Genomic DNA, 288358 nt, shown 5'->3' on the forward strand with positions numbered 1-288358 from the left:
AGGTGGGGACAGAGGGGCTTTTTTATTTCCCCTCTCACTGGACGGTACCACTCAGCATGGGCTTCCCCAGGCTGGGTTTGTAAAGGCACAGGCACCCCCGCCTGCCCTAGGCCTGGCAGCTCCTCTGTATCCCTTATAACGTGCTGAGGGGCTACAGGAGCCAGTGAAATATTTTACAGATTCCCCTCAAGACATATGTGTCACACATTCTGGCTAGTTAAAAGAATCCCTTCTGAGATTGTACGTCTACACAAAGTCTCATAACCGGTCACAAATTTGCCTTATCTGCTGCTGTGGGGCCCTGAGTTGCACTCCTTTCCTTAAAAGGTAATTCATTTAAACAGTTTTGCGCCTTTTAAAATGTTATTTTTATTACTCATTACTTGATCATGAACCTTTGTTATCATTGTGCAGATGCATGTCATTGTGCCATTTAATTTTTATTTTAATAGCAAACACTCATCAAATATTTATAAGTAAATAGTTGCTAGTAGTTTTAGCAATGACATTGTGTTTCTAGTAGAGCACTTGCTGTATTTTTTACTGTGATTTTTAATTCGGAATTTTTAATTCTAACTTTTTCTTCTTATTTTTCAGTAGAAGTTTATTCTGTTGGCTCATGTGACTTCCAGTCTGACTGATTTCCAAGTCTTGTGTCAAAACTTCTTTTGCATTTGATCGACCAATGGGGATTGCCTTTTGCAACTATTATTTTGTCTCTCAATCCACCCCTTAGTGCTTTTTCACATGTCATTGCTTGTGCATAGAACCTGATTCTCAATATTCCATAAGGGCACTGTACTATCTCATATTACATCCTTCTCAAGGGCAAAAATCTTCTGTAATTTTTGCTGAACATAAGAATAGCCGTAGTGGGTCAGACCAATGCCAGGTGCTTCAGAGGGAATGAACAGAGCAGGCAGTCTTCAAGTGATCCATCCCCTGTTGTCCACTCCCAGCATCTGGCAGTCAGAGGTTTAGGAACATCCAGAGCAAGGGTTGCATCCCTGATCATCTTGGCTAATAGCCATTGATGGACCCATCCTCCATGAACTTATCTAATTCTTTTTTGAACTCAGTTATTGTTTTGGCTTTCACAACATAATTAACACACATCTACAACCCCAAGATAGATTCACAACCACAAGAATTCCAGAATCATGAGTTATACACCTTCAAGTCATGAAATTTAAAAAAAAGAAAGAAATGATATTGGGTTCTTCTTATGTGCCTCTTTGTTCGTGAGTCTTTAGGGTGCAGTAGACCTGGTTCCACAAAAGCAGGAGCCTAAACACCTGAATGAATCTTGGCCTATTCTCATACTTTTCCTATTACCTCTCCCACACATTTCATATACCTAAGGCCATATCTACATTTCAAACTTATGTTAAATCAAGTTATGTCACCATAGAATCGCCACAGTTAGTATGTCATGTGCTCCTGCCTACTTGACTCCTTGTGTCGCTGCTGAGCGTACTCACCAGAAATGCTTGTATCGATCCAGAGTGTGGTGCACCATGGATAGGTATCCCACTGTGCAACTCGCCACCGTCCACCATACTGTATTTTTGGAAGTTTGTTGGGGTTAAAATGGGGCACACAGAGATCAACTTCACATACTGCAGTGTTCACCATCCCCTAATTTTATATGTATCCCATATATAAAATTATACATAATTTTTGCACTTTTTTTCCTAAATCGCACAAACTCGCATGGCCCTCCTCACTGTCTGCCATCTCTGACAGAAGCATGGAGTCTGCATGGCTCTGCACTATTGTCATGACTAGCATTGGAAGTCCAGGGTACACACTCCTGCTGTATTTGCGGAGCTCCAAGAATAGAAGTGGGGACATGATGATTCCATGCAGAACAGATTGCTGTGGGACATAGCGACAACCAATTCAAAATTGTTGGTGGCATTCATGGAGCAGCTGCAGATGATGGAGTACCAGTTCTGGGCCTGAGAAACAAGCTCCAACTGGTGGGATTGCATTGTAATGCAGGTTTTGTAGCAAAATGTGTCAGTAGTGGGCTTTTAACACTACACCAGCCAGCTCGCTGGCTCTCACTGGCCAGGCAGTGTGGCACTCAGCGCTCCAGAGCCTGGAAGAGGCGAGGAGATTTTCATAGTGCGTAAATGGTGAAAAGGTGCAGGGAATTCTCGACTAGCACTGCGAGATATGTGGAGAGATGGGTGGCTGCTGAGGTATGCCTCTTCCCTACCCTCTCCACCAGGCAGGCAGGGTGGGGGACGTGTCAGGATGTACCTTTCAGCACAAGATTGCACAGGAAAAAATCCTCCAAGCCCATTAAGGGTTACCCATTAAAATGCCACACCTAAGTAACAAATAAGGAAAAGAAAAGCTGTGGCGGTATGTTTTCCTGCAGCTTGTCTCATGGAAGGATGATGTCTAGTTGCTAGTAGGATCAGTGATGTACTTAGGAGGATACCTGAAGCCCTCTCCATTCTATAAACAGAAACTGGTGTAAAAATCAGTCCAGGGTTTGCTAACACCTCCTGGATGCTTAGACCTGAGAGCACGCTCCAGAAACTGTGGAAAGGAACTGACATGCACGAAGGCAAACATGGCACCAGGCAACAGCATTAATTCCAGGCAATCAGCCCTGCCAACTAGCAGTAATAACCAGGCAAACTTTGCACACAGAGACCATGTTTAAAAAATAATCTATAGCCTTCGTTGCAGACACAAATTACCCCCACTAATTAACAATGCAGCAGCCATAAAATAGGACAGATCTCCAGTGCCCCAGCCCTACTTGTAAACAAAAATTTAAAAAAGAACAAAACCCACAGACATTTTTTAAATTGAGACCACATCTTTTTTTAAAAATATGGCATGAATCTTGAAATCTAACCACTACAATTCCTAGCTTTGGATGCACACGAGCAGATTTTTTAAAATGCACCATGATGCATGTGTGGGGAACAGAAATGAAAACTGAATCCCACGTGGATTCATTTTTAAATATATATGCCTGTTTAAATAGGTCTTTCTTCTTCACAGCCACTGCAACTTCATCATCCTTAAGTAAAGGATGATGTTACATGTACTGTGTTACAGGACTTGTTACATTGTAATCATTTGACGACACCCAGTAACACAGTACAATCAACGTTGAATTATAAATTAATTGCAGTGTTCAGCTGAAAGAGGAGCTGTGAGAGGAAGAATTCTAGGACCCAATTCTGCAAGATACTAGCTCCTCTTGGGAAGGGCTGAGTCCCCTCAGCTCCAAATTGAAGCCAATAGGAGTTAGGAGGCTCAGCCCCACACATCTGATGCTCAGCACCTTGCAGGAATGGGCTATTACTCAGGCAGAAATATCTTCAGCAACAACAAGAGGGAGAGCGTGTATTGCTTTTGTATATGGTCATTGCATTACACTGCTTTTGTATACAGTTGTGACATTGCATTATGTCGACTTTGCAGTCAGTAATTTTCTGTCTCCCCTTTGCTGTTGTTGAAGATATTTGCTAACACAGTGCTATTCAAACGGGGCCCCCTGCTCCAAACAACTTACAAAAAAGCACAGGTGTAAAGAGAGGAAAATAAAATACAGAACAAATGCAGAGCCGGGCTCATCTCTGTATCAGGAATGTTTCATGAACAGATGGGTCTCCAGAACTTTTTAAGAAAGGAGACTGGGAAAGGTGAATAAGGTGACTCTTTCAACCATAAGACGTGGCATAAAAGAAGGCACAAATTCAGGAATGGGTGAGGGAGATAAAGGGCCTTCTACTCCTATTTCCATTTCAGTTAATGGCAAAAACTCCCATTGATTTCTATGGAGCAGGATCAGACCCCAAAAGACATAAAGAGAGCACAGGGAGTGGGCTGGGGTGTCCAGTAACAGACAGGAACAGAGATGTAGTGGTGCAGACCCTACAAGCTGGGTACAAAAAGAAGGCTTAAATCTGGTGCTGACTGAGTATCCCAGAACAGAGATTTGAGGAATGGCAACAGGGAATAAGAAATGAAGGAAGATCGATAGGGCAGAAAGATTGAAAGTTGCTCTTGGCAGTAGCATTGAAATTAGAGTGGAGGTGAAAGAACTGGGGAGACCAGACAGGAGGAAGTTACAGGAGTTGAGAGGAGAGAGAACCAAAGAATGGATGAGGATTTCAGCAGGAGGGATGGAAAAGAAATTGGGGATTTTACAGATGTTGCAGAGGAAGAAGCAACAGGATTTACACCTTGTAAGTGCTTTCTTTTAAAATGAACTCCAGTGTGATATAATGTCTTCTGCAGTTTCCACGATATGCTATGCATCCGATGAAGTGAGCTGTAGCTCACGAAAGCTCATGCTCAAATAAACTGGTTAGTCTCTAAGGTGCCACAAGTACTCCTTTTCTTTTTACGAATACAGACTAACACAGCTGTTACTCTGAATCCAGTGTGATGGTTTCTTTTTAAATTAACAGATTTTGCTCCTGGTCAAAAATATAGGGCTACTTGCATGTTTCATATAGAGTTAAAAGGCTCCCATCCTTAGACTACTCTCATTTATATGAATGTAGTTTATACACAATTAAATATCAATAGAATACACATTAGTGCCACTAAAACAATGACCCTCTGGAAAAATAAATCAAGCAAATTTAAAGAAGTTATGTATAAACAGTTTTAAAACGATAGAATGTTAATCTAAACAATTGCACTGCAAAGGAATTCTTTCTCTTTCTTCATAGCTGTCCTGAGGGCCTCCCAGCCAACAGCTGCTGTGTATGGAGTTAATGGCAATCACTTAATCCCAGAGTTCAAGGAAACACATATCACAGGCTCTCCACCTGTTCTTTCACATTCTTTCTAAGGGCTGTATGCTTATTAATTATTATTATTTTTATTAATAATCAGTAGTTTATATAATGCCATCCAGTACCATGGTGCTTTACTAGGACTCTGTAGAAACTGTAATTATTAATTTATCATTGTTATTAATTGTTACTTATTATTATTATTATTGCAGGAATACTCAAAGCCCCAGTCCAAATCAGGGTCCCATTGTGAACGGATCTGTACAAACACATCTGAAGAAACACTCCCTGAAAAATTTACATCCGAATCTCCTGGAACCAAAACGAATAATTTTATAGAGGGTAGAAACTACACCAGTTGTTTCTGTTAAACTTCTAAATTCCTTGAACCAGATCTCTTGGCTAAAAGAGTTTACATGCTTTACTGGCTGTACCTGTATAATTTTTTATCGCCTTGAATAAGATACATTTGGTTTATGGAATTTAAAAATCTACATACCTTCAAGTGGGCAAAGCCACCATCCAATCAGAGGTGCAGAGCCCCAAATAAATTAGTTGGGACCCTAGATTGTAAATGCTACATAAACCTTGGGGCAGTCTCAAAAAGATTCAGATAATCATTGTGAATAACTCCAAAATTAAGCACATAACCTTATACACAATAGTGTGCACTAGACCTAATTGTGGACAAATGAATAAAAGAAATGTGGCATTTTTAGTTCAAGAAGTTTTTGAGATCACAGATACTGTTCCAAAAAAACCTTGGAACGCTTTTCTAAAACATGAAAAACCTCTCTGTTTCAAACTCTCATATCTCAGGACTTCTCCAACTCATATCAGACTTCCTCCCAAAAAGAAGTTCTTTGTCAAGAGACCTCATATGTGAAATTTCAGGCCGAAAAGATGGTCTTTAACTTGAGGGAGGAGGAAAATTGAGGCTCATAATGTTTACAATGGTAACTGTCTTACGTTAACCATGGAGTTGCTGCAATACCTAATAACAAAATGTATTCCAGATGTATGAAATAATAACGTTAGGTGTATGTTTTCAAAGAGGTGAGTGGAATGAACAGAATGAGTACAAATCCCATCAAATAATGCATCACTATGAAAATACTACTTGGGAGCAGTCCACTCCTTGGGAGAATGTGTCTATCAGCATCAACTTCTGCTGCACACTCACTTTCTTTCAACAACGTTCTTAGCTAAAATCTGATAAATGGAACTGATGACCTCAGATGACTTTAATTTCTGTCATCTGCAGGACACATACCCAACATGGCCACCTCACAGAAGAAATTCATATAATTTATTAAATGGTTAGTCTGACAACTTTTTGCTGACCTATTATAGAAAATTCAAATTTAAGTTCCATAATGAGTAAATGTTCCAAATGTCAAGATTCTAGCTCACTGGGAACATGGAGATTTATTGTGTAAGTCAGTCACCATTAAAAGTGTCTGCATTATGGTAACTTTTTAGCTACAACACAGTTTGCTCTGAGATGTTAAATTAGGCACCAATCATGCAAGGAGCTCCATCTACTTGGACAGAACACTACAGCCACATGGACTACCTTGCAGGACAGGGGCCGTACATTATAAGCTCTTTGGGGCAGGGATTGTCTTTGATTATATATTTGTCTAGCACGAGAAGAGGCCTCTGGGTACTACTGCAATGGAAACAATCAAAATAATAAGGTAAGTATTAAGTACTATGCAGTTAAATTGTGACACATTATGGCCTGCAGGTTTTCTTTGGGCCTTTTGCTCCAATTCTAACAGCTAGCACCTGCTCTCACAGCAAACACTGAAATAAACCATTCTCAATGGGCTAGAAGACCAAAGAGTGGCAGAAGAAAGTGAAGCAGAGTGGAGACAACATGGAAGTGGGCAGTTCTGAATGGAACATAAGGAGAGAGTTAGTTGAATATCTATTCATCAGCTCTTCTCTCCCTCATAAAAACTGTGTTTTTCTGTGTTGACACTCTGATGACTCAAGCTGTACCCTCTCTTCCTTGCCTGCTAAAAAACCTATTCTAATCATCAGTCTCCAAAGTGCACTTTAAGAGGCAGTTTAGCTTCATGAAGGAAAATGTATTAAGTTAACAGCAATAAATGCACTGGGTATTATTATAATAACTAAGTTTTCCTGACTCATAATAAGACATTTTCTACACTGTTGGCAGAATATTACATATTATCTATTCCCATGTCACTCATCTAAAATCCATGCTATTTTTGTTTTCACTACTAATCAGTTGTTGAAGTGCTTAATTATCCTTCTCACAGCAAACCAAAACCACAGCCAAAACAAGGGAATCAGTATTTTCATTCTAGGGGGGAAAGTAAATGTTTTATGCTGCCACCAAAGCAACACCTATTTTATTTGTTTCAAGCGCTCAGAGCTAAGAGTTATCCCTGTGCTGCTAATGTAGTATATATGCATATGGGGTCTTCATGTTAGGCTATTTCCCTCCCTTCATCATCTACTGTCCATTTCACGACAAACTGCAGACACAAAATAAAGGAAAATTAAAATAGTTGCATTCGGTTTTAGTTTATGTTATATATATGTAGGTCTATAATCATAAACCAAGGCCTTGATCTTACTCCCATTAAGGTCAATGGCAACACTCCCATTGCCTTCTGTGGGAGCAGGAGTGGTTTTAAGTGTGCCTTGGATCTTGACATAAATCTTTTGCTCTTCCTATATGGTTTGCTGGTTGCCTGTGAATCTAAAGGCCAGATTCACACAGCAACTTACGTGCTTAACTCTCATTGATTTCAAAGGAAGTTAAGTGCCTAAGTAGGTTTGTGAATCTAGGCAGGCCTCAGAGAAGAATTTTGCATCTAGTGAGAGAAAAAAAAATCTTCCCTTTTCTGAAGCCTGAGAGTGGTGACGGTCTTTGAGCAGAGACCAGATAAACTGCGTCTTTATCTAAAAAAACAGATGTATAAAGATCTGGGGACTAAATGTTTGATTGAACACCAATGGACTTCATCTTCTACGAAAGGTTAGGCTCTCCCCCCTGCACTGCTGTCTGCATTTCATGTAGCTGGAGCAAAGATAATAAGGAAGTTCTTTATATCCCCTTATTCCCCTGTGTGGCTGTGTAAGACAGCCCACAGCCTGTCCCTATATGAGGTTGGGAACCATATAGAACAGAGTGCTAGCTTCATTTTGTGTTCTCTTGCCTCTGATTATTTGTTTTACAATCATAGGACAAAAGGAGATAGCCCTGCTTACAGTGGATCTGAATTTGACTCTTTGGAATATAAAGGTGCATTTAGATATGACATAAAACCAACAAAAGTACCCTAAATAATATCTACTCGTGTTACAACCTGAGCTAGTATGAATTTATATAACAAATTTACTGTGCCAAATTCATCTCTAATGCCACTCCACTGAAGGCAGTGATAATTGCCCTAAGAGTTTTAAGGGGGAGACCAATATCAGACACCCTTGCAAAGCTTGGTCACACCTCTAAAAAGGAGGAAGTGCTCTCTCTGGAAATGAAGCAGACCATATGAGAAAAAATCTTGGATAAATAGCTATTTGTGGCTTTTGTGACAATTCGTTTTTCCTCCCAAAATAAGTTAATTCCAAATACTCATGAAAACTGCAGTGACTCAGTATGAATACATCAGATAATTAAGCATTTATTACATAAAAATAAATATATGTTCAAATTAATATTCAAATCAGTTTTGATATATCCCTGTCACTGTTTCAGACCTCCACAAATATGCATGGTCTCTCAGAAGAAGCTGTCACTTCTGTGCCTTCTGAGCAAGAGGCCCAATCTCATGATATAGAGCAGAACTCAGGAAATGCAGAACACATTGGCATAAAGGAGAATTTTAAAGCTATTGTAAAGTATGTTCAAATTTTATTAAACAGTGGTTTAAGCGGAGTCACTGGTGCAAGCAGCTAATATGGGAAGCTGACCAGAAATCCTGATGTACACTAGAGTAGTTCCTTTGAAGTAGATGACCCAATACTAATTTACATTTCTCTCCCCTTACTGTAACAAAGAAGCAGAAAGGATCACTGAACTGTCACTCTTGGCTGGCAGGTTGATAGTTGAGGAAAGCAGAATGAAGTTCTGCCTCTATTCTAAATCTTTTAAAGGGTCTAGAGGGAAAGATTAATGGCCTGTCACAGCCCAAGGAGTGAATCAGGCCGCAATATCTAGTTTGGAGTGAAATAAAATTCTGAATAGTTGAAGTCAGAAATTTGTGGGTTTGATCATTACAGTAGAGGAATAACTTTACAACTAAACAGAGACACCTACTGGAGCAGTTGGAGACCTTCAAGAACTTCTAGGCAAGGAAATCAGTTTAACTGCACTTTAATTCAAAATACAAAAGCTAAGTAGTATACTCTTAAAAACTGACGAGTCTTCATTGCGACTAGTATCAAGCCATCATTTTGCTAGCAAGGGTCTACTTCAGCCTATCTTGAGTTCCTACAAATTCTTATGGGAATATTTTCGACTTGCTGCACAGAGTTTCAGCCAGGAAGCTGACACTGAAGGTGAACTGCAAAGGTTTTACAAGGGAAAAGAAAAAGAGAAAAAAAACCCCACACAGCTAACAGAATGGGCATGCCACAGTAAAAATTACAAGGACGTATAAAATATATTCAAAAAGCACTTCCTCCTTCACTTACCTGCCAAGACTTGAGTTCATAGAATCATAGAATATCAGGGTTGGAAGGGACCTCAGGAGGTCATCTAGTCCAACCCCCTGCTCAAAGCAGGACCAATCCCCAACTAAATCATCCTTGGTGCAATCACACTGGGAGATAATTTGGCCTGTATTCAGTTATGGGCCAATCCTATCCCTTCCATGCCCACAGGTGGGCATGATTTACCCTTGGATGACCAGAGATGCAAAGCAGTTTTTAGCCCTTGCTGTTCCAATGTTAATGGGAGTCAAATGACTGCATAGCTGAACATTGTGGTGAAATTTCATACTTTTTAGTGATTATTAATGGGAGCTCATGATTTTCAGTCATGCTGATAATGTTATTGTGCAGTGCGGCCACTTTCACTCCAGGTAGACTAACTCAAGAGAAGGACAGGATTGGCCCATAATCCATACAGGCCAAATTACTTCCCAGTGTAACTGCCCCAGGGCTGAATTTGGCAAGCTATCCCAGAGTGCTCCAATGTGACTGCTCTGGATCACACTTTCAACTCCAATGCACTAGCCAGGTACTAGGAAAAGCCCCAGGAACTTTTGCATTTCATTTCCTGTTTGGTCAGCATGGCGAGCTCAGCAGCACAGGTGACCGTGCAGTCCCCCCAGAATCGCAAACGAGCTCCAGCATGGACCGAAAGGGAGACACTGGATCTGATTGCTGTGTGGGGAGAAGAATCTGTGCAGCAGAACTCTGATCAAAAAGAAGAAATGCTAATATATATGCCAAAATCGCACAGGGCGTGATGGAGAGAGGCTACAACAGGGACACACAGCAGTTGCCACGTGAAAGTCAAGGAGCTCAGGCAAGCCTGTCAAAAGACAAAGGAGGCAAATGGTCGCTTTGGGTCAGAGCCCCATACATGCTGCTTCTATGATCAGCTGCATGGCATGACCACTACCCCATCACTGTCTGTGGACACCTGCAACGGGGGAGTCTCACACAAAACAGAGGATTTTGTGGATGAGGAAGAGGAGGAGGAGGAGAATGCGTAGCAGGAGGTGAATCCATTCTCCCCGTCAGCCAGCACCTTTTCATCACCCTGGAGACAATACCCTCTCAGGGCAGGATCCCCGACCCTGAAGGCGGAGAAGGCACCTCTGGTGAGTGCACATTTGTAACTGCAGTACAGGGTTTAAAAGCAATAGTGTTTAATGTTTGATTTGCCCTGAAGCCTTGGGATGCATTCACGGCCAGTACAGCTACTGGAAAAGTCTGTTAACATGTCTGGGGATGGAGCAGGAATCCTCGAGGGACATCTCCATGAAGCTCTCCTGGAGGTACTCTGAAAGCCTTTGCCCAAGGTTTCTGGGGGAGGGATGCCTTATTTCGTCCTCCATGGTAGGACACTTTACCACGCCAAGCCAGTAGCAAGTAGTCTGGAATCATTGCAGCACAAAGCATGGCAGCGAATGGTCCTGGGTTTTGGTCGCATTCAAGCAACATCTGGTCTTTATCTTTCTGTGTTAGCCTCAGGAGAGTGATATCATTTATGGTCACCTGGTTGAAATAGGGGAATTTTTGTAAGGGAACAGTAAAAGGACCCTGTTCATGCTGGGCTGTTTGTGCTTGGCTATAAGGGATCATCATATAGCCATGCAGCGGGGGGAGGAGTGAAAAGATCATCCCAAATAGCCACATGGAGGGATGTGTGTGCTGCACATCCACCCGAAAACCGCAGCCCCTCCTTTTAAATGGCAAACCCAACCAGCATTGCTTGCTATGGAAAAGGAGGACGCTGCAGTTTGAAAACATTCCCACATGTTATGAAGGCGTAAGAAGCCAACCACGCGTACCAAAAGGCTTACCATGGCTGCCTGGAAACCGAATTCTGTTGCCCAGCCGTGTGTGATGTGTCACCATACTGGCAGGCACTCAATATAAACGGCAAAATGTGACCTTGTACCTAAAGCACATGTGCTGTCTGCTGTGAATTGTTTGATTCACTGTGAAAGAGTCTCCCTTTTGTTTTCAGAAATTTATAATCTTAAATTTTACTCTCCCTTTTTATCCCCCTGCAGATGCAAATGTTTCTATGCTCCCCCTATCATCTCTGTCCCTGAGGTTATCGCAGATTAGAAGGTGAAAAAAACACACTCGCGATGACATGTTTTCCGAGCTCATGCAGTCCTCTCGCACTGATAGGGCACAACTGAATGCATGGAGGCATTCAGTGGCAGAGTCCAGGAAAGCATTAAGTGAGCACGATGAGAAGAGGCAGGATGCAATGCTGAGGCTAACAGGGGAGCAAACAGACATGCCCAGGCGTCTGATGGAGCTGCAGGAAAGCCGACGAGAGCACAGAACACTGCTGCATACACTGTACAACTGCCTGCCCTTCTCCCCAAGTTCCATATCCTCCTCAGCCAGATTCCCAAGAACACGAGGGGGCGGGGAAGGGGGAAGCTCCAGGAACCCAGCCACTCCACTCCAGAGGATGGCCCAAGCAAAAGAAGGCTGTCATTCAAACAGTTTTGATTTGTAGTGTGGCTACAATAAGCAATGTGCCCTTGTCCTTCCCTCCTCCCGCACCCCATCCTACCCCACCCGGGCTACCTTATCAGTTCTCTCCCTTTTTTTTTTTAAATAATAAAGAAAAAATGCATGGTTTCAAAACAATAGTGACTTTATTTCCTTTGCCAGGTGTGATCGAGGGGGGGAGGGTGGTTGGCTTACAGAGAATTAAAATCTACAAAGGGGGCGGGTTTGCAGCAAGGAGAAACACACACAACTGTCACACTGTAGCCTGGCCAGTCATGAAACTGGTTTTCACAGCCTCTCTGATGCACAGCGCGCCTAGCTGTGCTCTTCTAATCGCCCTGGTGTCTGGCTGTTCAAAATTGGCAGCCAGGCGATTTGCCTCAACCTCCCACCCCACCTAAACATCTCCCCCTTACTCTCACAGGTATTATGGAACACACAGCAAGCAGTAATAACAATGGGATTATTCGTTGCGCTAAGGTCTAACCTAGTCAGCAAACAGTGCCAGCGAGCTTTTAAACGTCCAATGGCACATTGTACCACCATTCTGCACTTGCTCAGCCTATAGTTGAACTGCTCCTTACTATTGTCCAGGCTGTCTGTGTACGGCTTCATGAGCCATGGGAGCAACGGGTAGGCTGGGTCTCCAAGAATAACTATTGGCATTTCAACATCCCTAAAGGTAATTTTCTGGTCTGGGAAGTAAGTCCCTTCTTGCAGCTGCTCAAACAGCCCGGAGTTCCTAAAGATGCGAGCTTCGTGCACCTTTCCCGACCATCCCATGTTGATGTCGTTGAAACGTCCCTTGTGATCCACCAGTGCTTTCAGCACCATTGAGAAGTACCCCTTGCGGTTTACGTACTGGTTGGCAAGGTGGTCCAGTGCCAAGATAGGGATATGCGTTCCGTCTATCACCCCACCACACTTAGGGAAACCCATTGCAGCAAAGCCATCCACTATGACCTGCACATTTCCGAGAGTCACTACCCTGGATAGCAGAACATCAGTGATTCCATTGGCTACTTGGATCACAGCAGTCCCCACAGTAGATGTGAATCACAGCAGTCCCTGGCAACAAACGGAAGTTACTAGATCGCAGGCCCTGGTTCTCATGGGAGACTTCAATCACTCTGATATCTGTTGGGAGAACAATACAGCGGTGCACAGACAATCCAGAAAGTTTTTGGAAAGTGTAGGGGACAATTTCCTGGTGCAAGTGCTGGAGGAACCAACTAGGGGCAGAGCTCTTCTTGACCTGCTGCTCACAAACCGGGAAGAATTAGTAGGGGAAGCAAAAGTGGATGGGAACCTGGGAGGCAGTGACCATGATATGGTCGAGTTCAGGATCCTGACACAGGGAAGAAAGGAGAGCAGCAGAATATGGACCCTGGACTTCAGAAAAGCAGACTTTGACTCCCTCAGGGAACTGATGGGCAGGATACCCTGAGAGAATAACATGAGGGAGAAAGGAGTCCTGGAGAGCTGGCTGTATTTTAAAGAATCCTTATTGAGGTTGTAGGAACAAACCATTCCGATGTGTAGAAAGAATAGTAAATATGGCAGGCGACCAGCTTGGCTTAACAGTGAAATCCTTGCTGATCTTAAACACAAAAAAGAAGCTTACAAGAAGTGGAAGATTGGACAAATGACCAGGGAAGAGTATAAAAATATTGCTCAGGCGTGCAGGAGTGAAACCAGAAAGGCCAAATCACACTTGGAGTTGCAGCTAGCAAGAGATGTTAAGAGTAACAAGAAGGGTTTCTTCAGGTATATGAGCAACAAGAAGAAAGTCAAGGAAAGTGTGGGCCCCTTACTGAATGAGGGAGGCAGCCTAGTGACAGAGGATGTGGAAAAAGCTAATGTACTCAGTGCTTTTTTTGCCTCTATCTTCAGGAAGAAGGTCAGCTCCCTGACTACTGCACTGGGCAGTACAGCATGGGGAGGAGGTGACCAGCCCTCTGTGGAGAAAGAAGTAGTTCGGGACTATTTAGAAAAGCTGGACGAGCACAAGTCCATGGGGCCAGATGCGCTGCATCCGAGAGTGCTAAAGGAGTTGGCGGATGTGATTGCAGAGCCATTGGCCATTATCTTTGAAAACTCATGGTGATCGGGGGAGGTCCCGGACGACTGGAAAAAGGCTAATGTAGTGCCCATCTTTAAAAAAGGGAAGGAGGAGGATCCGGAGAACTACAGGAGAGTCGGGCTCACCTCAGTCCCTGGAAAAATCATGCAGCAGGTCCTCAAGGAATCAATTCTGAAGCACTTAGAGGAGAGGAAAGTGATCAGGAACAGTCAGCATGGATTCACCAAGGGCAAGTCATGCCTGACTAATCTAATTGCCTTCTATGACGAGATACCTGGCTCTGTGGATGAGGGGAAAGCAGTGGACGAGTTATTCCTTGACTTTAGCAAAGCTTTTGACACCGTCTCCCACAGTATTCTTATGAGGAGAGGCTGAAGGAACTGGGATTGTTTAGTCTGCAGAAGAGAAGAATGAGGGGGGATTTGATAGCTGCTTTCAACTACCTGAAAGGGAGTTCCAAAGAGGATGGATCTAGACTGTTCTCAGTGGTGGCAGATGACAGAATGAGGAGTAATGGTCTCAAGTTGCAGTGGGGGAGTTTTAGGTTGGATATTAGGAAAAACTTTTTCACTAGGAGGGTGGTGAAGCACTGGAATGCATTACCTAGGGAGGTGTTGGAATCTCCTTCCTTGGAAGTTTTAAGGTCAGGCTTGACAAAGCCCTGGCTGGGATGATTTAGTTGGGGATTGGTCCTGCTTTGAGCAGGGGGTTGGACGAGATGACCTCCTGAGGTCCTTTCCAACCCTGATATTCTATGATTTGCCCACTCCAAATTGATTCCCGACTGACCCGTAGCAGTCAGGCGTTGCAAGCTTCCACAGGGCTATTGCCACTCACTTCTCAACTGTCAGGGCAGCTCTCATCTCATCTTGGTATTCCTGCACTTCAGGGTGGGAGAAAACAACTCACAGAGTTCCAGGAAAGTGGCCTTACGCATGCAAAAGTTTCACAGCCACTGGGAATCATCCCATTCCCGCAAGACTATGCGGTCCCACCCGTCTGTGCTTGTTTGCCGGGCCCAGAATCAGTGTTCCACTATATCAACCGACCCCACTGCCGCCATCATGTCCCAATTGTCACATCCCGTGCTTTCAGGAATGTCTGTGTCCATGTCCTCCTCACAATCATCCTCGTGCTGCCATCTCTTAGCCAGGTTCTGCACATACTGCAGTATAATGCGCGAGGTGTTTACAATGCTCGCAACAGCAGCAGTGAGCTGAGCAGGCTCCATGCCTGCCGTGCTGTGGTGTCTGCATGGGTAACCCAGGAAAAAAGGCATGAAATGATTGTCTGCAGTTGCTTTCACGGAGGGAGGGAGGGAGAGAATGGAGACTGAAGACATGTACCCAAAACCAGCCGCGACAATGTTTTTGCCCCATCAGGCATTGGGAGCTTAACCCAGAATTCCAGTGGGCAGTGGAGACTGCGGGAACTGTGAGATAACTTCCCACAGAGCATGGCTCTGTGAGTCGATGCTAGCCATGGTAGTGAGGACACACTCCACCGTCTTAATGCGCTTAGTGGGAACATACACAATTGACTGAATAAAATCGATTTCTAAAAATCAACTCTATAAAACTGACCTAATTTCAAGACTTGATAAGGAGACATAGTGTAAGAACTGTAAATAGTTCTAAGGAATTTGAAGTTTATTTTGAAGTGTTGTGCGTATATACATTGGTTTATAATTTAAGTTTAAATCTTTTATTGTAAAAAAAGGGAATTATGGAGTGGTTATAGAATTCCTGATCCTCTACAATCATCAGTAAGGAAAGAACATGATGTGTTGCAGCAGGAAGCCTAATAAACGTAGGAACTTTCTGGTTAGGGAGTTCTCTACTTGTTGCTAAAGCATGGCTCTTCTTTGTGTTTATATCCTCACACTACAGGGATGATCAGGGAAACAATTAATTTTAAGCCAATATCAAAAAATATTCACCAAAAGTGAATCTTGAATTCATAAACACAAGGATCCTGATTCTCACAGTTAAGTTAATCCAACCGAGAACAGGAGCATACCATGTCACTATGTGCAACTAATAACTAATCAAAACAGCTGAAATTTTGAATACTCATAATGAACTGCTCCCACACAATCTGTGGACCACAAGAATTATTTGTAGGAATTATTGAGCAAAAGATCAAATGCGAAATACATTTTTGTAAACTATAAGATTATGGAATATCCAAGATGAGGAAAAGAGATACAGTTATGTAAATAATAATTCACAATTCTTATTTGTTCAGCTCTACAGATGACCGACTACTTTTATGTATATATATATATATTTTTATATATATTACATATGCAATTATGATGAATGTATGAAATGATAATTATGAATACAATACCTGTGCGATATGCTTAACTAATTATTTTTTATAATTTACAATATTTTAAGGCTAGTTCAGGTTACTGAATGAGTGGAAAGAGGTTATCAATGTTAATTGACTTGTAAAGAGACTGGGGCAGCCTTGTCACCTCACCATCTCATGTCCTTGACTCATCAGAGTCCTTTTCAAATTACTCTCCTTGAGAAAGTGTTCGTACTTCATAAAGCAATGACAGAGTCTCTGCTCCAATTATCTCTTTCCCCTTCACCACTACAATCTTCTGAGTAGGCCATCTTGCTTGGACTACCCACCATTTTGTGACTTTCGATAGACATGCTTACCACATGTGCAACATTTGACCAGCTTTGAGGTATACCTTTGGTCTTCTAGCCATGAATTTGTTATTGTCACTGAATTTTTAAAAAATTAAAATACTGACAGAACTTAATTTCTTTTTGGTATTTTAATTCATTATTACACTCTGTGCTCATTACCTCTTGATAGTCATCATATTACATTGGCTGTTTTTTAAAGAATTTATGTGTTAGCCTAGATTCAGGACTGATTATCAAAGTATATTAAAAATGTCAGAACGTTTTATCATTTTAGAAGAATTGCAAGATTTTAACTTTCTTTTTGCACAAAGGTGATTTACAGATTTTAATCTGCGTATTTATAACATCATTGTTCAATTAATTTGCTTGATTACTCACTAAACTGATTGGCACACTTGAGCACATTAGCCAAGAACTGGATGTTGCTGTGTTGTGTGTGAAGCATCACCTTAACCTGTTTTTGTAACACTAAAATTCCTTTTGGGGATATATGGGGAGACCTTAACTGGGCACTTTCTGGTGTGCAATAATAGACTATTGGTGCATACCTTGAGTGCGTTGTGAGGCATGAGGCTTATGTTGCTACTAATCTGGAGCTCAGTCATTTAAATTTGAAAAAAAAACCAACCACAACTTGAGACCAGTTGTGCCACGCTCTTGCACTCCCTTCTTCATAGTTCAAAATCAACTGAATTCTTTTTAACACAACAGGTGGAGGGATTCTCTTTTTGTGGGGGAGGTGCCAACTGTGCACCATTCAGTGCTGGAACAGGTATGAGTTGGATTAAACTGATTTGAAACTGGTTATGTGTGAGAGAGACAGAGAAAGAAAGAGAGCAAAATGGGGTGTACAAACTCCAAACTAGAAAGGAAGGGGTTAAATAGCTACTTTGGACCCAGGCACTCCCATCCTGCCACACCTGCAAAGCACGTATGGAATGGAAAAGGAGCTTAAAAGGAAAGCATTACAGCTGAGTAGCTGACAGACAGTGTACGCGTACTGACCTACACTCTGAGCCCTGAGAAGGAGCACTGCAGGAGCTCCTGCTGCTTGAGGCCTGGCTATAGTGACTTCGCACAAACCCACAGAGAAGAGACTGGTGACTCTCGGAAGGACTGATAGTTTATCTTTGATTTCAGTTATTTAAGGGCTTAACTGTATCCATTGTGAAAAGAGGAGACTGGTAGGAAATGATCCAGGGAGGCAGCAGTACAGCACTTTGGGGTGCGAGACTTGACTGCTTACCACTGGGCCCTAGATTGGAACCCGGTGGAGCGGGTGGGCCCTGGTCCCCCTATGTACCGAAGTGTTGTCAAAGGCATAAGTCAACCCATGATATGGGGAATGTAGAGGAGAAAAAGCCCTGAAAACAGAAGGGTCAAGATCCTGAGACCCCTGACCATAGGGAGGCCCAGAGCCCCTCACCCAACCCAGAGGGCTACCCCATTGCTGGCCTCTTTATATAACGTGAAAGGGGTGGACATCAATGTGTGACCTGGCTGTAAGGCTGAAACACAGAAAGGGCAGACTACTGCAGGGCTGGAATGACTGTCAATTGCGGGCACCAGGAAAGAATGGAGACTGCTATGCCCTATCTGACCACTTCACAGTGTGTAACCACCACTCTTCATTTAAGAGAGTTGTAAGATGCCATTAAGCTCCCTTGTGGAACCAGGGGGCTGAGACAATAGCAGCCTCCAGCCCAAACACAGGCATGTCACTGCCAAAAACAAAGCCCCATCTCAGGACAGGTTTCGCTAGCTATTGTTTTATGAAGGTTTATGTGTCTGTGAGAGAAACAGTAGAAAGACTAGAGATGCTGAGAGACAAGGCAGCAAGGAAGGTGGTCAGATACTATGGTGATGAGCGCAGTATAAGAACTGAGACTAGGATAGAAGGACCAAACACAGCGTGAACAAACACAGGTAACATGGCCCTGAGGAAAGCCTAGAGACAGAGCTTATTGGGCCATGTGCTGGCTGAAGGGGGCTTAAAGCTGCAAGCTAAGAAACTATCTCCTGTGTTTGATTCCTCCTGTATTCAGGAGTTTGTACATTCTTTGTAAATAAACAGGTACTATGCCTAATAATAGTGAAAATGGCAGCTCAAGTGAGAAACCAGCTTGTCAGTTTTTCTGTGGACATTGGCCTGGCTGTTTCATAACTGGTATGGGGCACTACCAGAGATGGAACTAATCCTTATTTCCTTGGGATTTGCTGAGGTGTCTTGGACAGAACTGGAGCTATGTTTTTGACCCATTTGTTTGGTACATTAAGCAATTGTCAAATAGTTGAACTCCAATGTATATAGTACAGACGGTATTCTGACTGAAACAACTAATTTTCATGGTCTCATTAGAAACAATATCCTTCTTCTTTCATATGGAAGTAGCAATATTTACAGGTTCATAGAAAGGTTTGAAATCCATTTGTGGGCTTCAGGAGGATGCAGCGGTCAGCTTTGCTGTACTCATGAAAATGAAAAGATGGGGTACTTGTTCATAAGATGTTTGATAGTTTGGAGGTCTCCATATTCACACTGTGGTGAATCCTTGATTCTCCATTTGTGCATTCGGTGCAGGCATCTTCCATGTAATGTCCTAATATACTTATGGTCATCCGTTGTCTTCAGCAGAGCAAGAAACCAGGCAGTTTGATGGTGGGATCATCTATAAGGCATTTGTTGCTTACATCAGAGCCTGCCCATTGCATCCAATAAGTGTTTTCTGGGTTGAAGTTAGATGATAGAACACCTTGTCCAGAAAGGTCCAGTGGAACTTAAGGTGACTACAAAGCAGATTAACAAGTTTTTCATGGAGTGGGAGGTTTTGGTTAGCAAGGATGTTGGAGGAAGGATGTTTGCGAGGATTGGAAGCCAAGGCAGTGGAGTGGACTTCAGGGTGCCAGTCACAAGTCTCAAAGCTGGAATTAATTGGATATCAATGGACAGTGTACAAACTTAGCCATGGAATAAACTAAAGCCAGTGCTGCCATTCGTAGCATTTGAGCCCAGCTAGAGCCTGCTAGCTTTTGGATGATATTGATGCAACTCTTTATTTTATGGCTCACCTGCTTCAGATGTTGTTTATGCAATCAAGGGTGACTTCTAGGTAGCAGAGGTTAGGATCGTGGGTGATTGCCCTGCTACAAATGTTTACGTTCTGCATCCTCTTAGCTTCAGAACTAATCAGATGGAAAGCTGACAAAACTGTTTTTGATGGATTGGGTTTGAGTCATCAGTACAGAAAGTAGTTTTCCATCCTCTTCAGATCAACATTTAGGGTGTCTTCTGCTTCCATGACTGTTGCGGCCTGTGTCATTCATGTCAGGTCATCAGCGTAGAACTTGTTGCACATCATTTCAGGCACATCACTTATGTATAAGTTAAAAAGGGAGGTTACTAGTACTGATCCGTGGGGGAGGCCATTGTGCAGACTCTGCTTTTTGCTAACCTGACTTCCTTGATGGACACGGAACGTTCTATTCAAAAGCATTGATCTAATGACACAAAATGGCAGGTCACACTGAAGCAGGTTGGGTAGCTTCGGCAGTAGGCCCTTGTGTCGGATGGTATCATAGGCTGATGACAAGTTGATAAAAGCTGCAGCTATTTGAAGCTTCCCCAATACTGGGGACTACAATCCCCCTGGAACAGGTAAGATTCAGGGAATGGTGCGGCTGCTGTGACCAAGTGTTTGCACTGATACAATATTGAAATTTGGTATAATAATCACAATTCTCATTCATTATGGGCTACTGACAAAAGGGAAAAATTCCCTATTTGAACTTTGATATTTGGCCTTTCCATTGGAGGTCACAAAAAGGTCACCAGTTTGTCTTATTGATTTCAACTGTAACACTATATACATTTGATACATCTCAGGCATGGCTTAACCAGCAGGATAGCAGAAAACAGGATGGCCTCTGTCATAAATATAAAGGGAAGGGTAAACACCTTTGAAATCCCTCCTGCCAGAGGAAAAACCCTTTCACTTGTAAAGGGTTAAGAAGCTAGGATAACCTCGCTGGCACCTGACCAAAATGACCAATGAGGAGACAAGATACTTTCAAAGCTGGAGTGGGGGAGAAACAAAGGTTCGCTCTGGCTGTGTGATGCTTTTGCCGGGAACAGAACAGGAACAGAGTCTTAGAACTTAGTAAGTAATCTAGCTAGATATGCGTTAGATTCTGTTTTGTTTAAATGGCTGATAAAATAGCTGTGCTGAATGGAATGTAGATTCCTGTTTTTGTGTCTTTTTGCAACTTAAGGTTTTGCCTAGAGGGATTCTCTATGTTTTGAATCTGATTACCCTGTAAGGTATTTACCATCCTGATTTTACAGAGATGATTCTTTTACTTTTTTTCTTCAATTAAAATTCTTCTTTTAAGAACCTGATTGCTTTTTCATTGTTCTTAAGATCCAAGGGTTTGGGTCTGTGTTCACCTATGCAAATTGGTGAGGATTTTTATCAAGCCTTCCCCAGGAAAGGAGGTGTAGGGTTTGGGGAGGATTTGGGGGGGAAAGATGTTTCCAAGCAGGCTTTTTCCTGGTTATATATCTGTTAGATGCTTGGTGGTGGCAGCAATAAAGTCCAAGGGAAAAAGGAAAATAGTTTGTACCTTGGGGAAGTTTTAACCTAAGCTGGTAAAAATAAGCTTAGGGGGTTTTCATGCAGGTCCCCACATCTGTACCCTAGAGTTCAGAGTGGGGAAAGAACCTTGACAGCCTCTATTAAAAGCGGGGAATGGTGTTTGGGAGCTGGGTTCAGAAAGTTCTGTCTTGGACAATGGCAGGGAGTTGAGTGCAGGGCAGTTGAGGGAGAACCCTGTGTACAAATGTCCAGGAGGTCACCAACTCTGTTTCATAGATTTTACCCAAGAAAATGATCAAAGGCTAGTGAGTATCATCGGTGCCAGTACTGAGAGCCAGGCCCACCTGATAGCTAAACTGCTGTCAACTAATAAATATATAGGGCGGGATTTTCCATTGCTCTCACTGGCGTCAAAGGGAGTTTTACCATTGACTTCAATGGTAGCAGAGTTAGGCCAACTCTCAGCACTTCTGAAAATCCCACCAGAACTATGTAACATCACTAGGCACAGGTGTTATTTTTGTTAGACATGTCAGTACAATTTGAAAATGAATACTGCCGAAGAAATACAAGTTGCCTTGGAAGTTTCGATATTTCAATGGCTTTGCTTTGACTCCACAGAGGCTGCCATTTCCCTGCTAATAGGAAAGAAGTGACAGCAACTCAGACCAGGAGAAACTAATTCTGCAGTGACATCAAAGAGAAAAGTATGAAAAGTTTCCATACCATTTTTAGGTAAATTTCAATATGTACTGAACTGGAAAAGGTCGGTTTGTTTAGAATTGGCTATATTTGTTTGCTTTGCAGAATATATGTAACTTTAGCGCCCTCGTGGCCAAGATGGAGTCTGCTCTACAGGCAGCTCTGGCCAAGAGAAGGCGCGCGCAGAAATGCAGCAGGAAAAATCCCTTCCACTCCAGGGGCATCTGTTCCAAACCCCGCAGAGTGAACACACACGCCCACAGGAAAAGTACAGTGAATATAAGAAAGGGAAATATTTATTACCAGAGGGATGAGAGGAGAAAAATAACAAGGGGAAATATCGGAGGATCAGTAAAACACGGTTGCCTCCAAACCAAGGCCCCACATGCCCAGTGGTAGCACAGTGTGAAAGGGCAGACACTGAGCAATGGGTCTGCACAAAGAGTTCAGGAGTCCTGAACAAAGTTCCAGTCCAGTGGTGAGTCTTGGGTGCTCCTGGTCATCTTCAGCACCAGTAAACTTTCCCCAACAAACCCCTCCAGTGCCCTCTTCTGCCGCTCTCTGCAAAGCCACACAGAGCGACCGCCTCCCCACTTAACTAGCTAGCAGCCTCCCTCCTTATTCCCAGTGCAGAGTCACAAGCCCCAGTACTCACAGCCCCATGCAGCTCTGGGCAGCAGTGATACTGGGTCCAGCTCCAGCCTGTCCTTCTTGGGTGATTCCTCCCTGGCACAGTGCTCCTCCTGGCTCCTGTCCTTGGGAGTCCCCGATCCACTGCCCTGCCCTTCCCAGGCTTCAGGCATGTTCTTTGCCGCTTCACTCTGTGAGGGCCTGCGGGCTGAGCCCTTCTCTCTGGAGCTCCACACCCACACCCTGGAGTTTCCCTCCTTTCTCTCACTGCTCCCCCTCCCGCATTAGGAAAAAGATTTAAAGGGGCCATGCTCTCTAAACCCCAAAGGGGTTACATACAGATCATCTGTGCTTCCTTTGCCCTGAATCCTGTGAACTCCTTGTCCTGTTCCTGTATGCCTCAGCAGCGTCCCAGGCTATCCCTTTTCTTGATGATTTTGTTGCATATGTTTCAATGAAACATTTAAAACTTAATTCACTACTTTTAAAAAAATTCTCCATCTTTCAAATTGCCAAAAATGTTTATCCATCTTAGTATTTACCCCACATTTAGTTACAATATCATGATGGTTGCATTTTAAAATGAAATATATAGCTACCACAACGTAGGAATGTATGTTTCTCACACCCTTTGCAATTCACCTTTAAATGTCCTTTTTTATTTAGCAAAGATGATAAGATATCTATAATTTGTTTTAATTTTATCAATGAGAATGATACAAGGAAGGAATGGCCCACTCTAATTTCTGAAAATTTTATATGACAAGTTCCTAATTCAAAAAGTACTGGATCAAACACATGGGAATTCTGTATTAGATCTCATCTAGACAGCTAACGAGGAACAGATCACAGGACTAAAAGCTGGTGGTAGTTAGGGCTTGACTAAACTGGGATTTTAAACCATATCAAATCAAGATAATCCAGTTTGAAAACACTTGCGTACACACGATGCATCCCATCACTGCGCAATAACTAAGGCTACGATTTAGTCATGGATATTTTTAGTAAAAGTCATGGGCAGGTATCGAGTAAAAAACAAAAAATTCTCGGCCTGTGATCTGTCCAGAACTTATAGTATAAATACGCCTGACAAAATGTATTTTTGGGAGGGGGGCAGTGCTGGGAGGGGGGGCAGTGCTGGGGGTAGGAGGCTGAGGCCAGTGGCACCAGTTGCTAGGGGCCGCCAGGCAGCAGCTGCCAGGGGCTGCCCCAGGACTGCTCCCGGGGGCCACCAGGCAACAGCTGCCCCAGGACTCCTGCCGGCTATCCCATGGTGTTTTGCAATTAGACTATTACTCACCTGTCCGTTTGCCTGTGTGCCCTCTCATACCCCGGTATGACACCCTCGCCCCTTTAAAAGCTGACACAGAGCCAGATTTTCCCATTTGCTTCTGGATCCCAATGCATCATTCTTGCAATACAATTACAACCGCATCCCAGAAGCTCCACAACATGCCTCGTGCAGCCGCTTGGAGCAGTGATGAGACCCTGGATCTCATCACCATCTGGGGAAAAGCATCGGGTCATGAAACTCTTGTGGCCAGCTACCAGACTCAAGGTCTTTTTGTGGACATTGCAAAGTAGATGTCCACGAGGGGTCACCACCAGGATGTCGAGTAGAGCTGGATAAAGAGCAAGCAGCTCAAGAGAAAATGCATTGAAATGTGGCACAAAAGGACATAATCCGTGACCTGTCCATTGTTTATTCAAACAATGGTTTGTTGATAAATTGTATCCACTATATGACCACACTTTGGTTCGTTATGGAATATATTCAAGAGGCCAAATAATCATTGTCAGTCAGGTTTAATAATATAGTGCAGGGAAAAGGTTCAATGTGATACCCGTCTCTGGGAAGCCATCTCACGCAGTGATGTTACATGCACCTTACGCAGAAGGTGGGCTCCCAAAGTTACACACTTCAGCTGGTATCATTTATATCATGATTTAACAAATTACACATCTCTTTACACATCATTAAAATCCAGCCCATCAGTTTGTCCCAGTTCCCTAATCTTCCTTATCTTTGTTTGGGATACTAGCATTACAGGTACTGGTCCGTAAAGATACTTCCCTCACTTGTGTTAAGTCATAGAATGAACATATCTTGATTTTGACAAGTTTCCTACCTGTTTATGCCAAATGTTTACTTCAAAAAATGCAAGGTGTTATGGGATACATAGCATAAGTGAACATGATTTATGTCAAAGGTCTGTGTAACGGTATAGGCCAGTTTAGGCTATATTACTGTTACAATATTTGTGCTTAATGTTACTGGTCCTTAATGCATACTAACATGCATATTAGTGTGTGTATAATACATATTATTAATATGATATTATGCTAACCAGCATGTATTAGTCAACAGAAAATTTAGTTAATGTTCCTAGTTCACATAAAATACAATAATCATGATGTGATTACATTTGTTGAGTGCAAACAGAATAAAGTGAAAAATAGTAATATATATACTTGGTGCTTTGAAACAGCCAGTTTCTCAAAGGTGAAAAGAATTATGAGCCAAATGAGCTGGGAGAAAGAATTTTAAACAGAAGAATGTGAATGATAATAGAACATAAGAACGGCCATACTGGGTCAGACCAAAGGTCCATCTAGCCCAGTATCCTGTCTTCCAATAGTGGCCAATGCCAGATGCCCCAGAGGGAATGAATAGAACAGGTAATCATCAAGTGATCCATCCCGTCACCCATTCCCAGCTTCTGGCAAACAGAGGCTAGGGACACCATTCCTGTTCATCCTGGCTAATAGTTATTGATAGACCTATCCTCCATGAATTTATCTAGTTCTTTTTTGAACCCTGTTACAGTCTTGGTCTTCACAACATCCTCTGGCAAAGAGTTCCACAGGTTGACTCTGCATTGTGTGAAAAAATACTTCCTTTTGTTTGTTTTAACCCTGCTGCCTATTAATTTCATTTGGTGGCTTCTAGTTCTTGTATTATGAGAAGGAGTAAATAACACTTCCTTATTTACTTTGTCCACACCAGTCATGATTTTATAATACCAGTTTAGAATTAGCTGAAAGCATTTTAAGAGTTCAATTTAAATTTTTCACCTTTTATGTGGCTTATTTATTTCATCTCAGACAACAAAATTAAAAACAGATCAGATTATCTTGTTGCTGACAGATAATTTTAATTTCTGGTTCATTGGCCCCATGTTTTTTTATTTAGGCTTCCAGCACTGCAGGAGAATTCCTAAGTCCCAAACTCTCTAAATTAATGGGGATTTGTTTGTTGTTAAAAGTTATCCTAAAACTTATCCTAAATAGTAACTGTTTAGGAACATTTTAGTAGATGCCCAAAAGCCAAAATCCCACAATCTAGAAAGAAGACCACACTGATTTTAAAAAAAACAACCTGGCTTAGATGAGAAGTGAAAACAGCTATAAATATATATAACAAATGTAAGAAAGGGAAATCTGATAGTAATAAATATAAAATCAAAAGCTAGGGATTGTAGAAAATTGATAAGGGAAGGAAAAGGACACAAGGGGAAATCTGTGGTCAGTAAAGTTAAGGATAATAATGAGTTTAAATAGATTAGGAATTCTAACAAGGGTATTGGTCCATTAATAGATGGAAATCATAGAATTCTCAATAAAAATGCACAAAAGACAGAAGTATTCAAAAATATTTCTGTTCTGTATTTGGGATAAACCCAGGTGATGCAGCCATATCATGTTGATTATGTTATGATGAAATACTTTCCATTCCAACAATACCTAAGGATGTTAAACAGCAGTGACTAAAAAGAATTTTTAAAATCAGCAGGTCCAGATAACTTACATCCAAGAGTTTTCAAAGAGCTGGCTGATGAGCTTTCTGGACTGTTAATGTTGATTTCCTTGAGTCTTGGAACACTGGGGAAGTTCCAGAGTACTGAAAGAAAGCTAATGTTGTGCCAATATTTAAAAAGGGTAAATGGGATAATCTGGGTAATTATAGGCCTGCCACAAGTCTCCATTAGTCCCTCTTCTGCTATTGGATGCTCTATTTGAATGGACTGGGGTAGGGGTGGTTGCGATACAGAGATCCAAATTCTAGTACCTTATCATAGTTTATCATAGTAATTGTGGACTATGCCACTTGATACCTGGAAGATGTGCCCTTGGCAACGTCACAGGCCATAGCTAATGAGCTATTTAAAGTATTTTCCTGAACAGGGATCCTATATATGATATTAATTGATATGGGGAGTGCATTCATGTCCCAGCTAATCCAGGAGTTATGTTCCCCCCTTAATATATGATTAGTAAGGACCTCTGTTTACCACCCACAGACAGACAAGCTTGTAGAACGCTTTAACAGGGAACTTAAAGGAATGCTATGAACATTTGTGACTACTGAATCCTGAAATTGGGATAAGATGCTATTGTACCTATTGTTTGCAGGCCAAGAAGTCCCACAGAAGTCTATGGGGTTCTCCCCATTCAAGTTACTATATGGCAGACAGCCCAGGGCCAGGAGTATTTTAGATCTCTTGTAAACATTCTGGCATGACCAAAGTATCGAGGGCCAGAATGTAACTCTGTGTGTCCTCAGTCTATGGGAATGACTAGACTTAGCATCTGAAGAAGTGGTGTTTTACCCACAAAAGCTTATGCCCAAATAAATCTGTTAGTCTTTAAGGTGCCACCAGACTCCTTGTTGTTTTTGTGGATACAGACTAACACGGCTACCCCGATACGAGACTTAGTAGGGACCTTTGCCAGAAAGAAGATGTGGGCTGCACAACATTTCTAAAATACAGGAGGTCAGATTAGCTTTTATGATCACAATGGTCTCTTCCGGCTCTACAGTCTATGAACAATCTCTGAGGGCCAGATTCACAGCAGTACTTAGATGACTAATCTCTACAATTAGGTGTCTAAATCTCATTCTTAGGGCACCACTGTGATTCATAAAACTCCTGTTCAGTTGCTGCCTAACTCTGCAGACACCTAAACTTGGTCAGAGCCTACATTTTTTCAGCAAAGTTTTCCTAGGCATAAGCGCCGACTTCCACTGTTCCCGGTAGGTGCTTGACTGCATCCCCACCCCTGACCCCACCTCCATTCCACCCCTTCCCCAAAGTCCCCGCTCCCTTCCTTCCCCCATTCCACCCCCATCCCCAAGTCCCCGCCCCTGCCCCGCCTCTTCTCTGCCTCCCCTGAGTGCGCTGCATCCCCGCTCCTCCCTCCTGGAAAGTCCTAAGCGCTGCCAAACAGCTGTTTGGTGGCGGGAAGCGCTGGGAGGTAGGCGGAGGAGCGGGGATGTGACACGCTTGGCAGGAGGAGTAGGTGGGGCGGGGGGGAGAGGAGCTTGGCTGCTGGTGGATGCAGAGCACCCACTAATTTTTTCCCAAGGGTGCTATAGCCCCAGAGCACTCATGAGTTGGCACCTATGCTAGGCACCCATGTTTCTGCCTCTGGGCATACACACTGCTCCCTCACTGTAGGTGCCCAAACACCTCACTCCTGCCTATGCTCCAGAGTGATTCACGAACCAGGTGAAGATAGGCACTCGCCCATCTAACTCACCCATGGGGCCTGATATGGTAGTCTTGCTTAGAGGCTGTCTAACTCCTCACCACAACAAGTCATTCCTTTAATCCTGGGGTTTGTGCACTCAGCCAGTCTGTGGGAGACCACTGCTTCAAGTCCTCCTCCGCCCCATGAGAAGAAGGGATTTGAACAGGGATCTACCATCTCATGGAAGAGTGCTCTAACCACCTGATTAGAAAAGGAGTACTTGTGGCACCTTAAATTTGTTAGTCTCTAAGGTGCCACAAGTACTCCTTTTCTTTTTGCGGATACAGACTAACACAACTGCTACTCTGAAACCTGTCACTTGATTAGAGTCAATCTCACTCTCTATGACCCAATTAACATTTAATTAAAGCGAAACATCTTCAACAGGCAAGACCGAGGGAACCCCACATCAGTCCATTATTTAGCTCAGGGGTTAAGGCACTCTCCTGAGTGGTGGCAGATCCTTGTTCAAATGCTTTATCCTCAACATCAGAGGGGGGAACTCAAACCAGTGGTTTCCTGCATTCTGGTTGATTAAAGTTGATAACGGAGATCTACCAATTCCCCAGCTGTTGGGTGTGGAGTTAGGTGGTCTGAGAGCATGCCTACCAGATTGGGCCCCACACACGAGTTAGATGGAGTAGCACCTATCTTTCCCCAGTTCATGAATCGTTAGCAGAGATAGGCACCTAAGTTTGGGCTGCAGGGAAGCACCTATCAGAGAAGGGCAGGGTTTAGCACACGTTCCTGTCATTGGCATCTCCCATTAGCTAGCTTAGCTGGCTTCCTACCTAGTATGCTGGCTTTGTGAATCACATTGTAAGACACCTCTCTCGTCCCATACATTGTATAGGATGCCTTTGTAGATCACAGAATTGTTCCTGTTATTTTCTGGATGCCTAAAAATTAGGCGTTGCAATGCTGAGAATCACAACACCAAAGTCCCTTTGTGAATCAGGGCCTGAGTGTGTGGGGACACTTATTCTTACACCTGGCGCTCTTTAATCTGAAATCATCTTTGGCCAATGGCTGACTCAAAATGCATTGCGTATGGCACAATCATATTGTTGCCCCTTTTGGCCCAAGTGGTCAGGCAATATTTGGGGACTTGCCAGGCTGCTTCCACTGGAAGGAGAAATTGACAATACAACTCAGGTACCTCTTTGGTGCAAATGTGTTTATTTACAAAGAATGTACACAAAGTCCTGTTTCCATGATCATAGTAGAAATAAATAACAGCAGGCAGCCCAAGTCTGCTTTTCCCAAAGTAGTGTGTCCAAAAGAAGCTCTGTCTCATCTTCCTCCCAAAGACATGCTTTGTCACAATTTCAGGGTAATTGCACCCGTATCCCTTTCCTCCATGGTCCACTCCAGGAGTTTCTAGCTTGGTCTCAGGTCTCCAGCTGTCACCTGTCTCTGGACAGGAACCCCTGTCCCACTCCCTTCTGACTGGTAGGTTTTAAACCTGCACTGCTCCCTGTCTTATACTGCAATATCTCCAGCAAGCCAGTCTGCCTAAAGGCCAGCACTTTCTCTCCAAAGGCTATGAACAGTGTATTGCCAGCAGTTACGAATTACCACACAGTTCTTTCTAAGCAAGCCTATTTATTCTTAAGGTAAAAGCATTACAGACAAAACACAAAAATAAATAAAAAACAATACACATGCTAAAAGCTTACCAAAGGTTACCTATCAGTCTTATGGGACCTTGGTAAGCCTAAGTCTTTCCAACCCTACAGCAAGGCTTGGGGCCCTTGGCCAGGAAGTCCCATTTGTTTGCTGGATCAGAGAGAAGACTGAAGTCAGCTTAAACACAATGTTTTTATATCAAAAGCCCTTTCTTTGTCTGTTGGTTTCTGGAGAAACCAGTTTCTGCAAGCCTTCTCCAGAGGTGATACTTCTCTGGAGGTGTTTATAATCTAAGTGATTCACCATAATCACCCCCCATTTTTCTTGACTCTTAGCAAAGCTGTGACAATTCGCCCCCCCACCCCAACCCTCCGGAGTTGTATACAATCCCTGGCCCACAGTGATACATAAAAACACTCATGCACTTAATACAATACAATCCACAAAGATATTGCCTGTGGTTGCAGTGTCTGTCACAAAACTCACAATTGCTTCTCTCAGGGCAGGTCTACACTACAGCAGGGATGGAGATGAGATCGAGCCACTGGTGGTCGATTTAGCGGGTCTAGTAAAGACCCGCCAAATCGACTGCAGATTGCTCTCCAGTCAACCCCTGTACTCTACCTCCGACCAGAAGAGTAAGGTAAGTCAATGGGAGATTTTCTCCCATTGACCCCCCACGGTGTAGACCCCACGATAACTCGACCTAAGGTACGTCCATTCCAGCTACATTATTCATGTAGCTCGAGTTGCGTAGCCTCACTTTCTGTCTCTAGCACACAAAGATGCATACTGCTACTACCAATCAACCCCCTCACCTGTCCACTTGCAACTAGTCCCAGGGAAACCCCTGAGCCCACACTGCTTGATTACTTTGCTAAGTTGTCCATTGCCTTGGGAGGTGGCTTCTGATAGCTTGCAGGTATCCTATGTTCAAGGGATATTTAATTGTTCTTTTTATTTAGTTTGAAGGAAGGGTGCTTAGCATTCCCGTCAGAATTAATGAGATCTGTGATTGTTTATAGACCAAAGACCCATTTCATGACAGCCATTAACACGTTCCAGCATAACAGTACACTGCAGAAGTATCTAGGGAAAAGTAATTGCCTAGTGATTATTAAAATCAATTTGTTCCATGAACATTTGCAGAAAAATCAAAATATTTTTGTAAAACAATAAGGTGAAAAGAAAAGCATAGTAAACATAATGTAAAAGTTAATTGTGGAACTAACCCCATAGTTTCCAAAACACTCAACCACACAAAGATGTTCACAGGAAGCCTCATATGACGTTGGGTCCCAGTTTAAAGTCATTAGGATGTTCACAAGCTACCCCGGAGGATCTTAGGTTGGTTTCAATGGAACTTAGGAGCCTAAATACATTTGAGGACCTGTCTGCTTTTATCACTGAAGGATGCAGGTTGGAAGGGCAGAAATCCTGAAGTGAATGGTGTCAGTTAGCTATTGTGGAATCATCCGTGGAACTTAACCACAGCAGCAGCAACCTGTATCTGAGAATTCACCACAGGACCCATCCTAAATACCTGGCCCTCCCACTCCAGATGTGTGCTTGGAACAATGTGCCAAATTTCAGTAGTTTGTGAATTGCTTTTGAATCCTTCATGACAACGGCTGCCCTACCATGCACTCCAACATGAGAGAAAGATACAGAAAAATTCTGCATGTCTTAAAGAAAGCGACTGCTTTTTTCAGGAATCAGAGAGGCAGGGGACTTGCCACACCCCAAATATGGGCACTTATCGACTTAATATGCAATTTCTTGTGATCTAGAAAGCACACCTTAAAATATAATTAATCCCCCCAAACACCTTACTAAGGTAACTGGTGCCAGTCCTGGACCTGAAAAGGATTCAGCATCCCTGCAGAAGGGTATGGCATGCACTATATACATATTCAAGCAGCAAGGAAACTGCGTGACAATGCTTTTCAACAGGTGGGCTTATTAGGCTGGCAGGGCAGGGTCACCAGGGTTCATTCTACCAGCATAAAGCACCGTGTGCAAAGCCACAGGCTGCCTCCATCCTAGTAACACATAACAGTCATAAATGGGCTGTGCTGGGTATTGCAAATTGGCAGTGGAGCCCTGCCATGTCGTGCCAGGAAGGTGGAAGCAGAAGCCCCCATGGGAGCTGGTGTGGAGAGAGCCCTGCCTCAGAACCAATGGCATGAGACAGCCCATTATTTATCCTCCCTCCATGGGCCCCAAACCCATGGCACAGAGTGAGGAGGGGGGGCCCTGCTTTCTCCCTTGCTGCCTCTCCGCCCCCTTGCTGGGCTCCAGGCCCTGCTGGGGGAGGGAAGGTGCAGCTGGCTAGGCAGCCATGTTGTTGGGCTCAGGGACGAGCAGACACAATCCTGCTGCCCGTGGTAACTTTCAGGGAAGTTTCTGTCACAGCCTCTGGGGGGATGTGGGCGGCGGGGAGGGGGGAAGGAGCCCGCAGCGGCTGCCCAGCGCGGCGCACACGGCCTGGAGACCCCCTCCCGCTGCCCAGCGAGCCCCTGTCTGCCGACACCAGGCACCCCCCGTCAACCCAGCCAGGCAGGCCACCACTGCGCTACCTCCCGCACCGGGCTGGGGACGGGAGCCTTATTCAGCGAGCGCTTTAGGCCGGCTCCCCTGCGCAGACAGCGTAAAGCCAGCAGCTTCCCCTTGCGTGCGCTGCGAGTCTCTCTCGGGCTAAGGCTCCGGCCCCGCCTCCCTTGCTCTTGCCTGAGTCTCCCATTGGCCAGCTGGTGCGTCACTCTCAGGCTGGACCCATCTCGCGCTCCCCATTCATGCAGTTTGGTTGCGTGTTGGTGTATTTTACTGTTTGCAATAAAGAGGGGGGGATTTTTTTTTTGTTCAGTTTCTGCTGCAATTAACTCTTGGTCCCTTATAAAAATTTTTTGGCAATTTTGCAGAACGGTTGAAACAGTTTTTTGTTTTGTGATTGCATTTGTTTTTTAATAGATCTCTTATCTATTTTGCAATCAACTATTAAGGTGCAACTATGCCCAAAAGAAAGGTAAGTACAAAAAATAGGGGGGGGGAGAGAAATGGGGAATGAAGGAGAGAGATTAGAGGAGCGTTTGCAAAAATATCTATAATTTATGCGTGTGTATGTAGAGTTTTTGCATATTAATTTTTTTGTGCATGTCCTAAAGTGGAGCTGGAACTGAAGGGCGATGATTAGAATGTGCGGTCGGGCTCATCTGTGGGAGCAGGGGAGCGTCTGAGTTCACTTTGGGCTGTTTTGTTTGCAAGGAGAAGGCTAAGCAGTGTCTCCATGCTGGATTACAAACAGCCATAGTGCTGCTGCTGCCCCTATGGAGAATACAGGCAGGGAGAGCTAGCCACGGAAGGCTGTGCTTCTCCAAGCGCCCCGAAAAGCGCATGGCTGGACAGCCAGAACCTTCCCATTAATCGCCGGGGGCATTTTAGTGTTGATTGGGCCATTGCCTGGGAGGATTTGAGTCTAAACGGTGCCTCTTTCTCCTGCGTTTGCCTTTGTTCTCCCTTTTTTTTTCTCTCCCACTTCTTGTCATACCAGATGGTTGTGCAATGGTAATTTGGAGCCATTAGGCGGCGCAGAGTTTGAAACTGTCCTTGAAGGGAAGAGGGGCTGGGAAGGATTCACAACCAGAATTAGTAACTTTGGCTCTGCTCAGCAGCTGGTCTTTCCTAGCTTGCTCTTCAGCAAGCCCAGAGCTGTTTGCAAAGGGGCAGCCTGCCCCCTAAAATTCCAACAGCTAAAATAGTGCTGCCTAGCAGACGCTAGTGTAGCTGTGACCGTGTGTGCATTTTAAGGGTCAAACACTTGGTTATCTCAGCATCTCCCCTTCATTTATGTGTGTTGCATGTTTGCATTTTGAAGGCATTCTGCTATTAAGTGACAACACGGGCATTTCCTGTCCTCTGAGAAATACACTTGCTGGGGGCTCTTATTTCTCCGAGTGTACTGGAATTGGGTGTAGCCTGTGTTGCAATGTGTGAAACGCCTCCCTTCCTCCCACTAATCCTGAGGGCATTAAAGCAGGTCCCCATCCATCCAGCTGCTGCTGTCTGTTCCCCCTACTGTAAGTGGGATGCCTCTGGGCATAGATAGTAGAGCATTGTCCTTGCATAGGGCTGACAACGACCTTGTTGTTGCAGGTAATTTGGCGGGAACTTTTTAAATGTGGGGACGCTTTGACGCAATGACGTTTAACAGAAGTGGGAGCCCGAGGCATTGTGGGAGTTGTAGTCTTTTATCTGGGAACTTTGAAGTGATCTTAGGCTCTTGCACTGATCTGACTTGAAAGCACAGCTGCACATTTTTAGCTGTTGGATGTGGGGGAGGAGTGGAACAGAAGTTACACAATTATTAATTTTTGCTTGATCACTCTGCAAACTTTATTTACTGCCAGGGATAGTATGACTAAAAAGTGCGCAAGGTAGAAGGGCAATGAGAAGAGCTGGTAATACGAGAAACTGCAAGGATATGAAATCAAGGAGAGCTGTTTTAACTGGTGAACTAAGACATGAAGATAAAATTGACTGTGATATATTTGAAATTACCTTTTTAGTAGGTCTCCCCGTGCTGCATGTAGACTTATTGAGAGAAAATGGCATGTAGTATTTTCCAACCTCACACTGAAAATAGGTCCAGCGTTAATTCCATTTTCACAGACTTCCTTATTCTGGTCACCTCTATGATAATTCTCAAATGCCTGTTTGCAAGCATTTGGCATAATTTCCCCTTCATGACTGTAAAGAATGCAAACCTTTTATGTTTTGCTCTTTTAATTTTTTTATGCAGGCTGCAGCTGAAGGCGAGGTGAAGGAGGAGGTAGGTTTATAAAATATTAATAAAATGAACTTATTTCTCTCAGAACTTGTGTGGTGGTAAACAGTTTAAAACACTGGTCACCAACCAGTAGATCACAATTGGCTTGTCGATCCTGGAGCCTCTGACAGTCGATCGCGATCTCCGGCTGCTAAAGGTCCAGCGGCTCCCTGCCTGCCCTCGCTCTGCGCCACTCCCAGAAGTGACCAGCACGCTCCTGCGGCCCCGGGTGGGAAATGTGTCTCCGCATGCTGCTCCTGCCTGCAAGCACCACCCCTGCAGCTCCCATTGCCTGGGAACAGGGAACTGCGGCCAATGGGAGCTGCGAGGCAGTGCCTGTAGGCAGGAGCAGCGCTCAGACACACACACACACACACACCAGCAGGCCGCAGGGGCGTGCTGGCCACTTCTGGGAGCAGCGCGGGTCCAGGGCAGGCAGGGAACCCGCCTTAGCCCTGCTGCGCTGCTGACCAGGAGCCGCCCGGCAGGAGCCCAGCCCTGAGCCCCCTCGCAGAGCCAGCGCCCTGTACCCCCTCCTGCACCCTGAACTTCTCCTACACCCCAGCCCTGAGCCCCCTCCTGGAGCCAGCACCCCATATCCTCTCCTGCACCCCAACACTCTGCCCCAGCCCAGGGCCCCCTCCTGGAGCTTGCACCCCTCATCCCGCCCTGCACCCCAACACCCTGCCCCCCAGGCTTAGCCTGGAGCTTCCCCCAACACCCTGAACCCCTCAGCCCAGAGCCCTCACCCCAACCCCCTGCCTCAGCCTGGAGAAAGTGAGTGAGGGTCGGGGAGAGCGAGCAACGGAGGGAGGGGGGATGGAGTGAGCAGGGCAGGGCCTCGGAAGAGGTGGGGTAGATCCTGGGTTTCACTTTTTGAATTTAAGTGTGCTTGTGTATAAAAAGATTGGAGACCACTGGTTTAAAAGAAATTACTAACTGAGGCCCCTCACTCCAATAGAGGTATCTGTTTGCACAGAACCTTGTCTGTGAGCAGTCACATGGGTCTGTGCTAGCAGATTTTGATGCAGGTTCTGGGTGTCAGGGATGAAATATCACGTGATAGGGAACGCTGGGTCCAGTCCGTTGGACTATAACTTGAGAGACATTTTGGAGAATTCACTGCCTGTCCCAGCTGTTAAGCTGTCTGAAACTGGGAGCTTCGGTGAACTAACGTGCACAGATTTAGAGAAAGCTGTTCCTGGTACAGGAGAATTTGGAGTTCCACAGCCAAAGATAATCAGTTTCAGGTTAAATGTGGTCCTTAGACCACAGTCTTGCTTCTCTTAGGCACAGAGATCTAACTATGCATAGGAGCTTACAGTATTGGCTCCTTATTATTTACCTGGGTTTGGTGAAAAGGGGGGAAATGGTGAAAGAAATAGGCATTTCCATTTTGCTTTTTAAGAAAAAGGCAAACCCATTACATCCATAGCTCTGTAAATGATCTTGGTATTTGTTTTAATGCTTCATTAAATAATGGTTGCATCAAATTATTTTATGATGATGATGATATAATTCTGAGAAGTATGGCTCTTTCTTTAAATTTTAGTGACACCTCTTTCTTTTATGCAGCCAAAAAGAAGGTCAGCTAGATTATCAGCAGTGAGTATCTTTTTTTTTTAAATTGAATTTGTGATGTACGTGATGATGACAATTCAGGAAGATTGGAGTAGGAAGAATCTCATGCTGATGAGAAGAGTATAGGTAGATATGTGTTCACACTTACATTTAAAAATAAAACTCATAGTCCATGCTTCCATGGCTTGTGTACCAACATATTACAGAACCTACTCACAGATTTTACATGTGAGATAAATCCACTATGCTAGTTTGACATAAAAACCATCATATTCAGGAATGGCTGGATCCTGCAATCCTTACTCACATGTGTAGTCCCATTGATTTCAGCAGCACAACTCTTGGGAACAAGAACTGCAGATTGGAGGCCTAAGATCTGCAAATTCTAAAGAGGGCATTACGTTTGAAGACAGGAAAGTTCAGGGCAAAGCCAAAGTACTATATAAGCCCAGTCCTGTAAGTGCTCTATGCCTGGGAGTCTTCTTCCACATGCAGAACACTCAAAGGATTGGGATCAATTTATGCTACCAAGGAAATTACAACAGGAAACAAAGAAAATGAATGCTGCCATATTGGTGAAAAGTTGCACCTCATTTTGGTAAAACAGAAGATACCTATGCATACCAGGAACCCTCTGCAAAGGACAGGGGTAAAAATCATCTCAGACAGCAAGAGACTTGAGAAAAGTTTAGTGTCCATTTCCACATCCTGTGGATCTTTACTTAAGATGCTGTCACATGTGTAGTAGTGCAGGGCTCTCATCTCTCCCTACACAGTACATGTACTTATTAAATATTTTAGTCATAACCACTGCCACATACTTCATTTTCCTCATGTATCTGAGTGAAATAACACATACTAATTTATATATCTCAGTCTTGTAAATGATTATGGTTCATATTCTTTTCTGGTCCTTTACACTACACAGGGGAGCATATGGCCCTGCATCTATGCTTTTAATATGTTTTAAATTTGCATACGGAGTAAGTATGTTGAGGTTGTTAATAAGACTATTGTAGTGCTCTTCAGGTGGTATATTTCTTATTTTACAATATGCTTTTTGTACAGAAACCTGCTCCACCTAAACCGGAGCCAAAGCCCAAAAAGGCAGCACCTAAGGTAAATATTTAAGACCTCTTTAATACAGCGGTTTTCTTTTTCAAAATGTATTTATAGGAATGATGCGCATAGCGAGTCAATTAGTTTTTTAATATTTTTAATGAGATTATGTATTTTGCCCAGTTAGAGGAATCTCCATCAGTATCTTAGAAATTACAGATGGCAAAGAGCTATTGAGTGTTCTTTTTCACACTACTGCCAGTGCAGGAACATTCCCTATGGTAAATTCTTGAGTGATTTGTCTGATGAAATTTTAAACAAATTGTGATGATTCTTTCACTGCTTGCCATGGGAGACTATTCAAAGCATCAATCTCCTAACAATATGTGTGGAATAGAGACCACAGAGCCATAATTGTAGGCAGTGCCGGTAGCTATGCCTATAAGTAAGTGTGTTTTACACTTTACATAGTAAGGCCCTGTTTTCAGTTGCTTATTAATTTGTCAGACTTTAACCATTGGGATTAAAATTTTCTATGCTTTATCTCCTCAGGCTAGATATATATTTTTTTAATGTTCAGAAAAAATACCTTTTCTGAGAATGAAGTTAGCAAAACTACCTATTTTTTTCCTGATATTTTTTTTTAATATTAAATTTCCAACCATTTTTTTAAAGCTCCTTAGTGCTTTAGAGCAGGAACTCAAAATTTGGCAGGGGATAGTTGTGGGATCAAAAAAGTGTCTTTTGTTGACCTGTTGAAAATTCACCCAGATGTGGCCAAATTATAGGCCTTTGAGCATCACCTTTTGCACATTCTCAGCAGAGCAAGTTAGAGGCTTCCTGTTAAAATATCTGAAAAATCCAACAGTCTGAGCAAGCTCTGTGACTCACAGCTCTCTCTGTGGCTCTGAATGGATACCCAAGCAAAGCAGCAACTGCAAAATATTCTTTACCCTATACGAAGGAGTGCTAGGATAAAAGCCAGGAGATCATGAGTTCTGCTTCCACTTTCTGATATTTATAATGTATTCTTAACAGCCCTTATTATGAAACAAGGCCTCGTACACCTTAAGGGACGGGCAACTATTATTCTCCGCCCCCATTTTACACTTGAAGTAACTGAAAGGTTGCACGAAGTCACTTCAGGGACAGCTGGGAATACAACATAGGTCTCGAATATGGCAGATCCAAGTCTCATCCACTTAGGTACTGTGCCTTTCAGAACAAAGGTTACAAATCTACATACTTAGTTCTACAGTTGAGCCAGTAGACCACAATCCAGAGCCAGTAACAGAACTTAAGAGGCTTGAGACTGAGCATTCTTCTCCTGTCTCACAAATAGACATGCGCAAGTCACTAGCAAAGTGTGTATTGGCTCCATATAGTGGCGAATCTACATAGAAGACGAGAACCTACTGGTACCATGAATTTCCCTTTTAGCTGTTTTGTGGGTCAAAAGGTCCTGAGTTCAGACTCTGCTGCTGCTGACTCATGCAGAAATCACTGTGGTGCCTCGTGATGCACTTTGTTTTTTCAATTTGCTTTTTTAAAAACTTAAGAAACTACATAAAAAAACTGTTAATAGAATGTTAGGTGCAAACTTAATCCTTCAACAGTTAAGAAATATCACAATTAAAGTTGACTGTCCATAGGTAGTGTGGCCCCCCAAGTACATAGCATCGTGTTGCAGTCTAATTAAATGATCACATAATATTTGTTCTCCCAGAGTAGTGCCTCATTCATTGCACAGTGAATGAAGTAGTGGGTTGCAAGGAAAAAGAGAATGTTCTCTTGTGTGTAAGGCTCTGGACTTGGACCCGGAGGAGCTGGGTTCTACTCGTGGCTCTCTCAGAGACTCTGAGGAGATGCTGGGTGAGGCTATCAATATGTACACACAAGGGGATGAAATGTAGGTTTCAGAGGCTACTGTAATTCCGGCACTGTCCAATTTTAACTTTTCATCAACATTAACATTCTTTTAACAGCTTTTTGTTTATAATTATAAGAATAGCTTTCATCCTCTTAAATATATCCTTATTAAATAAGTAGAGTTGAAAAAAATCACATGATGTATTAATCACCTGATGTTGCCATCTTTGGGCTTCCCATTCATTCAGGAAAAATTAGTAAAATGACATTGGCCCTCCTCCCATGGAAAGAGCTGCAGGAGAAGGCCTAGAAACGAAAAACTCCATCAGGATTCCCTTGTGCAGGATCATTCTCTTCTGGGAACAGATATATCACACACCAATGTTGCAGAATGGCCAGTAGTTTTGTCCCCAGAAGCCAGGGATTGACATTGATGTCTGGGATCCATAGCAGGCCATGGCTTTTTGTGTAGAGATCCTGTGTCCCTGACAGCATGGCTCCATAAGAGTTGTGCTACCAAGAAATCCCGAGTCATTGGCTGCTCCTGGAACCTCTTTTAAGGTGGTGCTTTCCCAGTAAAGAGAGGGCTGTGGAACAGTTAATAAGATTCCATTAGTTTCCTGTGGGAGAGAGGCAGGAGTGGATTCCCTTCTTCAGCCATCAATCCCCAATCCTCTGGAAGGGACTCCACAAGGAAGGTGCTCTGAAGGTAGATCACCACTACCGTTCCTTTGTTTGGGAAGTGGTGGGAGGGAGAAAGACCCTGAAGAGGACCCTCCACACCCCTAGTTCTGGGCAAATGTTCTAGCCCATTAACCTTTATGAAGGTCTCTTGAGGCTTTATACAAATGGTCCCATTTAGTGAGTTTTGTCACGTTAGTATAAAATAATTGCCATACACTACTAGGCTAAAAGTGTTGAAGAAATAGGTATAGGTGTAGCTGTGTCAGTCCCAGTATATTAGAGAGACAAGGTGGGTGAGGTAATTGGTCCAATAAAAGATATTACCTCACTCATTTAGTCTCTGTAGGAAACAGGTACATTTTTATGAATTGTAATCCCTGAGACCACATCATCTTTTAAAGGATATTTTATGAGCAGTAATTTTCCAAGTATTCATGGTTCCTCTGTCTTTTGGAGTGGAAGAAGATGTTAGGGTTGGTATAATCAGAAGTTTTGGCACTCAGGTGCAAATCCTTGGAATTGAAGTAGGTGGGAGTCTTGGTATTTACTATTGTGAAGCGGTGGTTTGATCCAAAAGTATAGAAGGCTGTTACTTCAGAGTTATGGTGTCAGAGGGCTTTTTTCCTTCTTTTGATTTAATTGTGACTCCTGTGTAAAAAGTTGCAATTATTGCAATATGCATTAAAACTTTAATTTCAATTTTTTTTCTTTATATCTGTAGTGATACAGTTGAATTTACACAACTCATACATGATATATATTGCTTGGAACAACAAGGAATACTTCTGCAATATTCTTTGGTGACTTCAGCTGTCCTCTCTCTCACTCTTCTAATTTATATTTAGAGCATCTCTGAAGAATTCTAGTGTTTCCATTGACTGTGCAAGCTCTTAGATTAGTCTTTCTTTTAATGTCGTTTGGCAGGTAGCTCAACTGCCAAAGTGCAAGCTCATCAACACTTTTAGCTAACTTAATAAAATGTATGTTTAAAATGGGAATTTCTTTAACCCCAGACATAGCTACCTTTGACCTTGTTCCTCTAGATTATTCATTCCCAGTAGTATATCAAGGACAGGATAGAGAATAAAGGATTTCTTGATAGAAATTTTCATCTGGTGCACCTCACCTTTGTTAATTGTATTTCCAATAAATAGTAGTTAGTTATACAAACTTTAGACTTGAAAATATTGATGCTTTAATGCAATCTCCAGTTTTGTGTGCATCTGTCATGCATTTTTGTTCATGTGATTACTTCTAACAGAAAGAGAAGGCAGCAAATGATAAAAAGGAGGACAAAAAAGCAGCAGCAAAGGGGAAGAAGGGAGCCAAAGGCAAAGATGAAACTAAGCAAGATGATGCTAAAGAAGAAAACCACTCTGAAAATGGAGATACCAAAACTAATGAGGTACCTTAACTGCAGTGAATATATTAAAAAGCATAGTCACAAATAGCTTTGTTTTTATTGCAGCTGCAGAGACAAAGGATTCCTCTTACCTTTCAGTTAATTGATATCTACTGGGTAAGGGCTGGCAGGGATAACAGCAACAGGGGCCTCTTTCTGGAAGCAATGAGAGAACTTTTCCTTCAAACACACATCTGCTCTGTGGCCTCATGCTTTCCTTTCTCCCATTGGGTCAGGGAAGAACCAGAAGACCTAGGTAGCTGCAGCTCCCCTGATGTGTTCCCTCACCCACCCTGGGCTGGGCTTTGTACAGGGTATATGCATACTCTGTGCAGCCTCTGAATCCTGTCATGCTGGTTCCACTCTGTAGAGCCTATTGCACGTGCAGAGGTGGGGCCAGGTTTGTTTCTATACAGAAATTTACTCTGGGCTTGGAGTGGAGGAGAAGAAGGGATGTGGAAAAGATATCATGTGTGGGTGATTCTTCTCTCTCCCTCTTCCCCCTCTCTCCCAGCATGCTGCTTTTAGTATCCAAGCTTTCAGTTAGAAAAGGTCTCTCTTCAAGTCTTGAACATCCTTGTATTGTTTAATACCTTTAAAGAAAATGACTTCTTGACTCAACAGCCTGTATGATAAAAAGTGAATATTGGAGCAGTATGTGCAGAAGTGTCTTTCAAAGGCTGTGAGTATTTTTTTAAGGGGCAGGTGGAATCTGTTTTTAGCTAAGTTTGTTCTGTGGTAAGAACATTTTTAAAAACCAGTAGAAAGAACTATATTTCTAAAAGTTGGACAGTAGGGAAGCAGATCACTGCAGTTTTACATATACATTTCAGATTTCCTTTCTGATCTATAGAAATGAGGTTTTGTATCCTGCCACCAGCATATGGTTGATGTGAATCTCAAAAATATTCCAAATTTCCACCTGTTTGGATTTACGTTAATATTGCAGTGTTAGCTGCAGCATCAGTCCTGTTGTAAAATTTGTAACATTTGTCAACCAAGGTTCCAGTGTGTTTATATCTCCCTGAGTAATTTTGTATCCCTTTCTAGTTAGGTGAGTTTTTTGCAAACTAACCTGTTCAGCAGGTGGGTTAGAGTGGGGCTTTGCTAGAGTGAAAATGTAACATTTCTGTTCTTCCCAAACACTTTTAGGCACCAGCTGCTGAAGCATCCGATGATAAGGAAGCCAAGTCCGAGTAATGTTAACCTTGCCCTATATCTCCATCATCTGGTATCCATACCTCCATGCTGTATTGTTAACAGAGAGGAATATTTTTATCAACTATTTTATAAATGCAGGTTTTTTTAGCATGAATTTAATTATGGAACATCTTCATCTCGGTTACTTGGGAATTAAATCCCTAACAAAACAAAACAAAAAATCATTGTTTTTAAATTTTGTGATTGTAATAGTTTGTATGGTACATGGAAAGAATAAGTGGTGGTAGCTTTCGACTTCTGTCAGTGTGTCCCTTTTTGTGTAAGTCATGCTTACAGACTTCAGATTTTAATTTTACCCTTGTATGTGTTATATGGTTTCTTAAAGTGGGGAGGTCTCAAAACAAATAACTGCGTTAAACATTCCAGTGGTTCTGTGGGTTGCTTTTATAAAGAAGGTGAGATATTTTCATGAAAATCCTAGGAGCTGGAAATCTGTTTCCCAAATGTAACTTTATTTTGTCACTTTTGGAGAAAAAAATAAAGTGTAATCATGTTTTTAAATGAAATACAAACATTTCTTTTAAAAGGGCAGGTTGGTTGTATGTACCCACTGTTAGGAATTTTGCTGGATTTATCTTAATAAAAAAGACTCCTCGAAAGTTGATTGTGGTTTGTTGCTTGTGCTGTAAACTTGTATTGCTGGAAAAGTAATAAGTCTCCTAAAGGTGATCAGTAGCACAATGTTTTATCTTGAAAACATGTAGGTGATGAGCTTGAATTCACAATATGATCAATGCTTGGGCCTCTAAGCCATTTTCTCCAGCTATGTAGACAAACACCACTTTATGGGCCATATCCACAGTTGGTAGAGCTAGCATGGCTACATTGGTTTTTATGGCGTTTTGGTGTAAATCAGCATATCTGGTTCTAGATCTTCAAGTGAAGATTTATGTCCTATTTCACAAATGGTAATGCCTGTGAGGTACTTCTATCGTTTAAGCAAAGATGATGTACTTGGCATCTTTAAAATATATGGCATAACCATTTTAGAAGTTAGGATGATGAATCTTCCCAAATTTAAAGAGCGGAACCTATTTAACTTAGACCCTGTCTATCCCTCTGATATGTTTTCTAAGTCCTTCTTGCTGTAAGACCATTGCACAAGCTTCTGCATCGAGGCTTAAAGGGTTTAAATCAAACCCTCAATAGTAAGAAAGGACTTTCTGTAGTGCTAGGGGAATGTTCTATAGCACTAGATAAAATTATGAACTTTCACAATTCTTGTTTATAATTTACTTATTTAAAAATGTGTTGTGTACTCATGAAATTCTTTTATAAGCCCCTCTACTCTCCTCTAGTAGGAGGCTACAGGTGAAAAAAAGTGTTTTCCATTAATGCAACACTCTTCCTGATTAGTGTCAGCCTCATTAAATTGGAAAACAGTAACTAGGCTCAGGGCCAGGGTTTGTATGGAGTAATAATAGTTTTCTACCTAATTTTATGCATGTGACTGTATATCAAGGATGTTTTAAATTTTCCTCCTTAAGTCTCCTTTTATTCAAAAGGCTCAGTTCACACTATTGGCCAGATATATCTGGTAAGAAGCAAAATGACTGGCAGTGCAGAATTAAAAACTTTTATTGTATAAGACAATCTAGCAACCGGAAGCATGAAATACTATGTGCTTGTAGTGGTGATTTTTCTTTTAAATACAAGAAATCACTTGACATGATACATTTTAGTATAAGCCTTTGAAAAGGCTAGGTTTGGTACAGGAAGGTACAGCAGAGAAAGACACAGATAAAGCACACAGCTTATGAGAACAGAATATGTTCTGCATTTCTAGATTTATTTTTATAAGGGGTGGGGAGGACAAAATGAGGGTTGTGAATTTGGGCCTTAGTGTGCAAAGTCAGAACTGCATACAAACAGATGGGTGTGTTCAGTAAATAACTAAGTTGCAGCACTCCAAACAGAATCTTTACATGACTAGTCTGTTTCACTACATTGCATATAAATTGTAGAACTTGTTAGTATTTCCCTCCTTCCTCCGCCTCATTCTTTGTACATGTCATGGTCCCCATTTACATTACCCCTATACCCAAGTATCAACAGTTAGAAGTGATATGCAGGGGGAATGAGGCTTGTGCTATTCCTTTCTTATTTTAAAAGAAGGTTTGAACAATTTTTTTAAAAAAGGTATTTTGCCTTTTCTGCATTATAAATTCAATTCTTGTCAACCCAGGAAGACTAACTGACCAGAGAATGAGTGAGGTTGTGGTCAGAGAGATGCAATCTCTTGGGCCTCTTTCTGAACCATAAAGAAGCAACAGCAACCAAACCATATAGACAGCTCCAATTTATGTGTGTTGCCAGGCCATTCTTCAAAGTCAATGCTGTAGACAGAATTTAACTTTTTCCTGTATGTTAGTACAAGCCCTGGAATGTCCATGATTTTTAACCCATTTATCTGATGTCATTATTATTTAGTTTGTATTGCAGTATTGTCCAAAGGATAGTCACGGGCCCTGCCCCAAATAGCTGTTCAGTTGTGTAGAAGTGGCTTAAAAGAATGGTAGCCAGTAGTTAAAATCATTAAGTTTCAAGGCAAATAGTTGAAATTTCCCCAGATCACCTTCAATCACTAGTATTTTGGTATCTTCCCAACTTTACTAAGAAGGATTGTAAATGTTTTAGGACCTGATCTTTCCTTCCCATAGGAAAAACTCCCAAGAGAAAGAATACTTGTGTTTTTTTATTCTTCTAGCACAGCTGGTCCACCACTTTGTCTCCTCAGGTATATGATAATGGCCTAGGGGAAGAAGCTGATGTCTCTCAACTGATTGGCCAGAACTCCTGTGAGTGACAGAATATCCCCTGTTCATTATTGGATAATCACCAATAGCTCAGTCAAGGGATATTACTAGATTTAGCTGGTGAAAGAGGGGAGTGGGTTGTCTTTTGGATCTTTATAAACTATTTTGATTTTAGTTCAGAAGAAACTCCATACCAGTGGATGCCTATCAAAAGCTCTGGGAAGCCATATATATACTTAAAAACCTGATACCACAGGAGTAACCAAACATCAATCAAGGCAGCAGTGTTTCTTCTTCCCTCCACCCTACCACACCTCATCTGATCGGTCATGTGACCTATAATAGGGCTTTAATCACCAACACCCTACCAGACAAATCCCCCCCCACTGCTGCCTCAGTCCTCCACAAATGCCCACTGAAACAGATGGACTTTTTGTGTGTGCCTGTCACTCTATTTGGGCTTTTTTAGAACAGGTTGAGGAGAGAATATTGCAAAGGAAAGAGACCCTTACAGAGAATGCCTGGTCACTTTTTATTCTAAGGCAGATCAGCATTATTCCCGATCTCAAATGGCAGCGGTATGGTATGGGGAGAGGGGTGAAGATTCCAGGCACTTTAGAGGTCAGACTATATTGTGAACTATTTTCTAAATTAAAAAAAACCCCTCAATGTTTGCCTAAAATGTTGCTGTCTCATTCTTCAGATATTTGGCTGGACCATAGAAGATATAATATTTATTTGGAGAAAGATAAATAAATTATACTAATTATTGTCTTTCTAATTTCAAGGAATGGTTCCAGTGATAGCTACTAGTTTTCCAAAGTTATTGCAAAATAGTATTTCATAATTGGCACTCCCATAAAAAGGTATTGGGGTACATGACAAATACTAGATACTTAGCTGGACATAATAAAAATTAAAAGTATTCTATCTTGGTCATTGGAAGTATGTGTCTAAATTTAAGAAGTGATAACCAGGCAGAAGATAATTCATTACAACTCTACAAATGAAAAATACTTTCTGAATTGAGCCTATTTTTGAATGAGTAAAGTTCTACCACAGTTCTGGGGGGCCTATTCTTTGGATGAACCCATGTAACGTAGGACCTGATCCAAAGACTCCACTCCAAATGGAAAGAGTCCCATTGATTTCATTGGGCTCTGGAGCAGGCCCATAATTCCATAAGAGGAAAATGTACTATGTTCTTATGCACATCTGAAAAAACAGTACTATAATACCATGTATGCAATATACCAAACAAGATTATTTCTTCTAAAATTGACTTAAAATATCTGGATTGGATTTGCTAGGAATATAAGATGTTTTTTCAAACCAAAACACAAAATTTTCCCTTCACATTTAACCTCTATTTGCTTAAAGTGAAGTGCTTTCAAGGCTTGTGATCTAAATAATTGTAGGCATAAAGAATATAATATTTTCATTCTAGCTTAGGGCCAGTTCATACGCCAGGGTGTACATGTGCTAGTTATGGTCATTATGTCAAGTCATATTTCTGCATTTCAGTATCCAGACTGTTACAGCACTATTGTGTGTGTTTGGTATTGTACCTTTCCTCCTCTTTGGTGCTAATGTAAGAGTTGTTCTTGGTTCTATAGTAATTGCAAGCATCAGATTCCGTGTTTCCAACAAATAAAGAAAATTGCTTGAGAATTTTTACAGAAAAATCTCTGTGTGTTATTCATGGCTTTGCTATAGAAACTTGCACTCAAGAGGAGTTGCACAAAGTAAACAGATTACTTTTCTCCGAACAAATCCTCATCACTAGTTGATCCTGTCATTTGGACACTGGTTGACCGGTTGACTAATTTGAAAAGCAAACACCACTTTGACATCTAGAGCTTCCTTGATTGGTTTATGGTCTATCTAGATCAGGTCCAAATAGGAAGAAAGTCTTCAAACTGACAATCGGATACACATTTTTTATTATATGGAAAAGGCTACTGGCAATGAATTCAAGTGTGAAGGCTCAGCAGGAATGCAAGGAGAAGACAATCATTACCTTTTCTTGTGATTTTTGTAGGGTTTTTTTAAAATTAGTCTTATTTCTATAGGTGTAAAGGATTGATTTAGTTTTGCAATACCCAGAGCATGAAAAATTTGATGTTGCCTCTTTAACAACTGTTAAAGTGTCACGGAGTTACCAGGAATAATTGAACATGTGGGAGTTCAGTTATTGTTATTAAAAATAAAGATCCTAGGAAAAAATATGATGTAATGAATGGATGCATGAGGCTAAGACAGCGACAGTTCTGAAGCGTTGTGGTTAATGTTAGCCAGCAGGATAGATTTAAGGTCAGGTTAGCAACAATTTACAGTGATAAAATGCCATTATAGCACTTGAATTATTATACAAGGTGTGTATAAGAGTGAGTGTGGACTTGGATTTTAAAATGAAACAGTAAATGCAGAATGGCAGAATGTAATATCTTAGATATTATTCGGTGTCAAATAGGCACTGTTTGACAAGAATCAGTTCATTGTAAACATAAAACGAGCTGCTGTTGATGTTTTCATTTAATAAACATAAAACCTCTGAAACTTTAAGGTTGAGATTTAAAGAAAATCTCTACTTAAGGCTGCCACCACCTACTTAGCAAATTCTGTTTTGTCTAGGTACGATAGCACATCTGCATTGTGAGTACAAGGTTGTGGAGATGATGTGGTGTGAGGATGAAAGGCTGTCAATTCAGGTCTAAACAGGGTGACCGTATTTCTGTATGCTGAATACAGGACACCTGGTAAAATTATTTATATTCAAGCGAGTTCAACGACAATCAGTCAGAACTATGCAGTACAAACGTTCAAATTAACATTGAGTTGGCTGAGGACCTGTTAAAAAGAAATACTGTGTAGTTGGATTCTTTTTATTTACCTTCTTATCTTTAAGACTGTAGGATTCACACGGGGAGAAGTGACACACACACCCCTCTCCCCCACATACACACCCGGGGAGAGGTGATACACATACACTCCCATACATCTCTGACATGGGGTGACCAACCGACCCTCCCCTCCCTGCCCAATACTCTCCACCTGCCATGTTGGCTGGGCCCCTGGGATGGACCCGCTTCTTGTGCTGCGTCTTCCCGAGGCAACATGTGGGGGTGCACGCAGGATCACATGCCCCCCTTCCCCACATTTCTGCCAGGGTTCAAACCAGAATGTCGCCAGCAGCAGCCTTTGTGCACCATGCAGGAGGAAAGAGATGGGAGCTGCTTCCAGCCACGGGGGTGGGGGAGGGATGACTGGCCCGTGTCTTTGCAGAGCTCAGCTCTTCTCCCCCACTAAATTATATTTTCCATACATCAGAACATCACTGTTTTAAGTTCCAGTGTTTCATAATCAGTCAGAAATGAAAGCTTTATCCCACCAGAAAGGAAGAGGGGATTCCTTATCTTCTAATAGTACACAGCTCCTGTTTCTAGCCCCTAGGACTCAGAGAGATCAAAAACTTCATCCTGTTTCTTGCCCAGCATTGACTATTACCCATGTTAGCCAATGTAATTTTTTGGGGGGCGGGGCGGAGGAAAGTGGGGGGAGTTCCACATGTGAGGAAAGAAGGAAACATTTATATGGATTTGATTTATGTGCTCAAGTAGCAATTGTCTGAAAGCGGATCAGAAGTTTGGAGTGCTACAGGTAGTGTGGGTGGAGTGCAGGGGAGGTGATCATAGGGTATAAATGCAGTTTATCACATGACTGCAATTTATGAGAGATACACACGTGTTGTAATCTCTATCTATATGTGTATACATACACATACAGATTAATGTAAATTCTCAGCTGTTACAATCACAGAGAAACAGCAAACCTAAAAGACAACCAGACTCAAATGTGCTTAACTTTGACATACAGGATCAGGACTATTCAGAGCACTAAGACCACCTGTTTTCAAGCATGCAGTTGCTGTCCCTTCAAATGCAATTTATTGCTACTCCTATAATGTATACATCCCAGAATGCATTTATATCTCAGAAATATCAGAATGTCATGCCATTAGCCTGAATGTTTAACACACCACTGCACAGTGAAAAGCTAGGAATGGTTGTTATTATAAAGGGTGGTGTTCACCCAGAGTAAAATGTCTAAGCTCTTTAGATGGTGTGTAAATCTAAATTTCAGCATGATCTCCAAATCTGAAAGATTGCCAGGTGCAAACTGCCTCTTGGCTTTTATGATTGTATAGCCAAATAAAGGGATGTTTGGTGCATCAAACTCAGATGTGTACTTAAATGAAAAAAGTAAAGTATTGCACATATTGAGTGCATGACTTTCTCTCTCTGACTGTTGTGGGGGGGAGGAAGGAGAGCGAGCGAGAATGACTATGGTCCAGTGGTTTGGGCACCTATCTGGACGGAATCATTCTTTCATTATTTATCCACAGTGAAACAGTTTCAATAGGGGAGATCAAGGGAGCCCCACTTCAGAAAATCCCACAGCTCCCCGGCACACATCACTTACTGTTGATTCTCTTACTCTTGAATTCTATATTAGATCTTGTCTTGACAGATTAATTTATAGTTCTGTGATCAGTTTATCTTTATGGTAACTTAGGTAAAATGATCATAACTTGATCACATTTATAATATGCAAACAGAATAGACTCCAGATCAGAACTATCTATACTTTTGCGCTTTAAAGGGGCCAATTTCACAACGCTGAAAAGTGTTATGATACAAATCAGCTGAATGTAATAAAAAAAATGTGAATGATAAATATGAATACTTTACTAGATTCCTGAAAAGCCACAACTGAGGAAGAAAGCAATACTGGTTAAAAAAAGACCTGGTTTAGAGAGGGAGAGAAGGCAGCTGTAAAACACACAAACAATCACAAATGGAAGAAAGTGGAAGTTGATAGCAATGAATATAAATCAGATGCTAGAAATTGTAGAAAATTGATAAGGGAAGCAAAAGAACACAAGGAGCACTCTATTGCCAGGAGAGTTAAGGACAATAAAGAATTTTCTTAAGTATTTTAGGAAGAAAAGAATCCTAACAGTGGTATTTGTCCATGACTAGGTGGAAATGGTACAATTATCAATAATAATGCAGAAAAGTCAGAAGTTTTCAATAAATATTTCTATTCTGTAGTTGGAAAAAAACAGATGATGTAGTTATATCATATAACACTCTTTCCATTCTACTAGAATCTCAGGAAGATGTTAAACAGCAGCTGTTAAAGTTAGACATTTTAAAATTAGCAGGTCCAGATAACTTTTATCCAAGAGTTTTAAAAGACCTGGCTGAGGAGCTTGCTGAACCATTAATGTTGATTTTCAATAGGTTTTGGAACATCGGGAACTTCCAGAAGACTGGAAGAAGTCTAATGTTGTGCCAGTATTTAAAAAGGGTAAAAAAGATGTAATTTTAGGCCTGTCAGTCTGACATCAATCCCCAGCAAGATAATGGAGGAATAATACAAGACAAAATTAATAAAGAATTAAAGAGGATAACATAATTAATGCCAATCAATGCAGGTTTATGGAAAATAGATCCTGTCAAACTAACTTGACATCTTTTTTGATGATATTGCAAGTTTGGTTGATAATAGTAAGAGTATTGATGTAATATACTTAGATGTCCATAAAACATTTGAGTTGGTACCACATGACATTTTAATTAAAAACTAGAAAGATATAAAATTAACATGGCACACATTACATGGATTAAAAGCTGGCTAACTGATAGGACTCAAAATGTAATTGTAAACAGGGAATCAAACAGGTCTGTGTCTAGTGGGCTCCCACAGGGATTGGTTCTTGGCCCTAAACTATTTAACATTTTTATTAATGACCTGGAAAAAACCAAAATCATCACTGATAAAGTTTGCAGATGACACAAAAATTGGGGGAGTGGTAAATAAAGAAGAGGCCAGGTCACTGATACAGACCTTTCTGGATTGCTTGAGCCCAGCTTACCAAGCAAACAATATGTTTGGTAAGCATAAACCATTGCTTGAGCCCAGCTTACCAAGCAAACAATTTTAATATGGCTAAATGCAAATCTAGGAACAAAGACTATAGGCCATACTTACAGTATGGGGGACTGTAGCTGGGAAAGGGTTGACTCAAAGAGATTTGGGGGTCATGGTGGATAATCCATTGAACTGAAGCTCCCAGTGCAACACTGTGGCCAAAGGAGCCATGTGCAGTGGGGCCAGCACAAGATCTATGGAGTACTTAAATCTTCCTTAAGCCCTTGAAATAGACAGCTTAAGGGTCCATGAGCCTTGTGCTCCCCCTCTGCACAAGGATGAATTGCACTGGGAAGGTCCTGGTCTCCTGTGCCCCCCTCCAGGATTCATGGTTTCTGAGGGCAGAAGCTTGGGACATTTTAAGTGGGGGGACCCTTTGGAATGGAACCTGGGTACAGAACCTCAAGCTTTCTATAGATCAAACAATCCAACGAAAATTCTGCAAGAAGATTTTTGTGGAGTTTTACTAGTCCATCTCCCCCAAATCTCTTCCCACAGAGATTTCCATGAGGGGAGAGAAAGGCAGAGCTAAACCAAGGTTTGCATGGTTCTTATGTTTCATTGCCCTTGTAGTCATAGAAGCAAAGTAAGTTAGATAGCAAACTACTTAGATTGTAAGCTCTTGGGGCAGAGACTATCTTTTTGTTCTATGTTTGTACAGCACCTAGCACAATAAGGCTTCTAGGTGCTATGGTAATACAAATAATAATAATAGTTAAAGGGAAAGGGAGTGTCTTAGTGCATTTTAGGAGTCACAACTGATCATTGGAAACTTGGAAGTTGTCAAACGATGCACATTTCTCAAACTGTCGGCATGAGGTGCACAGGTCTCACAGGTCACATTCAAAAAAGCTTTAACCAATAATCCCTTTGATACATTTGACCCTTATTTTATCTAATATCCACTAAAATAAAGCAAAAAAAAAAAATAGAAGTGGATCAGGAAGGACTGAATTACCTGATTCACACAGTTACCAGTAGGTATCCCCACAAATATCTTCCCAATGTCAGGGATATGTAAAATATTGTCCCTCTCAAAAGGTTCTCGCTAAACGTAATACTTCTTGAGTGAAATGTTAGCCTCCAGTTATCATCGGCTGATGTTGTCTCTTTCCTAGAAGGATTAGTTTGAAGCAAAGTAGCCAAAAATATTCAGCTTATATTGGGGGTCTCAGCTCCACAGTGGCTGAAGGTGGGCCAAAATGGTTCACACGAGTTTGGTTCTCTCACCTATAAATCTTCATAGTTTAATTTATTATCTTGCCTCTAGGTGGTGTTTATGTCTGAGTATTCTTGTATAACTGCAGTGTAAGTTTAACTCAGTAATCACACAGGACATTCTGAGTAAAAAATTCAATCTTCAAGTGGTGTCAGTTAACAATTAGCTGCCTCTCAGGTCAGAAAGAAGTCTCCTGCTACTACTCTAGCACCAGTGCAACTCCATGGGTAGTAGCAACAGAGTGGGAGCACTAGTATAGACAGGGCTTACGTATATTTACCACCATGTCATCTAACCCGCCTCTGAGCATCTTTAGATGACACAGTGGTAAACACACCTATGTTCTATCTAGAGTAGCTCTCAAACCAGCGTAGTTGCACTGCTGCTAGGACAACTATGGAGATTTCTCTATAGTCAGGGACATTGAGTGCTCCTACAATGTGAAACAAAATACAACTCTGGGGCTTTCCTGCATAGGAGGGATGTCATTCTGAAGTGCCAGCACTTCTGTAGAATATTCACACTTCAAAGGCAGGCCACTGCATTCCACCGCTGCAGAGAAGCTGTGCCAGAAAGCAGCACTGAAGGAGAAAATGGCCACACCACATTCTGTGTATGATTTGTCCTGTCTTGACTTGTTTTGCTTTGCCTTTGGATTTTAAGCCCTTTGTCAATAGAATCTATGATCTGTCTGCACTAAATAGTCAAACTGTCGAACTCCTTGCCAGAGGATGTTGTATAGGCCAAGACTATAACAGGTTCAAAAAAGAACTAGATAAATTCATGGAGGATAGGTCCATCGATGGCTATTAGCCAGGATGGGCAGGGATGGTGTCCCTAGCTTCTGTTTGCCAGAAGCTGGGAATGGGTGACAGGGGATGGATCACTTGATGATTACCTGTTCTATTCATTCCCTCTTGGACACCGGGCATTGGCCACTGTCGGAAGACAGGATACCGGGCTAGATGGACCTTTGTTCTGACCCAGTATGGCCGTTCTTATGTTCTTAAACACCTACTGCCAGTATAATCAGAAAGGTGCTACATGATGCCACATTTTCCATGATGTGTCCTCAACTCTGGAATTTGATTTCCTCCTTGAGCCAACAGAGTCTGAGGCTGTTGACTAGCGGGGCTCCCTACAAGCTTTATCTATTTTTAAGGTTTCCCAGAAAGGGGTGGACTAGGAGTTTGCAGGTTTTTTAAAGGGCTGGTCGTATTTAAAAATCCAGAGAGGACAGAGGGCGAGGAGAGTTCTGTCGTTTGGTTTAATCTGTACGATCTGTTTATATTTTAATGTACATCAGCTTTAAGGCAAAAGGACTTTTTAAAAATCCAACTACATACTGCTACACACGCTGTCATACACCCCTTGGAGGCTCCTGGGTATGACAGCTAGCTTCCATTCAGCTTAAACAAGGAACAATTAAATGCTCCTTTGTTGAAACAATGGAAAGCCACCATCCAAAGACTAGACTGCATGCTGACCTGGGCAGTAGCTGGGCCATTTGGTCCACTGGGTTTCCCAAGAGTCTGATAAATGCAGGGGTAGGGTATTGATTTGATTACAGCTGTGTGTCTGTGTGGGAGAGAAGCAACAAAAACACCAGAGAAGCTGACAGAGAAACAGCAGAAAGCCAAGGGCATAGCCAGAGATGCACTTGCAGCATGACTCTGAGAAAAGCTAAGAGAACTTTTGAGTAAAGCACTAGCTGGAAAGAGGCTTGGGAGTGTGAGCAAAAAAACTGTCTCCTGCTGTTTGATTCCTACTGTGTTGAGGGAAACAGAACTATCAGTTCATTCTTTGTAAATTAATAGGATTGTAGCAAAGAATACCCGACTCCATCATCAATTTCTTCTCCTAATGGAAACAACCCACAAGGCCCTGAATTTTGGATAACTATTCAGGTCAAAAGGGGTAACAATAATGTAGGCGAAATCCTGGCCCCATTCAAGTCAAAGAGAGTTTTACTATTGACTTCAGTATGGTCAGGATTTCATTCTGTGTCTATGTAAACTTAGAGTGCTGTATAAGTGAAAATGATTAATAAATCATAAATTAATATTCCAAATTACTTGAAAGACTATTAGCCTTAGTAGGAATTCACTAAAACCATTAACTTAGCATAGAACCCCTGTGTGCACTTTGTACTGTATGGAAGTTCTATGTACTGTAGTTTATAATTCTGCCTGCAGTACACAATATTATTAGTGTCACCCCAGGTTGATATTATAGTTAAGGGACAGTAAAGCACTTCCATTATCATTCCATTTTTCCAGAGGTTTGCTGGAACCTGCTGCAGTTTGCTACAACCTGAACTCTGAAGTCCATAGTCGAGCACCTCATCATTTAACAAAAATTCTATTAAAAAACACACAAGGAAGGGGACTGGGTATCTCACAAAAATGGTATTGAACAAGAGCCTATCGCCAGCAAATCACTTGGTTGAATCTGGCTTAGCTTGTGGCATCTGAAAGTTGTTCCCATCTGATGGCTGTTCAGTGGCCTATATAAAATGAGTTAATGGTCTCAGTCCAGGTATCCACATCACAAAAACCACTGCCACAACTTACACTAATTAAAACCCTTGGTAGCCTTAGTAGGGAGGTAAAGGAACAAATTGGCATGAAGACTAAAATACTCAATCACATAGAGGTGGGGGTCCTCCAGGTCCAGGTTGAGATACATCAGCTGGGTGGGATTGGGGACTGGTAACAGGCAGGGAGTGGGGAAGCTTGCACTGCTGCTGCCTACACAGTAATTGCTACGTGTGGATAAAAGAGTACTTTGGACTCCAGGGATGTCAGTCATTCTGGCCTCTTCCAGGAGAGTTAAATTAGATTAAAATTTTAAACAAGAAATTCCCCTCCCCACCAGTATGATATATTTTAAATAGTATATACCTTCAAATTATATTATGGGATTTATTTGTACTTTGATGCATGAAAAGTCACTCCTGTGTAGTTTCACATTGAGACAAGGCTCTATATCAAACCCAGAAAAGCAAGGACATTCCTAAATTAGGCTAACTGACAGTCCTTAACTCTTCATTGAGCCTAGTATAACATAATACGTTGCTCAGAGATTCCTATAGCACTTGGATGAGAGTAACGTTACTCAGGTAACCTCTGCTTTGAAGTTTCCTTCTCTTGCTGGATTAAATCAAAGGTGAATTTCATAGGGTAATTTATTATAGTTGACACCATAGCACAACATATTCATATCACCACATAAAAGAAAGCAGTTACTTTGGTTGAAACCTTGCCTCCACTGAAGTCGATGGAAAAACTTCCATTATTTCAATGGGGCCAGGATTTCACCTTTGTTAAACTGAATGGCATACCTGTGCTGAAAACAGCATATAGCATTCATATAGACTGTTCTTAGCTGGCTGTAAGTACTGCTAAGGGTCTATTTTCATGCTATGCAAGTGTAGGATCATATATGTACCACTTCTGCAGCAGATCTTCTGCAATTTTCAGATATCTAGAACTAACTTGGCTGAGCTGCCTTTCAGATTATAGTCTAACTGCGTTTATATTGTCCAGCTACAATGTAGCATTCTTATATGTAGAGACAATTTTCATTTATAAACACAATGGGCTGATAGATTTCTTTGTTCTTTCATTCCCTCCACTCCTGATAATCAGTTGTAATTACTACAGTGGCAAGGCAGAAAACTTGATCCTGTAGGATCTCCATAAAGACATCAGCATTTAAGCTTTTGTAATGTCAATCACCACCTCTTTAGTCAATGTTTTATGGCCATGGAAGGATTACAGTAATTGATAATCATGTAACCATGGTAACATTTATTTAGTCATTTGCATTTATTTACTGTGCCTCACTTATACTCTAGGTTTTATATAAAAGAGGCTTCTTTCATATATTAAGAAAGCAGGATGCCCAAACAAGGGCTATAACACTAGATCTTAATAAAGGCCACCTACAATTTCTCAACTCCAAATAATATTACCCCAACCAAGCTCCCTAATTAATCACCCTCAGAAAAGGCTTGGGAAAGGTAATATCCTGAAGTTCACCAAACACACTGATGGAGAATAATGTTAAGGACAAGAATAACCAGTGCCCGTTGAAATCAATAGAAACCCATTTGTCCATTTATTTCAATGGCCTTTGGATCAGGCTCCAAGATATTATTTTAAAATATCTGCTACCTAATAAACATTTAACAGCTACACAGTGTAAGACTCCCAACTAGGACTGCCTGTTTAAATGGTACAAGTTCTGTTCTTTAAGAGGAACCATTTAGCTAAAACTGGTGGAATTACACCCACTCCCCTCACCCACCCACACCTGTTGTGATACTGACAAAAAACTTAGCAATGGCTAGGCAGCTGGTGTACTGTAACCTCTACTTACTTTGTTGACCAGTAATGACACATGATGTTCTTATGCTTCCCGTCTGTTTGTTGCACCTACCTTTTGTCTCTGTTCTTATACTTGATTTGTAACCTTATCAGGGCAGGGACCATCTCTTTGTTCTGTCTTTGTACAGCATCTAGCACAGTGGAGTCCTGCTCTATGGCTGGGGCCCCTAAGCAGTTCTGTAATACAAGTAGTAAACAATCAGGCACAACAACCAAAAAACTGCCAGTAAGAAAATCTCCAATACCTCATATGCTGGAGGAGGTGATGTGTGGGTACTGGCTTTCGGGGTCTTACATCACTGGGTTTACTTTTAACATTGCTCTCTATTCACTCACCATTTTCATTAATAGGAATTTTGCTTCCCAGCAATGCTAGTATCCCACACATCACTCATCAAAATACCACAAAAAGGGGCTATATTTAATGATTCAATATAAATACGTAAGGTAAAGCAGCATCTACTAGTTTGAGCCAGGGTTTTATTTGTCTCTTGATCAGACTTATAGTACTAGCCGCTGAATCAGCCTTTCTGCTGCCATAGCATGGAATGTGAGTGGGGTCACTTTCCTTTCCTCATTCTATACGGTCAGATGGTATGCATAGGAATTTTCCTGCAATACTTATTTGTGTTTCATGGTCACACTTTATCACAGATTACTTCCTCTCTCTTTTAAATGAGGTTCAGAAGGTTGGAAATAACAGAAAAATCCTCCAACAGCGGCAGAGTGTTTTTTCCTTACTGTCCATTTGTTCTGTTGCAAGATTCAACCAGTGTCTTTTGTATGACATAAAGCCCCATGTTTGGCAGCTAGAAGTAGCATAACTTTTTGGGCACCTTGTACAGGACGTATTTTTGGCCATGAACTAGTTTTATGCTACGCCAATAAGATACATATATTGGGTATGCAGTTTTGGTGTGTTTTTGTTTGTTTGTTTTTTTTAAAGAACTCTGTATTGGCCTGTATGAGGAGCTGATCTTTTAAATGGGTGGTATGAGATAGAACACTTCTTCAGTTTCTGTGAATAGCATTGTGGTTTACATCTTCAGAGTACTGTATAAGCATTAAGTAATGAATAGTCCTAAGAGCCTAGGAGAGCACCCACTCCCTGCCTACTGTGGCAAAGAGCAGTCATAGCTTCATTTCTGTTTCCCTCTTAGTTCCATCAATAGTCCTGCAACAGGTCTACTGTCCCACAAGGAAGCCCTCTCTAGTAGCAGCCTCTAGTTCAAACAGCATAAAACAAAAGCATCTTCCACCTCTCTTAAGGTACCCTTCCACTCCGCTCACTTGTAGAGCACTGACCCTCCAGAGTTTCTTCCTGGAGGCCCACATCTTACCCAAACCACTGACCTTCAGGGCTACTTTCCCAGAGTCTTTCCCCCAGGTCTGGTTCTCTCCAAACTAGATCCTTATTCCTAGTCTATATCCAGGTTGCCTGCCTGCGGGTTAGCCTTGTCCCATGCCTGACACAGGAGCCTACTACCTTTTCCCTTCAGGTAAGTCACAGGACACAACTTCTCTCCACAACCGAGCTTTTCCAGTCCTTTACGGAAGTCACCCAACTCTTCCTCAGCGGTGTCTGATAATTTTAATTGAGCCATCTGATCCTCAGATAGTCAGGATCAGCTGGGGATTGGTTATCTGATCATCGCAAGCCAGGCTGAGCCTAACTTGCCTCAAAGGTAGGGTGACCAGATAGCAAGTGTGAAAAATCGGGACAGGAGGTGGAGGTTAATAGAAGCCTATTGTGACAGGCTGGGTCACAGAAACCCGCTTGGGACTGCCACCTGATGTGCCGGGACTACCTCTGAGCCCCTTTTCCCTGGCAGCTTGGGACTTCAGTACCTTGCCTGGTTGTGTCAGACATGCTAGCCTGCTACAAACACAGACCCAGGTCTGAACCATGTTCCCCAAAAGCTGCAGGCTTCCCTGAAAACAGCTTAAGAAGTGCTCCTGTCTCCAACACCCAAATACCCAGTTCCCAATGGAATCTAAACCCCAAATAAATCTGTTTTGTTCTGAATAAAGCTTATACAGGGTAAACTCATAAATTGTTAGAGAGAGATATGATAGAGAGATATGCACAGCTGTTTGTTCCCCCAGGAATTAATTGCTTACTCTGGGTTAATTATTAAGTAAAAAGTGATTGTATTACATATAAAATGTAGGATTTAAGTGGTTCCAAGTAATAACAGACTGAACAAAGTAAATTACCAAGCAAAATAAAACAAAAACACGCAAGTCTAAGCCTAATACAGTAAGAAACTAAATGCAGGTAAATCTCACCCTCAGAGAGGTTACTATAAGCTTCTTTTACAAACTAGACTCCCTCCTAGTCTGGGTCCAGCAATCACTCACACCCTGTGGTTACTGTCCTTTGTTCCAGTTTCTTTCAGGCATCTCTTTGGGATGGAGAGGCTATCTCTTGAACCAGCTGAAGACCAAATGGAGGGGTTTCCCAGGGCCTTATATAGTCTGTCTTGTGGGTGGAAACCCCTTGTGTTTTCCTATGCAGAATCACAGCTACAAGATGGAGTTTTGGAGTCACATGGGCAAGTCACATGTTCATGCATGACTCAGTTCTTTACAGGCTGAAACCATTACTTACATGTTAGTTTGAACGTTCCCAGGAAAGCTCAGATGTGGATTGGCATCTCTCAAAGTCCATTGTCAGCTTAAGTGTTTCTTGATTGGGCACTTATTGAGAATAGTCTTTTCTCAAGAAGCTGACCAAATGCTTCACTGAGGCTACTTAAAATCAAACTAGTACATAGCCAATATTCATAACTTCAAATACAAAAATGATACACACCTACAGACAGCATAATTATAACCAGTGAACTACAATCTTTCGATAGAGACCCCACTTGGCCTCCTCTGTACAAGACCAAGTGCAACAATGTTCTATACAGTCACAGTTCCTGTCAATAACATCACACCTGTATAAGAAAAAGCCCCAAATAACAGGACTGTCCCTATAAAATTGGGACATCTGGTCACCCTACTCAAAGGGCCAGTCAGCCTGTGACAGACTCATTTGAGCTAAGTGAGGATAATTATTATTATCATCCTCAATTTACAGATGTAGAATATGAGACTGGGTGGGATTTTCTAAATCACCTAACTGTCTTTGGAGCACAAGGCCCGCTGATGTTTCCTATACAAGTTGAAATGGGCCATGTGCTCCTAAGTCACTTAGGCACTTTTGAAAAATCCCATTCTAAATGACTTGCCCAGTGCAGGGAATTACTAGCAGAGCTGGGACGAGAACTGAGGAGGTCCTGTTTGCACTGCCACACACATTCCTCTAAACCACACACTCTGCTCCTTTTATAGGTCATGTCTTGGTTGATGATAACCTGGTCTCTGTTATCCACACCTTTGTCACTTCTCAGATGGATTATAGCAATGTAATACACCTGGGCATGAAGCTTTCAACACTTAGGAAACTCCAACTAGTACAGAATGCTGCAGCACATCTTCTCAGCAACACAGGCTACCATGAACAAATCACCCCTGCCCCGTGCTCTCCACATGAGCTTTCCATAAAATTTTGAAGCAAGATCAAGGTTCCAGGTATGGCCCCACAAAGATACTGAAGCACCTAACCCTCACACTGTTTTTAGGTGCCACTGCAATCCACAAAACTGCTGCTTGGCTGCTGCCTATCACCATAGGCGCCTAAACTCGCTCAGCACCTACGTTTTTGCAGTAATAGTTGCCAAGGTGCCTAAGTTCCTGCCTCTCAGCATGAGCACTGCTGCCTCCCTCTAGGCACCTATCGCCTGCCTAAGCCCCAACGAGCAATCCATGAACCAGAGAAAGACAGATGTTCACCTACCTGTCTCATGTGTAGGGCGCAATCTAGTAGGCATTCTTAGAGGCCACCTAACTTCACACAAAACAGGAGACAACCCTCCTTCTAACCCAGTGGTTAGTGCACTCACCCAGGAGGCAGAAAACTACAAGTTCAAGTCCCCATTGTGCCTGATGAGGTGTTCAATTGTAGTTTTTGTAGGCCACCCCAACATTTTATGCACTATTTCCTTTTCTGTTAACTTGTTCTTCTTAAGGTTTTTATCCTTATCTACAGTTATCCTAATCCCACTCAGTATTTCTTTTTCCCTTACTGTCTATGAACTACATTGTCCCAGTACAAGAAAACTCACAGTAAGTGGCTGTGCAGAGAAAAACCACCTCTTCATGGAAGTATTGTGCCTCAGTGAAAATTATAAATATATAGCAACACATACATATATGGTTTTTAATCTCCCTCCCCAACCCAGACCCTCCAAAAACAAGAGATTCCATTGCACATGCTTCTAGTGAACAAACACCATATGACAGGTATGTAGTTGAGTTGCTCAACGTGAAAATGGAAGGCACTCGCATACTATGGTGAGGAGCACAGTATAAGAACCTATATAGAACAGATAGACTAGAACAGTCTGGGATATTTTGCTCTGTATTAATGGCTAAATAACTTTACAGGTCATCAATCTGGCCTCAAATTAATTGCAGGGGCAAAATTGCAGCGATTCACTCTGATTGCTAGACCTCTCAGGGTTGATTTTTAAAGGAACTTCAACTTAACCTCCAGTTTTGTGCCCACGGTTAACTGTGGATACAAATCCAAGAATATAGGCATGCAGCTACCTGATTTGTACATGCAGGTCAAGTAGCCAGATATCTAAATAATAGCATTTACACCGGTAACTACAGAAGGCTGGAAACTCAGTTTTACATGACATAAGGTCCTTCTTGATGTAAAACATGGCTGGAAATGGAGGTACTGTCCTGAAATACCAGGAGAAAAGCTACCTCTAACCCAACCCAGAAAGTATTGGAAATTTTGGTGTGCTGGTAGTTAGAAAAATACATTTTTTCATAAATATAATTTGGCCTGTATTCAGTTCCTAGCTTCATTTATGTTGGATGGATCACATCCTGCTGACTTTTGTCAAGCAACTAAGCTCAATGGATTTGACCCTTTGTGGAATTTTGAAAACAATCTATAATACCTGGGATACTTAGAAGTAACGATTTTATAAGGATTTTGTGACCCATATCAATGTCCAACAGCTGTCTCTCTTTATATTTATTTAGGAAACCACCAGGCTTCTGATGAAGTCAATGAAAATTGTCTACGGGATTGTCTATGCAAACATTTAGTTCATAGCATGCTGGGGTGTGAATCTACCCCGCACTAGCCTGCCACGGACTAACTGTCTGTGTACCTTGCTGACATGCATTAGCAGTTGGTTAATGGGTGTCAGCAGGGTGCACCTGGACAATTAGTCCATGGCAGACTAGTGTGAGGTAAATTTACACCCCACCTTACAGTGAATGAAATGTTTGCATAGGCAAGCCCTAAGAGTCTGATTGAATTCCTACTAAAGCCAATGGGAGTCTTTCCATTGATTTTAATGAGGTTGGATCAGGGATTTAATTACAATTTAGATGATAAATCAAGATGAATCTAAAAATGTGTTTGATACCTTTCAAAAAAAATCAAATAAACTTTATACTACCAACAGCAATTGCTCCATATATGTTTTACAACCTATGGAATAAATTAGGGAAGTACATTAAAACAATTATCTAAATAAATGTTTACACAGAAGGAAGTACAATTTACCTTAAAGCGACTACAGGAGAGCAAATGAATAATGTATGTTTTACCAACTCTGTGATTAATGTATATTTGCAAGACTAACCAGTTACAATCTACAGTGTCAATAGGCCTCATTTTGAACTGCTCTCGTCTTAGATCAGTGTTTCATGTTAAGAATGAACTGATGATACATATCTGAATATCCCTTGTCTGATGGTACAAAACTTTTATATAGTTTAAATGAATAATAATACTCGTCACTTAGATAGTGCTTTTCATCCTTAAACCTCAGTGCTTTACAAAGATGGGGTAGTGTTAGGGCTCCTCTACATGGCAATTTAGTGCATAGCAAGCTGGGGTATAAATCGACAGTCCACTAACCTCCTGCACACTAAGTGACCATGTGGACCCTGCAGCTGCACACTGGGTCTATCGTGCATTTTGATCTACTGCTATGGAACTTTGTGTGTTCCAGGTTAGGTTATGAATTTACAACCCAGCTTGCCATGCACTAAATTCCCATATAGACATACCCTTAGTCTCCCTGTTTTTACAGATGTAGAAAATAAGGCTCCTGTATTTTGGATCACAGGACCATCAAACTTTGGGAAAGCCTGAATTCAGATCCAAACCCTGCAACTGGCCACTTTCTCTAGAACTGATCAAATCAGAATCTTCATCCAAATACTTCTGAACTTTGGCAAAGTTCAGATCTGAACCTGATCTTTGTAACTTGGACCAAGCTCTGATTTGTAAGGGAAATGTTGAAGATTTTCAGGTGACCGAGAAGTTACTGTAGCAAGGTCATTTGCAGGTAGTGAGCCCAATGGTATTCAGCGCACTGCCGCTCAGTGCATGGTAGCAAGTGTAACCATATAATTTTGGAAGTCCGTTTCTCATGGCAAACTCCTAGTTCCTGTTGTTTCAAGATCTATTAACTGATGTTAAGCACCAATTCTCCTGCACATAGTTAGCATAGGGTGACCAGATAGCAAGTGTGAAAAATCGGGATGGGGGTGGGGGGGTAATAGGTGCCTATATAAGAAAAAGCCCCAAATATCAGGACTGTCCCTATAAAATTGGGACATTTGGTCACCCTAAGTTAGCAGGAGAATGTAAGTGGGTAAGTATGATGTTTGGCTGGGGGCAGAGGCAAATTAGCCACTGGGCCAACGGGGCCTGTGCCCAGGGCTCCTGGCCAATCGGGCGCCCCTGCGCCCCGCTCCCCAGCAGTAGTGCCAGGCAGGCAGAGTGAGGAAAGCTCCTGTGCCCTGACCCCATTTCCCTGGCAGGAGCAGGGAGGGACGGGAGGGGGGACTGCAGATGGAAGAGGTGGCGAAGGGCCCCCACTTGTCCTGGCCCAGGGCCCCACCAAACAGTAATTGGCCTCTGGCTAGGGGGCAATGCAGTCTTTCACATAAAGAGCAAGTAGTGAAAGCAACTGTTTGTCAGTGAGACTGTGACAGCGAGATTAGGATCACAGTAGAACAGGCTTTGACTGCAACATATTCTACAGGAATTGCTTACTTTTATGCGCAGGAGTTATACCATCATTAGAATTACTTACATGCACACAATATCCAGGCATGCTGGGTGCCCTGCCCTCACCTGGGTAACTGGTGCATCCAGCTTTCATTTGTGCTCCCTTCATAACATTAGAACTTCACCTACAGAGATCATGTGTCTTATTGACAGTTCTTGGGCCAATAACTAGTCTCACTTTACTCCTTTGCTATTTAACCACCAGCCTTTCTCAAGTTTGTAATCTGTGAGCAGTTTCCAGTGATTTTTTAATAAAACATCGCTCTCTCTCTCTGACTCTCTCCATCTCCTGCCCTGTTCATTCTGGTTTCTGGGAGGAGTCCTGTCTGGGTTCTGTCAGTGATCACAGCGCTTTCTGGTTTCCTGATTTCTCTCCTGGCTTCTTCCAGTATTTCTCCTCCTTCTTATGGAAAAATGTTTATTTAGTCATCTGTTCTTCATCAGCCGTGGTGGCCTCTGAGGCATAACACTCAGTTAATTATTTTAGTAATCTCTAATGTTCCTGTCAATGTATTACCCAAGCCAAGTTTTGGAGGCCTGTCTTTTCTGGGCTGGGCCTCATTGATTTTGTGCTTTAAATAGTTTTTGTAGTTCATCCCATCTTGTGCAATGTTTCCTTTATCGTTTTGCTTTTCTTAGTGTTTTTATCCCAATCCCAATCTATAATGACCCTAATCGCACTCAGTACTTGGGTTTCTGTTACTTTTGGTGAACTACATTATCCCAATCGGAGAAAGCTCACAGTAAGTGGCAGTGCAGAGACAAACTACCTAAGCATGGAAGTATTGTGGCTCAGTGAGACACACTAGAGAGGTGGGCTAACAGCAGCTATACTAGCCTGTACCAGTTCTGATGCTCAGGACAGTGCAAGGATGGCCATTGTACTTTGCCTCTGACTGTGTGTACGAGGGAGGAGACAGACTTTTTACCCAACCACCATTTGAACACTTATATAAGGACCAGTAAAAACCTGGCCCTATATTTTTTTTCCTTTTGGGCCCCTGCACTCCAGGCTATATTATAATTTTCACTAATACTTTTTCCTATCAGTTCCCCCATCTGCTTATATAACAGGGCTGTTTCAAAAATTTTTGCTGGTGCTGTACAATTGCCTGTATGCTTGTCCCTTCTTCTTACAGACTGATTTACATTAGGGTTGGCTGAAAAATTTCCAACATAACTTGTTTTTTGAGAGAAAATTGGTTTTTCATTTAAAAACTTCTTTTTTTTTTTTTTTTCAGGAAGTGTCTGCATTCCACATAGAAATTCAGCTTGTTCAGTGGAAAATTTCCAGGGAAAGTATCCCCCGCTATTTTGTGCGCAGCTCTAATTTACGTTTTCTCAGCCACTACTCTGGTGAGCCTATTGTTTAGATGTAGGGAACCCCACTTGTTTGAAATTGATCTATTTCATAGAGAATCTCAGCGCCACAGGAACTGAAAAATCTTCTACTTGCATCATTTTTTAGTCACATATCCAGGTTCCTACTCTGCTGTTGTGATTCTTGGCCATGAGGATTTACAGTACTGATATTACTTTTAAAGTTCTGGTCCCATCCTACTGCCCTCAGTAGATCTGCCTGATGGAAGTAAGCAGAGAATTTGTCTAATTTATTTCCAAATTCTACAGCACTTTGCATGATCTCTTGCAGTCTAATGAGAAAAAAGTACACTGCAGAGTATGCTTCTCTGTTAAATTAGAGATCGGGATAATAATGCACACTTTTATTTTCTCACTCTGGTGGTGGATGCCCATGGAGTGGTGCAACTTTTGCGGGACGTGCTAGTGCAAAAGACTAAATAAGATAACAATGGGACATTTGTAGTTTATATACATAGGCCTCAGAACTTTAGATGTTTTTGCAAGATAAAACCTCCTTATGATAAATGTCAACAGCAACATTCAAAAAAGGACATGTGTAAAGAGAACCCACCTCGGTATGGGATCAGATCTTGTTTTTGTGTGGGATAGTGAAGTTCCACTGGAGGGGGACAGACAGTATCTCAAACAATTAGGAAGATTGTATTTGCCACTGTGGAGTCGAAGGCATTCACTTATCTTTCTCTAGCCAGCCAAGCAGCTGTACAGCCTATGACCTTACACTCCCTGGAGGGAGAAAAAACAAACCAAGAAATGCAAATGTTATTTCAAACATTTTCATTTCTTACCTAGCTGCGTAAGCTATGCCATTGACCTTAGATACTACATTTGAAAACATAAGTACTTATGTACAGACACCTTCAAACATCATGCTACCTCCTCTGCTGTGTCAACTGGACATTCATAGGAACTAACATATGTAGAATCAAGAGCAATGAGTGGGTTCCTGCATGTTCTATGCGATTAAAGTGTCTGAAGGCAAGGCAGACAATAACTGCGTTAAGTAAGAGCTACACTGAACTGCACGTAGGGGAAAGGAGCCTCCATTGGACTTGACTCACAAAACACTCTCGCAGAATAACAAAGATAACATAATCACTTGTCCCAATTTAGATATTTCCAGTAATCACTAAATTCTAAAAATCCCTTACAACATTTCCATATGGAATGTACCTAGTTTTCTCATGGTATTCTCACATTTCAAACAGGTAGCCTTTGTAACATCCAGCTGTCTGTGGCACAGGCAGTAATCTGTATTGATACTTTCTGTATATGCTGTTTGAGTTCTCAAGTCAAGTTTCTTGCCAATACAACCCCTCTTCCCCCAAACAAACATACTGGGTTAGTCCAATGGTCTGTCTAGCCCAGTATTCTGTCACTAACAGTGGCCAGTGCCAGGAACTTCACAGGGAATGAACAGAACAGGGCCATTTTGTGTGATCCATCCCCTGTCGTCCAGTCCCCACTTCTGGCAGATGGAGACTCCTGGAGCACAGAGTTTTGTCCCTGACCATGTTGGTTAATAGCCACTCATGGACCTACCCTTCATGAATGTATTTAATTATTTTTTGAACCCAGTTATACTTTTGGCCTTCACAACTTCCCATGGCTACTAGTTCCACAGGTTGTCTGCATTTTGTGAAGAAGTACTTCCTTGTGTTTGTTTTAAACCTGCTGCCTATTAATTTCCTTGGGTGACCTCAAAACAAAACACCTAACCACATAGACAAAAACAAAAAAACAGCATTAGAGAAGTTCTTATTAAAGTCTGAAAAAATATAAAGGGAAGTTTACAATTTCATACTCTAATTCTCAAACTTGCATTATCAAAAGGACTGATATCAACTATAAGCACTAAATATAGATCTGAACCTAATTTCAAATTCTAACATCCTTGAACTGCTGGGCAGTTCAGATTCAGATATGAGCTTCACTGCTAGGCCCCTCTCTATAATGGGCTTAGTCAAAATCTATAATCCAAATATCTCTGAGCTTTCTGGCCTGGGTTTATGTCTAAAAGCCCTTCAGTCGCATTTCTTCCACTACAATAGAACCTCAAAGATACGAATACCAGAGTTACAGACTGACTGGTCAACCGGACACTATGTGAAACTGGAAGTAACCAATCAGGCAGCAGCAGAGATTAAAAAAAACAAGCAAACAAGTACTGTACTGTACCTGTATTGCATCTTACAGGTAGGCACATCTGGGCTGCCTGCCTCCACCCCACTCCCAGCCACTTACAGCAAGATGTTGGGGCTGCCAGGCCAAGGCATATGGTTGCCAACTTTCTAATTGCACAAAACCGAACACCCTTGCCCCGCCACCTTCCCAGAGGCCCCAGCCCTTCTCTGAATCCCCAACCCCCATTCACTCCAGCCGCCCTCCCTCTGTTGTTCACTCTCCCCCACCCTCACTCACTTTCACTGGGCTGGGGCAGGGGGTTGAGGTGTGGGAAGGGATGAGAGCTCCAGCTGGGGGTGCGGGCTCTGGGGTGGGGCCAGAAATGAGGGGTTCAGGGTGTGGGAGCAGGCTTTGGGCTGAAACAGAGGGTTCATGTGCAGGAGGGGGTGAGGGCTCTGGCTGGGTGCAGGCTCTGGGGTGGGGCTCAGAATGAGGGATTTGGGATACATGAGGGGGCTCTGGACTGGGGCCAAGGGGTTTGGAGTGCTGGAGTGGGCTCAGGACTAGGGGTTAGGGTGCGGGAGGGGCTGTGGACTCCATCTGGGGATGTGGGCTCTGGGCTGGGGCTGGGGATGAAAGGTTTGGAGCACAGGAGGGGGTGCGGGCTGCAGGCTCTGGGGGGGGGGAGGCCTCAGGGCTTAGGCAGAGGGTTGCAGTGCGGGCTCTGGGAGGGAATTAGGATGTAGGAGGAGGTTCTGACTTGGGGCAGCAGGTTCAGAGTGCGGGCTCCGGCCAGGCGGCATTTACCTCAGGTGGCTCCCAGTCAGCGGCACCATGGGGCTAAGGCAGGCTCCCTGCCTGCCCTGGCTCTGCGCTGCTCCTGGAAGTGGCTGGCATGTCCAGCCCATAAGCAGAGGCATGACCAGCAGGCTCTGCATGGTGCGTGCTTTCCATGCTCATAGGCGCCACCCCCACAGCTCCCATTGGCCATGGTTCCCGGCCAATGGGAGCTGCAGAGCCGGTGCTCGAGGCGGGGGCAGTGCACGCAACTTCCCTGGCTGCCCCTGGTGGCCACTTCCAGGAGCCACGCAGAGCCAGGGCAGGCAGGGAGTCTGCTTTATCCCCGCTGCGCCTCCAGCTGGACTTTTAACGGTCCAGTCAGCAGTGCTGACCAAAAAGGGACCCTGACGGCTCCAACTGGGCATTCCAGTTGAAAACCAGATGCCTGGCAACCCTACCAAGGCAGCCAGAGACAGCAGAGCAGGAGCGATGCTGGGGTCTGCACAGCTTTCACTCTTTCCTCTCCCTGGTCGGGAAGGGGACGTACTGTTTTTACCCTCCTCGGCCCCGCCGGGAGGGGGCGATGCTGTTTTTACCTCCCCTCCCACAGGAGGGGAGATATGCTTTTTACCCACACACACCCATACTGTGCCTAGAGGGACAGGGACACACACACACACACATACACACCCCCCTCCCACCCCCCCACCCACCCCCGCCTGGAGGGGGACAAGCTTGCAAACTCATGCAGGGGCTGAGTAGATTGCTCAGCTGCTGCTGAATCTTGGCTTGGAATGTCAGCTGCTGGATCTGGAGCCCTAACTGCACTTTGTTTAGAGTTACAAACATTTCAGAGTTATGGACAACCTCCATTCCCAAAGTGTCCATAACTCTGACGTTCTACTGTATGTCACATTCCAAACCTATATTGCTTTTCCATACACTGATAGCATTTTACACCCAACTTGCACAGTTGTCAATGACCAGCAAAGAAATCATGGGGGGGAAAAGGACAGCTAAAAAATGTGTGTAAGACTGAGGATACAATGGAAAGACTGTCAAGAGATGTTTGAAGGGAAAAGGACTGGAACTCTGTCACAGGGTGCTCTGCTTGCTGCTGGGTGGTGCCCCCTTTGGGCAATTCTGGGGATTAGCTCTACCTGGCCAACACCCCTTTCCAGCAGTTGGACTTCGTCCCTCTCTATCTGCGGCCCCCTCTCTTGCTCCAGGAGTTGCTGCTTCCTCTTTGTGTCTCAACCCCCTGGCCAGGTCACTAAGTGTTCTTCCCTTCCAAGATAGGATACTTTCCAAGTCTCTCTGGATAAGCAGTATTCAACTACCCTGACTCCTGCTGTGACTCAGAGTGTCTGCTAGTTCACTGCCCCTGGTAGTACCACTTGGCACTGGTTGGCAGGGGAACCCAGGCCTGCCCTCTACTCTGGGTTCTAGTCCAGGGCCCTTTACCAAGCAGTCAAGGTGTGCAGCTTCCTTCACTTTACTGCTCTTGCCACTGGACTACTGCCTAGTGTGCTTCCACTCTTCCTAGTCAGATCCTCTCTCCTAGGTCTCAGGGATTCCTATCCCTCAGAGAGAGTAACTACCACTCTTCAACCTTTCTCTGTTGCCAGTCTCTTGGGTTTATGTAAACCCCACCTGTTCCCTCACAGGTGAGCTTGCTTCCAATTAGCAGCCTCCTCATAGCATACATCTCTCCCCTGTTTACTGCTTAATTGGTTGATTGGGCCTGCCTGTCCTAATTCAACCTCTCAGGGCTAGTGGCAGGACCATCACAAACTCCAAGACCGATGAACCCATGTCCTGGACCAGGAGGAGTGGTGAAGAATTGTGGGCACCTCAGACCCCGTATAGATGAGAAATAGAGCTGAGAAATAAAGTTGCACAGGTGTCAATGAGTATGCATGGTACAAGACAGTGAAGAATCAGGCCCTGAAGGGATTTGATGTCATTGAAGAAATTGTGTGAGGTGAGGGCTAAAGAGGCATATTTTCTTTCTCTCTCTCTCTTTTTTTAAATTATAATTGTACACTCATATTTAGCACTAAAAGAGGAAGCTGTATTTTCTCACCTGAGATTCAGTGATCTAACCTCCCTCACTCCAGTCCCTCCCTTTTCAGTGCTTGCCTGGAATGTAATGAAAAGACAGAACAAAAGAGGGGGCGAGGGTAGCAGTATTCTGTTTCCTTTGGCTTTTGATGTCGGACTCTTTTGAGGTTTCCTACATGGGGGTGGAAAATGCTGTGCTGCTACTTGGGGCTAGTGCTCCTTAGCTAAGTTTTTATTGGTTAAATGGAGTGTACAAGTTGAACCCCATCAATTAGGGTTGCAGAAAAAACAGGTTTCAGAGTAGCAAGCCGTGTTCGTCTGTATCCACAAAAAGGAGTACTTCTGGCACCTTAGAGACTCACAAATTTATTTGAGTATAAGCTTTCGTGAGCTACAGTTCACTTCATCGGATGCATGCAGTGGAAAATACAGTGGGGAGATTTATATGCACAGAGAACATGAAACAATGGGTGTTACCATACACACTGTAACGAGAGTGATCAGGTAAGGTGAGCTATTACCAGCAGGCGAGCGGGGGGGACGGGGACGGGGGACTTTTGTAGTGATAATCAAGGTGGGCCATTTCCAGCAGTTGACAAGAACATCTGAGGAACAGTAGTTGGGGGTGGGGGGGAATAAGCATGGGGAAATACATTTACTTTGTTTAATGACCCATCCACTCCCAGTCTTTATTCAAGCCTAAGTTAATTGTATCCAGTTTGCAAATTAATTCCAATTCAGCAGTCTCTCGTTGGAGTCTGTTTTTGAAGTTTTTTTGTTAAAGAATTGCCACTTTTAGGTCTGTAATCGAGTGACCAAAGAGATTGACGTGTTCTCCGACTGGTTTTTGAATGTTATAATTCTTGATGTCTGATTTGTGTCCATTTATTCTTTTACATAGAGACTGTCCAGTTTGGCCAATGTACATGCTTAATGTACGGTGCTTTATGACCCTGCTGTGAGAAGAAATGCAGAGATTTGGCAGACCCTATCATTGATGTCATGTGACTCTAACAGATGCTGTTGTCGCTGGGGCAAGGAAGCCAAAGAAATGTTGAGCCACTAGAGTCAATTAGCTGTTGCTTTGAACTTGGTTAAAGCTTAGAGTTACTTTTACGTAAGAGCACACTGAAGGTTTCTGGGCATGCTCAGAAAGGAAAACATTCAGTCAGTAGCAAAGGGGCTGCATAATTATTTGCCTAAGAGCCATATAGACATGGAAATGTAAGCTATAGCTCTTCAGTACAGCCTGAGGAACAGAGATACAGGCTGCCTGTCTGTGAGGTTCATGCCTGGCAAAGGGGCTCTGCCTTTTACTATCCAAGCGAGCGATGATTATATAGGTTTGTATAGCTAATTGGTGTAAGAATAGTAAGCTAGTCAGAGGAGTGGTAATAGTGTTAAACGTTCCCTCTGCCTAATTTTCATTGTGTTTCATTTTGAATTTAGTTATATGCTGTACTCTAATAAGTGTAAAGAACCATAACCTTCCCTGTGGGGCCTCCTTCCATGTAGGAGACAGGAATCTCAGTGAGTTTGCACCTGGGGAGATTCCTTCACATTCTTTCATAAGGTCTGTGTAGTTTGCTCCCCATCACATGTCAGAAACAGGGGAGAGAAGGAGTCGGCCTCCAAAACCAACAGATCTCAGAGGCTCTTCTGAGGCCAATTACATAGCTCCCCCCAGTCTCTCTTCAATCCTTGGTAGCAGGACTCTTGGAGGAGTTGGCCACCAGGGGCTCCCCAAACAGCTGCGACCCCCTAGGTATCCCTCTGAGTGAAATTTCCACATCTTCAAAGGAAATATAGGCCCCAATTTAGCAAAACATTTACACACAGGCTAAATTTTAAGCATGGAAGTCAATGGGGCTTGTGACGCTGTACCCCATATTCTTTGTAAAATATTGTTGTAATATGAATATGGCATAATCAAGAGATGGGTCATGTGAGGTATCATTGGAAAGGTTATGATTTGCTGAATGTGTGCATGTATCAATTTGTATGCATGTATTAGGAATATTGACTATGTAACAATTACAACTGTGTGTGTACTTGAGGAACACCCGCCAGACAGTAGGCAATCAGCCTGAATGGGCAATTAGGAAAGACAATAGAATGGGTCTTTGAAGATGCTGATCTCTCATCTTCCTGGAGTTCCTTCCTGTTGACATTACAAATAAACCTTGTCTCATGGTGGATTTAACACTGCGAGGTCATGTGATAACATCACCTGGTATAGAGTACCACCTTAGACACTGCTGGTATTTTTCCACTGGAAACAAATGTTTATGTAAATCCTATTTAAGGCTGGGAAGTGAGTCAATGAGGGCTCTCCTCCATTGCCTCCCTGCCCAAGATGGAAGACTTCTGAAAGCACTGGAAGAAACAAAGGAACGAAGCTGGGGAAAGGCATGGGCTGAGTCCAGGCTGAGACAGGGGTCTAGCCTGTGAAGAGAAATAAGTGGAACTCTAAGCTTCGTAAACTCTACCAACCTGCCTAAAACAATATTTAGGGTGAAAAATTACTATTTGTAACCTGTTTCTTTAGTGAATTAAGCTTATGTTGCGTGTTGTTTTATTTGCTCAGTAATCTGCTTTGTTCTGTTTGCTATCCCTTATCACTTACAATTTACCTTTTGTAGTTAATAAACTTATTTTTTGTTTATTCCAAAACCTAGTTTGTGCAATTCATAACTGGGGTTGGGGGGGAGAGCTGTGCATATCTCCCTCCACATTGAAGGAGGGGCAATTTTTATGAGTTTATGCTATATAGATCTCTATACAGTGCAAGACAATATAATGTTGGGTTTACACTCCAGAGAGTGTGTGCACAGGAGAGCTGGGCATTCCCCTAGCTGAGCCCGCCCCAAAAGAGCTAATCGCAGACTCTGTGTTTATACAGCTGGGTGTGTCCCTGCCTGTGTGTGTACTGGAAAGGGGCTTGAGAGCAGCACAGGGTAAGGGAAACCCAGGCTGGTTGGACAGGTGGGCTCAGTGGGACCCCCGCACATCCAGTGGCACCCCGAAACGGGGGTCCAACCCATCACAGGGCTATTCATGCTTAAGGTTAAATGAGAGTCTAAGTGCCTTGCTGAACTCAGGCCTTAATGCTGATGTCTCTCTATTTATCTTAGATCTTTATATAGCCCCCATTACCATATCCGAGTGCCTCACAATCTTTAATGTATTATCCTCACAACACCCCTGTGAGAAAGGGAAGTGTTGTTACCCCCATTTTACAGATGGAGAACTGAGGCAAAACAGACTAAGTGACTTGCCAACAGTTACACAGAAAGTTTGTGACAAAGCAAGGAAGCTGGATTTGCCAAATCCCAGGCTAGCACTCCAACCACTACACCATGCGTCCTCTCTCTATAGTTAGCACTAATTTCCTGTGGGGCCAGAAGAAGGAGCCCAGTCTCAATGTCTCCCACACAGTGGAAGTCAATGCCTGTGGACACCTCTTGGAGGAACTTCTGTGGGATCAGGGAAGGGGTATATTGCCACATAGACAGATCCCGCTGGGTTTTTATATTTTCTGCCTTCAGAGGAGGAGGGGATAATTTGATTAGTGATTAGGTAAGGTTTATAGTGAATTACCACTGCAAAAAACAGTTCACCAGTGCAGCTGGGGAGGGGGTGGGGAAGGCCACTTTACATTTCTGGTCCCTGTGAGGAGTTTTGTTATGAAAGTAGAATTTTTGGTCTTTCAGCCTTGCTGTTACAATGAAAAATGGATGAAGCTGCACTGCTGGGACACGTTGGGAAAATCAAACAGCAGAAGCTTGAATAAGCAAATCTCCCCCATGTTGGTAGAACTGCCATGTCAGAGGGAAGTTTTGCACTGACAGAACTTGTGAGGGGAGCCATAGCTACTGTGGCATTGGCTTAGAGTGGAGGAGAGGAGCTATGAGGTTGTTGATGTAAACATGAGAGAGAGAGATACTAAATAAGCTGCACGCAGCCTATGTGTCTGCTTGCTCCTAATCACAGAACTAGAATCACTGATAAATTTATCTACCCCCAAAATTTTCAAAAAATGGGGACTGGATCTCAACCGCCCCTGGGTTTTGTTTCTGCTCATAGCAGGATGCCTGAAATAAACACCTGATTCCCTTGAAAAATCAGGGGCTTACGTCCTTCAATATATTGGCATTTTTGGCACAAGGTGGCTGGCTCTCTCCCTCACTAATGCTGGACATTCACTGGTCAATATGTAAAGCAAACTTACATGTATTTCAATGTTTAAAGAGTTCCTTCTGCCCACAAAGAGACCTTCCACTTCCCTGAAGCCTCATTGTTTCCTGGTTCACCACTCACCTCAAGCCTCCACTGTTCCCCTTCCTAGCCCTTCATCCTTCAGGTCCACAACCACCATCCTTCCAGAGGTAGAGGGCTCCCTTTGAAATTTGTAATTAGCTGGCACGGTTACCACTTAGCAATCACAGACATTTCTTATCTCCAGTGCGTGAGTGGCTGCCTCCACAGTAACACCAACCCCTGCTGGCTGAGCTATTAAGACTAGGAAAATGGCTGCTTCTCCCAGGGGACCGTTACAGCACCAGGGCACTGGGCTAGTCCAGTGTTTTGCTTTTCACTCCTGACTAATTATAAAATACACCCCCAGCAACAACTACCTTGTTTGTAATGCAGAAAAGTGCTGGCACAAAATGCTGAAGACTTTAGGATCCTTAACCTCCTAAGGTTGACAATGTTATCATATAACTACACCATTTAAAACGAGTAAATATATATATACCCCCACATTTACTGCTCAACAGTTATTTTCTCTGACTAGCATGAGTATATTTAATGATTTATTTGAAAACAAAATAGATGCACAGTAGAGGGTTTATGTATAAATCATCCATATTTTCTATTTACTTCATACACCTGTTCTGTAAGAATGTGTATATATCTATCCTTGTGCATTCTATGCCATTTAACCAGAAACAGACTTTTAATTTTATGCATTTACTATCTCTTCTTTAGTCTATATATTTTGTAATGCTTATTTGCATACCACAATCCCTCTTTCTCCCCACCTCAATAATGTAATAACAGTACACAAAAGCCTAAGTACTACAATGCCAGGAAATATGGAATGAGACTATATTTATGCATAATGTTAACAGTGGCAGATTTTTGGTTAAATGGCATAGCATGCATGATTTCTCTTTCACTTGGTAAGATTGGCTGAACAGATAAACAGTGGAAGACATAGCAGCTTTAGTTGTTACCCGATTAGACTATTTTAATCTTTGTTTCACTTAAATCAAGAACTGCACTATACATCTGCAAGCTAAAGTTCATTTTAGTGATCACTTGCACCAGAAAGCTTATGAGTGTCATCAAAAGCTGGAATGATTTTAGGGTTTCAGTTTTTATTTGTTACAACATTGGCTGACAAAACCCATTACATCATCCATTTGGAACAGAAATTCTCTGCAGCTGCTGTGTGTTGTGTGATGGGTTTTGTTTAAAAAAAATAAGACAGATTTCGGTTTCTTTCTTTCCGGGCAATTTTCCTTTAAATTGCTGAAAACTGTATGCTAAAAGGCTTAAAAAGAAGTGAAAAGGAAAAGGGCAGCACACAGCAGTTTTATCCATTCATTTTTTTTATTTCCCTTCCAAAAAGACCTAGGGGGGGAAATAGCCCCATTACCCTGCATATCCAGTGAATCTAGTGAAGCATGAAAAGCAAAGCACAGTGTCATGGCAATGGCAGATGGCACAAAGAAAGTAGGGAGGGGTCAAGCTCGGAAACATTTGTTCAATTTCTGACCTCAGAATGGACCACGGTATTAATTGGTTGAGTGGCAGAGAGTAATTAAACTGGAGGTGAGGAAAACTATTACTTTTCTTCAATGAGCAGAGGCACCGCAACATCAGTTTATCCAGAGAAAAGCGGCGGAGGACTGGAGTGCCAGTACCTCACATCCTGTTTCCTTCCCTTGAATATCCGTGGCTTTGTGCACATGAATGGTCTGCACTTGAGGCAGAGGGTTTTTTTCAGTGAGCCAGGCAGTCCAAATGCTTTTCATAGCACATGGCTGATATAGCCACATATTTAATTCTGAGATATCATTTTAATTACAGCCAAGAACTCCTGCCCTCTCAGGGAACAACCAAACCAAAAAAGGCAATTTTGTTGTTTTAAAAATGAACACAGGCTTTATATTAGGGAATAACCGACTATTGCAAGAGAATTTTGATGACATCAAGACAGGCAGTGTCTGGCTTCTATAGTTATGACATTAGAACACGTTAAGAAATTAACATTTGTTGCAGTTCTAAATCATTTAGCATTGCTAGGGTGTCTGGCTTTTTAATGTATTTGCTTAAATCAACCCTCAGTTTTAACCCTCTTTTCTCCCCACCATCCTTTTCTGATCATCCCGTCATGCAGAACAGATCCACTTTTTGGATCCACTTCCCCCTGTTTTTGATAGGAAACTGAATGATTTCAACTGAATTGTTTTGGTTATCTCTGAAATGGTTAGAGACCACCACACACACACAAATAAATTTATAAACAGAAAGAAAAATGCTCATCTAGTACTAAGACAAAATTAATTCCTTAATATTTGGAGTTAGCTGTCTATTATGATTAATTATTATTATTATTACACTAGACCTCACAGGCTTCAGTCAGGATCAGTGCTAGGCGCTTTACTAGCATAAATGAAGACGTGAGGCAGATCCTTGGCTGGTGCGAATTGTGGAGCTATGACAATTGACACCAGCAGAGGATCTGCCCCATAGACCCTGCCCCTAAGAACTTCTCATGTATTAAATAGACATACACCTCACCTTTGGTCTCCAGCAGGTTGAAAAGTTATAAAAGTACCTAATCCTGCCAGGAAAATCAAAGTATTCCTCAGCTCAAACATCTTACAGCAGGCTCACAGACAGTGCTGATGTAATGGTTACAGCTGTACCCTATCTGACCTGTATCCTACCTGGAACCCACTGCAGCCTGTAGCATGACTAGGACCTTGCTCCTCTACTGTGTTTAATCTGGCTATACCTTTCCTTTCTTCTTTGGACAGAAAGAAATTAGGCAAAAATCTTCAATGCTTTCCTGTGTCTGAGCAGTGTGAGTGTTTCTGTGATAGGGAAGGTAGAAGCAATACATGTTAAGTATTACATTTACCCTCTCTACAATGCCTCCAAGGTCTCACAAGTCAAAGCCAGTGATTCAACTCTATTTCTGAATCTGGGTGTTTCATAACAGGGCACAACTTCTTGCAGAGAGGGGATCCATCTGGCTTTTTTTTTAAGTGAACCATATCTTTTATAAAATAAGATGAATTAGTCAAATACTTCCATAATTCACAAGTCATGAGTTCAGCACTAAAATGTGTAATACACAGAAAGGGATTACAATTAAATTCATATAATATATAGTACTGTATAGAAAGAACTATGCTATAAGAATGCTAAGGTCGCAAAGTCAAGCACTCAGAAGTAAGGAAATGCCAGAATTAAGGTTCTCTGTGCATGCTTAATTTAACTCCCTTGTGCATATGCATTATGATAGCTTTAATTACATCGTCACATGATATTTTTTCCATGGGACCCCTGCCTCATTTAATGCACAATGGATGGTGTTCACTTAATGGGCAGCTATTCAAAATTTTGTTTTCTCCTCATTGTTCAATGTGTCACTCGAGGCCTTATTTACTGCACACTATTCCAACCCTGCTGTGAATACAGAATTACTAATTTCCTTATGGGCTTTTCTATGGTGCTCTTCACTATAGTATGAGTGCTTCACAAACATCAACAAATGTATCTTCAAAACACTCTGTGAGGTGAGTGGCTTTTATTCCCAATTTACAGATGGAGAATGGAGGTACACAGAGATTAATGTCAAAGGTGTCCACTAACTTCAGGTGCCCAATTTGAGATGCCTAGGACCTGATTTTTCAGACTACTTCACTTTATATAGCAGTGACTTCAGTTGCAGCTGTGAGTGCTCAGCCTTAGGGTCTCAAATTGGGCACCCCTAAAACAGGGAACATACAGTTAGTGGCCACCTATGAACAGTCTCATTTACATGCCCGGCAAGAATCACATGGGAACTCTATGGCAGAGGCAGGAATAGAATCCAGTTCTCCAGGGCAGCAGTCAACTGCTTTAACCACAAGACCATCCTTTCTCTTCCTTCAATCCCCTGCCTCTTTCACTACACACCTTCCAATTTCTGCAAGAAATGACGCAGGGCTTCTACAGACAACAGCCTCCTGCACCACACCACCCTGATTCATCCCCAGAGCAGGTCCATGCTGTGCACCCTCAGAGGAAGAGGGCCTTTGGAAAAAATAGCATGCGCTTATACAGTTAAAGACTATCATAATGCATACATACAAGGGGGCTGACTTAAGGTTGCACAGGCAAACTTAGTTCTGGCATTTCCTAACTTCTGAGTGTGTGACTTTGCAGCTGTAATAGTGTTCTTTTAGTGTACTTTTGTGTGTAATTTCCTAGGGATTATTTTAAAACCAAATTGAAATCACAGAAATTCCATCACATGGCATCATACTGGTGTTCCTTTGTACTTAATGCAATGTGCTTTTCTGATCCATGGTTTAATTTCTTGTTTGAATTAATTTTATATTTGGGGATGTTTTATTCCACTGGGTTTTCTGTAAAGTGCTGTGTGCCCTTTGGAGGTAAAAGGGTCTACTTTATTCAAATAATTAATGGGCCAAATCTTGTCTTTACTCAAAACACCAAGTCTTTACTCAAAACATACTCAGATAAATTTTCCTCTCCATTACACCTGTGCAACTACATGACAAGGTAAAGCCACAGCAAAGAGAGTAGGGTTGCACTGGTATCCATGAAGAATTTTGCCCACATGGAACTTTGCCTGAGTAGATCGTCTTGATCCTAACTTCTCCCAGTATGTTATTTACAGGGTTAAATATCGCAGCATTATTAAAGCATTCAGTGGAACTACATTAGTTTGATAACCATCGGGCATAACAGAGCAGAAGCTCTCCTGATCTGAAACAATATAGCTGCTGCTTTGTTTTGATTCTATTCTATATAAATTTGATTGCATGGCGCTTTGTCACTTGACAGGTAAGCTAGATAGCTGGCTTTAAAATGTACTCGCTACCCACTTACACTGTGGAAATGTCTTCCTTGTGCATATCCTGCTGGTTATGAGCACAGGCACTTCTGTGCACTCTGCATGTATGTAGTCAGTATCATTGGGCTATGCAGAAGTTGTTAGATAGCTTTACAGCTACCTTCTGATGAAACCTTTTGAGGCTGGCTATCAACCCAGCAAAAGAACCCTTGACCTTGGCTGTCCTGTTTTGACACATGAGAACTGCCATGATTATCTTAAAAAGAAAAAGGGACCAGTTGGGGAAATTTCCAGTTTATTCCAGTGCTAATCAAAAAATGTAAGATTGTCATACAACATATGGCAGCACCACAGCTAGATTACATTATGCAAAACAGTAGCTTAGTCTTCTGAGGGTTTTCCTACTTTGGAGTCGTTCCAGTTTTTGGGTTTAGTGCACAAGTAGTTGGGTGGTGTTAGTGGCTTGTGAGGAGGTCAGTGTGGATGGTCTGGTGGTCCATTCTGGCCTTAAAATGGATTCTAAACTTCACTCATGGAGAACAGATAGGATTCATGAAGGAGAGCGTTGTGCCAAATAAATTTGTGAGCTCCTTTGAGGAACCATCTTGCTCTTGCTTTCCCTTTGGATCTGGAAGAGACATGTAATAAGACTGAATTAATAGTGTTAATATTTATATTATAGGAACGCCCATACAGTATATGTATCTGGGATCCAATTTCAGGCTTCACGGCAGTTGTTTGGTGTCTGCAGAGAAGAGAGAACTGTGTGATGTGTGAGAGATCAGATGAATGCAGGAGGAGATGAAGCAAGCTATCTGAATCTTGTTACACATTGGCTGTGTGTACTTGGCTTTTGTGTGTGTGTGTGAAAAAAATCTCCCACTGTTATTCGAGCACCACTGCTGCTCTACCAGTGCCAGCAACAGTGTGGGAGCCTTAGACCCAGCAGCTAGCGTTTTTGCCACTAGGTAACATGCTACAGATTTCCCTCCTGTTCAGATATTTGCAGCTTGTAAGTGGATTCTAGCTACTACCCCAGTCTAAGTAACATCCCTGGCACTTAGTAAATTCTCTCCAACCCTGTTCCAAGCAGACACCACCCACAAGTTCTTCTCACTCTCTTCCCACTACTGTCTTTTGCAAGTTGCCTCACAAGGGTACCCTGCCTTCAGGTTCAGTGAGGGAGTAAATGCAAGCTTTGCAAGTGGCTGGGACTATTACCTGGGATAACCAACCTGGGTTTTGGGCCCATTGCAGCAGAGTCTCAGTTTTCATTTAAAAACAACAACAGGCAGGGGGGTGGTAAGTTTCTAGCCCTTTGCCTTGTGAAAGTAGCTTGAAAAATGTAAACTAATCACTAGGGTTGAAAGGATACAGCAGCTGGGCTATATTTCCACAGCAGAAGGCTGGTGAACACCCTGAAGAGCCTCTGTCCCACATTTTTAATATAAAAGGTCAGCCCAAATCACTGATCTCACTACAGTCCCGAGGCTGGGCCTGCACCTACTGCTATGATAATGGTGGACAGAAATTGTGCCAGGGGAGGGGAAAGATGGCAACAAATTGGCTCATAGGCCCATCCCCAAATATGCTAAAGCTATGACTGTGTGTTGAAGATGTCAGTCCTCTGAGGCTGGAACTCAGCAACTGCTAACACACCATGGGGGTGCCTGCCACTGACAACAGAGCTGCAGAAGGAAATCTCTTCCTATGTCCTTCACCAGCACCTTTAGGGGTGAAGGACTGAAGAGCCAGTACTAGAAGAACATCTGGAGCCCCTTCTCCCCCTGTTCCCAATTCCCTACTACCTTCTATGGAAGATTTACTCCCTCACCTGAACCCCCACACCATCTAGGAGAGACACCCCCACCCCTAAGAGTCACACCCAGTATTGCCAACCCCAGGTGTTCAAAAGACACGAGTCAGCCACCAAGTCATAACTTTGGCTTTAAAAAAAAATATAGTTTTTAAAGTTTAGTGATTTATTATATGCCATATTATATTATATAATATGATTTATTATATTATATTTTTGTTTGCCCCCTGTTTCTAAGCCCTTGGAGTGCACACGGGTCATGTTTTCCAGTTTTTCTCCCATCTCATGAAGACTAGAAACACTTTTAAAATGAAAGCTCAAGTTCTCAACTAAAGCAATGGACTCCAGGAGCTGGGGCTTTAATGCCAAATATCACGAGAAGCACAACAAAATTGAGAATGGGCCACGTTGCACACCCCCTTGACACAGGAGTGGTGGAAGCTCCCTGAAAGGAAGTGTGTGTGTGTGTGGGGTTGGGGGGGGTGAAGGACTGGGATTCAGCATTTCACAAGAATATTCCTTGTCAAAGGATATTAAACAGCTTATCATGGCCCAATACAAAAGGTAATCTGCTGGAGTTTTAGGAAACCAAAATGGAGGCTTAAAGATTAAAATAGTTTAAAGGTGAGAGGAATGAAAACCTTCCAGCCCTTTAATTAATTCATTTTAAAGTGCTCCAAGAAAAAATTAAACATCTGAGAACCATACTTGAATATGCTCTGCTTAGGATATTACTTGATCTTGCCTAGAAGGATTTATTAGTATTAATAAGTTAACAAGGGCCTTCATGCCACCCCTTCCTCTGAGACCCTGCCTCCACCCCACCCCTTCTTCTGAGGTCCCACCCCCTGCTCCTCTCCACTTCCCGTTGCTCACCCTTATGGCTCCCCTCCCACTTTTAAAAGTGATGGGGCCATGGCCCTTTGGCTGCCTCTCTTCCGGCGCTCCTGACCTGAACCACCATTATCAGCACATGTCCCACACACTGCTACCACCATCACTGTAGATGTGAGGAACAGCTGTCAGGCAGGGGAATCACAGAATTTCCATGAGTGATGGGAAAGGGGATATACAGTTAGTTGAATAGAGTAGAAGGACCGATGGATTTGGGTGCAAGGGAGGATTTATTTTTAAGGGGAGGAGAACTAGTGGAATTAGCATGGGGGAGAAGAAAGGAAAGTATTAAATTAGAGGATGCCTTGGGGGCAACAGTATCTTATTGAGGTAGTAAAATATTGAGGGAGCCCCTTGATATGTTAAAAAAGTAAAAAGGTCTAGAGTTATTTACATAACTGCATCTGTTACTGCTGGAAATGCCTACTGGGTATTACAGCTATTAGGCTAGAATGATTGTGCACTTTATGATAAAACAAACATCCTGGACTTTCTCATAAGAATGAGAAAAAACAAACAAACATTCTTCTCTGAACACAAGCCTTCAACAGTTATTTATCCCTCTACTATGTGCCATTTTACAGCCACCAAACCCCAAATGATTGGCTTTACATAATAGCGAACGTCCCGTTGCTTGGCTTAAACTAGAGATGGATCTGGCTCTCTCAACGCCTGCAGTGCATTGTGTACATGTCTTTATCTTTCTCATTTACCAATGCATAAATCCAATAACCCTCAGCATAACCTGGAGTATCCTTCAGCATATCAAAATGATCAGAAAATCAAACCCACACAGTTCTCTGCCTTCCATCTGGAATACCCATCAAATTTTGTTTAAAGCATGAATTGACTTGATGAATGAATGGATTTATTTAGATGAGAAACTTACCACAGAGTAATCATGGTTTCCACTATAGCATACCATGTTCACAGGATGCATGTTAACCACAACTACATTATACCCCTGAAAAACATGAGACCAGCTACGTAGAATAAAATAAGCTTCTCCTCTGAGCATTTGATCCACAAGGTGTTGTACACTCTCTTCAGCACTGACCCAGCAAAGCAAGTAAGTGTGCGCTTAATGTTATGACATGACATTTAGTGTAATCAGAGCTAGTATGAGCCAAATGGTGGAGCAATGGCCGGCCCTCTACTCCGGGTTCCAGCTCACAGGGCATCTAATCAGCAGACAAAGTCTATTCCCTCCTAGACCTTGCTGCTACTTTTCCTATGTCTTTTCTACCTGGCTGGCTTCTCCCCACCTCTATCCCAACTCCCAGAGAGTAGGCATGGGCTACCTGTGGTCACCAAACCCATCTCCCAGCAAATGACTGCAGACTCAGTCCCTCTCTTCTACTAGCAGCTTCCTGCCTTTATAAAGCCAGCCCAGCTGAGTCCTCCTCAGTTGGGCCCCCTCATTCAATGAGGGAACCACCTGATTCCCTTCAGCTGTGGTCTGTCTGATTAATTGGCCCACTTCATCACCTACATTAACTCTTTCAGGGCAAGTGTGGAGGTGAACACACCATCATAATCTGTTTGAGATGCTTGCTCATCCCGCTTGGTCCACAACACTTTCCTATGAATTTTTTCCCCTTGGGATGCAGGCTGCAAAAAGGTTCTGCAGCTTTGACTTAAAGTAATTCCAAGCCTCCTCCTCATTCAGATCCTTAAATTCTTTAATCCTGTCCACATCCCTAATTCCTTTAATTTTTTAAAGTTTGCCCTTCACTTCTATGTCAGAAATATGATGATTTTATTTTTAGTTACAAGTAACATATCTCTATTGTAAAGTACTCTCATCATTCCATAATTAATATGTTTTTAATTCTGTCCAGACCAGTATTTATAAGTTCTTATTAAAAGAGAATAAAGACAAAATAGAAAAGAAATAAAGAAAAAGAGATTAATACTAGTAATAACTGTATGAACGGAATTTAATACAGCAGATGGAAGGGTAGCGTGTGGGCAAGTCTTTGGTATTTGTAAAGCAGCATACATCTGCTACTAATGATGTTAATAGTCTGATTTATTTCCGTTGCTAAAATAGAGAATCTTAGTAAGTTAAGTCAGATGAGTGGGCTCTTTCTCTTCCAGCTGAATAGGACCAAACCCCCACCACCCCCAACCCTGCGATAAGCCCATTTAGTATACAAAATGAATTAAACACAAGATTGAGTATAATTGAAGGCTAATGCTAAACATAAAACGGTAAAAATGGTGCCATCATTACAGCATGAAGAAATGGGTGAGAAATACATCAGAAATCAAAGATAGTTTTTTTAAAAAAACCTTTCAAAAATTATTTTATAGCAAATGAACAAGAAACCTAAGGTACAGCTAGAGCTGTCAATGTGACTCTCATGTTCAATGTTATCCCAGGGGATGCAATGAGGTAAGATTAGCTGTACTTTATGGTGAACATGGGCAGAATCTATTATCTGAAACATCCATGAATAAAGAAAGAAAAGAGGTTGATAGACTCGGAAGACAGGTAAGCTGATGTGCTCTGAAACAGTCTTGTGCCTCTAATGCCTTTCCTGTTATTATTCTCTTCTTTCTTGATCTTACACCAGGGAAGCACAATTTTGGTCCCAGTGTTTTGTGACATAGTGTCATTACCCTCATTTCTCCATTGCTTGCTCCTAGAATGTTTAAGGATTAAAAGAAAGAAAGACCCACAGCATCAAATCCCCAATATATATTACGGGCTAATCTGCATTTTATGCACTACGTTGTTTCACTGGCCCAGGAGACACCATGGGGTGCACTGCACACTGTGTGGAGAAGTAATTTGCTAGAGCCTATTTGAGGGTGAAGCTTACTTCCTTGACACAGAGCCAGCAGCCCCTGTACTTCCCTCAGATCTGGGAAGCCCTACTATTGCCCTTACTCCCTGCATGGATGAGTTAGGCCTAGTCACAATCTAGCCCTATAAACACAGCAGTTGGCTGTATCACTCATCCCACAAAACATAATGGCTGTTGTTTTGATTATCATTTCTCAGAGGTCCAAATTAGAAAAATTCCCTGGTGCAGTTTGACATGCTCATGTTTTCAACATCTAAAATCTAAAAGAGGGGAAGAGAGTTGCTCAAGATCAAACAATGAATCAGCCGCAGATTGACGATCAGAATCCAGGAGTCTTATTCCCAGTGTCTTGTTATATTCACTAAGCAACACTCTCTCACTGTGTTTAAGGCACAAAACATCTCTTATGGGCACACCATGGATTCAGAGCCAGATGTTCAAAAGTATGTGAAACTCAGATGGATATGCACAAACCCTAGGTTGCATGCATCAGTGTACAAACGTACACTCACTCTGGAGTTTGTCTGAACAAAGTGCAAATGGAAAATATGGCCCTAGTTTTATTTGATTCTAGGGCACTGGTTCTCAAACTTTTTTTTTCGTGGACAGCTTGAAAATTGTGGAGGGTCTCGGTGGACCACTTAATGATCTTTCCAAATGTAGTTTGTACTACTAGCTAACTATTATAAAGCGCTTTGGATAAAAGCGCTATATAAAAAACCCCTTAATAATAATTAAAAAATTTTTGTTCTACAAATAAAAGCACACAACTCACATTTTAATATCAGTAGTCTTACCTATCTAATGTGATGGATGAGCCTCTCTCCCCCACCATGCCAGCCCCCGAGCTGTGGCTGGGAAGGAGGGGGGTCTCTCCCTGGCAGCCGCAGCCCTGGAGCTGGGGAAAGTCGCCTCTTTCTCTGGCCACCGCAGCCCTGCACGTCCCAAATTCCCCCCACCCCCTCTTCTCAACCCACTGCACCCTCCCATCTACCCTTACATGTGGCATCTTCTCCAGGGTCCAGGCACCTAATTAGTGGAGCCACACCTGTGCAGCTCCACTAATTGGGTGGTGGCCCTTCATTCTCTTCTGTGAGGCTGCCCAGGCATGAATGGAGCTCACGGACCACCGGTGGTCCACGGACCATAGTTTGAGAACCTCTGTTCTAAGGAACTCAGTTTTTGCCATATTCTCAGTGAATAAAAACACACATCTTCTCTTTCATATTCCCTTGCTTACGAGGTACCTTTGCTACCTTGGTTTAATACACAGTGCCTTATAGAAGCAAAATCACCCCATGCTAAGCTAAGCTACCTACATTATAAAATTACTGAATTATTAACATATGATGAAAATTGTGCCTTGAGAATGCAAACCGTGCTTTTTCCTCCTTAAATTTTGTTGAGCATCTGCAGTCTGATGTCAGAAAACAACGTATCTCCTTGTGTGGAGACAACTATACATAAACCAGTAATAAAGGAAGGATTGGGTTTAGGCACAAGCAAAGCAAGATGCAGTTTGGAGGAAGGGCATGCAAAATGGTAAGTCCTTCAATGTGCATGTAATTAAAGATGAAATATACAAGTCTGAAGGAACTGATGTGCTGTAGGACAATGTATGTTGGCACAAGTCTTTACTTAAATGAGTTCTTGTGAGGAAAGCTAATCTGAAGTATTAAGAGACAAAAACCAGGAGAAAATTTACCAGTGCTCTGGATATAAGGCAGGGAATCAAATGGGCCTCTGTTTATTGAGATCTCAACACATGTAAAACAACATGGCTCCATTGATTTCAATGGAGCAATGCTGTTTTACACCAGCTGAGAATCTCAATGTGGACATTTTTTATTTATTACAAATAAATAAATCCAAACCTATCCTGTCATTTGATGGTAATAAAATCTAAATATGTTGGCTGTTCAGTGGCCTCTGTGGAATGAGCTAGTGGCCTTGATTCAGTTACTAGCAGACAAGTGTTCAGTACACATCACAAAACCTGCAGTAACTCTCAGCTTTGTGGGCACTATCTGTGTCAGCACAGAGACCAAGAATTGGATGGACAAGGAGACTAAACCATTTCATCAGAGAAATAGCCTCCTCCAGATCAGTTTTGAGGCAATTTAGTGAGGCAGTGGGATTAAGCAAAGCTATCATTGTGCACATTTCTCCAGTACCATGTAAAAAGTGCTGTTCCTCTCAGTGCTAGATTCCCACTCTCACCCATGCCTTTAATTATTTACTCATTTCCCTTTCTATTTATCAAATAACCACTACACTAAAGTTCTTCTATTTTTCCAGGTTGCTCTTTACAAGAATTGTTGCTACAGTACCTACAATTTCTTCTAGCACCTCTACCCTTCTGTGTGATGAACTTCCCTATTCCTCTTTTGGAGCTCCCCTTCTGGTTCTCTATTTTCTGATGTGTATATACCCTCTGACTAGCACATGCCACATGTCAGGTAGTATCTGGTAAAAGAGTGGCACTTGCTGACAAGGAGTTTATGTAGGGCTCTTTGTGCGGCAATGGCAGCCAAACTAACTAGGAAAACCTAGAGCAAAATTAAGATCTCCATGGCAAATGCAGAAGAAAACCAGAGTATTTTTTAAAAGAGGAGAAATACTATAGAAAGGTTGAGGAGGCTGCATTATTACTACTATTGATGCTAATTGATATTAGTATTAGGAGTTATGTACTGTAAGTATTGACCAAATAGGGCAGTGCTGCCCAGGGATGGGAACATAGAAAGGCGATGGTCTAAACTAGAGGGTTACACACTTCATTGCTTATGTTAGCTGAGCTGTACTCCTAGTGAGAGAGAGTAGGATATTAAGCTGTGATATGTGTAGACAGCAGCATGGGAGGGTCCAGAGTGATCCCTTTCCTTACAGCACCAAATGGGCATTCTGGGGGCCAGATTTTTTCTTACTTACACTAATAGAAATCAGGCTTTTCTGGTTTTCCAATTTTTCACCAAAATCAATAAGATTATACCCATTATTGCCTAGAAAACTCCTTGAAATTTTGGAATTGATTGGACGTGGCCTTCAAAAGTTACCACGTTACAAACAGACAGACAAACAGAAATACAATCAGCTGAGTGTAAGGACTCGCCTCGCTCGGCAAACTAGGCATCCACCATTTCTGAGTGCTTTTGTTAATTAATTTTTAGTTTGCTCGGCTGGGGCTAAAGGAGGAGAGGAACGGTGCGAGTTCTTCCCCTTTTTTCTCCAACTGTGTATGAGCCAGGTGTCTCATTGTTTGGTGAAAACACATATAGATGAATCTCACTGTTGCGTAAGTTACATGGACAGGTTTTCATGGCGTTTTAGCCTACTTGAGAGAGAATGGGCCCTAAGTGCCCTGCATATCCCATCATTAAAATATTACTTGGCAGTCATGTGAATGCTTCATGAACTTCCATATGCTACATTTACTCCATTGTAATTAAACATTAATTGATGGAAACTTTACTTGATTTTGACTATCTTCCTAATTGAAATAGTTTATTGCAATATGCAAGTTTGTTTTCTCTGATGCTCTTCTAAGCCTGACAGTTTCTGCATATCATCAGTGGGGGAATACAGGTTCATATATATCAGGTGGCCTGCATCACCAGGCTCTGTTCTAGGAGATGTTTGAGGGGATGCTTTGGTGGTTGTCTTTCCAGTGCAATATATGGAGAGCAGAATTATGGTGATGCAGAGGGAGACATCCTGAGGAGGTGCATACCCCTCAACATGAGATTTCTTCTACCTTAACCATGCCTCCCGCCCTTGAGATACAGAGGAAGACTCATTTAATCATTCCAGATCCATAAGTGCGGAAAGTAGGGTTGTCTTCCATGGCCGTGTTGCTTTACCCTTGCTGAAGAGAAATGGCAGGCATTATGCTTCCCCATACGCAAAAGAAGCACTCTTTCGTCTCAGTGGCTTTTATTTCAAATGAAAGAAAATAGAAAAGAAAGAAAGAAAGAATATAAAGTCTGAGAGAGAAATTATAGTTGTTCACTCTTTCAGTTCTGCATCTCTGCACCAGGTGTGTAGATTTCTGTAGGTATAGATTTTAAATCAGTTCAGCTCTTAATAAGGGCAGTTTAAAAAAACCACAAAACTATTCTCCATACTCTTTAATTCCAGAAAGGAGGCCTTTCCTAGTCTACCTCCTGAAAACTAGGGTCCTTTCAGAAATAAATGCCCCCACAATGGAGGAGAAAATTGGGAAAGCCTCACTCAGCCTGATTCACCCTCCCTACAATAAGAGGGGCTCTCTGGGACTCAGTGTAAATCAGGAGGAACTCCAGTGTAGACAAGGCAGACAACAGCAGTGGTGGCCACGGCTGGTGACAGTAAAACTCATGAAGTCAGATCCAAGCTCTATAATTTAGATTTAAACAAATGACTTTTGGAGCGTGGTTAGGGATGAGAACACCAATAAGCTCCAACCACAGTGTACATCTGCTCTAGCTGAGACAATAACAATAACTCTGGCTTGAGCAGAGCCAGGGGGTGTGACTCAGACCCAGAGAGTATAGCTAGCAATAGCTATGTGAAAAAGAGTTTCACAAAGCTTAAAATTTTAGTCAAAATGTTAAAATCACAATTAAAGGAGGCAGATGAGGGTTGAACTTTTACTGTAATTTTATGCACGGTAACCAGTTTTGATTATAACTTTATAACAAAAGACATTCCCTAAAAAACAATGCTAAGATCCTTTGAAAGAAGAACACTATTTCCTTAGCATCACCCTGTTTAAAGAGTCACTGAGACCCTAAGTTGTCCAGAAGGAATTGAAGATTTATGAAATATACTGGAAAAAATAAAAAAGGGCCTACGCTGAACAGTGTGAGCCTGGCATGGAGCCAGACCTGTAAAAAATGTCTTGTCAGGTTTGCACCTGGGTCCCACCATTCCAGGAAGCACATTCAGATTTTGTTTTCTAGAAGACATGTCATACCTAATGGGTCTCAAGGTTCTTCCCAAAGACTGGAGGCCATGAGCTGTATGTTTTGGATTCAGGAACCAACCTTGCAACAAGATTTTAAGAGAAAAGTCTCTTCATAATGCAACAGTCTTTAAGACAGGAGCAAACACTCATAGTGAACTGGGGACCAGTGACCATGGCTGATGGCCTCACACCAGGCATTGTGTGGATCCGTGTGAATCCACAAATCTCTAGGGAAGCCTCACAGGCAATGCTAGGTAGGGTCAGGACGTGCACCTATTTGTGCGTTGATGGAGAATTTGAGAGTATGTCATGCTGGGGTTCTTCTGTCCATCCTGGCAACATGGTCGAAGAGCATGCAACAACGCTTTTGATTACAGTGAGCAACTGAAGATAGGCCAGATCGTTGTGAGACTGTGACATTTCACCCTAAGGCGAACCACTTTATGCTTAGGATTTGGCGCTGACAGCACATACAGAATTCCTCTAGCCACTCCAAGTCTGCCTGGAAGAGGTCTAGGTTTCTGATCCATATAGCAGTACTTCTTACATACACACAGGGCCAAACTGAAGTCATAATTTGGTTTCTGCTGCAGAGGTTGGTTTTGATGAATTTTTTGACTGAATTTTTGTAAATGGTCAAAACATTTTATTTTGTCATTTTCTAAATGACAGATTTCATTTTTTCCACTGTGAAATAACTTTTTGATGTGAAATGTAACTTAATTATACTAAGAAAAATGGCTGAAGACAAAACTAAACTTTTGGGGGGATTTTTGGTTTCTGAAAAATGTTCAAGATTTTGACTTTCAGCCCTGATTTAAGATGACAATTTTTTTCAAAATCTCTCAGACTTTCACAGGACAGGAACATCGTTTCTCTCCCAGTTCTATTAGAAAATACAACAACCCTGTAGAAACACAGGAGCATGGCTGATCTTCTTCCTCTTGCATTGTATAATTTGAAAGATGCTGCAATTTGCAGTTGGTATGGTTACATTTTTAATGACAACAGGATTAGCTCCTCAGAGCTTCTCAAGAGCTCCTCAGTTGGCTCCCATGACAGGGTGTCCGGTTTCCTCAGTGGCCCCTGGAGAGGACCATGCAACCCTGCCACATCCCCACCCAATAGTTTCTCTAGGAGCCGCAGAGAGGGCATGTCTACATTGTGATAAAAAAAAACAGGGGCACCAAGCCTCAGAGCCTGGGTCAGCTGGCTTGGGCTGTGGGACTAAAAATAGCAGTGTAGACATTTGGACTTGAGCTGGAGCCCAGGCTCTGAGACTCTCTCCCCTTGCAGGGTCTCAGAGCCCTAGCTCTTGCTTGACCCAAATGTCTATACTGCAATTTTATAGCTCTGCAGCTCAAGGCCACGAGCTCAAGTCAGCTGACTTGGACCAGCTGCAGCTGTGCCGTGGGTCTTTTATTGCAGTGTAGACATACCCAGTGTGACCTTATTTTAGGGGTGAGGGGAGGATGGCTACATCCCAGCAAGGTTCAGCGTCAGCTCACTGATGCAATTCCAGCTGAGAGGTATTTAAATTCAGCACTACAAAGAGGGACTGGGTTACTTCCATGGAGGAGGGAAACAAGGCTCTTGCTAACCAGAAGCAAGAAGTGCTAGAGGGAAAACTGAAGAGTGAGCTCTCACTTGCGTTTTGTGGTTTGGAATTTAGTGGCTGTAATGTACCATGGCAGTAATGCAGCACCCACAGACTTGTCAAGTGTGTGAAGATCTTCTACAACTACTCAAAAACCACAGAGAGGTTTTTGTGTCTAAACCTAACTCTCCTGTGATGTGTCCTTCTAACAGTCTAGACTCTCCCTGGTCTTGGCACAGGTACACGTCTCTTAGGGACAGATTTCTAAAGGTACTAAACATGCAGATAGGTGCCTACAGGGCCGGCTCTAGGTTTTTTGCCACCCCAAGCAAAAAATTTGCTGCCCAAGCTCCCAGAGCGCTAAAAAAAGCTCTCGGAGCTAAAAAAAAAAAAAGCTAAAAAAAGCTAAAAAAGCTAAAAAAAAAAAAAAAAGGATGGCTGGAATGCCACCCCTGGAATTGTGCCACCCCAAGGGTGCCTAGTTTCAAAGTGCCTAAGCTGGTTAGGTGATTAACACCCAATGATTTCAAGGACATGGACACCTAACCTGCTTAGGTGCTTCAAGAAATCCCTGTAGGTGCCTATCTGCATCTTTAGGCACCTAAATACTTTTGAAAATCTGGCCCTTAGTGCTAAAGTTTTGTTGCTCTGCCCTGGAATTTATACACACAACTCTTGATATTATTAATAATGCAGATGGATGATTTTTTTCTTTTTTTCCCCAAACATGGCTTTTTCATCAAAATGGAAATAGCCATTTTCAACAAAATGTTTTTCATTGAAAAAACTGAAAACGGAAGATTTTTTTGGTGGCTGAAAACTGAAAAAAATTAGCTGACAACCAATGCCCTCTCCCCCCCCCCGCCTTTTTTTTTTTGGCTGCCAAAACCCAAAACATTTTGACCTGACCCCCAGACTTTTTTTTAAAAAAGAACACCCAAACACCTCCAAAGAAAAATTACAACACATTAATAAAGTTAGCTCACAATGCCCCTATGAATTAGGCTAGTAGTATTATGCCCATGAAAAGAGAGGTATTGTGTGATTAAATCCCCTATTTTCAAAAGAGGCCACTGATTCTAACTGTCTGTTTTCAGGTGCCCAACTTGACACAGCTAGGGCCTGATTTTCAGAAATGTCTGCCATTACAAGACAAGTCAGTGAGAGTTGTGGAAGCTCCAACATAGGACTGAAAACCAGCACTTCGAAAGTTGCATGAAGAGTGAGGCTGATGGGGCTTGCCTGTTAGGGCCCTCACTACATTCAAGTCATTTAGAAAAGTTATTTGACAGTTTGGATGCTCATCTCAATCCCAACTGCAGTTCCAAATTACAGTCCCAAACTACCTGTCACATTAGAAATCCTGAAAGAAAATCCTTCATTCTTTAAGGTCACATTCCCTGGTTTCATTTGTGAGAGCATCATTTGTGGAACAGGGGTTGCATTATTTTAAGACTTCTACTAACAGAGGAGCTTTCAGTTGTGTTCACTTCACACTTCATTTGTGATAAAGAAGGTATTTTCTTTTCTGAGTTAGCTTCTAGTAAATAGGTCAAGAATTCAGAAATCAGTTAAAAAATGGTAGTATCTGTTTCCCTTAACAGTTGGAATACTGGGCACTTTTCCTTGCTTTGTGATGTATGTTTTACTTTAAGGTATGTTACTTTGTTGCCATAGTATAATGCTCCCATCCTGAAATGTTATTATATTTGTTTTCTTTTAGGCTACACCTGTCACAAACAGTCAGTATGCCAAGTCACTTCCTATAGATGTGTTTTAAATAGTGTTGCAAACACCTTAAAACTTCAGTTTGAATCTGTGGGGATGAATCTTCAAATGTCTTTGCTAAATACAGAATGCAGAAGCAAATGAGCTATTCACAGTCAACTAAGGGGCTGCTAGGGCTGAGTGAAGTTGGGGAAAAACTTCAGAAAATTCTTTCTCTGATTTGTTTTTTGAGTCCTGTCCCTCTCTGCAGCTCCCCTACATTCCTAGCAGTGTGCTGAGGCCATCAGCCCTGTCCCTTGTCACCCTTATCCTCCCAAAGGATGATTTGTCAATAGTTCTGCAAGTTTCATTTCTTGTCCCTTTCCCCAATTTTTCCTTCACAACAGATGATTTGGCTGACTTCAGTGGAGTCACACCAACGTTGAATATAGCCCAATATGTTCAGTAACATCTATTACTTATTATTAAGGCTGTCAAACAATTAAAAAAAATAATCGCAATTGTGCAATTAATCGCGCTGTTAAATGAGAATAAAATACCATTTAAATATTTGATATTTTCTACATTTTCAAATATATTGATTTCAATTATAACACAGAAAGCAAAATGTGCAGTGCTCACTTTATATTTATTTTTATTACAAATATTTGCACTGTAAAAAAACAAAAGTAATATTTTTCAATTCCCCCATTACAAGTACTGTAGTGAAATCTCTTTATCATGAAAGTTGAACTTACAAATGTAGAATTATGTACAAAAAACCTGCATTCAAAAATAAAACAATGTCAAACTTTAGAGCCTACATGTCCACTCAGTCCTACTTCTTGTTCAGCCAATCGCTCAGACAAACAAGTTTGTTTACATTTGCAGGAGATAATGCTGCCCGCTTTTTGTTTACAATATCACTGAAAGTGAGAACAGGCATTCACATGGCACTGTTGTAGCTGGCATTGCAAGATATTTACATGCCAGATGCGCTAAAGATTAATATGTCTCTTCATGCTTCAGCCACTATTCCAGGGGACATGCGTCCATGCTGATGATGGGTTCTGCTTGATAATGATTCAAAACCGTTCAGACCAATGCATGTTCATTTTCATTATCTGAGTCAGATGCCACCAGCAGAAGGTTGATTTTCTTTTTTGGTGGTTGGGTTCTGTAGTTTCCACATCAGAGTGTTGCTCTTTTAAGACATCTGAAAACATGCTCCACACCTTGTCCTTCTCAGATTTTGGAAGGCACTTTAGATTCTTAATCCTTGGGTTGAGTTCTGTATCTATCCTTAGAAATCTCACATTGGTACCTTCTTTGCATTTTGTCAGATCTGCAGTGAAGGTGTTCTTTAAATGAACGACAAGTCCTGGGTCATCATCTGAGACTGCTATAACATGAAATATATGGCAGAATGCAGGTAGGTAAAACAGAGCAGGGGACGTACAATTCTCCCCCAAGGAGTTCAGTCACTAATTTAATTAACACATTATTTTTTTAATGGGTATCATCAGCATGGAATCATGTCCTCTGGAATGGCGACCAAAGCATGAAGGGGCATATGAATGTTTAGAATATCTGGCACGTAAATACCTTGCAATGCCTGCTACAAAAGTGCCATGCGAACACCTGTGCTCACTTTCAGGTGACATTGTAAATAAGAAGCGGACAGCATTATCTCCTGCAAATGTAAACAAACTTGTTTATCTTAGAGGTTGGCTGAACAACAAGTAGGCCTGAGTGGACTTGTAGGCTCTAAAGTTTTACAATTTTGTTTTTGAATGGTTATGGAACAAAAACAGAATAAATCTACATTTGTAAGTTGCATTTTTATGGTAAAGAGATTGCTCTACAGTACTTGTATGAGGTGAATTGAAAATTAATTTATTTTGTTTATCATTTTTACAGTGCAAATATTTGTAATAAAAATAATCATATAAAGTGAGCACTGTACACTTTGCATTCTGTGCTGTAATTGAAGTCAATATATTTGATAATGTAGAAAAACATCCAAAATATTTAATAATTTTCAATTGGTATTCTATTAACAGTGCAATTAAAACTGCAATTAATCATGATTGTTTTTGAGTTAATCGCGTCAGTTAAGTGCAATTAATCGACAGCCCTACTTATTATTATTTATTTGTATTGCTGTAGTGCTCAGAGTTCCCAGTCAAGGGCTAATTGGACTAGGCACTTTACACTTAATCTGAATCCTTGTCACACTGTCAGATGTCCTTTAGGGCATAAACAAGGCTCCTCCACATGTCTATTATGTTATTTGCTGGAATGGCTACCTTGTTGTTTCTACAACTAACTCTTTCATGAGAATAGACTGTTGGCCTATGGCTCAACCCTCCACTTGGAGAACCAGTGGGCTACTTTTCATCTGGTCCTACTGTTTGACCTGTCCAGCTTGGGTGGCCTTACCAGGAGTTAAGACACATGCCAGCATAGCTCACAGGGTCAGTGGAACATACAAACTTTCCCGCAGCATCAAAGTTCCCAGGCAAGGAAGTGCTACACACACACATAATAAAAAAGGCAGTTACTGCCCTCAAAGAGCTTACAACCTGAATAAATCCTGTTAATATTAATAGGATGCCTTCCTACTGTTCCCCATGCCCCGGCTGGGTCTACCCGTGTTATAAATGTATTTTGTTATTGAGAAAAATGTTCTAAAAATAAAGATTTTAAAACACCTCACCACAGATTTCAAGGGGAAGACACAGTAATAGCACAGAGAAAGATACGGGGGGGGGGGGGGAGCCCCTGGTTAGAACTACTTCTGTAGTCATTTAAGTGAGAAGTGTTATTTTTAATTTTTTCTATGCTTCATTTCAGTTATTAAGGCACTTTTGCCACTGAGTGTAATATGAAAGGTATGTTGCAGATTAGCTTGAAAGATAGTGTGTATCTGTCCTATTATATGATAAGACCACTGTACACTTGTGCCAGTTGTTTCACTGCACAATCAGAGCTGATCAATGTAAATCAGTTTGGAAAGTCTATTTTTAAAAATTTTACCGAGTAAAACATTTTCAGATTAACAAATCAAGGGTACGTGCATATAGCAGAAGACGGATATCCATTTAAACCTTTCGGATAGTCAGACATCTGGATAAATCCAGCATAGATTAATCAAGTCTGACTGTATAGCTTTCATTACCCAAACTCTCATTGAAATGAACAGGATGCTTGCAACATTGCTCTCACTGTGAAATTACATAGGTAAGTACGATGGATAGTAACACTGACTAGGAAACTAATATGGAATAAGTATAATTTGGTGGTTAAAGCCTCAAGGCAACAGTATTGGTCTGTAAACAGTTATGTTGCAAAATTTTAAAAAAGCAGAAGGAATTAAATACACAAGCTATTAAAATAACGTTACAGGCATTGCAGTTTATATGGTATATAAGATTACCCACAGTTCTTATGTAGTCCCTGACAGAGGACTATATAATATAAAACGCTGTGCTTAAACACACTAGGAATCCAGAATAAAGCAGCAGTCTTAACACGGAGTTTCTTTGCTTTTATCGTTTTAGTCAAACCCTTTGTATTATTTTAACACCCTTTTTTGTATTTAAATTTCTAATTTCTTTGATTGGGGAAGGGTGAAAGGGGGGCAACCAATTTAATTCCATAATCCTCCTAAGCCTTACTTAATACAGTCGCTCTGTCTTGTGTCTGAATTTCATAGTGGTGCTCGGGGAGTTGCAGCACTTCACAGGAAAATGTCCCATCATCTCCATTCAAGGCACATTGTTTACTCCGCTAAGCACCCTATTCATACAATTCACATTGCCAAAAACCAAACCAAAACAGAAAAAATACCCACCCCATTTCTGGTCAGGTCTCTTTGCTGCTGTAACTATTTATGATTAAGGAAGCTCATATTCTATTTGCAAGTCATTATAATAATAAATTACAAACAGGAACATTTGTCAGAATGAGGAATTCAATTGAGGTTCCTCTGTGATACAATGGATGGGGCTCCCAGGAGTCAGTTGTTAAAATAATAGCATAGAACCAAGAGAGGGTGAAGGGGATTTCCATTACTCCAATGACATTTGCTTTTTTGAATACTGCGAAACCACCCTGGCCAGACAGGACTTTTCCCCGGAGCTCATACAGTGTGGCTGAAAAGCAAACTTTTTGCCTTTAGATAGACGATGGCCGAAATAACAAATATTTAAGAAAAAAATCAAGGGAGAAGAAACTTCCTACAAGAACTTCATCTACAGCCCTCTCTTTAAATTACACAGGTGGGATACTGTCTTATGCTATCAATATACACACAGTGTAGTTAGCAACACAGGGTATGTTTTTCAAAGCTCCTTTTTCAAAGTGACTCAAGCGCACAAGTCCTGTAGAAAGTCAATGGGATTCGAGGGTGGGATTTCTGAAAGCACCTAAGTGTCTTAGAAACGTATGCTCCTATATCACTTGGATGCTTCTGAAAATCCTACTCAGTATGTTTTTCAGGAGCAAGGTGTGAACATTTCCAGCAAAATGCAGCTTAATAAAATGTGTTGTCTTCTTATATGGTTGTGGCTATGCTGAAACATTTTTGTTTAAATGGGGAAACAAATGAATAGATCCCTCAGTTAGCTAACTACTTGACAGATAATATCAACTAGACCGGGGTGCCCAACCTACGGCAGGTGGACGATACACGGTCCACCAGAGCATTTCATGAGGCCCGCAGCCTGCTTCAACATAATACACTAATGGCTGATTTATCATCATTTTGTTGTCATGTTTATATCATTTTAATTTACACAAGTGTGAAAATAGGTTGTTTCTATGTGCAGTATTGTTTATCTAAATACATACAAAACAAGCTGAACTTAAAATATAAATCAACACAGGTGATTTAAATCCTATTAAAATATGTAGAATCTGTTTGGCCCATACAAGGTTGTGCTTATATTTAGGTGGCCCTCCTGTGTAATAAGGTTGAGCACTACTGAACTAGACCCTTGCTAGTCTGTCTGATACGATGGACACTGTGCCAGAGCAGGAGGAAGCAAAGAATCAGCAGTGCTGCAATCTATGCTATATTACCACAGCCCTCCTCCACAGACAGAATCCTCACACTTCTGATGTTCTCTGTCTGCACTGCTCATTTCCCACCATATCTCTGCAGTTCATCCAAATTACTGGACGGAAGTTCTAGATGTGCAGACAAAATTTTACTCAACCACCTATGAATTAGAAAATACCTGTTACTAATAAAAGTCTGTGGTAAGAGGTTGAGTTCATTGAAAGGAGCTGATAATGCCTCTCTTAAAGCTAGCCTATATCCCACAAGCACAGGATGCTGCTGCATTGCTGTGCCACTCCAGGATCACCCCAGGATAGGAGTAGAAGCAAGGACAAGAAGTTCGGACTTAACGTAGGGGGTAGGGATGGGGGTGGTGGTTCTGACTTGGTGAGATTAATGAAGAACAGTGACAAAGGGAGGAGAGGAGAGGGGTTTGGAGAACAGATCAGGAATGCAGTTTTGGCCATGTTAATTTTAACTTGCCAGTGGGGCAGCCAAACATCCGAGAGACAATCTGAGATGCGAGACACTTTGAGATGCAGGACTGGATGGTGAGAGTTAAATAAAGAACAAAGAGATGATAGCTGAAACTGTGTAATGTTGACCTGAATTTATGGGCTAGTTTATTACGGCTTGCCAATGATCTGACCAGAAGATATTTAGGTTCTTGTCTTATTTCAGGCTACAGGGTTAGAAACCTCAGAGAGTTCAATGTCATGAGAGGACCCTTGGGTTATGTGGCAAGGACACTTATACTGAAGACAATATCAAAATGTTAAGATTTATCTTTATTAAAATGAATGAAAGAATAATCAAAGATATAAAACACAAAGTCACAAAGCAGTAATACAATTCTAGGGCCCATGGTGCTAACATTTCTATTCTAAAAGACTACCTAAACTAACATACTTATACCCTTCCCTGAAGACCTGGTAGTGGGAGACAGAGGACCAGCCTCATCTCTGGCATGCCTGATGAATTCGATGGTCCAGGCTTCCCAAGTTGGTAGGGATCAAGCTCAAGTGTTGAGTAGTTAAGCTATATTGCAAAGCTGAGCTGATAGCTTGATAGAAGATAGGAAAGAACGATCACCTGCATGGTTGTTTACCCTCTTATAGGGTCCTGGCCCTGCCTTAATCAGGGCCCAAATCCTGTTTCTTCACCCAGATAAATCTTTGGCTACACTTACTCCATAGGTTAACATATTATGACATGTACTCATACATATTAATATCGATTATCTCATCCCTGAAACCATTATCTTTGGCCTAAATCATGACTTCCATGTTCTGTGGTGTACCCTGCGGTTACCAGTCTGTTCCAGACTTATGGTAAACACATTCACTTCTTTGTTCAGTTCCCCACTCAGTTCCCCAAAGTCAAAAAGGGTAACCAGTAGGCCATTTATCTATGCCAAAGGTTACAAACACTTACGCTAACTTGCTCTAGCTAATCGTACAGGATACAGGCCTGGAGGTTCCTTGTGTTACAACCATTATGAATAACATAGACTGAAATTCAGCATAAATAAAACCCATGAAAATAACAATATAATCAACCAAACCGATGAAGAAAACACTTTATGCAATACAGCAAGCTAGCTGACTGGCCCTATGGGCTAGAGTGAGCAGATGAAATCATCCAAAGAGAGACTGCAGAAAGAGAAAAGAAAAAGGCCCCAAGGACAGAGCCCTGTGGAACCGTCACAAAAATGGGTGGAAGCAGATGTTGAAGGAATGATAGAGGGGTAGAAGGAGAACCTGGAGAGGACAATGCCATGAGGGAGAGGAAGTGATTGACAGTGTTAAAACCAGCAGAGACATCCAGGAGAATGAGGTTGAAGAAGAGGCACTGAGATCTAGCTGAAAAGGGTGTCAGAAACCTCTGTGAGAGCAGTTTACGGTGTGACGCAGGCAGGAGCCAGACTGTAGGAGATCCAGCATGGAGATGGAGGAGGAGAACATTTAAAAGCAATGTTTATTAAAGGCTTTTTCAATAAGCTAACAAGTGAATGGGAAAAAGGAGAGGGTATGGCAGATGTATCATTTTATTTCAGTAAATAAAGATAACATTTTTAGGTACCCACTATAACACCATTTTAGACAGCCATCATGAAGGCCCCTGGGCACCTTAACAAAAATAGCTGATTGTATCATTCTGGTACAGATGATACACGAAAACTAAACGATTTTAAAAAATCCTCAACACTTAATCTAAGAAAGGAAAAAAATCACAGGCAATATTTAGCACAACATACCTATTAGCTAGATCCATAATTCTATTAAAATTACAGTAAGATTTGTAAATACAGGGACATCGCTACAGAGATACTCTGAGTCACATATTCAGGCGCTAAGGGTCTAATCCTGAAAGGTACTGAGTGCCTTCAGCTCCTATTTACTGCAGTGGAAGTTGAGGGTACACCGGATTAGGCTTTAAAAAAGGATCCACTTTTTTAAGGTTTGCAGTTGCTGAAGTACCTTATCAAGGAAATGTCATGTACTGTTTCTAGGAGTGAGAGCTCTTCTGGGCACTGTCAACTTCCTAGAATTGGAGCTAAAGCTATAATGGTAGCCATTTGCATGAGAAGAAATGTTCTCGGTTCTCAGCCGAGCATCCACGGCCCCCTGGGGGTCACCAGCCCTTTCAGGGGGGCTGCAGAGCCCTGTGGCTAAAACCTGGTGCCCTGAGACCCAGCGCTGGAGCTGGGAGTAGCACAGGCTGAAGCCAGTATCCCCCCTCCCCCCCAAAGCCGGGAGCAGCGTACGGCTGAAGCTGGCAAACCTCCCTCCCCAAGCCCGGAGCAGTGCGGGGGCTGAAGGGTGGAGCCCCAGTGCGCCCCCGCTGAAGCTGAAAGCCGCACTGGGAGCCTCCCGCCACGCCCATACACGGCCCCGAGCTACTCCCTCCCTGCACCCTGAGCTACTTCCCTGCCTGCACACAGCCCCTAGCTACCCCTCTCCCTGCACCCTGAGCGGTTTTCAAACTTTTTGAACTGAGTCTCCTCTTTGAGTTATATTTTTTGATTGCGTTCCCCCGCAGCTCAGACAGGCTCGGTGGCCTCCTGAGTGAGTCAGGGGGTGGAGGTGGCATTCCTTCCCTGGACCCCGCTGTGCAGAGCTGTGTTGAGCCCTGCCAGCCCTTGCTCCCTCACAAATAGAAGTAAAACTATGCCTTATGCCCAAGGGACCCCCCCGGCCTGGAGCCCCAAATTCCCCCTCCCCAACTGGGCCCCAGCATTTTTATAGCATGTTTGGGGGGGCCTCAGCAAGAAAAAGGTTGAGAACCCCTGAACTAGAGGATGTGTGAACATTCAGGGCCCAATCCAAAGCTCACTGCAGTCAATGGAAAGACTCCTGAGGATTGATCAGGCCCTTAAACACGGATGTGTAAAAGGAGAATTCTAATATCAAGAATAATGAAAATTAGACTGTCAGTTAGGATCTATTCTGCTTTTTCCTAGTTTGAAAAGAACTTGATAACTTGTGAGTTTTCCTATATAAATTTTGTCTCCGCAATGTTGTGATACATATATTAATTAAATGGTAAAATTATTTATCTTGGTCTCTAATATATATTTCTACATCTATGTGTACATATATGGACACACATTACCATTGTTATTATAATTACTTTTTTTCTTCTACACTACATCCAATTTAAACACTTGCACCTACGTGTGTGTGTATTACATATTTAGAGAGCGAATTACGTTATGTGTGACCTTTGTAAATAAAAGTTATCACAATTAAATCAATGACATACATACCATTTAGCAGCTCAACAGGACACTGAACAGCTCACACCCCCTAATGGCTGCCATAACAGATATGAATCAGTCTACAGCATATCTGATGATATTATTCCACACAGATGGCATTCGGTGTTATAGTGCATAGGTTTTAAGATTCGCAAGAGCAATAAATAATGTATTTCTATTTTACTGAATCAGAAGTCTGTAAATTGTAGTACAGATGGAATTATTATAATACAGAATTTAGAGACAAAGGAGACTGTTTTCTTGACTAAGACTATTTCTCGGGAGTCTTTAGAATGGGATAGTATTAAATGCAATTCTTGATTATGGAGCACCATCTAGAGGAACATTGGTATGGCATAGGAGTAAAATGAAATGGTATCAAATTGAAACAAATAGCAAAAATGCAAACTAAGATGCTCCAGAATATCATAACTATTTACTTAACAGCCACCAAGACAGCAAGTTATAAAACAACGTAAGTTTTGAGAAATGTTTTTTGTATATGGCATCATAGTGGTCTACATAAAGTATCTATATTTGTTTTTCCCTGAAATTCAGACACAACCTTCTGAGTATTTATCAGTTGCAATACATTAAATATGCTGCTAAAAATTCATATGAGGTTGTGATGTTTGATGTACACTTTAAGGAAGCCCTGTACTTTTTTATATCCAGGCATTGGTCACCACCATTGTATAATACAAAGTACAAATTCTTAAGTTCCACTTAAGTTCAGCATATGTTCAGAAAAATAACCCGTAAACATAACAGCTTTTATTTTGCTATGACTTAAACCATATGCAAATTTGACATTCACATCAATTAAATAAAATCAGTTTTTCACTTTTAAAAAGTAAGTATGCTTGTGTAGGAATTTCTCCTGCTCATTTGATTATATTTGCTAGGTATGTGATATGCAAGGTAGACATGTACAAAGGAGGATGATAAATGTATAAAAGCATTAAAAATTGATTATTTTGTATACATTCTGTAGCCTTTAAACTTCACATGGACACATATACCTATTTGTAAAAACAACAAGGAGTTTGATGGCACCTTAAAGACTAACAGATTTATTTGAGCATAAGCTTTCGTGGGTAAAAACCTCACTATATATCTAAGAGTCAAGGCAAATCCAGATCCAGATCTAGACATATACCCATTTTTATATATTTAAGGATGGAGGCAAATCTTCTCCCTAGCATGCCTATTCAATTCTACTCTAGACAACAGGATTTGTTCAAGCTTTGATTCATTTTTCCTCTCAGAGCTGACCTGGACAGGATATAGCCCTAGACCAGAGATGGCCAAACTATGGCCCATGGGCCGCATCCAGCCTATGGGACCATCCTGCCCGGCCCCTGAGCTCCTTGCCGGGGAGGCTAGCCCCCGGCCCCTCCCACACTGTCACCCCTCCCCCACAGCCACGCCAGTGGCGCAGCTGGCTCCATCGGGGCGGTGTGGCTTCCAGTCCTGCCGCTCTGAGCGGCATGGTAAGGGGGCGGGGAGGCTGGATAAGGGGCAGAGGGTCCTGGGGGGCAGCCAGGGGACAGGGAGCGGTTGGATGGGGCAGAGGTTCTGGGGCGGGGGAGTGGGTCAGGGGATGGGGAGCAGGGGGATTAAATAGGGGGTGGGGTCCCGGGTGGGGCAGTTAGGGGCAGAGGGTCCCTGGAGGGGACAGTCAGGGGACAGGGAATGGGGGGGTGGTTGGATAGCGGGTGGGGTCCCGGGGGGGTGGTTAGGGGCAGGGGGTTCTGGGGGAGGGCAGTCAGGGGAAAGGGAGTGGGGGGGGGAGGTTGGATGGGTCAGGGGTTCTGAGGGGGCCAGTCAGGGGGGCGGATAGGGGTCAGGGGGCCAGGCTGTTTGAGGAGGCACAGCCTTCCCTACCCGGCTCTCCATATAGTTTTGCAACCCCAATGTGGCCCTCAGGCCAAAAAGTTTGCCCACTCCTGCCCTAGACCTTCACTCACATGACAAAACAAAGTCTTATATCTTTCAAAAACACTATTTTTTGGAAGAATGTTATTTTTAGATCATATTAAGGCAAGAAAGTGATGTTACTGACTAGAGACAAGTATAGTGCATGTTGATGCCATGCATAGCTGGGCAAATTTATTTTGGCTAATAGTAAATTTGCCAAAAAATGCATTTCTTCAAGGAACCAAAACTATTTGTGAATTCAGGTTGAATTCGGTGAATAGTTTCGGTTGGGAAAAAAAAAAGATTTTTTTTTCAGAAATGTCAACATTTTTTAATCCACATTTTGTTTCAAAAATGTCATTTTGAAATTTTGAAACTTTTTGTTCAACCCAAACAAATTTGTTTTGGCCACTGAAAAATGGCTCGGCTTTAATGCTGTGCCATCTTCTCCTCATAGCATTATTAGTGAAATTCAGTCCTGATCTGGTTGGCATGTTTTGAGCAAAGACACTCATTTGAAATATACAGTGGTGTCAATTAGACTTGAAAAGTTGGTCCTAGATATTACAGTGGAATTCTACCATATTTAGACAGACCATCCTCCTGAGATCAGAGCTTTTGGCCTCTATGTTACAAATAGCATTGCATGGGTATAACTGAGGACAGAATGTGGTCCGTTCTGAGTAAAGTGCTCAACAAATACATTTCATTGATAATGTTGGAAAACACTTTCAGATGTCATCCTTCCAACAAAGAGGGCTGGACTGTATGAGAGACATGAACCCCCTTGAGGAAATATGCTTAAGTGTTCCAGGCCCTTCCACGCCTTCCCACCCCACATGAGGTTATTTAATTGAAAACAAATGGACAAATTCTGCTGCCCTCATTTAGTCCTTTGTAAATCCAGTATAACTCTGCTGCAGTCTGTGAAGCTACTCTGGATGTGTATAGCCAAGCCACGCACAGAGTGTAACGTATTGGGTGCTGTCCCTAATGATTTCTATCTTAGACTGTTTCTACCGATTGAGCATTCCATCGTTTTGTTCCTTCTTTATGGAATTTGATCTTCATTCTTCATTAAAAGTAAAACTTTCAAAAGGACTTAAGTGACTTAGGAGCCCAAATAATATTGAAAGTCAGTGGTAATTAGGCTCCTAAATCACTGTTATGCTTTATGAAAAATTTAATGTACCTGTTTCCTCTGTACCACATGACCATGTGGAAAGTGCTTTCTCCACGCACAAATGCTTCTGCTGACAGGCTGCTGGGTGGGGAGGAGGCCAGAGTCAAGTACTTGTGCTCCACACAGGATATGCCTTTCCGTGAGCTGGTATGGGGAAGCAGGCATGGTTTCAGGAGAAAGGGGAAGTACCACCAGCTAAACCCACCCATCAGCTGCAAACTACAATGGGGATGGTGCAGAATTAACAGCTTTACGTGGGACATAAATTCCACAAGGGTTTAGATCAGTGGTGGGCAACCTGCAGCCCATCAGGATAATTTGCTGGCGGGCCGTGAGACAGTTTGTTTACATTTACCATCCGCAGGCACGACTGCCCGCAGCTCCCAGTGGCTGCAGTTCGCCGTTCCCAGCCAATGGGAGTTGGGGGGAGGGTGTAATTATTAGACTTGGTCACATGGTGCTACATGGCTTTCTATGACCGTTTTCTCCCCTTATCAAAATGATCCTGCAGATATCACTGCACTGCTTCAATTTTCCCCATCTCTTTCCAATTCCTAAAGAATCAGTTGATTCCAACATTCCATCTCTCCTCTTTTCAAATGTGGTATCCCAAACACCTACTTTACAACTGAAAAGCTTTAAAGAAAAATAAAATAAAGGAGAACGTAATGAAAACTGGGAGAGGTAAACTTCAGCTAACTTCTTTCAATTTCCCCCTCCCCTTTGATAATTTTGCTCTCTCTTGCTTAATAGCAAAAATTATCATGCTAATTAATGTTCATGTTCTTCTTTATCCTTCCATAATGCTGCTCCCATTAGTCCATTTGTATAACAAAATTCTGATGTGGAGCAATTTGCATAAGTGGACACTGGCATGGCACCTTGCTGTGGCTAAGAGACTCCCTGGTCCTCCAAAATGTGCTGTTTCTTGGATGAGGAGGAGCCAGAAAGAAGTGGGTCATGGAGCTGCAGGTAGGATCCATTGGTTTTAGTATGCCTGGGGAGATGGGGGAGGCGGGGAACAGTGCTCCAGTGGAACTAGGGACAAACTTGCATGCAGGCATCACTCACCAGAAAGCAAAGACCACTTAGGATGAGATTCATGGGCATGTGCAAAGCAGCACTGTGGAGCAATGTGAAGATGTAGTGGCTTAGAACCTGCCACATGAAAGAAAAGATTCCAAGGGCTGGAGGCTACCCAGAAATAGTCACCGCAACAATAATCTCTTGGATTGGAGGCTGGCCAGGGGCGGAGCTATGCAGTTGCCGGTAGGGATGTGAGTAATGATCGATTTGTATTTGATCTGTACACATTGTGCCATGTTCCAAATATCTGTACTCTGTGAACATGAATTAACAGTCATGTGATTATTAAGGTGATGCTTTCTTGCTGATGTATTATTAAATCTGAACATTAGGGAATACTATATAGAGTCTGTCATGTGGCAGGTTTGTGAGTACAATGACTAGGAATCCTGTGAAATCATGCAGCATTTGGCAAGAGACCTCCATTTTGAATGTGTGGGAAGCATATGAGCAATAGAAAGGTGTGCCTGGTGTGGGCATTTTTTCAACCTGTATTAGGCTTTCAGTCTAAAGCCCACTGAAGTTAATGGAAAGATTCAGTGGGCTTTAGAATAGCCCCTATGAAAATAATTCCGCCAAAGCTAAATACAGAAATGGCAAAGCCACTCTCTGTTGTGGTGGTGCAGTTTCAGGGTATGTTACAATTGCCATGGTGAAGTAAGTGCAGGTCAGGCATGCAGAGATATATTAAGCCTGACACATCAATCAAATGATTGCCAAGGAAACCTGTCATGTTCAAAATGAAATATGCTGGGTGACTGTTAACACTCAGAAGAAGGCCTGGGCCATGAAAGGACATGGTGCTATACAATGCTCTTGGTGAGATGTTTGCATGTGATATGGATCTATATTCAACTTTGGAAGACAAGGGATTTGTTATATTGCAGAGTATTCTCAAACCACATTATAATATCTCATCTGAGTTTATGTTCAATCAAATTCCTGACATCTGTGAAAGAATATGCCTATAACTATTAATGCTGGGGGCGAGAGAAATATTACCTATGTTCTTCACCACTGAAGCACAGCTCCAGAACAACACAACATGGTTCTTCATTAGTTTTCCTGTCTCTTATGTTGATAACTAATTTAACAGAACTGCAGTTTTACACTCTCTCTCTCACAAGTGCAGGTACAGTGACTTTCAAGAGTTTTTTGGGAAATATTGAAGAAAAAAAAAGTTACAGAGAGGAGATAATGTTGGAAACTAACACCAAAAGCTAATATTTACAGTTCGGTCTGTTTGTGCACAGCTTGCATCTCTGTCAGTAATGATGCTTTATCCAGCCACTATTTCATATCTGCTATCAAAAGCTACTGGGCTGGAAGCTTCTTGGCTATTTTAAACCCCCAGCATTAGCAATTTCTATACTACCACTTATACAAAAAAAGACTATGCCTACCCATCAACCAGTTAATTCAAGATGCTGAAACAACATGGAACTACTATGTTAAAATGTCTCATAGAAAACAAACCAGCTTGGAGTGTGAACTGTGCAGAGCAACCAAATGCCATAAGTCTGATTCCTTCCCAGTGGACTATTGCTGAAACTAGGGCAGATAATACTGAAGTCATCTGAAACTTAACCGGAAAAAATTAATGTAGGACAGACTGCATCTCTGTAGTAACAGCACTGAGGGCTTTGAAACTGTACTTCACAAAAGTTTTTAAACTATGCATAAATCTAATGAAAGCAGAAACAATTAAATTGTTTCTCACATTTCAGCCATGCTGAAACAGAACACTGGGATTCAGCTACTTGTGTACTAGATCCATGCTCTGTTATATTTTTTCAGCTTGGATGGCAACTTCTCTAATGCCAAAGCAGCCATTCAAAGCATTGTTTAACAAGTACTGCTACAGAATGCCAAATATGTCAAAATACAACTTCAAAATAAAGAATTATTAATAAAGAAATAAAAGGTTATTGACTTACTCATCAAGAAACAAGTAAAGAGAAGGTAGGACTATGGAGATGTTCCCACAAAAATATAGAGGATCTGTAGTGAACAGCTGTCATTTTATCTGACAGAACGATACATTTTGGCAACCCCATAAAAATATAAAGCTATCAGGTTTTGACATCTTTTGGTATGGCAAAGTCATTTTCTGAAGCTTTGCCAAGCCATGTTTCCTATGAGAAATTATCTGCTGTCCTTGAGGATCTCTAAGTTGGTTGCTACTGTACCCTTCTTCCTCAGAAGGTTGCAAGCCTTTTTAAAAAAAAATGCAATTTAACAGTAATGTCTGTTTTCTTGAACTCTGATGGCAAATTATTTTTACTTGAGTGACTAAAGGTAGCCTAACTGTGGCCCTGATTCTGGAACTGGATGAGGGTCGGTGGACGCTGGCACCTACATGGAATCTCACTGACTTCAGGGGTTGGCCCACACTGATCCGACTGCATGACTGAGGCTGGTCTGAACTTCAGAACTGCTGAAGACTTGCAGGTCCAGGTCCTATTTACTCCAATGGGAGGAATGAGTGCTCAGCACCTCTGACGATCAGACCATTTATTTAGGTACCTATCTTTAGGCTTCCAAATTTTAACATTTTGGCTTGAATACCTTTATTTAACAGTTATAGAAGATAGTATATCACTACAAACATATTGTGGTATTATTTATAGGTCTGTTTAAGTTCTTTATATGTCATTAGAAAACACTAACATGCACATTGTTGTGTATCTTAGTTTAAGAAAACTCTGAATCATGAACAGTGCACACTATTTTTTTAAATTAATGCTTATTTCCAAATGGCTGCTGTATTCATGCTATCAAATGATCAGACATTGTCTTCAAAGCCCTGTTTATCAGTAGCAACTAGTTGGTAACCAGTCAAACAACAAAAATAATCATGACAAGGTAGGTGAGATAATATCTTTTATTGGACCAACTTCTGTTGGCAAGAGAGACAAGTGTGTAAGCTCAAAAACTTGTATCTCGTTGCCAACAGAAGTTGGTCCAATAAATGCTATTACCTCACCCATCTTGTCTCTCTCATATCTTGGGACCAATACAGCTACATACAAAAACAGGCATCACATCCGTAAAAGGAAACCCTATTACTTTGGACTGCTGTTACCACTGCAGCTAAGCTTTGCCTCTTTTCAGGTTGGCTAGACTAGATAACCTAATACTTTTTTCCACCTCTAATTCACACAATAGTAAAGTAGAACAATAATTGAGTCTCACGAATTTCAGTCTTATATGTTAAGGGCTGAGTCACGTCTGTTCTTGGCCTCACTCTTTCTAACTACTTCCTTGTGTGGGCAGCAGGATTGTAATGTACTTCTGTAATCACACTTCATCTGTACCCCAGTGCTTGAAATACCTGCCTCTTATCCTAGAGGTGCTTAAAATATTATACATACTTTGTAAAATGCTTAGAGATAAACAGGTATTCATATAGATGTGTAAACATAGCTCAAAAAGGGACAACTGAACTTACACACACTTTTACGTTTTAAGAATGTGTAAAGGTCATTTCCTGTCAAAACACTGTATTTTAACCATGGGGAAAGACATGCAGATCAAAACGGAAGGCTCCTTTAACTCAAGCAGTCATAACATTAGGCATAAGCAGACTAAACAATTGCTTAGGGCCCAGGCAGCTCAGGGGCCCCCCGATTTAGTACAACTCCCCAAAATACCATTCATCTTAGTTAATGTGGACATTTTAACACGTGTACATAAGTGCTGTGTGGGTGGATTGTGCGGCCCGGGAAATAATATAATTAGGTCACTGGCCGGACTGCACTAGAACAAATGGTGGCGTCTCTGTAACTTGAAATCAGCCAGAGGTTATGGGCGTGCGGCAGACAGATGAACAGGATGGCCCCTTCTGGCCTTAAAGCCTATGTTTAGGGGAGGATGGTCCTGCTTAGAGCCCCCAGTAGGCAGGCACCGCCTCTAGCCTTAAAGCCCTGCCCTATCTGAAGGCCTCCGCCTCCCCCGGGTGCAGCCGGCCCCAGGATTCCGAACCGGGGTTTCGCTGGCGGCTCGGTCAGGCTGCGCTGGGGCCGGCTCAGCCCGAGCTCCCGCTGGGCGCGGTCGAGGAGGCGCGGCGCGAGGACGGCCGTCCGGGCAGTGCGTCAGCCAGCGGGCAGGGGGCGCTGTGTGCCAGGGGTGACAATGCCGGGCCTCAGCACCGCCCCCCGCGGGGGAGGGATCGAGTCACAGCGCGCAGGACGCAGACCCGGAAGCCGCATAGGGCCGCGGCATCACCGAGTTTCCGGAAGACTCTTACCAGAGCGTCTCTGTCCAGGCACGTCCTCCGAGTCCGTCCGTCCTTCCTTCCGCTTGGGCTTTCCCCTGCCTGGGCGGCCGCCCCCGAGTGGTGGGCGGCGGCGCTGCACCCTGGTCGGCGGCTGCCTGGGGCCGGGATATCTATGGGGCGAAACGAGATGCAATGAACCCGAGAGCGAGCGAGACAGCGACGAGCGCGACGGACACGCACCGGAGCCGCTCCATGGGGGATCGGCCGCAGTAGGAGCGGCTCCCCCCGGGTACGATCCGCCCCTGTCCCCCCCTCGGGCCTCTGGAGGAGGATGGCGACAGCGGCCGCCCCGACCCAGCTGGAAGCCGGTGGGTATCGCTGGCGGGGGGAGGCGGGCGGCGCTCCCTGCCGGGTGTCCTCCTTGTAACCGCGTCCCCTTCTTCTCCGCAGAGCTCTACTACCTGATCGCCCGCTTCCTGCAGTCCGGACCCTGCAGGAAATCCGCCCAGGTGAGCGGCCAGCGCGGGGCTCCGGCCGGGCCGGCCCCGCCGCCAGGGCCAGCGGGGGGGCCGGGGTTGGGCGGCTGGGGCGGCGGTGCCGAGAGGGAGGTTTTCCTGTCGCTGCACCGGACTCACGTCCTTTGTGTCTCTCCCCAGGTGCTGGTGGAGGAGCTGGAGGCGCACCAGGTAGGGGCTACGGGCGGGCAGGTGGGAGTCGCCCGGCCCCGCAGCGGGGCCCCCTGCGGCTCTCGGGGACGCTTCGGGCAGCAGCGGGGACGGGTCGGGGGTTGCCCTGCGGCGGGCGCCACTCCGGGTGCTGCCTGTGCGGGGGTGGGCAGGGCCTCGGAGCGGGGTAAGGATCATCCCCGCCTGGGGCCGGGCCGTGGAGCGGCTGGGGCACCGGGGCCGGGCTGGCTGGGACCGGGGCTGGGGGAGGTGCGGGAGAGGCCGTGCCTGCGCTGACTGCCCCCTCCCCTGCCGCAGCTGATCCCCCGCCGCCTGGACTGGCAGGGCAAGGAGCACCGGCGCAGCTTCGAGGATCTGGTGAGTGAAGTTTCGCTCCAACTTCCCCGTAAGTTCCCCCACCCGGCCGCCGCTCCCCACCGTGGGGTGAGCGCTGAGCCCCGGGGTGGGGTGGGCTGGGGTGGGGCGGGGGGCGGCCGCCTCGCTGGGGGTGGGGAGCGTGGGGGGAGTTACTGCCCCCGGCGCGTGTGTGCGGGGGGCTGCGAGCGAGGTGCCTGTTGTGGAGGGTTATCTGAGGGCACGAGAAGGAGCTTGCGGGGGGAGGGGGGCTGGCGAATGGCACAACGCTTAACAAGCTGTAGTTCCGTGTGTGGGAATGGAAGCTGCCTTCTGATTGGCTGCAGCTCCAAAATACGGGAACTGAGGACAGGGCCAGTGTTTCTGCGTTGGGGGGCGGGGAGGACACCATGGCCCTGGCACAGTGAGCGGCTGGGGGGCAGCCAGGGGGACAGCTGGAGTCCAAGGGTTACTTACTGCGGCTGAGTAATAACCCTGTGAGCTGTGGGCCCCTTGTCATTGATGGTGACAATACCAGCAACTCTTCTTTCGCCTTCTAGGATTTCAAAGCACTGAGGTGCTGTCACCTTTAAATGGGGTCTAAACAAACCTTTTAGCAAACCTACCAACTCCAGTGATATTTCCACTTTTAAAAAACAATTCAATGTAAGTAGTTTCCTCCCGTTCTCCTCCCCCCACCATTAAAAACAAGCAAACATTCTCCTGCAGTGCTGGAAACCCAGCCTTCGCAGCCAACACTAAATGTCTTGTATGTGAAACCATCAACAAGCAAATGACACTCTGCATTGATTGCTCTTGTCCCAGGTGAGAGGAAATGCTAAATGTAACCAAAATATAGTAACAAGAAAATAGATTATTAGAACTGAAAGAACTTCCCTGAAATCCAGTGTTACTGGTAAGGTAAAGAAAGTTTACAACATAAGATACTGCAATAGCTTTTTAACATCCCCAGAGTGTCCCCTGTGAAGTAACACAAAGCATCTGTAGTTTTCAAGAGGGGAACTAAAAGGCAGGTTAATTCTTTAAGTGACACACAGGAAGTCACTGGACAGAGACAGTATTATGATTCAAGGGTTCCTGGCTCTGGCCTGTTTTCAATCCATCACACCACACTGATGTAATTGACTGCCTTATTTAAACAATAAGTCCTGTACAAGGTCACTTAAATGTTTCAGGAATATGTAGTAAAAATATGAAATGTTTCATATTATAGTTATCAAATCCAGAGATTCCATGTGCAGAGACACAAGGAAATCAGAGCGAGTGACTCGTTCCCTCTAGAGATGTTGGCTCCCCTCTGCAATGAAGCTACATGTGGCCTTTAGGCCCCTGGAGACTCTCTGGGCCTGGTCTTCAGAGGGGGTGGCTCCTGTTGACTGCAGATGAAGTACTTGGGCTTTCAGCCCCTGGAGACTCTCAAAGTCTAATTTTCAGAGGTTGCGGGCATCTGCAGTTCCTGCTGACAGTACATGCAGTTGTGGTCGTTCTGTATGGAAGCAGCAAAGACTGGAAGAAATGAGTCGGTTTTCATTGTTTTTGGAGGGTACAAGTGCCCCTCCCCCATGCACTTTTAAAGTTACCAGGAGTTACATACAATAAAGCTTGGCACCAATATATGACTTTGCAGTTCAGAATTATGTTAAATCATTATTATTAATTTTCACAACACCCATATTTGGCATGTATATGATCTTGACTTGCCCTGCCTGTCTGTCAGAAACTGAAGATAAGTACCTGTTTCCCTTCCAACCCCACAAATTATAATGATTGTATGGAAAGGTGACATGGTATTGCTCAAACTTTACTACATTTTTATTGACTGAATAATAAGTTTTTCATGCGGCAGCGTCCCCTAGAACAGTAACTTTTAAGTTAAACTAAAAAATGGGAAGTCTGCCTTAGAGAGGGGACTTACGGCATCCATACCTTGTGGCTTTTCTTTTCCCTAAGCTTATGGAGAGTTGAAAGAGACTATAATGCTCCATCTAACCTCTGTCAGATGGTAGCCTGGCCTGATATTTAAACTGAAAGAAAGGGAGTAAGTACTGTGGTGAATAAAACTTCAGTGCAATATTTTTGCTAGGGAACCCAATATCTGGCTGCTAGGTTATTTCATGTTTCCTCTGTGATTATATCTGTCACCTGAGATGAACTCTAACAGTAGGGGAGGCCGAATCTGATTTCAGGCATATATGGCGTTTGCTTCAACAGTAGCATTAATCTTTGCACTTTTGTTCTTTATATTATTAAATCCATCCACACTTTCTGGAGTACTTTGGGACACCTCTAGATTACCTTGTTTGTTCATCTAATGGCATTTGAGGCCACATAAAATTCTTTAAAACTTTAATCTTGTACCAGTAAAATGAAGACAATAAAAATCAGGTGGGGGAAAAAAAGCTGAGAAAAAACAAAGTTTCTGAATTGTTTGGAAGTGGTTGTGATTTCTATATTTTAATAGATAAATAAAAGGTTTTGCTTTCGGACTTAAAAACAGGCAGGAAATTTCCCTCATTTGCATTTTATGTTAATATTACGTAACTAGTTAAGGTGGAGTAAAGGAGTATAAATTAAATATTGTGTGTTTGTAGCTCTCTGTTATGGCTGCCTTCATGTTGTTCATTTTCTTTCCTGCTAGCCTTTTCTATCAGTTCCCAGAATAAAGCTTTATCTGACCTGAGGATGTTGGAGGAATGGCTTTTCTCCAGCCCTCATCATTCAGGGTTTGATATACTTGATGTCTGGATTCTTGAATGTATGTGACTATGTATATTTGGACTACTTGTCTGGCCTCAAGTATTCTGCAGGGGAGTAAGACATTTGAAGATATTGTGCAGAACAATGCCACCATCATGAGGTGCCCAGGTCATGATGAAATTCATTTTAATAGTCTTTCTTGGAAATGTAACTGGGGATCTTGGAGATGCAGTTATCACTCCTTACCAATCACTTACACATTGAGTTAAAAATCTCTTTTTAAAAGGATGCAGCATCACTGCTCCTTCATGCTGATGCCAGTATTGACAACATAGAGAAGGCAGATAGGGGAATTGCCAAGGAAGAACTTTTATCTTTGCTTGTTCCTATGGTGTATAAAGAGTGGCCTCCTTTATTTTTTCTTTCTTTTTCCACATCTTTTCTAAATCTTAAAGAGTATCAAGTCTTGATTTCCCCGTTCTTGCTGCAGGATTCTCTAGAGATCTTGTCCCTCATTTGAATAGAGAAGGGTTGTTTTAAATCTTTCACAAAAGAAGCTTTTGTCCTAAATGATAGGAGCTTGAATTCAACACGTTTTAACAAACTCACTGTTTTATACAGTTTGACTAAATATTTGGCTTTTGGGAAGTGACCAGAATATAACTAAAAACCTGCTTTGTAGACTTTTCCTCTATTTATAATTTTGTTTTTAATTGTAACAGTAAGCAATTTTTAAAAGTACATTTTAAAAACAGGGTTTTTTTAATTACATTTTAGAAAAAAAGTTGCCCTCTGATTCTGTACAATTAACAATGAGAATATAATTAATTAACAGGGGTAAGAGAACTCTATTAATTCTTGCCTCCAGTCTGCTCAGACTTGTGTGTTATATCCAAAATCTTCTGAATTTCTATGAAGTTTTCTCTGTATTTCTATTCTGTTTGGACCTGGTCTTGTACTTAAAAGTCAGATAATATGGGGCATAAGAAGAGTCATTTAAAATGTGTTTAAGGGCAAGTAAGAATTTTAAACATACTTGCTGAACAAAAACTGTAGAGATTTCTGGCCACGTTTTATGTGTATTACTCTTCATTGAAAAGATGAGGGGGAGGGGGGGACAACAATTTTGGACACTTTTACACGAGTGCTGTGACTAATGCTGTGCATCTGCTTGCATATGCAACACGAGCAACTAAGTGAACTCTATCAGGGGTAGTCAATAGGCGGCCTGTGGGCCAAACCTGGACCACCAGACGCTTTTGAACCAACCCCAAAATCTTTTTATTTACTTATAATTAGCGTTGTGGGTTTTTTTCTTTCCTCTGGAGTGTGGACCTTGACTATACCTCGACCAAGAAATTTGGACCTTGACAAAAAATAATTGACTACCCCACTCTAAAGGCTTGCCTTCACTAGACTTTTTTTTTTAACCTTGGGCTATTGATAGCCAATGAATGTTTGAGCTACCTCTGGTGTGTTTGTAAAAGCTAATGTGGATGCTCTCCATGTGTTTGTTACAGCCTGTGTCCACACTAGCCTTCAGAAACACTCAAAGTGCTTAGAGTTCATTGACAATCAATAATTTGAAATTTGGTTGTGGGGGGGAGATCTAGTGAACACACCTGCTTGATTGTTGTGCAGGCTAATTATCCCATCTGGCTTACCTCATCAGTAATGCCTCTAGCTGGCTACTTATACAGGTTTTGTTCGTTGCATTTAAAATGGATTGGCTGTGTCCTGGTTTCTGATGTGCTGTCTTATTTGGTTAGGCCTATCTTGGTCTGTCTGCTGAAGATGTGTACATGGTTTCCTGGGTTCCCTGAGACCTACTGGTTTTGGGTACTGATCCTGCAATCTGATCTATGTAGGCATTTAATTTAATTTCATACCAATGAAAGGCTCTGCCAGTATGGAACAGATTGTAGGACTGGGTCCCAAGTTCTTACCTTGTCTATCTAAGTTACTTAAAACTAGCTGTGAGATTGTGGGGCCATTATTGATAGACATCGTCAATGCCAATCCTAGCAAGGGAGAACGGTATTGGAAATCCTTGTACATAAGTCAGCTTGCCTCATCTCAAACAAACAACATTGCTTGATAATAGGGAGCTTGCAACCCATTCTCAAACCTTTTATTTTTAGAGAAGGTGGTTGAGTGGATGGTGGCTTTACAGCCACAGGTATATTTGAACACCAGTGACATCCTGGCTGTGTTCCAGATTCTGAACTTCCTTTTGAGTTGAAACTCCACTCATCAGGGTCTTCAGTAACTTCCTGCTTACCTTATATAACAGTCAGTTAGCTATTTTGGTCCTTCTAGACTTGGTTGCTTTTTGATATGGTTGGCCATTGGTTGTTGCTTTAGCAGCTGAGGGAAATTGGGTTTGGGCGAAAGTCATATCTAGACAGGAGAGAGCTATCGTTGATGACAACTGTCTCTCCACAAGGAATTTGGTATGCAAGGTCTTTCAAGATGCTGTGTTCTCTCCTGTATTAAATACATATGAGACTGGTGAGATCACTTCAAAGAAGAAAGTGGGATCTGATCAATATGCTAATGATATGCAAGTTATTAGTTCCTGCACCATAACTCTGCAAAGTCAGTCGCTAATCTGAATGAGTTTGCCAGACGGATATGTTGGAGCTATCTACTCTCCACCTCTGGGAAGCAAGAAGTCTTGCTTGTGGATAGAAGCTGTCATGAAGACTCATTTTCTTTGTTTCCCATTTATTGAGGGGCCTTTTTCACAGACAGTGAGCAATGTTAAGAATTTAGTCACTTTTGACTTAACTGTATTATGGTGATCCTTAACAGAACAATATAGTCTTGATAGTTGAAGCTCCCTTCTAGCACTGGTTCCAGCGGCTCTTCTTCATTGCTTGCAGCAACTTATTTGTGACTAGTTTTTGGGCAATCATGGTCATATTACATTCACACAGTGTTCTTTATGTTGGCTGCTTATGAAGTGACCGATTCACTTTAATCAGTTCTGTTTGCTCTTTAAGTCCTTCAGTGTATTGGGTGTGGCTATACTGATGACCTCTTCCATAAGCCTCATCTTGCTATTAAATCTAGAATCTTTGGGCGAGCTCAACATTACTGGAATTATTGCTACTTTCCCTTTTGAGAAGCAGTGGTTGCTCAGGTGGCATTGAAGGGCCTGATTCTCTGATCCCTCTTATAGTTGAATGAGAAGCATTTTAGTTGCTTTTTGTCAAGTATAAGGTTGTATTTAGAAAATCCTCCTTTTTCATATGCTAATTGATGTTACTCATGGAAGTGTATTGTAGACGATGTGACTCATCATGTTGTGCCAGCATAATACCACTGCTATTGACCATTTGGAATCCTAATGTCATAATAATCCACCTGACAAACTACTCAGGTTGGAATGCGAGTGCTGTGTGTGCGCATATCGTTTCTTTGCAATGGATGCAATGCCAGAATGTCTGGCTCTACCTTAATAATAAGTAGTTAGGCCTGCTGTTTGGTAAAATGAAGAGACAGATTACAATATAGTGGGACAAGGTGGGTAAGGTAATACCTTTTATTGGCTTGACTTCTTTTGGTGTGAGAGACAAGCTTTCGAGGTTACACAGAGCTCTTCTTCCGTAGACTCATTTTAGCTGATGAAAATTTCTTCATGGCATCAGAGCATGTGGGATATAACCTATATATGCTTGCAGTGTTATAGTAGTAGTGTTGGTCCCAGGATATTAGTGAGATGAGGTGGGTGAAGTGATATCTTTTATTAGACCGACTTCTGTTGGTGAGAGAGAGAAGCTTACACAGAGCTCCTCTTCAGGCCTGGGAAGGCTACTCAGAATGTAAGATACATTGTATCACTAATAGCTATTTTCTAGTTTTCAGATCTGCAGTATGTAATTATGACTGTCCTCTTGATGTTGACCATAAAAAGGAGGTAGAAGCAACTGAGTATTCTGTGTTGGAAGAACAATTTCAACTGAAAACCTTAACACTGAATTTTAAATGCCATTTATTAGAAATAGCAAAAGTAAGACTGGCTTGGAAATTTCAGATGCTACTTGCTTGCTATTCATAGTGGCTAACGAAGAAGCTATTTGTTTGTTTTTGTATTGGGAAATAGGCTATCTTTATCTAGGAAAGGGCAATACTGAAGAAGAATGCAGACCATTTTCTTATGATGGGAGACTTGAATCTTACACCCCTGGGGTATGGAGTAAGCTCAGTTAATGTCGGGTCTTAATGGCACCCATTCACAACAGCTAAAAACTGAGCAGACAGACCTTGCAGCTATTGTAATGTTTCCAGGTTTTTCCACACCCCCTGTTGTTTAGGTTTTAAATGGAACGTGTTTGTAACAACAGTATGGGGTTAAAATGTCTGTCAAGTGAGGAAGGCCATCGTTTTTTAGCTGAGTAATAGATACTTTATGTGAAAAGAATAAACTGGTGTGGTGAAATAGAAAATGGTTCCCCAAACTGCACTCTGCTTACTCAAAGTACTCCATTGAAAACACTGAGGTTTGAGGGATTTTTGTTTCTTCCTCTCTGGCTTTCAGAATTTCAAAGTCAACATGTAATACTTGAAACTATAATATAAGCTATTGAGTTGGCTAGTGGCATGACCTTACTGGTCAATGTTCTTAACGTCCAAGGTATTTACAGGATTCTTTTAGATATACTGGGTGTAATTCATATTGAGTTTTAACAAAAATTGTTCTTGCTTGTCTGTGTACTGAGATATTTAAATATGAACTGAATAAATAAAATACTAAATGAAAAAAGCTCAGATGAAGAGAGAAGATTTTTTTCTACCCCTACCTCCAATTTTAGGAAAAATAAAAATGGCATGTGGTGTTTCATGTGTTTAGGTGGCAGCCAATGCACACATCCCTCCAGACTATCTTCTGAAAATCTGTGAGAGAATTGGACCCCTCTTAGACAAAGAGATCCCACAGAGTGTTCTTGGAGTGCAGACTTTACTAGGCGTGGGACGGCAATCTTTGCTAAGAGCAGCAAAAGGTAAGATTTGAAGTCCACATAATCAAGAAAGATTAATATTTAATGCAAAGTATCTTCTAAGTTTGGTGGTCTGAGGCATTTGCATACTTGTATGAGTACTCATCATGCTACTTTCTATGGTCAGTTTCTACGTTCTAGTTACAGAATTGCTAAAACACAACCACTAGGAGAAAGTTTGGCCTTCTCTAAGGCCAGGATTACACTAGAAAAGGTTTGCTGGTATAGCTGTAATGGCAAACCCTCCAAGCGTAGATGCAGCTTATGCTGGTGAAAAAGTGCAGTTGCTGATGAGGCCTATATTGGTTCTAGAAATGAAATAAGCTGTCCTGGCAAAAGCCTTTTTATACCAATTTAGCTGTGTTTACACTTGGAGTTCTGCCAGTACAATATTGCAAAAAAACCATTGCCCCTAAACAGCACCGGCAAAAGTGGCACTGGCCTGAGGCTATGTCTACAGTAGCACTTTTGTCGGTTAGGGATGTGAAAAAATGACCTTCCTGACCGACATACGTTTCACCAACAAAAGCACCAGTGTAGACAGCACTATGTTGGTGTAGAGCGACTTTTATATGGGAGATCTTATAGCAGTGCAGCTGCAGCAGTACAGCTGTGCCATTGTAGGGTCCGTAGTGTAGACATAGCCTGAAGTTGATAGGAGGTGTAGAAGAGTGATGTGTGCAACATCCAAACTGGACATAAGGGCCACTGCTTTGCTTGTAAGCCATCAGCTATTGTCATCCTGAAGAATGGGAGTCTTGAGATGTTGCAAGCAATGTGTTAATTATATCTCAGACTCTAGGTTACTTTAATATGAAATGAAAAAACCAAAACCATAAATTCAGCTTCTAAACCCCACCATATATTAGAAATAATCAGTCAAACTGTTAACAGCAACCCACTCCCCACCCACCCCCTTATTTTTCCATCATACCAACCATCCCTCCTCCTTCCTACTCCTTCAAAGTCTTTTTTAAAAAGATGAGCTTTGCATTATACCGTAAAGGTCAGCATATTTGAACTACTTCAGATCAAGGGGGAGAAAACTCCAAAATTGCGGGACTTTCACAGAGGATACCCTACTAGTAGTCTTATCTCTTGTAAATTTAAGGTACTATAGTTCAACATACAATAACCTGTGAGAGAGCTTTTCTTAGGAGAGGATACACATCGCCACTCAGCACTATGCAGGTTATCCCAAGCAAGTGTCCATAAAACCTTTATACCACACCAGCTTTTATTCTGTCTATGCGTATGTGGTACAGAAAAATTATTTTAGAAATATTCAATTATTTTAAAAGATGTTATTGAGACTGTGTTTAGGAGCCCTGTTCCTGTAAAACTAGTTTTGAATGTACATTACTAGATACATTACTTTGAATACTTGTGGCACCTTAGAGACTAACCAATTTATTTGAGCATAAGCTTTTGTGAGCTACAGCTCACGAAAGCTTATGCTCAAATAAATTGGTTAGTCTCTAAGGTGCCACAAGTACTCCTTTTCTTTTTGCGAATACAGACTAACACGGCTGTTACTCTGAAACCTGTCATTACTTTGAATGTAACTGTGCAACACTTAGAAGAAGGAGAATGAATAAATGTAAGACAGCTGTAAAAATAACATGTAATACCTTTTTTTTATATCTAAAAATGTCATAAAACTGGAAGAGCTGTATCTGTTCCTTTCATGGCTACGAGTGAGTTCTGGGTCCCACTGGGAAGCTGGGAGTCTCCTCTTTCATTCGGATGTTGTGCCTGAGGGTAGCTCTGCTAAACCATGGGATATCACTTTAAAATGGTGCCATTTTTCAGTACAAAAAAGCTGCCACAAGACCAGGGCTTAATCTTGCCTGATATGTGCCCTTGGCAGGTGTAATGTGGTGGAGAAATTCCATACTTGTAGGGAGAAGAAGAAGAAAACATTTCTGTGGCAGATTGATAAAACAAACAAACCCCTGTTCCAGTTTCAGTGTTAGAATAAATCCCAGGGCAGACGATTACTGGGCAGAGCTCAGATGAGTCAGTCAGAGATACAGGATAACTTGAAGAGCAATGTGATGAATTCATTTATTACAGGGAGATTTCTTCTATGTATTTGACTTTCTGTATAGAGAAAGTATATTGGCCTTGTGCCACTTGATGGGTAAACAATATCTTTGTTCTAAGAAGTAGTAGTTCTTTCCAGAATGACAGTTTACGGATCTTTTAAAGTTGCACTTGAGTAGTCTGGATAGCAACCGCAAATAGAGAGCTCACACCTTTGTTCTAGAAAGCTTAAGTTGCACTTCTATATATAATTATTACACTAAGAGAAAGCTATGATAGAATTTGGGTTGTACTTAAATATTCCATCAGGGTTCTGCCTGGATTTGGATACTCCGTGTTCATGGATTTAATGGTGATGCATGAGTCCATCCGTCAGGGGCATTAGTCTTCTGCTCCACAGCCCTTCCTCATCATAGAAGCTCAGTTCTCTCCTTCCAGATGGCCACTAATGGAAAATGCCCAGCTCTGGTTTCCGAGGCACTTTGTTGAGCAGGTTCAGAAAATGCACTATTGTTTCCATTAGAGGGAAGGCTGTCTTGAGGCCAACTGGCAGCAAAGTAGCTGGAGAACCTTAAAAGAAAATGGCCTTAATTTTAAAAACAATGTTTTAAAAGAGAGAATGTGGAAAGCATATTGCCACCAATTGAAGGAAACCAGATTTATTAAAACAAAAATCTTACTCACCCCCATTCCAAGTCGAAAGTATTTGTGTGTATTGTCTTCCAAATGTGTAATACACTGGGACTTTCTTAATGCAAATTAAGATGAAAAGTTAAGATTTACTTTTTTAGCATTCCTTCCTCATGTGAAGTTTATGAAATGTTGTTTTTACACTGGTAATTACATTTACTCTTACTCTCTCACAGTTCCCCCCCGCCATCAAATTTAGACTTTCTAAACCTGAGAAGCCAAGTAAATAAAGAGAGAATTTGAAAATGTTTCTCAGACTTTATCATGTAGTAAATACAAATCAGAGTTTCATCATCATTAATTTGTCTGAAACCTGACTCTTTAAAATGATTCAGCTGCATTTTAAGAAAACTGTGATTCCCTGTAGCCAGGCCATACTAGGAAGTCAGGGGATGAGTTTGTGTTGTTACCAGTATTTGGACAAATAGGTCAATTGGATGCAGAACCCACCTCTGCAGCTCTTTTTTATTTTTTTATTTTTGATCAACTGTTAATTTCATTGATCTAGACTGCAGGCATACGCTATGGAAGGGATCTGCATTTGCAGCTCTTCACAGAGGCCGACCTCCCGAACTACCTGTAAATTATGGGAAGCCACCAAATGTGGGTAAGTAATATCCCATTAAAATATAAAGTGTTTTGGATTTTATTCGTATCTTTATTAGCTTTTTCAGTTGAAACCTTTGTTATTAATCCAGACGCTACTTTAGGTTTTCATTTACATTTTCCCAAAAGCTTTTAATTTATTCTACAAGTGTTTTGCTTCTTCCATCAGTCTCTTTCATATGCTCTCTTGCTTCCTAATTTTTAAATCTGTGTGCGCGCACGCCTGTATATACATAAATTATATTGTTGTCCCTCTGCCAACTGGTGGTGGATGTCAGAGCCTGACTTGTCAGCATCCCTTTGGAGGAGAAATCAGTGATATGAAATCTGGATATGTTCTTGTTTGTTTAACCTATATATGCCAGTCCTTTCAACAGAGTTGGTCAGAAACCACATACAGGCAATTTCTTCTTCCAGGAATCTCAGCCAAAACACCAGTGCCTGGTTCTCGGGGAACACTTCTGCCTCAAGGATTGATTAGACAGATTAAGACAGAGCTGCTTGTCACAGCTCCCTCCAGAAAGAAACTGAATCACAAAACTAAGAATCCAAGCATTGTGTCAGACTGAACAGTGCACACATTAAAGAAAAATAACTTGTAAGACTATGTATAATAGCATCAACTGGTGGTTCCCACCATAACTATAAGACATGTAGGCATTGAACTGTTTAAGCCCTTTTCTACATGGGAGTGCTTTATTAGGTATACAGCTATAGTTATGTTGGTATATCCCCCCCCAAGCCTGCCGTGAAGATGCTTTTATTCTGATATAAACATCCCTTTTGTTGGTTTAGTACAAACACCTTCCCAAGTGATTTAAAAGGAATGCTAATACCAATACAAACCCTAATTTGGACACTCTTATTGTGATATAACTACATGGATTTACATTCACACCTTAGTCTGTGCTGAAAAAAACTTTCTCCTGTAGACAAGGGCTAAAACTCACACTAGCCATTGTTACAGCAAAGAAACCATCTTGATGGCTTGCTGGAGGACAAGCAGCTGCCCTCTGCGCACACCTTCTTTTATTATTTTATTGTTTTATTTTTCAGATGAGCACAGGCACACTTTTGTTGTCTACTGAGGAATCTGTTTGCTGTCATCCTCACTTCTTTCAAATAGAGCAAGTTGACAAATGAAACAGGGAAGACTTTCTAAGTTTCTTTAGTATCCAGTCCAATTATTACTGTTAATTTAAAATATCCAAAAAAAAAAATGAGTGTTTTTTCTTTTTTGTCTGTCTTCCTGCTATCCCTGCCTTAGCCTTTTTGGAAATTTTCCCCTTCACCTTCTTAGTGGGTTTCTCTATCCTCTACCCAAAGCTAGGACCCTCCCATCTGGGATTATTTTGATTTTCTTCTTCATGTATAGTAGGATGCTTATTCTTTGTTCCTACTGTCCCCATCCATTTTTTGTGTTTCTGGTCTCCCTCCCAAACTTTTTCCTCCTTCATTTCCTAAAATCAACATTTGCTGAGAATGAAACTAACACAAATTACTTGATTCAACATAGATTCATAGATATTTAGGTCAGAAGGGACTATTATGATCATCTAGTCTGACCTCCTGCACAACGCAGGCCACAGAATTTCACCCACCACTCCTGCAAAAAACCTCACACCTATATCTGTGCTATTGGAGTCCTCAAATCATAGTTGTCACTGAAACCCAGTCAGTGTTACTCTGCACAAGATGTGTGTCATATAAGTAACAGAACGACAGGACAGTAGTAATAATGAGACAAGGTGGGTGAGGTGATACCTTTTATTGGACCAACTTCTCTTGGTGGGAGAGAGAGAGAGAGATGCTTTTGAGTTTACACTTGAAGAAGACCTCTGTGTAAACTTGAAAGCTGCTCTCTCTCACCAACAGAAGTTGGTCCAATAAAAGATTTTACCTCACCTGCCTTGTGTCTCTAATATCCTGACAAATAATATGCAACAGTATAACATTTGTAAATTTTCCTTCTGTTGGCTAATAACTCATGTGTGACCCTGATAGTTAGAGGTCACAAAGGGATTATGGCTTTGTATTACTTCTCTGCATTTATTCTTTTAAACTAGCCTAGTAATGATAAGGCAACAGTTGTGTTAATGGATGGTTAATGGGTCTGATCTTAATCATTGCCATACAACTCTTATTGACGTAAATAGAAGTTATACATATGTAAAGGCTGCTGGACCACAACCTTAATTAGGTGATTCAGGTAATCAAAATACGGCTTGTTTTGGATAATTTGTATTATAATTCGTTAATCATAGTTAACAGGTCAAACTTGAGCCTTTCTTCATGGCTATTATGTCAAAGAGCTATATGTTACTTCTGTGACATAACAGTTGTAAAATGACTTTATGGTGGCAAAGAGCAGAATAGTTTTCTGTTTTTCATGGTTAATAATTCTTTGAATCCTTACTGCTTCATCTCTTGTCACTTCTGAACCCACCAAGAGAAAACTGTGATGGTAGTAGCAGCTGTTATGTACATTTTCATTTATTGTATAAATATTGATATGGTTACAACTTAAAGGGTCTTTTCTGCTTTCCATATGTATACATAACTGCTGTTAGGTGAGACAGGAAATGTAGTGTACAAGGTATACATAAAAAACAAACTCCCTGAAACTTGGTTATAGTTGAACTATATGGTCACTTTGGGATATGATTTCACAACAATTCCCACTCCTCCCATTTCTGAACTGTTCGAAGTCTCTTCTTGTATATAATGGGTTGTCTTGGGTATGATAGGTTGTAAGGTTTTTAAAGATGTCTTACTGTATGTTTATTAAGTACCAAGCAAACTTATAGCGCTGTACTCGGAGCATTCATTGAGTAATCTGCCATTCTTAATAGTTAAAAATCTTGTTGCTCAGAAGGCAAGATAAGTGTCAGTGTTACATACTTTGTAGAAAGAAAAGGAGTACTTGTGGCACCTTAGAGACAAACAAATTTATTTGAGCATAAGCTTTTGTGAGCTACAGCTCACTTTGTCAGGTGCATCCGATGAAGGGAGCTGTAGCTCACGAAAGCTTATGCTCTAATAAATTGGTTAGCCTCTAAGGTGCCACAAGTACTCCTTTTCTTTTTGTGAATACAGACTAATATGGCTGCTACTCTGATACTTTGTAGAATGGGTTGAATTCTGGTAAGCAAGCAGGTTAATATTTAAACCAGAAATGTCAAACTCCTGACTGCCGCTGTGACAGGTAGAGATGCTTCAGAATAAACATTTCATCTTAAAATTAACAAATTCCCCTTTCCCTCCATGTCCTCTTTATTTATTTAAAAAAAAAAAAATTCTAGTGGGTATGCTTGAGAAGAGAGCCTTCCAAATGTGAACTCATGTATTCCTGGCTTAAAGAGCTCAAAGTGAACTGGGGTACTTCACAGATCTTTTAAATAATAAGTTAAATTCTGAAGCCTAATGTTGCTTTGTGTCAAATTTCCAGTAACATTGGCACATAATTGTTTGGTTTGTTTATGAAATTCTTGTGGTTGTGCATACAAATTATTTACACTTGAAGATAGATAAATAAGCAAAGGGCAGAAATAGCTGGTGTAAAAGTGTCCAGTATCATTTTCCCCTCAGTGAGTAATATTGACTTCAGTAGTAACTTAACTAAAGTCGATAGTTATGCAGAAATTTACTAACAGATATAATGCTACTTCTGTGGGATTGGTCATGATTATCTCCTCATCCTTAGGGTGTGTGCTGCACAGCGCCTAGATCCTTTCCCTCCAGGTCAGGGGATTTGTGGGGAGTGAGGTAAGGCTGGGAATGATACAGATCATCATTTCTTTCCCCCACCAACCAACCAACCAACCAACAACTAGGAGAACTTGGGGAGGAAATGCAGTAAAAGTACTGTATGTAGTGCAGTTGTGTGCTCCTACACAGAGTGTGTTAGGAAACTCTTTGGTACAGGAGGGGGATGTATCTGGGGAAACTACCAGCTACAGGAATCATGCTGCCAGACTCTAGCTAGGGGCTTATACCACAGAGATGTGGAGTTTCCTTGTTGACTCTCTGAGACCTGTGCTGATGTCCTCTCCCCCACTAACAATTTCCATAAGGACATCCCCATAGATATAAATGCTCTTTAGTCTGCCCCTTCAGGAGGGGGAAATTGAAGCCCCCTTTGTGCCATCAAAATTGGGAGAGGGAGCTGTGAACTTTCTAGGGCTCCTGTGGGAATTATGGTGGAGGGAGGGTTGGGAGTTCTGACAGCCCTCTCAGGTGGCACAAACCTACTCCTAGGCACCTCTTACATCCTGCAGGAGACAGGCATCCTTTGTGCACACATAAGGAGGCAGGCAGGCTTCCTTTCTCTGTCCCATGTTAGAACTGTTCTTAAAAAAAGTTACTGTTGAGCATATGGATCAGTAACTTAAGGGTGAACATTATTACATAATCACTGTAAGTAGTACAAAAAAAAATTAAACCAGAGAATTCATAGTTTAACATCAATATACAAGAAACTCAATTGAATGTATGGAAATTCACTGTTAAGGTATCCAAACTACCTTAAGTCTGCCCACATAACAATGCTCTGAGAAAATCAGACACTCTGAAGACTTTACCTATCCATAAAAAAAGAACTTTGTCATATCAGTGACTACAAAGGCTACAATGCTCTATTCTTACAGTAGCTGTGCCAAGTTCAGCTCCTTTTTTGGCCATATGCCCAGTCCACAAAAGTATTTTGCAAATATTTCACTAGACAAATAATGTACTGAAGGCAATTATTCCCCAACTCATTAAGAGCCCAATCCCCTCATGTGTGGTAGTCCTAGTCTCCTTGCTAGATCAGGCCTTCTGATTGTGCTAGTTAGCCATGCAGGTTTCATGTCTCCATACAAAACGTCATATGCCCAGATTATGAAATTACAGTGCTTACATGAAAAGAACAAATATAAATGTGATGACAAAGCACCACACCTTGTATTGGAGACATGTATATATGGTGCTGACATTGGCGTTAATGTTCTGTGGCCCACGTTTTCAGTTCTCCACCCATAAGGAAGGGATCCAAAGTAGTTCAAGTATTTGTACAATTGAGCAACTGTTTCTGTATTTTCAGATTTTTATGTTTCAACCATTAACTCTCAATTTCTTGGGGGTGTGTATGTGTGTGTTTTTTTTTTTTTTAAATTGTGTTTATTTAAATAACATTCTTATAGGGAATTTTACACTTAAGTTACTAATGTGTGTTCTTGGCTTGGATCCTAGTTTAAGTATTTTTGTCTGGGAATTGGAATAATGTAAGTGTGTGTGTGTATCTATGCATTGAGGGGGTGGAACTAACTGTCAGGAAAAGCAAGAGAACAGCCACACCTAAAGTATGCTCCTCTAGTTTACAGGCAGTTTTTTCAGGTGGAAAGTTCATCAAAAGTTAATGCTGTTCCTTGGTAAGGTGAGGACGGTTAATATACCCTGTGGATCAGAGAATTCTGTCTACACAGCCACAGAGCTAGCTGTGCTGCCTTTGGGTGGGAGAGGAAAGCCAGGACATTCAGCCGATGGGTTGGCTTCTCCTTGGGATGTCCCAACATCTATGAGTTAGAGTATAACTTCTCCATGGATCTACAAGCTCCACGCACAAGGGAAGCTGTATTCTGGATTCCTTCTCTGAGAGAAGAATCCTCTCCCTCCCGAAGGGAGAATAACTCGGGTTATCTGTGGCATCAAACAGTTGATATGTTTGGGAGCATGGATCCCAATGTGTAAATGAATATTATGGCTGCAATGGCAGTTAATAACAAGAAGATTTGCTGGCACCTATATGTCTAAGTGATGAATCATTTAAGCAGCTAGAAATTAAGCTCTTGCCCAAGAGAACACTCTAAGGAAGCTTTTTTTTTTTTTTTTTAAAGGGTGAACTGGATGTGCTTATGTTCTGTCCATCATACCATCTGCAGTTAGAGAGAGCCCATCCTATGAAGGGGTTGCTACATGGAAATACAGTTTAAAAAGGTCCTCCCAGGAGAAAATAATTGTGGTCAGGTAGACTATTTGGCTGCTGTTATGCCCAATGTAGCATGAAGTAAAGCAACTAGTGAAATATGTTGCTAAAAAGGGCTGGTATGTTGCTAATTCTCTGTGTGGGAATCCCAGTTTTAAAGCTTTAGGCATTCTAAGCACAATAACATCATTGTACTAAAGGAACCAGCCTTCAGAAAGGCTTTTTGGAGAGTATGTGTTTGCGCATGTGTGCAATTCCTTGTTTGTTTTAATCTTCCACTGAAAGATGTGAGAGCTGGAATTGCATATTTTGGTTTGCAATTTATCTGAAAGAAGTAATTCACTGAAATATAAGAATATAGAAAACCAATCACGGCCTAATTTTTGTGTGTTTGTGGTATGCGTGTGTTAATGTTGGCTGCTTTTTTTTAAAAAATGGGAATCCAGTGTGCTGAACACTTCAGCTTTGCTAACTTCAGTACCATCGTCTTTTTGTTTAATGGTCCAATAATACTTGATATTTCTATAGCACTTTCTATTCAAAGATATCCAAGAACTCTACAAACATGAATATATTAAAGTTTCATGATCATCCACTTAAAGTAGGGAAGTAGTAGTATCTCCATGTTACATGTGGAGGAAGTGGAGGCAGAGAGAAATTAAAGGCTCTTTCACGTGGTCAAGGTGTGAGCCAATTGTAAACCTGAGAATAAACCTAGGATTATAAGGGGGGAGATCGAGCCAGACTGTCATTGACTTTCAATTGGAGTTCAGCACCTCACTGCTGTTTGTGCCTTTGAAAATCTCCCTGATGGTTGTATATAGCAAATGTGGAGGAGGGGAGGGGATGGTGCTAACATTTTCAAAATAAGTCACACAGATGCTTTTGAAAATTTTAACCTAACAAAATAAAGCATGTACTACTTTTCATAAAATAGGGCTTCTGGTGTATTTAATTTTAAAATTAATAGCACGGTGAGAAAAGGTTGTGGAATTTATAGTACAGGAAAGATATTGTGTGTGTGTGAGCATATTTTGACATGTATGTGAAACTTCCTGGTTCATGCTACTCTTAAATCTTTTAAAACTTTTATGTTAAACAAAACTCTGGTGCAAAGCCGTTTTAAATTGCTGAAAGGCAAATATGTTGTTATCAATCATTTCATTTACAAAACCCAAGCACTGAAAAGCAAGGAAGAGTGGTCATGGTTAAAGGACTGCACCTTTATACTGGTATGACTGTGCCCACAATAGGGAGTTGTACTGCTTTAACTATATAGGTTTAGAAACTGATATAGTGAAAATAGTACAAAAATAGTGTGTGTAGGCAAGCCCTTCCTATGTATGTACAGCACCTAGCACAATAGAACCTCTATGCACTACGTAATGGGGGGGAAAAGATACACTAATAGTTAAGGACATAATTCTTACATTGCCTACATAATAAACACAGTGTTCCCAGGTACAGTTAAATGGAAAATATCAGTTAATATTTTGGCATAGTACTAACTGTTTCCTGAGAAGAAAGTTGAATATGTATTTTAATAGGTAAAGTGTAAGTTGATAGATGGTAAAATTCTGTTACTTATATTGTGGACTTGTATTTGAGGCTGATCACTGTGTGTAATGTGCACTTACTATAGATAACTCTGAAGTAAAATGAATACCATTTTTCATCACTAATGTCAAAACACTACTCATCTAGAAAAAAGTTGTCTGATATGAAATAAATATTTCTTTATACTTGAAAACAATGTTTTTGTTGTCTGGACAGTTTTCCTTTGTTTATTACCTTGCTTCTATGTGTTTGGGATTTGTAAATGATGAGATAGGCATGTATATATACGGTTATATGCAGTGTTGTTGTAGCTGTGTTGGTCCCAAAGGGCATAAAGAGACAAGGTGGGTGAGGAGTATCTTTTATTGGACTAGCTAGTCAGTTAGCAACCTTAATTGGCTTCTGAAATGATGTGTTTTTCCCCCCAGGTTTTATAAAAGTCTTTCATAATCTTTTGTGTACATAGCTAAAGGATGATAAAATTAAACACAAATTATAAATGGGACAAACAGTTCACCAGATAATTAAACTAAAAGAGTGAGAGGTGCTAATAGTGGCTACAGAAGAGACCTTCGCCCTTCAACGGTCACTTGATAAGATAATCTTAAATTCATAGGGTATGTCTATGCTGCAATTAAAAACTCATGGCTGGCTCGTGCCAGCTGACGCAGGCTCGTAGGGCTCATGTTAAGGGGAGGTTTCATTGCGTTGTAGGCGTTTGGGCTTGGGCTGGAGCTTGGGCTCTGGCATCCTCCCACCTTGCAGTGTCCTAGAGCTCAGGCTCTAGTCTGTGCCCGAACAGCTACATTGCAATTAAACAGCCCTTTAGCCTGAGTCAGCTGGTACAGGCCAGCCATGGGTTTTTAATTGCATTGTAGACCATAGATTCCAAGGCTGGAAGGGACCGCTGTGATCATCTAGTCTGACCTCCTGTATAACATAGGCCTTAAACTCCCCCAAAATAATTGGTAGAGCATATCTTTTAGAAAAACATACAATCTTGATTTTCAAAATTGTCAGTGATGGCAAATTCACCACAGCCCTTGGTAAATTTGTTCCAATTAAAGTCATTGTTAAAAATGTGTGTGTCTTATTTCCAGTCTGAATTTTTTTAGCTTTAACTTCCAGCCATTGGATTGTGTTATGCCTTTCTCTGCTAGTTGGAAAACCCATTGTCAAATATTTATTCCTCGTGTAGATACTTATAGACTATAATCAAGTCACCTCCTAAGCTCCTTGAGTCTGTCACTCTAAGGCGTGTTTTCTAATCCTTCAATTATTTTCATGGCTGTTCTCTGAACCCTCTCCAATTTATCTACATCCTTCTTAAATTATGAACACCAGAACTGGACGTAGTATTCTAGCAGTAGTCACATCATTACCAAATACAGAGGTAAAATAAACTCTACTTCTACTCGAGATTCACCTGTTTATGCATCCTTTCTGGCCACAGCATCCTGTTGGGGGCTCCTTTCGAAGCCATTAGCCATGTATGCACAACAAAACCCTATCGAAGCTGTGATGACCAGACCTTTAGCTGGTGTAAGTTTGCCGATGCTGATAGACACCAGTTGAGTATGTGGTCCTGAATGTTGGTTTAAAAAATATACTGAAAACAATAGCAAATAAAGCGCCAAACCCAGGATTGGAACTCTGATCACCGTTTGGTTCTACAGCCAGTGCCGTGCCTGTTCCATTAGGCCACAGTGTTTCCCAGCCAAGTCACTCACCCTCTTGTTCCTTAGTTACCTCATCTTAAAAAAAAAAAAAAAAAAGGCCTAATAATAGTGCTTTTTATTTATTTAGTATTTTATGTAAATAGAACTTGCAGTACTCTACCAAAGTGTTATTAGTTGGTCTAAAAAAAGACATTTGAAGTAATTTTGTGTGAGAGGCACTGATCTAGGGTAGTGGCTCTCAACCTTTCCAGACTACTGTACCCCCTTCACGTGTCTGATTTGTATTGTGTACTTCAAGTTTCAACTTATTTAAATAACTATTTGCTCACAAAATCAGGCATAAAAATACAAAAGTGTCACAGCACACTATTACTGAAAAATTGCTTACTTTCTCATTTTTACCATATAATTATAAAATAAATCAATTGGACTATAAATATTGTACCTTCATTTCAGTGTATAGTATATGAAACAGTATAAACAAGTCATTGTCTATATGAAATTTTAGTTTGTACTGACTTTACTAATGCTTTTTATGTAGCGTGTTGTGAAACTAGTCAAATATTGTGATGACTAGTTTCACAACAGGCTACATAAGTGGATGTATCCCCTGAAAGTTGGATGTATCCCCTGAAAGACCTCTGCGTATCCTCAGGGGTATGTGTACCTCTGGTTGAGAACCACTGATCTAGGGGATAAGCTGTGGGGCTAACGCCTCTTAGATCAGGGCTATGTTCTCAGTTGCACCACAGATTTCCCATGTGTCTTTTTTTCTTTCTTTCTTTTTTTTTTCAAGTCACTTAGGGAAACTGAGTAACAGAGATTCCATCTGGAAAATGGCCCTGTGCTCCTTCTCAGTAGGCTGTGGGAAATGTATGTGGAGAAGCCATTTTATTGGGTCCTGGAGGTAGCTCTTTTCACTTGTGAAAAGTAGCCCAAGCCCGTTCAGAGGGTAATCATAAGTATTCTCTATCACCATATTCTTTTATTCTACATCACGTACTTCAATTACATCAGTCATACTTTATTTTTAAATAACAGCACTCACTTTGAAAATTGCTTCTTGCTACTGTTTTGGTGTTTGTGTTAAAAGCGATTTATTGAATGTGGTAATTTTAAAAATTAAAAATAGGAGCATCCATTCAGCTTTAAGGTGGTAGCTTCTTAAAATGTACAAGAGAGCCATTGTGAGTGCTCCTGTCTGCACAGGTATAAAGATTCCTTTTGTACTCTTTCTTGATCTTCAGGAATTTTTCTCTTATCTACAAAATGTAAGTTAAGGGTGGGGAAATTCTCCCTGTGTTTGTTGCTTTAGTGTTGTTCATCTTTATTGATGAATTACATGTTGACTTGCCTACAGCATTAAACACAGATGCTTCATTTTTACCCTTGACCCTTTCTTATTCTTCTCAGAAAGCCAGTGGTGGTTACACAACTAAAAATTTATCTTAAGTTTCTCTTTCCGGTTCTCCACTTTTCATTTATCTGGGTCTGATTTTGTTCATTCTTGTTTCTCTTTGATATTTCCATATGATTAATTTTTGCTTAATAACACAACTAAGCTGTTTCTTAGAAGGATGGTTGAATATGAGAAGCACAGAAAGGATTGTAATTATGGTCTGCAGCTTCCCTCCCCCCCCCCCCGATTAAAAATATGCTGACTTTATTTTTATTTTTGTGCCTTAATTTTTGCCAGTGTGAGCTGTTGTTCTTATTATTTGCATTAGAATAACCCTCGGAGGCCTCAGTCAGGATTGGGGTTCCATAGTACAAATGATGTACAGATATATGTAAAAAAATGGGATAGTCAGTCTTAAAAAGCTGTAGAATCATACTTTCCTACTAAACGTGATATATTTAAATTGACTTGAAACCCAGGCCAAACAAGGTCTTAGGAGATGATTGGGTTTTTTTGTTTTTTTCCCCCCCAGTAAATATAATTTCTGCCAAGCAATTAACTGGATATGGACGCTTCAACCATTTGTTCCCATCATCCAACTATCAACATATGAAGATGCACAAGAGGATTCTGGGGCACTTATCATCTGTATATTGTGTAGCATTTGACCGCAGTGGGAGGCGAATTTTCACAGTGAGTTTAAAAATTATAATATCTTGGATCACTGGATGTTTGTTTTTATATTTCTCTTGATGCCCTAAACAGCTTTTCCTGGCTTACAAAGAATGAACTTGTCATCCAGGAAGAAATAAAAACAAAGGTTATGAAAGGCTTAGAAATTCAACTCTTTCTACACTACCTCTCCCAGAATTTCCACCTTTAGAGTCTGTGTAGCATACTTGTTTTGTCTTTGTATTTTTTAGAACAGCTCACAGCATCAGTGGACAGGCAACTGAAACTATTAGTCAACTATCCACTTCCCTACATAGAACTATAGGAGAGTTGCTTACAGCTCAAAGCTCTGTGACTTGTATCAGTAAATATGTGTTATATTTACCAGCTTTCTTGCTCACTGGTGCCAGATTCCTTTGATATTCTGGGGTTTGGAAATACTTCAGATGCGTCTTACTTGAGTGAGTTTGATTTGTTTTTAAACCGTCCACGGAAGTCCCTCACTAGCCTGCATTTTGCTAAGCTACACGCTTTGAAAAACTGGCAGTCTTTCCCTTATGTCTTATTAAAAACTAGATAGCAGAGGCTGTAGTGAGGTCTCTTACTACTAAAGTTTCATTATTAAGGTTATCTAGCTTAAAAAAAACCCTACTCTCATACATTTATTGGCATACTGTGAAGTATAAAAAAAACTAAACTGAAACAGTTAAAATAAATGAACAAAATATATTTTGTGATGTTATTCCTTGCCTTTTGTTTGTTCACTTACTAATCCACAAGAGTTGCTAATCCACAAGATTTGATAATCCACAGTGTATCTTGCAGTTGTTAATGTGAATTTGTGAGGTTTTTATTGTACTTCCATGTTCAAAAGCAGCTTTTTCCCCCCACCATAGAAAAAACATATACATTATCAATACAAACCCTTCTGTTTTTATATTAATCTTCTTTCTCTTCTCTGCCTGTATTCCCAGCTACAATCACATGCAGTCATGTAATACATTTATCTCTGAAATTGTATTCACTTAAGTGGAATTAAATGTAAATCCCCATTACACTTCACATTATATTCAATTGTGCTAGCATATTGGGTTATACTTTTAAAAATGTACTGGCAAGATTCTCTCCTGTGCTGAGCAGAGCTTTGGGGAGGCAGTGGCACAGACCTGGATCCAACACAGTAATGCCCAGCAGAGAATTCTCCTGCACCAAGGGACTTTTCTGATGGGTATTAGTGTCTAGATTATGCTATCTCAGTGGTGTACAGGGCCATAAACTCTGCTGAGCCCTAAGTGTTTGGTTATGTTACAGTTTCTATCACAGGGGGTTTTTTGAGTGTAAAGTCAAGTCTTGCAGTCAGTATAATATGTAATGGTATTTGTTTAATCTGGGTAAAAAGGTGTTTAACAAATTCAGTATACCTGGGATTCACTGTACTTACATGTCAGAAGGATGAAACAGAAGAGAAATCCTATTCACACTACCTTAAAGACCAAATTCAGTCCTGGTGAGCAGCTTTTTCTCCATTAGCTTTCATAGAACTACACCTGCTTATGATAAAACTGCATTTGGACCATTATTTCAAGGTGTATCTACGTAAATTGTGTCATATGGGGTGATGTGGTTTGGATAAAGGCTTCATTGGGTTGAGATTGGGATGGCCATGTCATTCCTGGATGCTGAGGCCATGAGCATGTTGTGTTGTCATAAAACCTTTTGTAGCACACAACACTAACCTATATTAAACTCTTTTAAAGAGTTTTTAAAACATCTTGTTGTGGCTGTTTTTGTGTGTGTATCATTGCATCTCTAAATCTTGGTAAATCTCTAAATCTTACTCAGTTCAGGGAGAGCCAAGAAAACCATTTTAAAACCAACCAAATGAAAACCACCTCCCAACCTTAAATGCTTTTCTGTATATAAAAGTGTCATGATTTTAAAGTCCACAGTTTCTATCAGAACTAGAAGTGAGCCCTCTTCTAAGGGTTTGAAGCTCTTTTTCTGCTGTTCAGAGGTGTGTGCAATATTGTTGGTCCTGTTTACAGAAGAGTTGAATGACCTTCGCTCCAGCTAGTCAGTGTAAGATGTTGGTGTCCCATGACATTGCTGTGTATTGAAAAACTATCAGAGGCTCAGGGCTGAGTCTTATCCCAAGATCTTGGTTGGTGTAATTTGGTTGGAGAAATTCCACATTTGAAGTTTCATTTAAAAAACTGAAGGTGTATGAAATGGCTCAAAGGCTGGAATGTTAGAATCCTGGTAGGGATGGATTATTGAGCAGAGATGCATGTTAAACGTATTTAGACAAAGGTTCATGTTAAACGTATTTATTACATAGCTCTGAAACTTCACATGGGTCTTTAGTCTATCAGATATGGATCATTTCCACAAATGTGATGTGCATATGATTTTATTACATAGAATAAATGAGTTCAAAATCTATGTGTTAGGTTCTTGTATGTTCCTCAGTTATTGCTGACCTGATAATATTGCAGAAGGTAATATTAACATTGGTAGTCTTCCCTTTGTGTTCTATGCTCAGATAATTTTTCATTTTAAAGAAATATTTAAAGTCCTGATCCTGCAAAGGCATCCACGAGCTTAGACTCTTTCGCTCATTGGAGCCCTCCTGTAGTCATTTCTTACAGTCATGGCCCAGCGACTGTTGTGTTTTGTTTTGGATGCTCGTCTGTCTAAAATGTATGGAAATATTTTTGCCTAATCTTTGTGTTTGTGTAACATTAGGGCTCAGATGATTGTTTGGTGAAAATTTGGGCTACAGATGACGGTCGTCTGCTCTCAACGTTGCGAGGACACTCAGCTGAAATTTCTGACATGGCTGTTAACTATGAAAACACATTGCTGGCTGCAGGCAGCTGTGATAAGGTAGTCAGAGTGTGGTGTCTACGAACCTGTGCACCAGTTGCAGTGCTGCAGGGCCATTCAGCTTCCATTACGTCCATACAGGTAAGGGGTAACACTTGCTCCAGATTCCCAAGTGACTTTTAAAATGGTGGGGAACAGTATGGAGTAGCAATGAGAAGCAGACCTCTTTCACATCTAAGTCGGCAGTTCAGATCTGGCTCCGCTTGAGAGTGACCTAAAGGTGTTGCTATGTAACCACTTTTCTGCGGTTTGTGTAAAATCCATAGATTGGTGTAAAATCCATTGATTGGTGTATAACTGCAGTGGTGTGGCACATGCAAGTGTGGATAAGGGGCAAAACTGAAATAGCATGGCCACTGCGTGCAAACTTCTCTAGTAGTACTTACACTGTTACATCCTCAGTTACGTTACGAGCAGTTCCATTCTGTAGTGGCAGGGTAGTCTGTAATAGCTGGTGAAATCATGTTACATTGTTGTAGTTGGCACCATGTTTAAACCAAGTTCAGACACAGTTCCCTAATATGGGAGAGGCACAGTGCAGACTGAGCCTTATGCTACTGGGTTATAAATAGAAACAACTAATTTGATACAATTTCATGTAGGTGGATGTTGAAAGGAGCACATAAATATGAGTACATAATTTGAAAACTGGAATTCATTCAGGAGTTTATTCAGTAACTCTTGGATGTTTCAGAACTCTGTCCAAAGAAAGTTAGTTTTACTTCTGAGTTAATGGTTCTCATTTAAAATGCTTGACTTTTTTTGCCATGTTATAATGAATCATAAAATATGTAGCTCCTTTGGAGGTTTACATACATGAACAGACTGCAAAAACTGGTTGTAATAGCTTTCTGTGACATTCTTATACAAGTTTACAATTTCTGTAAAGAAAGTACGCTGTTTTAAATTGGTTTTATTGTTTATAAGCAGAGCTTAAGCAATTTATGAGATACTTAGTTGCAAGAGCATTAAACTTCCTATCCAGACTGTGTCACCAAAGACAAACCCATAGCCACAGGGTGACACCCTGGTGAAAAGTACCATCCCCCCCCCCCCCCCCAATAAAAAAAAAACAAAAAACCCCAACAACCAAAAAAACCCCAAAAAACGACCTGCTGGGAAGTGTGAGGGTGCTTAACTTCCTGCCAGGCTGCTATCCTGGATCATACTGGATCCAGTGTCCAGTTTTCTATCAGTCTCTGCTTGTGTGTGTCAGATAAAACTCAGCTGCTGGAAAGGAGGAGCATTCTCTCACCTTGTTCTGTAGGAAAGGAAGGTCTAGGCTACTCTCACCTTCTCCCAGCCTTCTAGCTTCTGCATGGCAGAGTGAGTGCCTTTGCTCCTCAAAACATACACATGCTCCACTTCCTTTGTTTGATTGTTATGGAAGCTTACATTGTGAAGAAATGCATGTTAGTCTTTTTATTCACTCAGAGAAAGTTCATACTTTCAGTGGCAAGTCGCTTCTTTTCATAAGATACCTGTATTTAAGAGGGCAGGGAAGTCAGCTGATTTAACTGCCATAACTGTATTTTTAGTTTTCTCCAGCAAGAAAAGGAATAACCCGATACCTCACTTCTACTGGTGCTGATGGAGCAATCTGTTTCTGGCAGTGGCATGCCAATACAATTAAATTTAAGTAAGCTCATTTTGGTGTTTATAATTATTCCAGTTATAAACTTGAACTCGATCTGCAAGTGGGTCCTTGATGTCATTCCCAAGTGCCTGATTGCCATACTGGTCTAATGGACAGTGTGGAGTCTGAGAAGTGGAGTGGTGGGTAGCCACATAAGCCTTTGCAGCTATCTTAGGGGGTGTGCTTTCTCCTCGTGTGTTATGACTTCCATAGGGCTGCAAAGGATTGATCGCTGAGTTCTTTGCTTTATGCTTTTCAAGCAATAGTTGTGGGATGTCTTCCTCACTTTTAGGCCCAAGACCTGTACGTTTAGTCCCAAATTCTTCTCTGAAATGTGCAGGAATGCAAATTCCATTGAGTTTAATTGGAGATGTACACATCTTTAGATAGAATTTCATCCCTAAAAAGTGTGGGTTTGATGACATGCTACGGCAGGGGTGGGAAAACTTTTTGGCCAGAGGGCCACATCAGGGTTCCAAAACTGTATGGAGGGCCAGGAAGAGAAGGCTGTGCCAACCCCCCCCTGCTCCTTGTCCCCTGACCGCCCCCTCCCTGGACTCCACCCTCTGTCCAACCCCTCATGATCCCTGTCTCCTGACTGCCCCGATCCCTATCCACACCCACCCCCCCTGACAGGGCCCCTGGGACTCCCACGCCTATCCAACACCCCCATCCCCTGACCACGCCCTCCCTCCCCTAACCTCTGCCCCATCCAACCGCCCCCAACTCCCTGTCCCCTGACTGCCCCCCGGAACCCCCTGCCCTTATCCAACCGCCCCGGTCCCCACCCCCTTACTATGCCGCTCAAAGCAGCATGTCTGGCAGCTGTGCCGCCCCGGCCGGAGCCAGCCACGCTGCTGCGCTGCCGGCAGGAGCTCGCAGCCCCGCCACCCAGAGCGTTGGCGGCACAGCGAGCTGAGGCTGCGGGGGAGGGGAGGGGAGGGGGCTAGCCTCCCCGGCTGGGAGCTTAAGGGCCTGGCAGGACAGTCCCGTGGGCTGTAGTTTGCCCACCTCTGTGCTACAGGCTGATGGCTTGTCAGTTTCTATTTTAAGTGTTTGGCTTGTTGAATATAAACAAATTTAAATAGGTTAAAAGATCTTTTTAACTCTCAAACGGGTTACTTTTTTATTAAACTGATTTTAAGTGTATGTATCTGACGGCAAACTTCAAGTTCCAAATTCTGCAATAAAAGAACTTAAAATGAAAACACTGACCTTAACTTTAACCACTGAGTTACGCTGATACTGCTCTTCGTAGGGGACATGAAGATAAGGTCATAAAATTAAAATTGTCATGTTATTTTCTTGCATTTAGGGATCGCCCCGTGAAATTTGCTGAGAGATCCAGGCCTGGAGTTCAGATATCTTGTTCATCTTTCAGCTCCGGTATGTATAGAAGTCAAGAAATAGCACTTCAGTTTTACTTTGTGTGTGTATATATGTATGTATATACATATTAAAAAAAAAAAAAAAAAGTTTGTTTTAAAGCTAATCTCTGGTCCTCTATAGCTACTGAAAAATAATAAAGACAATATATCTGGGAATACATTGAATTCTATAGAAGAAAGTTTGCTAATGGTTTAAGATTTTTTTTTTGGAAACAAAGTGATTTGAATTAAATGTTCAATGGCAATTTGTACATTTAAATTGGCTGATTCTTCAGTAGGAAAGATGATTAGGTTAGTTTTGCCCTCATGTGGAAAGTGGTGAAATATATAACTGGGAAGCATTAATTTTTTGTATGCTCAAATCACGAAGTTCATATTTAGACATAACTCCTATTGACTTCAGAGGGAACTTTGCTTCAGCATGGTGGCTGGTAGAAAGGAAGCTCCATATCCTTTTAAATTTATCTTTAATATTAAACTTTTTATTAGTATCATGTAAAGGAATTACTATTTAGATCCTGTCTGTGACATTGGTAGTGTTTAAAAACTGAGTCAATCTCTAACTCATTCCTGGATTAGGGTCCAGGATTTTCTAATTTTTTTTTTTTTTTTTTTTTTTTAATAAAATACGTTTCCAAACTGGGAAGTCATGTTGTTCTCAGCCTATATTTCTTGCTGCTGTTGTGTTCATGGCTTTGTCCAACTTTTTGTGGTTCAAAAGAAAATCTGTATATTTTTTTTTTTACCTTCCGTTCCCTTTTTTAAATCTTTATACTTTTAAAGAGTTAAAGTTGCATTCTATAAACTTAAAATTGGATAGATAACAATTTGATATTGAAAAGATCATGTGTGTTCCCTATGATCGATATCGTAGGCAGAGCTGGGAGCACTGCCTACTGTTATGGTAGTCTGACACTTCCCATTATAACATCCTGTTTTATTTTTCTGTTTCTTATAACTTTGCTAAACTTTAAATTTTCTGTCCTTGGGTGTTTTTAAATTTCAGCCAAAATAGTTAATCTGTTTCTGAGAATGAAACTGGGGAAAAATACAGTATTTTGCCCGTGTAAAAAAAGTTCTGGTGACTTTGGGCTTGTCTACACTGGCAATTAACAGCGCTGCAACTTTCTCGCTCAGGGGTGTGAAAAAACACCCTCTTGAGTGCAGCAAGTTTCAGTGCTGTAAAGCGCCAGTGTAAAGTGTGCCCCAGCGCTGGGAGCTGCGCCCCTCATGGAGGTGGTTTTTCTAGAGCGCTGGGAGAGCTCTCTCCCAGCGCTGCGCCGCAACCACGCAAGGCACGTTAAAGTGCTGCTAGTGTAGACTAGCCCTTTTTTGTTGAAAAGCTCTCTCCTGCCCCTCCATGCTTTGGAGCGCAGACTTGAAATTTAGCAGGGGGTGTGGCCTCTGTGTCAGAGCTGTTCCTTTTGCTAGCCTGTGAAAATCTGCCCAAATTAGGCCAAATCTGGGGGGGAAGTATATGATTTAGGTAATTAGACTGTGTCATCATGCAGATGCACAAAGGGCTGAATTAAAGTTGTACAGGCTTCCTTAATTTGGGCATTTCCTAACTTTTGAGTCCTTGACTTTGCATCCTGAATAATGTTCTTTTGACGTTTTTTGTATGTAATAGTTTGTCATGTAACATAGATGATATTGTAGATTATAAGTAACCAAACTAATCCCAAAGTGTCAGGGACTTGGTTCAATAATACTTTAGTCACAGGGCCATTTTTTGTGGTAATGTATGTTTTCATGTTACACTGTCTTTGAAGATATATAGTCTGTTTCCCTGTTTTGTTCCAGCCTTGTAATCTGCAAGAGAGAGGATATCTTATTGTGGTACTTACCTACAGAGTGAAACGAAATCATTTACCTGTAATTATCTTCATCTGAAATTGCTCGCCTGTTTCAGGTCCACACTAACCATGCCATTTCCCCCCATGAAAGTTAGGATTTCAGAAATCACTAAAGCACTGTCACTGTCACAAGTCAGGCATCCCGTACTGAATAATGACTCTGTGTGATATTGTCATCTGAGAACAATTATTACAGGAAAATAGTTTATTCTGTCAACAAAGCATGTGAAGTCACTTCAGTAAGAATTTGCCTAAGTCCTAAGTGCTTTGCTGAATTTGGGCCTAGAGATTTGCAAGCCATTCTTTGCCTTTTATTTCTGTGTATTGGTCTGGCTGATAGAACGGCGGTAAACTCGCAGTAACTGAATGCCATATTTTGAAATGTTACCCTTGTTTGTTCAGTAACAGTTCCAGTAATTTCTACCCTTCTTTAGCAGTAAGGAGATAGGTTGAAGCGTAATCGTCTCAGAAGGTGCAGATCAGGGAAACATTTAAACCAAGATTAAATGTTTATGAACAAGTTTAATTCCACTGAAAATCCTCAATTTAAAACTGTGAATTATGCTCCTCTAGCAGTAACACCGTGAGTTTTTAGTTCCTTTAGTGGCTTTTCTTCTCACAGAAAATACTGTCTTTCTCAGGTGGCATGTTCATTGCAACAGGTAGCACTGACCATGTGATAAGAATATATTATTTGGGCTCGGAATCGCCAGAGAAAATTGCTGAGTTAGAGTCCCATACGGTAAGAGCCAAAAGAGAAATTAAATCTCTTTCCATTTTTAACTCACCCTGGGTATTTAGGTTTGGTCTTATATATTCTGTTGGACTAATTTTCTGTCTATCTTTGGTGATGTGGGGCCATATAAGTACCTTAATATCTGAGCACCTGACAGTCTTTAATGTATTTATCTTTACAACAAATTTATGAGGTAGGGAAATGCTATTGGACAAACGCCTGCCAGGGATGATAATACTTAGTCCTGCCGGGGACTGGATTAGAAGATCTGTCGAGGTCTGTTCTGGTCCTGCGATTCTGTTCTATGATTCTATTATTCCCATCTTACAGATGGGGAACTGAGGCACAGAAAGGCAAAGTGACCTGCCCAAGGTCACATGGGAGGTCAGTGGCAAGGCAGAGAACCAAACCTGGACCCCCTACGCTTGTGCCTCAACTACTGGACTACACCCCCACCCCTACATTTTATTTTTAAGTATCTGACTTTAATATTGATATAGATCAGAAACACCTGTAATGAGAGAGAACAAGTGTTCTGGTTTTAGGGTGTGAAATCCAACAGAGCATACAAGTGTGGTTTCATTTTGAAAGAAAAAGAAGATTATGAGAATCCTTTTTTATTTCATGTTTTAACAAACAGCATTTTTTGAAAAATGTTTTATATATCAGTCTGTCTTTAACGAAGTTATGAGTCTTAGTGGCTTTTGTTTATAACTAATGAATTTCTCAAATTAATTTTGATGAAGACTGATAGGAAAAATGGAAATTGCTAAACCCAGCATTAGAACATTTCTTAATACCTGTTTGATATTGAGCACTGGTAATGTGCTTAGTGGTTGGACAGCACATGGTAATGTCACATGTTCTCTATATGGTTACTGCTGGCTGCTTTATAGCCTCAACCTTGCTCCTGCTAACTCTACAAACTGCTGTCAGCATGTTCCTGAAAGGATGAAACATCAGGGACTTGTTCAGGATAAATCTTCATTATTATTTTTCTTTTAATTATAGTAATCCAGTCAGGGAACAGAATCAAAACCATTCCTGACTAAAATAAGCAGTCAGGAATAGTGAATAAGAAAGGCACATGGCCAACATGCTATGTGAGCAATCCATGAGCTGACACTTGTTTGCATGAAATATTAATCAAAAATATGAATAGTGAAGAAATGTGTAGTAATATGTCTATATCTGAACAATTCAAAAATGGGAATATGGTTGAAATTTGATGAATAAATTGATCTCAGATCCTGAAAAAATTGGTCCAAAAACACCAGCAACCATGATGGTTTTGAACTCAAATACAGCCTTCCCCAACTTCCATGGGAGTTGGCACTCACTGGGCCTCTGTAGCTGAGAAAGGCTCTTTGGTCCTAGGAATTCCCCAGTTATGCTGAGTGCATAAAACATACCAGCTCCCAGCCTTGATTCCACCTCATGCTCATGGTAGTATAGCTATATCAACACATCTGGGAGTGTTTGCTGTGACAAATATACATCTGTTGCAGCACACCCCCTCGCAAGAACAGGTGGGGGAGTCTAGTAGTGAGACTGTGATTTCTTAAGCCAGTTTTCTTCCCAGGCTGCTCCAAGGGCAGTACAATAACTAACTACTACTTACTCGTGGTATAGATCATAATGTCTAGTAATATTTGTTTCTGGAAATTTAACTCCAAATATTTTTACTTCTGTATTCTGAAATTCTATAAGAAGTGTGTGGAAAGATCCAATTTGACTAGTTTAAAAAAACTAAAAAGAATTCCAGATTTATAAAATGCTTTCTGCTCTGTTTGTTTGTTTGTTTGTTTGTTTTTTAGGACAAAGTAGTTGCAGTTCAGTTCTGTAACAATGGTGACAGGTAAGCATGTATTCTGGGCTTTTTCCTGTAAGACATATTGTATTTAATTTTCCAAACAACTTTTTGTGAGAGTCTTTTGTTTTAAAACAGTAGTAATACTTTACACAGGGTCCTCTCATTTTAATTGACTCGTCCAATGATATATAGTGAACCAGTGGCAGAGCTGAGTCTGGATTCCATGTCTCTAAGTGTAACCACTACTCCTGGGGAATTCTGCATCAAAAAATTAAAAATTCTGCATACAATATTTTAAAATTCTGCATATTTTGTCATAACACAATATAATAATGTCAGTTTCAGTTATTTTGGTAATTTGTTTCAAAATACCTGTCAGCAAGTATGTCTGCAACAATATAGACAACAAAAAAAGATTCCCCCAGGAGTAGAGAGTTAAAGAAACCTCTACGGCTGCCCAAGTCCTGTTTCTCTATTATTCTTTTGTTTGGAGCCTCTGTCTGGCTGTGTCACATGCCAGCGGGGCACATCTTGGGGGAAAACTCTGCCCCTCCAGTCTTTTAGTCAATTCTCATTTTTTTTACCCTGCTCTTATAGCGTTACTGTATTTCAAGTTCCCAAATAAAGGAAGCTTCCTGGGGGATGGGGAGTTGGGGGCGGGGGGTATGGTTGGGGGATGCTGGAGGGTGTAGTTGGGGATGTGGGAGGGGTCTGTGTACTGGGAGAGGGTATTTGGGGGATGCTGGAGGGGGCTGCGTGGGGCTCCCCCTCCCCCTCCTGAGCCCAGCTGCAGGCTCTGCTCTGCACAGCTTCATTATTGTCCTGCCAGGGGACATGGTGCAGCCCTGCCCTTCCTCACCCTTTGCCAGAGCTGGGTCTCCGAGGCCCGCTCCTGTCCCCGGGAAGATGAGGATCAAGCCCGGCAGCCAGAGCCGCAGGGCCTCCATTCCTGCTAGGCCGGGTGCTCCGCTCACTGCAAGCTGGGGAGTCTGGCTCTTCTGGGTCCAGTGGCCCCTAGTAGTGGCCAGCACTTATGCATCACCGATTCTGCGGGGGAAAATGAAATTCTGCACAGAACATTATTTCTGTGAAAATTCTGCATTGTGCGGTGGCACAGAATTCCCCCAGGAGTAAACCACTAAAAATAGTATGTTCTTTTTGAAAAAACAAATCAGGTGCTAAATTCTGTATCCTTATTTCTGTTTAATAGACTTGTACTCCGCAAGTAGCGTTATTGAGTACAGTGGGATTACATAAGACAATAAGAATGGGCGTGCTGGGTCAGAACAACAGACCATCTAGTGCAGTATCCTGTCTTCTGACAGTGGCCAGTGCTGGATGCTTCAGAAGGAATGAATAGAACAGGGCAATTATCAAATGATCCATCCCCTGTTGTCCAGTTCCAGCTTTTGGCAGTCTGAAGTTTAGGGATACCCAGAAGAAGGGATTGTGCCCCTGACCAGCTTGGCTAATAGCCATTAATGAACCTATCCTTCATAAACTTATCCATTTCTCTCTCTCTCTCTTTTTTTTTTTTTTAAACCCAGTTGAACTTTTGGCCTTCACCACATCCCCTGGCAAATAATTCCACAGGTTGATTGTGCGTTGTGTGAAGATTTGTTTGTTTTAAACCTGCTGCCTGTTAATTTCATTGGGTGACGCCTGGTTCTTGTATTTTGTGAAGGGGTAAATAACACTTCCCTGTTCACTTTCTCCACATCATGCATGATTTTATAAATCTCTATCACATTCCCCCCCACCCCCCTTAGTCATCTCTTTTCTAAGATGAACATCATACTCATGGAATGTGGTACTGTTCCACACGACTAAGGGTATTGGAATCTGGCCCTAAATGAAAGATTAACAAAAATGGTAGAATTATTATGGATACACAGGTTACCCAGCAAGTAAACTTAATGTCATGCTTTAGAGGGCTGTGATGCTGCAAAGTGCTTAGCACCCTCAGTCTTCATTGAGTCTAACAGGAATTGAGGGTTCTAAGCATCTCATGGGAGATGCTCCATGCCTTGTGGGATTAAGTTCACATTGAGTGACATGTCTGTATTTTTTAATTCTAGTAGGATCAACTGTGCCAGTAAGCCTAGGTTTCTGTATCTCTCCTAACATTAATAACTTTTCAGCTGGAAATTGCATCAGGTTAAAACATAGCATCAAGTCAGCTCTGTGGCTTTAGTCACATTAGAGCGAGTTTTAAAAAATATGCAAGTTGTGGGGGTTTTGTTTGCTTTAGTGCAAACTAATACCCTTAGAGCAACCATGTTTCTTACAGAAAGCAGGCTCAATGCTTCCTGGAACTCCAGAAAGCACAGGGAGAGTGGTTACTGTACCACCCTTGCAACAGTCAGCCAGCTTTGATGGCTAGTTTCAGAAGAGGTGAGGCCATGACCACAGCCCCTATTTGGAGAAGCTACCACTGGCAGTAGTACTTTGTTAATGTAGTCTCTGAATTCAGACGAGCTGTATTTTTCCCATTTCCTACACTGAGACACAAAAGAGGAGACTACTTGTGTCCTCTCCCTCCCTCCCCCTACACCCCCCCCCCCTTGCACAATCCTCTCTTTGCATTTAGGCACAATGCAAAATTCTTTGATTTCAAAAGAAATGTGCTTGGATCAACATCCTAGTGATGCAATCAACAGTGCAGCTGGCCAAAAAGACGCACGAACCCAATGTGATACTGAATGAAAAGGCAGTTTTATTTCCCCTTTTTTCCCTTTGTTTGTTTTTTAAAGGTGGTGTGGGAAGGCAATTAATTTAATTTAGACTCCAATTTTTTCTTAATTTAGCATTTCATATTTAACAAAAGCAAGGACATTAAGAACTAAGGCTCCCTTTTTGTCCTGTCCCCATCATGTACTGATTTCACTTCTGTAAGAGAGATATTGGGATGAAGAGAGCTATTTTATTTTTATATCTGATTTAATAGAAGAATATCCCCCTATTACATAGGCTTCTGGGGGTATTTCCATTAGGGTTTTTTTTTTTTTTTTTAAAGCAAATAGTTGGCATATTTTAAAACGCTTTCCAAACAGCATAAAACTACTGCAAGACAAGAACAGCAACTCCTACTAACTATCTGACCTAATTCTTTGACATTTGATTTCTTCTGTCAGGCCTATCTTGGGCAATGACTTGAGTAAGCAAATAGTCCTTTCCCATGCCTTGAAGTTCAGCAAAACAGAGTTCTAAAAATCATGCAAGAGAAGCACGTTTTTAGTTACAAACATGCTGCCTCCTGTCTCCATGTATTCAGATGTATGTGCTGTTCACCTTAGCTGATCTCAACTTTTGGGAGGTTCTGTAGGGACAGACATACTATGTAGGGAAAAACAGTGAGGAGTCCTTGTGGCACCTTAGAGACTAACACATCTATTTGGGCATAAGCTTTCATGGGCTAGAACCCACTTCATCAGATGCATGGAGTGGAAAATACAGTCGCAGGTATAAATACACAGCACATAAACAGAGGGGAGTTGCCTTACCAAGTAGGAGGTCATTCTAATGAGACAATTCAATTAACAGTAGGATACCAAGGGAGAAAAAATTACTTTTGAAGTGGTAATGAGAGTGGCCAATTTCAAACAGTTGACAAGAAGGTGTGAGTAACAGGAGGGGGAAATTAGTACGCGGGAAATTAGGTTTTGTAATGACCCAACCACTCCCAGTCTTTATTCAGGCCTAATTTAATGGTGTCCAGTTTGCAGATTAATTCCAGTTCTGCAGTTTCACTTTGGAATCTGTTTTTGAAGTTTTTTTATGGAGAATTGCCAATTTTAGGTCTGTTATTGAGTGACCAAGGAGATTGAAGCGGTCTCCTACCGGTTTTTGAATGTTGTAATTCCTGATGTCAGATTTGTGTCCATTTATTCTTTTGCATAGAGACTGTCCGGTTTGGCCAGTGTGCATGGCAAAGGGGCATTGCTGGCACATGATGGCATGGTGGTTACTCACACCTTGTTGTCAACTGTTTGAAATGGGCCACTCTCATTACCACTTCTAAAGTAATTTTTCCTCCCTTGGTATCCTACTGTTAATTGAATTGTCTCATTAGAATGACCTCCTACTTGGTAAGGCAACTCCCATGTGTTTATGTGCTGTGTATTTATACCTGCGACTGTATTTTCCACTCCATGCATCTGATGAAGTGGGTTCTAGCCCATGAAAGCTTTTGCACAAATAAATTTGTTAGTCTCTAAGGTGCCACAAGGACTCCTCATTGCTTTTGCTGCTACAGACTAACACGGCTAACGCTCTGAATACTGTGTAGGGGTAGCCAGAAAACTCCGCGTCCCCTATGTTTTTGGCTCTGGGATTTGTGTTGGTTTGTATGTAAAGGATAAAGCAGAGGACCACTCCTCAAGAGGAGTGGGAGACACAGTTTATCTTCATGTACAAATGTCGGATTACATCTGTTTATAAAATAGATAACAATTCATTTAAAACAAAAGCATATTTCATTCCTCCCATTTCAGAAACTTGCCTAAAAGCAGCTCTCAGTTAATTGTTCTCCTTGTAATCAGCAGCAGAGAGTACTACAGTCCAATTCTTTTCACAAGAATACAGATTCTCCATGTATTGCTTAGTATTCTCTCCACATTTTTTTGGTGGTTTATGTACACTTTTTTCCCCAAGTGTCATTGTGTGGAGGAACTGTATTAATAGAGTTTAATATTGTGGAGCAGTCTTAATATTTCCTAAACTGAAATACTTCTTGGGTGTCTGGCATGAATTATTATGAATGACAGTACTGATTTTTAGTAAGAATATTACCCTGTGTACTCTATTGTGGATCCATATTACAATAAGTAAAGTAGTTAATGTACATATGCAGCATCTGCTCTCTAAACCCCCAGCCTTCTACTGGTTCCACTTTTGCAGGACCAGGATCTAAAACCTTAATGTCTTGGCTATCATTCCTTTGGTGTGTTTTATTCACATTTGTTTGCTGTCCTCTGACAATGTGGCTGGCACTCTGCAGAAAACTAATATATACGTTGTCCCTACCTGTTAGGGTTAGAGTTAGAGAATAAAACCAAAAGGCCCATGGTAGAATTTTCAAAAGTTCCTAAGGCCAGCTCTGCACTACAAATCTTTGCTGGCATAGCTCTGTCGGCCAGGGGTGTGAAAAGGTGTGATTTCTGACCAAGTAGCTGTGTCAGCAAAAAGCTCCTACTGGAGTTTATAGTGTGCTCTTTTTGCCAGTATAAGCTGTGTAGATGGTAGAAGTGCTTTGCCTGTGTAGTGAGCTGGTATAGTTATACTAGCAAAGTGCTCCTAATGCAGATCTGGCCTAAGTGATGTAGGCGTACAAGTCACATTGAAAGTCCTAAGTCACTCAGACACTTGAAAATTCCCCGCTCAGCCTGTTATATTGATGCTTTTAATATAAAATCCACAACCCCCTGTTTAGATTACAGGAGTAATGAAATAAGTCCTTGAAAGAAAATAAAGTCAAAATAAAGCAGGAACCTAGCATAAGTGTATTTATAGGGTTTTTTCCCCCCCTCTTTCTCCATTACAGTAAAAATGAAATTTAAAAAAAAAAGAAACCATCACTTATTAGAGTAGAATTGCGCAGGCTTGGGTTTTTACATTGAAAGCTTCAGGTGATTTTTTTTTTTTTTTTTAAGAGTAAAAAATGTTGCTGGGCACCCTTGAATTAAATGTACAATACTTGGGGAATTCCTCTATGATTAAAAAAGCCCTAAATGTTGTTCCATTGCTGGCCATGACACTTTTATGTAGGTGAGTGTGATTTTTATTAAATATTTAACTTTTTAACCTAACATAGTTTGAAAAATAAAGCTATGTACATTCATCTTCACAGACAGGACGATTAATTTGCAGATTTGGGGATAATCTGTACAAATGTTAATACAGTGTAATTTATAGTAGAACCTGGCCGTATATTTTCTTTTCTGCTGCCGTTTCAAACTGTTTCAAGAGATTTGCTGATGTCATTAAAAAGAGAGAGTGCAGCTTATATGAAATACAACATTGAATTCACTCCAAGTCCATCTGCTCGCTGTAACTGTAATTAATCTTGTGTACAATATCTAATAGAAAAAATATAAACTCATTGTTTTCTCATTACACTCTGGAACAGAGATGTGCAAACAAAATAGAAAGAAAGATTAAATATTCTCTGGCTTTGATGCTGACAAATTACATGACTTATTTTTTCCACATTTGTCTACAGTTTAAGATTTGTCAGTGGGAGCAGAGATGGAACAGCAAGAATATGGCAATACCAGCAGCAGGAATGGAAGAGTATAGTCCTGGATATGGCTACTAAAATGACAGGGTAAAAGAAAACAAAACACTAATTTATACTATGCCATCATCTATGTGTAAGAACAAAACCTTTCCAGCAACTAATTTGAAAAATGTATTCTCTTATATTCTGAATTAATCTCAATCCACGTAGTTTGGTGTGTATTGAAAGTGCTGTGTCCTTGTCCATTAAATGACACAATTCTTTTGAACATTTTAATTAACCTTGAAATTAATCTATGTTAACATATCTACTCAGCAGTTTCATCACTCCCAAGGATGGCACATTCTTCCTATTTTACATAAGAAACTAGAATGTTGAATAGTCTCTCTCGTGGAAAGAAGCTGTAGTGGAACCTCACTTGTGTGCAGTTTGAGCTCCACATTTTATAATATGCACAAAAAAAGTGTGGTCTCTCCCACCTGTCAGTGAAGATTCAATTGTAGTTGCTGTAGTGTGGCCTTAAATTCCAAGGATTTCTTTATTTTTTTACAAAAGATGCCATATTATATTTATTATATACTGTGAAGTATTATAATAAAAATTAAAACTAAACTAAGAATTGACAAATATAAACAAAGTACATCTTGTGATTCATTTCGGTGTTGAATCATATGAATTCAGTAATTTTCCATGGATCACCCCGTCATTAATGTACAGTGAAGATTTTCTGCAATTACAGTTAGAATGCTAGTGAATTAATGTTTTTGGTAAAAGGGTGTGAGGTCATTCTGGAAATCGTCTTATCTAGTTGAAAACAAATGGCGGTGAGCAGAAAAATGCTGAAAAGGTCTGAACTTTGTTCTTTTATTTTTTTCCGTATTATGTCCCTTTTAAAATATATTTTGGGATTTCTTTATTGCTTCATCAAATATGGTTATAAGACTTTTATCTGAATGTTTTCATAGTGTTTCTTAACATTATTTTTTTTCCTGTTGGAGATGCAACATGATGTAAGATTTGATATGCTGGTTGGGTTTTTAATTTTTTAGGGTGTTTTTTTGTTTTGTTTTGTTTTCTGGGTGTTTTTTTTGTTTGTTTGTTTTTGGCATGTTGTTCAAATGACTTCAGTAAGTGACCCAGTATTAGAACAAACACAGGCATAGAAAATAGAGATGGGAAAGACCTGCTGGACAATTCCGTTCATTTCCCTGTGCTGTTGCAGAAAATATGTGTCTCTCTCAAAAGTTACATGTGTAGCATTAAACATCTTTAAGGTGGCCATCTAATTGTAATTTAGATTTATTTAACCAGTAGGTACTTGTGATGGATTTTACTATAGCACATAACAGTGGTGGATGTTTAAAAAAAAAAAGAAAAAGTGCCTACTGGAAAAAAGGGAAAATGATTAATTTTCTAGGCAAAAGAATGATCTGTTACATAGAACAGGAGCTGAAACTACTGCTTTTCAAAGAGAGTGGAAAATCTTTCAATATAAACCAAATTTTCCATAGTTTTGTAAATATGATTATGAATTCCAAGTGTTTATAAATTGCTTGGATGTGCATGCATCTCACAAATTTCCACAGTTTCAAAACAAAAATTTATTTTAGGACTAAAGAGAGAAAAATTCTTCCTACCTCCTTCCTTGGGGCAAGGTCTGTCGTTCATTATATGTTTGTACAGTACCTAACACAATGGAGCTGAACCTGGTCGCAGCCTGTAAGTGCTGCTGCAGTGTAAATGTTTAATAATAGAGCTGGTTTACTCACACAGAGAAGTGAAGGATTAAGGTTAATGTCAAATGTATTTAATATTTCCTGTATCCTGCTTCCACCACAATAAAATATATTCTTGAATTGCATGAACCATTATTTATTTTCAAATTCAATCAAATTTCACTATCCTGTTATACCCAGTAGTATACAGTATAGTGGTGACAGCCAATCTCCCACTAATTTCCAATTGAATTGCTACTGAGAGGTTTTGCTGTATAGTTACTGAGGTATGATGTACTTTTCAATTATGAATTTCCACAGTAACAACTTGGTATCTGGGGAGGACAAAGTAACTAAACTGAAGGTTACTATGGTGGCTTGGGATCGATATGATTCCACTGTCATCACTGCGGTCAACAACTTCCTTTTGAAAGTATGGAACTCGACCACGGGACAGCTTCTTCATAGTTTATCTGTGAGTAAAATTCCAGTGTATATTGCAAAATTCTGTACTTCTGCGACTAGAACAAGATTAAGGGCTGGAGTCTGCCATCCTTCCATGCACTAAGTAATGCCTTACTCCTGAAGTAGGTCAGCTGTATGCTTCTCCTGAGTCCTGGTTTAAGGAGTGTGTGTTATGGGGAAAGAATAAATTATCATGGTGCTGTTGCTCTCCAGCAATTGCTAGCTGACATAAGGGCCTCTTAGGGCCATAGCCAGCTTGTATTAAAGTAGTTCCAAAATCAGGGAGCTGCAGCTGTCCTCTTTGTTGGCCTCCACCTCACCTTTTCCCAGCTAGGAATCTGGGCTATGAGATTGTGGAAGATAGTAAACGGAGCTAAAAGTCCTTAGAATAGTGACTGAAGAGTGATACAGTTCTAATCTGATAACATTACATATCACTGACCTCAAAATAAATATTTAGTTGCACATTGAGCTGTTATACAGAAACATTACTTTCCTTTCCTACTTTGCTTTCATCACAGGGCCATGATGATGAAGTTTTTGTTTTAGAAGCACATCCATTTGACCAAAGGATCATGCTTTCTGCAGGTCATGATGGGAACATTTTCGTTTGGGACCTTGACAAAGGAACAAAAATTCGCAATTACTTTAACATGGTAAGAATTGTCAGGGAATATTTTCACACTTGTATGAAACTAGGCTTTAGGAAGGAAGAATTATTTTAAGAATAATACCAAGCCATTTGGTAAACTATCATGTTTACATCTCTGAAAATCAGTGGAATGTTTTTGACCAACTTTTTCACAATGGAGCTTAAGGGTGTTGGCATTAATGTTTAGGAAAGATGGGACACTAATTTAAAACTTAACTGAGAATTGTAAATGTTAAAAAATAGCTAAATGGGGGGGGGGGGGGATTAGTGAAATTCCATTTCATTGGTGTGAGATGGATCTTATATTAAACTGGGACCTATAAACAGAATGTGTATGCAGTTATATAATGATATTTGAAGAATCTGAAGTAGGGCAGATTAAATCATCATATTGAAGCTAGTGTAGAAAATAAATGATTGAAAATGGGTATGCTGTGTTTGTACATTACAGATTGAAGGCCAAGGCCATGGTGCTGTTTTTGATTGCAAATTCTCACCAGATGGACAGCATTTTGCCTGCACAGACTCACATGGGCATCTGCTATTATTTGGTTTTGGATGCAATAAATATTATGAAAAGGTGGGTTGACTGAATCTTAGACTTTTTTCTGCTGTTTGGGAAGTGTTGTTTATGGTATTTCTCTCATGATGAGCTCTAAATGGTGCTTGAATTACGTGGCAGTCACTGGTTATCTAAAGCAAAAGCTGCATATGTTTAAATATCCCACAGTAAATCTTTTGGTGGTGGGAATAGAGGATGTTTGGCAAACCTGGAGAGAATGTGACTTGAAAAAGAAAATATATGCAAGCCTGCACTACATGTTAACTTAACGTGGCAAGGAAAAGTGTCACTTTGTGAAAAAGCAATAAAAACACCAAGGAAGGTCTGTAGGCATCTTAAGGAAGAGAGAAGGGTTTTATTTGATCAAAATGTGTCACTGCTATTCTTTCAAATTTTACACAAGTTCTTTTTGCGAACATAGGAGGTCAGTTGGTGTCATGTTCCGTGAGATCCGATAAAATCCTTTCTTCCAGGTGCAAACTGAACAGAAAATGAACTATATAATTATTGTTCAGTGCTGCCCCTTTCTGTATCAAAGACAGTGATGAGATTAACTCATATATAGTAAATGCTCCAGATTTCTTTTCTTAGACCTCTGAAAATTAGGAAATACGGAGGTGTAAAGTACAGGCACTCCTGATATTTAACCTTAATTCTGCCCTCTGGAGCTGGTAGTTGCTACTGGGAATGGTTCAGTAGGGTGGCCCCATAAGTAGACATGAAAAACGACTACAAGAATGTACCATTGTTTGTGCTGTGTTCCAAGTAGGTATTGTGGCATTTATCTGCATGCACTTCAGCTGCATTCACTATTTTATGTACCTGTATTGAATGGAACAGGGATCAATTGGAGCAGGTTGGAAAAGCTCTCCCTGTGGTGGGAGGAAAGGTTCACGTGTACCTTGAGAAACCAAGTATGCCTGATTTCATTGCTGAGTTCTATAGTTTGTGTCCGTAGCAGTGCACAGGACTCTTCTTGCCAGGGGGATTGTCTGCCATTTGGTGGCATATGTGATTTTTGGTCTCCACAGCTTAGTGGGGGATACCTGAAGGCAATGTCTCAGATGTAATCCTCAGGGCAAGGCTAAAGTAGTCTGGGGTGGACTGTGTGGAGTTAGGCTCAGTGTTTGAGTATAGGTCAGGTGTAGGTAACTCCTCTTTGCTAAACCCAGCCTAAACTCGAGTTTAGCCTAAGCAAAGAGAAGATGTTAGACTTCGTCCTACGGTGGTTTTGTATTAATTTATATGGAATAAATGGACCCCAAGAGACAAAGGTATTAATGTGGCCATGAAGCTGTCCAACATGAGTGTCCCTCCCCAGGCCCCAATTCTGCTGCAGCCCAGGGTGGCCGGGGCATCCCTACCCTGCCCCAAATCCAGTTGGAGTGGCCCAGAACTGCCGTGGCCAGGACTCCCCTCCCCTGGCTCAAACCCAGCTCCTGCCTGACCTGCTGTGGGAGGGGCACCTATCCTGCGGCCCCAGGCCCGGAGCTGCCGTGGTGGGGAGATGTGCCTCTCCCCCCGCCCAGCCCAGGGGCTGCTCTCCCCACCGTAGCCCTGGAGCATCCTCCTGCACCCCAAACCGCTCATCCCCGCCCCCACCCCAGAGCCCACACTCCCAGCCGGAGCCCTCACCCCCTGCATCCCAACCCTCTGCCCCAGCCCTTAGCGCCTCATCCCTGGCAGAGCCCGCACCTTAACTCTCTGCCCCAGCCCTGAGGCCCATCCCACATTCCGAACCTGTTGGCCCCACCCCATGAATTTTGTTATGTGCACCAATATGAAGGTGATGTGTCACACATCACCTCCTTATTGGTGCACAGAACAAAAATCATTCTGCACATGGGCTGGAAAAACTAGAGGGAACACTGACTGTGACCCCTCTATATAACCTTGACACCCCTGCAACTCCCTTTTGGGTTAGGACCCCAATTTGAGAAACGCTGGTCTCCTCTGTGAAATCTGTATTGTATAGTATAGTGTAAAAGCACACAAAAGACCAGGGGGAGACCAGATTTCACGGTCTGCGATGCGTTTTTCATGGCCGTGAATTTGGAAGGGCCCTAAGTATTAGGTAAGGCTTTCATTTTAACGATAATCTTTTTCTCTTTAGCTGGAGAGAGAGTTTTAAGAGGGAAATTTCCTTGTCTTGACAGTTTTTTAGATGATATTAAAGATGGTGATAACTGTCCTATTGGGGAAAAGAGAATTTTTAGTTGAGATGGGCTGGAGGTCTCATTATAGTTTTTATTCTTAAAATCTAATCCCATTTCCTAGAAGACAAAACAAGAAAAGCTCACACAAGGCAGGGGGGAGAAGAACAGCAAAAATTAGAAAATGCTTCTTCTGTCTCTAGTGTTGACTCGTAACCTCACTGCTGAAGAAACATAAGCACAGTACGTGATATCAGCCAATCTGAGACCTGGCAATCTTGTACCAGCATCAGGTGTTTAGGGAATTACAGTTAGCTGTCTTTCTGGTCACAGGCTTATAGGTGTGTTGCAAAATATACAGTCTTGGTAGACTCCGAAGGCAAAAGGAAAGGGACAGGAAAGGAAAGGAGAAGGACGTGCTCTTCCACGGAGAGTGAGTGTGCACGCATCTGTTCTCACATCCCAGGTGATGTCTGGGATGAAGCTGGTGGAAGTGGTCATGTCACCAGTCTCCCCTCCCCGATTTAGTCAAGGGTATTTATAATGTAAGTCATGGACAGGTAACCGGCCGTGAATTTTTGTTTGTCTGTGACCTGTCCATGATTTATACTAAGAATATCCATGACTAAATCATATCCTTAGCTATCAGCACATTGGACAGCCATTCAAAGTGGGCAGAGTTAAGCTTGCATTGTGAATTGAGCATGTACCTTAACTCTGTATGTCCTGATTTTCAGAAGTTTCAGTGTAGCCATTCTCCCCATTCTGGAAGGGCATGAAGCACCATTGGATAACCTTAACTCTCAGGGAACGAAATTCTTGGACATTTAATGTTCTTGGTTTTCTAAAAATAATTTTTATGCTTCCCCATGTGCCACAGCCCAGCACTCCCCTTCCATTGCCTCTGGCTTCTTGGCAATGATTACTCTGACCGCAGAATGCATTGGCTTCATGTTAGTCCCTTCGCTCCCCCATCATAACCTTGTCTCTGGCCTCTCTGCTTGTCCAGCACAACCCTGTTCTCCCTCCTCAGTCCATCCCTGTGATGAGGCAGATTTTGGCATGGGACCCAGAGACCGAAGAGCTGGGGAGAGGATGCAGGCAAGTTCAGGGACTAGCATGAAGTCATTGGGGACTTTTTTGAAGTAAGGGGACAAATATGGGGGCATGTATTTGGGGGATTTTGGTGGGACAGAGCTGAAGCCCTCAACATCCCCCACTGCTCAGACCGCTGACACCCCTTCCTTTGCACCCCGCTCTTCCCTACACAAGTCCAGCACCCCCATATTTTCCATCACTGCTCAGATTCCTCTCTGCTGCTCTTACGCTGCTCCAACTCCTCTAACATTCTCTTTATCATACCCATCTCTGACCACCCCCCGCACCTGCTCCTCCAAGGCCTCTCCACATATCCACCTGCTTCTCCCTCTGCCTTACCATGGTCCTGGTAAGCTAGGAAGGGCTGTGGGGAGGGATGTGGGCATGGCTGCGAGGAGTGACATGCAAGTTGGAGGCAGGAAGGGACAGGAGGAGCCCCTTCCACTGCTGGAGGCAGCATCTGGAAGGTGGTGAGTTCTGGATTCCTTCCCCCTTACTGGTTAGCCTTGGAGCCCCCTCCTTTCACCTAGTTGAGCAGTCACAGGGAGCTGGGGAGGGAGGGCACAGATGGCTCCAGTTCCCTTCCTCCGAAGTATGTCCTTATTGTTCTGCGCCGTCAGTGCTTCTGAGCTCTCAGAAAGGAAAGGTCCTATTGAGGATGATCCTTTTATTCCTTGAGGGATCGTAGAAAAACTACTTTTTTGGAACCCTAGTTCTTTGTCAAAGCTCTAACCACTGAACCTGATTTTCAAAAACATAGTGTTAGGATGTTCCCTTATGCTAATAAGGGTTGTTATCAAGGTGTGCTGGCTCCTCAGTAGGTGTGGAAGAGCACAGCACGAAAGCATGAAGGTTGGCAAAGGGGCATTCCCCACACCACCTCCCATTCCCCACACCTTGTGCACTGCTCTAACACAGCCCTGCATTCCCCCACTCGGCTCTGATCCCCCCTGTATTCCTAAGCTCTGCATCAAAATAGTTATAAGAATCAGAAAATGTTATGAGCAACTTTTCTTTGATCCCACTTTGTCCCATTGTTCAGAAGGTTCAGGCATGAGTGCATTATCCTAACTGCTTACTAGAGTCGTTCATCTTTCCTGTGTTTAATTAACACTAATTTCCTTGACAACGCTTCTACAGTAGAATCAGTGTCTCCTTGTGGATTTTAGAGCTCTGTAAACTAGACATGTTGGTCTCAGTGCCAAACTTCCAAAAGGAGCCTTTGCAGAATGCAGGCTGAGAGCAAGGAACTTGGAAGCTGTCAAGGGTAGGGTTTGCCCTTGCAGTACATGAGTGTAGCTCAGGTTCCGTGACCACAGCATGTCTCCTCCCAGCATCTGTAATAACTGTCTGCAAGCCCTCTGGCTTCACAGTGCCTTGGTCTGGCTGCATTTTGTTCTCTTTGGCATGTCAGTTTCACTCATGCTGACCTGGAGTTTTAAACTTTACCCTTAATAGCTTTTGAAATGTGCTTCTTCAAAGAGGCAGTGGGTCGAAGCACTAGATAAATTCCTAAGGGTGATACCAGTTTGGGGAGGATCAGAGCTATAGTTTGAGACCCATGTGTGGGCAAAAAGAGTTAGAACCACCAAGTGATTTTTGTAAACACCATTTTTGGGAGGCTGTATCTCAGGAACCCTTTGCACACATGAGTCTGAATTTGGACCCCACACTCATGAGGGTCCACAGCAAGTGGATTTCAAGACATTCTGAGTCAGCATGTGGATTTTAGTGCACTTAAAATAGTCGCCTTTCAAACAGTGACTCTGAACCTTAAATAGAGCAGAACTGCTGCTCTGCCATAATAAAAATGAAATGAGGCCTTTTCAGATACCTTCTGGGATATGAGTAGTGGTGGTGGGACCAGTAGTGGTTTTGGCTTTGGGGTGTTTTTTTTAGCCTATAATAGAATTATGTTTAGTTTACAGGAAATGTGAAACTTGGTCTTCTGAGCGCCTATTGGCACCTGATTACCTCCATTCTCACTCTCTTCCCTATCTACTTACATGGTTAATTTTTTTTTATTTCTCCATCTGTTTTTCATTATGACGAGTGGAGGACTGCACACTTACTTCCAGAATCCAGCAATGTCATTCTTTAAGCTGTCCAAGGAGAATCATTAGAAAGGGGTACAAGGCACTTACTCCTATTCTCTTTCTGCCTTGCTTGGCATATCCTGCTGCTGAAGTTTGATGCATGGCATCAGAATTTTCAAGCCTTGGGTATAGAACGCATTTATGTTGTTCATCATGTATTTGGCTCTGCAGATCCCCTGCATAGGAGTTGTGTTCTGTGGGTGCAGAAACCATTCCAAAGCAGACTGCTGTTAGTGAACGCTCACCTATTACTAAATTGTCTTTCATGTAGATTCCAGATCAGATGTTCTTCCATACGGATTATCGGCCACTGATCCGTGATGCTAATAACTATGTGCTGGATGAACAGACCCAACAGGCTCCACATCTCATGCCTCCCCCATTCCTGGTGGATGTGGATGGAAATCCACATCCCACAAGATACCAGCGTCTTGTACCAGGACGGGAAAATTGTAAGGATGAACAACTTATTCCTCAGCTGGGATATGTGGCTAATGGTATGTTATCTAAAGTTCTTGTTTAACAAACTTACTGAAAAGTATATGAATGCTAATTAACTAGGGCAACACCAGAGGGAATGATCTGTTATCACTCTTCTTCAGCTAGACCGTGATCTTCAGTCCAGTGTTAATATGTGAGGGATGAATTACAGCATGAATGAAGCAATGGAAGTGTACTGATTGGCCTGTCTTAAAACCAGAGACAGGATTTGGGTTATTGCAGAGAATCTGTAGCACTCAAACATTAGTGAGCCTTATTCTGTATAGTGAGCAAATCCATTAATTTCAGTGGAGCTGTATACAAGACTGGCAGAATAGGGCCCTGTATTTTGTTAATACAATAGTTATAAAGTAAAGTAATCTTTGAAAAGGAAGAGGGGTTTTGGTTTTGGAATCAATTTTTTGTTCTTTGTAATATAAACTTTGCTACAGGAGGATCTCTGTAAAAAATCTGACCGTTAACACCAAATGAAACATTAGTACAGTATTTGTTTTCTCTACTGCTAGATGTGGCTTTCAGCTTAATACTTGCAACGGGTGGGGAGAATCTTTTTGGACTCTGCATAGATAAGTAGTTCCCTATATGGCAAGAGAAATTTGGGTAGCAGAATAATGAGGTATAAAAACCAGATAGCAAGAAGACTTCTCTTGGCTCTTTTATGAGTATATGCTTTCATACAAACTGGTAGTCTTTGGCTCTTGCTGCAATCCATATGAATGATAAAATAGTTTTTAAAATCCGTAGCATGAGTGGAATGAGAAACCACTAGAACTGAACTTAATGGGAAAGTATTCAGAGGAGGAGCTAGGTATCTCATGGAAATCTTTGTTGTAGTCTACCACCTTGTTGAAATAGTTGGCAAGCCATGTATCTTACAATAGAAGAGTCAACTTGGTTCAATACAAATAAAATGCAAAATTATATAATGTATGTGAATTGAAGGCAGGAAAGCACTTGGTGCGGAGTTTGAGTGTGTTTGGGTTGTTAGTAAAACTGGTGCTTTGTTCTCACTAAGGTGATGGTGAAGTGATTGAACAGGTGATTGGGCAGCAAACCAATGACCAGGATGAGAGTATTCTGGATGGAATGATTAGGGAGCTGCAGAGAGAACAAGATCTGAGGCGAATGAATGAAGGAGAAGCTATCCCAAACCCTCCATACAGTAGATCACACTCTATTAATGGTGGTAAGTATTCCCCCCATGTCTTGATTAGTCATTTAGTCAGAAAGCTAGGAAAGCACTCTGAACTACTGTGACCAGGCGCCTGGACTGGCTGAACTGAGAATGCCAATGTTTTTGCAAATTTGACCCAGTAGTTTCAACTGGGGAAATGCTTTTCAGGGCCAACTTCAGAAAAGCATGTGTGTTTGCCTGTGTCCATCCAGATTCAGATCTTCTCTCTGTCTGGTTCAGAGAATTGATTGAATCCACATCTCCTACCTCACAGATGAGTGCCTTAATCACCAGGCTATGGAGGCATTCTCTCTCTGGCTGAGTGAATATTTATGCAAAGTGGAACAGCTTGAACCAGAGAGATTCAGAGCAGAATAGCCTGTAGCTTGGTGGTTAGGATTGTTACAAGGAAGGGGAGAGACATGAATTCAGATCCCTGCTTCAGACTGGGGATTCAAACGTGAGTCTCGCAATCCTAGACAAGTGCATTAACTACTGGCTAAAGGTTATCAAGGGACACCACACACAGTTCCTCACAATCTGTTCCTCCTCTCCCCCTGAAAATGGACTTTTCTGGTTTTTTGACAAATGCCTAACATTTACAAAATATTTTCTCTGATTTTTCAGTTTGCTGACTTGAACCAAAATATCAATTATTCTCCCAGTTCTATCATGATTGTCTTGTATGTGCTTTCTTTCCCTGTCTTTCCCCATTCATGTAAGCCAGGGGTTCTCAAACTTAATTGCACCGTGATGCCCCTTCTGACAACAAAAATTACTACACGACCCCAGGCGGGAGGGCCGAAGCCCAAGCCCCACTGCCCTGGCCTGAAACCCTTGGCTTTGGCCCCTGGCGATGGGGGTCGGGCTTTGGCGTTGGGCCCCAGCAAGTATAACGCCAGCCCAGGCGACCCCATTAACATGAGGTTGTGACCCAGTTTGAGAATCGCTGATTTAAGCATTAGTAACTCATCTGGAGGTCTTTGGAGCACAGGTGATGACTTAGTAGAAGAATTGAGTGTGAGGTGCAACTGAGGGCACTTGATGTTCCAGCTGGGTAGTGCCTGATTGCTTAAGACAATTAGACCATAATTCTCTTACAAACTTTTTCTAAAAATAAACTTTTACTATCTTACCTTATTATCATTTATTCGCTGCAGGGATGATGCTTTCTAACTTTTCCTATCTTAATGTCACCATAACAGCGTATAATTAGTAAGTAGACGAAGTTATTAGAGTACAGTGCTGTGAAAGGCTAATGCTCTCTTGCTACTGCCTGTATGCATCAGTGTTCATAAATTAAACATATCTGCTTTGTCCCACTGTTTCATTTCAAAGCTTGAATTTGTTCTCCTGTCCCATTGTTCTGTTAGAGACCATGATTAAAAGCTACAATCAAACCCAATCAGATCTGACCAGCTGATCACAAAGCAGCTTACTGTCTGTTGTAACAGATGCTGTGGACTTGTGCTGTGAGTCAGCTAGTCACAAATCAGTTTATTCATAGTATCCAAAGCTCTTAAAAAGTTTACTGTACATTTGCTAGTAATCTGGTTTTAGGTTTTAAATGACTGAGTGACTTGCTTATGTTTAAACTATCTGCTACTGATACAGATCCGTGGGAGCAGTATGCTTAGAACTGCCTTTCCTTAAACCAAAGTAGTGATCGGAAAGGATTACCAACAGAACACCTAATTTCATTTTGATCTAATACAGTGGTTTCAAACACCCAGCTCAGTCCAGCCGGCTTGAGGTTCTTATCTGTCCCTTGTGATCGATTTTTAAATTTTGCACAATGCAAGCTTTCATTTAAAAAAAAAAAAAAAAAAAAAAAAAAGTCTAGTCCATATGGTTAAGATAACTTTCCAAACATGAACGGAGTGTAAACTGATGCCCCATTGTCTTCCAGAGTTTGCAGCCTACTTTAAACAGTAGCTGTGGGACACATGAACTGCCTGTATTCACATCAGTGAGGTGTTTACATTTAAGCCTAATTGACACTTTAAGAACCAGATTTTCATACAGCTTTGCATAATTATGAGTCTACTTTGCATGTGCACCATATTTGTGCATATAGAAATTAGATAATTTCAATTCTAAATGGCCACGTAAACCAAAGACAGGAATAGCTGTGGTACTAGTACTGCCCAGGATCTTCTTATCCCCACTTGACTGACTAGAGGAAAGATTCAGACTTCGTCTGGCTCTGGGTAAAGGACAGTATGTAGCTGTGCTGCCTTGAGAGCAGCTCAGGGACAGAGTTGTGTCTAAGAATATAAGAATGGCCATACTGGGTCAGACCAAAAGTCCATATAGCCCGGTATCCTGTCTTTCGACAGTGGCCAATGCCAGGTGCTTCAGAGGGGATTAACAGAACAGGTGATCATCAAGTGCTCCATTCCCGGTCGCCCATTCCCAGCTTCTGGCAAACAGAGGCTAGGGACACCATGCCTGCCCATGCTGGCTAATAGCCATTGATGGAACTATTGTCCATGAATTTATCTAGTTCTTTTTTGAACCCAAAAAAGGCAAAACAGGGTACAGAAACAGTGCAAGTGAATGTGTTGGAGCCTACAGCAGTCTCATCTGCTTTTGTAGCATGACATTTTCAAAAGCTCCTAAGTAAAAGTCCTGTTGAAAATCAATGGGACTTTGGCCCCTAGTACTTATAAAAACTTTACTTATGCATCTTATGTTGGCCTAGTCATTACTTTGTTGAGAAATTTCCTCGAAAACTCCAGGTACCATAGGAAGTCACAGCACAGACTGATCACTTTTTTTATGAGTGTGCAAAGTGGTTGGTAACAGTCCAGCAACATATAGAAGTAGGTATTCCTAGGTATTCATCGAAAGTGTCAAAACCCCTCACCTCATGTTAGTAACTGATTTTCAGTTGATCAGTAACTGTGATAAAACTGCCCTCCCTGAACCAGCGCAATTATGCTCCGCCACTTGCAGAGGGCTGAGAAGAAACTCTCTGTCTAGGTCTAAATTTTTAAGCATAGATTTTTATTAAAATAGTTGTGGAAATGAAAGGGAAAGAGATCTTCATTTTTGTATTTTAGCTCTTAGAAGTCCAGGTTTGGACTCCCCACCAAATGTTGGTCTCAGACGTAGCGGTCAGATTGAGGGGGTCCGGCAAATGCATCTCAATGCTCCTCGCAGTCAGATGGCCACAGAGAGAGATCTCATGGCCTGGAGCAGAAGAGTAGTGGTGAATGAGCTGCATCCAGGGGTTAGCAGGTAAGATGAAGCCATTGATACTGAATTTTTGTTGGAATCATCTCCATTCCTTTGCAGTACAAGAATACTAAAATATATTGAGTTAATATGTTTGTATTTCTTTATGAATCCAATATGTGCTGTCCATATGGAATCAATTGTACAAACATTATGAACTGCGTATACTACTAAAGATCATATTATAACTTTTGGGAGTCTATTGTTTCCTGGGTGTGCATGTATAATGTTCCAAAGCATGCTTGGGGGAGGAAGAATAAGTCATGTAGTGTTTCAATGATACCTCTTTCAAAAATAAGAGGGATTATTTACATTTTTTTTTAAAGAAATTGATTTTTCAGTATTGTATTTTCTTCAGACTTAGAGTTAATAATTAGGGTTATATTCTGCTTGGGAATTTGGAGAATGGTAATTTCTTACCTATATGGTTATTTAACTCCTCCTTTGCTGGTTCAGATATTCTATTCTTACCTTTTTGGGGCCAGTTTTATTTTGACTGTTCTCTTTCTTGAAAGGTTTTTTTTCCCTAGTGCAGCTTTTTAAAATTTTAATGGATCGTCATGCTCAGTGAAATATTTCTTGAGCTATTATCAAACGTCCAGCAAGCTCCCCTTTTATAGGGAAATGACTAATGATATCAAAAGAGTTTTTTGCTTTGTTTAAAAACAAACATAGAACAATCTCTGGGTGCTAGCAGGACTTATGCCAACTTAGCTGTTAGCAAGGAAGCAAATACTATTTTAAACACATTTAGTAACTAGATTGTCAGTCTGTTTAATGATTTAGTGAATAAGATGAATGTCTGCCATATGCTTTTAGGGTTCAGGAAGAATGCCGAGCTGCCAAAGGTGATATGGAAGTTAATCTTTACACTGTTGAAAAGAGGAGAAAACCATCCCACACCTTGCAAAGGGTGAGTAGTTTTCATTAGAAGAAAAGGGAAAATAAGAATGGAGACCATTTTAAGCATTGTGCAAAAAAAAAAGTCCAACAGAAATTTTTCTAGATGTTTTAATATCCTTGCTACTTAATCTTTCTAATTTTCCTATATGTAGCTCCATTTTGAAGTTAGTCTGTGCTGCAGAACAATTTGCTGTTAGGTGTAAACCATTGTCGGGGGCGGGGGAGAGAAAAAGTGAATTACCTTTAAGTGAGTAAAGGTTCATCTTAAATTTAAAAAAATGTTGGTACCAAGATCTTGATCCTACAACTTGCAATATATGGGCAAATGCTGCATCCACATGGAGCCTCCTATTCTTTAGTGGAGCTCTGTTCCTGCATGGTTCTTTTTGCAGGATGAGGGCTTAACATATTTTCGGGCTCTCAGGAATGCAATACATTTTTTGTTATACACAGACTTTATTTGAGGACCAAATGTTAGATTTTAAATTGAAAAATAGTTTAAATGTCTGACTGCTTGACAAATTAAGTGTTGTATATGTGTAACTACTTTACTCATTTTTTAAAAAGGGTTCATTTAACGTCTCTCTGTTCTGCAACTGCTGTCATGAACCCCGGGGTCTATGTGAAGTCCCAGTGTTCGGGCACAGAGGCCCCTAAATTGCAACAGCACTGTTCTATCAGTTCATATTACACAGCCAGTTTAAGATACCACATCAAAGATCTGTTTTGTACACCCACCAGATGATACTGATATCGTTCAAAGACTGATTCACACACACTGCTGTAAGGGCTTTTTAAAAAGTGCCATTAATTAAAATACAAAACACCATTTTTAATACGTCTGTATTGCATGAAATCCTGTCCCCACTGAAGTCATTGAAAAAGTCCCATTGATTTCAGTGGGCCTGGATTTCACCCATTGTATGTAAGTATTGCAGCTGATAGGATCCCTTTTCAGGGAACTTCAGTCTTCGTCTTCCTCCTCTCCATTATTATTATTTATTATTTGGATTAGCATAGTGCCTAGAAGTTCACTGTGCTAGTCGCTGTACAAATACAAAATAAAAAGACTGTTCCTGCCCAAAAGGGCTTTCAGTGGTGGAGACCTTTTACTTTGTTAAAAAACACACATTGTTCATGTTTGTTACAAGTAAAAGAGATGAGGTTCTTTTTCCAAGTGCCAGTTCTGAAAAGTCAACCTGAGATCTGAAAGTCAAGCTGGCTTTGTTGCTGCTGCTGAGTAATCAATAAAATCATATGTCCAATCCTATGTTTTTCTTTGGAACCAGACAGGTGTAATAGAGGGCAGGCTTTCTCTTCTTGAACAGTAGTGGGAAGGTTATGTGAACCTTTTGTGCTTTTATGCCAGCAAGCTACATCCACACTAGTACTGAAATGGTGTTGACTGAAACAGTATTTAGAGACTTGTTGAAAGCAAGTGTAATCTCACAGTTTGATTTGTGGCATTTTTATACATGTATTTTACAAGTGTGCTAGAGGAATCACACAGTCCTTAGAATAGTACATTTCTTTTTTGTAGTCAAGACCACAGGGAACAGCTGTTCAGCAAGAAAGTGGTATTTTTGCATAACCAATTTTTCAGGGTCAAATCACTTCTTAAAACAATGGGCAATATGAGCAATATAGCCAAGCCAGAGTAAGTTAGGGATGGCATTTCAGCCCGAACTCCAGATTTTCTGGTTTTCCGTTGAGAGTTGGACAGCATCCAGTCCTTTTAATATGGCATGTTTTTGTAGTGTATATATATATTTAACTGTTAAAAAAATCTAATCTTTGTCTTTTTTCCCCCGTAACAAAAGAGTGATTATCAACCTGGCAGTGGACGATCTTTGAGAAGAAACCAACGTAAACGCCAGCATGCCTACCAAACACGCTCCACCATTGAACACAATCAGCAGGGAGCAAGTCAAAATGCACGTACAAAGGAAGAATCTGAAAGCTCCTCCGAGGTATGACACCTCAAGTAATTGTTTCAATATGTTCCTTGGTTGTGTGGTTTGATGACAGATGTTCTCAAAAAGGTGTTATCATTAAGACTCAGGATTTCCTCTTCCTTTATGAAGAAGGATTTGATTCAGTTGTTTTTAGGATTCATGCCATTATTTTATTAAATCAGTCTGGGAAGGAGATGAACCATTTTATTTCAGTGCCTAAATTGGCAGAAATATAAATATAAAAGTATTCAAATCTAGTTAAAATGGATTGTTTTATGGACATCATCTGCTAGGAAGTCTTGAAGTGTTGTCAGGTCAATTTAACTGGCCTGGACGTTGCTTTCTAACATTTGCTATTCTGGTGTTTCATGCAAATAGTAGACTTCAAATTGCACATGTATTGTAGATGTCACTAAGTAGGTTGGTTTCGTGTACATCTGGGCAGCAACTTTTAAAGATCCTGTATTGGTGTTAGTGGTTGATATTGGCGAGAGTAAGGATTGGAAGTTTCACAGATTAAATGTAATTTTTCCTCTCAGCAAGGAAAGGGGAGCATGTAAAATAAGACACGTTATACATATTGTATATATTCACTGCTTTCTCCTGCTCTGTAACTTAACACTAAAATACATGTGAATTAAATGCTCAGTTAAAAGCTCACCATAGTTATCAGAATTCTGACAAGAAGAAAAAGCTTACTATTAGATTGATTAAGGCCATACTTGTGTATTAATGGATATATGTTTCAGATATTAGAAATTAATACCTTTTAAGCTTTTAAGAAAGAAACATTTTAAGTACTTTTTTATTGTTTTAACATTTGATGATATGAAGTTCTTCCTCATGCATCTGCCTTTGCAGCTCTCCACTGGAGGAGCTCTTTGCCTTGCAGACCAAAAACCTTCAGTAGCAGCAAGACCCATTAAAGACTATGTGCATCACCCCCCAAAAAATCAGGCTTTTCTTCTTCCACCTGTTCTGCAGAGGCAACTTTGTGAGGGAGAAATGATGGTCATGTACTAATAACTGGAATTCTCTGAATATATTCGGGGTCAGCAGATGTGCACTGACCACATCCAGCCTTTCCCTTTCCTGTGGATTTTGGGTCAAGTTTTTTGAGGTTGAAAGGACCTAAAGGACATTTTTATAGGTGGTGTGGAATTTTATTTATATATATAAAATATAAAATTTTGGTTCTAGAATGCCTCGAGGGCGGGTGTTGTCCCATGCCTTAGTAGCTCATGCTACTATCAAAGGTGCAGTGGTTTGTGAGGAGAGGCATGTTGTGTAACTTGTGTCATCCGGGTGTTTGCATCGTGATATTTTTCAGGCAAATACAGGAGAACTTCGGGAGTGGAGGTTATTCATAACTCTGAAACATTTGTAACTCTGAACAACACATTATGGGTTGTTCTTTCAAAAGTTTACAACTGAACATTGATTTAATACAGCTTTGAAACTTTACTATGCAGAAGAAGAATGCTGCTTTTAACCATCTTAATTTAAATTAAACAAACACAGAAACAGTTTCCTTACTGTCAAATCTTTTTTTATACTTTCTCTTTTTTTAGTAGTTTCTGTTTAACATAGTACTGTATTTGTGGTGTTTTTATTTTCTTTGTCTCTGCTGCTGCCTGATTGCATATTTCTGGTTCCAAATGAGGTGTGTCGTTGACTGGTCAGTTCATAACTCTGGTGTTTGTAACTCTGAGATACTACTGCATATATAATATGAAAGAGAAAATATTTGGTGAAAATATGGCAGCAGGAATAACAACATGATTCTTTTGTTTTTAATGCAGGAAGATGAAACAGTTGGCACAAGTGATGCCTCTGTGGACGACGCTGTGGCTGTATGGCAAAGTGAAAGCAGTTCCAGGTAGCTTTTCCTGTCCTCCTAAATATTTCTTGTTTGTCTTGTGATTTATGTAGTCTTAGAAAGCCGTACCGTGACGGTTGGTATTTCTGGAGCCATGACTACAATATGGAAATAAGTATCTAGGACTTATTTCACCATAAAATAAGTAAATATTTCACTATAAAATAAGTAAATCTGTTACTTCTGTGAGAGATTAAGGGAAGGAGGAGACTCACACCTTGTTTAGTAGATGTTTGTGCTCTGCACTGCTCCTCATTGAAGTTTACAGGCTCCATCACTCTGGACAGAATATTTGTCTCTTTAATTAGGAAGTATAATAGTGAAATTGACCAAGTAATTATAAAAGTGTTTACAAAACCACTTACCTTTTGTTAAAGCAGTGTGAAAGACCTATACTTTCAAATGTTTTTTAGTCTGAAGACTTTCTTCTTTTTTCTTATCCGCTATACAGTTTTTTTGTGTTCTCTGCGCAAGATTAGGAACTAGTATGAAGTAGATCAGCAAAATGAAGCGTTTTCATATTTGTGAGTCAGCTACCTAAAACACAAATGTTAGTTGATTATTTGAGTAGTGAAATAATAGCATTGACACAGAATGACTGCATTGTGCTAAAGTGGCCAGATCTGTTCTGCTCTTTGTAATGAATTTGTCAAAATACCTTTGTGCATAATTTTTAGAATTTTTTAAAAAATACTCTCCTTCTGTGTTTGGAGGGACGAAAGGTCATATTAAATCAGAAAGTGTATGTCGGTTACTGTGATGTTGTGGAAGTCAGCAGTATACATTTAAAGACTCCACTAATATAGACTAAAACTTTGACAAATTCCAGGAATAAATCCATTAAGAATTGATGTGAAAACACGAGGGCAATAAAATATGTCCCTACAGCCTTCTGTGAATGAGTGGAATCATTACTATGATGCAAATATTAAATATAATTCTGGCTTGTATATGAATTTTCAACTGAAATAGTATGCTGAATGTCTAAATTATGCACCATTTAGGCTTTCTATAGACTTCATGTGAATATAGTTCTAATCCTGCTAGCTGTCCTCACAGTCACAGGAACCCATCTACATGGAGCAGCTTGCAGGATGAGGGCGAGGACTGTATTGTGTGAAAGTCAGAGTTATGGTTTTCTTGACACCTTGTTTCTTAGCTTTTTACTTTGTAATATTTACAGTGATTCTTCAAGTGAATATTCTGACTGGACAGCAGATGCTGGAATTAATCTCCAGCCTCCAAAGAGACAAACCAGACAGGCGACTCGGAAGATCTGTAGCAGCTCTGAAGATGAAAATCTAAAGGAAGCTAAAGGATTGGAAGAGAAACGAAGGAAACCCAAACAGACTAGAAAAAAGGTTAGCTTTTCTTTTTTAATGGCTTTTGGATTTATGGCTATAAATCTTTCATCAATGGTTGTCTTCAAGTTAAATTTTTTTCGTAAACAAGTATACATGAAAGACAACTGATAACACAGTAGTCACAATTCACCTTAAAATAAAACAGAATAGGATTCTGGATGTGTAACTTTGTTATGCTATTGTTGTGTAGTGGTAATTTTGATATTTTAGTGATTTATAATTAGGATGATGAAAAGAACAGACTTTTATAAAAGAGGTAGGTTAGTGAGAGAGACCTTTATATTTACTCACTGCAGACCAAGTTATTTTGTGTTTTCTGAATAAGTGTGGCCAGAACCAGGGCCACATGAAGGTCCTTTTTCGTCTGAGGATTTCCCTGGCTAGTGCAAAGCCAACATAGTATGCTCTATGCGTAGGAGGAGGGATGTAGTGTTTTGAGGATTGGAGAGGTAGGGCCAGAACTCACTGTGCTCCAGCAGTCCCCACTGGTGCAATGTCACTTGGAGTCACCACAAACGAGAAGTAAGTCAGAGCAGCCATTAATATGCTTTAACTTGCACCAGGGGCCAGTTCAGCTCCCAGCCAGCCTGAGGATCTTTGCCACAAAGGTGACTTGGAGCCACTTTTTGTTTCACCTCAGCTGTGCCAAGGGATGTTCTGGAATAGCTGAGGGATTTAGTCCTTAAGGTGTCAAATTTTTCAGCTGTCTATTCTACTTTTATGTATATCTTGGGGTGAAGAGGATGGAAAAGAAAAAAACAAGTGATTAGCACCCCTTACGTCTTTCCTTTTGTATAACTTCATCTCAAAGGGCAAATGTAAATGGTCAGATTCACACCTGAAGTGAGCCTATTGACTTTGAATTATGTTCCAAATAGAACTACAAAGGGTTAGTGGAAGGACTGTGACATTAAAGGAGTTATGTTCGTTCCATATTTTTAATTTTTGTATTATATGCTTCTCTTGAAGAATGTTTGGTTTTTGTCGAAGCAGCTGTTTAACATGCTGGTAGGCCTGTTATATATATCTTAAGAAATGAATTCTTTCCTTAGTCTGCCATTATACTGATGATAATGGGTGATCACTTGATCTTCTTGGAGACTTGGCATATCAGGATTTGCTTTGCTCATAATATTTAATCAGCTTTGTTCTATATAATGAGTTGCTCACATGCCTTGCCAATAGTAATTACAGCTTGTTCCCTAAAAGTAATGTAATTTGTTTAAGAAACCAAGTGGATTACTTTCGATGGAAGGTGAACCCAGTGAAGAATGGTTTGCACCCCAATGGATCTTGGATACCATACCACGTCGTTCACCCTTTGTCCCACAAATGGGAGATGAGGTAATGTTGTGCGTGTTCCCATTGACAGCAGATGAAATTGCCTCAACTAGGCCAATAAAGATGCTTCAGATGCCTACACATAAATAACATGCTGCTCAGAAGGAAGAATAAGAGTGTTTTCCAACAAAATAATCCTTATGGAAATATCCTATAGAATTTAGGATGATCCTTGTTTGTAGATACCTTTTTTTGTAAAAAAAAAAAAATAAATAAAAATAAAAAATAACCCCATGGATCAACTGTGTGACTAAAATGAAATCTACACATTCTCTTTTCTTTTCTTTAAGATTATATATTTTAGGCAAGGCCATGAAGCTTATGTACGGGCAGTAAGGAAGGCAAAAATTTACAATGTTAACATGCAAAAACAACCATGGAACAAAATGGAACTCAGGGTAAGTCAACTTAAAAAAACAAAACAAAAAACTTCCACGATCTGTGAATCATGTCATTAACTTCTGCATTAAAGTCAAATGTGAACAAATAAAAGAAAAATGCTGTTTAAAAAGTTTTGCTTTGCAAACCAAACTTTACAGATTTTTTTTATGACCTACACCAATCAATCAATCAATCAATCACTGATAGTAGGAACTCAGTAGGAGATTCAAGCTGAAGGCAGATGTTTACATAGAATGGTATTCTTCACTAACAAAAGTTAGACAACTCTAATTTGAAATATTACCTTTTCTTGCATTCTAACTCATATAGAACTAGCAACTCTCAAGTCGTTAATACAATCACTTCAGCATTCTTAGAATGAATGAACATACAGATACTGCTCATTGTTTCAGAACCTGAGAGTAACAAATAGGGGTCCCAACTATATATATAAATTTGTATTAGTGGTGGCTGTTTAGGGCCAACTATGCTTATTCCAAGGCCTCTTCAGTTTGAAAGGGATGGGAAAGAACTACTCCCCTTAAGTTACATCCACACTTGGGACTAGGGTGTGATTCGTAGCTCAAGTAGACATACTTGTTCTGGTTATCATTGAGCTAGTGCACTAACAATAATATTGTACCCATGGTGGTATGAGCTAGCAGCCCCAAGAACATACCCATGGGATCCAGGTGGGTTTACACGCGGGAGCAGTTAGCCTGTGCCGCCACAACACTACTTCTGGTTTTGACATGCCCATTGGATGAGAGCTAGCATAAGCATGTCTGCATGAGGTGGGACTCACACCCCTAATCCCAGGTGCAGATGTAGCCTTATAGAGGCATAATGCCTACAGGTATTGCCCCTCAAGTCCTAGCACTTCCAGAGGCATTCATTTAGCTCATGCTAAATCTTCTTTTTAAAAAGACCATACTTTGCTTCCCCTAGTGCTGCCTCCTGACGTGCAAAGGTTTGAGGTTGTGGCGTTGGCCAGAGATTTCCCCCTAGGGCCACTACTGCTTCTGGAAGAACAAATGCACCATCCCCAATACACTTTCCAGTGCAGTTAACCAAATTATGGCCAGCCTGCTGGAATATGCTAGGGGGGAGGAGTATCATGTACCCTCTCACCCTTCTTTGCTAGAGAGACCACTATGCTCTTGGATTTTTAGGAATGAAGCATATGATTGATAGATGTATCTAGGCTGGAAGGAGGAAGTAATCTTATAAATACATACCTTTCTTTGTGCATATATATGAGTGAATATGCTGCTTTTAACGAAATAAAATAATAATATAAATATTGACCCACACTGTGTTTTGATAATTAGGAACAAGAACTTGTGAAGACTGTAGGAATTAAATATGAAGTCGGACCTCCTACACTCTGCTGCTTGAAGCTTGCATTTCTAGATCCAATCTCAGGCAAAATGACAGGAGAATCTTTTTCCATTAAGTGAGTAGCTGACTGAATCATTTCTCCAAAAAAACAAATAGTCTTACAAATCGTCTAGAATCCCCTTTTTCTGCTCTCCTTGCAGCTGAAGGCTTTGTGTAAGCCGTTGTCATTCCTGCAATGAACAAGAAATGGTAGTTGAAGACTAAAAAGATTGCCTATGGGATTACACGAGAACAATGGCTGTGGGAGCAGTGTCTTGTTTAGAAGTAATATTGTTTTCTGTTATTTTATAGGTACCATGATATGCCAGATGTTATTGATTTCCTTGTGCTGCATCAGTTTTATAATGAAGCCAAAGAAAGGAACTGGCAGATTGGTAAGTACCGTTTTACCACATCCGTGTGTTTGGCATGCTGAATACCAGTATTGGACAGGATGCAATTCATTGTCTTTATTCTAAATCTAAAATGTAAATATTTGCCCAGTTTTAATGAAAGAGCACTTGTAAGTCATTGGTTGTTCACTTTTAAATGTACTGATTATTTTTCAAGTGCAGTCCTCTCTTTGAGAGCATTCTAACACACCTCTTGATGTAAACACCTTATGTTTTATTTTCTAGCATTTAAACTTAAAAAAATCATAGTCTGTCACTTCTACAATTTGCATATTAATGATTTCTGATCACGACTGTTATATTATAAAGCTAGAATGCTCAGATAGGCTAGGGGAAATCTGCTGTCAATCTCCAGAAATGTAAAGATGCCCTTCTTTGGTCTTTTTTGGCTTCTGTATGCTGCTGTGATGAATGCAGTAGACATACAGAATCCTATAAATTATTTACTTTATTATATAAGTAAGGTGTTTTAGCTGTTACATAAGAAATAGATAAATTATTATGTGCATTACTCCATTGCTAAATTTAACTTTTTTTAAAAAAAAATTTAATTACAGGGGATAGGTTTCGCAGTATAATAGATGATGCTTGGTGGTTTGGAACGGTGGAGAGTCAGCAGCCTTTCCAGGCAGAATATCCTGATAGTTCCTTCCAGTGCTACAGCGTTCAGTAAGGATTACTGTAGTTGCAGTATATTTGATATATCTAAGCACTTATGTGTCTCTTCTCTGCGTATTTATATGTAATTTACATGTGTGCATCAAGGGAAAAAAATTCAGATGAACAAACAGCCCCCCTTTCTTTGTGACCTACCGACTCCCAAAACTATAATTTTGGGATTTTAGTGCAATTTGATGTGAATTAGAGCCCCAGACAACTACACTGCGTTCCTGGTTCTTGTTACATTGGCATTGCCTTACCAGATCTTTCTCGTCCAGTATCCTATTTCTGACAGTGGCACCAAATGCTTCAGAAGAAGGTGCAAGCAACCATGTAGTGGGAGTAATGAAATAACCTGCTCATAGGGGAGGTTTCATTCTTATTCTGGCCAGTGGTTGTCTTTTATGTGCTGGAGCATGAGGCTTTAAATGTTTTAAAAAAATTAATCCTATCTAATGTAACCGTGACTTTCTCGTTGTCTACAAAAGTGTAGAATTCCCTTTCTGAATAATGTGACAGTGAGTTCCACAGTTGAATTATGTGTTGTCTTTTAAAAAGTTTCTTTTTATTAGTTTTTATTAGATTCCCTCTATATACTATTCTTTATTTTGCATACATCTATGTCTCCTTTTTATTAGTCTCCTTTCTAACAAGTCCCAGTCTTTGTAATTGCTTCTTATATGGAAGTCTTTCCTTGCATCTAATAATTTTCATCACCTGTCTCTGGACCCCTTCTTTTTCTGTCATCTCTTTTGAGATGGGGTGACCAGAACTGAGCCAATATTCCAGGTGAGGGCATTCTATTGATTTGTATTATGGCATGATAATACTGACAGTATTATTGTCTGTTCCATTCATTTATGCGAAACGTTTTGTGTGCTGCACATGCACATTGTTGAATTCTATGACAACTCAGGCTTTTAACCTGAATAGTTACAGTTAATTTGAAACCCAGCAATGTGTGTGAATACTTCAGATTTGTCCTTCAATGTGCATTACCTTGTATTTGTCAACATTGAATTTCATTTAACCTTATGCTATCCATTGGCCTGGTTCTGTTGGATCCTTCTAGTGTTTCTCAGTCTTCTTTAGTTTTAACTAACATCATTTTGAGTCATCTGCAATTTGTGTAACCTCATTGTTTCCCCGCTTTTTCAGATCATTGCTAAATATATGTGTAAAATAGCCATCCTAGTGTGGTTCTTTGGGCCATCCTACTGTTAACATTTTGTCACATTGAAAAACAAGGATTTGTCCCTACGGTGGCTTTTTTGGAATGTGGGGGGGGTGTTTGTTTTTGTGGTGGTAGCCAGTTGCTAGTGTATGGCAGGACTGTGCCTTATCCCGTGACAAAATAGTTTCTTAATAGCCTCCTGTTTAGTCAAAGGATTTGTTTAAAAGTCCAAGTAAATAAAATCAACCATTTTTCCAATATCCACTCTCTTGTCGACTTGCTCAAAGTGTGCTATCAAATTGGAGAAGCACCATTTTCTGTTACAGAAGCTGTGCAGATTTCTTCCTTGTGTATCATTGTTCATGTAGTAGTAGTAACCAAAATATTGTGTTGTTCTGGAGCACTACTGGGATTCTCAAAAGTGATCTGTAGCTATTATATTACAGCCTTTTCTGGTAGATATCATCTGACAAAAGCATTTGTTAAAAATAGTAATTTATCAGTCACTGGTTACAAAAATAATCTGTGGTTAGTGGTTACAAAAATGTTTTGACATTTTTCCCTAGTGGTAATAGTTATTGACTGCTGTAAAAACAATCTTCCCAAACATTAGGTTTTATTAATTGTTGTCATTGCTAAGGCAGATACATTGCTGAGATTTGACCAGTACTCTATGTATTAGAGATGGGCTTGAAGAAAAACCCTGGATCGAAATACCCCCAATCATAAGGGAAGCTGAGATCCACTTGTGACTCTGGCCAATCTCTAATATACTTCTGGGAAGATCACACTGCCATTTTATTTCAAGTCTCTTTTGGAAGAAATTTTACACCCTACATGCATCAATGAAAATAGGTAAAAATTAAATATTTGCATGTATGTAATATGGTTTTCATTTGTTTTAAATAGCTGGGACAACAACGAAAGAGAAAAGATGAGTCCATGGGACATGGAACCAGTTCCAGAAGGAAGTAAATATGCTTTTGAATTAATTATTATTTCCATGTCAGTACAATTATATCAGCATGGCATTAATGTCTTACTGTTTCTGAATCCTTCCCGTTTCTTTTAGCTGCTTATCCAGACGAGGTTGGTGCTGGAGTTCCCGTGTCCCCAGAGGAACTGACATCTCTGCTGTATAAACCCCAAGAAGGAGAATGGGGGGCCCATTCCAGAGATGAAGAATGTGAACGAGTTATTAAGGGGATTGATTATCTTCTGACCCTTGGTATGTTGGCATGAAATAAATTACAGGAGCATCAGGAAAATCAGCATGATGTCAAATGACTCTTTGGGGGGGGGGAATTTACTTAACAAAAAAACTTTGGATATAGCCTCTTATTCCTCTAGGTACCCTTTGCAGGAACACTTTCATCATTATAGGGCTTGGTCCTGCTCCCCTTCATGTCTAATGATAGCAAGGGAGCTAGACTCAGTCCCTAATGAGCAAAATATAATTAGTTTTAACTAGTGTTGGTATGAAACTATTTTATTTAAATGCTGTTAAACAAGGAAGGAATCCGATTTACAATTTCTGATGTTGGACATCCATACTTCAAGGTTTATATGAGATGGCAGTTTTCAGCAACAGCTACCGGCATGGAAATCTCAAATGCAGCTTTTAACAAAAAATGCATTTTTAAATATAGTAGTTCATGCAAGGGGAAATTCATTTTCATCCCGTGGGCATTCAGCATGGCTCACTGAGCAAAATGACTGTAGACATATTTATTGTTGGGCCAACGATTGCTGGATTTTTCTTTTTATAAGGGATCTAATTCTGTTATTACCATACGGCCAGGGTTGTCATCTGTGGAGTCTAACTGATTCTGATCTTTTTGTTTTTAGATATTTCTAACCCCTTTGCTGTTCCAGTGGACCTTAGTGCCTATCCCATGTATTGCACTGTAGTTGCTTACCCAACTGACCTCACCACAATCAGGAGGAGACTTGAAAACAGATTTTATAGGTCAGTTTGATTTGTATCTAATGTTTAAATTCTTGTGTATGTTATCATGTATCCAACTAGAACAGGGGTTCTCAAACTTAATTGCATTGTGACCCCCTTCGGACACTAAAAATTACTACATGACCCCAGGAAGGGGGGACTGAAGCCTGAGCCAGACTAAGCCCCTAGTAGGGGGGCCAAAGTTGAAGCCCAAGGACTTCAGCCCCAGGCAGGGGGCCTGTAAACTGAGTCCTGATGCCCAGAGCTGAAGCCCTCAGGCTTTGGTCCTGGGTCACAGTAAATCTAAGCCAGCCCCGGTGACCCCATTAAAATGCGGTCATGACCCACTTTGGGGTCCTGACCCATAGTTTGAGAACCGCTGCACTAGAATGATCTGCTGAGCTGAATGTATTGGAACTCAACAAATAACTTCAGTGAATATTGTCACTTACTATAATCCGTGTCCTCAGCAGGTCTACAGCATAAGATTTAGACTCCATACCCCATCTTCAAAGAATAGGTCTTGATTTTTTTTTTTTTTTTTTTTGGTCATGTTGCAAAAACAAAACCAGATTTCTGGACCTTGCTCTCTTTCCTGATCTGAGACATCTGCCTTGTGTCTTCCATCCTGCAAATATCGGCGGCCGTTCAGATTTGCTTGATCACGCCTCTTCTCGCTCTTGCGCCTGATATTTTCTCTCCAGTGCGGCAAACTTAGGGGGAGTTCAATAATCTTGCCTTCATCTAGTAGCATCTCAACTTTTTGAGCTGATTTTGGGGCAGCAGCAAATAGTACCTTTATCAGCCTCATCTCCTTTCCCTCGGAGGCCCAACGTTTACCATTGGGACCACTCTGCCAAGTTCCTTCACTGCATTTGTTTCCAGCTGGGGCAATTCCTTTCATTGTTGATTGGCATGTGAGTTCCCTTACCAGGTAATAGGCTATGGAGCCTGCCACTGCCAACCTGCAAATGCCAGACATCCAGGCCATCTGAACAGAAGCTTTGTGTCTTGGTGCTGGGCTTGCAAGGACTACCTCTTTTCTAACTAAGTTTTATGGCACCAAAGGAAAATAACATTTTTCTTTCCTCTTCCCCACCCCTCACTCAGGAGAATCTCAGCATTGATGTGGGAGGTTCGATACATCGAGCATAATGCTAGGACTTTCAATGAGCCAGAAAGTCCTATAGTTAAAGCAGCCAAAATTGTAACTGATGTCTTACTTCACTATATTGGGTGAGTACTTTGTATTTCCTTATGCCAGCATTTCTGGGTTTCTAAACCAGTTCTGAAATGTATTTTGACTTGTCCTGTTGCTCTGCAGGGATCAGAGTTGTACTGATATATTGGATGTATATAATAAAGTGAAAGCAGAAGATCTAAGCAGTACTGATGAAGAGGAGGAGGTAAGAGCAGTAAGCATGATCATCAGAAGCATACTTAGCTCTTTTTTTATTCAGTAGATGGACAGAGTTTAAAGATTTTTATGGGGTTTTTTTTTTTTTAAGTGTAATCGCTTTGGGGTTTGATAGAAGAATAGTTATGTGACTAGTGTGGCATGGTCTTGGACGATAAACTCTCCGCATTTAGTAAGATTGATTCTTTGAGGCTGGCTAGCCATCTGAGTCTTCCCTGAGTGACTGAGTTTCACTCTCATATGGAGAGGAAATGCTGAGAGTTGGGGGGAAATGCATGAGGTAACAATATTATATTATTCACTCCAAAGAAACCATGTGGGCAGTCATCTCTCTACAATCTGTCCACCTTCCAAGTGGCACCATAGTGGATTTTGTCTATTGAGACTTTACTTTTTTTTTCATTTCTTGGTTTTGCCTTTTAAAGATGACTGACAAACAGAAACTGCTGCAAAGTTTTAACACTGTTGTCCTTTTTTATCTATTTAAAAAATGCAGTTTTCAAGAATATTACAGTGTAGCAGTTTCCATTGTGATGTGGTGACTGCCAATAGCTACAACTTCCTAGTTTTGCCTTTAGTTCTTTCAGGTTCTGGTGTATGAGCCATTGACAGTGGGACACATTTATGATGATCATTTGCATCTACCCTCTCCAACCCCCTCTCCCCAATATATCTATTATTCAAATCTTTGAATGAAAACTGATTGCTGGATGAACATCTGTACCAAATGAATAAACATTACACATCATTCATAGCTTTTTATAACAGACCAGAATGAATACAGTGGAACGATTGTGTTGGAGGGTAAGAAAGGAGTGGTTGTTACTTTTGTCCTAATCACTGTTGTGGCAAATCTTTTTTTTCCTTTAACAAATCTCCCCTCCCCACCCCAGAAAAAAAATAAAATCACCCTGTTTAAGTGTCTGCTCCAAACCTCATTGAAGCCAATGGAAAGTCTCCCTAGTTGACATCTGTGGGCCCCTTGATCCAAGTAATTACTGTAATAAAGTTCTGATCCTGCAAAGGGCTTTGTGTGGGAGCACCACAGTGTCCGCACAATGCAACATTGACTTAAGTCGGCAGTGTACCTTGCAGGTTCAGGGTCTGTGCCATTCGGAGTTGATACCAAAATATGAAAATCAGTTCCTCCTTTAATTAGATGCCAAGACTGGCTTTTAGGGGTCTTTGTTTCCCTTCTAATTTTCATGATCTCATGAACACCTATAGTAGTGTGACCTTGCAGTAGCACTTAATGCCCTTTAAGCTTTGGTGTCTCTTTCATCTGTCAGTGACCTCAGGCCAGGCGGCCAGCAAATGGTCCCACTACTTCACCAAGAAGTAGAAATACTGCTGCTTCCTGAAGGAAAATGGTGAAGGAGGGGGATGGCTGAGACTGCCATTAAACAAGCCAAGTCCTTATAAAGAGAAACTAGAGAAACTGGCATGGGCGGAGGCTGGAAGAGGGGTAACTGGCTCTCTCAGCCATTCTTGCACACATGAAAATGTATAAGACAAACCCTGCAGTTTCCTACCCTGTCCTCAATGGGTTTGAGAGAAACTCCTAACCAGAAAGATTCCCTCCCCCTTGATTCTGGTGTTCAAGGAGAACTCTTGTGTGACATCACTAAGATTTTAATATTGTAAAATGCTGCTATTTTATAAACGTGTTGAAGGTAGTTTAACCCTTTGTAGGCTGTATAAATAAATATATGCAGTGGTGTTGTAGCCCAGACTTAAAGAAGAGCTCTGTGTAAGCTTGAAAATTTCTCTCTCTCACCAATGGAAGTTGTTCCAACAAAAGATATTACCACTCCCACCTTGTCTCTCTGAATAAATGCATGTTTGTTTGTTTTTTAAATAAAATAAAGGGCTCCTGTAACTTAAAATCCTGAAGCTTCCCTTCACAAACCCACTTGACTCATGTGGGAGGACTGTATCTCCTAGGTCTGTGTGAATCATCCTTCCCATGTGGTTTTGTGATCAGCAGTGTCTGGCATTGTTGCCATATCCTGTTCCCTTTTCCCAGACCCCTCTAAGCGTGAGCATGTTCGGGGAAATGCAGTTTTCCCCACCCTCTGGCACCACACAGCTCATCCAGAAAAGATAATGCAGCATAGGCCTATATTAGCTTTCCATGAAGCCCTCTCTGCAATGAGGATTTTCCTTTGAGGGGGGGTCCCTGGGTGCAGCTGCAATTAGGGTGAGTCCCTGACAGTAATGCTGCTCAGTGGAATCACTGGGACCGGTGCCAGAGCCACTCGTCTACACGGATGCTGCTGGCCTCCTGCAGATACCCTGGGATCCACATTTACTTGGCAAACATTGTGGCTTATTGCTCAGGGCAGCAAACCCTACCTCTCCCCAGCAGAAAAATGTGAGAATCTCCGCAAGGGATCATCATGGAGTTTTCCACCCTGTGAGCTTCCTCCCATAGGTTTTTTTGGTGGAAAGAAGGGGACTGGCAATCAGGACCTTAGTGTTTAAATGTTTAGCTTCATTGAAAAAGCCCAGCGTAAGTGTATTGTGCTAGACATGTTCGTTGATATTAGTAATGTAAAAAGCACAAAACATCTCTACATTTTCTCCTTCCTCACAAATGTGGGATAAATAATTTTAATAAAATATGTTTTGTTGCATATTTTTGTAGTACAATAGCTCTTGCATTTTACATGTCAAGCAAGGTGTTTTTCTGTTTGTGGTCCTGTGCTATTTCTTGTTCTGTTTTAAAATTAACCTGTATGTAACTAAATGAATAGAAAAGGAGTACTTGTGGCACCTTAGAGACTAACCAATTTATTTGAGCATAAGCTTTCGTGAGCTACAGCTCACTTCATCGGATGCATACTGTGGAAAATACAGAAGATGTTTTTATACACTCAGACCATGGAAAAAATGGGTGTTTATCAAAGAGCACTGAACATACATTGTATATTCTCTTTGGGGTCTTACAGGACCCTACCTCATCCATCCATTTTAATTTTTTTATATATCTCTGTATAGGTATATTTATATATGTGCACACACATCAGAAACAAACTCAGGGAGTTGAAGCAGCTTTTCTGTTTAAAGATACTAAAATATAAAAGGTGGAAGTTCTAGTAAAAAAAAATAACTCTAGTTTTGCTTAAATCTTTTTTTTTTTTTTTTTTTTTTTATTGCAGTAATTTTACCCAGCACATTTATTCTCACAGTAATAGTTTGGCTTTGTTCTGTGTTTTCATGCTAACACTTGTTTGAGCATAATCATTACCATTTCCTTTAGGTAGCAGAAGTAGATGTAGATTCAGATGGGCCTGGAACTTCATGTGGGAAAAGAAGAGTGAGTAAATAACTTATCTGCGTCCAGTTTATGCTCTAGGAGTTGGGTTGGTCCACAGAATTAAAGTCCCTCACTTAGGGCCTGATCCTGCAAAGACTTAACTTTACTCAGCAGTAAGACTGCTTGTACATACTAACATATTAAGTTTAAGCACATGTGTAAATGTTGGCAGGATCAGGAGCTTATATTACTATAGAAATAATTTGTTGATTGCTTAGTGGCTGTTACGGTCCTGATGCTTTGGATATGTGTACAAGAGCATTAACCAACAATATACAAGCTACTTGTGCTCCTTCAGACAAAAAAATATTGAATTTGTTTACTTTATAAATACATACTATTATTAAATTAATGGCCAAGGAAGGCTGCATATATTACATGTAATAGCTAAGTTTAGCGTTCAACAAGCAATTATTTTTCCATGGTAATTAATGAGCAACTTTTCCTTAAGCCAATAAGGCATTGCGGCCTTTCCAAAATATACAAAGCTCTGAACCACAGCTCTTGCATCTAAAATGTTGTATGGATATTGAATTGGATATTTTTATATTATTAAAAGAGAAAATGCATTCTTCAGTAAATTGCATAGTCCGTATTGTTGTTCCACTCAACTCTTGTTGCATGTTTTTAGTTATGGACTTCAATTTTGAACCATTGTCTGAGCACATTGATAGTAATTTTAAAGCCAAGACCAGTAGATACAAAAACCTGTATACTTTAAAAGTTATTAAAATACAGCTTTTATTTTGTTCCCTTAAAATCTTCAGGTAAGACGACCAATAAAAAGGCAGCCCTTCAAAGCAAGCCCTGATGCTTGGAAAGAACAGTGCAAGCAGTTGTTAAGCCTAATATATGAACGTGAGGACTCCGAGCCTTTTAGACAGCCAGTTGATCTCTTCTCCTATCCTGTAAATATATTTCTACTTTCTGTAATTTAAAAAAAAATTCTTATAATATTTCAGTCTTTTAAGAATTCATATATTCTTCATGCTGCTGGATACATTACTGAGCTCCTCTTTGTCAGTCACAGTCTGTCTTCTTTCATGAATGCTAAATTAATTCCCTCTGAGAAAATGAGGGACCCGTAGCCCTGGATTGAGCAGGAATAGGGCTGGCAGGAAATAGCCACCTTCTTCAGAGAGCTCAGTCAGTGCACTTCAGACCCTCCTGTTGTTCCTACATCTCACGATCTCTTGAGCAGAGACTGCCAGACACATTCTGTTAGTGTGATTGAATAGAGGAACATAAATTAGCCCATTTAAACTCATTTTCACCTCTGATGAAATGTGAACCCTTGAGTGCCAGCAAAGCCCCTTGGAATCTGTAAATATGAGTCTTGTAGCTAGAAGATTTAGCCTAAAACAGAGTTTGTGGAACAGTTTGATTATTTTGTGAGTTAGGATAAATTTGAGAGAGCTTGGACTGTACAGGGACATGAAGCAAAGCACATGTAATGTTTACTTAACCAGTTCATGGCAGCTAGTGATAACTTTACCTAGTGTTAATATTACATACATTATTTTTGTAGGACTATCGAGATATTGTAGACACTCCAATGGATTTCAGCACTGTGAAAGAAACTTTGGAAGCAGGAAATTACACCAATCCTCTGGAATTTTACAAGGATGTTCGCTTAATATTCTGCAACTCTAAAGCTTACACACCTAATAAAAAGTCACGGGTAAGCAATAAAAACATGGATACATGACATCTCAGGCCATTTCTTCTAAGATCTTCAATCACACTTTCATATAAGGAATGAATGGCACTTGGAATGTGCAGATGGAGGTCGTAACATGATATTTTTAAATATAAATGAACAGTCTTTATCATTTTAAGGATCTAGGATAATAAATTCCCTTTGCAAAGCCCTCCCAGAACATGCAGGTGACTATGTCTCAGTTTCTTCAGAACTTTCAGGCACAACATTCAGAAATACTGTAGTTATGGTCTAGATCAGTGGTTCTCAACCTATTTACCATTGTGGGCCGCATATGCAGCTCTCTGTGGTATATGGGCCGCATCCACACCCTATATATACTACCTGTATGGCTCTTAGAATGTCACATGGGCTGCAGGGGCATGCTGATTGGGCCGCAAGTGGGCCATGGGTTGAGAACTACTGGTCTAGATACTATAGGTATATCTACACTGCAGGAAAAACCCATGTCAGTGAGTTGGAGAACCTGTATCAACTGACGTGGGCTCGCACTGCGGGGCTAAAAATAATAGTGTTTATGCTATTTCTGTTTGGAATGTCGTTGTTGTAAAGTCACCCAGACTGGCGGGTGTAGTTACTAAAATTACTTTTAATTCATCTGTTGACATTGTCTAAAGTTGGAGCTGTTTTTATTCTGGTAATATACGCGAGAGCTGAAATTCAGTAATGCTACTGTGATTCCAGAAGCCAAGCAAAACCAATGTAGGCATGATCTTTAGTAATGCAGGAAAATAATGCATATTAAAAAGTAATGCCCTTGTCCTGGCACACTCATTTAATGCCACCATTTAACATATTTTGAAAGAATGCTGGTTACCATTTCAGGTACCACTGCCATGCAGGAAATGGAATGTGCATCAGATATTAAGAATGAAACCTGTTTGGAGCTAGACGGGGCTGTTAGGCTGAGCTCTGAGTATTGGGTGACAGATAGGTGCACTGTCCCGCGCTGAGCATGTGGAATGGGCTGTGACTCAGGGTGGTCCACACAGAGAAAAAGCCTACAGTAGCTAGTGCTATAAGTATAGTGCCCTTGTGTGCATTAGCTTAATGCACTTTGAAAAAGCATTAAGCTAAACCTCCCAAGGGCACACTTGGATTGCAGTGTAAGTATCTGCATGGGGAGTAGTATGGAATATCTAGTGCAGTTTGAATTCACACTCTACCTTAACGTGCACTAACTTCCCCATGTAGACAAACCCTCAGAGTGTTAAAGTGTTCTCCTTTTGTTCTGGTTTGAGGAAATTACCTCACCCTTTTTTGGGGTAAAGCTTCCCCCCACTTCCATACACCTGGATACAGTCTGCTAGCCACTGTATATGGAGGTCAAGCTGTGGCTCCTCCCACTCTCATCCCCTTCCTCTCCGCTCACTCACAGTAGGGGAGTATCAGATGTGCAGTCCCTGCCCTTCCCTCTTCGTGCCAGAGGCATGAGCCAGGCAGCGCTAATTTGGATGTGCAGAGGGTGAGATGCCTTGGCTGTACTTACACTGAACTTACCAGGCTTTTCTGTCAGCTATATTGGGGCTAATCAAAAATCTAGCCTTTAGTTAAATAGGCTAAACTTGACTTCATGCAAAAAAAAAAAAAAAAAAGGGGGGGGGGGGTGATGTTTAACTTCACGTGAGACTTCAGGGGGTTTAATGAATTGTTTTAATCCTTTCTTATTAGGGGTACCTCATTACTTGTTTGTCTAGTTTGTCATCTATTTGGTTTGTACAATAAATAAAATTAATTATATTTTAAGACCATAAACTCTGAAGTACTTCATTATTGATTTCTATAGCTAGAATACAGATGACTTCTTTATACTAGTACACGTGTTATGATTTTCGCAGTTGTCTGTCGGTATGGATTTTGCTTTTGGAATATTGGAGGTTGATATATTTCTGTGAATCTTTGCAACATTGTTTTGCATGGAATTGATCTCCACAGTTAGAGCAGTCAGTAAATCTGGCCATAACTTCTTTCTCCAGATCTATAGCATGACGCTTAGACTATCTGCCTTATTTGAAAATCATATTAAAAACATCATCTCTGAATACAAGTTGGCCATGCAGTGTCAGAAGAGAAATAGGCCACGATACCGAAAACGACTAAGGAGCAGTAGTAGTTCACCATCTAGTAGCAGAGCATCCAGGTAACTTAATAATGAAACTCACTATCTGCTTATTTTGAAATTCTCTGTTTTAGGGGGAAATTAATGTTCGGATAAGAAGGCAGTAACAATATGGCTTATTTTACAGTACAGTCTCTTCTGTGGGTGACCAGATTGTGAGTTTAAACACTGAGGCTCGTACGTAATCCTAACAAGGGGAGGGGTGCTGTATAAAAGTGTGAAAGGAACTGTATAAAAGCCATATTAATTTCTATAACACAGTAACAAAGCAAACTATATGTTCCTTTTAGGAAAGCAAGATAAAAATCTTGTTCTTGAACAGTTGTATTCCTTTAATAAATTCACCAATATTTTTACTTTGTTATATATTTGATTATTACAGCTGTGTAACCTTTGAGACAAAAGGTCAGATGCTCCCTGTTACATTTAAACATCAAAATTACACTGATGATCTGGTAACAGTGTCGTGTGTTTTTTTGCTTTTCAAATCCTTTTGTGTTAACATTTGTCTATTTTTGTGGTGTTTCATATCTTCAGCCCTAAAGGGAAACAGAAACAAGTGAAGATGCAACCTAAAATCAACCAGAATACCTCACTGCCTTTGACTAGGACTAGCTCTTCAGTTTCATCTCATGGTAAGTAGAATAAAAAATGGTGTACATGGCCGAGCCAAAGTCTGAAAACAGGAGTGCCTGAAGTATTTCCACTGCTGCTTCCTAATAACCGCAGCATGAAGAAAAGCTGAGGGGTATTTATTGCTGATCTTAAACAAGCTTGTTGTATTAATCTATCAAAGGCTAGTATCTAATTGCTGTATAATTAAAGATTTTGGTTATATAAGTATGTTTGGCATAGGCTACATGCAAACTAGATACATCCCTCAAGTTCTTGTAAGTTACTAGTGTATCAAAAATTTGTTTCCTCTGCATTAATTAAAGAAAAGACTGAGCCATTTTGGACCTGTGAAATCTGATTGTTTGCACAGTGCCCTAGCACGTCGGTATAAGGAGAGATTAAGGAAATCATCTGAGTTTATTATGTCCTGTTTTAAGTTTCAGATACTACTGAGGAGGCTCTGGGTTCAGCCATTGGTGAAGAAACAGAGGGCCAACCATCCTCATCTGGGTTAAATACACAGAACCGAAGTGGAAATAACATTGATCCAGGGAAAAATAGACTAGTCAGGAGTAAATCCACACCAGTTAAACAAGGTTGGAAGTTATATACTTTCTTTGGATGACTAGTTTTACTATAAAAGAAATCTGCTTCTGGTATCTATGGACTACTGTAGACAAACACTTATTGCGCTGCAATATGTGGTATAAATCTACAGTTCTCCAGTGTGCTCCTCAATCTCCATGAGGACTATGTTCACCAACTTTCTAATTGCTGAAAACCAGACACCCCTGCCCTGCCTCTTCCCCCAGGGCGCCCCTCTTCCCCTGCTCGCTCTCCTCTCCCAGGAAGCTGGTGTGATTGAGCAAGATGGTGCTGATTTTTGAGACTTAGAACAGCTTGACAGGTTTAAAAGAAGTGTTTGTTCTTTGCGTTTTGGAAAACTTTTTTCTTATACTTGATGCCTTTCTACAACAAAATTCTCCACAGAAAAATCATGTAGAAAAAACCTCTATCCTTAGGAGCGTTCATTAAATGTGTCACCTATTCTGTAGGTAGGCTTTCCCCACACGCTTTTTCGGGGACTTTTTTTATTTTTAAAAGAGAAACCTGATTGCAAACTCAAATGAAGCAAACTTAATGAACTGATTCAGTGTGGTATTATACAAATACATATTGACATTTACCCAGTGTGCATGTATTTGGAATTGTGGCCTAATACTTAGGGCTTGTCTGTACAACTTTTCTAATATAATCTTAACTAAATTAATGTTGAAGTCTGTGTAGTTAAATAGATGATACCTCCTAATGTAGATGCACTTCAACCTATTTAATCCTTGTTTAGCACATACTAGTAAACTACTAAATTAAATTAAACTCATTTAAATGAGGGTTAAACACATTTAAGTGCATCTACATTAAGTGAGATGTACCACCGCCATTAACATCCAAAAAAAAGTTTAAAAATTTTCCTATAACTTGGTTAAAAGCCTATCCCACCTCTTTTCTATGTGTTGTTAGATACCAAACATTACAGGAATTTGAGTTTTTTCTAAGGGCGTGGGTGAATGAGAAGTTCCACAAACTTAGAAAAGGCAAGTTTCAGCTATCCAGGCAAGAATGCCTTGCTAAAACATAATATCTCAAGATCATGCCAAACAAACCTGGCAGCATATGTAATTCTGCTATAAAATGCAGCAAACCATTTGCCAGGTGCTGCTAACTACCCGGCCCATTTTCCATACTCATAATCATCTTGTTTCTGTTTTAGAATCTCTAAATTTGTTACAAATTTTATGGCTTCTGGTGTATTATGCACACTAAGATTTGTTTTTGTAGAAATTAAGTCTTTTTAGGTGTCTAAATAGTTCTTTGAAAAACTGGGAAGTGATTTTTGGCTGTTTAAGAAAGTATTGTATTTTAAATCAAACTTATTTTAAAAACTGTCGCTAGAATAGGCATCTCAGAATATTGTTTGAATAGAAATGTATTAATCGACACTCTTGATAACTCACAGAAAAGTAGCCTTGCCCTACTTCCCAAGTATGTGGGGGTGCAGTAATTGGCATTGCGGGGTGCTGGTACTGTAGGAGCACTAACTGGCATTGAGGGGGAATGCTGTGTGTGGGCACTAGAATTTTAGGGAGAGCAGTAAGTGTTATTGAGGGGGTTCTGGGGGTGTGGATGGAGCAGTAAGTGGCATTGAGGGGGCATGGGGGGATGACTAACTGGAATTGATGGAGCATGCTGTGGGTGGGGGCACTAACTGGCAGAGAGGGGGCGGTGGAATTGGGGGAACCATTAACTGGCAGCGGCGGGGCGATGTGTGTGTGTGTGTGTGTGTGTGTGATGGGGGTGGGGAAATCGGGGCACAGTGGGGTGGGGTCTGTCCCCAGAGTGAGGATCCAGGGCAAGAAAATGAGGGCACAGCAGTACGGGTGAGGGGGGCAGACTGGAACTCCCCTCGAGCAGCGATGGTGCCAGTACCTGGGTCCAGGAGTCAGCCAGTTCTCCCCATTAGCAGCTGAGCAGCTGCTGCTCTTCCCGCCATCTTGGTGTGGAGGCTGATCGCAATTACTCTGGTAACCGGACTTTTAGTGTCCAGTCAGCTATGCTGACTAGACACTGCCAGGTCCCCTTTTCGACTGGACTTTCCGGTAAAAAACTGGACATCTGGCAATCCTAGAGTGAACCCTGCTGCTGAAACAGTTACTTAGTGGGCTTAAACCCTGCTGTTTCAAACAGCAAAATGTACTTGTGATCTCTCCACCTGAGTGCTATATTAAATTGAGCTTATTTCCCTGCTTTGTCATGTTTCTGGACACATTTTTTACAATTCTGAAATCTGTTATCTAAACTATGGGATAAATATTCTCCAAAGATTCAACCAATGCCCCTAAAATGTTACCAAGATGGGAAAAGTTGATAATTCTCAAAGAAAGTTAGGAGTTTCCCAAAGGCTTTTAGGAAACCGCTAACATTTTATTTGGCATATTAAAGCTGAAGAGAAGGGGGAAGATATTTTAAAAGTTGAACAGAAATGTCCTGACTAGCTCCTGGCTTTTGTTTTTTATCTGGGGTTACACAGCGGTTCACAAAGCTGTGCTAGAACAGGTATAAGTGTTTCACTCTTGTGAAACGCTCAAAGGGTACACACACCTTTCTCAACATACGAATATTTTTGTAAATCAAATTGCTGTCATGTTAAGGTGCACTTACAAAAATGTGGTGTTTGTTATGGGGTAGGGCTTCACTTTTCAAGGATGAATGTGATTTTTCAACCTTCACAAGCAGTATATGTTAACGGTGAAAGGAGAAATATTTTAAGCCCGAACACAGCAAAGGCACTAAAGCGTGTGCTGAGCTTTCAGTCCTTAGTAATCCCATTGATTTCATTTGGACTCCGCACATGCGTAATATTAAGTATGTATTGAAATGCTGATTGGGGCCTTAGAGAACAGATGTTTGATGAGGGCTGATAGCACAAACTATTTGAGAGAAATGTAAATTTTGATAGAAAATCCTTTTTATATTTGAAAAGAATTTTTCCCTTGAACTGCTGCAGTTCAGATTTAACTTTGTTATCACACTGTTAACAAGTGATTGTTTTTTTGTGTTTGTTTAGATCAGTCTCTTGATGGACCACTTACAAATGGGGATAGCAGAGAGCCTCGGATAGCAGTCAAGCGAAAGTTAGTAAGTGCCTCAGAAGAGGAGGAACACCTAGAGGAAGAGGAGAAAAAGAGAGAATTAAAAGAAAAACCTGGTTTATCTTCATCAGAAAGTGGGGAGTCAGGATCCAGTTCAAGCTCTGAAAGCAGATGTGGCTCTGATTCAGATTCTGAATCAACCTCTAGAACAGATCAGGATTACATTGATGGAGATCATGACTACAGTAAAGTTGTGCAAACTAAACCCAAAAGAAAAATTAAAAGGAAAATTTCTAGTGGGAAAAGAAATTGGCAGGGCAGAGGGACAGGGAGGAGAGGTAGATGGGGCAGATGGGGTAGATGGAGCAGAGGGGGAAGAGGTGGCAGAGGAGGAAGAGGAGGCTGCAGCAGAGGAAGAAGAGGAGGCAGGGGAGGAAGAAGAGGCAGAGGAGGTAGAGGAGCTTCACGAGGAGCAACCAGAGCCAAACGTGCACGAATGGCAGAGGATGAATTTGAGAATCTATTTGGAGGCCGATTTGGTGAGAATATGTTTGGAGGACGATTCAGTAGGCCACCACGAATTAAAACAAGGAACGAGGGCAGGAGAACTGTTTTATATAATGATGATTCAGATAACGACAACTTTGTGCACACCGAGGATCCTCTGAATCTTGGTACTTCCAGATCGGGCAGGGTGCGGAAAATGACAGAAAAAGCCAGGGTCAGCCATCTCATGGGATGGAATTATTGACAGATAAAAATCTTGGAAAAATTTCAAATGAACTTCAATGGCCTTCTACTGCAGGGATTTTACCAGAAAATCTACCAAGCAAGTTGTGGGGGGACTCCACTCACTTTCTACAGTGGTGCTTTTCCATTATGCCAGTATACATTTGTTTTAAGACTTCAGATTGCCACACTTCATTGGTCAAAAAAAGCCTTACTTATTAGTCCTTAAATTACAGAAATTCTTCCCCACGCACTACAAGTTCATTTTGTTTCAAGGAGCTTCCAGCTTCTCAATAATAGCACGACATTTTGAATCATGATTATGAAATCTCTCCCTTGTTTTGTTTTTTTGTATTATAGAAATAGCACCTTCTTACAGAGTTTTTATATGGTTTGTCATAAATCCTTATACACAGTAATAATTATAACTTTTGCACAATACACCAATCCTAAAGGCAGCTATAAAATGTTTACCGTTTCTATATTGTAAGAAGGATTTGGATTATTTTAATCTTCCCAGGCCAAACTTTCATGAATTGTGCTGAACTGAAGTATGTTTATACTACAGTTTAGGGGGGGTTGAAATGCGTTCTGTTGGTTCGTAATTCATGTAAAAAGTGAGAAAAGGGTTGGTGCCTTGTAAATATGTAGCAGACCTTTGATGTGGTGTGTCCTAATGTGTGCATTAACTTTATTAAAAAGAGAATACTTGAGAAGTATGAATATCTAGACAGAAGGTGCCAAATGCAAAAGTTACTTGCATCTATTTTCTTTTTGTCCTCTCATATTTTTATAGCATTAATAGAGATTGTGCAGCAAAGGGTTAATTTCAACATTTGAAAGGTTTCTCCTCTTCACAGCATTACATGTCTTAATAGTAGCTCAGCTACCTCTGTTTACAACTACTGGAAACTTAAAAGAAAATAGATGTTATTCTGCAGTGCTTATTGAAGAAGAGGCAAGAATGAGTACAGCAGGGATGGAATTGCTCAAATTGTGAAGAAACCATTTCTTCATCATATTGACACTCTGAAACAAACCTTAGTGTAGCTATCAAAGCTTTCACAAGCCTAATATGCTTTTAGCAGATGGTAATTTTTTGGGCAAACAGCCAGTGGGCTCTCACATATTTCTGGTGTCACTTATTCAATGAAAGTCTGTGTTTCTGTTTTTAATTTGATTATTGAAACGTTCAAAGAAACCTAAATTGAGCTATCGTGTCTCTACTGGCTACTCATATTTTTGTATCATTACTGATAAGTTTCCATTCATATCATTGACAAGAGTCCTTGTAGCTCAAGCTTCCAGAAGAGAATTCACATTGTACTGTACTCTTACCTTGTAAATGTTGCATTGAAAAATAATAACTTGCACTCATTCTGGCAGTAATAATACAGTATGCAATGCTATGAGGGAAATGTAGGGTTAGGAGATTACTCTGTATCTTACTCCTCAGACTGAATGACTGACTGTGTTTAATTAATTGGAACATGCTTGTTCTTGTGGAGTGAGAATGAGAGTTGCAGCCTTCTACTTTGTAGGGTCCAGTTAAAAGATTTGTGGGACTCTGTCATGTTAGAGCAAGGAAGAGACACCTAGCTGACATCTCTAGCTGAGCTGAGATAGTGAATCATTGATTACACGAGAAAAAGGGATGAGAGAGGAGGTTTGGAAATTGAAATAAGTGAGGGATGAAATTCTGAAATTTCTTCCTCAATGTGCAACTTTTAAAAGTTGGTCAATAATTCTGGAAAACCTGCGGGGCAGTGCGCGGGGGGACAGTGAAGTGTATATTCTCATACATAAATAGATTTGTTTCTGGCCTTTTTTTTAATGACAGATATTATCAGGCTGATCTCTCTTTGCAACAGTTCTAGTCACGTGCAAGATAACTGGAACAAATGCTTTGCGGGTCATCAGGCTTGGGAGTGGGGAGAAGAAAGCAGTCTAAGTAGTATATAGTAATGATCTGAATTTATGGTACAGTAAAAATCTCTCAAACTTTTTGTTACAGTCGTCGTCCTGATTATGCCAAAACTAATTTCTGGGCATGACTCAGATGCTCCATTTAACAAAGAAATGGATACAGAGGATCTCCTAGCTCTGTGTTGGGCTTTAAAATACAAATGCCTGTCCTATCATCTTACATTTTCTTCTGAATACATTCTGTATTCTTCCCTAGAGTTATTGGTCCTCATGTCCATGTAACCAGGAAAAGCATGGATATGTAAGTTCCTAGACATAATCATACACATTTTAGATCAAAGTTCTTTTTAACCAATATGAATGCTAAGATTCCTATGCTAAAGTCCTGAGATTCTGAAGAAATGCTATTCATATATTTCTGGCTGGCTAAAACTGTAATTATTAATTTATTTGGGGGGGTGGGGAGGGGAGGAGGAGGAAAAACATGGGGATTCCTGAAAAAAATCATGATTTCCTAAGTTTAAATGTATTTTTAGCAACAATTAGAATAAGATTAAATATGTTCTTAAATGTATCTTTTATATGTAATGAAGTACTGTGAAGATAACAGTAAAACAGCACTTTGCTGTGGTGTAAGTATTAATCTAAAATGTCTTGTTTGATTAAGAGCCAGACAGCAGGGTGTGCTAGAACAACAGAGCTATTGCTTTTTGTAAAGAATCTGAGAATTTTTTTAATTTTATTTTATTTTGTGCATGAAAACCTTTTTATAAGCATGAAAGAAATAACTTATATTTTTGAATGCTATTTTTACTTGATTTTGTATCTGGATTTTTTTTTTTCCCAATTTAGACATTTGATTTCTTTCTCAGCCTCATTCTGTGGATGAATTATAACTGTAGTAAGTTGGACAGTTTTTCTTTTACTTGGGCGTTAAATTCAATTAGAAGCCACTTAATTAAAGCTGCATGACACTTGATTTTACCCTGATAGCTGCAGCAGGAGCAATGAAACAAGAATGCCCTTGCACCAAAAGGGTTGCAACCCAGTCCTTCAGACCCCAATCCAAAACTTCTGTGCCCGTGTAATGCCTCATTGAAGTCAATGGGGTTCCATGCAGGCACAGAGCTCTGTCCACCCCGACTTCATTGCAGAATCGTCAGCAATGTCTTTATTCATACAGTTTTAACCAAAAGTAACTTCTGTTTGGGTCCACTCTTTAATACTTGTGTATGAAGGTGTTTGGATCATATATTTAAGATACTAATGGTTAACCAAGTCCCTACTCGGGCTGTAGATTGCTGATATTTAGTTAATATTCAAGTACCAGGCTTTCTCCAGAAATGGGTATGAATGTTTATGGAAGTTTTGAATGGTCTCACTCCCTAGTGTCAGCAGTTTGAGGGCATCCCATTACCAGCCTTAGGAAACAGGACTGCAAATAGAGCCACCAGCCAGCAGCTACATTTGATTTGTGCGTGTTGGAGGGTTCCTTTGACCCCCCTCCCCCCCACACACACTTTCAAGAGGAGGGGCCTGAACGTTTGAGAGTGTGCTTGATTATTGTGTGTTTTGAATACCAACTTACTACCTCTGCAGCATGCCCAGCTCCTGCAGGCACAGGGCACACAGGCCCAAGCTTCGCCCTGAACACTGATATGTTGTCACTAGGCCTTCAACCCAGTCCCAGACTTCCATTTTGCCTCCCCTTATTTTGCGTGTCTCTGCTCCGTCCCCTTCTGGTTTTGTGGCTTTGTTTCCTCCCTTTTTCCTTCCGTTCTTTGTTTCTCTGTCCTCTCCTAAGAGCCAGCCTATGCTGCTGCTCCTGCACTCCATAGTATTCCCCTGAATTGTGTCAGCAGGAACAGCTGACCCTTAAACTCTGATGCTCTTGCTGGGCCATTAGGAATACAGTAGGTTCTTTCTCACCTGTCCACCTAAAGTCACTTGCCTGTAAATTCAAGTCAAGCTTTTTTTCTTGCCATATTATGCTTATTAATAAACCTTCCAGAAGTGTTAGTAGTAAATGAATAGAAATGTAGGAAGTTCTTGGGCCTGATTCTCCATTATCCTGCACTTTAGGTCTTCATTTACACCAGTGTAAACACTCAAATCAGAGCAAGTACTGTTTGCACACTCTGAGGTAAAGGTACAGGCCAGTTCTGACCATTTGAATTAAAAATGTAGGTCTCACCTGACCTCCCATATAAATTGTTTCATGCTATTATCTGAATTATCACGTTTTCTTTATCTGAACGTGAGTTAATGTAACACCTGTAAAGCTCATGTGTTTCTTTTCCAGTGTCTGAGATAGTGGGATTAGCATACAATTTCACCTGCATTTTGGAATATTCAGTTACAACTCATCATCACAAACACCAATCAGCATGGCATATTTTGAAGGTTTAGCTTATCTATCTGTTTAGTTTGGGGGCCCTGGGGGGGGGAGGGGAGAGATCTCTTATGGTACATGAAGCATTCTGAAATGCTGAAAACAGCTGAATAGCATGAGGCAATTAATCTGAAAAGTGTTTTCTCCATTGCCTTTAGTGTATGTGTGTTTTTGAAAAGGGAGTAAATCTTGGGTTGTCATGAGAGCTTTCAGCTGAAAGAAACCTATACTACTTGATTCAGGTTCTTACACAGCATGCATCATTGTAGTATCTGATTTACGTTTCACTCCCTTTTTTCGTTTTGTGTCAGTGTCAAGAGGATTCATGCCTTTTTAGCTGTTGTCATACTTACAGAACATGGTGTACTCAAGCTTCCCAATGAAGTATCCCTCTTCTGTCTCAATATCACATCCTTTCTGCTGTCATACTTATCCCCACTTGTACTCTTTTTAAAAACAAACAAACCCTATAAAATGCAGCAATATGCTGAATGACTGACCATTTCCACTCAGTAGATGTTCAGGGCCAAGGGCTCAATTCTGCAAAGACTTATTCAAGAAGAAAGCAATGGGCCTTCTTATGCAAGTAAAATTGCTCATAGCTATAGTCTGTGCAGGCTTGAGCCCTACAATAGCAAGGTCTTGCTAGAACAAAAGTAAAGTGTATTAACTGAACTGGGTGGGGAAGTTAACTCAGTCCTATCTGTATTTATATCTGCTTCAAGTCTGCAATAACCCTCACTTTCAAACCTAACAACTTCACAAACTGCAAAGCAAAGATTAAAAAGGAGAGAGCCGATGGTATGTTTTCTTTAAAAAAAAAAAAAAAAAAAAAGAGAGGAGTAATTCACCTGAAAAACGAGCCATGTCGGAAAATTATCTGTCATATTTATAATACAAGAATTGTGATATGTAAAAGTAAGAGGAGGCAAAAATTTTTACAGTTAGGAAACCAACTTGTGGGTGATTTCAGTTTGAGTTCTTTATACTGTTTGTTTTAATCAACTTCCCTTATGATTAAAAAATAAATGTAGACCTAGCTATTTCTTCTGCACATAAATATGAAAACTGTATAGTATATAAATACTGAATATAATTGAAGTCAGGTGTGTGATGGGTAAAATATCCATGTACAGTAATTAAAAATTAAGGAAAGAAAAATTAAAATGTATTGCTTCTGACAATGTTTTTGAAGAGCCGACTACTAAAAGTGAGATGAATATTGGTAAATATTTGAAAATATGGCTCCTAGATGTCTATATAATGTGTTCGATGAACATTCCAAATCATTAAGTATTAAAATGAGAAAATGCATTTAATGACTCACTCAAGACTAATAATTCACCCTTAACCTGTGCAGAGGATGACAGAGTAAACAAACCAGTTTTAGGTTAAGGATGTTATCAGCCTTAACTTAGTGTATCCTCCTATTGTTGGTCTGTATCACTACTTTAATGTTTTTAAAATGTATTTTTGTGTTTACATTTCTTGGTGTGTTTGGTTTTGTTTTGTTTTTTTAAACTGTCATGGCAAGTTTTATAAAATGCTAATTATTTACTTGATAGACTGAAGGAGCAGTTAACAATCTATGGATAAATTTATATTTAGTAATGTAGGAAGCTGTCGTGTTCTTACAAGTATGTATTCTAGAAAATTACTGCACATGTGCGGTAGTTAATTTTCAAATATTAGTATATCGAATGTTTACACATTTTTTTTAAAAACCTCTTTTATGTAAGTAAGTAATAGCCTGCAAAATTTTGGTTTTTAGTGATAGAAACACAAAGACCTGTTGGAAGCTTGTACGTTTTTACTATGTTATGTTTCAGGCCACAGCAAATTTCTGCAACTGCTATGAATCCCTGAAAAATTAGATTTCCAGTGGAATTGCTGTCACAGCCTTAACTCTAGTATGAAAATGGTGCTATTACATATATATGCATGGATGTGGGTACCTCAAATCTGATAAGAGTGTTTAAATGGGAACTTTTAAGTTCAGCATTTGATGCTGAAAATGCAAACAAACTAATGCTCCTAGATAGATAAGGACAGTTATGCTTTGTGATTTCATCATAAAATATTTAAACTTCCAGGCATATTAGAACAATTTCCGAGTCTCTTATAAATAAGAAGATAGCGTCACAAATGTTTAATGCACCCAGAAAACGGGAAGGTATGCACTAAGGGCAGTGTAAGAGGGAGAGCGCTTGAAGTGTTAGAGAGCGAAAGGGTCTGTTTGAATGCAAGATAAATTTGGTGTTTCTGTGCTATATGGTGTTACCATTCATAGTGGTTTTACAGTTTTTTTTGACCGACAGATACCCCACTTAGTTTTTCAAAATGCTTTCTCAGTAAGTGGCATTCACCCAACATACTCCGATATCTAAGGCTGATTTTTTTAAATTTTCCCTAGGAATATTAATATAAGTTATTCATTCTTTACATAAGAATCATTACAGCAGACTTCATTTAGAAATATCAGTTTTTACAGTTGAGGGGCTTGGAACAATGAAATGGTGCTGTCTAGCCTCGCACATTTCGGTGTTCTTGACAGTTTAAAATACTCCACCAAAAATGCACAAAACTGATTTGAACTGATATGTCTAGTTCCTGTATTGATTTTTCAAGGGGATATTTATGCCCATATCTTCACATCCGCTATCTCAGGTCCCTTTAAATGAATACTTCAGGGATTTTTAATGCCACTTGATGGCAGACCAAATGTAATATTTATATGCAACGAGCTGTTAGTTTTTGTATTGTAAAAATGTAAATTTGTAAAGATTTTTTTCTAGCGTTTTTTTGAAGTCACTTATGTAATTTAGGATGTTTCATTTTTCCAGCTGTGGGATTGTCTTAATAAAAAACCATAAATCTTACTTTGATTTTGCATTACTTATTAAACAGTTTAGACATTATAAAGACAAGTGAACTAGTTAGAGCTTTAACTAAGCATACCGAAAATTCACCTTTTGATTTAGCTCTGGATAATTCTACACTGAAGTTAGAGAAAATTATGCTTTTTATACTACAGTAATCATTGGAACATCAGTTGACTGGCTGATGGAAAGCTCCCACATTCCTTATTTAAGATCTTTGGGCCATACCGGATAAGCCAGGATGGGGGGAAAGGAAATACAATCAGTTCCCATGCCTGGAGTGCCCTTTGAATTTTTGTCAGCAGGAGAGGAGCAGACCCTGGCACAGAATACCATGGACATCCATGCTTCCTAGCAGCATTTTCTGCCCAGGTATTAATGGCAACTGCTTCCTCCAAGTCACCGCTGTGGACGTTTTCCACGGTGGCAGGTCTCATGGTACTGGACCCCCCTCCTCCCTTAGCAGCTTACAACCTTAACCAGCATTTCTCCCTCTTTTAGGAGTGGAGAGTAATGCTGAACAGCTTGTTCCCTGTGGAGCATTTCGCTAGTGGCATCTGTCAGGTCAGAGAAAGGAAACAATGCTGTGGAGCTGACCCTGCTCAGAAACGTTAGGTCTAGGTCACCTCTGTTTATGGGAATGGAGGGGACAATCTAGCACTTTCTAATACCGTTAATTTGCAAATTGCTCATTTAGAATGACATTTGTGGTGTAAAGCTTGAGTTACTTGGCTTCCGGGGGGAAGCATGAAAGGACTTGGGGAGATTAAATTCACCCACAACTATAAAGCACGAATAGGTCGGGAGGCTACATTATAGACCATACCCTGGGACAGTTATTTCAATCTCAGAGAGCAGGAAGGCAGGGCTCCCAACTTCCCCTACCCTCTCATGCAGCCACAACATGGTGTTATATGATGAAGATAGCTTTGTGTTGGCTGCCAGCCCCAGGGGGAATTTCACATTTTAGAGTGATGTTATTTTGAGGAACAAAGTGAGCAGAGTTTCCGACAGTGGTTTTAGTTTGCCCAAGTGCTTTTGGAAGAAGAAGATTTTTAGCATTGTACCAGTTACAATTTAAAGCAAAATACTGTGAATTACCTAGTTAGCAGAGCACATGGTCTTTCCAAGGGGCATGGAATTATGAGGGTAAAAACCCATTCTAATGGAAATGCTGGTGGACTCCATTTGACTCTTCCAGCTGGTCTTGGATTTCTGCAGGATGACCAATAGACTAATAAATCCAAGATTATCTGGCACGTTGAAGCCCTTCTCCAAGAACTATACCAATGGGAGAGCAGATGCTGTCCTCATTCTTCGTCTCTCACCTGTAATTTTGTTACAGGTTTTGTATAAAGTTCTTATCCACCTTCTAAGCATCTCCCACAAACCACCTGCTCTGACCTCCTGACTGTTGTGCACTATTCATGAACATGGATACCTGTGTGGGATTCTCTTGCTTACATGGGAGTAATGGAATTGCAAAACAATTTTAAAGACAATTCTCTTTGGCTCTGCAGGGATTGTGTGGGTGTCTGGAGTCAAAGGGCCAGGTTAGACAAGCTAACTTCAGAGCACCAACATCTGTATAGCTTGCGTTAGCACATTTTTATGGTGCTGGAGGACCACGGAAGTTCCCAAGACCCAAAATAAGGAATGAGCAGCTGGCTTTCTGTGCTGTAAGGGGAAAGGAAAGTTGAGGGCAAGATTACTGGAGTGATGGGAAGAGTTGTGGGATGGGGTGACCACACTGGCCTGCCCGGCCACCTTAACCCCTTTCAGTCCTATCAACTCCATAGGCTGCACCTGTAGGAAGAGCTAGAGAGCAGGGAACTAATTAAAAACAGATTCAGCTGTGCAGGAACAGGTGGGGCATGTATAAAGACAGGTAGCTGGCAACAGATGGGGGCTGCTGGGGAAGGCTTCAGGAAAGCAGGCAGCAGTCACTCCCTGGGGAGGAGGAGGAGGAGGGTTTGGGACTGGTACAGGTACAGGTACACCCAGAGAGAGAAAGGGAAGAAGGTGTGCTAGGAAGTAGTCCAGGGAAGGAGCAGTGAGGGTTCAGAGGGCAAAGCCCAGAATTGCTGAGCTGTGGGTCCTTGGACTGGAACCCAGAGTAGAGGGTGGGGTTGGGTTCTCCTACCAGCCACTGAGGGAGTGGCACCAAGGCAGTGGAAGGGAAGACTTCCTAGAACTGCTAGGGAGAAGGGACTTTGCTACCTCGGAAGGGCGAACGCTGAGTGATCTGGCTAGAGGGCTGAGTCACAAAGAGGACACTGCAGTTCCTGGGGCTGAGAGAAGGGCTGCAGACGGGGGGGGCGGGGAGAGCGCGTTGGTGTGCAAACTGCAGACAGGGCCGTCAACCTCAAGAGTTAATCGCCAGAGTGACCAGGAGGAGACTCCAGGCCAGCAGTGAGTGCTGCACCCCATGACAGAGGGATGAAGGGAAGAAAAGAGAGAGACAGACAGAGGGGAACTTTATAATAGGGAAGAAGTGATGTGATGAAGAAAGCGTGGAGTGAGCAGAAAGTGCCAGATTTGGCCCAGAGAGAGGTCCTATTTGGACTCCACTCTTATACAGAAAATATCAGTATTTCTTGCTGTGAATTTACTGGATTATGATGAGCCCTGAAGGTTAGGGCAATAGGGTATTTCCGTATTTTCTCCCAGGATGCTAGTACAACAAATCCTATTGTGCAGTGCAAATGCACGTAATTGCTGTTTGTATTTCAAAGAGAGCATAAAGATGCCTGTTATTAAGTTATCATATAATAGCCTCCCTTTGTTGCTACTGTAAAGAGTTGGCAACAAATTATATGCACAACTCTGAGTCACATTCCGAGATGATTATAAGCTTTTGATTATATGCCTATAAAAGTCAGCAAGATAAAAGTTAAAGATGCCTGACAACACTCTTTTCCTGGAGAGAATGAGTGGGGAATGTAAAGGTTTCATGTGAAAAGGTTGCATCAAAGGCAAAGATGATAATTAGTAGCAGACATGAAATTGTCACAGCAGCATTCTTCACCACTTATGTGTAGCTTGACTGTGGTGAAGAGACTGAATCCTAAAGACATCAGTAACTGCCTGGGGCTGTTCTAAGGACCAAAGCTGGATGCAACTCTTGCCCCTTAAGGATCTTGACCTAGCAATAGATATGTGAATGCTGAAGTTTATTCCCAGGCAAGGCTAGTTACTCTACTCTCTAGACTGTAATGTGGTCCCTGTATGTACATAAATACCCTTGATATTTAAACAAATCTTCAAGGGAAATGCTCAAAGCTGCTCTTAGCAGAGTGCAACTTTCAAATACTAGGTACCAAATACCAGGCCATTTTGCAGTCTGCAGCATGTGGCCCCATGTTCTGGTTTGCCATTGAGAGGTAACGATGCCCTGAGAGGGTGATCCTTCGGTAAACTTGAAAAGCGGTAGATTCCAAGGTACAGCGGAAAGCAAGCTCTATCTCTCTCCTTCCTGGGGCCCTGCCCAGCAGAGCCATGAGCCTGTGGTACTGGCATTGGAAGGAGCTGAAGGGGGCATGAGTTCTAGAAGATAGAGAAGAGTTCCCTTGCCCAGCGCTGCCTTACTTACACCTTCTTAATGTGACCCTTCTGCCCGTCAGAGTTGGCAGCAACAAGGGCCGGGTTCAATATCTAGGGGATCCATTCCAATAACACAATGCAAAACGGCTCGAGCCCCCACCCAGTGACCTGGGACAAATATATACCACCCCCGCTGGGCTCCTCCAAGAGGCAATACTTCCCCTCTCGCAAGCACATAGTCTGAGTGTAGCAAAAGCCTTTTAATAACAGAGAGAAACAATGTGGTATTATGTTGGGGAAACACCACCAACAGGATTCATAACACAACCCATGAGCAAAAAACCCACCCCAAGCAAATTGGGGCATGCCCTTTCCCTTTGGTTCTTGAGTCCAGCAACCCCAAATCACCCAAAGTCCCAAAAGTCTCTGTCCCTGGTCAGGGCAGGCCCAGAGTTCAAAAGTTTATCTCCAGAGCTTTACCTCCCAACCTGGGTGGAGATGGGGGCGGAGGTAAGAGGCACCTTACATGATCTGAAGCTGACCGCCCCACAGCTCCATAGGCCTTCGCTCCACTCCGCTCGCCGCCCCAAGAACTGCTTCGCTCAGCTCCGCTCTGCAGCCCACAAGCAGCTCCCGCCGTCCACGAACTACTCCACATCCCACCAGCAGGGCCCGCCATCCTATGAACTGCTCCACCAGCCTGTCCACAAGGCACTCCAGCTGTCCCGCAAACTGCTCCACAATATATCTTCAGGCTCCCCCACTACTTAACACAACGCTCAGTGATTTCAGCTCTTAGTCAGTTCAGCTCTTTGGTGAATTCAGCTTGTAGTAGGGGAGCCTCAGTGCTGGTGCACTATTAGCCCAAAGCAAGCTCAGCAGCCTGTAACTAGACTTCTAATGAAATCAAAATTAGCTCTGATATTCCACAGTGGAGAGAGGAGGAAGTGCAACTAGCATGTAAGGCCCTCACCAAGGGGCCCATGTCACCAAGTATTAATACTTGTCCCCAGCCTCTCTCAATTCACAGAGTTTTGGAACCCATGACCCTTGCCTAGCGAGTGCTACTTAGTTGATGGTGAGTCCGTCCATCATAACAAAAGGCCAAGTACAGTTCCAAGCACAGTTCCCATAATCAGCGTAATAACAATTTATTCTTCCTGCCCCAATAACAGAGACACTGGGGATCCCACAGCAGCCAAAGTGACCATTTGGGCAGCTATGGCCTCATTCTAGGCGGGGGTGGGTGTGCCTATGCAAATGAGATCGGCCTCTGAAGTTCTTTTCCACAACTTGCCACACCTCACCACCAGATGTCAGGGTGGAGCTCATCCTGACACTGCTTACATTTATTTATATTACTGTAGCGTCTAAGAACGGCAGTCATGGATCAAGGCTCTACTGCGCTCCATGCTGTACGTACACACACACACACACAGAGCAAAAACATGGGACCTGCCCCTGACATACAGAGCGATTGATTGTTTCTGTCTGGGTACTTAGCCCCACACTCTAGCGTGGATTTCCCATAAGACTTTGACAATGGCACTTTTCTGACTTAAGATCATTCTCCCTAATGACCCAGCTTCCACACTGAAGCTGTAAAATCCTATGTTTTTAGTGTGTCAACCAAGGAAATTATCCTGCAGAGAACTCACAGTACTGAATTTGTGATACCACAATCAAGACTTGCAAGGAGGAGAACCCTAGCTGCGTAGGAGAAAGCTCTTATTTAAACAGTAATATCTCTAATATTTAGTAAGAGGCAAGGAAAAACCAATGACAGAGGAATGATTTTGTATTTTAAGTGCAATATACTTTAAAGCTGTGCACAGCCTGAGTGTCCCCTTTAACAACCCACCAGTATTAGCTAGATTCAGAGTCTGCTTGAATAATTTAAAATTGAAATGGCAGGAAGATATATATGGGTCAGTTTCATTACTGGTACAGCTCAACTCAAGGGATTAACTTGGGCCAATATTTTCAGAAATGCAATATTAAGATTCTTAAGTCTGCTAAAGAGGCAAAATTAAAATTCCTACTGTAAAATATCCTTTCCATGTATATTGGCCATCAGCCAAGCTAAAACCGGTTGAGATCACTGTTTGATGTGCAAAGAAATTAAATTTGGCAATGGACATATGCTGTGGAAGGCATCATTTAGATAATAGAAAAGGACTAGAGAAATCTACACTTATTTGCTGCATGATTTCAGTGATGTAGCAAATTCTAATGAGATTATTCTAGTCAGGGCTTAAAATTCTCAGAGTATTTCCCAGAGGCCCCCACACTCCTCCCTGCCCCAACATGCTATGAAAACTCCAAAGGGGTTGAAAATATTTACTGGAGCTCTCTGCTCTGGATAGCTCCAGCTGAATTTAAGCCCTGATTCTAGTAGTACATGAGCACACAAGACAGATTAATATTAAGGGCCACATTTTCAATGCTTGTGCATGTGCCAATCCTCATGTAACACTTATTTTTACAAGTGGAAGAGCAGTATACATGGGATTTTCAGACAAAGCTACTGGGTACTATCAGGGTAAAATAATTATTGCAATGTGGCCTAGCACCATCCTAGGACGCTTTAAAGAACCATCTGCTTTAGCCCATCCAGTAACACCGAATAAACAACCACAAAAGTTGAAAAATCAGAAGTCCAACTCACCGCCCCCCCCCCCAAAAGAAATCAAGAACAATTAAATCTGGGGGAGGGGGAGGGGCGGTTGGATGTCTTCTGATTTTTTTAACTCCCCCGCTTACTCCCAATATTTGTGTGACAATTGCAGAGTTGCCAACCCTCACAAATGTATAGTGAGTAAGGCAATTTTGGTCCTCACTGCAGGAGCTCTTATAGACAGAGCACCCAATGGAGATGAGGTCTGTATTGTGCCAGGCACTGTACAAACCTGCACAGTGGGAACTTACAACCTAGGGCTACGTATAGTGAGGGTTTGCAACATGCCAACTGGAATTGGGACCCATTAACCTCCTCTTGGATAGGGACCACTGGGCATCCTCTAGGTTGGAGCAACTTTGAGTCTCTGCTGAGTTGGACTGGATTCAAACGGACAACTGTAAGGATGAAAGGCTCCATAGCTCAAAGTGTGAACAGTACAAATGAAACAATAAAACAAACTGGGACGTGGCACTCCATATGTTTATGGAAATATGCTTGAGTGTAAATATAATGTAACTGGAATATGCTTTATGCAAAAGGTCTCTTGTACGGTATCATTACAAAGCTTACAATCTACTGAGTGTGTACATCCTATTTGTATGAATGTCTCATTCTTGTAGCTGAAGCTAGAAATATGAAGTATTACTCTGAAGTCTTATTGTAACTATGCAAAGCGTGGGCCATTAATGGTTGTTTAGAATCTTGATGGCTCCCATTAACCAGGACAATTGGTTGTAAATGGCTCTGGAACATGGGAACATAGGAAAAGGCTATTGAATTTTGGACAAGTGGCTGAGACCAGGAAATACGTTTGTCTTCCCTGATCTGTGTGAACAGTGACTGGGAAACCAAGAAATGTAGCCAAGATGTTAAAAAAGAGAGGGTACATTGTCTGTATACAGGAGACAAAATGGAAGTGGTCAAAATCCATGAACAGGGAGGGTTAGAAGATAATGTATCATGGTTCATTAGCAAGGAGCAATGGAATAGGATTAGTGGTAGCAGAAATAATACAAGATAAGGTAGTGGAAATCCAAAGAAAGAGTGACCAGCTGATGAAAGTCAGAATAGCATAGAGCAGAGAACAAATATTTAATGTTGGATGCAGATGCATGCTGTAGGTTGGTTGTATGAGTGAGGAGAAGGAGGAATTCCAGATAGCACTGGACCAAATGATAAAGTGAATTACTACAAGATGAGTACTTGATTGTTGGAGCTGATCTCAATGAATGTGTGGGAGAACACAATGAAGGCTACGATGACTGTCACAGAGGATGAGGCTTGGAAACAAGAAATGAATGGGGAGAGATGCCTTGGAATTAGCCAGTGACAATGGCCTGATTGTTGACAATACATACTTTGTAAAGAGATAGGAGCACTTGATTACATACACAAGGGGGTGCCAACAGGTCCAGTGATTTGCAGGAAGCGGTGGAGGAGGAAAGGTTTAAGCAATGGCAGAAGTAAGAATGGTGGAAAGTTTTATAAGGATTACAAGCTGGGGAAGCGGGTAAAGAAAAGAGTGGCTGTGGAAGCTGAAGGCCAGGCATTTTAAGCCTTGTACACAGGACTACTGATGAAGGATGGGAAAAAAAGAATTATATAGATTAGCCAGGAGTAGGCAACGAAGCTCAAAGGACTTGGGAGTGCTGAAATGTGTCAAAGATGAAAACAGAAGAGTCCTGGTGGAAGACAATGAAATCATTGGGTGGCAGCTGTTCTATAAGACACTGTTCAATGAAGAGAATGTGAAGAAGCCATTGAGGGGAGTATGTGCAAGCAACAACTTCACAAGACTTATCACCATGGTGGAAACGTAAGGAGCACTAAATCTGATGGAATGGGGGAAGGTGGTGAGACTGGAGTGGGTATCCAATTGAGGCATGTAAAGCATTAGGCCATAAGGGAAGGGTGATGACAAATTTTTCAACTTAATTCTCCTTACTGGAAAAAGTCCGATGAGTGGAGGAAGAGAACATTGGCCCCATCTTCAGGTGTAAAGGAGATGTGCAAGAATGTAGTAATTTACTGACTGAGACATACCAAGGTGCAATCCAGACCAGTGAGGGTCTGGATCATCCCTATCCTGCAACCTTGGGTGCCTTACAATGCCGTGCTGCAGTAGCTCCCACCTGGGCCACTCACAGACAGCCTTCCAGCATGCAAGCCACACCCTGAGTGTCTGTGTGTAACTGCAGCCTGCCAGCCACACTTGAGTTACACTCAGTCTTTTACCAGCCTTGGTTACTTCTGCCAGGTGACCCCAATAGACTCCCAGTCCCAGATTTCCCCCCAAAATGGTTTATAAATCAGTCGACAAAAGACAAAGTACACGCAATGCTTCACTGAGCGGGACAATGAGAAGACAGTAAAATTAGCTGGAAGAGAATTAAAGTCCATGTAACTGTTTGAATACCTTAGTTCAGTGCTGAGCCATGAGGGGAATGTAGAGTGGATGTTAGGAGCCACTTGAAGAGTGCTTAGTGTAAGTGGAGGGAGTTGCATATTCTCTGCGATAAGAATATGTCAAGCAAGAGCAAAGTGTATAAGACCATAAGAGAGGAGTGCGACTACTTCACACTGCTGAAATGAGAATACTCAGGTGGATGCTGGGTGAGATGAGAACTGATGGGCTACGCAATGAAACAGTACAAACCATGTTATAGGAAGCCCCGTCATCAAAAAGCTTGAGGGAGTATTGACGGAGCTGGCAGGGTGATGCGACAATGAGAAGTGGGATATATTGGCGAGAGAGTACAAGAGCTGTTAGTCATGGGACAAAGAACATAAGGAAGACCTGAAAAAAGTGGTTTGAAATGCTGAAGGAGCACATGAAGGAGGTTGGTATGTCAGCTTGGAAGACGCACTTGACAAGAACACTTGGAGACAAAGAACAAAAGCTGCCCACTCTGACAGGACAAGGCAAAGAAGATCTAGCAACTTTTTAGGTCTGCTGGAGATATTTCAAGCTTTGCTTGTGGTGGTAGGGAGCAGGGCTCAACAGCCTCAGGGTTCACTTCCGTTTTATGACTCAGATTCCGAAAGCACATGCTTCAGGGTTTCAGGAGGTCATTGACTGGGGTTCAGGAAAGGATTCCCCATGTAATGTATTCTGGGAGGTTTTTTAAGATCTCCTTCCTCTGAAGTATTAGAGAAGGGTAGGGTGGGCCAGGGCTTTGAGGTGGCACCGAGCATTCTGTCTCTGAAGTGCTTGGCTGGCTGGTTCTCACTCACATGCTCAGGGTCTAACTGATCACCGTTGTGCGGTGTTGAGAAAGAATTTTTCTCCGGGTCAGATTGGCAGTGATTGTGGGGATTTTTCGCCTTCCTCCCCAGCATGTGGGTGTGGGTCACTTGCCAAGATTATCTGGCTGTACCTTAATCATTTCCCTGCCATTGCAGGGGCCTCAAGCACCTCGGTCCCTCCTATTCTCCACCTGTGGCACACAATAGTGTAGTCTCCTGTGGGCTGTAATGCTTTGGTCTCATTTCAGTTGTGGGGTTTAGTATGTGGGTGCTGGGTGGTGGCCTGGGATATATAGGAGGCCAGACTAGATGATCTTGTGGTGACTTCTGGCCTTGAACTCTAACCCAAGTCACTAAACTGTGACTTGTAATCTAGTCTGGTGACATTCTGGTAACTTTCCATAATCTTAAGTATGGAATGAAAAGAGTCAAAGACATGCCTGCCCGGGCTCGGGGAGGGGTTGAGTTTGGACTTTTCTAGAACAGTCTTGTTGTTGAAGGCACTTGTACACTGGAGGGCACCAGATTGGGTGCAAGGTGGAGTGTTCAAAAAGCCCTTTGATGGCTACTCTGTTTACTGAATTTACTCTTTAATCTCAACCTGTTTGCTGCTCCTGAAAACTTCATTGTGTGGCAGTTGAGTACTTTTAAGCAGCAAGAAAGCATAGCACTTCAACCAGCACAGGACTCCCCTTCCTCCCCCAGTGGCTAGTCCCAGGATGGTCCCGAGACCCAGTTACAGGTGAATTCTTTGCAGCATGAAAGTGCGCGCATGTATGTGTGTGTGTGTGTGCGTGCGTGTGTTTGTTTGTTTAATAGCCCATGTATGCAGGGATTTTTTCTTGCTCAGAGTTAAGAGTGGTTTGCCAGAACCTCTTCATACCTGTCAGACTGTACACGGGGAAGGGGAGAGGGAAATCTCAAAAACTCCCCCTTGTGCAAGATCAAATGAATTGCGGATTAGCAGCTCCTCCCTCTCCTCCCTATCTCTTGACCTCTCGCCTCCTCCCTCCCCCCCTCCAACTCCTCTCAAGATGGGAAGATTGCAGCTTGCAATACATTTTGCAAGTTGCTCAGAGACAGAAATCTTGCCTGGGCTGTGCTTTGCATGCATGGCTAAAAATTAAAAAAATAATGCCAATGGGCACAGGATTTCCACTTCAACTTGTTGCCTTCAGTGATTGGTGCTGAGCTGCAGCGTGATCTCCTGCGCTGGAGATGCTGAACATATGGCAGATGTAAGGCAAAAAAAGTCAGCCTGCTTTAGTGGCCGCAGGAAGTTAATTTCCATTTAATTTATTCTTTGTGGAGGTGGGTGGCTGACAGGCTGTGTAAAAGGAGGTGATGGGGAAGGAAAAACCTCTGTTTGCAATTGAAGATCCTTTATTTTAATGACTCCAGCTCTGCCCCGCTCACCTCTTGTTTTATAATTATGTCCAACAAGGCTTTTTATTTTTAATACACACAGTGCTCTGCACATGTCAGAGCCTGAGCAAGCTTTATAGCATGATGAGAGCAGCTTAGACTTTGGCAGGAGGGGGTGGGGTCGGGAGAGGAAGAGGGGGGCATTTGGCAGGAACTGTTATGTGATCGCTCCAGTTGTGGATTTCCTCTTTCTCTTTGGGAATGGTGCAAGGGGAATAGACCCCAAGCTGTGTTGTGGGGGTGGTGAGCTGCAGGTAACTGACCATTGCTGCTCCGTTCCCTCTCGCTGTGGCATGCATTAAACTGGAAGGCAGAGAAGCACCTGGTGGCTGCTTCTGCCACTGAACAGACAGAGACTCAGTGCATGATTATTTGTACAGGCTCTCTGGAGTTGTGGTGTTGTTTTTTTGTGCTATTCTAATGACTTTTTAAGGCTCATCCAGCGACTTTCATTAAGTGGCAGTTGGGTAGGGTGGCCACCCACACGTTCCCAGAATATTGGATGTGCCGGTACTTCTGGGAATGGCGAGGGCCCACCCCTGCTGGCATGTCCTTGCCCCCGCCTCCATGGCCTTGTGCGTACGAGGTCACGCCACATGAAGGATGCTATTTTGAAGAGCGTGATTTCTTATGCATGGTGAATGTGAGGTCACGCCAGTGGACGCAGAGCAGCATAGCATGGGGTGCTCTTCAAAATGGCGTCCCATGCCTGATATAGGACAAAGTCACCTCTGGTTTTGCCTCAGTATCGGACAGGGGACAAACCACCCAAAAAGAGGACTGTTTTGGTTAAAACTGGATGAATGACTTGCCTACTTGAAAACACTGTGGCCTGCTCTCCCAAACCTCCTCAGTAACAATGGACAAAAGCTGAGGACCCTCTGGTTTACTGTTTCCCTCATGGGGACTATGTGACAATGAAAACAAGTAACAAAGACTCTGCAAAGGAATTTCTAAACACACATGATTTATGAATAGCAAAAGAGATATAGAGATCTGCAGAAAAACAAAACCTGCATGCAAGCCCCTGCCTCAGTTTCCTGACCTTTCCAAGAGCCTTTTGGGATTTGGTTACTGTGTTTTCAGGAGGTCCAAGATTCCTTGTCTCCTCCTGCCCTACCTTGTCTGTTCAGGGCCTGGTCTACTCCCCATGCCTTGCTAGAGTGAGTCCTTTTTATAAATTACAGTTCCCTCTGTCAGGTGTCCATCACCCTGAGCTGCTTCAAGTACCTTTCATGCTTGGTTATACCTGGTAGAATGGGATCCTCTGGATGGTGACCACCTCATGTCTTACTGATCTTCTATTTGATGGAAGACCATCCTGTAAACAACTCTGGATAGCTTTCCATTGTGAGCCCTCTGCTAGGTGCAGGGATTTCTCCTGACACCTCCTGGTGTTTTCAGCTCAAGGCAGAGGTTAAAAGACAACAGTGAAAGTACAGTGCCGTCTACAGTCAAAATGGCATTCATAGAACAAAATGGAGTTGGTAATCTGATGATAGAGATGCAATGATACACTAATCCATCACAGGGACTTACAAAAGATGGCAGATATTTTGTTTTATATGTAAACACTTCGGGCCATATTCTTAGTGCAGAAAGAGTTTGTGTTATTTAGGGAAAAGAAAATCCCTAAGTAACAAAATAGTTGGAAATCTTTTTATTAGAGCTGGGCAGAATTCCTCCTTCCCGCCCCGCCCCCCAAATTATGAAAATGAAAAAATAATTTTTTGTTGAAATTTTCAACTGAAAAATTTTGACTCTGTCAAGAGTCCATTGAAAAGGCCCAAAATTATTTTGATGTATTTTGGTGCAAAATAGGAGTAGGCTACACTTTTTTGTGGCGCATGAACTTAATGAACTACATGTTACACTGGAAGGTGTTAATGGCTGTCATCAAGCATGTCTTTGATTTATAGAGCAATTGCAAACTTAGTTGAAGTCAACCACCTTTCATTCAGGCTAAATGGAAGAAAACTGAATGACTCTTTGTGCAGTGGTAGCTGAAACAATAGAAAGCCACCACCCAAGACAATGAGCAGCAAGGCAAGGCCTGAGCAGAAGCCATGCTGTGTGGGTTAAGGGGCTTTCTTGGGGACTAATTGCAGGTGCTGCGGGACTGATTGATTACACTCATGTGTGTCTGTGCCTGGGAGCAGCAGAAAGCTAGGAGAAAGCAGCTGTGAGCATGGTCTTGGGAGGAAGTCAAGAGGCTGAGTTTCTTTTGGGCACAGGATTTGCTGGAAAGGCAGACTTTGATTTCTGAGCAAGGAAACTGCCTGCTGGTTGTTTGTTCCAACTGTGTTCAGGGAAACAGGACTTTGTGTAGATTCTCTGTAAATAAACGGGATTGCACCAGAGAAATACCTGACTCCATCACCAATTTCTCCTCCTAATGCAAGCAACCCAGACTGCCTAACCACTCAGACTAAAAGGGGCAACAATGACCTGTAACCTCACACTCAAACAAAATGCCCCAGAGGGAATATAAATGAAATGTTTTACAGCTACAGGGGGAGCCATTGAAAATATCAAAAGGGCTGACACGGAGACCGGAGAGATTCTGGGACTGTGGCTGTGTCCATATCATTAGAATTTTGCCAAAGGTGTCAACTTTAGTGTCAAAATAGGCCGTGGTAGCATTTAACCCCACAGTGTCTAGCCCTGCTAACAACAGGTCTAACGTTAAAGTTTTTTACTTAGACTGTCTGGGTCATGGACCATCTTTTTGTTCTCTTTGTACAGTGCTTAGTACAGTGGAGTTCTGGTCCATGACTAGGGCTCTTTGGCACTACTGCAATGCAAATAAACAATAACAGTAATGTACACTGGTGGATGAGGGGAGATGTCTGTCTGTCTATCTCAGATATTTATATTGATCTCATCTCTGTAGCACGTAAGTTCCTCCCAGTCTTTAGTATTTATCCTCACCACACCCCTGTGCTATTGTCCCCATTTTACAGATGGTGAATGGAGACAGAGAGAGAGAGAGAGAGAGACTAATGACTTGCCCAAGGTGACACAAGAAAGTCCGTGGTTCAGATGAGAAATGAGCCCAGGTCTCCAGAGTCTCAGGCTAGTGCTCTAACCACTGCACTATCCTTCCTCTCTATTAGCCTCATCTACACTAGGGCTTTCATCACTATTATCACTAGTTAAGCTGAATCTGTGTTTGCAATGGCAGGAATATTTTTGTCAAGAAACCCTACTGTAGACCAGGTCTGAGGGAAATGGCCAGTAGCTGTAGAGATACAAACCTTCCTGCCAAGGTGCCATCTTGCTTTAGCCAATACCTTGTAATTATGAGATCCAGTCTAGCTATGCTTCCAGTGCAGTCTGGGCCTTGTTATGATTACACTCTCCTCAACTTTCATTTGCTGCAAAACACATTCGTATTGTAAAGCAATTGGAATTGGTGATTGATATGTTATGGGGCAGTTGCTATTGGGCACCTGCCAGAGATAAAGCACCAGATTTTCAAAAGAGCTCCTCTCCTATTCCACACAAAGATGGATTACAAGCTGTCAGGAACAGTATCCCCGATAATGTCATGGCAAACCTGGTGGCTGAACTTTGTGACTTTGTCCTCACCCATAACTATTTCACATTTGGGGACAATGTATACCTTCAAATCAGCGGCACTGCTATGGGTACCCAACATTTTTATGGCTGACTTAGAACAACGCTTCTTCAGCTCTCGTCCCCTAATGCCCCTACTCTACTTGTGCTACATTGATGACATCTTCATCATCTGGACCCATGGAAAAGAAGCCCTTGAGGAATTCCACCATGATTTCAACAATTTCCATCCCAACATCAACCTCAGCCTGGACCAGTCCACACAAGAGATCCACTTCCTGGACACTTTTACGGTACTAATAAGCGATGGTCACATAAACACCACCCTATACCGGAAACCTACTGACCGCTATGCTTACCTACATGCCTCCAGCTTTCATCTAGACCACACCACATGATCCATTGTCTACAGCCAAGTTCTAAGATACAACCGCATTTGCTCCAACCCCTCAGACAGAGACAAACACTTACAAGATCTCTATCAAACATTCTTACAACTACAATACCCACCTGCTGAAGTGAAGAAACAGATTGACAGAGCCAGAAGAGTACCCAGAAGTCACCTACTACAGGACAGGCCCAACAAAGAAAATAACAGATCGCCACTAGCCATCACCTTCAGCCCCCAACTAAAACCTCTCCAATGCATCATCAAGGATCTACAACCTATCCTGAAGGATGACCCATCACTCTCACAGATCTTGGGAGACAGGCCAGTCCTTGCTTACAGACAGCCCCCCAACCTGAAGCAAATACTCACCAGCAACCACACACCACACAACAAAACCACTAACCCAGGAACCTATCCTTGCAACAAAGCCCGTTGCCAACTGTGTCCACATATCTATTCAGGGGACACAGGGCCTATATCATAGGGCCTAATCACATCAGCCACACTATCAGAGGCTCGTTCACCTGACATCTACCAATGTGATATATGCCATCATGTGCCAGCAATGCCCCTCTGCCATGTACATTGGCCAAACTGGACGGTCTCTACATAAAAGAATAAATGGACATAAATCAGACGTCAAGAATTATAACATTCAAAAACCAGTCGGAGAACACTTCAGTCTCTTTGGACACTCGATTACACACCTAAAAGTGGCAATTCTTCAACAAAAAACCTTCAAAAACAGACTCCAATGAGAGACTGCTGAATTGGAATTAATTTGCAAACTGGATACAATTAATTTAGGCTTAAATTACACAAATTAAAACTATTTCCCCATGTTTATTCCCCCCCCTGTTCCTCACACATTCTTGTCAACTGCTGGAAATGGCCCATCTTGATTATCACTATAAAAGGTTTCCCCCTACCCCCCCCCCCCCGCCCCCGCTCTCCTGTTGGTAATAGCTGGTAATAGTTGGTAATACCTGATCACTCTTGTTACAGTGTGTATGGTAACACCCATTGTTTCATGTTCTCTGTGTATATAAATCTCCCCACTGTATTTTCCACTGCATGCATCCGATGAAGTGAGCTGTAGCTCACAAAAGCTTATGCTCAAATAAATTTGTTAGTCTCTAAGGTGCCACAAGTACTCTTCTTCCATTTAGGCACTGAAATAAATGGCTGGATTTTCAAGAGAGGCTCTTAATTATTACTATTTATTTTTAACTGTGCCCAATGTTGCATTAGATACTTCTCAGAATGAATGAATTCATGACCTCTGCCCTAAAGAAACCTAAAGTCCATCATGTAACCTGGAGAGAGCAAGGAATAAGGATAGTGGCATGGTCACCTTTGGGGGCAACTGCAGGTCTGCTCCCCAAAAGGTGTTTCAATGGTGCAGGGAGAACACTGGGAAAGCTTAAAGATCAGGAGGAGAGCTAGGCCTTGGTACAGTTGGTGTGGCCTGATGCGTGTGTCTATATGTATTGGGAGCTCCATTGCTGAGAGCTTTCCCATTTTGTTGGGTAATGCTTCTCTCTAGGAAACTGATCGCAAATCTCACACAGGGGATGAGAATCCCACACAGGCCAGTCCACCTCACCTCAGTTCCTGGAAGAATCATGGAGCATGTCCTCAAGGAATCAATTTTGAAGCACTTTGAGGAGAGGAAAGTGATCAGGAACAGTCAGCATGGATTCACCAAGGGCAAGTCATGCCTGACTAATCTAATTGCCTTCTAGGATGAGATAACTGGCTCTGTGGATGAGGGGAAAGCAGTGGACATGTTATTCCTTGACTTTAGCAAAGCGTTTGATACGGTCTCCCACAGTATTCTTGCCAGCAAGTTAAAAAAGTATGGGCTGGATGAATGGACTATAAGGTGGATAGAAAGCTGCCTAGATTGTTGGGCTCAACCGGTAGTGATCAATGGCTCCATGTATAATTGGCAGCTGGTATCAAGCGGAGTGCCCCAAGAGTCGGTCCTGGGGCTGGTTTTGTTCAGTATCTTTATTAATGATCTGGAGGATGGCGTGGGTTGCACCCTCAGCCAGTTTTCAGATGACACTAAACTGGGAGGAGAGGTAGATACACTGGAGGGTAGGGATAGGATACAGAGGGACCTAGACAAAGTAGAGGATTGGGCCAAAAGAAATCTGATGAGGTTCAACAAGGACAAGTGCAGAGTCCTGCACTTAGGACGGAAGAATCCCATACACTGCTACAGATTAGGGACTGAGTGGCTAGGCAGTAGTTCTGCAGAAAAGGACCTACGGGTTATGGTGGACAAAAAAGCTGGATATGAGTCAACAGTGTGCCCTTGTTGCCAAGAAGGCTAATGGCATTTTGGGCTGTATAAGTAGGAGCATTGCCAGCAGATCGAGGGACGTGATCGTTCCCCTCTATTCGGCATTGGTGAGGCCTCATCTGGAATACTGTGTCCAGTTTTGGGCCCCACACTACAAGAAGGATGTGGAAAAATTGGAAAGACTCCAGCGGAGGGCAACAAAAATGATTAGGGGGCAGGAGTACATGATTTATGAGGAGAGGCTGAGGGAACTGGGATTATTTAGTCTTCAGAAGAGAAGAATGAGGGGGGATTTGATAGCTGCTTTCAACTACCTGAAAGGCGGTTCCAAAGAGGATGGATCTAGACTGTTCTCAGTGGTACCAGATGACAGAACAAGGAGTAATGGTCTCAAGTTGCAGTGGGGGAGGTTTTGGTTGGATATTAGGAAAAAAAATTTCACTAGAAGGGTGGTGAAGCACTGGAATGGGTTACCTAGGGAGGTGGTGGAATCTCCTTTCTCAGGGGTTTTTAAGGTCAGGCTTGACAAAGCCCTGGCTGGGATGATTTAATTGGGGATTAGGTTCTGCTTTGAGCAGGGGGTTGGACTAGATGACCTCCTGAGGTCCCTTCCAACCCTGATATTCTATGATTCTATGAGAGTCATTTTGATTAAATCAATCTTGGATGTTGCCACGTTGCAAAACTGACTCTGTGGGATGACTCAGTGCCAGGGCATGTCTTAAGAACTCAGTCAGTGTGATGTGCAGTCACCCGTGCAGTGCTTGTTAGTAATAGCTTGGCCACGTGCAAGGGCTCTCTCATTCACAAGCACTCACTTTAAAAATAGCAATGGTAACACATCCGCTAGACTGTCAATCAATGTGAACTGCAGTAGGGAGTAATTACTTTTGTGTGTAAGCTATTTAAATGATCACATGGCTGTACCTGTTCCCTCCTGTTAACAATCAGATCCTCTTGCATAAAACTAAGTAATATATCCAGTATCTCCAGAGGCACTTTGTGGAGAAAGTAAGAAAACTAGCTCTTATTAACACAGCACAGCTGTTAACATCTGCCTGGGCTTTGCAAACTTTAATTAATTAATCCTTCCACAGCACCAGTGAGACGGGTACATACTATTATCCTGATTTAACAGATGGAGGAAGTGGGAAACAGATATTAACTTGTGTTCCTCTTGATTTTTGCACAGGTGGTTTGTGTTTAGTGAAGCTTTTACGGAGGATGATGCTTTGAAAAGAACAAATTAAAAGGAACAGGCTGGTTCAGGCAAGAAGGAGCAGAGGGGAGATTCTTCTGGCACTCTGCAGAAGCTACAATTTGTGAAGCAAAATGATCCATTAAATAAATTGATGATAAATGCTCAGATATTTTTGGACTGTTTTTGTTGAAGTACCCTTCGTACGATGCCAGTGCTAAGTTAACTCAAGCTTTTAATTGTCTATGACTATCAGTTACATGGTGCTGCATCCATCTTTGTGTTTTTCATCCTTAAGTAATATTTTCAAAGTACTCAGATATAGTATAGAGAGCTGGCTTAGCTGGAAGCCCATTGACCACTCCTTCATCTGACTTCCTGGAGGGAGGCAAATAGGCTCCCTGCTTCCTAAATAACAAGGTTTTCTGGGGTGCAGAGAGCCTGCCCACTCATTTCTGCTTTGGACAATAGCAGGACAGGAACAACTCCTGCTCCTAAAGTTGCTACATCCAGCCCTTGGCCAACCTGAGAGGTCTCTAGCTGCCCTATCTGGTAACTGGAGTTTCTGCTTTACTATCCTGACAGTTAGGAAGTTTTTCCTAATGTCCATCCTAAACCTCCCTTGCTGCAATTTAAGCTCGTTGCTTCTTGTCCTAACCTGAAAGGTTAATAAGAACAATTTTTCACCCTCCTCCTTGTATAACCACCTTTTATGTACTTGAAAACTGTTGTCATGTCCCCACTCAGTCTTCTCTACTCCAGACTAAACAAACCCATTTTTTTTTTCAATTTTTTTTTATAGATTATGTTTTCTAGACCTTTCATCAGTTTTCATCAGCCAGTTTTGTGGCTTTAATCATTGCTTTAATCATTTTTGTTGAAGAGCTGTGTGCAAAGGATGTTCACATCCCAGCAGCCATTCATTTCTGCATAGGGCCACAGCTAGAGTAATCCAGTATCAGGGGATAGTCGTGTTAGTCTGTATCCACAAAAACAATGAGGAGTCCGGTGGCACCTTAAAGACTAACAGATTTATTTGAGCATAAGCTTTCATGGGTAAAAAACTCACTTCTTCAGATGCATGGAGACATGCTAGAGTAATGAGCGTTAAAAATGCAGGGTTTTTTCTTTCAATTACTGCTCACTCCTGTATAATTAAAGTAAAAAGACAAGAAATGGATTATTTGATGGTGGTCAGTCGGACAGACTGCAGTGGAATCATGTCAGTCTCAAAGCCTTTCAGCCCCGAGACAGAACAGAAGAACTGTGGCTGTACTTGGAAGAGGAAATGACAGCAGTGGGTAAGCAGGGCACATAAGTTCAGGCTCAAAGCCATCATCCATTGAACTCTTCCAGCATACTGGATAAGCAGATATATCATCATTGGTCTTGCTTAGTAGCTGCATCTCACTATGTTGCCTTTTGATGTAATAGTTCTGTTCTCTTGATTTCCACATTTAAACATTTTCTTTTGAAGATGGTTAAGTGGAAAAGGCCAGTGGCTATATTTATCAACTGACTATCCTGGTTTTTGATTAAATATTTATAATGGCTGTTGAAGGGGAACAATGCATATGTAGTTTAATGGGAAAGTGTATAACAGTTGATTTATGGTAAAATTATGCCTGGGGACTTGTTTTTGAGGCTAATCATTGTGTGCATATATAATGTTGATGTTTCTTTTTCAGGAAAGTTATTTATTGAGTTTGATATTTTGAAATTACTGATGAAAAATAGTATTTTGGGGTGGTGTCTGGTAAGAGGGTTCTGTTGAGATTAAATAAACATTTCTTTATAATTGAGGAGAATGCTTTTATGGATATGCGTGAGACTTACGATATCCTTAACTATTCATTACCTTGCTGTGAAAGGGTTTGTATGTGATGGGACAGTTGAATGCATTGCTGTCACTTATAAAACTTAACAGTTTTTAAAACAAAGTTTTTTGTGTTTGAAATATACTATATCTGGTTCCCTGATTCCCGGAGACTAACCCAAATGATCAAGAGACAATTGTGCCTTTTTTCCTCTAAGGAAGAGGCTGCAGTTATCATTTTATGATGAGATAATAAAAAAGTGCTGTTTTTTATAATCAAAACAGCAGTGGGAACGGATCAGTGATTTATTTTGCAATGTCTGTGGCCTTTTCCTCACACTTACGTAGTGTGCACTGCTTCTTCCTGGGACATTACAGGTCCAGAAGCCTCTCTCTTGTGTCCCAGTGCTTCTGGAACACAAGCTCTATGGCTTTCTGCTGAGATGCATGCCAGGGTGTGCAATGTTTCTCCCTCGTGCCCCACAAGAGCCATTGTTGTCATGGGAGGAAGGGAGGGAAGGAATCTGCTATGCTCTTTGTCTTCTCAGTGTCACTCGAGAGTGTGGTAAGTTCCAGAATGCTACCAAAGTTTAAACAAAAAAGTTACAGGACCCAGCCATGAGGTAGACAGGCTCTGCCACCAGGCTAGCCTTTGGAAGGATGTTTAACTTTTGCCTGAAGATGCTTGTCATGTGGGGGAGAAAGTCAACTGCTACAAATGAATGAATTGGTAGTTTTGACTTTTAGTATTATATCTGTACTATTAGAATGATGTTATGTAGGGGGTTTAGTGAAATCTTGTTGAAGATAGTGCGTATAACAGTTACCAGGGTAAATGTAAAAACCAATAAAGCTCCTTAATGGAATAGGAGCCGCTGCCCAGAACACAGACTACATGAAAGGGTGGAGTAGGAGTTGAGCTATGTGCATGGAAAGGTTTGACAGCTGGCTGAATAAAAAACTAGGGGGACCTCTGTGTGTGTGTGTGTGTGTGTGTGTGAGAAAGAAGCATCAAAAATAACACCAAAACAGACAGACAAGGCAGCAAGGAAGCCCCAGATGCAGCCAGAGAAGCATTTATAAGTGACCCTGAGAAATAGCTGAGAGAGACAGAGCTTTTGGGTGGAGTGCTGTTTGGAAAGAGGCTTGGAACTGTGAGCAAAGAAACTGTCTTCTGTTGTTTGATTCCCCCATGTACAAGGAAATAGGACTTTATGTCCATTCTTTATAAATAAACAGGATTGCATTAGACTAGATCATCAATTTCACCTCCTAACAGAAACAATCTGCAAGACCCTGATTATTGGATATTTGAGTCAAAAGAAGTAACAATAACAATGTATTGGCTCATGCTTTCCGTTGTTTTCAAAGTCAGATTTTTGCCCTCTTTGTACTTATTTAAAACTTACTTCCAAAATGTACTGTATTCCCCCACTTCAATCCAAAGAGATTTGTTTGAGGCCCCTCTTAAATCAGTTCATATTTATCAGGCACAATACTTTAAGCTGTAAATCTCAATAAGTCCTGAGAGATTATACAATGGAATACTTTAGAATCACAAACAATGCAGTGGTCGGAGAGAGGGGCTTTCTGGACATTGATATCCCTGAAAAATACTTGACTGCCTTAATTAATGTTTGAAAAGTTTTAATTGTGCTTGTACAGTAGTCACTACTAAAAAGTAAACAGCAGTATCTGAGATACCAAGCTTCTCCATACACGTAAAAACAGGAAAGAACTACTGTTTATTAGTGAGCACTATTTGTTAACAGCTTATCAACAGTGACTGTTAATGGCAGCCACTGTAAGTTGCCAAGCAAGTTGCTGCATCTTTGCTATGCTCAGTCATGTCCTCTTGTCAAATACTGAGATCAAATACGGCTTTTGGTTGGGTAAGCCATCTATACTGTCCAATTTCAGTACTCAAGATCAGTAGGACTAGACAGTTTGAGGACTGAAAAGCGAAGACTGTGATGTTCAAATATTAAATAACTTTTGAAAACTTTGGGCCAGATTCTCTCTCTGGCCAGAGCTCTGCTCAGTGCAGGAGATGGGGATGGTATCAGACCACCAGTTACAGCTCCCTGATTCTCAACACTGCACCTAAAGGAACAATCTAGCCCTAAACCTTTAAGAGGGTTTTGGAATATTCAGGTTGTCTGTGTGCATGATGATCCTTGCCTGCTCTTCTGTGGCACTGTTTGGGGAGGGAGTCTGCAACCTTCTCCATGACTTAGAGACCTTTGTACTGAAGCTGTTAATTATTCCTGGCACTGCCTCTCTTGAAGTTCTTGATTTTTCTCTCTCTAAGGTGACCATCAATAACTGCCATCTTTGATCCTCCCCCTAGGGTCCTTCCCTTTCGCTATACCTAACAAACAAACCTCATATACACAACTTAAGCATATTCCTGTTTCTGTTGAGATCACTGAAGTCCTGTCAACATACAGGGGACAATGTAAGAATCTAAACATGTAACAACTTTACTGCCTGTTCTGAAAGTCCTACCTGTACAACATAAACAGAATGATGTGCACTAAAAATGACATCTCTGCATCCATGTCTGAGGTGTTGTAGCCATGTTGGTCCCAGGATATTAAAGACACAAGGTGGGTGAGGTAATATCTTTTATTGGACCAACTTCTGTTGGTGAGAGAGACAGGCTTTAGAGCTTACATAGAGCTCTTCAGAAGCTCTCTGCGCCCTTCAGTTAAAATATCAAGCTACAAGGGTAATTTTAACAAACTTTTGTGCCTAATATACTTTCTACTCTAAAAGAGACCTTCCTAATTCCACAATATGTTCTGAATCTAAAAGAGAGAGCACCAGCTGTTCACATTCATTGAATACCACAATGGCCTGTGTCGGAAGCCTTGCTCTAGAGAACTACATCAGAATGGAGTCATTGTCTCTTGGATTCTGTCTTGCCAGTACTGAGGAAGTAGATAATAAAGCTGACTCATAGTACAAGAAAAACTCCCGCATGAATCTGCTAATGCATTGAAACATACTAGCCTGCACTTTGTAAAATGTACCTCTAATCGACTCTCTTCATTTCCCAGCTTGTCATTCCCATCTCATTTTCATGGTTTCTTATGTTTATTTCCATCCTTTGTGTAATATATTTTTGTAGCAATTTTCATTTTTTTTTATATTCTTTCTGCATTGCAATCACATCTGCAGATGTTCAGACAGTGACTTACTTGTGTTACATAGTACGGTGTGGAGGGGAAAGCCCTCTTGTACATACCCAAATCTCTGAGGGCCAGATCCTGCCACCCTTACTCACACTGAGTAGTAACTTTCTCCAGGAGTTGTCCCCATTGATTTCAATGTTAATACTTGTTGAGTAAAGTACTACTCAGCGTGAGCATGTAACACTACATGTGTTCTTTCTTAAATTTGAAGTTCATGTCATGGTGCATCAAGCCTGCTCCCGTTAAATGATTGTAAAGTAAAACACACATTGTTTGATAAAAGAATAAGCAATTGGAAAATGATCCAGTATAGTGGTATCTAAGGCAGGCCATTTTAAGCTACCAAAAAGCTGATTTAGGGGCACATTGGTTTCATATTCTGGTACCCTGTACTCTGGCTCATTAAATTAGCTTGTCTAAATATTTTGCTCTTGCCAGAATATCAAACTACTTTTAATCCTTTGTAATGTTAAATATGATTCCTCCTTAGGGTTGAGTGAGTTGCTATATGTCTGACCTTTCTTATCCACAGAGCAGGCACTGGCAGCAGTAGGCCATCTTCTTCCATTGTCTTCCATCACTGTGCCTCAGGTCTGACCAAGAGGTCAGTATCTGACAGTTTCTGTATGCATTGATTCACTGGCACTCTTGGGCTGGTGACTGCTTTGTGATGTAGACACCTGTCTACTGGTGTCATTTACTTGGAGAAAGGTTCACACGATATTCATATTTTGGGCACTTGACTATCTTGCTTGTCACCTCATGCTCCTTCAACTCATCACTGGGTATTTCCCCAGCATCTTTCAGGTTACAGTCCCTCAAACAAAACCCCTTATGGGGAAAGGACTCCATTCTCCATGGCCTTTTGATCAGGAATCTCCAGTGGGCTGGGCTCCAGATATTCTCCCAGCTTCATCTCCTCCAACTTTTGAGGGTTATTCCACCTTTCTGCGTTGGCTTGAGTAACATGCCCAAACAACACTCTGATCCAAATGCTGAATTAAAAACCATTCTTGTTCACCACAGATGGAGAAGATCAGATTAAAACCAAACAAATGGGCCATGTAAGACATCTAGTCTGAACGCCCCTGTCCTCTATACAGGCTAGGGGGTCAGAGTTAAGTTTAGTTACAATGAATTAAAAAAAAATCCACATGCTTTTATAAAATGCTGCTGTTCTCTTCTCTTACCCTAGGGGCAGGTCCGCCTGTCAGCAAGGCAGCATTTGGTTTCAGGTGTCTCCCCTTCTCTCCTTTTCTTGTCTCTCAGCCCCGTTATATTCTTTATATTCCTTTGGTGTTCCTGGGATGTTGTGACAAATGTGAGGAGGAATGCGCACTTCAGAGGCTTTTGTAAAATGGTGGCCTGTCTCTTTAAAGGCCCAGATGCCTGGGGCTAGTCAGCCTTGTTCAGTTAGCCCCACACTGCTACACCTGTGCTGGTTGAGTGGAGTTAAGAAGAGGGAAGCCCAGCAGCTGAGGGGAGGAGAATGCACAGACTGCTCCTACCGGGGGGCAAGGGAGCAAGGATTGTATGATGATGGTGGCCTGCCAGAGCCCTTTTCAGGAGGGTGGGGCTGGATTGTTGAGTGGACCAGAGGCCAGGTACCTGTTGTTGGACATTGAGACAGGCTATCCGAGCTAGGGTCCACCTCTGAAGAAGAGTCCTGGATACTGAGGCCAGCTGAGCTGAAGATTCTTTTGTTTTGTGCTTTTGTTGGACTTGTTATCCTGAGAGGCTTGGAATTCTGTAAAGTGGCTAGGACTATATGACTGGAGTAGGTAAAAGACCTTTGTGGGGAAACTGAGGCAGAGTGCTGTAATGCCAGGTCTTCCTGTTTGGGGTGCTCCAAGATGGTGAGTTTGGTCACACTGTTATATTGAGATGTGCCAGACATGACGGGTATGTGGAATTGTCAATATCTGTATCCTGTATCTGTAGGTGTTACATGTACCTTTAAGTTCCTGACTCACTGAGTGGGTTTTCTGTGGAATCTAGAATCACTGCGGGGTGGGTAATTAATACAAATCTCCAATGCTGGTTATGCAGATATCCAGCTCTCTGTAGCTTTGCCACCAGGGGAATAGGGTGGCCGCTGCCGCAACCCGGAATACCAGAGATTCCGTTACTTTTGGGAATGTCGTGATCCTGCCACTGCTGGTGTGACCTCGCAGGCACTGTGCACTTCAGTGGGGGCGGGGCAACAGACTCTTCAAAACAGCATCCCCTATTTGTGATACCGGACAAAACCACATCCAGTTTTGTCTCGTACTGGAGAGGGGACAAACGTTAGGAAAAGAGGACGGTCTGCTTATAACCGGATGAATGGCCTGCCCATTGTGGGAAGTAGCATTGACTGATCCTGGTTTATGAGGCCTGGGAAATAAAACCCTCCAAACCGTAGAAAGAGTCAGCCTGATCTGGTTTATGAACAGACTCACTCTGGAATTGACAAACTTGTATGCGTGCCTCCTAGGAGCCCATGCTGATGATGGCTAATACCTGATAAGTTTAGCGTGCATGAAGATGGTTTGTTGGGTTATAAATGTTTTCCCTGTGATGCTTTTATCCTAAACACATGTACTGTGCTTTATGAAAGTTGGCTGCACTCTGGTTAACTCTGTCATTGTCCATGAGAGAGAGCAGAAGTGAGGATACTGAATGAAAGTCAGACCTTCAGGGATAAATAATACAGTGAACTGCAGGGGGATAGCAGCCCTAAAATTCTCAGCTGGAGGGAGAGGAATGTGGGTTCCTGCCTGAGAAAGGTGGCAGCTAGACACCTGAGTTCTAAGGGGGGCGCCTTCGAAGAGGCCATGAAGGGGGCAGAGGCATAGGCGCCGACTTTCTAATGTGCCGGGGATGCTTCCCCTGGCTCTGCCCCAGGCCCTGCCCCCACTCCACCCCTTCTCCCAAGTCCCCACCCTTGCCCTGACTCTTTCCACTCTGCCCCTGCCCCATCTCTTCCTGCCCCATTCTGCCCCCCCCAGCGTGTCACACCCTCGTTCTTACTCCCTGCCCCCCAGCGCCTCCTGCATGCCACCGAACAGCTGATCATGGTGGGCGCTGGGAAGTGGGGGAGGCGCTGATCGGCAGGGCCGCAGATGGGTGGGAACCACTGAGGGGTGGGGAAGGCCCCGATAGGGGGGATGCCAGTGGGTGCTAAGTACCCACCATTTTTTTCCCATGGAGTTGACGCCTGGGGGCAGAGGTGCAGTTAACCCCAGGGCTATGACAATTGTCATTGCCAGACAAGCCCAGTGCCCTCAAAGTGGTGTCCCCTCATGTCTCTCAAGCCATGTCCATTCGCTGGATCCCAGATCCATTCAGGATTGGACTCACTGCTTTGGAATAGAGTTCAGTTCCTGGTTTTCCTGTTCCAGGTTTGCATTTTATTACCCCCAGCACCCTGCAAGGGCCGAATGTACCCTTTGTTCCCTGCCAACCACAATGTTTTTTCGGGTTAATTTTCCTGAATGGGGGTGTTAATTGTCAGACTCTGGCTATTCGAGTACAAGACTCATATAATTCATTTTAACATTAATTCCACTTTCTATCAAATATGAATAGGACAAATTAGAGAACCGGTCACATGGCTTATTTTAGGCACGTATTGAATGAAAGCTTACCAGTCCTTCGATTCTATCAGTCATAGGTGGATGGTTTAATTCTCAAAAATACTTATTAAAGATATCCTTCATTAATTGAATGTCTGTGATAACCTCACACTTACCATTCAGCTGCCTTTCAAAATAAATATATCCTGTGATATTTCTGCAATAGATCATTGGAAGTACATTCAGGCTTTTCCTGTGTTTAGTCTCATGATTTATTCGACTCTTGTCAGACAAGAACTCCCAGTCAAATGAAAATTCCCTTCGTTTGTGCGTCTCTTCATTTGCAACGTCTGTACTCCAGGCTCCAAAACCAGAGATGCTTTTTTCTTGTGGGTCACAGAAAGCAAGATTAAACCCGTATTTCACATGTACTGAAAAATAACTAGCATATCTGTCAAATAGCCATAATAGGAAGAAATAGTGCTCCTTTTAGAGCCAATCCTCTCTTAGTCAACCCACACCAGCTGTCATACTCATTTACGTTGCTGTAAATTATCAGTGGTGAAAGGATTTGATTAGGATTCTCAGGTGCTTGGAAAATCTTAAGGTTTTGCAGAAATAACTTTGATCCATGGTGTTAATTTGTTTGGGCTTTTATTTTATTTTATTTGAGCACATTTCAGTTGAATCTGTGGGTATGATGTGGGAGTTACAGGCTGAAATCCAGTGCCCAAAGGCGACTAGATGATCATCATGGTGCTTTCTGGCTTTGAAATCTATGAAACAGACTTCATATAATTTATCCATAGCTTGTACGTTGTTAAAATCTCTCCTCTCTCACAATTAAGGTTTTAATCCTGCTCCCTCCAATAGTATTCTGAAAAGGCAGCTTCTGCACTATATACCATGGCCATGGAAAACTGCATAGCACGCTCCGCAACTGAAACCAATCGACTTCCCCCATTTTGGCAAAGGGAGGAAAAGGGGGAAAAATAATGTGTTAAAAGCTAAATCCACCATTTTCAAATAAAGCTTCCGAAAAGTCAAGAGCCTAATTCAATATTTAGCCACCTACTGGCCAACCAAAGTCGCCTGATATTTTTCCCTTCCAGAGGTGAGTTCAGTGGGTGCAGACCACTCTGATTCAAAAGCCTACCCTTTAGCTACACCAGTCTGAAAATGTGGACACTCCCGTACAGCTATTTATTTACAGTCGTTAAAGCCCTGTGTACTCTGTTGCAAACTGCACCCACGTTCAGCAGGTCCCTAGATTCTGTGGCACTCTGGTGAAAAGAATAAAAATTCTTTGCAGCTCCAGTGAAGTTAGAAATTGAGGTTTATTATGAATGCAACATGTCTGTGACTAATACAACCCTGACAGTAGCCCCCTGTGTTTTTTATTTTGATATTACATCTATTTTATGCTTGTTAGGATACAGATATCCAGGCCTGTCTGCAAAGGCCTATACTTTAAGAATGTAGGTGTATTCTTATCACTTAGCTAGTTATAGAGGTATAAAAGAAAGAATCAAAATCACTGTCAGTTGGTATAAGGGCCTTCTCTCACTGTGACAGTCTGAGGCCCTGTTCTTAGGCTAAGGCCTTGGGCTAAGCAGCAGAGGCAGCCATAAACTGGGAAGTGTATGGTTACATCCTTACATTTCAAACTAGTTACATGGAAATAAGGCGCTATTGGGCTGTTAGAAATACAATCCTGTACTAATAATGCCCATCACCTCCAGAGAAAGGGAAGAGCCTAGAAGATTTAAAGGAAACTTAGTTTGATAGCATCCTGTCTGGCAAGAACTCACTTATTGATAGCTGAAATGTAAAATCCTCATTTTTTTGTTGTTTTATTACTGTAGTCCCCATTTCCCTATTGTTTGTCTGTATAATCTCTGTCTGGTTCTGTGATTGTTTCTGTCTGCTGTATAATTAATTTTGCTGGGTGTAAACTAATTAAGGTGGTGGGATATAATTGGTTAAATAATCATGTTACAATATGTTAGCATTGGTTCGTTAAATTTCAGTAAAATAATTGGTTACGGTATGGCTTAGCAAAACTCAAGTTTTACAATATAGTTTGCAGTCAATCAGGAAGTAAGGGGGGAATGGGAACAGGGAATGGGGGTGGTGGAATTTAAATTATGTTTTGCTAAGGGTGGGAATGGGAACAGGGACACAAGGCAAGGCTCAATGGCATCAGAGCTGGGAAGGGGGACACTGAGGAAGGAAACTAGAATCTAAATAAATAAATGTTAAACTAAACTAAAATAAATTTTAAACCCCATATTGGGGGATCACTAAACCTAACGTTTAAAAATATATAAGGCATCCTGTGATGAAATTGACCTTTTAATTTTATAATTATGTTGTACCTCACCCTTTTACCATGGGTGACGAGAGCCAACGCATCAGCCATTTGCTGCTTAGCCCTCATATGATGTTGCAAGCAAGTGACCCTTGTGGGATTGCTGGTGTTACAGCTCAGGGCAACTGCACCTGTTTTCCCCCTCCACGGTCCAGCCAGGATACCTATTCTAGGCCCTGGCTACTCAGCCATCACCTATCTTGGAGGAGATCCACATCTATCTCCTCCTGACTGGGGGTTTTTCAGGCTGCACAGTTCCCTGCATACCCTGTTTTGTGGGGAATAATAGAGTGTATGTCTTCACTACCCGCCAGATCGGTGGGCAGCGATCGATCCAGCGGGGATCGATAGTCTAGACGGGATAAATCAACCCCCGAGTGCTCTCCCATCCACTCCTGTACTCCAGCGCCGCGAGAGGCGTAGGCAGAGTCGATGGGGGAGCGGCAGCAGTCGACTCACCGCGGTGGAGACACCACGGTAAGTCGTCTAAGTACGTCTACTTCAGCTATGTTATTCACATAGCTGAAGTTGCGTAACTTAGATCGATCCCCCCAACCAGTGTAGACCAGGGCTGAGACTGCCTAGACAGGCCAGCATCCGCACTTTTGTTTCTCCTCACAGGCTATGAACTAGGGGTGTAAATATCGTTTTTAAAAGTACCAGTTGAAACTATTAATCATATTGGTTAACTGTTTGTTTGTTAACAAGTTCACAATCTAATCCACGTATATATTATCTTTGTCAAGTGTCTTTACTAACAATAAAAACAGACAGTCTTATGAGTGGGGGTTGGGGTCTGGGCTGCCGCCTGGCCCCACACAAAGGTCTGAGTCAGGGGCCTGCCGCGTGGCCCCGCCCAGCAGGTGTTGGGGGCTGCTGCCCAGCCCTGCCCGGCAGAGGTCAGGGGCTGCCACCCAGCCCCACATAGCAGGGGTCAGGGTCCGGGCTGCTGCCCCCTGGTCTCTAAGGGCATGGGTCGGGATCTAGGGCTGCTGCCTGGCTCTACAAAGTTGGGTCCAGGTCAGGGCTGCCGTCTGGCCCCACATGGTGGGGTCGGGGCTGCTGCCAATTTGTTTTAAAAGCTAACTGCAATATATTAACGGTAAGACTAATACTTATTGGTTAACCATTTAACTGTTTAACATTTTACATCCCTACTAATTGCCCCCCTCAGTTATACCACACAGCTCTTTCTAAGCAAGCATATTTAGTCTTAAGGTGAAAGCATTACAGAGAGAACAATGAGTTCCCATATACATGCTAAAAGCTTAGCAACAGTCACTCATCAGTTTTATGGGGCTCCTGTAGACCAAAGTCCTTCCAACCCTTATCAGGAGGGATTAGGGGGCCCCCCATCTGTTTGGTGGATCAGAAAGAAGGCCCTGAGTTAGTTGAAACTCAGGCTGTTTATCCAAAAGTCCTTTCTTGTGTTTGTTGGTTTCTGGAGACTCCAGATTGAAGAAGTATATACGAGTGTAGCCAAATGGTAGACCCTCTCTAGAGCTGAGACAGCCTGAGGAAATCTGCCTAATTCCCCCCCCCCGAAGCTGTTCTTACTTCTTGTTGGGTTGTAGTCATCCTCCCCTGAGGAATTACATAAATACCTGGCCCACAATGATACAATGAAACTTAACAAGGTAAGATCTCACAAGGTATTGCAGGAAATTACCATATCTGCCATAGCTAGAAGAGACATCTCAACGATGACAGTCTTGCAGGTGGTGTATTTACTGTTGCTGATGCTTGTTCTTGGTGAGCAATAGGAGGATAACACCATGGAAATTTCCCCAACCTTACAAATGCCTGCATGGCCTCTGTCCTTGCAGAAACAACTTCCTTCTCTTTCCCACCAGAAGGCATCTGAGCATTGTCTTTGGTAACCTGACTGAGGCCTGTAGTTGCTACTGTAACATAAGGATGAAAAAATCTAAATGCTTGCTGTGAAGCTTATCCTTCTAAACCACTTCATTTTAGCCACCAGCATTTCCCATAAGCATTTCCAGCTCCTCCCTCATCTTCTCAGGAGAAATGGGCTCCATGGCAGCCTTTTCGTGTATTTGCAATAACCGCCGTAAGGAGGTTTCCTGCCCAGACCTTTCCCAGACTCTGCAACAGCTGCGTCATCAGAATCCACGTCTGTGCAGACACTGCATCCTTTAGCCTTAAAAAATGCTTGGGTTGACTGGTTGTTTCATTCACAAATTAGCCATAAATTTCTTTGTGGCAGTTCTCTGTGGCCGGCTGCATCCAAAGCTGCCAGACTGAGAAGTGCCCAGTGATGATAAAGCTGTGCTGGTGATACAAACCTGCTCTTTTGCCTTTTCTGAAGACTTCTCTCCCCTCTTTGCCAGTGGATTATGACCGCTGCTTCTACTCCCACTCCATTTCATTGGGGGTGAAAGTCATTCCTGTGCCGAGGCCTATGCTCTTACTCTCCCCACAGTGAGAGATCTGCTCCACGTTTTTTGTCAGTCATTTGGGATGACTTGTATTGCTCATTTGCAGCTTCACAATTCGTGAATGATGCTGCTATTCCAAACTTGTGCTAATAAAACCTTTATATCACATTATATCATCATGCATTGCCCCCTCCTCCTCCACCCCCACCACCCAACTACAGATGGAGATAGCTAAAATGTCTCTCTCTATAGCAAGACTGAGTCTTCATTTCAGGTAGTGCCTCCCTGCAACCTTTCAGCATATCTGACATGCATATGCATACAGTACACAGGCATGTCAAAATGAGCATGCCCTGTAGATTACAAGGCATTCAAAGCTTGCCTTCAGGAGCCAGCCTGCAGTCATTTATACTCTCCCATAGACACTAAATGTAAAATCCATGTAAACTTTAAGAAAACTCTATACGAAAGTTTTGGTGCATTTACTGGGAATTGTTCTCAATACTTTCAGGCATCAGTGCCTGTCTTACCCAGTCCCCACTTCTTTTTCTTGGATTTTAACCCCTTTCTGGATTCCCAAGGTTCCAGGGAGCAATATTTTTCCAGCCCATCAGGTTTTCCAGTGATCTCAATCATGTCAGCATGTCTCCAACAGAGCAGCGCTGCATCTGTAAATGATTTGTTCTCTGCCTTTCCCAGAGCAGATGACTCATTTCAACTTTAATTATTTGGAGCTCTGGGAGTTACTTTTTGGATTAATAGTTAAGAGCTTGTTACAATCTGCCTCTCCTGATTATTTTTTTTTAAATTTTTTAACAAAATTTTAGTTAAGTGTCAAAGAAGGAAGAGATGTTGCAAAACCTGCCAATGAAGTGAGGATAGCTAAAAGAAAACATTCAGGGAGTGCCAGTGTCCTCCAGCATTTACTGCTGTGACCATGTCCGAGATGGAAAACCACATCAATCAAGTGAGTAGCACTGCTGATTTATTTATGTTAACCCCATAATTTATGCAGATGAGGATGCCAGTCAAGGGGCGTATGCCTCCAGTGATCAGCTGTGAAAGTCACTTAAAGGGAAAACACCAGTAAGGATAAATTTGTGGGAAGGCAGTAAGGAAGGCCAGAGACAAATAGGAAAAGCAAAGTGATAGGACCTTAGACAGAAATGGCTCCAAAAATGCATTTTCCCTTTATTTAAGCCTTCTCACCTTTCCCTATAGCACTATTTGAGGTCGTCAGAACTGACTCAAGGGCAATTGTTTGAGAGCTAACTTAATAGTTTATACTTTATAGAGAGCTTTTTCATTCGTAGATCTCAAAGCTCTTTACACAGGTGGGTAAGCATTATCCTCCATTTTACTAAGGGCGTATGCTTAAAATACAGAGAAGTTAAGTAACTTGCCCAATATCACAAGTAAAAGCACTGTCCAAACCAAGGTTGGAGCCTAGGTATGCTGGTTCCTAAGCCTGTGTTTAATTCATAAGGCCACAGTGCGTAGGACATCTAGATGAGTGATACACAAGAGGCTTCAGTGCGAATGGGCTGACATTTAGCCTAGTGCTGATGGTGCTAAACCTCCAAACTACTTCCAAAGCAATGTGATGATACCTTTCCCACATACATCCTTCACAAAGAGTATGATGTGGCAATTCTGACTGAATGGTGCTCTGATGCTATAGTTTGAAGTGAATATTTCATGATGTTAGGTTCTGTGGTGATGGGACTGGAAGCTGGATCTGTAGGGTATGGATGGCTGATGCCTCCGCGCCACTTCCTGGCAGCCAAGGTAGGACTGCATGTAATTACCACATAGACCCTGTGGAGATAAATACCCCAGGAAGTACTGCCTTGGAAGATGAATGACAGCTTCTCTCATGGCCCCTGATTGGTCCAGGCACTCTACTTAAGCCCAGGAGGTGTTCCAGGAAGTGTCTGTGCAACAAAATGGACTCCTCCATCAGCCATAATGATGGATCTACTTCTTGGACTCCTGGCCCTAGCTCCAACCCTTGGCACTGATTCCTGGTTCCTGACTCCAGCTCTGACCTTTAGTGCAGGCTTCTGACACCATTGCTCTGGCCATTAGGCCTGACCACCTTAGAGTCATCATGGGTTATTTTCTGAAAACATCTGCTCAGTGTACAGTGCCAGTCAAAAAAGGCTAACAATGTTAGGAGCTATTAGGACAGGGATAGAAAATAAGACAGAAAATATAAGCATGTCACTATATAAAGCCATGGTACATCCACACTTTGAATACTGCATGCAGTTCTGGTCACCTCATGTCAAAAGAGAGATACTAGAATTAGAAAATAATCACAGAAAAGGGCAACAAAAATGACTAGGGGAATGGAACAGCTTCCATATAAGAGATTAAAAAGACTTGGACTGTTCAGTTTAGATGAGAGATGACTCTGGAGGGTTACGATGGAGGTGTATAAAATCATGGATGATATGGAGAAAATGAATAATGAAGTATTACATAAGGACTTACTTCTTCATACAATGCACAGTCAACCTGTGGAACTCATTGTCAGGGGATGTTTTGAAAGACAAAAGTATAACTAGGTTCAAAAAAGAATTAGATAAGTTAATAGGAGATAGGTCCATCATTGCCAGAGTCAAGATAGTTAGGGATGCAACCTCATGCTCTGGGTGTCCCTAAACCTCTGATTGCCAGAAGCTGGGACTGGACAACAGGGGATGGATCACTCAATAATTGCCCTGTTTTGTTCATTTCTCTGAAGCATGTGGCAGGACACTGGGTTTAGATGGACCATTGGTCTGACCAGTATGGCCATTCTTATACCATTGCTCTGACCACTGTGCCTGGCTGCCCAAGCCCCGGTTATGATATGACATCATATATTAATACCACAAATAAGATACTGAAATGGCTTATCTCACTAGTTCAGACCATCTGTAGGTAAGGAAGTATTTTGGAATCATCTGATCTCAATTGTATCTGGAAAGCTGGTGGTCGTAATGCATCCTGTATACAGCCTTCAGTACATATAGGCACAGAAGGGAGAATGGGAAGAGAAGACAAAGGAAGAAACTAGATGAGAAAAGTAGGCAGAATGCAGGGGAGAGATGAGATGAGCTACAAGCAGGGATAGAATGGTGCAGTGTTTCAAAAGGAGGTGTAAACCCGTCCTTACTGAAGTCAAGGGGAATTTTGCCATGGCCTTCATTGGGGTCAGGACTTCACTCATGGAGTTCAAAATATATGTGAAAAGAGAGAGTGTCCACAAAGGAATTTAAGCATGATCAGAGCAGCAGGGTAGGATTTTAGCTGCTGGAGGTTGAAGGATGAAGCGGGGAACTGGAATGGAGGAGATTACAGTAGCGTAGGCAAGCTAGAATCATGGTATGAACCAAGGTTTTGGTAGCAGAGATGGGGGAAAGGGGAGTCTTTTAGAAAGGTATTACTGAGGGAGAAACAAATAGTTTTGGCAAGAGCTTGGATGTGAGGAGGGAAGGAAAGGGGAGAGTCAAAGATGGGAGTTTGAGTTATTGGAATAGCAGAGATTCAAAGGAAAATTCAGGGGTGTTTATGGGAATCCCCACTGAAAATAAGCGAGTGTGTCACAAAAGCCCTTAAGTGTTCTGTGATGGGGACACTCGCTCATGAGTGCCTCCTGTTGGCTGGGTGTGATGCTGCAAGCTCACCTGCTCCAGGCACACCTTGTAGTTTGTTGACCTTACTAGGTGGGTTTTCAGTGGCCAGGGCCGGCTCCAGGCACCAGCGTTCCAAGCAGGTGCATGGGGCGGCACTTCGAAGGGGCGGTAGTTCCTCCGGCTGTGGCGGCAATTCGGCGGCAGCTTCTCTGTGCTGCCCGCCACGGCGGCAAATCGGCAGCGGCTTCTTCCTTTTGCCATCTGCGGCAGCACTTTTTTTTTAACTGCTTGGGGCGGCAAAAACTGTAGAGCCGGCCCTGTCAGTGGCTCAGCACTCCAGCCAAGTCATTCAGTCAAAAATGGCTGAACCCCTCCTGGGGTAGCAAAGAATTCAACACACTGTCTGCCCTCACCAGGATCTTCAACCGTGTCTCCAGACCCCTTTAATTCCTGCTCTTCACTTGGGCTTCCAAACAGAGCCTAGTCCTTCTATGGGTTCAGGCCACTTGGCTGGTAGGTAGGTGGGGGACCCAGGTCCACCCACTACTCTGGGTTCCAGCCCAGCAACCTTGCACACAGCAGCCACATACTGCTTCCTTCAGTTTGCTGCTGCTATTCCCTGGGCCTTTTCCCATGTAGCCCCATTTTTCTTCACCCTGACCTCAGTACTGAAGCTCTCAAATTCTCTTTCTCCTCACTGAGCATAAGTATGATCAGAACCCATCTTCTGATTCTCTTCGGGCACTCCCACAACCGGCAACAAACACCCTTCCTTGCTCCTCTTGTCCAGCCAGGAACTGCCCTGCTCAGCTCGTTTAGCTCCTTTTATCTGAACCTGCTGGGCCCTGATTGGCTGTGTCTACGCAGCCTCTCTAAGCAGGCCTGGAGGACCCACCTTCGCTGCTGCTTTCCTGGGGCATGACGTGGTAGGACTGCGGGGCCTCTAGCAGCGGGCCACAAAGGCTGAGTACATCCCATCACTCATTTTTACAAATCCGTGTTGCTTTTCAATGGATGGCACAGCATGCAGGGTCAGAGTAACTAGGGAAGGAAAAGACTTAGTAGATTGTTGCATCCATTTCTCTACCAACAGAATAGAGGACTTGCCAGAGATTAAATGGGCACTAAATATGAACCTTAGTCAAAAAGATGGCAAGCAGCCCTTTTAATAATTGTTTAATATATTAAACTGAGGTCTACATTAAATGCATATTGGGGAAAATTAAAAAGGTAACTATTACAGATTTTGTTACAAGACCAGAAAGCTGGCTGGTCTGCAACAAAAGGAGCTCTTGAGGTGAAAAGGAAAACATCTATTCCAAAAAGAACCTTTCCATCTTTAAAATAAACACACTGTGACCTTTACACTAAAAGTCTCTTATATTTCCAAGTGCTTGGCCAATCAGAAAGTGTTGGAAGCTGAGCACAAAGCCTCAGTAGCATTAATAAAACAGGGCTTATCCGTCTTTTAAAGTTAAAGCATAAGGGTTATTTCAAGGAGCTGAGATATATACATCTAGATGGGTGATAGATGCTGTGCACAGGGAATGATTAGCTTACTAACAAAATGTCAGTATCACCCCTGGGAAGAGTTGCGGGAAAGGAGAAGGAAAAGCATGGGATAGGAGGGAGCAGAACATAAAGTTTTAACAAAAGTGAAAGGGAAAGAAGAGAGCAATGCAAATCAGTCTGGGCAAAGCATTTGCATTCACTAGAGTCAGGTTGCTCTAAAGTACAACAAAGAGAAAGGATCAAGTCACTTGCACAGCTGATCGGAGTCTTGAAAGCAGGTAGGTGTGTGTGTGTGTGTGTAAAAGTAAAATATATTATTTTGTTTGCTTGCTTTAATATAAATATATAGGATGCCTCTAAAAATGTAGTTTATGGGTCAAGTTCGGCACCCTGTTAAATCTGAATGACTCCACTGGAATGGAGAGCATATGGATTTGTTCTGGTTTTTCACCATTGTAATCGAAAGCAGAATATGAATGGGTGGCCCTGATTCTAAGCTGCATTGCAGACCCTTCCTACTTATACTGCCCCAGACCGTACAGAAGCCCAAATCCAGACAGATCTCTGTGAAGTGTGTGTATGTGGGGAGAAGAGGTGGTTGTATAGGGTTGACAAAGGAACCCCTCACAATTTCTGATATAGAATCTTGCCCAATGGTGGGAATGTACATTGCTGGAGCACTCTGGCCTGCAGCCATTCAGGCCATCATAACTGACAGCCATTCCTGAGGTTGCTCTAAATTGTGCTGGGGGCTGATTAGGGATTTGGAAGACGCAAAGGTGATTTGTCTGGGCTGTGCCACCTGAGCTGCGACATGCATAGTCAGAGACACCAGTGCCCCTAGATTTCCATGAATGATATTTTTGGTTTTTAACATGACCTGGTACAAGCAAGTAAAACTGTAACTAAATCTGCTCACCTACATATGTTAATTACAGATGGACCCAGCCGGGAGTCTAGTGTCCGAACCACCTGCTAACTAACTCTGGGGGTAGCTTGGAGCTGATTCCATTTCTGGAGTGGACAACTCGAGCTCCCCTCCAGCACTCATAGATGACTAAAATATGTGTGGATGCATGTTGCTGTTTTTTGGTCTGTGTGTTTTGCTGTGTCTGTGATATTAAGAATACACTGACATATATTTAAAAGAATGATTCAAAAAATGAACCCTAGTTGCAATCTCGGTACTGATCCTAATGGCTAGGAGAGTGGAGAAGTCTTTTCTCTAAACAAAAACTGCAAGGAAACTTGCAAAATTTGCCCCTGCCAGGAAATGGGCAGTGGTTCTTCTAAGTCCCACAGGAATGGGTGAAGTGGGCAATGAATGTGGACAGTAAGAAACTTAGTGCACATAACACAAGGACTCAAGTTCATCCCAGGTGTAACCCAGTTAGTCTAGGAAGGCAGAGGGGTCCAGTGGATGAGACATTGATTGGGGATGGATGGACCGTGTTGGTTTCTACTCTCAGATCTGTTTATGGCTCACTGTGGTCCAATCTAGCAAAATACCTCAGCACATGCTTAACTTTAAGCATGTGAGTCATCCAATTGAAGTTAGTGGACTAGTTGTGTTTAAAATTAATCATGTGCTTAAAGTGCTTTGCTGGCTCTGTATCTATGTGACTATGGGCAAGTCAATGAGGGCTTGATTCTGCAAGGTGCCTGCCAAGTACTTTGGTTCCAATCCAGCAAAGCAAACCACTGTAGGACTAGTCATGTGCTTAATGTTAAGCACATGCATAAATACTTTGCTGGGTTGGGACTAAAATGCTTAGTACCTTGCAGGATTGAGACCTTAATCGCTCTGTGACTCAGTTTCCTTATTTCAGCAATTGGTATACTAATATTTTGCAAGGTGCTTTGAGACCTGTGGATGAAAAGTGTTATATAAGGGGTAGGAAATATGTGTTCCTATGTCTGGAAAGTGCCTAGCACATTGTGAGCACACCTGCAATATGCAAAATAATACTTGTTATTGTTACTTCAGTGATATTACAGCAGAAATGAACTAGTCACATAAAATCTGTGTGATCAGATACAATGATTTACACATGGAATTAAAAAGAGCTGGGGCTTCCATTTCACCTGGAATCTCTGCGCTTATCCTCTGAAATTTCCGATAATTACCAGTTATCATCCCATCAACATTTCTCCTTTTTTAAAATGCTTTCAGCCTTTTTCAATGGTAGAGGAAACAAGCGATTTTTCCTAAATCTGATCTTTTCAATAAAAGTTTGTCATGAATATGGTCATTTCCCTCCCTCCAATTATATCATTATTGAGAGCTGTTTTTCAAGGCACATTGATAGCTCTCAGATGGGTTATTATATGAATGTGGTTTATAAATGGACTTTTATTACTCATTACAGTTAGTTTGAAGGGGTCAGGTTCTTCCTTTCAGTGCATTCATGCCTTTATCTTTTTTAACAGTCATCTTTGGTCAATCATAACCATATAGAAATATTAGGATACCTGTCAAAAGTTAAATAGTCCTAACCTTAATTTTTATTGTGATTAAAAATATATATATATTTTTTGCTATTGCTATCAGGAGTAATGGTGCATCTTACCAAAAGTTTAAAATGCCCCTTTCAGCATATATTAAATATGTATTTATCCTTCATAGAAAACAGGAAATATCAGCACAAGTACCACAATGATGCAAAAAATAGAGTTCAAGTAGGGTTGAACTAGAGTTGCCAAGACTGGTGATAAAGGGTTTTATTTTTCTCATTGGGTTCCTAGATTTACAGGGCCAAATTCTGCTCTCAGCCACACTAGTGTAAAATAGATGTAACTGATTGCAATGGAGCTAATTCAGGTTTGCACAGTTGTAAATGAGATCAGACTGTGGCCCACAGCATTCTAGCTCAGCAGAAAGTCAAGGATTTGGCAGAGAGAGAGAGATTGTAGGTGGTTAGACGAGGTGAATGAGAGCCAGGACTCTTGATCTGCAGTACTCGCTGGGTAAGTCATTTAACTTTGCTGCGTCTCAGTTTATCCATCTTTTAAGTAAGTCTAATACCATTTGCATATTTTTCCAGGGGTGTTTTGAATGGTAGTTGACATCAATGGGCTTTGGATCAGGACTTTAATTAATTAATATTTGTAAACTGCCCTAACATCCTCTGATGACAGGCAATATAGAAATGCAAAGTTATGATTTCATTTTGTGACTTACTATGAGCCTGTTAAATGACAGTTAAACTGATACCATCCGATGAAGTGAGCTGTAGCTAACAAAAGCTTATACTCAAATACATTTTTTAGTCTCTAAGGTGCCACAAGTACTCCTTTTCTTTTTGCGAATACAGACTAACACGGCTGCTACTCTGAAACCAGTTCACTGGTGTCACTGAAATCAACAATCATAAACTCTGAGCTTTACCATAACCCATAGAGTGAAACACAGAAAATTATCCATGCACTAAAGAAAAAACTGATGCTCTAAGTCTGAGTTAGAGCTCTTAGAGTCTGGAGTGCTGCCAAAGTTCTGGCCTGGGACTTGGTGATCTCTGAAACGCACAACTATTCATTGTTGTTGTTCTGGGTACTCTTAAGTACTTTAGCTGCGATAAGTAACACACCGTTTAAAGAATATTTACAGAAAGAGGGAATTAACTCCTGTCACGTGACTTTATGGCATAAGAAAATGTAACAGGAGAAGTCAATAGGCAATGATGTCAGGTGAACTTTGCTGAAATGACATGGATAGAATGTACTCCGTGGAAAAGCAAAAGAAGCATCTAACTAACTCTCTGCACTAGTCTTAACCCTTAGTGCATCAAGACTGAATGAAGTCCTCCAGGGTAGGCTTTATAGAGGAAGTGCAACCTTAGGGTATGTCTACACTTAAAACCTTACAGGGGTGCAGCTGCAGCTGCGCCCCTGTAGTTCTTCAGTGTAGACATTACCTATGGCAACAGGAGGTGTTCTCCCATCGGTGTAGGTAATTAACCTCCCAGAGAGGCTGTAGTTAGGCTGATGGAAGAATTCTTCCCTTGACCTAGTGCTAGTTAGTATAGCTGTCTCTGAGGGGTGTGGATTTTTCATACCTCTGAGAGACATAGATGCAGCCATGTAAGTTTCCAGTTTAAACCAGGCCTCATAAACATGTCTCTAGTCTTTCTCCCTTTCCCTCAATAGATTGGCATGCTTCTCCACTGCTTTTTCTTGCTTCTCTTAAACATGACCCCATGGCATAATACAGTTATTTATGACTGGAGGGAATCAGACTTTTAGTGATGATTTTTTCTTGACAAACATATTCGGATTGCTAATTCCCAAACAATCAGATTCCAAACAATCCCAGCAGCCACATCATTATTTGATCCTATACTTTGAAAGTCAAAGAGTTTTGTATGATGGCATTTATGTGAATTCTGGTTTTTCTTGTATCTGATCAGAGCGCTGTGGTTTTTTCAGAACTAGCATTCTGTCACCTTGTTATCAGGTTAGCTGACTATACACTCTTCTCTTTCCTTAACGTTTCCCTGTGATTGTTCTAACAAAGTTGGTTCCTGCAGTTTCTGTATAGCAGTGAAGTGTGCCGCCCACTGTTGGCATGCAATCTAACCTAGCCGGTATTAGTTAGCCATGTGATGCAGAGTAAACTCTGGGTAAGCCTATTGCCTTGGTCAATATTTGCTCTAGCTCTGGGAGGGAAGATTTTAACAGCTCCACTGACGCAAAAGATCCTAACTCTCTCTGACTTCTTTACAGAGTTGATGTGTGCATTTTGTGTCCCTCTGCCACAGATGTTGCCAGCAGCTGGAGCTGAAGATGAAGGACAGGCTGGAGGAATTGAGGATCCGAGTTAATGAAGATGAGGACTCTTTGGATACTGATGATACTCTCTCATTTGATAACCCGGTTTTCAAGGAGGATGAGACCAATCCCATAAACAAGATATTCCAGGAAGTGTCGGATCTCTCACTGGGCCTGAGTAAACTGGAGGAGTTATCGGAGAGCATCCACAAGAAGCAGCAGCAGGTGCTGTGCTGCACCACCGAGGAGAGCGTTTATGAAGAAAAGAAAGAGCTAAGTAACATTAAAGCCTCCTTCACTAGTCAGGCTAAAGTCATCCAGCCTCAGCTCTATGGGATTCAAGACACACTGGCCCGAGACAGCAAACAGTGGCTGGCAGGATACCGCATCCACCAGAGCCAGCTCTCTGTCCTAATCAGCCGGTACCGAGACATCATCACTCACCATTATGCCAAGGAGATGGAGTACGTGGAGAAGCTGAAGGAGCAGATCATGAGGCAAACCGAGCTGGCGGGCTTGAGCCTATGTGAAGAGGACATTAATCACCTAGTGGAAAGCCCTGTTGCTCCTCAGATTGTGGGCCAGGACCTGGAAGTGCTCAAGGCCAAGCAGCACTTGGCCATGGCCCAAGTACGCCACCGACAACTGTTGGATCTAGAGGTCCAGATCAGTGAGCTGCACTCGCTTTTCCTGCACTTGGAGGTGCTGGTTTCGGAGCAGCACGAGGTCATCAACAACATTGAGTACAACGTCCTGCATACGCTTGATTACGTGTCCCAGTCCAACGAGGAGGTGAAGAAAGCCCTGAAGTACGAGCGCCAGTCGCGGATCTCGGCAGCACTGTCAGCGGTGCTGGGCCTCTGTGCCTGTTGCACGTGCTTATCATGCGTAGCCAGCACAGTGTAGTGAGACGGACATGGACTCTGCAAGGGAAGGGGATGGCTACTTACATGCAGCTTGGCAGCAGCACGGCTCTTTGAGGGCAGTAAGTGTGGATTAACCCCACAGACTCATTGGAAGGGAGTCTCCCATGATTTGGATGGATTTGAAGGCAGGTTTTATTGTGTCTTTCATATGAGGAAGGATTTTACTGAGTGTTTTGTTAGGACACTGGCAATCAAGCTCATGTTTCCACTGTTCTTTGCTGATGGCATGTTCTATCTTCAACAGTGTCCTTAAAACATTTAATATATGTTAATAAGAAAGGCATATTTGAGTTTCTGATCAAATATAACTTTTTTTTTAAATACAACTTTGCATAAAAAAGCCCCTGCTAAAACTTGCATTGTATCATCGGTCATTATAAAGCACACAAAGAAACACAACAGCTGTTTCCCAGGTTGATTATAATGCTCCTCCACCCAGGTTTAAAACCTTAATCTCTGCACTTTGTCAAGTTTTTATTACTTGGATTTTAATATGGGATTGACTCAGTGTTTGTCGTGTTTTGTTGTAAAACAAACAAGTGTTTAGAATTGCAAAATGCTTCCAGTCCTGGTGCCATCGCTCTCCCAGTGGCTGCAAATACCTACAGTATGAATGAAGTGTGTTGATGTTTACGTAAGTAGTTTTTCTTTCAAACTCCTGTTATAGGGCTGTGCTTTCCTTCACATGTATGTGTGTGGGTTTTTAATCCTTTGCAATTCCGTTTTTGTAGTTTTCTGGTGGAGCTGCCATCAGGCACAATTTCAGATTTGGTTCTTTCATTTGATTCACTTTCTGTTTCCATGAAACTTTCAAGATTAAAAGAACCAAAACCAGCTGTTATTATGTTACCAGTAATTTTGCAATTGTCCATTTAGTGCTCACTGACCATTCAGGCTACCAATATTACAGCTCAAAATTCAAGTTTTATGTACCTATTGATTCAGTGTAGTGCAAAAGTAATGCATGTGAGCGCGTTGGCAAAAACTCTCAAGGCTATTTTCCTAAGGATCTGATCTAATCTAATCTAGTCATCTTCATAAGAATGCAGTCTAATGTTATTAGAGAGAGACAAGAGGTATGTCTTCACTACCAACGTTAAAGCGCTGATGCGGGTGTAGTCACTGCACCAGCGGTGGGAGAGAGCTCTCTCAGTGCTGTAAACCCGCCCCCGAGGGGAGTAGCTACCAGTGCTGGGAATGTGGCACCCAGCGCTGGTGCACTATCTACATTGCCATTTTAGAGTGCTGAAATTTGCATCGCTCAGGGGGGTGTTTTTTCACACCCCTAAGTGAGAAAGTTTCAGCGCTGTAAAGTGGTAGTGTAGACAAGGCCAAGGTGGGTGAGGTAATATCTTTTATTGGACCAACTTCTGTGGGTGAGAGAGACCAGCTTTTGAGCTTACACAGAGCTCTTTTTCAACTCTGGGAAAGGTACTCAGAGTATCACAGCTAAAGAGACGGCGGAACAGATTGTTTAGTATAAGTAGTTGTTTTTTTCTGCCCTTCTCCCCCCATGACTGGAGGGGTATTAATGGGCCATTTCACCTTGAATGGTCCCTTGAAATATGTGTTAACTACTTATGCTAAACAAGCTGTTCCACTTTCTATGTAGCTGTTTTCCACTGAATGCATCCGATGAAGTGAGCTGTAGCTCACGAAAACTTATGCTCAAATAAATTGGTTAGTCTCTAAGGTGCCACAAGGACTCCTGTTCTTTTTGCGGATACAGACTAACACGGCTGCTACTCTGAAACCTATGTAGCTGTGACACTCTTTCCCAGACCTGCAGGAGAGCTCTTTGTGAGCTCAAAAACTTCTCTCCTACCAACAGAAGGAGAGATAGATAGATATTACCTCACCTACCATGCCTTTCTCATATCCTGGGACCAACATGGCCACAACAACACTGCTTACAGTCTGTTATAACATTCTAAGGGGAGTTTATATGCAATAAATCAGTTTTCAAAGGAATAACTGAATTATGTGGTGATGTCTTAATTGAAAATATATGTTGTCAGAAGCCACATAGGCAAAGTTGATGTGAACAGCATATGTATCTGAAACTCTAACGATAGTTTTCCATAAACACTGCACATGTAAATAATATAATGGGGATTTTTGATGGACTGTCTAAATAGTGACATTTCAGTAAAATAGGGGCCACTTAAAGATTCTCAGGAATTTTTGGAGGAACATCCATTTATGTATTGGGCATTTTCTTGTGTTGTATCTAGACTAACTCTCCCATCTTTGAGATGATATTCTCTTGTATTAGCCCTAATAAAAACATTGCTGTGATATTCTTGTGGATCGATAAATTATTTCTTGGAAAGCAGTTACTTCAAAATTTATGAAGAGTTGAAATTAATTTGATTGAGGTTTGGATTTATGGTGTATTCCCTGGTATTAGATTTTTCTGAATCTATGCATAGAACATTTGGCTTCTAAACAAGTGAGAAATTGTGTCACTTTTATCTCTCTACAGCTATTTGTTATAGTGAGCTAAACAACAACCCCCATTTTATTTGGTCTTATGAGAAGAAATTCAGTTGAGAGAACTGTGGACAAGCTGCTTTGCATGCCCGATTAGTGCTTTCAGCTCCCACTGACTTCTTAACAGTATTGGAAATACATTCAACAAATGCATTTCAACTTCCATCTTACATTGGGTTCCTATCAAATTTTGAATCTAGTTATTGAATCCAGGAGGTAATTAAGTTGGTTGCTTTTATAAGTCAAAATATGATTAGCCCTATATTAGGTCTGTTTATGATGGGGGAATGTGAGGTGGGAGAAAAGAGGTTATCTGATATCACTCAGTGTGGGTGGAAGACTTTATGAATCTTCTCTCTATCTCCTGCTGCATGGCTCTGTTTAGATTGTTCTGAGTGTCTAGCCATCAGATTAATACTTCTCCACCCCATTCCATCTTCAAATACTTCTCATTGTTAGAAGTTTTTCATCCATTTCACAGAGGGATCAGCTGGACCCAGGGCAGACTTTCTAGTTCCACTGTTGTGCGTCAGACCAGGAAGGAGACAGTATGTTGACTTTTCTGGATGAGTTTCATCTAGTGTCACAAATGGAGGTTTTTTAATGTGTTAGTGGGGAGGGTCCATTGAACTACCTGGCATATGGATCCAAGCTGGAAGTTAATGTGGAGTGCTCGAGGCCATTTTTAATGGGATTTGGTACTGAAGGCAAGTTGTAAGATGATGCCTTTACAGTTGTAATCTGAAGAGTGACTTTTAAAATGGGATTCCATGACTGTTGTCTATTGGTGACTCCAGAACAAATCTGTTCAATTTACAACCACACAGATTTTTTTTTTTTAATTTTCCACCCAGCAGACTCACCCTGGGACTTGTAGTCAAGCTGCGTTCTTTCTGGCTTGTGAATCCTCACCAGTAATAGATATTCCAAAGTTAGAATGTGAGAAAACAGTTCTGTTGCTGATGTGAGTCCAAATAGAATCTAAATTGTTCTCTCACAGCTGTGTTGTCTCTGTAGTATCCCAGGAGTTAAGAGAGAGAAACCCACAATCAAACGAACAAAACCCAGGAACACCCAACAAAACTTCTCTTTGTCACCAAGAGAACTGTAAACGTACACATGGTGCAGATATTTGGATTACGAAGCTGCCATTTTTACACAATCACTCTTCTGACTATAACCACACTTTGGGCATACTGTGGACCTGATCTTGCTGAAGAAAAAACATTCTAATGACTTCACCACTTATTTCTGCTCCCTCCCTCAGTCTCTATTCTTCCTTTTTTAGCAGAAGGTTATTGAGAATGTGGTGGGTGGGGTGGATGGGGTCACATTATAGTGTTTGTTTTTCCTCCCTTTTGGAACGATACCAGTGGGCTATGATGGGCGATTGCTCATCTTCCCAAGAAGGTCTCTGCTGTGAGTTCCCACAGCATTCCACTATCACTCCTCTTATTGAATGTGCATATGAGGCTGCTAAAGAGGATTGGGAGGCAGTTTGACAGGGCCATCAATATACTAAAGATATTGCTCTATGCCTCAGTATTTCATGCTGAATGAAGGAGTTGCTGTTTCTTTGATTTGCTGGTATCTGGCCAAGATAGGAACCTGGATGAAATCCAGCTAGCATAGGCTCAGTCCAGATAAGTCTGAGTTGATGCTGTTTGTTGCCAGGAGTTGTGCTCTCCAACTGCGGCCAAAGTGATATCTCATTGAATTGATTTCTGCTTTTCGGTCCCTTGGTAGCAGAGATGATTGAAAAGTGGGTTTTCCTTCTTTGGCCAATCTGAGAATTGGTGACATTTCATCTCAGACACAGCCCTAGACACAGTTTTCCAAATCTTTGTCAAATCCAGGTTAGGCTACTACAAATGGCTCTACAGCATATATCATCATAAACTGCTCAGAAGGCATATAGCCACTTTTGCACTAATTAGCTTGCAAGTAGGATAATAATAATGAAAAGCACTGTATGAAGGATGAAGGATGTCAATATCCTTATCCCCATTTTACAGATGGGGAAACTGAACCACAAAGAAGTTACAGTGTCTTGCCCAAGGTCACCCAACAGGTCAGGGGCAGAGCTGGGAATAGATCAGAGATCTTCTGAGTCCCAGTCCAGTGCTCTGTCTGCTAGGCCACACTGCCAAAAGCACATTCTATCATTGCTCTGTACTCTTTGCACTTGTTCCCAATTCACTTCTGGGTGCCATATAAGGTGGCATTTAATAATTTATAAATACTTAAAGGGTCAAGATCCTGGCAATCTTAGAGGAAGTCCCTCCTGCATTGCAATAGCTGGGATCAGTAGGAATAGTTCAGCAGTTGATCCCCAGCATGGAAATTGTGAGGGCTAGTACTAGAGCACTCTTTGGATGGGAGGCTCTACTATGGAATTTATTCCTATTGGCCGACTATCACGAGTGATCTCTTGCCATTTTCAGGGTAAGACACATTTACTTTGGTCAGTCTTTTTCTTGATTGGGTTTCTCTTTCTTAGTCCTGCAGTGAGATTTGCCCTCATAGATTTTAGTGAAAGACTGAGGGTAGTTCTACACTTTGAGCTTGGGAGTGTAATTTCCATCTGGAGTGGACATACCTGTGCTAGCTCTGATCAAGTTAGTGCACTAAAAATAGAGCGTAGTCACAGCAGTGCAAGAGGTGGGAGAGGCTAGCTGTCCCAAGTACGTGCCTACTGTTTCTGATGGGTACATATTCAGGGCAGCTAATGCCTCCTGTCAGACTGAGGGTGGCTAGCCCCTCCTGCTGCTCATGCCATCACTGCTACATTCTATTTTTAGCACTCTAGCTTGATCAGCGCTAGCATAGGAGCTGAGAATCACAGCTCAAAGTGTGGACATGCCTTTCATTTCTGTTCTTTTCATTGTGGGGTGTGTGTTTTATTTGTTCTGTTGGAGAGTGAAGAATAATGGAAAGTAGAATTAATTTGGTCTCCATTTTTGGACAATGTTACTGTTTTGTCTTAATTATTGAACCGGCTCATACAAACTGTGATCAAACATTTTTATCATGAATAATCTCCAGGAGAGTTGGTGAATTTCTTTGTGTATGTACGTACACATGCATATGTGAGTCTTTTGTATAGGTAATATTTAGCTTTTTCTAGTCTATTCATTTTTTATAGGTTCTTACCCCACCCTCATCACCATTGCGTCTGAGCTCCTTCCAGCATGGCATTATAAGTGACATGACCAACATCTGTCACGTGGTTTGTTCTCTCTCTCATCTTCTCCCCAGAACCCTGATTGTTTTTCAGTTGCTGTGCTCTAGTAATGATGGGGAAGGGAGAAATGAGTTAAAGCAGTCTCCCGTGTGCAAAGTGTAAATGGAGATGGGCCACACAGGCTACTGCAAAATGGACTCCAACCAAGAAAGACCAATACAGTAGAATACTATTCAGCTAGAGAAGAACTTAAAAAATGAAATCTTGAAGCAGTGCAAGAAACTCAGTCTCCTCAAGCTTCCTCCACCAAAGGACTGGGTAAATTGATTTCCAATCCAGCTGGATATGATCAGGCTTGTCTGTAACACATATACAAACATTCAACAGTACTTCCAGTTGGTGAAAGTCCAAATTCATCAGCTGATTGCACATTGAACAGCTTATCTTGCGATGACTTGAAGGCTGCTGCAATGGAGGAAGAGAACTTAGTTCAGTTTGATTACAGCTGTGAGCCTTCTAACCAGAGTTGGTTGGGACATTTTTGATGAAATTTTTGTTGTTGGAAATGACGATTCACTGAACCAAAACCTTTTTGCGGGAAAGGGTCGATTTCAACACATTTTTTGGATAAAAAGTCCTGAAAATGTCATAATTGTGAAAACATTCCACTTTGGCATTTTCTAAATGAAAATTTCCTGTTTTCTGGTTCAAAACAATGTCGTGTGTAAAAACTGAAGCTAATTATAGTAGAAAACAAATAAAAACGGTCAACACTGAAACAAAACCTTTTAAAGTAACGGAAAGGAAAATTTCAATTGACCCCAGGTAATGTGTTTTTCATACATTTAATTGGAAAAAATTGAGCTTTTTACTTTTTTGGCCCGATTTGGGATACACAAAATTTTCCTGGGCCAGGAAACCATTTCCTGCACAGATATACTTTTAACCTCTTCAATCAGCTTCTCGGGGCAGGATCTTCAACTAGCATAAACTGGCATAGACCCACTGGATTTACTTGCACTATGCCCATTTATGTCAGTGAAGGACTGGGCCTTATTTTTTTAGTTCATTTATTAATATGGGTAACTTTCTTGTACAGAATTTTTTGCATCTATTTGTTAGTAAAACAACATCATTGTTTCCTGTGCCATTGGTCTAAAAATAATTTGCTTTATGATTGATTCAAAACTTCACTTGCTTTATTATATTATCTCAAAGTAATTACTGATTGGAATTTATAGTTTGGTTGATTTCAATACATAATATAACAGGTCTTTAAATTATTTTTATTTCAGAACTGTTCTGTGTATAAAACTTCCAAACTCTGCTTGTGAGAGCTAAATGAATATTAACCTTTAATTCTTGATTTGCAGTAATGCGGGTGATATTTTTATTTCAATTTCAGGTTTATTTTTTTTAAACAAAACTCTTAATTTAACAGGAATTTTTTTTTCCAGATAATTTCATGGTGACTTTAAAGGAAATTTGAGGTGATGAGCACAGAGGCAGTTTTGTGGTAAATAAGATGTCACCAATTAAATGCTGTACTCTCTTTCAATGAATTGGTATAAAATACAGGTCAAACAGAACTGTTGTTATCTTGCAAACACAGGGATCATTTTTCAAAGGGTTGCACAAGGATTTAGCGGTGCTGCTCTCAGTTACTTTAATGCGATTCACACAGCTAAAACCCTACAAACTGACTCGAAGATGTAGAGGGTTTAGAGAGGTGGGAGTTTTATTTATATGTAATGTAACTTTGCCAGACTTTACCCATATGAGCTGAAATTCTACATGTCAGTTGTTTGTCTCAGGCTTATTATTTATTTTGTAAAATTTCTGCCCAAATGGTTGAGCCATTTCTGAAAACAAGACTAGAGAAAGATAATTTGTTTTGCCCACCTTAAAAAAGTCTGGCATCCTTTGCTGTGAGAAGCTCTAGCACTGAACTAGCCTTCAGAGGAGAAAGAAAGTCCAAATAAGGAACTGTTGGTGCTGGAGGAGGGAGGGACTGGAAATGTCTGGCCAAGCAGCCAGGGTGATTGTGCTAAAGACACTAGAAATAGCTGGGTAAGGAGACTGGGAGTGGATGAGAAACCAGAGGAGTGGAGACTGGGACTGGCTAATTGAGGAGAATGGGATTGGGATGAGGAGCCAGTGATGGGGATGAGACAGGATTGGGATTGGGGGCGGGACAGGTTTGAGATGATAGGGCATAAGGGGTTAAACTTGGTAGAATGAGCAGAAAAGTTTGTGTCCACTAGACTACATAGAGGATGACAATCTACTACTTCTATCAGTTGCTCCTTTAGTTCAATTCACAGAGATCTGTATTGTGGATCTAAAGGTTCTAACGTTGCTAATGAACCACATGGGTGCTAATATGATGCCACATGATAGAATTCTGCATTTTCAGTTTCCTTTTTTTAAAAACCTAGGGAATTACATACAAAAAATGATAAAAGAACATTATTAAGTTTGAAAAGTCAAGGAGTCCAAATTTAGGAAATAACAGAATTAAGGCTTGCCTGTGCAACCTTGTCGTCTGTGGCCTCCTTGTGCATATGTATAATACTATTTTGAATTACATTATCACATAGTATTTTTTTCCATAGGACTTGTCAAGGTTCCTCCCCCACTCTGAACGCTAGGGTACAGATGTGGGGACCTGCATGAAAACCTCCTAAGCTTATCTTTACCAGCTTAGGTCAAAAAGTTCCCCAAGGTACAAAATATTCCACCCTTTGTCCTTGGATTGGCCGCTACCGCCAAACAAATACTGGTTACTGGGGAAGAGCTGTTTGGAAACTTCTTTCCCCCCAAAATACTTCCCAAAACCTTGCACCCCACTTCCTGGACAAGGTTTGGTGAAAAGCCCTTGGATCTTAAGAACAATGAACAATCCTCCCAACACTTGCAACCCCCCCCCCGCCCCGTTTCCTGGAAAATGTTGGATAAAAAGCCTCACCAATTTGCATAGGTGACCACAGACCCAACCCTTTGGATCTGAGAACAATGAAAAAGCATTCAGTTTTCTTACAAGAAGACTTTTAATAGAAATAGGAGTAAATAGAAGTAAAGAAATCCCCTCTGTAAAATCAGGATAGTAGATGCCTTACAGGGTAATTAGATTCAAAGCATAGAGAATCCCTCTAGGCAAAATCTTAAGTTACAAAAAAGATACAGACAGAAATAGTTATTCTATTCAGCACAATTCTTTTCTCAGCCATTTAAAGAAATCATAATCTAACACATACCTAGCTAGATTACTTACTAAAAGTTCTAAGACTCCATTCCTGGTCTATCCCCGGCAGAAACAGCATATAGACAGACACACAGACCCTTTGTTTCTCTCCCTCCTCCCAGCTTTTGAAAGTATCTTGTCTCCTCATTGGTCATTTTGGTCAGGTGCCAGCGAGGTTACCTTTAGCTTCTTAACCCTTTACAGGTGAGAGGAATTTTCCTCTGGCCAGGAGGGATTTTAAAGGGGTTTACCCTTTCCTTTATATTTATGACACGCCCCCCAAATCTCAGCTAGGGTGAAACACTGGCTGGGATTTCTTCCTGGAGCTCTAGGAAAAACAGAGTTAATAAGACACATGCATCTCTAAATATATTACCAAGTACATAAAGACTAACAATATTTTCTACATCTCAAGGACGATTTTAACCAGTTGATTCTGGGAGAGTGCATCAGCCACTTTGTTAGAAGCTCCTGAGATGTGTTGGATGTCGAAATCAAAATCTTGGAGAGCTAAACTCCACCGAAGAAGTTTTTTGCTATTTTCTTTGACGGTGTGAAGCCACTTCAGTGCAGCATGGTCGGTTTGCAGGTGGAAACGCCGTCCCCAAACATATGGGCGTAGCTTTTCCAGAGCGTAGACAATGGCGTAACATTCTTTTTCAGTGACTGACCAGTTGCTTTCCCTCTCAGACAGTTTTTTGCTGAGAAACATTACAGGGTGGAATTCTTGATCAGGTCCTTTCTGCATTAAAACTGCTCCCACACCACGCTCGGACGCATCTGTGGTTACTAGGAACGGTTTGTCAAAGTCTGGGGCCCTTAGTACAGGGTCAGACATGAGTGTCGCTTTAAGCTTGTTAAAGGCCTTCTGACACTTTTCGGTCCACTGATCAGCATTTGGCTGTTTCTTTTTGGTTAGGTCTGTCAGTGGGGCGGCGATTTGGCTGTATTGCGGTACAAATAGTCTGTAATAATCGGCCAAGCCTAAGAAGGATTGAACCTGTTTCTTTGACTTTGGGACAGGCCACTTTTGGATAGCATCCACTTTGGCCTGTAGGGGGCTGATAGTTCCTTGACCCACCTGGTGTCCAAGGTAAGTCACTCTGTTTAGGCCTATTTGACACTTCTTAGCCTTAACAGTTAGTCCTGCCTCCCTTATGCGCTCAAGGACTTTTTGTAGATGTTCCAGGTGGTCTGCCCAGGAATTCGAAAATATGGCCACATCGTCAAGATAGGCGACTGCATATTCTCCTAATCCCGCTAGGAGACCATCTACAAGTCTTTGGAAGGTGGCAGGTGCATTTCGCAGCCCGAAAGGGAGTACATTAAATTCATACAGCCCGAGATGTGTGGTGAAGGCTGACCTTTCCTTGGCAGATTCATCTAGCGGTACCTGCCAGTACCCCTTGGTTAAGTCCAAGGTAGAGATGAACTGGGCCCGTCCCAGTTTCTCTAATAGTTCATCTGTGCGTGGCACTGGATAGTTGTCTGGGCGAGTTACAGCATTTAGCTTACGGTAGTCCACGCAAAAACGTATTTCCCCATCTGGTTTTGGAACTAGAACCACTGGAGATGCCCATGCACTTCCAGAGGGGCGGATTACACCCATCTGTAACGTATCCTGGATCTCCCGTTCTATAGCAGTTTTAGCTTGAGGAGACACCCGGTAAGGTTGGACTCTAATTGGGCGAGCATTACCTGTGTCAATGGAGTGGTATGCCCGTTCAGTCAGTCCTGGGGTGGCTGAGAACGTTGGCGCGTAGCTAGTGCACAGCTCCTGGATCTGCTGTCGCTGCATACGCCCAAGGGTCATGGAGAGGTTCACTTCTTCCACACCACCAGCACATTTCCCTTCGTAGTAGACGCTGAGTGGCCCGAAGGTGTCGTCTCCTCCCTGGGCTGTAAACTGACAAACCTTTAATTCTCTGGAATAAAAGGGCTTTAGAGAATTAATATGGTACACCTTAGGCTTTCGGTTGGAGGTGGGGAATGCTATGAGATAATTAACAGCTCCCAGGCGCTCCTGGACCGTGAATGGCCCTTCCCACGATGCTTCCACTTTATGGGCCTGGAGCACCTTTAAGACCATGACCTGGTCCCCTACCTTGAAGGAACGCTCTCTGACATGTTTATCATACCAGGCTTTTTACTCTTTTTGAGCATCCTGTAAGTTTTCTTTAGCAAGGGCTAAAGAGGTTCGGAGGGTGTTTTGTAGGTTGGTTACAAAGTCCAGAATGTTAGTTCCTGGAGAAGGTGTAAATCCCTCCCATTGCTGCTTCACCAACTGCAATGGCCCCTTAACCTCATGGCCATATACAAGTTCAAATGGGGAAAACCCTAAACTGGGGTGTGGTACAGCTCTGTTGGCAAAGAGCAACTGCTGCAACACTAGGTCCCAATCATTGGAGTGCTCATTTACGAATTTACGTATCATGGCCCCCAAAGTTCCATTAAACTTCTCCACCATGCCATTTGTTTGATGGTGGTAAGGAGTGGCAACCAAGTGATTTACCCCATGAGCTTCCCAAAGGTTTTCCATAGTTCCTGCCAGGAAATTAGTCCCTGCATCTGTGAGGATGTCGGAGGGCCAACCTACCCTGGCAAAAATGTCTGCTAGTGCCTGGCACACACTTTTAGCCCTGGTGTTGCTTAGAGCTACTGCTTCTGGCCATCGGGTGGCAAAATCCATGAAAGTCAGTATGTACTGCTTTCCTCTGTGTGTCTTTTTTGGAAAAGGACCCAGAATATCCACAGCTACTCGCTGAAATGGAACTTCAATGATAGGGAGTGGCTGGAGAGGGGCTTTGACCTGGTCTTGGGGTTTTCCCACTCTTTGGCACACCTCACAAGACCGGACATAGGTAGAAACATCCTTGCCCATTCCCTCCCAGTGGAATGACCCCCCCAAACGGTCTTTGGTCCTGTTCACCCCAGCATGGCCACTAGGGTGATCATGGGCTAAGCTCAAGAGCTTGGCCCGGTATTTAGTTGGAACTACCAACTGTCTCTGAGGATGCCAGTCTTCCTGGTGTCCACCAGAAAGAGTTTCCTTGTATAAAAGTCCTCTTTCTACAACAAACCTGGATCGATTAGAAGAGCTGAGAGGCGGTGGGTTGCTCTGTGCTGCCGTCCAAGCTCTCTGGAGGCTTTCATCTGCTTCCTGTTTGGTCTGGAACTGTTCCCTTGATGTTGGAGACATCAGTTCCTCATGGGATTGTGGACCTAGGCTTGGTCCCTCTGGAAGTGATGTAGGGGATGGGGCTGTTTCCGTTGACCGTGAACCGCTCTCCGCTAGTGCACTATGTTGGGATTCAGGCTCCGGCTGAGCCTCTTGTGTAGGGTTATGGGCTGCTGCCAGTTCAGGTTCGGTAGGGCCCTTTGGTGTTGAGGTTGCAAGTACTGGATTCAGTGCTGGCAATGGGTCTGGTGTTGGTTGTTCGGCTGGTTCTGGGTCTGGGATTGGTTCCGTCTGGGTCTCTGGGACTGGATCCACTACTGCTGTTGCAGACATTGGCCTGGGGTCCGGGTCCATCATCTCTGACTGAGTCCTGATAGAAGTTTCCGGAACAGAGCTAGGCCTCACGGCTTGTTTAGCCTGGCTGCGGGTGACCGTTCCCACCCTCTTGGCCTGCTTCACATGATTGGCCACGTCTTCCCCCAACAGCATGGGGATGGGATAATCATAATAGACTGCAAAAGTCCACGTTCCTGACCAGCCCTTGTACTGGACAGGCAACTTGGCTGTAGGCAAATCGAAAGAGTTGGACTTGAAAGGTTGAATCGTCACTTGGATCTCTGGGTTGATTAAATTGGGGTCCACTAAGGAAGCATGGATAGCTGACACTTGTGCTCCGGTGTCCCTCCACGCGGTGACCTTCTTCCCGCCCACACTCACAGTTTCCCTCTGCTCCAAGGGTATCTGGGAGGTATCTGGGCCTGCGGACCTCTGGTGTGATTCTGGTGCAATGAACTGTAATCTGTTGGGGTTCTTGGGGCAGTTGGCCTTTACATGCCCCAGCTCGTTACATTTAAAACATCGTCCAGCTGACGGGTCACTGGGGCGAGGTGGGTTGCTGGAGAATGGGGTGGTGGGACGATAAGGTGTCTGGAGGGTTCTTTGGGAGGTAGGTGGGGCCTTGGGCGGCCCCCGGTAATAGGGTGTGGTCTGGGGTTGTCCCTTCTGGTCTCCGCTCCAACTGCGACCAGTTTTCTTCTTCTCTGCCACCTCCACCCATCTGGCTCCAATCTCTCCTGCCTCGATTACAGTTTTGGGCTTCCCATCTAGGATGTATCTTTCTATTTCCTCAGGAACCCCCTCTAAGAATTGTTCCATTTGCATTAGGAAGGGCAAATTTACTGGAGATTCAACACTTGCTCCAGATATCCAGGCATCCCAGTGTTTCACAATGTGGTAGGCATGTCGGGTAAATGATACATCTGGTTTCCACCTTAGGGCTCTGAACCTCCGACGAGAATGCTCGGGTGTTATCCCCTTTCTGACTCTCGCCTTGGATTTAAACAGTTCATACTTGTTCATGTGTCCTTTAGGCATTTCAGCTGCCACCTCAGCTAAGGGTCCACTGAGCTGCAGCCTCAGCTCTACCATGTATTGGTCAGTAGAGATGCAGGGCCTTTCAAAGTTTTCTAGGAAGGCCTCAGTATCATCGCCTGCCTTGTAGGTGGGGAGCTTTCTGGGATGGGAAGTGGTACTTGGAGAAGGATTGCTAGGGTTTGTTGGGATATTCTGCTGAGCCTTTATCTTCTCCATCTCCTCCACATGCTTCCTCTTTTTCCTTCTCCTCCAGTTCTTTGTCCCTTGCTTCCATAGCTCTCCTGTGAGCAGCCGCTTGGTGTTGTTCTGCCTCTTTCGCTGCCTCCCTTTCTTGTTCCTTCTCCTCCTTCTTCAGCTGCATGAGTGCTATCTGTCTTTCATGTTCCCTTTGTCTTTCCTCAGCCTGAAATCTGGCTAATTCCAGCTTTTGTTGAGCCATGGATTTTGTCATTCTAACCTCTCTGTTTTTAACTAACTTTACACCCGAGGTTTAGAAATAAACAAAGAAAACTTGGCTGTAAAATTTTGCTGTGCTGGAATAGAATACCTATTCTCTGATAGTGATTGTCAGCCTACAGAAAAAGACAATTCCCTTGTCTCTGCTCTGGGCCCAAATCAAAGCAAAAAACCTCCAACTACTTGGAAACCTGCTTACCAGCAGCCCAAAGGAAAAAAAAAAGTGTCCTTTTTAAACTTGTGCTCCTTGTAAAAAATCAAAATCCAAAAAAAAAACAAAACCCCTGCCACTTTTGTTTCCAGGCAAATGGGTAGAACACCCCCCCCCACCCCCCCCCCATTTACTTTTAGGGAAAAAAAAACTCTGGGTTGGAAGACTGTGAATTTCCCTGCAGGAGTTAAGTACCCTGCCTCCAGGCAAAGAAAACCTGCAATTCACAAAGATAATCCCCTTTTGTCTCTGCTTGGCCACAAAGCAGAGAAAAAACAAGCTGCTTTCAGTTTCAGCTGCTTTCTGGACTTCCTTTCCAAAGGAAAAAAAAAATTTTTTAAATCTGTATTTCTAGTTCAAAAAAATCTCAACTGGATCTCAAAATGATTTCAGGTTAATCCCACCACTCTGCCACCATGTCAAGGTTCCTTCCCCACTCTGAACGCTAGGGTACAGACGTGGGGACCTGCATGAAAAACCTCCTACGCTTATCTTTACCAGCTTAGGTCAAAACTTCCCCAAGGTACAAAATATTCCACCCTTTGTCCTTGGATTGGCCGCTACCACCACCAAACAAATACTGGTTACTGGGGAAGAGCTGTTTGGAAACATCTTTCCCCCCAAAATACTTCCCAAAACCTTGCACCCCACTTCCTGGACAAGGTTTGGTAAAAAGCCTCACCAATTTGCCTAGGTGACTACAGACCCAGACCCTTGGATCTTAAGAACAATGAACAATCCTCCCAACACTTGCACCCCCCCCGTTTCCTGGGAAATGTTAGATAAAAAGCCTCACCAATTTGCATAGGTGACCACAGACCCAACCCCTTGGATCTGAGAACAATGAAAAAGCATTCAGTTTTCTTACAAGAAGACTTTTAATAGAAATAGGAGTAAATAGAAGTAAAGAAATCCCCTCTGTAAAATCAGGATAGTAGATACCTTACAGGGTAATTAGATTCAAAACATAGAGAATCCCTCTAGGCAAAATCTTAAGTTACTAAAAAGATACACAGACAGAAATAGTTATTCTATTCAGCACAATTCTTTTCTCAGCCATTTAAAGAAATCATAATCTAACACATACCTAGCTAGATTACTTACTAAAAGTTCTAAGACTCCATTCCTGGTCTATCCCCGGCAGAAACAGCATATAGACAGACACACAGACCCTTTGTTTCTCTCCCTCCTCCCAGCTTTTGAAAGTATCTTGTCTCCTCATTGGTCATTTTGGTCAGGTGCCAGCGAGGTTACCTTTAGCTTCTTAACCCTTTACAGGTGAGAGGAATTTTCCTCTGGCCAGGAGGGATTTTAAAGGGGTTTACCCTTTCCTTTATATTTATGACAGGACTCCGCTTCGTTCAGTGCCCAGGGAGGGACCTGTGTAGTGAAAGAGGCTGTGGTCTGTAGGATCCTTGGCTCATTCATTGCAGAAGTTGGGAGGCGTGTAGTGCATGAGGCAGGGGATTGCAGGAAGAGAAAGGATGGTTTCATGGTTAAGGCAGTTGAATGTCACCCTGGAGAAACGGATTCCACCCCTGTCTCTGCCACAGAGTTCTCATGTGATGCTGGCCAGTCACTTAAACCAAACTGCTCATATTATTGGTCAAAATTGGCCCATAAGTGTATGATCCTCATTTTCTGAGTGCCCACCTTGAGACCAGGGATCTGATTTGCAGAAGTCCTGAGCTCTCACAACTACAACAAAAACAGGTCTTAGGTGTCTCAAAGTTGGCACCCAAAATTAGTGGATACTTTTGACTTTAATCTCTCTGCACCTCAGTTCCTCATCTGCATAATGGGTATAATAACATCCCCCTCGTCTCACAGAGATGTTCAAGATAAATTAAATAACATTGGTGCTGCATTCAGTTTACTGCTGAGTACTATAGAAAAGCCCATGACGAAATTAATAATTCTGTCTTCTGAGCAGGTTTAGTGTAGTAAATAAGGTCTGGGGGACCACACATTGAACAGTGAGGGGAAAACAAAATACTGAATAGCTACTTACTAAGTGAGCACCATCCATCCTGTGCACTGAATGAGGATGGGGTCCTGATAAAATATAGTATGTAATTATGTAATTAAAGACAGTATCATAATACATATGTGCAACAGAGCTGCGGGGCTCAAGGTTGCACGGGCAACCGTAAATGTGGTGATGATTGACTTTGCAACCATAATGTTCCTTTAACACTCTGTGGGGAGGGGGAGAAAGGAAAGGGGGGGGGATGGGCAGCGGCCAAACCATCAGGCCAAGTTGCATGAAGGAGCACACTGACCTCTTGTCCTGATGTATGTTATTTTCATTTCAGGCTGTGGTCTTGAGGATGCTCTGGCCTGATGAGCTGGATGGGCTCTGCATCTACTTAACAAACGTGATGTGCAGAGCAGTTTGGGAGGCTGGGATTTCAGTGGATTTTGATTCTCTGTTCTTTCAGCACATGGGAATTTCCATTCCATATCAGACCAATGGCTCATCTAGTACATTATCCCATCTCTGACAGTGGCCAAAATCAGCTTCATCAGAGGAATGTGCAAGAAACTCTATAATGGACAACTATGGACTAATGTGCCCATGGGGTAAGTTTTTTCCCAACCCCCATCAGTCAGAATATAACTTAGGCCCTGAAGCATAAGGAGCTTTGCTAGAAGTTGGTGACTGTGCCCTCATTTGAAAGAGTTCCATGTAGGTGCAGGAGTCCAACTGCATGGCTGTGCCTGTATGGATCAGGGCCTATGGCAGGGAATAGATCAGGCTGCTCAGTTGTATAGCTGAAATCTTAACTCCTAAGATTTATGCATGTGTTTAATTTTAAGCCTGTGAGTAGTCCCATACAGAGAACAGTTTTGGTACCATTGACTTTTGCAATATGTGACTGAGTAGTTCCTTTCTCATTGTTCTCCAAAAATGTTAATGTGCACTGCAATACGTCTTGTAAATTCCAAGACTGTTGGAACAGTGAGTTACTAGCTCTTTGTTCTTGCCTAATGACTTGCTACAGTGTGCATGGGCCAGATAACTTGCTACAATGTACATGAGCCAGTTTCTGTCCCCATCCCAACCCTGGTACGCTACTCCAGTGAAAGAGCAGTATGAGGCTGACGTAAGCTGTTTCCCCGCTCTGTAGACTCTCAGCATAAGAGGCATGCTGGAAGCAGAGTTGTGTGTGGATCAGGGATGAAAGGGGGCATTGTGCATTATGACCATCTTATAGGGGTTCTGGGCTGTAGACCATCCCATAGACAGCCCAGGCAAATCTGCCATAAGATAAAGCAGATCCCAGGGCTGCTCTGCCTTACACCAGGAGCCATTTTGGCCCCTGCTGCAACCCAAAATCCAGGTGGCGCATAGACGGTGTATGCCCCACCCTTCCCTTTCCTGTGCTACCTCTCTTAGGAGGCACAGAACAGACTCTAGCCCTGTGAGTCTTTAAGATGGCTTTTGCTTTTGCTCTCTGTGTTCCACCGTTTTTCCTTTTTTCTATTTTTTTCTATCCTTCAGATATTCTCTGGCCATGAAATGAGACTTGGAGTAATGTGAAGCATTTCATTTCAGTTCCACGTCTGCATGATCAGATGAAGATGGGAATAACAGTTGGGGTTTGTCAATAACCTTTATGAAGAAATGTTCTCTCTTTCCATTTTCATTTCCTTTTCTATTTGTCCAACCTGCTCCGAGGGGATTTCCCATAGAAGAAATCAAACAAAAAGTAACAAACAGAAATCAAATGTTTATTTACATTTAAAATGTCATAGAACAACATTAAGGGATGTTATAGTTGATCATTTCATCCCTTTCTGCCTTACAACAGCAGGTCTATTTATACAATGCTCCTGTTCTAATGGCTAATGTCTCCAGACACTTTATAATTTCAAAGCTGTTGACAGCAAGGAAATAGCATCTATCGGCAGTGCCCTGTTTTAAATATTTCTGAATTCAAATTGGCTAAAGAAAGTAATCTATTCAATGTGCCGGGAAATGGCATTTCAGAGCACAGACCAATGCCACGCAGCAATGGAAACTAGTAATAAGGGTCATACCTCACACCAACAGAATAAGTACAGTGAGTGTACATTGCCTAGATGGGCTATGTAAAATCTAATTTAGGCCCCAATCTAGCAAAGCACTTAACTTTTAACACATGCTCAAATGCTTTGTTCAACCATGGCCTTCCTGCTCTTTGTTCACTTTTTGTATTTCATTCAGCTTAGACAATGAAACTAGTCTGGGCAGTTTCATTATTGTTTCCAGTAAGTTTTTATTTCTGGTTTTCATTCAGTAGCATAAAGTCAATCAAAATAGCACTGAGTTCTTGTATAGCACTTTTCACCTGCAGCTAGCAAAGCACTTTCCAAAGGACATCAGAATCAGAGATGTGAAGTAAATTCCCTAGCAGACCAGAGGCACAACTGGGAATAAACTCCAGGTTTCCTGAGTCCCAGGCTAGGGCTCTATTATTAGGGTTCATAATCACGTCATTTCAGGGGAGAATAAAGTGTTAATTAATTAATTTTTTTAAATCACAAAAGCACTGATGTTCCTGTGTGGTTCAGCAACCTCCCTTTCCCTACCATCTACTTTCAGCCAGCTATAGGTCAGTAAAACATATAGATGTCTGCCCAGCTGTCTTCAATAGGAATCTAGTCTAGCTTTAACAAAGGCATGGCTCAAGGTGATAGCAACATTCCAAAAGCATAATTAAGGTGGTATTAGTGGGAGAGAAGGAAGGTGCATTAGTGGTAGAATGCACATATAAGTCAGAACTCAGGTTATAGATCAAAAGGGCTCAGAAGATTTAACAGATGAGTAGACTTACTCTATATTAAAGAAACTGATCAAACAGTGGAAATTGTTGAGTCAGCTTAACTAACGCTGTCCAGGACAATAAAGTAGGCCTTTTCCATTAGCAAGTTCAGCTGTAGAGAATTGTTATTTATCCATGAATAGCAGACAGGCATTCAGACAGAACCAGGAAAAGGTTAGGGACAAAGGATATAAAGCTAATTATGACAGTAATTCCTGAGCAGAACTGGCCTTTGCAAAGCCTCAGAACCCAACAGTGTGTCCCCCTGCTAAATTGGGAGGCCTAGAACCTCAGCTTTCGTTTCTAAGACAAAGGAGGTTTCTAGTCCTTTTCCTTGTAAAGATAATCTTGAAAATACAAACCTGTGCAAACTAACCACTAGAGCTGAACGCTGGTCACTGAGAGGGGAAAGTTTTCCTAAACACCACAGGTTATTTACAGTTTGTCCCAGTCCCCAGGGCTTTGGATTCTGGGAAACCATGGCCAATGCTCTTTGGGTATCAAGAAGACCCCTCCAAACCAGTTCACAGCTGTGGAGGAGCTGCTCCCAAGACCGGTGCTGGTGACATGAGCGTCACCACAAACTCCCTACCAGTTGGAACCGTGGGCTGAACCAGCTCCCTCTACTGAGGAGCCCACATGACCTCTGGCCACAAGGAAGATCAGCTGTGTAGTATTGGGGGGCAACATGTCTAGAGCAGCAGTTGTCAGCTTTTTGAATCCGCTACCCAAAAAGTGATTTAAAAAATCCTGCAACCAACTATGCCCAACCAAAAAGTTAGATGAAAAAGCATCTAGACCCCTGGAGCCTCTAATTCATACAACTAAAAATGTAAGTGAAATGAAAAGAAATCAGTAAAGAGGGTACAGCTGTGGGCACACTGAGGGTGTTTGCTCTGAGGGTGGAGCAGGAAGTGGTCAATAAGCAGCATGTGAAGAGTTCATAGACCAAGGTGCATCAAAACCATATCAATGACTTGGAAGAAAACATAAAATCATCACTGATGAAGTTTGCCAATGACAAAAATTTGGGGGGCGTGGTAACTCATGAAGAAAAGTCAGTGGTTCAGAGCAATCGGGATCACTTGATAAACTGGGTGCAAACAACCAATATGCATTTTTAACATAGCTAACTGTAAAAGTATACATCTAGGAACAAAGACTATAGGCCATACTGACAGGATGTAGGACTCTAATTTGGGAAGCATTGACTGAAAAAGGTTTGGGGTTTGTGGTGGATAATCAGCTGAATATGAACTCCCAGAATACTGCTGTGGCCAAAGAAGCTAATGTGATCCTGGGATGAATAAATGGGGGACTCTTGAGTGGGAATAGTGAGGTAGTTTACCTCTATATTTGGCACTGGTATTGACCCCTATAGGAATCCTGTGTCTAGTTTTGATGTCCACAGTTCAAGAAGGATGTGGATATGTTGGAGAGGGTTCAGTGAAGAGCCGTGAGCATGATTAAAGGGTTAGAAAAAATGCCTTAAAATGTTAGACTCAAGGAGCTCGATCTAGTTAGTTTAACAGACAGAAGGTTAAAGGGTGATTTGGTCATGGACTACAAGCATCTACATGGGGAACAAATATTTAATCATGGGCTCTTCAATCTAGCAGCAGAGGGTATAACACAGTCCAATGGCTGGAAGTTGAAGCTAGACAAATTCAGACTGAAAATAAGGTGTAAATTTTTAATGGTGAGTAATTAGCCATGGGAAAAATTGAACAAGGGTCATGTTTGATTCTCCATCACTGACCACTTTTAAATGAAGACTAGACATTTTTCTTAAAGCTATGCTCTAGGAATTATTTTGGGGAAGTTCTTTGGCCTGTGTTATAGAGGTCAGACTAGGTGATCACTATGGTCCCTTCTGGCCTGGGAATCTCTGAAGCTCTAAAAATTCAAGCTTAGCTTTTTTTTAATACAAACCTGATCAGTTCAAGACAAATTTGATGCAACAGTCCTCCAGTTACTTCTAAGCTCTTTAATTTATGAAGACAATGTATTACATCATACTAAGGCTAAAAGCTGCTGTAATAGTAGAGGAGATTGAACAAACACACAGCTGGTTCCATTCTTGGGACACAAAAGAATAATTCCTTTTTGGTAAAATGAGTTAGAAAAGGAAAAGAAATTTCACAAGCAACCTCAAAATGGGTAGGAGTAGCTTTTAAATACATCCCATAAAGCTGAGGCACAAAGACATAAGATGGTGACAAAAAAGGTTGGATGCACTAGGCTTTTCATATGTTTTATGAATGCAAAATTACCCACAAATATTGTAGGACAAAATCAGTAGTAACAAAGAAGATTTTGTGTATTTGATAGACTGTGACTGGCAATCTGATATTTTGTCTATACAGGACAGCACCATCGTTAACAATGCCTAAGGAGGCTCTGATTTATGTTAAAAGGATAATATTAAGGAAACAGAAAAGTGATGAGAAGCCTTCCGTATCAGAGTGGCTATCCCTGTCATTCAGTTCAGCTGCTTGCAAAATGGTGTTGTACTAAGCAGATCTCCCTGATGGTTTCTTGTCTTTTATGAAATATTTACTTCAGACCAATACTGATCGCTTTGTGCTGTAAATTAATTTCAAAAAAGTAAATAAACTTGAATTGTGGGCAGTCAGCTTTGGCAGAGTAGGGATTTTGCCTTTCTCCTTCTGAGTGAAGGTTGGAATTGCATATGGAATTTGTTTGCTTTTATGAATAGTCCAGGCATGATGGGGTTAAGGTCGAGAGTATACATCAGTAATTTAGGATGAAATACATTACACTGAAATTTTAATTATTCCCAAAATGCTTATCATAAACCCAGGATTCAGCATTAGGTTAAACTTAAAAGAAATCCAAATATGTTCAGATATAAAAATGCACAGGAAGGGCACCCAAAAAACCTTAATGCTGCCACCATAATTATGTTTAAGGCATTTTAGTATTTGTGTTCTACATTAGATTAAACTGATTTGTTTTTCCTTTTAGGCAAGGCACACAAAGGGATGGAGGGGAAATAGGTGAAGTGATCTACTCAAGTTCACACAACAGCTGGGACTAAAACCCAGGTTTGCCTGATTCCTAGCCCAGTGCCCTACCTGCTGGATCACACTGCTTCTCACTGAAGTAATAACCTTTTCCAAAACCATAGTCCTAATTTCCACTGTGTAAACCCATTTCCTTTTGTATACTGAGAATTTTTTTTAAATCAAGTCCTTCTATTTTTCCTGTGAGTTGTTTTTAGCAGTGCTGTCCTCTGAACTTCCACATTCCACTGCAACTTTGTTCAGCTGTCTTATGATTAGCACAAAGCACAGACAGTTCAGTCAAATAATATTTATGACTGCTCTCAAAGAAGTGCAAATGTCAGCGATAAAAAACTGCTACAGAAATCAAATAAACATTACATAAGGCAGCATAACAATAACACCAACATTATAAAAATGCGTCGTATAAAAATCAAATGAGATAAATGAAAAACTGATTGTATTTAACTTTATAATTTTATTGTATTAAACACCAGGCAATGATAAAGGATAGACCCATCTGTACAAGATGAAAAACATCATGCACTCTGAGTCCAATTGCCATTCATATTAAATGTCATTCATATGGAGATTAGACCAGAGACCTTTTCAATATTAAAACTTTTACAGTGCTTTATCTTTAGTCCCTAGGATTGTATAATATTGTCAGAGCTCGGCTCGAAGTGGTTCCGTGAGCACAATACAGATTTCTTGTAAAATCATCAGACTCCTAGACTTGTTATGAAAATAATTCTTAGCTTTAACTAGGGAGATGACTTGCATTGAGTTGCAATGGTCAGACGGCACTGAGATGAACAGTCATCTGTCTCTTCTTATAATGATAAAACCCCCAGCCTTTCCTGTTAAGCTGTGTTATGTGAACAAGCCTCTCGCCATGTGACATCTTCCCTCCATCTGTTTCCTCATTTCCAGCCCTCACACCAACCCCCTCACACTTCAGCTACGCAGGGACTCTGTCTCCACTGAGCACTGCACCTTTTCCTTTTCACTGTCACAAAATCACCCTGAACACTTACAGGGAGCGTTTTGTCCTCATAGCACTTTGCAAACATTAACCAATGCAGTCTCACAACGCCCATGAGATGTAGACTGTGCTATAGGCCATGTCCTGGTGACTGGCCTTCCAGGGTCCTTCCAAGAAGCCCATGAACGTCAAAACAGTGTTAGTAATTTCTTTTGCTGTCAATAACCCGTTCATTTAGGATGAATTGATCAAATCACCCTCTACATGTTCATATAAATCCCTCTTATCTCTCCTGTCCTCAGGGCCGGTCCAACTGCTATTGAAGTCAGAGGAACCCTTTTCATTGACTTTGACTGGATTTGAACTGGTACTTACTGATGAAAAATCATCACCCTGGCCAAAGTATAAATCCCATGTAAAAGTATTGAGTTTAGATCCCACCCATTGCTACTGTTCATAAACTTCCCACAGTTGTAGTATTCATTCACCTTTGTGATGGAGCATGTACCCCACACAAAGGCTCTGAAAGGGTTAATGTGGGCCTGAGAGGCTAGTTAACATGTCAGGCTGCAGCTGGAGGGTGAGCCAGGCTTAAATGAGGATGAAGCTCAACTGGAGAGGGTTAAGAGAGAACTATAAACAGTGGAAACCCAGAGAGGAAAGGGGCTATACTTCAAAGCATTGCTAGGATTAATTGCGGGGAGCTGAGAAGAAAGTGCTGATGGTGCTATATAAAGTGTTAATAAGATTCTAGGTGGCAAGACTTTAGTTCTGTGTGCCTAGTGGAGTTTCAACAATTAGTTCAAACTCAGTCATTACAAATTGCTTGGGTGGGGTGCATTTCTTACAATGCCACTGTGTGTAAGGTGAGTAGCTACTGCAGGAATGCCTATCCATTTAAGAATGAAAATGTTAACTTTAGCCCAAGATATCAAATGGAAGGCAAAGAGTACAGCTAAGAATACTGGAGAAATGTATGAGGAAGGCTGGGAATTAAGTTGATGAAACATAGCCCGACAAAATAAACTTCTTTGTGATCTTATAGTTAAAATGGGGGCAAAAGAGTTAAGTGAAAAGGAAGTGCCAGAAGATGTGACACTTTATAGTTATGGGGCAGTAAATTACCCCTGGAACAATGTTTTTCCAGGTGTAGATTTAGAATTATATATTAAAGAAAAGGCATCCTGCATGGTAGATAAAGGTTATGAGTTTGTATATGGTAACTGGAGTCATCATAGCCAAATATACAGCGATGGGTCTAAAGATGGAAAAACCATGTAGAGTGGGAGCAGCATTTTGAATCCCTGAGATTGGAGTTAAGAAATCTAAAAAAATATCTAATTTTGTAGCCATTATGACAGCTGAATTGGTGGGACTAATGTTAGCATTAAATTGGATAAGGGATGTACATCCTACTGCAGCAGTTATATTTTTGGATTCATTAGCAGGTATACTGGCAATAAAAAGGGGTACCTCAGAAGGCAGGCATGATTTAATGAATGAAATATTGTTTTTGACTACAGAGTTAATATGCTCAAGTGTGAACATATTACTAGCATGGACACATGTTAGGATACCTGGCAATGAAATGGTGGATGAGGAAGCAAAAAATGCTTTAAAAATTGAGAAAATGATATAAAGACTCCTTTGAATAAGCAGGAATTTAAAAGTTCAGTTAGAAAGGATTAAAAAAGGAAGGGCAAGAATTATGGACCAAGGAGAATAGAGGAAGAAAAGTCTTTGAGGTATGCCCCAAAATGGAGGATAATGCACTACTCCAAAGTTATGAAAAGATCAGTGAAGTACTCCTATTTATACTAAGTGATCATTGTGGTTTGAACAATAATTTATGTTTCCTGAATAGGCACAAAGATGGGTTATGTTACACAGGTGAGGTGAAAGAAACAGTTGATCACCTGATACGGAAATGCAGGCACTGTTCCCAGGAAAGAACAGGTCCTTTATGAAGAATTTAGACACTTTAAACTCCTCATAGTATATCCTTAGTGAGAGTATCGGGAAGGTTGCATAACGTTAAAAAAACTCTCCTAGCCTCTCAGGGAGAGGGAATCTGCAGACACTCTCTAGGATTACAGAATAGGGAAACCGGGAGGGTCATCAAGGAAGAAGCCCAAGGGGGACAGTAAGCCCTGGGATCCTTGCCTGACTGGAGAAGTGTGGCTTGGGGAGACACAGTAGCCCCTGGAGTAGAGCAGGCTCTCGTGGGAAGCTCTGACATAGGGAGGAAATGGACCTCAGGGAGGGTCCCCTGGCAGACATTCAGTTGTGGAGCAGAGAAGGGGAAGGTTGAGAGGGAAGTAAGGTCAAGTCCAAGGAGGGGAGAGGTGGTTTATGATTTGGAAATCTGTTAGGGGATTCCAGGGGAGGACCCTGGCCATGAAAGAAGGATCATTCTAGAGGAGAAGACCCGAGAAAGTCTGGTTAGGAAGACATCCAGGTGGCAGCAAGGAATTTGGTGCAGGGAACACTGACTGGTCTGTCTTCATGTCCCTGGAGTGGAACCCAGGAGTAGAGGGTTGGCCTGGATTCCCCTACAAGCCACCAGGAACAACTGGAAGCTCTGAGAGAAGGGTGTGAGGACCATGTGACCCAAAGACCTTTTGTGAGGATGTTGGGCTGTTTTCTCCTGGCCTTTGTTACCCTGGAAGGAGTGGACTTAAACATGACCTGGCCAGAGGGCTGAGTCACAAGAACAGATGAGCAGCTGCAGGACCGGAACAACCGTTTGTGAGGGGGAGGGGCACTAGGTAGGAGAGAGTAGTTATGCTATGCCCAGCCATGAGGAGGCACTCTAGGAGGGAGTTCACTCTTTCACAAGCCTGCTTTGACATTCCAGTATCTGCTTGTTCTTGCAGATGGCTCGATAGCTGACCGTGAATGCTAAACTATGTATTCACTTTAATTGCATTTATTTTTAAAGAGAGCCTTCCCCAAGGTGCTTTAACAGGTATTTAAAAATACACAATTCAAATTTATAAACAAACTAGCCTCCTCAAATTAAAGCCTGGTTCCTAGGGAAGCAACACGCATTCAACAGCTTGGTTCATATAAATGACTGAACTCTGTAAATTTCTTTCAGGATGGCATGGAATTTTGAAAAACAGAGGAGGATTTTTAGTGATGTCAAGCTTCTAACACACACACACACACACACACACACACACACACACACACACACACACACACACACACACACACACACACACACACACACACACACACACTGACCATTTAACTTCAGACCAAGTTCTATTTCTAACCTGTTATCCATATTCATGGGGGTTGTCATAAACATACAGATAAGGGTAGCATAAAATCCCTCCTTTACCTGTAAGGGGTTAAGAAGCTCAAATAACCTGGTTGGCATCTGACCAAAAGGACCAATAAGGGAAGAAGATCCTTTCAAATTTGTGGGGGGAGGTTTTGTTTTGTGCTCTCTTTGTTGCTCTCTCTGGGACAGAGAGAGACCAGGGCAGGAAAAACACATATCCTAGAACCCTACCTGAAATAAGCATCTAAGATTACAAATTGTAAGTAATAGTAAGGAAATACGTTAGATTATCTTTTGTTTTAGCTTGTGAATTTTCCCTATGCTGAGAGGGAGGTTTATTCTTGTTTTTTGTAACTTTGAAGTTTTGCCTAGAGGGGAATCCTCTGTATTTTAAATGTTATTACCCTCAAAAACTACCTTCCATCCTGATTTTACAGAGGTGCTTCTTTTACTTTTTTCTTTATAATAAAGTTCTTCTTTTAAGAACCTGATTGGTTTTTAGTGTCCTAAAAACCCAAGGGTCTGGTCTGTGCTCACCTCGTGTACCTATTTGGTTGATATATGATTCTCAAGCCTCCCCAGGAAAGGAGGTGTAGGGGTTTGGGGGGATATTTTGGGGAAACAGGAACTCTAAGTGGTCCTTTTCCTGAATCTTTGTCTAACTCACTTGGTGGTGGCAGCAGTACCATCCAAGGACAAGGAAGTCCTTGGGGAAGTTTTTAATCTAAGCTGGTAGAAATAAACTTAGAGGGTCTTTCATGTGGGTCCCCACATCTGTACCCCAGAGTACAGAGTGGGGAGGGAACCCTGACAGGGGTGGAGGAAGCGAAAGGACTGCTTTATTCCATTAACTGAACATAATTATAGAGCCAATACTATAGGGTGAAAATTTAGAAAACACATGGGGGCATATTTTTTCTTCAGATATGCCATTGCGTTAAGTGGAAATTGTGTATGTGCTTCTGAGGGAAAAATCTGTCTGTTGGCTTGATTCTATTGGTTGAACAAGTGGGGAAGCTACTTATTGAAATATAATGGAAAGATCAGTAATACGCACATGCTGGCAGAGCTGCAACGGCTGGAGCCTTCATCTATGCTCTACAGAAATAAGAATTTTAAAAGGTGAATGAGATCTTAATCAATGCTTCCTGTCACCCTTTATGTATTATAGTCTTGGGACCAGGTAAATAACTGTCGCGGTAAGGAATGGGGAGCAATAAGGGAAGCAGCAATAAACACGAAAAGTCAAAATGATTAATTCTGTTTGAGCTCGTACTTCATCCTGTAAACACAAGAGCTCTAATCTCTCCATGTGGTTCCTAATACCCTAAAAGAGCTGGGAAAAGTGTTGTAAAATTTCCCAGGTTTTCTTGTTCCATTGCTGCAGATAAGAGATGTAGGAGAGTAGAAGGATGAGCGGATGAAGTACCCTGCTGGAGCCATTTAAAGGCTGTCACATTTCAAACGAATGTAGCTTTTTGGCTGAGGTCATACATACTAGAATGACTTGAATTTGGAGCTTGAAGAAAGCCTATGATGTAGGGCCAGGTCCTACATATTGAAGTCAGTGGGTTTTTTGTTGTTGTTGATTTTAAAGGGGAGAGGCTCAGGACTGCTTGGTTGAGATATCTAAGATTATGCAGGATACAGTGAAAAAATGATGATTTCGTTTAACACTTTTACCTTCCTATTTCCCCATAATCAGAGAACAAGGGATCATTCCATAAAACTCATGGAAAATACATTTTATACAAATAAAAAGAAAGCCTTCCTAACTCTCCAGTCAGCCTGTAGGGTGCACTGTGCCATGTCACACAGAGCCTTATACTATGGCTGGAATCTTTTATGACCAGTAATATTTTTATTATGCAATACAGCATTGCACAACTGGCGAAGAGCATTCTAGGAACTTTGATCTTCCTCTGAAGCATCATGGATTGCCCAGTGTCCAAGGAAAGATCATCAACTTGATGGACTACAAAAAATTGCAAAATGTGGCTTGCTATTTCTATATTAAATCTGGAAGGTAGGTATTAGTGAAACTGAGTCAAATGGGACTGAGAACAGTATGCTATCTCCAACTGTGTGGGCTATGGAATCAGCCCCACACAGGCAAAGTCCCTTTTTTAGTTTAGGGTCAAATAAGTAAGTATTTATAAGTAAGAAATCAAGTAAGTCCATTGCATGAACTGAACACTTTTAACTGAAACAGGCTATTTATTAAGGGACTCTGAAGAGAACCATGATTTCTGAATAGGTATTTTACTAGGATATGCAACACTGGCCTGGATAGATAACCTGTGGAATAACAGGTATGAATGCAATTTGATCGTTATATTAGACTCATTGTAATGTATACACCACATACAGCTTTATATTTATTACAAATGCAGTGTACATGCTATAGGAGGGCTCGCTAGTAGGATACTGTTTAGATCAATAGCTTAGACAATGACCCTGATTCTCCACTGTGTTGCACCTTGCATAGTCATTTATATCTGAATTAAAAGGCTACCATTCTAAATTGGTCATGTTTAATGGCCACTTTTCACAGGAGTAAAGGATTACACAAGGTGCAAGGCAATGGAGATCCCAGCCTTGACAACACACAAACTTACACTAGTCTAACTAAATTGGTTTTAAAACAACTCTTGTAGCTGAACTGGTGCAAGTTTGTGTATTGTCAAGCCCTCAGGCCCAGTATGTTTTCCTGTGTGGTGGGTGCTAGAAGCTGGTTCATATTTAGCCCACCTCAGTGTTTGTTCAGGGATAAACAGGGTTATTTTTAAGTAGCAAAGGCCTGATCTTGTTCCCATTGAAGTCACTGGCAAACTCCACTGAGAGCCATATTGGGCCATGAATTTGTAACACATAGTGGCAATATTGCAAGCAATAGTGGTGGATGTTTCCATATTAACATGAATTAGAATGCATGGTTTGTTCCTTTGGTTCTATAAACATAGGCTTGTTTTGTTTTTAGCTCCTGTGCCTATCAACTCCAATGCTCTCTTCTCCAGTATATTAAAGTGGCAGAGAAGCCACCTGTGAGTAAGAGCAGCTAGGTCAGCTTTCATAAAGGGTCTTGTTAGGCCCAAGTGGGTGAAGTAATAAGAGGGCTTGATTCATCTGCAGGTTGTCTGGGTTCTGCTTGTTAACTATAAAAGCATCACTTGGAAAGCTGAGGGAGAATCAGAGGTAGCAGGGATTTTATAGGTAGGCGGTTGCTAGAAGCATTTGCCTGTGTAGGGGGCAAGTCTTGAGTGGCCTTGCTTGGATGGGTTTTCCTTACAAGAGGAATTTATTTATTTGTGGTATAGTTTTCATGAGTTTTGAAAGGGCATTTGATTTTTGTGACTGCACACTTTTTGTATGTGCATGAAATAACCACTTCTCTGCTGAACTGGGGCTGCCTGGATTACCTCATGATACAATTAGAGTATTTAATGTATATGGAACACCATAAGGTTTTGGAGGTGTCTATAGAGCACTATAAACCAAGGGCCTTTCCTGAGGAGGCCCCAACCTAAATCAGAAACATGGTGGTGTGCTCACCCCCACACAAGCCCTGAATGGGTTACTGTGGGCCGGAAGGAGCCAGCTAATCTTATATGCTACACCTGGAGGGAAGCTAGGGCTTGATAAACATTAATTGCTGATGAAGCCCAGCTGTGGGAGGAACTGGACTAGTATTATAAAGCCAGAAAGTGAGAGCAGGAAGCAGAGGTTTCTAGACTGAAGGGTTGTAGTTGCTCCTGAAAGGCCAGGGGGTAAGGAGATGACCTAGGGGGAGAGTTTTACAAGAGGAAGTCAAAGCTCTGGGAGTGAAGGCAGAGATATGCAAGGAGATAGAGAGGTGGAATAGGAAGGAGCCCAGGGAAATAGCTCTCGGGTCTGCAACTGAGCAGGCCTCGTAGATTAATCATAGTGTCCCTGGGCTGGAACCCAGAGTAGTGAGTGGGCCCAGGTTTCCTTACTAGCCACTGGGAAAGCAGCACAGGACCTGCAGTAGAAGACTGCCTCACATGGCATATGGGCTGCTTGTCTGATGGGATTTTGTTTCTCTGGAAGGCGAAGTGACTATTTAATGACCTGAGACCCAAAGAGGGAGCCCTGTGAGTCACAGCGTGAGAGAAGGGCTATAGCATGAGTGACTGACAGAAGAGGGTGCTGGATGGGGTAACAGTTAATTCCTAGACCCAGCCAGTAGGAGGGTGCATCTGTGGTGAGTGGAACCCCTTTACAAAACACAGATATTATACATCATATGGTGCTAACAAATCAAACACATTGGAGATCAGTTTAGGCAAATTTCCTTAAAGAAGCAGGCTTTACAGAAGGCACTAAAAAGAGACGGGGCAAAAATTGCTCCAAATAGCTTAAAAAGGGTGCACGGCATGGCAGGTATGTACTGTGGGACAGTAGGCAGAAAAAGAGTTGGGTAGAAGCAGTAGTAGAATTCTGTAGAGCCTTGAAGGTGGGCTGAGTAATGTTTCCATGAAATGTGGAATAAAAGACAGACCAGAGAATGGGCTGTTCAGGTGTGGCAGAGTCAAATGAGATGAGTGGTGGGACAGGAGGATGACTGTCAGCTTTTGAATCTCTGAATTTCTAGAATCTCCTCTGAAGGCACAATGTCCTTGCCTCCTTTTATCTTCAAGTGCAGCTTCTCTGAAGCATTTTGGGCCATTGGTGTTGGTGCAAAGAGCTATAAAAATGTAAAATTTTTGTAGCAGGTAAAGAAGCAAGAGCTCCTAAAGGCACGTGTGCTTTCTTCTGCAGTGTGGCCCACTATGATCGCAATGCCCTGACTGTCCTGGTGCAAGGAAGCGTCTTCCTTAGATTTCAAATCTCTCCTCCCACTGCCATTGGCTAGGAGCATTGTGAAGACTTCCCTGCAGCCTGCCAATTGTTTTTAAATGCTGCTGCACTCTGTGCAGTGAAGCCACTTTCTAGCCTGAGTTCTGGTGCTTTGTGTGTCTGAATTGTCTGTTGGCGTTTATAGATTAATTTGTCATTTCCTTGAGGTAGGTACTATATCTCCTGCATGTTGTATACTTTGCCAAGCAGAATGCTAGTTGTCGGGCAGTAATGGTAATACTGGAGCTCCCCCACGGTTAATTTAGTATAAGAATTTTCTTCCTCTACAGATGTACCCTTTTCTTCTCTAATTGTGCCTGTGCTGATACATGCCTTGCCCAGTCTCTGTTGTTAGCAAATCAGTACAAACAGCTGGGATCAGGTGGTTGAACCCTATTCATTTTGGGGAATTGAAGGAGGGATGAAAGATCACCAAGGCATTGCAGCAAGGGATCACTGCTTGCCCTCCAATGGGTTTAACAACACTGGTCTCAGTGAAATAAGAGGGGAGAAGTGACATGACACCACTGCAAAATATTTCTTCCGCTCAGAGTAGCTATTTGGTACCTTGTACATTTCTAAAAGCCATGGATAGATCTTCACCATCTGAAAATGCTGCTGGGTTATTCTGAGCCTTCCAGATGAACTCACAATTCACCATGCATGTCAAAGCCGCAATGTTCTGTTAGAAGGCGAATGGTGCCGGAGGAGGGAAATCTGTTCTCTCCTGTTTCTTTTAAGTGTTTCAAGTGAATGTAAATGTTTATGGGGGGGCCGGGGTTCTGAAGTCCTCTAGCCATAAACAGGTACTGGACAGTCAGCTGTCATGCATCTTCCTCCCTCTGCCCTGCCAATGTGTTCGCCTCTGACTGCTCCAAAGCCTGGGGGAAGAGAATCTCTACCTCTTAGCCCAATGCCCCTACTGTATTTACAGGGTTGTAATTGATACCTTACTCAGAATGAATTTGTTTTCCTTTGAAAAGCTTTTGGAAATGATTGTTTGAGCCTAAGCACTTCCTTTTGTCTCCTTGTCTTTTATTGAAAACATAAAGGGCACTGTCTTATGTAGAGAGGAAATTGTAGATGCCTCTTATCACCGCACCTCTGTCTCTGCACCACCAGCCTTAGCTAAGGAAGGGGGAGGGGGAAGCTAAGCAACCTCCTGAATTCCTTGTTAGATCCATCATTCTGCTGCAAACTGATCCCTCTAAGCTACCGCTCCTGACGTTAGATAGCAGCACCACCTGGATTCTGTGTTTACATCTGTAGTCTTACATTATTATCTGGCCTTCCTGGTGATAATCCATCTGAACAGATTATCTTGAAAAAGCAAGCTGTCAGAACTTCGGCAAAAGCCCACTACAGGCAAACGAACAGTTAGGGAATTAAAGGGCTCTTTTTAAAAATCTAGCAAACCCTAAAAAAACATAAAATTTAGACATGATCACCTACAGCCAGTGATTTTACCACTATAACTGCAACAAATATATATCTCTAATGTGACATTTCCCTCAAAGTAAACAATATCAGTAAATTTCTTCATTCGGTGGCAGCAGATTGAATTACTCTTCTTGAATAGAACAGATCTATAACCCCAGTTCAGGAAAGCACCCCTATTCAGGAAGCACACATGTATGTTAACGTGTCTCCAACGTTTCAAATGGGTTGCAACACCACTCAAATCTGGCCCAGCTGCCCTTCTGGAAATGGATGGGCCAAACCTGAGTGGCATTGCAACCCTGTGCTCCAGGTTGCAATGCAATTTGGTTGGGGGGGAGGGTGGGGGAGCTCTCAAATAGGAGGCCTAGGGCAAACTGGCCCCTCCCCCCACCTCCCCAGTGGCCCTGAATGTGCAAAATGGTCACTTCAACTGGGGCAGGAGGTTTTTGGAGTCAAAGCAGGACAGTCCCATGAAACCTGGGATTGTTGGGAAGTTGGTTCAAACTCATGTCTAAGTGCCTTCTTGAATCAGTAGCAATGGAAACGTCCCCATGCCACCGAGCCAGTGTTGTACTGAAAACTGTTAAAACCTGCAAGCAAGTCCTGGAAACCTGCTTGCAGGTTAGGGGGCTCTGAGGGAAGCATATGAGCAGTCTACAAATGAGGCAGTCTGGAGCAAGGTAGGGTGAGCGACACCTTGCTGGGTACGTCTGCACTGCAATGTGAGCCTGGGTTCAGACTTGGGCTTGAGCCCAAACCCCACTTCAATGTCGCATATCTCTGAGACTTGGGCTTCGACCCAGGGTCCTAGGACCCTGTGGGTATGGAGGGTCTGAGCCCAAGTCAAGCCAGGTTTCAGCTCTGTTGCTTTGCAGTGTAGCCACAGTCCCCCAGCTCCGGTTCTGGGAATCTGCCAAAAGTATCCCACAATCCCCTGGGCCAACTTCCTTTATCCTCTCTCTCTCTCTCTCTCTGGAGAGTTATCCAGTCATCTCAAGTGAAAACAGAAGCAACCTCCCCCTGCTCCCCTTGGGGTATTGCAGCAGCTTAGTGAGTCAGCGTTAACCATTCCATTGTCTTCTGACCACTGAGCTACAAATACCTCCTCAGGGAGCCTTCTGTGATGTGCAATGGAGACTGATCAGCACAAGCCTTTTGCAAAGCACACTACTTCCTCGTCACAGGAGCACAGCCAGACTTTGGTAAGTCTGTGGTCCAAGGGCAGAAAAACAGCGGACTTTAGTAAGAGTACCAGGAATGATCGCACATACTATCAGATAGCAAAGAAGCTGGTGGTATTGCAAATATACTTGACCAGTGGATGGAGGGGGTTAAGCGATTACAGGAAAACCAGGGACCAGAACCACATCTTGAGAAACTCACCAACATCATGCCTGTTTTATGAGACGTTTGGTAGGGTGCTGGATGCTGCCCGGCATGGAGCCAATGGTGCTGCTTGATGACCTGGTCAGCTGGGATGGCACCTTGGTGGCCCCAGAATCCAGTGATGGGAGCCAGCAGCAAGTGCAGACTGAGGCCAGTGAAGTGACTCTGTTACTGAAACTGGTCCCATAGAAGTCTCTGCTGCAGGAACAGCCACAGCATATTCTGGGGCTGGAAGTGGAGGAGCTGTTTGATGCTCTCCCTGAAGAACAGCCTGCCACTGATAGGGAAGGGACAGGAACTGCCCCAGAGCCTCATAACTTTCTGGCTCCATTAAGTTCATTAATATAGGAATGGAAGGGATTTCCATTCTATGAACCAATGTGGAAGTAATTAGATGCCTTGGGTAGCAACATGTATCCACTAATGGTGGTTTGTATCCCAGCAGCCTGGCTCCTCCCACCACATGGAATTCAAAACAGCAACCAGGAAATGCAAATGGCAAAAACCTCCTTGAAAGTGGATTTTTATTAGAAAAGGACAGATTTTTGCTAGGGCATTATTTTTAAGAAACAGGAATCTCCACACTGTTATACCTGCACATATGCCCCTCTGGAACCACTCAGCAATGTAATGAGCTGCCTCAAAACAGGAAACTGTGTGGGGGAGGGGGAAATGTGTTCATTCACAAATTTAGTCCATTTCAGTTAAAGACAGTTCATAGGTGACGCAAGCATAACCCACACACCGCTGGAGTGTGATGCTCTGTCCCATTTAGTGGCACCGACCACTTAAAGAGAGATTAATGAGTCTGCTCTACAGCCTTAGCTAAGGGCCATATGGCTTTTAGTTCATGCAGTAGAGGCTCGTGCACTAAGCTCGAGGGGTCCCAGGTTCAATCCTGCCTGCAGACAACCAGGGTCTGTGAGTGTTACACAAGCATTTGTCCCAATTCGACTGAGTTTTGAAAATGCGTCCAGAACTACGCCAGGAGCAGGGGAGTAACAAGAAAGGCGATGTGGACATAAGCTGCAGTGTAGACATAGTCAAAGAAAGGCATTGTTAATCTTCTTAAAATCAAGGGCAATCTGTGTTTAATGATGGAGTTCGAAAGAATTTGAAAAGCAAATGCTAGTGTAGTGTGCTGTGCCTCATTTATTTGTGTTCTGGCAGTGCCCGATCAGGGCGGGGTGCGCTAGACACTGCACGTACAGAAGGGAAGGCAGGCCCTGTCACAGAGCTGACAATCCAAATGACCACTCAGATCTAGACAAACCACAAGCTTGAAAGAGAGAATTTGGGTCCTCAGCAGGAAGTGAAGTGTGTGTAGCATTGACCATCACAGCAGTCAGTGCTGTCTGTTGCTCTCCTATTCTGGCTTTGTTGTTATCTCTGCATTTGTTGCACTAAGGACACAACAGCAAGATAATGCATCATAACCTTGGACACTGTATGCAGCACATATTGACTATTCCAGTCTCGCAAAGCCCTTGAGCATATGCTTAATTGAGTATTTCCATTTGAAGTCAATGTATCTCAGGCCTTAATGTTACATCTTTTCCAATAAAATGTCCCTTCCAGGGGTTTAGGCAAATTTGTACTCTCTTACCTCCCAAATTTACACGCTAGATGAAGCGGCTTTAATAGAGCTCTCTTTCATACGAACACCAACCTTTCGCTATAGGTCACTGTTCTTTTTACCCAGAAGTTAGTCGTTCTGCCCTACAAACGGTTTCAAAACTACTAGCTCTGACATTACAAGGTGTCATCTTGACTTCAGCTCAGCAGTGTTAGGCTTTCTAAAAACCCATAAGCCCTGTAGGGCCTTGAGGCCTGCACTTGCCTCATGGGGCAAAAATGTTTTTACTTCTTTAACTTGATTAATTTTGTAAATTATTTTTAAAAAAATATTTCATATGAATTTAGGGCCTGATCCAAAGTCCATGGAGGATTCCCATTGGCTACATTGGGCTCTGAGGCAGCCCCCTTGTGCTCTGGAAAAGTGCCAGATTTTCAGGCCTGGAAGCTGAAATTCTTTATCCACAGAAGGGGTAGCTCAAAGAAACCGGCTGTGCAAATATTCCCACACTGCCCTACCAAGGAACACTGGCTCTGACCTGCAGGGACTACACAATGAATGTGACAGGGTATTTCTGTGTTCATGCCCGTGTAGATCTTGGCCTTTCTGCTGAGACTGCCAGTAAAGTGTCAGCTTGTGCCAAGCATCATGAAGGGGTTGTGATTTGGACACCTGTCTAACAGGAATTAAACCAAAGATTCTACTTTCATTTGCCACAAGCCAGCAAATGCTAGATTATTAAAGTCCTATAACTGTTGACTTTTTATCCTGAGCCTATTGCACACTTTGGGGCCAATTCTGCTCCAAGTGAAGTCAGTGGAGCGGAACAAGATCTGTCAAGTCAAGTCCCACCGTCGAACGCACTACTTTTGTACATTGACCAATACGTTTTGTATGTTACATTTACACACACTCTGAGAATACTTTCAATGGAGTGTTTTTTCTGTGATCCTGCTAAGGAGTCTGAAGTACTGGGAGTTTCTCTGCTGTTATGGTTTTAAACATATACCATAAACACTAAGGTCATACCTGTAATGCTGGCAGACCAGCTCATGCTAAGGTCCCTGGGCCTCACTGAACACTTACAAATACATAGCTGGAAACCAGTCCTGTGTGTTAGCATTATCAAAATAGATATTAGTTATAACAATGTGTTTAGATTTCATGGAAGGCTTGTAGGCTTGCATCATGTATTAATCCTACTTATAATATCTGTGTCCCATGTTATAAGGTAATGTTTGCTCTATAACTATAAAAAAATTTAAGACCGTAAATTCCCCACAGTCATCAAGGGAGAAGCCTTACCAAGTGTGAAATATTGGCTTACCCCAAGAGGTAAACTCCAGACAGCACGACAATAAATGGTTAAAAGGAGAACACAATAACTGTTTGGTCCTTTAGAAATAGTATTTGCTCAAGTGTAAGGCCTGGAAAATGTTCTTGGGTGTTCATCTGGTGTTGGTATTAGAGCTGAGAACGTGATTACATGAGCTCTCTGATAATTTTAATATAAAGGTTTGCAAAATGTGTGTTTGTTCAGCCACTTGACTGAATAAGAGTGACTGTGGGCTATGCTGACAAGTCACTCAAAACCCCATAGAACATGAAGGCTTCACAAATATTTTAAAAATTGTGATATTAACTTTTATGTGAAGAAAATGAACAATTCCACAGCTCAACCTGAATGTTCAGGCACCGTTCATAGTAATAAATAAAATATACCAAATATTGTATCCTCCCTATCAGAAGGGAAATAGTAGCCATGGATGAGTAAGACTATTGAATACTTTCCGCAGCTTATTGCTGTGAAAATGCTTTTATATATAAATTAACCTGTTTAGAAAATGGACAAACACAATATGGGCTCCTCTGGTGAACCTTTAGAAAAACTCATTAAAAGGGTTTGATTAAGCGGTACATAAACTTGTGACAGCGTGAACTGTGCTTCATTTACACAGCCTTTTGGCTGCAGAAATGCAATAGGAAATTTATTTTCCGAGATTATAAAAATCTTGTCTTGACGTTTAGAGAAGCAAATAATTCCAGTGCAATGTAATCATCAGAGAGGGAAAATCTTCATGGGAAAATAAATTCTTCTAAATAACTTACTGCAGCTAAACAGTTAATATAGTTTCTTTTCAGAGACTCTATATGAAAATTTGCATAACATAATTTGAACACTAAATCTTTATCCCTTTCTATGTTGTTCTTTTGTATGATTATAAATCTTTCCTAAACTGATTTATTGTAAACATCTTCAAGGGTATTTTTTACTCTTTCAAATGCTGAGGAAACTGAAGTTCCTGGGTATTTTAATTCTGACAATGTAGAATGTCTGTTTGTTGAAAATAAATGTGCTACTCTGGTCATCTTTAAGGGGCCAATCCTGCAATGTGCTGAATGATGCCAACTGCCATGGAATTCAGTGCAAGCTGAGTGCATTCCATATATGCCTGAGTGTTTATCTGAACAGGATGGACTGAAGCATGTGCTTCAAAACTTTCCTGAATTGGGGCTCTGGTTTGCTTGGAGGTTTGAGTTTGACCAACCTGCAGTGGAAGCTCCCATCAGCCTTCCACCACAGGGGCCCCTTTCTATTCCTCTCCAGTTGCCCCCTCTTTAAACAAGCCCCAGCACCTCCTACTTATCATAGTTGTCTTTAGGAAGTTTGGTGGCCTACCCTTCATGTCTTTCTCCTAGGGCTGGGTGGCCACTTCCCTTGCTTTCAGGAGGTCCATACTTTCTGTAGCTGTGTGAGAATTCTTCCTTGGTTGCAGGGACACACGAAGCTTCAAACACAGGTTAATTTCAAATGTGCTGAGGGTTTGCTGCAATTGTTTTGCACAGTTCTCACTGTCTATATAGCAAAACCATCACATCTGGCACCATTAATTAGGGCTGGAAAGGTACGTTCAAGAGAGACCCAGAACTGGAAGTGAGATGGCGCTGCAGGTCAGGACAAACAGGCATTTGCCAAGTAACGTGGGGAAGCTTGAATAGCACTTGCATGTACAATGCACGACTCCAGACAGTGTTGTCACTTTCTAAGCACTAAAATTCCCTATATTCCTTGGAAATAGACCCTAAAAAGCTTTAAATTGTCCTATATTCAGAGAAATATGCTCAATCTCCAATCAAATTGTGGATACAAAAAACTTAATTAAATACTAGTGAGAAATGCTACTAAAGAAGAGGAGAGTGATCACCTAGAAAACATTAAACCACTGTGCACCATGGATCACTGGGTGTCATGTTCACTGATCTGTTATAAAGGAAGCAATCAAATTGTACTACCAGTAGATGTTGCTATGGATGGTGGAAAGAAAAGTCAAGAATACAGGGGGGAGTAATAGTTTATGCTGAGCACTGAAACCAGCATATAGGGGTTTTTAACTAAATACTATGTAGGAACAGTTTAACAAACTTGGTAGTTTCCCCCCACAAATAAAAGAGAGATCCCCTCTCTGGCTATCTGAACTTCAATCTCTCACCCTAACTGTATCTCCTCTTCTTTCCCCTTCATGCCATGCACACCTAATGTAGTATGTATAATGCAGTGTAGAAGCAACGTAGAATCAGGGTGAGAAGGAACCGCATTTCCATCTAGTCATGGAAAAAGGTATGTTTCTTGCATCCATACTGACTGCTATTTAATAATAGCTTTAGTTCTGTAAAATAAGTGACATTGTCTTAGCAAAGTTTTGTAATGGAGAAGAGATTTGTTTTTGTTTTTTTTTTGACACTTCTAAAAACACATTTAGGACCGGATCAACTCAGTCAGGGAAGAGACTGCCGTGGGCTTTGGATCATGCCCTTAATACCGACATACTAAACTGAGTACTCTGTGCAAATCAAATCAGATGACAAAATGAGGCTTGTTTTGGACATTTGTGTTTAAACTTCTCGGAGAGAAATCCAAACATTTACATGCAAATAAAGAAAATAATCTCGAAATCAAACATTTGCATGCAAATATAGAAAATAATCTTGACTGAGCAAGCTGAGCAGTCTTTCTGAGTTCCTCAGATGAATCTATATGTTTGAGGATCTTAGGAGGTTGCTTTCTTATACACTGTCTTCTCCAGAGAAAGGCAAACACCTCTACCTTTCTAAGTCTTCCTTACAGGGTAGAGAGAACCACACCTTCAAAGTGACTAACAATTTTGGGTTCCACAGTTTCTGGGTGTCCAACCTGAGACACCTTAAAGGGTCTTGATTTTTTTTCAGATGGCATCACTTTCTGACACCCATAAGTTTCTGAAAATCCTGTCCCTTTAAAGTATCTCAAGATGGGCAAAAATTGAGACACCTGGAACCATTAGCGACTCTTAGACTTAGGCCAGAGCCCCCCAAGAGTGTCTCATAAGACAGATCTGAGCACTGGACAATACCATGCTTAAGAACTTGTCACCTCAGAGACCAGATCCATCACTCTGGAGACACACTGAGGTTCACAAGTGTTTTGATTTTCTAAGGTGTTTTCTGGAAATTCCAAGACTGTGGTCCACAATGGCCTCTTTATGGTCTCCATAGCAATGGTATACAACATGCCTAAAATTTCCTGTATATACCTTATACTCTGAGCACTGATTAGGATTGATGTTGTTATTTTGTGAATTCATTCTAGATCCAAGTATGTTCTATGAATAAAACCTTAAAAACACACTTTATATGCACCATATTAATAAAAAAAATTTTGTCATAGGGCCATGTATTCTCCATCAGAATATTTGCATTCTACTTCATTTTCTTTACTTCAAGGTACACTTGGCTCCCATTGCTTCCATCACACTTTCCCAAAATAAACTAATATAAATGAGTAGAGACTTTCCAGCTTGATTCTTATCCATAACTGATACTCCAGATAGCTAAGTTTTGGGGCACTGTAGTTGCTTGAATGAATTTCCTTTCTATAAAGATGTTGGTGTTCACAAATATCTGTATAAATATTAAGTGATACATGTTCCCTTTCTCACGAGTATCCGGACTGAGCGTAGCCATAATGGAAATTTCATTCTACAGATGGTGTAAATTGTCTATATTATAAGAGCCTTGGGGGATTGAGAATTGTTAATCAAAGGCCAAAGAGAGGGCTGGGTGTGTGCTTCATTCTGTTTGATCCAAAAGGCTGTTTCAAGCAACTCTGAAGATGAGACTTATTCCTGCTCAGCACAGGAACGATGAAAAGTTGCCGTAGCAACATGACAAGCTGTTTCTGGCTGTTGCCTTGGCAAACAGACCCAAGATGGAAATAAATAAATAAATAAAGACATACAAAAAGAAAAAAAAGACATTGACCTTTGGAACAAGAAGCCTTTCTGTCTGGCCACTTGTCAGCTGTGTGACCACCTGTCCATGTTCACTTCTCCTTTGTGGATCCTTTTGAAGAATGTTACCTTAAAGGAGCAAAGAAAATACCTATGCTTAGAAATATCCCTGTTCGCCTCTTCTGATGCAGACAAGGGTTTACCCTCTACATATTTTTGTACTGTTAGTTTTTGAAGATTTTGCCCTTATTATCAGGATGAAGCAGGAGGGGAACTGGGTTTATTAAGAAGTTCCTTAACTCACAAAACTTGTTACTTTGGCTTTCCACCTGGGGCTTTCTGAACAAGTCACATGGTGAAATTTGCTCCTCTACTGCCTTCTAGTGAGTCATCATAAAACTGTAGCTGGATCTTCAGTATTCTTTCTCCTCTCAATAGTCTTACTTGCACTAGGCACACCAGAATCTGAATCTAAGCATTGGGGTGAATTTACAGATCTCTGAAAAAAATGGTTTTGTTTCCTCAAAGTGGCAGTTTAACACACTGAATGTGAGTCGTGTTCCCACAATGATTAAACAAGGTTAAATCTTTTAAAAATTTGACATATCTATCCCACATGTGGCTTTTTGGACTCTATTTAAGTAAGAGAACGTATGCAGAGTGCTGGAAAGTCTACAATAAAAAGTACAGTATACTGGAGACTAGAAATAAGAATATCAAGGTATCTTAGAGCAACAACTGTTCTATTGTAATTGTGATGTATTGTGTAAATTGTGAGGCCTAAGAGTAGGGGGCACTGCTGATATCTGTACGGCTATGGACCCAAACTAGAGCAAGAGTCTGGGATATTGCCATAAAAATGCCAAGCATTGGAATTTTCTTCTGATTGGACTTTGCGCAGAACTGTTCTCTCTAGTGTCACATACAAAAAGATTGTGGCTGTAAGCTAAAGATTGCATTGAAGGCAGGTGGGAAGTGGGTAACCCTATGGGAATTCTGGCTGAGCAAGCCAGAATTCTCCTGGGGACAGTGGTAGTAATGCATATTTGAATGGGAGCCCTGCCAACCTCTGAATGGTATGCAGTGTACACTCCGATTTGTGATCTAGCTTTGACTGGTGGGCCATGCATGGCCCAACTTTTATTCCGCTCCCTTTGGGGAGTCTAGCTCTGGCATCAGCACTAGTTCAGTGGTCATCCTTGCGACTGTAGCTGGGCCTGCAGAAAGTCTGTGCAAGTATGGGGAAGGCTTCTTGTGCCCCCTCTCTGCTTGTGCCCCTGTGCAGGGCTAGCTACAACCTATCACAAAACTCCATGGGAATAAGTGCCCTATTTATGGACAAATCTATGACTGAGATGTAGGGACGTCACTGTTTGTCTTGATCACCCATTTTTCTGAAACAGCAATGCCTCAACAAGTTAAATTGGATGTGCCTGTCATTTTGCTTTGTCATAGGTCTGAGTATAAACTAGAGATAGGAAACAGGGCTTGTTTGTTTCCAGAGCTTATACAGTATTTGATTGTTTAGTTTAACTTGGAATTCTCATCACGTTTCTATTGCACTCAAGGAAAAGTTAGGGAGTCTTTCTTACGGTAGCATGATTGCATAGCCTGTGGGATAAACTGTCATTTGGGCTGGTGTACACTGAAAAGTCACACTGGCATGGCTACAACTCTTGGGAGCGTGAAATACCCACATCTCTGGAGACACATCTATGCTGATCTATGAAAACAGTGTGAGGTCGATTGAAGAATTCGTCAATTCTTCATCAACCTCGCTACTGCCTCTTGGGGAAGTTGATTATGTACAGTGACGGAAGAACCCCTCCCACTGCTGTAATGAGTGTCTACACTGAAGCAGTGCAGCTGCGGTGTTGCAGCTGTGCTGTTGTAGCATTTGAAGTGTAGACAGAGCCCTGGCAGTGAGTTTGCATCCAGTTAAGTTGTTCTTTCATTCAAATGTTTGCTCTTGTGGGTGAAAATCCTGTCTCCACTCTGGAAGATAACACCAACACGGTACATGATTGTGTTCCACAAGAATACTTTTCATATGGGAAGTAAGGGAGACAAGACATGACAGAAAAAGCCATTCTTTTGTCTCCAAAGTGGTAATGTTGCCTCAGGATTAAAAAGAAAAGGAGTACTTGTGGCACCTTAGAGACTAACCAATTTATTTGAGCATGAGCTTTCGTGAGCTACAGCTCACTTCATCGGATGCTGTAGCTCACGAAAGCTCATGCTCAAATAAATTGGTTAGTCTCTAAGGTGCCACAAGTACTCCTTTTCTTTTTGCGAATACAGACTAACACGGCTGTTACTCTGAAACCTGTCAGGATTAAAAAAGATCAAAGAAGCTTCCAATTGATACCAGGTTTTCAATATGGAAACTGTGGAAGATACTTGTCAAGATCCAGATTGTCCAAGGGAACAGAGACATATATGTAACACACCTGTGGACGGCAGCTTGGTCCAACCTGTAAGAAAATCAAGCTTGTCCACAAAGATCCATAAATGTCCAGGGAGACATGATTTTTGTTGTGGATTCAATACTCGGAAGAACTGAATGAACATTCTTCAAGGGACAAGTAGAAAACACGATGGAGTGCTGTCTTTCCAGAACCTAGACTTGAGACGTCACTCTAAGATTAGATATGCTTCTGAAGTTGCCCGGCAAGGACCATTAGTGATGGTTCTTATCAACACTAGTGACATTGCATCATGGGATATCTCACAGATAACAGATGACTTCAGGGAACTCAGAAGTGTGATGAAGAAGAATGTCCAAGAGATATTCCCTGAGATCCTTCCTGTTCTATGAGAGAAGGCACTAATCTGCAAGAAACATAAAATCATCACCAATGAAGTCTGTAGATGAGACAGAGTTTGGGGAGGTGGTATATAATGAAGAGGACAGGTAACTGATACAGAGTGATCTGGATTGCTTGGTAAGTAGGGTGTAAGTAATCAATCTGTATTTAATGTGGCTAAACGTATACATCCAGGAGCAAAGAATGTAGAGGGGTACCATCCTGGGAAGTAATGACTCTGAAAAAATTTGGGGATCATGGTGGATAATCAGCTGAACGTGAGCTCCCACTGTGATGCTGTGGTGAAAAGAGCTAATACAGTCCTGGGAGGCATAAACAGGGGACTCTTGAGTAGGAGTAGAGAGGTTATTTCACCTCTGCATTTGACACTGGTGTGACTGTTGCTGGAATACTGTGTCCAGTTCTGGTGCTTGCAATTCAAGAAATACGTTGATAAACTGGAGAGGGTTCAGAGAAGAGCCATGAGAATGATTAAAGGATTAGAAAACATATGATAGGAGCTCAGTCTATTAAGGGCATGGCTACACTACAGAGTTTACAGTGGCGCAGCTGCAAGCTCGCTAATGTAGCTTCTTTGAGGCAACAGGAGAGCTGTCTCCCATCAGCTTAACTACTCCAGCCCCTGCGAGTAACGCTAGCTATGTTGGTGGGAGAAGCTCTCCTGCCAATGTAACAAGGTCCACACTGGTGCTTATGTCAGTGTAACTTATGTCACTCGGGGGTGATTTATTTGTACCCCTGAGCAACCTAAGTTATGTCGACATAAACTGTAGATGTAAACTATTTCCCCATGTTTATTTCCCCCCCGTTCCTCAGACATTCTTGTCAACTGCTGGAAATGGCCCACCTTGATTATCACTACAAAAGGTTTTCTTCCCCCTCCCCTCCCCCGCCCCCGCTCTCCTGCTGGTATTAGCTCATCTTAAGTGATCACTCTCCTTACAGTGTGTATGATAACACCCATTGTTTCATGTTCTCTGTGTATATAAATCTCCCCACTGTATTTTCCACTGCATGCATCCGATGCAGTGAACTGTAGCTCACGAAAGCTTATACTCAAATAAATTGGTTAGTCTCTAAAGTGCCACAAGTACTCCTTTTCTTTTTGCGAATACAGACTAACAAGGCTGCTACTCTGAAACCTGATAAACTGTAGTGTAGGCATAGCCTTAGCTTAGCAAAGAGAAGGTTAAGGGGTGACTTGATTAGAGCCTAAAAGTATCTGCGGGGGAAAAAGTATTTAATAATGGGATCCTCAGCCTAGCAGAGAAAGATATAACATGACCCAATGGCTGGAAGTTGATGCTGGACAAATTCAGACTGGAAATAAGGTGTACATTGTTAACAGTGAGGATAGTTAACTACTGGAACAATTTACCAAGAGTTGTGGTGTATTCTCCATCCCTGGCAATTTTAAAATTAAGATTGGATGGTTTTTCTAAAAGATCTGTTGCAGGAATTATTTTGGGGAAATTCTATGGCCTGTGCTATACAATGCGATATAGACTAGATGATCACAATGGTCCCTTCTGGCCCTGGGATCTATGAATAGGGCTTTGACAGAAGCTAAAGGCAGTTACTTTCTAGTCTAGTCTTTCCCCCAATCCCTAGATGAATGGTTAGAAAGTGGGACCAAAGGGACTGTTAGTTTTTGTTTACTGTGGTCTCATTAAGGTTATCTTCTGAGAAATAGCAGTTGAAGCTGCCCAGACAGAGAGTGTAAAAGATCCAGGACTTACTCCTCCTCTTCACAGCCTCCTGTTCTCCTCCACGTGGAGAAGGCTTCTTTCATGGTCCTGTTGCTTAGTCCCTTTTCTCCTCCCCTCATATTATTAACATAAATCCTGAACTGGACCATCCTTCCTGCTGGAGCTCATCAATGCCATCTGTTGACTTGAGGTCAATAGAGAATTAGTTGCTCCTCCTTCTGCATCACTTTGCTTCCAGAGTATGTCCAGCTTCTGCCAGCCTAAGAGTAAGGGACAGACCTAAACTCTAAAAGTAGGAGCCCCCTTGTGCTAGCATGTTGTATTATTGCTCATCTGGCTTTGCATCTTCTTTCTAGTTAATTACGTCTGGAAAGAGTAATAAAGGATTTGGTTCAATTTCTGTCTTTAGATTTAGACATTGCATCTACCAGTAATTTTCATGGCTTGTACAAAATTTTAAAAACAGAATAAAAAAGAACTGTAGTGTTAGGGTCTGATTCTCAGGTACACTAAAGTTCCTTTATACCGCTTAGCTGCTTACAGTCTATATAATTCACACTTGCGCCCACATTAAGGCCACTTTACACTGCTAAAAAGGTGTAAAGAGACTGTAAATGAGATTTGGGCCCTTTATATTCATTTTACTGTGATCAGGTCTGCTCATCAGATTATGTTAGCTCACACGGACTATTCAGTTGATATCAGTGGGAGTTAGGCACCTAGGTGCTTCTGAAAATTCTGTGTGTCACCTATTTGTATCTTTAGGTTCCTAAATGCCTTGAAAACTCTGTCCTTGAAGTATATGTTTGAAGCCAGTGGGACTACTTGCATGGTTTAAATTAAGCCCAAGTATAAATGTTTGCAGGATCAGGGCCTTAAATGCTTTTTCTGCTGGATACAATGAAGTGACAGACTGGTCTAGTCAATATCTTATTTAGTTAAAAAAAAAAAATTAGGCTGAATCTTGGAGACCAGTATGGTTCTGGGGGTCTGTGGTAGCACATTTGGTTGACCAAAGCAATATGTCTGTAGTCTGCCTCTTATTAAAATGTTATAACATATTTGGGGCAGGGACTGTCTTGTTGTTCTGTGTTTGTACAGCGCCTAGCACCAGGGGTCCTCCGGCTCCTAGCTGCTATGATAATATAAATAATTCATCTTGGTGGTCAGAATGACAACAACTCCTCTGCGAGAAAAACTGCTATCATTATAGCCATGAGACCTACAGAATGAATTAACTGGGTATTCTCTCCCACTTAGATTTCCATAATGCACATTTCTACTTATGTCCTGTATTAAGTCTCTGTTGGAAATAATTTCCCTAATAAGTTGATTAAGGTTTTATCATGACTAAGCTTCCACACAAGCATTTCTTTGTTAGACACTTAGTGTTGGTTACATCCAAAATATCATTATAAGCATATACACCCATATATTCTTGCAACTATACAGTTACAAGTATTGGCTGAATACTGAGAACCAGAGCAGGCCCAGGAGACACCTTCCCATCATGACATGGCTCCAGAGGGGTAAGGAAAAATTCTGACAACCCCTAGAAAGCCTTGCTTTTTATACTATAATGAACAAGTGATATCCTTGCTAGTTATTGGATGTTAGCTAACATCAGCTGAAGCAGTTTAGGGCTGCACTCTGCTCTCCAAGATTTTTTCTCTATACCACTTTGCCATATTTTTTCCCAAGTACTGGACTAAGGATTTCTAACCAGTTATAGACTACAACTGATGCCCAATTAACCATGTTTTCTTTATTGCTCAGCCCAAACCTTAAATAAGATATCACTGGTATTTCTAGAGTCATTTCAAGTTTAACACAAACAAATTTCCTTTCTCTTGAGTTCATTCTTTTTAAGCATATGTTTTGGGCCTATCACTCATGCTAAAATCCCAACTTAATTTAAACCTATAGTTCACTCAGGCCTAATGGGGGCCTATGTTCCTACAGTCTCCATGGAAAGCTAGAACAGAGTAGCAGGTGTGTCATCAGGCTATAGTGCAGATCATAGGAGCCATTGTTCAAAACCAAAGACCCCTTAAATATCCTCTCAGGTACTTTGTGTGTGCAGAGAGATACAAGATTTAGACTTTGCTACCTGAGTTAGCAAGTTAATTCTCCAAGGAGAAGATATTGGTAAACGCCTTCCCAACTTATTCCACAGAAGCAAATCTCTTCTCCTGATCTGCCAATCTATTTGTAACTTAATATTTGACCTCAGGACCACAGTGGATATTTTTATACTAGAGTCTGCACCTAGTCAAAGCAAAGGTCACCAGCACATGTGGGAAGTTGCATTGCATAAAACAATGCCAGTGCTACCCTGATGGTGGAGAGCTCAG

The 288358-nt window shown here is 41.8% G+C and overlaps 4 protein-coding genes across 7 annotated transcripts; 3 read left to right on the forward strand and 1 right to left on the reverse strand.

Annotated features, from left to right (window-relative positions):
- Positions 1–32144: 32144 nt before the first annotated feature.
- Positions 32145–43046, forward strand: HMGN5 (high mobility group nucleosome binding domain 5). The gene is made up of 6 exons (XM_007055263.4): positions 32145–32831; positions 34605–34634; positions 36207–36236; positions 37281–37331; positions 41086–41229; positions 42379–43046. The coding sequence occupies exons 1-6, from the start codon at positions 32817–32819 to the stop codon at positions 42424–42426; spliced, it is 318 nt and encodes a 105-aa protein (XP_007055325.1). The 5' UTR covers positions 32145–32816; the 3' UTR covers positions 42427–43046.
- LOC119567061 lies at positions 39182–111369 on the reverse strand. 3 transcript variants are annotated; one of them, XR_006283915.1, is made up of 4 exons: positions 110887–111054; positions 110456–110595; positions 56863–56987; positions 39182–39727 (listed from the first exon to the last, which is right to left on the reverse strand). XR_006283915.1 is itself a non-coding variant. In XM_037908961.2 (4 exons), exons 1-4 carry the CDS (start codon positions 111286–111288, stop codon positions 79940–79942), a joined length of 612 nt encoding a protein of 203 aa, XP_037764889.1. In that variant the 5' UTR covers positions 111289–111369; the 3' UTR covers positions 79699–79939. The 3 variants fall into 3 exon arrangements, 1 of the variants encoding a protein (XP_037764889.1); XM_037908961.2 differs by lacking the exons at positions 39182–39727; positions 56863–56987; positions 110887–111054 and adding exons at positions 79699–80048; positions 105130–105264; positions 111061–111369; XR_005226773.2 differs by lacking the exons at positions 39182–39727; positions 56863–56987 and adding an exon at positions 79699–80048 and having other exon boundaries at positions 110887–111046.
- Positions 110575–198149, forward strand: BRWD3 (bromodomain and WD repeat domain containing 3). Of its 2 annotated transcripts, XM_043522808.1 has the most exons (41): positions 110584–110793; positions 110876–110934; positions 111082–111111; positions 111409–111468; positions 119018–119168; positions 122410–122508; positions 133637–133797; positions 136522–136743; positions 138201–138301; positions 139614–139684; positions 142184–142284; positions 144096–144136; positions 150312–150416; positions 152366–152519; positions 153031–153165; positions 153613–153741; positions 159342–159567; positions 160587–160757; positions 163811–163988; positions 164805–164898; positions 166709–166858; positions 168646–168722; positions 169906–170083; positions 171314–171430; positions 171718–171825; positions 173140–173264; positions 173501–173583; positions 174159–174270; positions 176345–176406; positions 176508–176663; positions 177284–177404; positions 178494–178619; positions 178708–178789; positions 181091–181216; positions 182063–182119; positions 182887–183027; positions 183648–183800; positions 185816–185979; positions 186496–186593; positions 187011–187169; positions 190199–198149. In XM_043522808.1, the coding sequence occupies exons 1-41, from the start codon at positions 110757–110759 to the stop codon at positions 190972–190974; spliced, it is 5496 nt and encodes a 1831-aa protein (XP_043378743.1). In that variant the 5' UTR covers positions 110584–110756; the 3' UTR covers positions 190975–198149. The 2 variants fall into 2 exon arrangements, with proteins under 2 accessions (XP_037764888.1, XP_043378743.1); XM_037908960.2 differs by lacking the exon at positions 181091–181216 and having other exon boundaries at positions 110575–110793.
- A 41557-nt stretch (positions 198150–239706) lies between these two features.
- Positions 239707–242988, forward strand: LOC102931062 (syntaxin-3). Its single transcript, XM_043522943.1, has one exon. It carries the CDS (start codon positions 239780–239782, stop codon positions 240668–240670), a length of 891 nt encoding a protein of 296 aa, XP_043378878.1. The 5' UTR covers positions 239707–239779; the 3' UTR covers positions 240671–242988.
- Positions 242989–288358: the final 45370 nt, after the last annotated feature.

The sequence above is a fragment of the Chelonia mydas genome, chromosome 9, assembly GCF_015237465.2.
Source record: "Chelonia mydas isolate rCheMyd1 chromosome 9, rCheMyd1.pri.v2, whole genome shotgun sequence".
NCBI lineage: Eukaryota > Metazoa > Chordata > Testudines > Cheloniidae > Chelonia > Chelonia mydas.

Bases quoted from the DNA above. Each gene is read 5' to 3' on its own strand.
- HMGN5 (XM_007055263.4), top strand. The intron at 34,635-36,206 runs GTAGGTTTATAA...TCTTTTATGCAG, and splicing joins AAGGCGAGGTGAAGGAGGAG to CCAAAAAGAAGGTCAGCTAG. The intron at 36,237-37,280 runs GTGAGTATCTTT...CTTTTTGTACAG, and splicing joins GGTCAGCTAGATTATCAGCA to AAACCTGCTCCACCTAAACC.
- BRWD3 (XM_043522808.1), top strand. From the start codon at position 110,757: ATGGCGACAGCGGCCGCCCCGACCCAGCTGGAAGCCG. The intron at 182,120-182,886 runs GTGAGTAAATAA...TAAAATCTTCAG, and splicing joins CTTCATGTGGGAAAAGAAGA to GTAAGACGACCAATAAAAAG. The intron at 185,980-186,495 runs GTAACTTAATAA...TCATATCTTCAG, and splicing joins TCTAGTAGCAGAGCATCCAG to CCCTAAAGGGAAACAGAAAC.
- LOC119567061 (XM_037908961.2), bottom strand. From the start codon at position 111,288: ATGATCCTTACCCCGCTCCGAGGCCCTGCCCACCCCCGCACAGGCAGC. The intron at 110,596-111,060 runs GTGAGTCCGGTG...TTCGCCCCATAG, and splicing joins TGGGGAGAGACACAAAGGAC to ATATCCCGGCCCCAGGCAGC. The intron at 80,049-105,129 runs GTACATTAAATT...TGTCTCTTCCAG, and splicing joins ATGTGGTACAGAGGAAACAG to ATCCAAAGGGAAAGCAAGAG.
- LOC102931062 (XM_043522943.1), top strand. From the start codon at position 239,780: ATGAAGGACAGGCTGGAGGAATTGAGGATCCGAGTTAATGAAGATGAG.